Source organism: Diabrotica virgifera, chromosome 5, assembly GCF_917563875.1.
Source record: "Diabrotica virgifera virgifera chromosome 5, PGI_DIABVI_V3a".
Taxonomy (NCBI): Eukaryota; Metazoa; Arthropoda; class Insecta; order Coleoptera; family Chrysomelidae; genus Diabrotica; species Diabrotica virgifera.
This window is the reverse complement of record NC_065447.1, coordinates 227,478,950-227,767,307: the sequence shown is the minus strand read 5'-3', so window position 1 is coordinate 227,767,307 and position 288,358 is coordinate 227,478,950. Positions and strand designations below refer to the sequence as shown.

The 288,358-nt window shown below is 32.8% G+C and overlaps 1 protein-coding gene across 1 annotated transcript; it reads left to right on the top strand.

The window, feature by feature from the left end:
• The first annotated feature begins 83,452 nt into the window (after positions 1–83,452).
• Positions 83,453–204,360, top strand: LOC126885299 (uncharacterized). Its single transcript, XM_050651815.1, has 6 exons — positions 83,453–83,712; positions 128,238–128,428; positions 188,306–188,554; positions 195,374–195,557; positions 198,932–199,104; positions 203,969–204,360. Exons 1-6 carry the CDS (start codon positions 83,487–83,489, stop codon positions 204,164–204,166), a joined length of 1,221 nt encoding a protein of 406 aa, XP_050507772.1. The 5' UTR covers positions 83,453–83,486; the 3' UTR covers positions 204,167–204,360.
• Positions 204,361–288,358: the final 83,998 nt, after the last annotated feature.

Genomic DNA, 288,358 nt, shown 5'->3' with positions numbered 1-288,358 from the left:
AACAAATTGGATAACTGGAGAATGCAGTGTGTGGCAGATATAAATATTATATTTTTCCTCTTCCTCTTCACTAGTGTTAGCAAGTCACATATTTATTAATTTATCAGATATTAAGATATTGAATACAGAAAACAATTACATATTATAAAAAAAGATTATTTCTCGAAATGTGCCACGTCAACAAAAACAAAAAGTCAATTGATTATAAGACCGATACCAGCAGGTTGAGCGACAGTTATTGCAATACATATTTTAAAATTATGAAAAAGCAAGATATTTAACAACTGGTTTGATAATGGAACTCATAGACCCTAATAACACATGTGCAAAATTACCAAAATCAGTTACCAATCTTAAACGCTCGTGAAAACGACATGTGTGAAAAAATGTTATATGAAAAACTAAATATTCAAGAAATATCGAATTCTAGAAATACATTTAGTTTCAATCTCTCAATGAATTTCTCTTTAATAAATTAATAATGTAGTTAAAAGGTTATATCATCTATACTTTAACTTTACAACTTTATCCTGAAATGTGTCGGTGACAATAGCATCAGAGTTAATTAAAAAGATATAAAGTTTTTTTAATCCAATTAAAGGTCGCATGGAAACCATAGAGGAAAAAGTATTGCAAGTACATCCCATCCAATGCGTTGCATTTTTGTTTTAGTTGAAAGGTTACAAATGTAAAACGCTTATCTCGGGGAGAGAGGCACTTCCGAGCTCCCTGCGGGACAGCAGACTCGACTAGTGAGTAATCGCCGCTGCCACCAGGGTAAGAGACTGCTGTCTGCTCTTCCGCCGCCACGTCCGCTGGCCCCTAACCCCAACGATTTATCTTCTCCGGGGCCTTATCTGCCGCCCCCGTCACAACCCGAACGCTCAACTGCCGGCACTCTCAATCTTTCTATCGCATCACTCACAGAACAAAGATATATTGTCATAATTTGTAAGACGTAACGTCGGCTCTTTGCAGTGATGAATGGTGTCGCAAAATGAGGAACGCGAAATGAACAACATTATTCACAAAGTTGAAGTTTTATGACAGTGTGCCCCGGGGTTTAGCGCATATATATCTTTAAATCCCAACAACGCTTTTAAATCATATTATACCAAAATAACGTAGGCACTGCTTTGAAATATACTGATGGACAAAAAACATGCAACACCTAGAAAGACAAATATTTTTGTAAATATTTATTTATGGAAGTATACATTATAATGTTCTTATTACTTGATAACATTACAAGCAAATTCGCAACGTCCAATAATTAATATTGAGTGGCTCCTCCTTGATTTTCCATACACTCAGTTACTCTATTGGACATTCATCTAATTACTTGGTCTATATCTCATTAATATTCTTCTTATGGCATGTCACAGGTCTTCTAAGTTTGCTGGAGGATGTCGCAATCGGTTTAGGTTTCGATCTACCATATCGCACACATGTTCAATAGGTGACAAATCAGCTGATCTTAATGGCCACTCCAAAGTCTCTATACAAGATTCTTGTATGAACTCCATGTTTTCACCCGCGTCCAGACCCTCCACGACGCCGATAAGTCTTATCATTGGACCACCTCCTCCAAATTCTTAACATCGTTCATGGATTAGATTAAACTCTTCGTGAAATTTCCCGTAAACCAAAAGCGCCTCTTTCATGTCTATAATGCGTCCTTTTTAGAAGTCGCTTAACACGTTCGACGCACATGTTGTAGCATTACAAAAATCTACTAAAATATTTTGTTTTAAACCCATCCTATGAACAATAATTGTCCTTGTATTTTGTGTTGGTAATATCATTCATTTAATTTTTTTTTAAATTTGTTTAATAGTGTTGAAGTTTTTGGTTGCATCCTGTATACATGGCTCCTCTAATCTATTTATTTTATACGTAGTATATAATCCACCTGAGTAAACAGTTGCAATTCTTTGTTGTGAAATTCGTTGAAATTCCTTAAAAAACAGCTACGCATAAAATGGTTTTGTAAAATCATCGTTTTCTTTTGAGCGCGAAGCATCTCATGCGACTATTGGAGTAGATTTTGAAAGATCCCTTGAGTGTCTCAGCCGATTGGATGCAGAGATAATTCAACAGCGTCTTCGGCCGAAGAAAACGCTTCGGCTAGACGCGCGAGAAGAGATGTGAGAAGGAGAAGTTAGTTCGAAATGGATATTTGAGCCGTCCACACCGTGTTCACATCGAACTCACAGAAGCAACACTTTACCGGCATGAGTTGGCTACTATCGCTATGTGAAGTCAATTGAATGGTTTACAATTTGTTCCGTGACTATTGAAGAATATCTGTGAAGAATTCCACTCCATAAGTTTGGATTTTTAAAGTGAAAAGCAGATACCCAGTGCAAATGTTTCTGTTCCTCTGTTTGAAGTTTAGTCCAATGTTATCCTCTATTTGAAGTTCCCGACGAGATGTCTGGTTTTGTCTCAACTTAGTCCTGTTTTCAAATTCTGAAGCCTTTTGTTGTAGTTATTAATTGAATGCCTGCCCCGCCCACCTGTTGATTAACACATGGAAGTTTTCGTTTAGTGTGATGTGAAAAGGAGATGTTTTTTAAAAAAATATACTGTACGATTTTGTTTTTAAAAGTGATTTAATTCCAAGTAAATATTAAACTTTGCAGTTGGTAAAATTTTTTTAACATTTTTATAAAGTTTACAGCTTTCAATATGGTAAAGTTTTTTTGTGAACAGAATGATTGTAAAATGTTAAATATCTAAATATCCTTTGTTCTGTTTTGTTACTCTAGCTATCTAAGCATTTTTGTTCAAAAATAAAGCCCTAATAATATGTAAATTAAGTAATATGGAATGATATTTGACAGCTACATGACTTTGAAATATGTAGGTCAATTTTATTTTGAAATGAATACACTGCCCAATAGTTTAAATATTTTTTTGAATTGGTGAAAGTCATATAAAGGTTATAATTTTCTTATGGTCATTCCGATGATAGAGTCAGTATTTCCTGTTTGAGGATATGTTTTCTCAAAATAAAAAAATAAAGTCTGAAGTTTTAATAAACATTTTAACAATGTACCTATTTTTATTTCTGTAACCCTTTGGAAAATTATTAACCAGATTTCTAATACAACTGAAATTGAATTTTAGCAAAGAAAAGAGAAAATGGCATATAAGCCAAGGATGAAGTTAAAACTTGCCCAATATACCCAAATGAGACCCAATGAATGTCACCCCATTTGGTATCCGTAAGTACAGATGTATGTCCAGTAAGTACCCAGTAATGAATTAAAGGATTTTTCAAACGGCGTCCAATTTTTTTAAATACTAGAACGGTCCTCCAGTTGTGTAAGTATCTTTTGTTTATTTGATAATGATAGTTTCATAGTTTCTTCTAAATCCCTCCCATTCCTTAAAACGATTCCACTACCTGCCACCGAACAACCACTGAGCTGTCGTTCGCAAAAGAAGGTTTGAGTGTCTGCTTTTTTCTCACCCCATTTCGACCCCCAGTATTCATGTAGTTAATTTTATCTCTGACCCCATCTGAGCAGATATTTAAAAGGCTTCAATGTCGCTCATCGGCAACATTCCCTTTCCCTCTTCAGTTAGGATGTCGCCTACGAGCGACATGTTTTTACTTACATCACATTACAAAAAGGAATTCTGGGAGAAGTACTTCACAAAATATTCGCAGTGAAATTGCCAACGACCGAACGCTCAACTGCCAGCGCTGTCAATCTTTCTATCGCATCATTCACAGAACAAAGATATATTGTCATAATTTGTAAGACGTAACGTCGGCTCTTTGCAGTGATGAATGGTGTCGCAAAATGAGGAACTTGAAATGAACAACATTATTCACATAGTTGAAGTTTTATAACAGTATGCCCCGGGGTTTAGCGCATATATGTATATCTTTAAATCCCAACAATGCTTTTAAATCATATTATACCAAAATAACGTAGGCACTGCTTTGAAATATACCTGATGATGGCCAAAACACATGCAACACCTAGAAGTACAATTTGTTTTAAGAGGGAGAGAGCAAGGCTGTTGCGCTATCCCCCTTCCCGGCGGATGAGCAAAAGTATAAAGGACATCTGTACAGAAGATTTCTCGATATCAGAGCTGGAAGCGGCTCTCTCTGACACAAAAACGAAAAAGGCAGCAGGGATTGACGAGTTGTACCCGGAAATGCTTAAATATCTGGGAGCCGCAGCCAAAAACACCATTCTGAACTTGATTAACCTAACATGGAATTCAAGAGTCCCAAGTCAATGGAGGAAGAGCGAGGTCATACCCACCCTAAAGAAACAAAAAGACCCGAGCCTGACTGATAGCTACCGGCCAATATTCCTCACAAGCTCCTTATGCAAAGTAGCCGAAAAAATGGTTCTGGACAGACTGAACCGAGCCATAACCCATCTTGAACTGATTGACGACGCACAAGCTGGCTTCAGGAAACACAGGAACACCATGGACCATGTAGTCGAGTTTGCTCAAAAAGTCAAGGATGCTTTCCACCATAAGATGTCAACAGTTGCAGTGCTAGTAGACCTCAAAGCTGCATACGACACAGTATGGAGAGGTTTGCTGTTACACAAGATAGCGAAGTCTGGAATTGACGGTAAACTGTTCAATTGGATAAAATCTTTTCTCGGTGAAAGGTATCAGAGAGTCAAATTTCACAACCATTATTCCAAATTCAGACTACAAAGACAAGGGCTGCCACAAGGAGCTGTCATCAGCTGTCAATTGTTCAACCTAATGATAAACGATGTGGTCGCAATGATTAGAATGACACCTGGTGTTGATGCCCTCCTGTATGCCGATGACCTCCTAATATGGGCATCAAGTAGCAGTCTGAAAGCGCTCGAGGGAGTAGTGAACCAGGCTTTCAAAAATCTAGAAAAATGGGCGGATAAAAACTGCCTAACTGTCAGTACAACCAAAACCGTATATCAAGTACTTACCCTTTCAACAAAGCAGACTGCTGTCAAGCTGACATACAAAGGAGTCGACCTGGAAAGAGAGGATGTAACGAAATACCTGGGGGTGTACATAGATAAGAAAATGACGTGGAAACCTCAAATCGACGACATTGCAGAGAAAGCCACAAAGAGATGTCGACTGCTCAAACGTCTCACAGCAACAAAATGGGGCGCCACGCAAGATGTCTTGGTAGCAACATACAAAACCTATGTCAGGCCGATACTAGAATATGGGAGTGAAGCTACAATAACTGCGAGTACAAACACCACCTCCAAGCTTGAAGTCGCCCAGAACACTGCCCTTCGCGTCATCACCGGTGCTCCAAAATCAACACCGATTACATCAATGGAAGCCCAGACCGGTATTGAACCAATACAATGCCGCAGAGAGCAACACGCGTTAACCTTCTGGGAAAGGCAAAGACGAATACTTCCACAAAAATGGGACGAATATAGACAAGCAGCCTCACGTCTTAAAACACAAACCACTCCGCTTACAGTAGCAAATCAAATCATGGAAAAATACCACATTGACCTGTCGAAAGCCGCCCCCTTCCCAGCGCAAACTACACTCGCTCGCTGTCTACCAAACACAGAATTGCGTCTTGAAAACCATAACGACCCGAAGCACTTATCGTCAGACATTGTCCTAAGGAAAGCCGCCCTAGAGACGATACACACCAATTACCCAGCGCATAAGTGGCTCTACATCTACTGCGATGGCTCCTCGATGCCGGACTCGGGAAGAACAGGAGCAGGATATGTCTCAACGTTCTCCAAAGGCTCCATAGCTGTGGGTGCCCCTCTCACCAACTATGATGGCGAAATTGCTGCTATACACGAAGCCGCTAAAAGTCTCGAGAATCTCCAACACCCCCAAAAAGTTGCCTTCTTCATCGACTGCCAAGCCGCAATCCTCGCCCTGTCGACAAATCGATATACCGACTGTGCCCAAACAATATCTTGCCGCGTCCAACTATCGAACTTGCTGGAAAAAGGGTGGCTGATTACTTTACAATGGATCCCTAGTCATGTCGGTGTTGAAGGGAATGAAGCGGCGGATGAACTTGCAAAAGAAGGCACTACTCTTCCACAGCCCCCTAGCTTCCAATCGTACACATCAGCAAAGTCCACCATTAAAAGAGGAATCAAAGCGAAGATAAAAGACCAGCAAATACAAGCCGGTGCTGGAAAATCTTGGGCCCACCTAATAGAGCCACCAATCCCTCACAACTTGCCGAGACCCATCAGTGTAGCCGCGTTCAGAACAACTACGGGGCATGACTACCTGGCCTCCCATCTACATCGCATCGGCGTCCGTGAAAATGACAACTGTCCACTATGTAATCAGCCCCAGATGGATGCTGCTCACCTCCCAGAGTGCCCAGCCCTGATAACAGACCCACCCGAGGAGGATGAAGATCGCCTACGAGAAACGGCTCGTCTATACTGGTCAGCGCGCCGTCAAATGGCTAACATGCCAAGGGTGGGCGTTGGCTAGTAAGTAAGTAAGTAAGTACAATTTGTTTTAAATAAGTCATATATGGAAGTACCACACCCCAACTTATATGGAATCACCATGTATTTCAAATAAATATTTATTTCTCTTGAAGAAACTTGTTATTGTTGCGAAGAATATTGGTTTTCATTGAAAATAAACTAATCGATAAGACAATCAGATAGTACAGCTCGGTACGACGGTATAGATTATTTGCTTGAGTTGCAAATTGAACGAAAATAAATAAACTAACTTTTGCGTCCAAAAACAAAAATATGCCCCATGTGGGGCATATAGAACTTACAACGGGGAAAGATTATTGGTCTTGTGAAGTAAGTAATGTTCTCAGAGGGACATAGCTGCAGAGCTAGGCGTAACTTAGGGCGTTCTGTTCAAAACCTATGCTAGGGAACAGGAACTAGAAAAGTTCAATAATAAAGCAAGAGAAAGTCGCCAAAAAGTAGGAAAGGCTCCCCCGATCGTCTAGTTGTCAAATCAGCTAGAAGACACCCAACCATTTCTTACATACAGCTCCAAATATACAGCTGTCATAAATAGTGTGATGTTAATGCCTTTTTGGTCCCAACTAATTAAATCTCTATTGTTTGACTAACTTTATATTTACATCGTATAAACGGTGATTCAACCATAATTGTTTATAAATACAAATCATTACCTATACCACACATTTGTACATATCAAGTATCTAATAAAAACAACTCTCGAATTTACCTACGCTGCATTTTTATACACGACATAATATGTAAACCTCACGTATCTAATTCACGGTCAGGAGTCATTGTCTTATATGGTTAATAACATCTTATTTAAATTATGATTTATACAGAGGGTTCATATTATACTACAGGCAGCTTTTTGAAGATACAGGTGTAACTGTTTCAGTTGAAGCGAGAAGAAGAATTGATCGCCTAAATTGGTGTCTTCACCACCAAAAATGGAACATTGGGAATTGAAAAAAATGTGCTATTTTCAGAAAATGTCAGGATTTGTGTAAAATCAGATTACCCACGAAATCGTGTACTTAGAGGTCGAGGAAGACAAGCAAGAACGAAAACTGTCAGATCTATTCACAAATATAACAGGGAAAGTGTAATGTTCTGTAGAGGAATTGTGATCCGTAAAAAAAACTCCTTTAATTTTCATCCAATCAACTTTAACTGCTCACAGATATGTTGATAACCTGTAGTTAGGCTCTAGAGAGGTGCAACAGGAGAAAATTTAATCTTCATGCATGATAATAGACCTCCACACACCATTAGAGTGACTAGAAACATGATTGAAGGAGAAGGTATCCCTTGTTTGGAGTGGCCTGCTTACTCACCCAAGCTTAACCCTACTTAGAGTATTTGTAGGATACGCTTAAAAGAAAAATTAGAGCTCGCCAGGATAATCCACAAAACACTACACGGCTAGTACAATCTACTCTTGAAGAATGGAGCAACCTACCACAACAAAATGTTGATAATTTGATTAGGAGCGTGCCCAAGCAAACTGAAGCTTGCATAAGGACTACAGGTGATAACACTGACTGCCAAAACAAAACAAAAACAATTTAAACATTATTCGTTTTACACTGAAATTTTTTATGCTATTGACTTTAAAACAACTAGTTTCAGTTAATTCTTTAAAATACTTTATTGTTTTATTTAATTGTTATGTATTTGTTATTAAATTCCTTTGGAATAAATATTGTTTCACTTGATGTGTTCGTTTTTTTTAATTTGCACGAAATAATAAGAAATATCAAATGATTCCATATAAGTTTGGGTGTGTGTATTTCCATATAGAGCATTCTTATGCTGTGGTGTCAAAGCGGACGGTAAGCTCTCAGTTTACTGCTCTTCTTGAGACTACCCTTCATGTAGCTGGAACTAAATCATCTTTTGCTTGATGTACATATTTCCGAGAAGATCAAAATTCTAGGATGGTGCAAATCACGGGCTTGCAATATCCTGGAACGTCCAGACCCTTGCAACGTTTAAATTTTCTGCGTCTAGATTCTAATTCGTTCCCATCTCTTATCGACATTACCTATATGATACAATATTATTCCAAATTCTTTGTATTTGAAAACGCTATGAGTGGTGTGTTTTTAGGCTATTAGGCCTAGAGTTGACCACTCCAAAATGATAATGTTCTTATGTTTTTTTGGTGAGAAGTTCCCTTTTTCTCACAGAAACCAAAGTTAAAAATTGAGAAATTCATATGATTTTGGCCATTGTGAGTTCAGTTTTGAAGCAGTTTAGACTAGTTGTGTTAGTGTCTTTTGATGTCCGAAGCGAAATGTTTGTTTAAGTAAAAAGTAAAGTACAGTTTCTTTGTCTTTATCTGAACTCACATCATATATTGTGGTAAGCTAATTTAATTTTCTAATTCACTTTAACGATGATAAAACAGAGATTTTTCTTGTCTTAAAGAGTTCCACCGGGGTACGGCAATTTACGAGTATTTCAACCTCATGCACTGTCACTAACTTATCTGTTTTGGCAACCAGTTGTTCGTTCTTAAAGCCGACCCACTTGCGGTTATCCAGCCTGCTAAAAAAGTTCAGTAAACCATCCTAGGCGTACCTTTTTCAGTTCATTTTTGAGTTCAACCAATTTCAACCACCCGGTTCTTTTAAAGAGCGACTTAAAAACTTTCTTCTTATGAACAGTTTTTTTGCAAATATAGAGCTTAATTTTAACCTTTAACTAAACGCGCTGGCGTATTTTGTACGCCAGATATAAGAATACTACTGCAAATATATTTAAAAATTTAATTTTTGACCATGTTTATCTCTCTAACCTATCACTGGAATGTGCTTTACAGTTTGGTTTTAGTTTCGTTATAACTGGCGTTCTGGGAAGATCGTAATTTACAGTTGAGTATTTGTTGTTTCCGATGGTGGACAATATACGCCACGATTATATTAATATAAGTAGTATATTTCATATCATATTTCAATTGTTTTTTAGTCATTATGGCACAAAATATATTTTTCTTTAAAAACAATACTTTTTCTCCTGTAAAAAATCACATTTCAAAAAAATTTTTATTAGTAATTTTGTCTATCATGGAATCCAGTTATTTCATGATTCCAGTTATAAATCCCAACTGGCTTACTGAGAAGGAACTTTAAGTATTCACTGATGCTTAATAAGGTTTATAACAGTGTATTTTGTCAAAAAAAAAATAAACAAATCTGCTGTTTTTAAGTGTATTTTCTTGTGGCGTATAAAGTACGCCACGCGTGAAGTTATGTTATAACTTGATGCGCGGGTAGTTAAAGGTTAAAACGTAACTACAGGACTTTTTTTTGTTCAGTACAATTTTTTTATATGTATCGATTGTAGAAATAATAGGTTATTTTATATACGTACGAAACATAAAGAACTTTTTATTAGTTTCCCTAAGGACAATGGCTAAGTAACTTCAGATATCAAATTTAACTTAAAATCTAGACTTTATCTCTAAAATTTTGCTTAATATACATTTTATAACAATTTAGATTAGTTTGATCACAAACCACGGTCCACTTATTTATAGGACATTACCCATAATGTTTGTTATTTTTTTTAAACACATTTAATGGTACATGTACATACATGTATAATATATTGTATATGTATATCAGAATTATTATATAAAATAAATAAGGGCTTTTTAAGATTCATAATTTTTTTTTATAAAATCAAGTATAAATTCCTTTTTTAGTGTATATATTTTTTGTGTTTTTTTACAGGTGTGTTTACTTAATTTTTACCTATGTATTTCCTCTGTAAATTTAATTGGTTAACATTTAATGACGCCCATCAATGGTCTGATTTATATCTCCTAACTATCCTACTCAATATCTGGATCCTTACCCCCTCTTTATACGCTCCCAGCTCTAAGCAATAAGGTCTTTGTGTTATTCTGGTGTTAGGACCAGTATATTATCACGTGAAGTGATTTCTTGGTCCATTACACCATCCTGATCATTGGACCACCTCCCCCAAGCTCTTAACTTCGTTGATGGATTATCTTTAATTCTTCGTGAATCTTCCTGTAAACCAGAACCGGCCTCTTTTATGCCTACACTGCGTCCTTTTTCTAAATCTCTTAACTGACGAAATTGATGACACTGCTTTTAAGATGCCTTCATGAAACAACACCGATAAAGAGTAACTAATTACGAAGTCGGATAAATTGTCGTCATCATCATCATCATCACCATCATCATCACACAGCCAAATTTGTCTTAGGCACAGGAGACATAGGCCTCTTCAAGGTGTCTTCACCCTTCTCTGTCCTGCGCAGCTGCAATCCAGTTTGTCGCTATTCTTTTAATGTCGTCGGTCCATCTGGTAGGTGGTCTTCCACGACTTTGCTTGTCTGTCCTTGGTCGCCACTCCAAAATCTTCTTTGTCCATCTGTTGTCTCTCTGTCTTGCGACGTGTCCTGGCCATTTCACTTCAACTTCGTAATGCGTTTTATGACGTCTTCCACTCCAGTTACTACTCCAGCCCTATCATTATTTCGTATTCTGTCTCTCAAAGTTAGGCCAATCATGTAATTTTCGTATTGATGCTTTAGTCAATGTCAGTGTTTCAGTTCCATAAGTAAGCACTGGAAGTACGCACTGGTTAAATGATTTTCTTTTTAGCTTTATTGGGATGTTTTCCTTGACCACGTCTCTTAGTTTGCCATACGCTGCCCATCCTAAAGCTAATCTTCTACATAATTCGCATGGTTGGTTGTCTCTACTTATTTGTATTTCGTCGCCCAGATAGCTGTATTTGTCAACTGTTTCGATATGGCAGTTTTCTAGTTTCAATGGTCTGCTAGTTACTAAATTGGTCATCATTTTAATTTTCCCAAAGTTTATTTTTAATCCTACTTTTTGAGAAACTCGTTGTAGTTCTTGCAGCATTTCGTGGGCTTCTTTTAAGTCGTCGGTTATTAGAACTGTGTCATCTGCAAATCGTAGGTGGTTCAGCCTTTCGCCATCAACATTCCAACCTCTGTTTTCCAATTCTAACCTCTGGAATTACGGCATTGAATAGTAGGTATGTTATCTACTTGTCTTACTCCCCTTTTTAGTTTTATTTTTTGTGTTTAGGTATGGAGGTTTATTGCTGTTGTGGCATTTGCATATATATGTTGAATAATGTTGGAATATCGGTAGTCGATTCGACAATCTCTCAAAGCTCTTAAGGAACCTACCATCTCGATAGTGTCAAAGGTTTTTCTGTAGTCAACAAATACTAGAACTAGCGGCCGATTGTACTCCACAGTTTTTTCGATTAGGACCTTTAGACAAGTTGGATGGTCATTTGTACCATACCCAGGGCGGAAACCTGCCTGTTCTCTTGAACAAACTAGCAACTTGCCAACCAAGAGAAAAGAGAAAAGGGACAAATTGTGCTGACCAAATATTAATTTGCTAAAACGTGAATGCGTCTGTTTTTAAAGCTGGCTAACTGTAAAAGACCGCATATTACCCATTAAAATGTCCGAAGAGCTTTCAAAATGTTGTGAACTGATATTATTTCGATTTTCTTATTAGTAAACGACGTATTTGATTTACACCTTGTACAATTTGTATATCATATTACATTATTAGTCACCCTCATTAATTTCATGTCAGAGTTTCATAGTTTATTTACCAAACGTCTGAATAAATTCGCTGGAAAAATAATCCCCTGTATATAGAAATAACGAGAAACAATAACCGAGAACGAAATGTATGAATATCATATAGGAATACAGTTAATGAATAAAAGTAAGCCATAAACAGAGATGACCTTAGAGAAACCGTTAAAATTGACGAGGTGGCCTAATAGGCCATCGGATATCCACCAAAAATTATAGGTTTTATAAGTTTTACTTATCCCGAACGGCGTGGCGTATAAATTTTCCTTTATTCGCCGGTTGTGTCATACGAAATGGGGCAGTTTTCCCGATACCTAATGGTTATTGCTTCTCTCCAACGGACATATTGCGTTCCATCTACTGCAATGTGTGCTGCCCATTCATCACGGAATATACAGCTGCAGGGATATTCTGCGGTTCTCTACGAGAAACTGCTTTCTTATAGGATGTGTCTCGACGAAATGAAAAAAGAATTATTATTATGTTAGAGGCCAGGCAGGTAGAGTCACTTTTATGAAGTTTATTGCTTATATTTATAAATAAATAAAATTGTTTATAAATAAATATTGAATTCGTGGAGTAAAAAAATTATTTTATTGACAGCTACTAAATTATTACACTTGTAACGTTGCAAACGTCACATCTTTGCTTTTTTAAATAACTATTTTACTTTATTTTCTTTAATATTTCATTAGTAATAATCTTCTATTTGTTATACCTATTTTCTCCATTACAAATTCGTTGGCGCCCGTTCTATAGGCAACTCTCTTTTCATCTAAGCATTCAGTCACAATACCGAACATGCTTACCCATCTTTCTATACTTGGTCGTCATTTCAAATGTCCTTTTCAATGGCAGTGACAACCCCCATATTTCATTCACAAAGGAGATGGTAGAATAAATTTAAAAGCCAATTGCAGGCTGAAAATAAAACATTGTATTTCCAGAACTTCTTCTGGTATCTCTTGGGGTAAGAAATTAAATATTGTATTTTCTTGTATTGATTATTGTCCGTTACATTCATGGTTTTTATAATGTTTTTTTTTCTAACCTCCATCTTCCACATGGTCAGTTTTAAATATTTTTTTTAACTTACACATATGTAGAAATAAAGTAATTTTAACTAGTAATAATCAATCTTAACTCCATTTAATTTACCCCTTGCCATCTGCTAGTTTTTGGATACTTTTTGGCAAGGTACTTTTTCTTCTTGATGTCAACCTGATACACGATTTGTATTCTAGTTTTTGGGAAAAAATTAATCTTTCTCTCTTCGGGAACGTCCAGCCTTCATCACCGGTGATGCCACTTTAAGGCCAAGACAACAGGATGCATCAAACAGACAGCAGCGCAGCACCCAACATCTCTAGTTGCAGCGATCTAGGGCCACAACATCTGCCCAGGTCTACAAGTCTGCAGCAGTACCATCCGACATCAAGAACAGTGGTGTAGCTGACAGGCCTGCAGGGCCCGCCAGGCGGGGGGGGGGGGCGACGTTAGGAGGGGTCCTTAAAGCCTTCAAGCCTAATACTTCTACTATCTTTAAATGGGGGACCAAAACATATTTTCCTAATAAGCACCAAAATAGGGAATTTGGAAGGAAATTATAGCGAAAATAATCGAAGCGGGTAATTGACGTAACTCTTACTGTTTTCGGGTGAAATTTAGCGTTTCGTACTTTCGTGGACATGTTGGTAGATTAGATGAAAGTGAATCCCAAAAAGGTAATTTTTTGTCGGTGGTTCTTTTACCAGCTAAATATGGTCCTGTTTTAGCTAAATTAATCGATAAAAACAATAACTAAAAAAAAAAAAACAAATTACTTGGGCCCCCAAATAAAAAACAAAGTTATAAATTTGCTGGCTTAAGAAACTGAAAACAAATTGATTAATTAAAAAAATTGTTTCTATTCAATAATTCTTGATACCACTCTAATTTTATTTTCCGGTATGTAACTTGCGATGAAAATAATTTACCTTCTAAAGCAGCAGTTGTTTAAAGTTTTTTGGAATTTATTCACATGTTAGACCAAAGTGCAGAAGGTCTTGTAAATGGAATTTTAAAATTTATACAATTTTAGTACACAATGTTTCTGTACACAACCTGAACCTAGTGTTGAATGATGCCGTTGCTGGTATACAGGAGTTGGTTTTTTAGGATATAATTAAAAGATTATGTTTTTTTATTGCAAGTATTAAAAGATAAGATGTACTATTACTATGTACTATTATGACTTTGGATCCATCGCGTTTGCCAACACTTAAAAGGTTATGTGAAACCCGGTGGTCATCCAGACATGATGCTGTTATGGCTTTGCGTCGAGCTTTCCGACAAGTAATGAAATCTTTAACGAAAATTTCATTGCTATCTAAAAAACGATGAAAAATTATAAGTTAATGCATTATAACGACAAACTGAATTTGTCGTTAACATTACCTACTATTTAATCTAAAATACCTAACATTATTAATCTAACATCAACACTTTTGCAATCTTAAACGGCAGAGTTAACGGTCGCCTTTCAACTTTTTGAAAAAACTCTTGAGAATCTTCTAGAAATAAGAAATTCGTTTTCCGAAACTTCAGCAAAGGCAGTAGGAATAGCAGAATAGTGGGGTATTATACCGGAATTTAAAAATAAACGGATAAAACGTATAAAACAATTTTACGATGAGCTCAGCTGCGACGAAAAAGTTTTGTAGTTAAGGTTTTCAATGTAAATTTAGATATAATATTGCAACAACTTAATAATAGGTTTGTCGAATTAAGATACATGTATAATAGGTTTTCATGTCTATTCCCAAAAAATCTATTAACACTAACTAATGAAGACTTACTAAAGAAAGGCCAAATATTTTCATTTACACATATTTTAGTAATTATACTACACAGTTATTAGTTGTCGTTATGTTTATAATTTATAAAACGGGGGCCCACAAGAATTGTCGCGGGGGGCCCCGCAATCTTCAGCTACGCCACTGATCAAGAAGGTCTACCGACAAATGCCACAAGCCATACATAAGTATAATCCAAAAATTGTTAGTTTTTGGCAAGAATTTGAATATACATGTCATTGAATTTAATAAGTCATATTCATTATATCTTTATTGAACAATAAACATAATTAGTTAAAGTACTGTTTCGTTTGCTTCCAATCCGGATTTTCACAGTTCATATTTTAAGATTAGGACAAGACGAACACACACCTTGAAAGACTGAGCTAGGCCAGGGTGAACGATAGCTATCATGGATGATTGAAGTATTATTACTCAATATTATTTCAATTATTTGGGGTAGTTTATCGTTTCGTTTCACACTACAGTGGTTGGTTAGTTAAAATTTTATAACAGCCTGCTCTAATTTGACAGCTACTGATAATTACACTCTGTCTATTTAACTTCAATGACTTACGCACTAGAGTTGTTAATAAGGTAACTATTCTAAATGGACTGCACTCAAAAGAGTCCGAATCTCCTAATTTATAAGTTCACCAATGATGTATACCTCAGTAAAATGGTTAATGTCTCTAGCATAGTAAAAAAAACTTTGTACCTACTTTGATAGCTGACGAATATAATTTAAACGAGGACATTATCGCATCCCTATTTGGCAATTCATTCAATTTGCAGGAAGTTGAATAAACTGGTAAGTAATTAAACAATTAATCGATATGTTTCAAAATTATACACGGTAAAACTATAAAAAATTAGGAAATTAAAATTAATGTGAGATTACAAATTAAGGGATTAATTCGGGATTGTCCGCCTTCTTTGTTAAAAGAGTAACTAATTACAAGTTTTGTAGTGTTTTGTGTAAACCAGTAAGTTTCTTTGCATCGTCTTCGTAGCCTTAAATCCAAGGTTGCCACATTTCTTCACATCTACAGTCAGGATCTGCGTGACAGTGCTTTCCGAACAACAGACACGTAGACATTCAAAAGACTTGTTAACTAAACTAGTAAGTAATATTGTAGCTGTACAATACATAGGATATTTCTTCCTCTTCTTCTTTTTGTATAGACATGACTATGTCTGTTTTTTCAATGTGCCTCCAGTAAGTTGACGTTCCATCGTTTTCGTGTTCTTCCCACTGGTCGTCTTCCTGGGAAGTCGTGGGAACCGTCTCTGTTTGTTGTCATTCGGCTTATGTGGTCATTACATTATATTCTTCTGTTTCTTACCCAATTGTTAATCTTCTCAACCTGGCATCTCCGCCGTACATCTGTACTTTTATCTCTGTTCCGTAGTGTCATCATCTCAGTTGTTCCAAGCAATATTTTTGTCCTCTCTGTGTCAGGTCGTGTTGCCGCCGCATGTCATTATTGGTCTGATGACTCTTTGGCAAATTCTGCCTTACATTTCTTTTCCGATATTTTTATTTCCCCATATTGTGTCATTCAAGCAACCTGCGGCTTTGTTTGCTCTATTTACTTGATTTTCCACTTGTGTCTCTAGCTTTCCGTGCCTAGATATTTAAACTCCATCACTTATTCTATCATCTGACCCTCCATCTCTAATTTACATCTTATTGGATTTGCTGCTATAAAAATGCATTTTGTCTTTGTTGGAGAAATTAACATATTAAATTTTCTTGCGGTTATATTAAATTGGTGTTGCATACGTTGTAAATCATCTTCACTTTTGAGAGATTAGTTTTGCGTCGTCTGCATAGCAAATTAATTTAAGTTGTTTTTCTTCCATTTGGTAGTCTTTTTTAGTTCTAAAATAGGAAATGGTTGAATGCTAGAATATATGAAATTTACGGAAATAAAAGGCAGATATCGAGCACTAAGTTTATTTAATCTTGCCCAAGTATACTTTCGCTATCTAGAGCATCTTCAGGGGCATTTCGTCAATAAAAAGAAGGTATTATCCTCGAATGTCATCTAATAAAATAGTTTGGTGGCAACTTAAATTAACATATAAATACACACTTAACAAAGAACAAAACAGATAAATTTGAATGCCTGGTAAGATTCTACATTTTTGCAAGATGGAAGCAGAATGAGTCCATGATGAAGTCCTGTGATTCTGCTTCCATCTTGCAAAAATGTAGAATCTTACCAGGCACTCAAATTTATCTGTTTTGTCCTTTGTTAAGTGTGTATTTATATGTTAATTTAAGTTGTCACCAAACTATTTTATTAGATGACATTCGAGGATAATACCTTCTTTTTATTGACGAAATGCCCTGAAGATGATCTAGATAGCGAAAGTATACTTATGCAAGATTAAATAAACTCAGTGCTCGATAGCTGCCTTTTATTTCCGTAATTTTTTTAGTTCTTACTTTTTTTATTATTTCATCCATGATTAGCTTCAACAATAAAAGACTCAGAGAATCCCCCTGTCTTAATCCCATTGCAAGCTTCAATTGGATCAGTTAGTTCATCTTCTACTTTTACTTTTATTGTGTTATTCTGGTAGATGTTTTCGATCGTTTTAATTATTCCTAGAGGTACCTCTTTTGAATATAACAAATAGATAAATCCCTGTCTTTGTCAAATGCCCTCTGAAGGTTTATGAACTATAAATATAGCAGCGACTGAAGGCGAGTTACATAGAAGCGTAAAAACATGGAACACAGTTTTGAAAAAGTATGGTGTGAATACAAACAAAGAAAAATCGAAGGTAATGGTAATAGCCAAAGAAAGAGAGGATGTGCATGTTCAGATAGAAGATCAGAGATTAGACAGGTACCAGGTACAATCATTTGAGTACTTGGGAGTCACCATTGAAGAAACAGGTAGACAGGGAGCAGAGATCAATAAAAGAATTGATAAAGTAAATAGACTGTACCACGCAATAGGAAAAACAATTATTAACAAGAAGGAAGTATAGAAACATACGAAAATACAGGTATTTAAGGCTATATATATAGACCAGTACTTATATACGGATGTGAATCCTGGGTACTAAATAGACAACACAAAAGTAAGATACAGGCTGCAGAAATGAGCTATCTTGGCAAAGTTCAATGAGTCACTAGAAGGGACAGGGTAAGGAATAACTACATAAGAGAAGAACTGAAAATTGAGACAATGATGGAGTACGTTGAAAAAAGACAATTAAGTTGGTGGGGGCATTTACAACGACTACAGAAAGAAGTACCAGTTAAGATATGGGAAACGAAGGTGCAGGGAAAAAGAAGTAGAGCAAGACCGAGAGAGACATGGAACGAAGTGATGGCAGGGATTCTTGACAAAAAAAGGAATATCATGGAACGAAGCTAAGGCTATGGCACAGGACAAGAAGCAATGGCACTGAGAGCACTGAATCGCACAAAGAGATTTGTGCACTGTTAACAGAACACAAGTCACACCTACACCCGAGAGGGTAGAAGGTCTAAAGATTATATATTCTCCTAAACTTTTCTCAATATAAATATAGCGTCGCGTAGGTAGGACTCCCCCACCGTCGGCGTCGGTGGGTTGTTAGTTCAGAGGACCTCACATTACGGACTCTAAATAGCAACTTGTGGACTAGCAATCCACATGTTGTGGGGAGTCTAGTGTTGCCTGATGTAAATTCTAGGATTATTTTATACATCGCACTTAATTTCATATAAACATATAAATTTTCTACACCTATACAACATTTAAATTTAAAGGGTTTTCACTCCTATTTTTTTGGTAGTATTTTAAGTATTAAAATTAGTTTAATATTTAAATAAAAATACAATTAAACTGTTTAAAATATATTTATTTCGTTGTAATCATAATAATAGAACAATAACTCTGACGTGCGTACAAAGTACACACACTTTTTTATTTAAAAATAATTTATTCTAAAGCGGTAAAAAAGTGAACACATTGCCCACAGACTAAAAGAATCTCCAAGACAGAAATATCGGGCTGACAGACTTTGAGAGCGATGAGGCCATACGTCTTGGCTTTCCACCCAAGTCTTTCTCGGACGGTGAAAAATCGCCCTCACGCTTGTAATGCTTGAGAAACGGCGAATGTAAGCGACTGCCTAAAAGAAACCGTTCATCTTCCCCTATTTATATCTGTCGAGATGACATGTATATGTATGCCCCTAGACACATCTCATTTACCCGGCAGAGCGTATAATTCCTTAACACTATCCGAGGATGACTGTAAATTTGAATTTGGCAACATACTTTATCGACAGTGGTGGTTATCGAATACTTTCCTGTGGGGAGAAAAATATTTATATTACAGTTCAATTTTTCACATGCAAAAAATAATATTTAATTTTGTACTGTATTAAACCAATAATTACAATGGTTATTTCTAAATAATTCCTTAATCAAACCTTTATTAATATCCTACTACTGAGTTCACTTCACTTCCTACTTAACTACAGACATTAGCCACCCCACAAACCCGCCGACACCAATGCAGTTTAGAAATAACTATTTCTAAACTACACTGGAGCCAACGGGCTTGTGGGTCAGTGTATGAAGGTACACGGACCCAGAAACCACCCCAATATCACTCACAGTGAAAAACGGAGTTAGCAGGTTAACACTCTTAGCCGACGATAAGTGCAAATATATCTCTCTTGTGTTATCCGCCGAAGAGTAAAAACTGTCCTGTGTTGGCAACACATCTAACTCAGTACGTGAACTTTTCTCTTGGTTCAATTATCGCTGAACAAACGCCTTTTCTCTCTGCGCAATATAAAAGCCAAACTCACGACGAGGTTGAAGCGCGTGTTGATTCGAGCTTCAAGTGTTTAAAAATTTAGACGTAGGCAAAGAGAGATATAATAGTGAAACAGAAAGAGAACGCAGTTACCATCCGATAAGACGGTAAAATTAGTAATATTTACTTTGTGATAAAATGGGTCAAAGCATATGTCCCGAAGAATAAAGACAACCAAAAAGGTTTCATCCCCCAGTGGTGGCGGTAAAAATATTAGTGGGTTGGTTAATTCTCACAATGATAAAAATTAAAGCAAAACGTAGTTTGACCATGAAATTACCACGACACTGATCGTGCCCCCAGTTGGCCAGTTGACAGATCTTCAAGCGTGTCTCTTTTTTTCTTTGAGGCGTGTCATTTTACCGATACTTTGAGGCAAAATACGAGACGATCCACAGGACAATAAATCTTAGCATTTGGTATTATCTTAAGGGTCATAAATACCAAATTTTGACAGAAATTTCTCTATTTCACGTTGCGTTTAATCTATTTCACGTTGGGTTGAATCTTGTCTTCAGTTTTTATCCTTTTCTATTACATTTTTCTATTTCACTCAGAATGTAGCTCCACGTTCCGTGAGTTTTCCTCTTAAGACTACTACTACATACTACATGTCGGTTTATAACGTTCTCCGATAACGCCACTTCGTCCGATTGTTCCACAGATCCTCTTCTATGTTTCTTTCTCTCATCTCTTTGTCTATTCTTTCCCTCCAACTTTTTCTCGGTCTACCTAGTTTTCTCTTAATTCTGATTACGATTTTAGTATTTCCTTTGATATTCGTTTTTCATCCATTCTTTGTATATGTCCGAACCAGATAAGTTGTGTTGTCAGTAAGTCAACGATGAATGTTCGTTTGATTCCCATTATTTCTCTAATGCGTTCGTTGGTAATCCTTTCTCTTCTAGATCTTCCTGTCCTGCATCTCTTCTAAAAAAATTCATTTCCGTTGCTCTCAGCATTGCTAGTATTCTTTCTTTCAGCGGCCATACCTCACAGATGTAATATGATTGGTCCCATAAAATGGCATATGGATTGGTCGTGATGGCTTTTTTAGGTGTAGGCCAAATGGCAACAGGTTTCTCAAAAACTGATGTATAAAAAGTACATACACCTGTTGCCATTTGGACTTATATAGAAGTGTGTACGAGTCGTACAGTCTATTTCTAATTATTTTTTAGTGTAAGACCTTATAGATTTTATACAGGGTGTCCCGAAAAGATTGGTCATAAATTATACCACAGATTCTGGGGTCAAAAATAGTTCGATTGAACCTCACTTACCTATAGTATTTTTATTACAAAAGCGATATTACGTAGGTCAAAATTTTTGACGTAAGAGAACTGTCAAAACATTAGAATGTGACTTTTCATTATTGCCATGTTTATAATGATATACGGAGAACTCAAGTTTGTTGTGTAGTCTGGTAATCGTTACATCTAGAACAGAATAATTCCATACACTTTCTAGATGTAACGATTACCAGACTACACAACAAACTTGAGTTCTCCGTATATCATAAACCTACCCATACTGACACAACTATACACAATTCATCATCCCATCCTACACAACACAAATTAGCAGCCTACCATAGCATGATACATAGACTGACAGAAATTCCCATGACAAAAAATAACTTCGAGATAGAACTAAACATCATTAAACAAATAGCAGTAAACAACGGCTATAACGAACAAACAGTTAACAAAATTTTAAATGAAAAACTCCATAAGAAAGCCCTGAAATTAGTGTATCCACCACCACAGAAAGAACCCAGTACCTTCTGCTCTCTCACATATACTGGCAAGATAACAACAAAAATAGCCAGATACATAAAAAAGAAAGGAATAATACCAGCTTTCAGAACTAACAACAACTTAAGCAAATATATTAAGAACAATAAAAGCCGAAAGAGAAAGCAACTACAGAGTGGTGTGTACAAACTAACTTGTGGTACTGTCCGAAAACGTACATCGGTCAAACTGGCAGAACTTTTGACAAACAGATAGCAGAACACAAAAGGGCTTTCAACAATAGAAAAACAGACACTTCTACATACGCACTTCACCTTCTAGATCATAATCATTCTTTCAATGAAGAGTTTCAAATTCTGCATATCCAAAATAAAGGCCTTAAGCTATCTTTTTTAGAATCTATGGAAATTAATAAACTGAAAAATACAGATATAATTCTGAATGACCAACTCGAGACAAACAGCTCCCCACTCCTCAACCTCTTCAGTTAGAGACTTAAAAAGGCAAACACATTGTAAATGAGAAAGGCACTCCGCCGAAACAGCTGTAGTCACATAGTTGTAAATAATAAATTTTGTGGAAGTATAGAAAACAAAAGTTTTCAGTGTTTTATTGTGAGATAAAATGAACTTCCATCAAGTAACGGTCGAATCTTTTGGCGACCGCGCAATGTTCCCAGTCGCTTTTGCCCCACCCTCGCATTGCTAGTCGCATAGAAACGTAAGGGTTTTAACAGGGATAACCCACATCCACCACTGGTGAATTACCAATTATTGCGTACTGCCGGTATTACTTCTTGAGATCAAAGTGCCGACATGGAAGAGGTTTTACTGTCCCTCTTTATACTGTGATGTACAGTTTTGATATATGCGACCTTTTTGTATTTTGCCAATTTACATGAAGACGAACAGAAATATAATAGCTGGGAGAGAACAAACGTCAACCCCTACACCTCCTTCTATGTAAAATATTTTGTTGCCGGTATGTTTTGCCGACGACGTTATATTTACGACTTTTCTCTTTTAATAACCGGGAAGATTGATGCTACTAGGAATATGGTGGGTTCGGTACTTTATCTTGTTAGATGCCAGGAATATAAATTTTATTTATCGGATTTCTAGTAGAGGATATAAATATACAGCAGGATAGTTTAATCGGTGATGTTTCGCTGAATGTTGGCGGCTAATATTTTAATATCAAAATATAGAGATAGCTGTTTTAAAGTTAGATTGATGTATAATGAAAACAAGAATAAAAACCGCTAAAAGCGGAAAAAATGAGTGGCCCATACAGTATTCCAGCTACAAAAGAGCTAATATGAATATTACGTGATGTAAAAATGTGTTTTCATTTCGACGAATAAAGTTATGCAACCAATAAAACTGACACTTCTATCTACGTTTCACTAACAACAGATAATACTTATTTTATTTATTCATCGAATAAATATTTACTCTTCGAATAAATGAACTAGTTAATATCGCTTTAAATATTTAGTAAAGAAAAAAATTTAGTTAGTAATATCAGTAAAGTTTAACCTTAAATTATCAAAATTGAATTGAAAGACAATAAAAATATAAGCGACTAATAAATTTTATATGAAATACTTCATCTCATTTATAAACATGTTAAATTAGGTAGGGAACTATTTTAAATGGGAAATAAGCCAAAATTTTACCAAAAAAATGAATTTATTAACGTTTCGACGCCCAAGTCGGGTGTCGTTGTCAAAATACAAAATAATACTAAATAAACAAAAATGTTGTTGCTTAGTAAAAAATTCTTCTAATAATTTATTTAATCTGACTCATTTATATCGGCAATTCAGGCATGTATTATATATACATTTTAAAGTAGAAGACTTTAAAATGATATTGCCAATATTTATGAGTTGTATTCCTGGGACGACTTTACTAAAAGATAGTTCATTCGATTACATGAAATCAACCCCAACTCAAGAATATCCGCCACAAAAAATCATAGCATGTGATCTGTCTTTAAAAAGACAACAAATGCAACGATAGCAGTAAAATTCTCGCGCTAGAGATTCCATAGTAAATCACGAGGGAAAACCAGGAAAAAACCTCGTGATACTATCCCGACATCGTAAGTATTTGGGCTTACATTTAGTTTACTCTCAAAACTAATACCAAATTCTGACTTTAATGTATGTATGCTATTTTAAATTATAAATAATATTAATCATACATAGATATTATATAAATAAAACTAAAATATAAAATATGTACCAACTCGATATGCTAATGACTTACTAATCGTGGTATTATCTTTCTATTGACTTCCTCTTTTAGTATGGGTAACCACATCCTACTGCATTCTACCAAGGAATTTGCGACAATTGTTTTCATTTAGCATAATTAGAGCCGCTTTTTTAAAATTTAAATTAGGTAAATATAAGTTGTAAACTAGGAATAATTTGTTAATTTGATTGGAAAAAATTAAAAAGAAAAAAAATATATAAAAAAGAACATATAATAAAATAACAATAACAAGAAAAAATAAATAAATAAAAAAAAAACAAAAATAGAAACAAAAAAAAGAAAAGAAAAATAAAAAAAACAAGTAAAAAAATAACAAAAAAAATAGAAGTAAAAAAAGTAATTACCACAAATTAAAATATATAATAAAAAAAAATAAAATATAATAATATGTTGTATCAAAAAAATAATATTGTAGTACTTACATTATGAAATAAGAAATTTATGACTATGAATCTGCAATCAATCACAAACAAGTCTGGCTAATTGGCTCTGCCAAAGCCATTTTTCAAGCAAAAAAAAATAAATTTTATTCGACGAATTACTATTCACTGATTTATTCGTTGTTGGTGAAATCGGCTATAAACCATTATCACCCAAATGGTCTTGTGGTTACGACGCTAAACTTGTGATCGGGCAATCCAAGTTCTTTTCCCAGCCATCTTAATATTTTCTTCCATCTATTTTTTGTGTCCATCGAATGTATAGGTACTAGATTTCCTGTTTATTCGGATTAGATTATCTTGTGTTTATTCGGAATAGATAATCTTATATCTAATAAGGCTGGAAAATGGCGAAACATGATCTCCTAAAATGTTTTGAATGTACATGTCAGCTATCTTTCGCCCAATCACTTCTACAAGTTCGGTATGTACTTTCCAATCAGTGATGCTCCATAATAGCACTATGGCGCCTTCACCAAAATTAAGGCACTGTGATGTATGATAGGGCGGTTTTTGACAAAACACCGGTTTTCGGTTATACCGTTTTTTTTTGCTTACGGTTTAACCTGGCGGTTATAACCGGCCTTAAAAAACCGGTTTTTGGAAAAACCGGTTTCCGGTTTTTTTAATCCAATAGGTTACAAAGTTACATTTGCAATGTATCTTTGACTCGATATCAATATGATCAAAATTAGTACTATCGAAAGAACATCAATATCGATATAAATAAAACACAATTTTTAATAAAACCATTTTATTCTATTAATTAATATATTTATTTAATATTTTATTATTATTATATATTTATTGTTTCTTATTAAATATAATATGTATAGCGTAAGATTAATATATACATTGGATCGAAATAAAATTTGATTTGTGTGAATCCCAAAGATTTGTGAATTTCAGTAGTCAGATGTAGAGAACAGTAAACCAAAATTATTATTATACTACTGCTCAACAGAGAGCGCTGAAATAATTCAGGTTCTATCGTCATTGAATATATTATGAGAGTAGAATATAATATGCAATTATTGTATTCAATTAATGATACAAATTTAATTTACCATTTAAAAATATAATCCTCTAAAATACCCACCAATTTTTCTCTCCTCCCAAACCCAAAAAAATCCCCAACCATTTCAACTTATAAAAAATTTCCCAGACTTTTTGAAATGGGATCTAAAAATAATAATACCAACATAAATATTTACTTAAAAATAAATTGGATAATGCAATTTATCTTTTATTTTTACTACCATCAAAAAAAATTTATCATGTATTACTTTTAGTCCATTCTTTCACGGTTTTTGCTCTAAATTTTAAAGAACCGCTTGGATTGACATGAAATTTGGCATGCGTATACCTTACATGTTAAAGAAAAAAAGTGATATTGTGCCGATGTGTGCTTTTGCCCTGGGGGTGACTTTCACCCCCTCTTGGGGGTGAAAAAATATATGTCCAAAATAAGTCCGGAAATAGGTAAACTAACTAATTTTAAGTAACTTTTGTTCTATAGAGATTTTTCGCCAAGTCAACACTTTTCGAGTTATTTGCGAGTGAATATGTTCATTTTTCAACAAAATAACCACATTTTTAGACGGGTTTTCGCAAATAACTCAAAAAGTAAGTATTTTGTCGAAAAAAACGTTCTTAGCAAAAATATAGCCTATAAAAAAGTAAAAAAATGGTGTACGCGTTAGGTCTGTGGATCTCGTAGAACTAGAGTTATAGCCAATGAAAAATAGATTCATATTCACCAAATTTCAAATACAATATTTCGACGTGAAATATCGAAAAAATTAAGCATTCTTTGGGGAAAACTCATTATAATTTTTTTAAAGTGTGTAAAAAAAGCTTTATTTCTGTTTTTACAAAAAGTTTCTAGCATTAAATTTAAGCAAATTACGCTCAAAATAAAGTTGGTCCCTTTTGTTTTTGCAAAAAAAAATCGGGAAGACCAACCCCTAATTAGCAACTTAAATGAAATTAATCATTACCGCTCCACAAATTATTTTACTTATGTTGAGTTTATATGATCTGTAAGTTTCATCGATTCAAAGTGCTTATTTTTGAAAAAATTTGGTTTCAAATTAAAATTTTTAAAAATTTATATTTTGAAAAATATGTTTTTTTTTTCAAAATAACTTAGGAATTGTTAGAGATACCAAAAATCTCGAAAAACAAAAAAAGTCAGATTTGCTTTTCTGAATATCATGTATTTTTTTGTTTTTCTGTTAGACAAAAATTGATTCAGATTTGGTGTTTCTAAATTTGCATACATTCGTGATCAGTGACTCGTTCAACCACTTTTAACTACAGCCCTTTCAATAGTAAGGACTTTGAACCGATGAAACTTACAGATCATATAAACAATATATACACGAGTTAAGAAACTTGTGAAGTCGTAACGATTAAGTTCATTTAAGATACTAATTAGGGGGTGATTTTCTCGATTTTTTTACCAAAACCAAAAGGGGCTAACTTTATTTTGAGCGTAACTTGTTTAATTTTGATGCTAGAAATTTTCTTTATAAAACAAAAATGAAGCTTTTTTTAAACACTTTAAATAAGTTGTAATGAGTTTTCCCCGAAATGTGTTTCATTTTTGGTTATTTCACGTTAAATTATTCCATTTGGAATTTGACCAATATGAACCTATTTTTCATTAGCTATAACTCTGCTTCTACTAGCTGTAGAGACGTGATGTATACACCATTTTTTAAATTTTTTACAGGCTATATTTTTGCTAAGAATGTTTTTTTGACAAAATACTTACTATTTGAGTTATTTGCGAAAAACGGTCTAAAAGCGTGGTTATTTTGTTGAAAAAATGAACATATTCACTGTCAAATAACTCGAAAAGTATTGACTTAGTGAAAAAACTCTATAGAACAAAAGTTACTTAAAATTAGCCAGTTTATCCATTTCCTGACTTTCTTTGGACGAATATTTTTTCATCCCCAAGAGGGGGTGAAAACCACCTCCAGGGCAAAAACACATATCGGCACAATATCACTTTTTTTCTTTGACTTGTTAGCTATGTGTATGCCAAATGTCATGTCAATCCAAGCGGTTCTTTAAAATTTAGGGGTTTTGCAATATTTTACCGTTAAAGAACGGACTATTTTAACACGTTAGTATATTTGTAGAATAGGTACATTTTAGCTCATTTAATACGTCCTGTATGGGTGTATCGTTTTGAAAACGTAGGGAAATTCTTGGAGATTCGTATTCGTAATCAGTAATTCGATATTCATAGCCAGAGCATTATTTTTGTAATCAGAAAAAGTCATTCACCCACTTTCAATGTCAAGAGTTAATTGTGAAAAATAGATGATGCTTGCGTCTAATTCAACCAGATCACTTCTTATGCAAATATTATGATTACAAATACCTTTTCAAAGAAATTATAATAAAACTTATAAATAATTGTTTCTGGCTGATGTGAGATTGCACTTTCAGTTTGCTTCTGTATTTATAAAATAAAATAAAATTTGAATTATAGTTTTCTTTGGAATAATTACTTGAGAATAATAATTATGATTGGGATTCAAAATAATACCTAACCTAATCCTAATCACCGTGAAAACCTAATAACCGGATTTTACTTTAAAAAGAAAAAACCGGTTATAACCGGGACAAAAAAACAACCGGTAAAACCGGTTATTTCGAAGTAAAAAACCGGTTTCAGGTTTAAACCGGTAGGTTTTTCCCATCCCTAGTATGAGGTTAGCCCACACGTAAACTCTAATGATAACGGTCTCAGAATCATAAACTTTGCGATGTCAAAGAATATGGTAATAGGTGGGACACGATTTCCCCATAAAGATATACATAAGGGAACTTGGAAATCTCCTGATAATGAAACAATTAACCAAATAGATCATATAATCATTGATGCAAGACACTGCTCTAACTTATTAGATGTTAGGTCTTTTAGAGGAGCAAACATAGATAGTGATCACTATTTGGTTAAAGTACGATTTAAAGAAAGAATATCCAATTTAAAAAAGGAGATCGGGAAAAGGAAAGAAAAAATCGACATTAATAAACTAAAAGATCCCGACATAGCAAATGTATACAGATAGCAAATAGAAGATCAAATAAGAACAGAACACTTAGAAGAAGAAGACATTAACCAACTATGGGCAAATATACGAGATATTGTGTTACAGAAATCGGTTGAAATATTGGGCAAAACCGGGTAAGAAAAACGAAATCATTGGTTTGATCATGAGTGTGAAATGGCCACAAATAGAAAGAATGCAGCATATCAAAAAACCATCGACGCAGGTAGTACACGGAGGAAAAAAGAAGAATATAGACGTCTTAGAAGAGAGGAAAAACGTATCTATCGACGTAAGAAGAGGGAATACGAACAGAACACTCTCAATGAGATACAAAGCTTATTTGATAAAAATGAAACAAGAAAATACTACAAATCCTTAAATAATAGCCGTCGAGAATTTAAACCACGATTAAAAATTTGTAGAGACACTAACGGTGAAATTCTACATGACAAAAGTTATTCTTAACAGATGGGCACAACATTTCAGCGAACATCTAAATATAAACGATATTGAAGGAGGTTACAACATAGGAAATCAACAAAATCTACATCATCAACTACACAGTGAAGACCCAACAAGAGAAGAAGTGTCAAATGCCATCCTTAAACTCAGAGACAATAAAGCCCCAGGAATCGATGAAATCTGTTCGGAAATGTATAAAAAAGGTGGTGATCAACTTTTTACAGCAATCCATAAACTGATAGTTCTTATATGGCAGAATGAATTGGTACCAGAAGAGTGGCTAAAGGGAGTAATATTTCGGTTGCATAAAAAAGGTGGTCAACTGGATTGTAAGAACTATAGATAGAGGCATTACTTTGTTAGCATCTGCATATAAAATCTTCGGCAATGCATTGTTTGAAAAACTTAAACAGCGCATTTTACAAAAGATATTGTAGGTCAATACCAATGCGGATTTACTGCTGGAAAGTCAACTATACATCAAATTCAAGCACATAGGCAGATTCTAGAAAAGTCACTAGAATATAACACATATACTCACCATCTCTTCGTCGACTTCAAAGCAGCCTATGACAGTGTTAAAGAAGCGCATTATATAATGCAATGATTGACTTTGGGATCCCACCTAAGTTAGTTAAGTGGACCCAACTAACAATGCGAAACGTAAGCTCGTGCGTTAGAATTCAAGGAGAAAACTCTACGTTCTTTGACGTTAATAATGGTCTAAGACAGTCAATGGTCTCCTCTTTAATATTGCCTTGGAAAAGACAGTCAGAAAATGAAATATTAGAATGAGTGGAACTATTTTTAATAGATCGACGCAAATTCTCGCATTCGCTGACGATATAGTTATAGTGGGCACGTGGGCAGAAGTTTGAGAGACATGGTGCAGTGTTTTACAAGGCTTGCAGACGCGGCAGATGAATGAGAACTTGTGGTAAACGAGGAAAAAACCAAATATGTTGGTTTTTAAAAACTCCCGAAATATTTAACAGAGAATTCAAATTAACGATCATACCTTTGAGCAAGTCAAGGAATTTACATATCTTGGATGGCTAGTAAACTCAATAAACACGACAAGCGATGAAATAAAAAGACGCATAGCAATAGCAAACAGAAATGTTCACGGTCACCATAAATATTTAAAAAATAAAAATATAAAACGTGCAAGCTCAATATATACAAGACCTTAATAAGACCGGTTTTGATATAATATGGAGCTGAAACGTGGACCTTATCTCAAAGTGATAAAAGACTTCTTGGTATTTTTGAGAGAAAAATTCTTAGAAAGATCTTTGGGACAGTAAGTGAAAATGGGCTATGGCGTCGAAGATACAACTTTGAACTGTATCAGTTATACACCGATCCAGATATTGTGAAATTCGTTAAAGTGCAGAGGCTTAGATGGGCTGGACACATTGCTAGGATGTCAGACCACGAATACATTAAGAGATTAACATTTTCAAAACCAGAGGGCACAAGAAGTAGAGGACGACCACGAAGAAGATGGATTGATGATGTGGAAGAAGACCTAAAAGTTCTAGGGGTTAGAAGATGGAGGGAAGTTGACAGGAATCGACAGGAGTGAAAACTGCAGTCGTACTATATTCTAGTTCAATCAGAGAGTACAGCAAGCATCTCTACAGGTTTCGGGGCTTCTAAGCCCCTCGTCAGGAGATACATATGCTTTTCTCTCTGACGGAACCAGGATAATACTCCGCGTGCAGTCACGTATTGCAACGCACGAAATGGGAGGGATGCCCTAGTGACGTCTGCTAAAAAAAAGTTTAAGTTTTCAATCTAACAGCACATAAAATGATATTTAAAATACTATTTTATACCCTACCAGATTAAAAACAATGGAAAACCTACTCTGGCTACACCATCCGAGGCTTCTAAAAATGCAAACCATACGGATTCTGGGACTATAGGAAGATGAGGGAATTTCATAATTTATAATTAACATCCGATCTGTTCAGGCGATAAATTTCCAGCTAGGATGGTTCCCTTCGTACTCCAAATAAGGTAAATATATAAATTAAAAAGGAATAAACCTTCAATTTCGTTGCAATGCGAAACTGCAGTCGTATTACATTCTAGTTCAATTAGATAGTACAGCAAGCATCTTTACCGGTTTCGGGGCTTTTTATTTATTTAAGTACCAATCTATTTATTTAAATAGTGCATATTCGTAATGCCTGCACAAAGTACATACAAATTAAAAAAAGAAACCTACAAATCCATAAACAAGAACCAGATATACAGTTAAAAGCTCCTCCCCATCTATGGCCCCACAGAGTTTCAAAGCCCGCCTATTTTAAAGACCACGTTTTGAAACTGAATTTTCTTCGAATTTGCCACATTAAAACTTCAAAGTATGTTCTTTCAAATGAGGCTAATTAGATCTTGCAATTGTTATAAACAAAGCTCTTGTGAATAAAAAAAAAATAGCGACTAACTTCGTTCCAAATTGTTTTACGTTAACTTTTTCCTTTTAAAATTTGTGAAAAAATTCTAGCTATTCTAATTGTTTATGATCCAAAAATTTGTCAAAATGATTTTACAATATTTAAAATTATTTTTCTTTATTTTTGTTTAATATTGGTAGAATAAATCTTCTTCTTTAAATGCTTCCCGCAGAATTATTGTAATTTTATTATTTTTTGGCTTTAATTTGGGATAAAAAAATAATAGTTATTTATGAAACAGTTTGTGAAGTATGCTTTTTGCGAACGCACGCGATGTTTAGAACACATATCATTAATTAGAACACGAGCGGTGCGAGTGCTATATAACGTGTAAGTTCGCAAAAAGTACTTCACGCACAGTTTCATACAATATTTTATCTACCATAAACAAATAAAAAAATTCTCTTCGTCACTGGAATTCATTTCTATTCTACAATTTTTAGAACTTTGACATTTAAAAAAAAATTCTAACCTCTTTCAAACCACAAAACTATCAAAGCTTTGACAACGAAGCCATGACAACGCGAAAGTTAAAAATATTTAAGCAGCATATGTGCCTCCTAATGAGAGACTAATAAGTTTCGAAACCGGTAGAGGTGCTTGCGGCACTCTCTAGAATAATGATGCGGCTGTATTTTCGTGTTGCAATGAAATTGAAAATTTATTTTTGATTCACATGTTTACTCTGATTGGACTACGAAGGGAACCATTCTCGTTGAAACTTTACCGCGCTGAGCAGATGGGACGTGAATTATAAAATGTAAAATTCCCTCATCTTCCTTAAGTCTCAGCATCCGTTATGGCTTGCAAATTGTAGAAGCCTCGGAGGTGTTACCAGAGAAGGTTCTCATTGTTTTTAATCTGGTGGAATGTAGAGTAACATTTTAGTGTTATTTTATGAGCTATTAGATTGAAAACTTAGTCTTTTGCTAGCAGTTGCCGCTAGGGCACCCCTGCCATTTCGTTCGTTGCAATCCGTAGCTACACGCCGGGGTTTGTCCTAGTTGGGTCAGAGAGAGCAGCATATGTGCTTCCTGATGAGAGACTAATAAGTTTCGAAACCGGTAGAGGTGCTTGCTGCACTCTCTGATTGAACTGGAATGATGATGCGGCTGTAGTCTCGTGTTGCAACGAAATTGAAAATGGTTATTCATTTTTGATTAAAAATATTTGATTATATGCAAGTTTACCAAAAACAGTGCGAAAAAGTAAATCCCATTTAAAATACATCGTTACTTCACGCACACTTTAAAAGTTTAAACCCTTCACAAACTGCTATCTATAATGACAGTTTTCACAAACTAAAAACTTATACATACATCATATGAAATAGAGTAGATAAAATAACTGTTTAAAACTATTTTACCCATTCCTTTGGGTTATACGTTATACCCAACATTCCATTTAAGATGAAGGTTCTAGGTACATTTTGAAATGAGTTATTATAAAAAACCCAAACTTCTAATTTATTTTGCAATTTTTTAAACAACAAATAAGACTAGAAACATAAGTTTCTTAGTCTCAAAGTTTCAAATGCTTCACTTTTTGCTGATAAAGACAAAAAGCGAAAATTCGCCGTTTTTGACCTTAATTTGTTAATCATTAATTAAGTCCAAAAAATCGACTGCAGGAGACATATACATAAAATATGTTCTTCTTATAGAGGTCTGTCTCTATACTATTCAAAAATTCAAAAAAATTGTCGTTCGTTTGCCTGGGGTCCTATTTTCGAATTCATTCGAGCATATTTCGCATACGAAATTAGAAGAATTTTGACGACTCAAATGGGTATGAACCATTCGAATCGTGATACTCGTATACGAATTATTGTTGTCATTTCAAGGTCATTTCAGTTGTCTTGCTAGTTTTAGCTGATAGTCTTAATTGTGTTGTTATACAATATTTTTACATTGAAATTTATTTTCAATGGATAGTCTAAATAATTCTTTATATTAATAGAAAGAAAGGACATGTAGAAAGAAAAAACATGTACGATTATGCCTTGAAAATATAACCTAACCTAAGTTTATGTACGCATTTTTTGGATCCAATTGGATCTAAGCTCCAAACTTGACATATGACACCGTTGCCATATCCTCAATTTGTTCATACTATCACATTACATAAAGGTGCATTTAAAAAATCGCTTTGAAGTAAAGTTTTGAAAAGTAAATAGTAAAATATCAGTGTAAAGTGTAAATACTGGATACAAAAATAATATTAAACAAAATAGCACACTTTCTGCGGACTTTGCAAATCGATATTACTAATATACTTATGCAATGTTAAGATTCGATTACACCTAAGACCCGTTTGCCATTATACTAATTTCAGTACTGATTTCAGTACTAAAAATATTGGTTAGTTGCGCGAGTCGATTTAGTATGAAAAAGTCAGTTTGTGCCAAGTTTGTGTTTGCAACTATCCGAATTGTAATCAGCATATAGGCATGCGCTCTACCTACTAAATTTACATGAGCTTTACTCAAGGTTCATAGATAGGAGCTTTACTAATTGAGATTGCAAGTTGCAAGCCATAACTTATTAACAATAAAAGATGGGAAGAAGTATTTTTGCAAAACTGGCAAACTTGGCTTTTATTTCTGCTATTAGAGATATATCCACACCTAGTTTGGCTAATTCTGCCTTTATTTCTTCCAAAACTTTAATTCGTGCGTTCCTATTCTATAGAGAGGGTGCTTTGGCACATACAAACATTGATCATTGATTCGATTTGTAAAACTCTATTAATGTTTCAATCTGCCTTTTTCTCCACATGTTGAAAGTTGAAATCACTATTATTATTATGTACCTATAAAAAAAAAACAAAAGTACCTAATATACAATACAACCTCACTTTTTAATATTGTGTCAATTTCAGTACAAGAAATTAGAACATGTTTTAATTTTTAGTACTAAATCAGCGCGCGCATCTAATTTGTAGATATAATATTTTTAGTACTAATTTCAGTACTAAATTTAGCATAGTGGCAAGCGGACCTAAAACAACTGCTAAACAACTTTTCCCAAAAATGGCCTTTTTTATAATTTGTTCAGACTATAAGTCATTATCTTTATATATTAAAAGTTCTTATACAATCTTATTCTTGTACATTATACCCCAGTATATATAACAAATAACATTTGTTTTTAATACTACGATTATACCATTAATTGAAATTAAACAAGAAATAGACAAAAAAGTATGGCAACATTGTGCACCTTCAGATGACAAATAAGTTCAATGTTATTCGAATTTGCAGTGTTGCCGGTGCAAATTCTTCTCGTATACGTATAACATTTCGAAGGACGTTCAAAAATACACATTCACGTTCGTATATGAAATGCTTCATTCGAGTTAACTCGTATGCGAAAATATTAGATTGAATTCGAAAATACGACCCCTGGAGTGTCATGCGAAAAACTTAGTTCCCAGGACTACTATTAAAAAATCGCTCGTGAAATTCCAGTACTATTGATCTTGACGCATGCATAAATGAAAATAAATATATGTATATTTTAAAAAGTTGGTTTAATTAGAATATCATATCGTATCATTTTCTAATAGAATTACTTGTTGCCTTTAGCACATACGTTCCTATTGTTTTAATTTTCCATCGTCGTCGTTGTCTATGCGATTCCGATTCTGTGCGTGCGTATGCAAATCGCAGAGTTGATAAAATGCAGATCGAATTTTTGCCGGCTATCAACCATAATCATGATGTCAGACTCACGCCCGACAGACATGTAAACCAGACAGCTAACTGACAGCATGACTGCGTTCCACGGACAACTGACAGCAACAACTTGCTAGCTATATTCAACCTCAGCCTCAGCCGCACCACACAACACAGTGCACGGATATTAGGACGAATCAGACGATGCGAAATCTATTATTTGCACCTGCGGTTTTCGTTATTCATTTCATGCAGACGTTTACTTTTTAGATTGTTTTCAGTTCCACATGAAATAAGTTGAAGAAATGATTAAAATATGCTTAAAAACTCTATAAAAAGTAACGTTTTCAAGACCTTCTTCTTCTTAAAGTTCCATCTCCTAGCGGAGGTTGGATATCATAATGGCTATGGTCACTTTGTTGGCTGCTGCTCTGAACAGTTGTAATGAACTACAGTTAAACCATTCTCTAAGGTTCCTTAGCCAGGAGATGCGTCTTCTTCCTATGCTTCTTTTTCCTTGGATCCTTCCTTGCATAATAACTCTCAGCAGCTCATATTTCTCTGCTCTGGTAATGTGACCCAAATATTCTAGTTTTCTTGTTTTTATACTGTTCATAATTTCTAACTCCTTATTTAAACGTCGTAGCACTTCAACATTGGTAATCCTTTGAACCCACTGAATTTTCAACATTCTTCTGTAACACCACATTTCGAACGCTACTATTTTTCTTATATGTTGCCTTTTCAATGTCCAAGCTTCCATTCCGTATAGTAAAATAGAAAATATGTAGCATCTTAGAGCCCTCAATCTGAGAGGCAACTGAAGATCTTTGTTTGTAAGCAGTGTCTTCATTTTTATAAATGCTTGCCTTGCAGTTTCAATTCGGACTTTAATTTCTTTGCTTTGGTCATTTTTGTCATCAACCCAGGTTCCCAGATATTTGTATGTCTTTACTTTTTCTATTTGGGTTTGCTCTAGTATAGTATTCAAGACCATAACATTGTAAATAAAAAAGACAATTGAAAAATTATTTAATGCTCCTAGTTATACCGGGTGTCCACTTATATTTTCCCCCATTTTAACTGCCTATAACTTCTAAACGGCTCAAGATAGAAATATGCGGTTTTCGCTGAAATGTTTTATTTTAGTAAAAGTTTTGTCTGAATGGACTGAATTTTTTATATCGCTTTCAAATCCGAAAAGAAAAATGGCGGATTTTTGAAAAAAACGTTGTTGACTTTTTTTAAATGGAACACCCAGTAAATTTTTTTGCAAATTGAAAGAAAGGTCATTCACCTATCCAGCTATATAAAGTTTTTCAAAATCGGTTGTCAAATCACTGAGTAATTAATTTTTAAAGTGAGAGGTGCAACGTGGATATCACATACCTAAATAACATAATATGTGATTTCCACATTGCATCTCTCATTTTAAAAATTAATTGCTCAGTCATTTGACCACCGATTTTAAAAAAATTTATATCGTTGGATAGGGAAATTACCGTTTTTTCAATTTTTGAGGTAAATGACCTTTTTTTTGTCGCTTTTAAATAAAACATGGCGAATTTTTTGAAAAAAAACGTTGTTGACTTTTTTAATTGAAACACCCAGTATATTTTTTTTGTAGCTTGAAAAAACGGTCATTTACCTATCCATCGATATTAAATTTTTTAAAATCGGTTGTCAAATGACTGAGCAAATAATTTTTAAAATGAAAGATGCAATGTGGAAATCACATAACATAATATCATTTTGCTTAGTAGTTATGTTATTTAGATATGTGATATTAACGTTGCACCGCTCATTTTAAAAATTAATTACTCAGCGATTTGACAACCGATTTTGAAAAACTTTATATCGCTGGATAGGTGAATGACCTTTCTTTCAATTTACAAAAAAATATACTGGGTGTTCCATTAAAAAAAGTCAACACCGTTTTTTTCAAAAATCCGCAATTTTTCTTTTCGTATTTGAAAGCGATATAAAAAATTTAGGCCATTCAGACAAAACTTTTACTAAAATAAAACATTTAAGAGAAAACCGCATATTTCTATCTTAAGCCGTTTAGAAGTTATAGGCAGTTAAAATGGGGGAAAATATAAGTGGACACCCGGTATAACCAGGATACAGAATTTTTGGATTATGTAAAAAGTAAGAAGAATGAATACTTAGGGCACATACTACGAGGAGAACCACCCACTTTTCAGCAACTGTTACTCGAAGGCAGAGCCGGATTTAAGGCAGTGGGGGCCCCTGGCCAAAATTGGTGTGGGGGCCCTACCTCCTACCATTGTTGATCTACTTTTATAAACATAATTTTAAATAATAAAAATATAAGAGCTGTAACTTGTTACAGTAAAATATTAAAAATGATAGTAAGATGTATTGTTTTAAAGTCCGGGAACTTTTCGAGATATTTTAATTGAAAATTTCTTGATTATGTGAGACATATCTAGTTGCATTAAGACATTGTGACCAATGCTCATTGAAGAGAGATGATTTAAACACTTGTGGCAAATCATAGACCGAAGTCGATTTTTAATTAACTTAAATTTTGAGAATGATCTCTAACCACTGCAGTTAGTTCGCATCAGAACTAAATATAAACAAAGTGTCACCTCAACATTTGGAAAAGCATCATTCATATACTTTTCTTTTAGCAGTTGGTACATTTGAAGTTCTTTCACTGGCTTATCCAGGGGGGTTGTCACGGGGGTCATGACCCCCCCATAATTGTAAACCCACGTATTCTAGGGTTGGTAAGACTAAGAGACCTTGTATCAGAGATAGGTAATTAAATCACCCTCAAGACCCATGACTCCACCCAAACAAAATTTCTGGATCCGCCACTGAGTTCTTTGCTTATATTTGATGATTGATTCCCTCTTTAAATGAATTGAAGAATCTTACAAACTGTACCAGATGGACACATAAGTTTTCACCTAAATCATTGCTATAAATGTTGCTAAGTTGATGATAATGTTGGTGAGTGAGCTTCAATTTCATTGAGAGTTAAATTTTCCAATTTCCCCAAATGATGTAAAAATCCAAAATTGGAATGAATGGATTCATATTTATGCAGAAAGTCTATGACTTAAAGAGGTAATAAAGTCACTGAAATTTTGAGTTCTAAACTTTTCTGATGTTCTCATATCTTTCGAAATTGTCACGTCTTGACTGTATAATTTATTTAAGTGATCCAAGTGCTGCCACTCCAGAATTAAGGTCAATATTTGGACCTTGAAGAATACGACTTGTGCTGTTTGTCCTCCCTAATATCCTCTCTGTTTCCAGTAAACACATTCGATTATAGGTACAAACCATTTGCAATGCTACGAGTTTTAAATTGTGGCTCATAGTCTTCCGAAATTTTGGATAATGCTCCTTTAATCTGCTTATAACCTATAACTAGTCCTTTTGCGGCATTACCTCCATGACCATCCTAGTATTTTCTCTTTTAGAAACAATAATATTTTTGCCACGGTATGCGTCGCTGTCGCTTAAAGACGCAGCTTTTAAACATTCTGTTAAGTTGTATCTATATGTAGAGGAAGTAAAAAATACAAGAAATTCCAAGAAATTATTCTAATAAATTGATTGTTAATTGATTGATATGAACTGAATAATATTTTGACTTTTTAATCCTCGAAACTATTTCATTTAATACGTTTTGACCCATCGGATGTACAATTTCCTCATATATAGTTGATGAAAGGTAGTTGACATGCCCGCTTCCAGGATTTGAATATTTATTAATATGGTGCTTTAAAAATTAATCATGTTCGGCTAATAACAGGAGTATTAATAAAAAAAAATTAATAAAAAAATAAAACTGAATAATATTTTGACTTTTTAATCCTTTAAACTATTTCACTTAATACGTTTTGACTCATCGGATGTACAATTTCCTCATATATAGTTGATGAAAGATAGTTGACATGTCCGCTTCCAGGATTTGAATATTTATTAATATGGTGCTTCAAAAATTAATCATATTCGGCTAATAACAGGAGTATTCCCAAATAATTTTCATTTTGTGATGAATTCGATAACTCATTTTCGCTGCGAAATGCTAAATCTTGTTCACAAATAAACTTGGTAACACTAAAATTAGTCTTTGAGTTACCATTTTCCAATAATTCTTTATTTCTTCCAAAGCCCGTGAGGTAGTGCTATAGAGCCATGGCACTACCTTGCTAACTATGCAGAAACATATTTTTTATCTTAAAAACATTTTCATGCCTGTTTATTTTTTTTGTGAATATTTCTCTTTATTTTTATAAATTATATCAAATCTGGCAACTGTGTAGCGCAATGCAAATCTACCGACTCTGGCCACCCACAGCTGACCGGATAAAGGATGAAAATCATAAAAATCCCAGTGCCGAACGGCATAGTGGCTCGTGAGAAAAGAGAAAGATTGTATGAGCATCCTGTGTAAGTGACAGAGAGAGAGAGCGGTATTGCACTTTTAACATACGTTTAAATTGGAGTCTCCGTGCCAGGCTCGAAATCTCGAAAAGGAAGTTAGTGGATCTTAAGATACAATGTTTTAGATCTACATATTTCTAGTTTCTTTACGCGTTCGCTTGGCGCTATTGTGTTTATTGTCTACTACTGTATTGTATATTTGTGTTTATACTCTAGTATATTTTTTAATTTGTAATTATTAGTTAGTGCGTTGTGATCGTGGGTGTCGTAGGTATAAAAATAATATTTTGATTATTTTCTACGTTTAATTTATTTATTGACAATGAATCAAATTAGTATATTAAAAAACTCTTTTGGTGGTTTTTCGTTAGAAAAAAAAAACTACAAATTAAAGAACCCGGTCGGCCTTTACCCGATTTAAAAATTGAAAAACAAAGTGGAAATGGACAAAAACTTCGCTGTCGTAAGTTTAATAAAATTATTTATGATAAAAATAGCTGGTTGTGTGGTTGCGAACAAACTAATAAACTCTTCTGTTTTGTATGCGTTTTGTTTGGAGGTGACGAGACTTGGTCAAACAAAGGCACCGATGATCTTGTACATATATGGGAGAAATTGAAATCCCATGAAAAATCTAAAGTGCACATGAATAACGTTTTTAGCTTTTCAATGCTTGGTAAGTTAAATATAAAAACCCAATTAAATTCAGCTTATCGTGATACTCTAATTAAACATAATGAACAGGTAGATAAGAATCGATATGTCTTGAATCAAATCATAAATTGTATAAGGTTTTGTGGAGCTTTTGAGTTAGCTCTAAGAGGTCACGACGAAACGAAAAATTCAGACAACAGAGGCATATTTAAGGAGCTGGTCAATTTTAGCGCTGAATTAGACAACGACTTAAAGGTTCACATTCAAAGTTCCAAATCTTTTAAAGGTACATCAAAAACAACACAAAATGAACTACTGGAGTGCATGTTAGATGTTTACCACGAGGAAATTAAGAAAGAAATTGAAAATTCTCCTTATGTTGCAGTGATTGCCGATGAAACCACAGACGTTGCTGGTGAATTTCAATTAGTTATAGTCTTTCGATATTTGTGTAAAGGACGACCAGTTGAGAGATTTTGGAGATTTTACGTGCCGGGCGGACATGATGCTAAGTCAATCGCTGAATGTATTTTAAATGTTTTAAATCCATTGTTAAAACATACTCCAAACAAATTAATCGCTCAAAGTTATGATGGCGCATCTGTTATGAGTAGTGGCTTAAATGGTGTGCAAAAAATTATTAAGGAGACATATCCTCTGGCAAATTACGTTCACTGCTATGCACACCAAATGAATTTAATTATGACAAGTGCATGTTCCATCAATAAGCAGGCTAGGATATTTTTTTCTAATTTATCTGGTTTGTGCTCATTCTTTTCAACGTCCCCTCAAAGAACAAAAATTTTGGATGAGGTGGTTAATCGCAGGTTGCCAAAATCTTCCCAAACACGTTGGAATTTTCAATCACGAAGTGTTCATACTGTTCATGAAAATAGAAAAGACCTCATTGCAGTTATGGACATTATACAAAGTACTTCACGTGATTTGTCTTCCATTAATCAAGCAAATGGTTACAAATTAAAGCTCCAGGATAAAGATTTTGTATTTTGGCTATTTATTTTTAATAAAATTATGCCTCACGTAGAAATTATTTTTCATCAATTGCAAAAAGTATGCACTGATTCTGTCAAAGTGAAAAAAGATTTGGAGAATTTTGCAGCAGCAATTCAAGGTATAAGGGAGCAAATGGACGTCATTATGGATAGTATTCAAGAAGAAATAAACACGTCACAGAGACAAACCGATAATTATGAACCAATAAAAAAAAGGCGCGAATTGAAGAGGACAGGCCCAGCAGAAAACGGGAGGCCTTAGAGATATGCGATGCAGTTTTGTTGCAAATAAAAACAAGGTTTACCTTCTCCGAACATTTAGTTGCTTCTCATTTATTTATGTCAGAGAAGTTTTCTGCTTATAAGGATAAGTTTGTAACAATAAACAAGATGACTTCTGTTGGAGTGAAAGTAAAAAGAAAGATATACTCCAACAGAAGTAAGGAAAAAGAAATGAAAAGACTAGGTAACTAAATAGTTGGGGCTGAAAAGAAGAGAATGTGGGGTCTGTAAAGAAAAGGGTGAAGTGGCTTCTACGTTGAGAAGCCGCAGTAGGAAAAAATACAATAATACTACTTTGCAGTAGTACTGAAGAAAGGGGGATTAGAAGGGATAGAAGTAGAAGTGGGAAGAGACAGCGGCAAACTGAATAGAGTTGGCTAGCAAGAGATGCAAGAAAACCACTTGACACTCAAGGATGGATACGGCTCGTTTGCATGCCTGTCGAAGAACAGTAGCTCTAAGTAGATAGTAATGATGACTAAAAGGTGAAATAATAAAATAAGAATAATGTACTGAAAATGAATGAAGATGAGTAGTTGCTAAAGACGAACAAAATAAATAAAACTAACAAATCATGGGCGCCATGAAAATGATCTTCGATCATTTTCCCAGGTATCTTATACTGCTGTCAAATATTAAATATATTAAATCTGTAATAATGAACATAAAGGAATAATAAAAATAAATGATATCCAAAATAAATAAATATTTATTAAAATTAACTACTAGATTTTTAACAATCTCTGAGTTACACAAAACATATACCGTGACTCTAACATGACAAAAGTTATACAGAAGTTATATCTAAGATAACAACATTATTATCTGTTATCTATTACAAAATTACAGGTATAAGTACCTCTCACTAACATAGAGGGTACAACTCACATGAGTCTTCTACCAAATGGTTATAGTACGCCTGCTACGTACAACTAAAGGAAACTGACAAAGGTGAAATACTACAAATAAATAGGCCCAAGCCTCACTAAGGGAAAATACAATAATGAATAAATAAAGTTAAATATACAATTGACTAAAGTAGAAATGAAGTTGAGATAAATACCGACGATGATCTAAATTAACCGAACAAATGGAATAAAGCGAATAACAGTAAAATATTTGGGACACAAGCTAGTAATATTAAAAAATAAATTTACCCGAATTACATAAACCAATAATAAAGTATTAAAAACCTAATTTTCTCTAGGCTTATTCCTGTGCACAAGAAGTTACCGTAGATACAAAGTTTGGGAACCAAATACCATAGTATACAAATATGTCATATAAAAACAAAGGTACGCTAAATCTGAAAAAAATAATTAAAAAACATAATGTATCAAATAAATGTCTGATATATAAAAATCATAGTTACTTAAAACACAACACTAAATGTTCCCAAACGACTCCTAAAGAGGTTGCTGCTGCATCCTCAGAAATGAGCATCAAGATGATGCGGTCCCATGCCCTCCGTAGGCCCAGGTGGCAGGACGAAAAGGAGCTGGAATACTCCCAAAAAGCTTGTTCCCAAAAATGACTTACTCCCAATGTTGACTTGACTGTGGCTGTGGTGGTTTCCCTAGGTGGTCAAAGAAGGGGCTATAACTTCATCTTATGGTTTCTCCCAAATGGCTAAAAACATTCCCAGTTTTATTTCCCATTTTAGACATTAGCAAAAAGTAAAGGGAAGAAGAAATAATTGAGGAAACTTTTTAGAAGCATTAACATAGAAAAACCGATCATTAAAATGGAACAAAAACTAATCTAAGGTAACCTTGAACTATTTTGAGTGTGAAAACATGAACAAATAATGATGAATGTGAAATTTGAATATGATTTATCTGAGGGAATATCTGTAAAAATATATAGAATTTATAAAAATATTGGATGTTCAATAAATTTAAAACCTACAGAGAAATGAAAATTATTTCCAATATTAATTGAGAATTGCATATGTTTGGTTATGTCTAACCAAAAAATATATTAATATATAATTTTCCTTGAATGAATATTCAATAATCGAAATAATCTACATAAAATCCAAATAATGAGTTGACTAAGAAATTTAACAATGAACCTAATATATCAAATGTTCCATCACAAAAAAAACCAGGCTATATAAAAAAAATTATTATGAAAAACTAAATATTTTACCGGGTTGATTCTTATCCAGATTCCAAGAGGTGTTGAGTTACACATATGTTTCCATACTCCAGGCTCCAGATAACTTTTTACTTGGAAATTAACAAAAATGATTTAAATAGTTGAAATTATCAACCCGCCATTGGTATAACCGATTCGAACCACAGCTCACAGTCAAGTAAAGAGCATTACTCTCTCATTCAGCGAGGAAGACGTCAAACTCTCACGGAACACGAATTAAATGACAAGGAACGGTTCAACTATGTTCCGTACAGTGTGACGTCACATGAGAAGTCCTTTACGAGAAATTAAAGAATTTAAATGGGAGGTCAAAAGAAAATAATTTTAAAAATAATTAAAGCGCTAAAAATGATATTATAACGGGTGGAACGTTACAAGTTCCCCGAATCATTTCTTAATGAAACATGCACACAATTTTTATTTTTAAACAAAACTCGACTTAAAACTGAATTACAAGTATTGTATCAGCGAGACGAATTAAGTACTACCTCTGGGGCTGTTCCGTTATCTGTTTTATTAAATGATGAAGGTTTAAAATGTACATTTGAAGAAACCGTTAAACTTTTAAGTATATTAATAACCATTCCCATGTCAACATCTGAAGCAGAACGTTGTTTTTCAATGCTAAAACGAATTAAGACATTCCTCAGAAATACCATGAAGGAAGAACGACTAAGTGCTTTAGGTATGCTGTCTACAGAAAGACATTTTGTAAATGGCATTGACAATTTTAATAATAAAGTCATTGAAAACTTTGCCTCCAAAAAAGAAAGAAGGATGGACTTCACATATCGTAAACTTTAAAATTGATATTAAATAACTTTGTGCGTGTGTGTAAATAATAGAATAGTGTTATTTTTATAATTTTCTAAATAGGCTCTAGAGACCATATCGTAACAACAAACTTCAAGTACATCAGCAGTGGTAGGAAGAATGAAACATTGACAGCATAGGATTAAAGGACGTGGTGATCGGATGAGTGTGAGAGACGGAAGCTGATGCGTGATGACGAGCGACTGAGAATCGGGCAAAAGAAGGACATCGGGGAGAAGTCATGCCCTAACGGGCGATTCCACCCTGATGCCCTAGTATGAGAGGGGTGGGGTTTAGCTGGTCCCGGCCACATCGGAGTTACGGAGGGCAGGGAGGTCCGATTTAGGGCCAAACTGGTCGACGTGACACTGATGAGGTTTCAGCTCAGGAACCCAGCACTGTTGGAAATGTTTACCTCCGACGTGTTTGCAGATTCCCCACCTAGTGATGAAAAAAACAAAAAAAAAAGTACATCGGCAGTAAATACTGGTGGTAAGTTGAATTTATTTTATTGCTAATTACTTAATTTACGGAACTGTTTTGATAAATTTTGGTAAATTTTTTGGCATCCCAAAAATAGTAAATATATAGATATAAGATAAAAATATCTGCGCCTATTTTTTTTTGATTTATATTTTATATCCTTTTTGACCATATCGTAAAACCGCCACAAAAAATTTAGGCAGCTGCCCGGATTCTGGCACTACCTTCCTAAAGTTATACGAGCCGCCACTGATTTCTTCGGCCTGTTTTGCTATTTCAGTATCAATACGCCCAATTCGTTCGTGTGCTTTAGACCAGCGGTTCTCAACCTTTTTGAGTGATGTACCACCTACAGTTATTTTTATTATTTTTGGTACCACCTATATTTTTAAATTGTATTATCAAAACTTACTAAGTACTACTATTTTAATTTTTTCTGTGTTTTGTGTACCACCGCTAATAATGATATGTACCACCAGTGGTACATGTACCACAGATTGAGAACCTCTGCTTTAGACATTTCGTGATCTATAATCCTACTATCTGCATGTTTCCAATCACAAAATCCTCTGTGGCTAAAATGTGTAGGTACGAACACTAGATAAGAATTTACAAACGAAGCAATACACTCATCCGGTGGAAGTTGAAAAACATAACCATGAACAATGTATTATATTTATTATCACTACTCAAACCTCTTATGTTTGGGGCTTTGTGGGGGCCCCGGGCAGCTGCCCAGCCTGCCACCCCTTAAATCCGGCGCTGCTCGAAGGAAAGATAGAGGGTAAGAGAGGTCTAGGATGTAAAAAGATGTCGTGGCTGCGTAATATGCTCCAATAAACAGAAATCCACAGTTATGAAATGCTTCGCAAGGCTGCTAAAAATTGGATAATTTAATTCTGACTATCTCACCTTATAAGACAATGTACAGCGTCCAAACGCGAATTTTTCTGCTACATAGTCCAAGTCAGTAATGAAGCTTAAAATAGGACAAAACCTCGCAAATTTTACAGAATGAATCGATTTGCTTTAAAATTTAAGAATAAATAGTGGATAGTCCAAGGATCAAGAACTATATGATGCCGAAAGGCGCTTTTACCATGGGGATGGTTGCCACCCAATCTCGGGGGTGGAAATTTTTGATTATATTTTGACCACAAAGGTTGGTAAAAAAGTTCACTCTAAACAAAAAACGTACTATACATTTTTTTGATAAAATCAATAGTTTTCGATTTATTCGCTATCGAAAGTGTTAGTTTTATATCGAAAAAATCACTTAACTACTGTTAACTACTTAACAAAAATGTACCTTTTCAAAAATTAATCAAAACTGTATTTTTTAGTTTTCCTTAAGACCAATAGTAATCGAGCTAGACTTTATTATATGTTAACTCTTCTTCGTCAAATGCTAAATATTGTAATTTCAAAGTCAAAAGACGGGAAAACTATGCATTTTTCGAGGATAACTTATTCAAAGTAATTTAAAGTATTTAAAAGTATCTATCTCCAGAAATACAAAAACAGCCTCTAGCTGAAAAATTAAGTGACTTATTATGAAAAGAATGTCAGTCCCTACTTTTTCAGCGAAAAATTGATCGGAAGCAACCTCCTAATCACCACCCTAATTAAAATCAGTCCTTGACCTTATTTGGTCTTTATTTATATATTATTAATAGGTTCTAGAAGTTGATCTGCTTAGAATAATTAGTTTTTAAAAAAATGAAGTTAAAAGCGAATGACGAATTTTTGTAGTTTGGAAAAAATGGTCTTTTCTTCAGAATAGAAAGATTAGAATCGGTTTGCAAAAACTTGCAAAAACCACCTTTACCGACCTTTTCAAAGTCACCTCTTTTTGCGACTGAGGACTTTAAAAAGATTTAGTATTAATAACCTTATAGACCTTGTAAAATCCTACAAAATTCTTTTTTACCAAACTTTATAAGATAAAAAATAAAAAAGTTATGGTTAAAAAAATCAATATATTTTTTTGAAAAAAAGAAGGAGAAATCCAATTCGAAGCATAATAATCTAAGTTAGCGGTGTTTTTAGTCATTGGCCTTATTCATTCTTCTTTATTAATGTATTATTAATAGATTCTAGAAGTTATACTGGCTTAGAATAGAATGATTATTTAAAAAAAAAACTGGAGTTAAAAGCGAATAACGAATTTTTGTAGTTTGGTAAAAATGTCATTTTCTTCAGAATAGAAAGATTAGCATCAGAGATACGAAAAAATGTTTAAATATGAAATTGTAGGTTATTTAATTCACAAGAAATTGGTTTGAAAATATTGTTTTTACGTTATCACTCAAATTGAGTGATACTCAAATAAAGGAGTATGCTTCAAAACTACATGAAAACTATCCTGATGATATTGAATCTGAACTTGAAGATGAACTAGAGGAGTTCAAATATTTTATAGCCCAGCTTCGAAACTTGCAAGGAAAACAAGTTATTCCTGCTTTAGTAATTTTGGGTTATTTCGCAAAAGGCGAACGGACATTTTCAAAAATGAAAATTATTAAAAACGGAGAAATTATAGGTTTCTTAAGGGGGCTTATAGCTTGAGCTGCCTAGAGGCCTCAAGATTCTTAATCCGCGACTGTACGTTCTACATAAAAAAATATATGATGTATTATTCTGAGAGTATGACAACAACAGAAAATGCCTAGGGAATGGAATGGAAGCTTTATAATACCCATACCATAGACGTACATATTGACATAGACTGAGCCTACCCACCGCGCTTCCTAACGACAAGATGTCTTGGACACACCGGGAGAACAATTTCTTTTCTCCTAAAACACCGATTTCTTTGAGCAATATTTCTTAAAAGTTAACATATTCTATTAACTTAAACATACCGGTTCACATATAAAGAAACGAGTTTTTTAAACACAACTCAATAATTTCTTACAGATAATTTCTTCAATACTAAGAAATACATTAATGGTTAAATTTAATTTTCTTATCCTAAAGTTTTTATTTCTTAAATTGAAAACTACAAATATTTTGCAGTATAAGAAATATAATGTTAAGTTAATCCATATTTATATTTGTGAACAAGAAATTTTATTGCAATCAAATAAATATTTTAAACCACAAGAAATAATTCTTCAGAAATACCCTCTGTAGTAACTGTGGTTATAAAATAAAAACTTTGTCATTAATGACGAAATGTTACTTGCAAAGAGATTTTCTTTCACAAAAGAATTGCGCAGATTAACTATTTATGATTTAGTCGTCAGTGTTTGTCAAGATGGCGTGATATGTTCATGTTCATATAGATGGATGTTGGATTTATTGGTGTACTTTAAAAATTAACGGATATTTTGAAGGTACGTACATATATAGGTATTAAATAAAAGTAAATTGAGTAATTTAAGATGTAATAATAATATTGTTGCGTATCCGAATGGCTAAAAAAGGAACATAATAGTATCTTTTAGGTATAATGATGGACGACTCTGAAATAAAGGAGCTTATTATTCTAACTGGGAAATATGCCACAATTTAAAGCTGGGACAGAATGATATAATATATAGCTTCAGAACAATATTAAGAAAGGAGTTATTAACCAACTGCGGGGCCTTCCAGAAATGGTAGAACTTCATACATGTAAGTACCTTTTTAAAAATGTTTATACTTATGTATCAACTATAATAGGTTTCTTGAATGTATCGTATTCTATAAAAATATACAATACAACGCTATATCAAACATGGCGGTGCAACGCTGAGGATTTATTCTGTTAATTTATTTGAGATAAAGAAATCAGTTAGTCTAAAAGAAATATATGTTTATGGTTAAGAAATGTTATTGCCGAAAACCGTGAATTAGTTAAAATGTATTAAATGACTTAGATGTAAACTAATAATACTTTCCCGTAATAAAATTTCTTAATGATTAGGTATGCTGTCTCTTTTAGATTATAAAAATTAAGAAAATTACATATTATTATGTCTGCTTCAATGTTTTACATTGGTTGTATTTTCCCTCTTGTTTTAGCTAAACAATGGTAATTGTGTGACTTAATATTATACAGATAAATAATTAATATTTCATTAACAAAAAGAAAAAAATAAACAAAGATGTGTAGGTAAAATAATGCCATGTTTGAACTAAATATGATTGATTATTATTAGTATTAATAGTTCTTATGTGGGGCCGTGTATTTGTTTTTTGTTATTTCCTAAATTTGTCAAAATAAATATCTATATCTTTATAAAAAAAATTATTAAAGTAAGTTTACTCTTTCTACATAACGATTTTGTTTTAGTGAATTGCTGATATACAAAGTGCTATTAACAAAAGAAGGAAAATTTGAGGAAGTTAGATTTGCCTCTCCATCATTTTATTGTTGTGAAGAAGCCAGTGGTTTAAGAGTGGAGAAAATATTTCTATGTAATAATAAAATTTTATATCTTGTTTTATTAATAAATAATGATTTTACCTTAACACAATGATTTATTTCGCCGTATGTAATATCACTTTATTTTCAAGAAATATTCACTTAACTCTAAATATACGTTTTTCTCTGCGAAATATACTTATTTCTTAACATTAAATAAATTAATTATTAATAGTAAAATAATAATATTCCTTACTAAGAAATATTATTGCTCAGAAAGAATAGTTTTCTAATGTGTAGAAAATATATTTTTATGACTAATAAAATTAATTAACATCAAGTTTAATTTCTTTCTGATAAATGGGTTTGAAGTTTGCCAGAAAGTGATAGTTCAATCATGTTTAAGATATATTTCTTTGGCTATAGTAGAATGTATTTGAAATATTTTAGAAAATTATATCTTACATACAAAGATATATTTCTTAGACAATATGCCAAGTCGATCTTTCTTAAATATTAATAAAGTTTCTTTATGTCAAGAATTTTTTTCTCTCGATGCAGGTTTGCAGTATCTCTTTCTAGCACATTGTATCCTAACCGTCATTCTTCTCTATTTAACCGTAGATCTGAAGGGATTTCTCTTTCCTCTAGTTTTTTTTCAATTCCCTCCCTCCAGCTTCTTCTCGGCCTTCCTCTTTTCCTTCTCCCTTGTGGTGTCCACGCCAAAATCAGTTTAGGAATCCTGTCATCTGGCATTCTCGGTACATGGCCGTACCATATTATTTGTTTTGTTTTTATGTCATCAATTATTGTATGTGTGACCCCTATCATTTTTCGTATTCTCTCATTTGGTATCCGATTTCTTCTTGATTTGACTGCCGCTCTTCTCCGAAGTTCATTCCTGTTACTAGTTACATTTTCTCTGTTTTTGATGATCTGTATATTCAATCAACAATGATACTAGGGGAAGTAATGGGATACAATGGCGTAACTAATGATACCATGATACTAAGGGGGGGGGTATGGAATACCGCCAATTTAAGCTCAAAGTACATCCCAATTGGAGGGGGGTAATACCCCTGGTTAGGTCACTGCTTCTTCTTGTGAAGACGCCTGAAGACGTTGCACCGAGAGAAAAAAATTCTTGACATAAAGAAACTTTATTAATATTTAAGAAAGATCGACTTGGCATATTGCCTAAGAAATATATCTTTGTATGTAAGATATAATTTTCTAAAATATTTCAAATAAATTCTACTATAGCCAAAGAAATATATCTTAAACATGATTGAACTATCACTTTCTGGCAAACTTCAAACCCATTTATCAGAAAGAAATTACACTTGATGTTAATTAATTTTATTAGTCATAAAGATATATTTTCTACACATTACAAAACTATTCTTTCTGAGCAATAATATTTCTTAGTAAGGAATATTATTATTTTACTATTAATAATTAATGTATTTAATGTTAAGAAAAATATTTCGCAGAGATTAACGTATATTTAGAGTTAAGTTAATATTTCTTGAAAATAAAGTGATATTACATACGGCGAAATAAATCATTGTGTTAAGGTAAAATCATTATTTATTAATAAAACAAGATATAAAACGTTATTATTACATACAAACATTTTCTCCACATTTAAACCAATAAAAGGATGGAGAGACAAATCCGACTTCCTCAAATTTTCCTTCTTTTTTTAATAGCACTTTGTATATCAGCAATTCACTAAAACAAAATCGTTATGTAGAAAGAGTAAACTTACTTTAATAAATTCTTTTTTATAAAGATATAGATATTTATTTTGACAAATTTGGGAAATACAAAAAAAAAGAAATACACGGCCCCACATAAGAACTATTAATACTAATAATAATCAATCATATTTAGTTCAAACATGGCATTATTTAACCTACACATCTTTGTTTATTTTTTTCTTTTTGTTAATGAAATATTAATTATTTATCTGTATAATATTAAGTCACACAATAAACATTGTTTAGCTAAAACAAGAGGGAAAATACAACCAATGTAAAACATTGAAGCAGACAGCATACCTAATCATTAAGAAATTTTATTACGGGAAAGTATTATTAGTTTACATCTAAGTCATTTAATACATATTAACTAATTCACGGTTTTCGGCAATAACATTTCTTAACCATAAACATATATTTCTTTTAGACTAACTGATTTCTTTATCTCAAATAAATTAACAGAAAACATCCTCAGCGTTGCACCCGCCATGTTTGATATAGCGTTGTATTGTATATTTTTATAGAAGATGATACATTCAAGAAACCTATTATAGTTGATACATAAGTATACACATTTTTAAAAAGGTACTTACATGTATGAAGTTCTACAATTTCTGGAAGGCCCCGCAGTTGGTTAATAACTCCTTTCTTAATATTGTTCTGAAGCTATATATTATATCCTTCTGTCCCAGCTTTAAATTGTGGCATATTTCCCAGTTAGAATAATAAGCTCCTTTATTTCAGAGTCGTCCATCATTATACCTAAAAAGCATATAAAAATACTATTATGTTTCTTTTTTAACCATTCGGATACGCAACAATATTATTATTACATCTTAAATTACTCAATTTACTTTTATTTAATACCTATATATGTACGTACCTTCAAAATATCCGTAAATTTTTAAATAACACCAATAACTCCAAAATCCATCTATATGAACATAAACATATCACGCCATCTTGACAAACACTGACGACTAAATCATAAATAGTTAATCTGCGCAATTCTTTTGTGGAAGAAAATCTCTTTGCAAGTAACATTTCGGCATTAATGACAAAGTTTTTATTTTATAACCGCAGTTACTACAGAGGGTATTTCTGAAGAATTATTTCTTGTGGTTTAAAATATTTATTTGATTGCAAGAAAATTTCTTGTTCACAAATATAAATATGGATTAACTTAACATTATATTTCTTATACTGCAAAATATTTGTAGTTTTCAATTTAAGAAATAAAAACTTTAGGATAAGAAAATTAAATGTAACCATTAATGCATTTATTAGTATTGAAGAAATTATCTGTAAGAAATTATTGAGTTGTGTTTAAAAAACTCGTTTCTTTATATGTGAACCGGTATGTTTAAGTTAATAGGATATGTTAACTTTTAAGAAATATTGCTCAAAGAAATCGGTGTTTTAGGAGAAAAGAAATTGTTCTCTCGATGTGCTTACATATAAGTAAAAAAAAATAGAAACAGGTACACATCACACTACAATCGAAATCAACTGTGCCGTGCTAATGGCCTTAGTTATCAAGGTATTTAATCTAAATAATAATAAAAAATTAATGCAACCACCAAAATTAAGTTAAAAGAATATTTTTTACCCTTTAAAATCCAAACATTGGATGACATCTATCGGTTACAATCAGAAACACAAGAATATTATATGAAAGCCAATTATTTATTTTACTATAATTTATAATTTGTTAAACAATAATAATGTACGATAGAAAAAAAACCACATACCTATTAGTTATAAAATACCTATTTATTTTTTATTATTGTTATAAAATCATTTTTTGTTCAAATATTTTTATAGTCTTCCTAAGGCGCCATCTATGTGCAGAAACTTAAACCACAACAAAAAAGAGATTCCCTCTAACGTTTCTAAACACGCTTTCTGTACACAGTTTATTTTACTACAATTTATAATTTTTTAAAGAATATAAGTTAGAATAAAAGCGCAAGTTATAAAATATTACTTAGTTTTTATTGTTATTATAAAATAATTTTTTGTTTAGCTACTTTTCTAGCCTTTTCAAAGCGCTCCCTATATTCAGAAAGCTGAAGCTGTATTAAAATCAAGAGTTTCTCTCGAAACACGTTTTCTGCGCGATGGGGAGCTCTACCTTTATATTGATGTGCAATTCTACCCTGAAACTGATACCTTGTCCTAGGTGGCGTAGTTAGGAAAGAAAATGAAAATATTTTTTGAAATTATTATTGTTCCTCTTTGTCTATATCATTCTTATATTACATACATATGGTGTTCGGTGTTCTTAAATAAGAGGTAAACTTTAAGGGGTAATTCTGCATGAAAAAATAATGACAGTTTGCTGTATAAACGTGCGTCCGCAAATGCTTCGTTTCCGAGATACGGGGTGTTAAAATTTTTCTTATAAACTGACGATTTATTTACGGAACTGAACTAAAACCGGTTGAGATACAGGCCTGAATTTTTTTAAAGAAAAAATAGTATGACACTGAGATATTTAAAATTAAAAATTATTTTTGAACTCCTCGTTCAATTTGTGACAAAAAATGTATCTTCCCCTTTTTTCATACGACGCGCCGTTTTCATGTAGGTAAACAATAAATCATTATAACCCTTATAAACTATGCGACATGAGTCTCTGTATGCATGTAGATTGGCCTTTCACGAAGTACTGGTTCTCGTTCAAGAAGGCATGGAAAGGGAACATCAATGGCAACTGGCAACAAACGCCAAGAAAGATGGGTTTCTTATGCCTCCTCTACACATTGGCAGACGCGTCCGTCGATTTATCATAACACGCTGACCACACATCTGAAGGGTCGTTCAGTCTTGGCATTGAAATCCTTTGATCTGTGCTGGAGAAACCGACAAGTATCGGATGTGCTGCAGATGCGTCTGCCGACGTGAATTACATACATCCGCAGACGCATCTGCCGATGTGTAGTGGAGGCATTAGACATCAAGTATGTACTTCGAGAGCGGATAGTTACGGCTTAGCCTACCAAATTGGGCGGTAGATGAGTGTGCCTAATTGAAAATGTTAAATACCCTGATAAACGGCAACACTTTTACACAGATAATTAAGATACTAAGACTCACAATCAATTTATTATTTACTCCGGACGACCAGATTCGCTGTCTATAAAGAAACGTACCATAGAAGAGTGAACCCCGCCCCGTGTAGCAGCTCCACATAGTGGAGCCGGCTAGTGGGCATAGTGGGCATCACTGGCGAAGCGTCCATGTAACCAATGTTACCATTGGTAACAGCTAAAAATCTTGCAAATAAATATTTTATGTTTTATGATGATGAATAATTCCATTTATCTATATTTTTACCAATAGAAATATATTATTATATTATGTGTTAATAGTACCTAATTCAGTAAATAGCCAACTACTCGTAGACACACGAAAATATTGGCGAGTTTATGTGACTCAGTTGCACTTTATTATATTCTATTACCAGTCTCATTTGTGAATGGTTATACTGCATACAATGAATGGTTATCTCGCTGTCACTCGGTCGGCTCGGGACCGGCTAGTGTCTGAAAATTTTGAAGGAGCGACGGGCGTAAGCGCGCTGTGTATATCAGTAGGGCTGTTACCAGTTTTAAATTTGGTTACAGTACCTATAAAAAGTGTGCGTGCAGTTCACCATGGATGAGTGTCGCTGCGTAGTGGATCAACTACTTGAAAAGTAATTCTGATTGAAGAAAAAAAATGAGACTATTGAAAATGAAAGACCTATTTTAAACAATTTAAAAAAGGAATCAATAAAAGTAGTTCGATATTTTAAATTTAGTTGGTACAGTGAAAGTCCATGGTTATGTGGTTGTAAGTGAAATAGACTGTATTGTTGACCATGTCTTCTGGTTTCTACAGAAAAATGGGTGGACCAGGTTCACGATTTAAATAGTTTTAGAGTTTTAAAAAAGAGACATGAAATTTCTCCGTTACCTACATGTAAGATGTATACCCAATTTGTTTCAGTTTGGCAAAACAAGAATCGAAAGTTCTCTTAACCAAGCTTTTAAAACAAATATTGCTAAACATAATGAGTTTGTTAAAGAATATAGATAGGTATATCCTTAGCACACTTATAATAGATGTTTTTTGGCCAAACAAGAATTAGCGTTTCGTGGTCATTTTGAGGGCGACGGCTTTAACATTCGAGGCAATTACAGGGAATTGTTAACATTAATTGCCAAAAAAGATCAAAAATTTTGCCAACACCTAGAAACATCAACTGTTTTTTCGAGAGTTTCAAGTGATATACAAAATGATATTATTGAAGCTATATATACATTTAGTCTTATCTTCATTTTTTAAATAAAATTTTTTGCGTCTGGTTTTGGTAACATTTTAGAAAAAGTCACGCGTCGCCACTGGTGGGCATAGTGGCATAGGGGGCATAGTGGGTATAGTGGGCGCCGAGCTCCCGCTCGGCGCTCCTCCTTGGTGATCCAATCGGTGGCGGTTTATATGTAGGGAAGCGCATGCCGTATCCATTTGAGCAGCTCCACCGAGCGGGGTTCACCCTTGTATGGATACGTATTTTAATATGCACAGCATCATCACATCTATGTAATAGTAAAATAAATGATGCCGATATAATATAATATAGCCTTCCTTGTATCGGTATCATTTAGATTACTAGTCCAAGTAATGAAGCTTAAAATAGGACAAAATCTCGCAATTTTTACAGAATGGATCGATTTGCTTGAAAATTTGAGAATAAGTTGATAGTGGATAGTCCAAGTATCAAAATCTATATCATGCCAAAAGGCGCTTTTACCATGGGGGTGGTTGCCACCCCATCTCGGGGGTGGAAATTTTTATTATATTTTAACCCCAAGAGTTGGTAAAAACATTCATTATAAGCAAAAAACGTTATATGCACTTTTTTGATAAAATTAATAATTTTCGATTTATTCGGCTATCGAAAGTGTTAGTTTTATATCGAAAACATCAATGTTATTCATCAGTTTTCTGCTAATAACTCAAAAAGTTTGCGTTTTATCAAAACAACTTTACTTAACAAAAATGTACCTTTTGAAAAAATAAACAAAACCGTTTTTTTTTTAAATTTTTTTAAAGACCAATAGTAATCAAGCTATGTTAGCTCTTTTTCGTCAAAATGCTAAATATTGTAGTTTCAAAGTCAAAGGATGGGAAAACTATGCATCTTTCGAGGATAACTTGTTGAAACTAATTTAAAGTATTTAAAAATATGTATCTCCAGAAATAAAAAAAATCTCTAGCTAAACAAATTACGTGACATTTAATGAAAAGAAAGGCAGTCCCTATTTTTTCAGCAAAAAGTGACCGTAAACAACCCCTAATCACCACCCTAATTAAAATTTTTCAGTAATCTGATTTTGTCTTCTTTATTTATGTATTGTTAATAGCCAATTAAAACTTGTAATATCATGCAAAAACCACCTTTACCAACCCTTTCAATGCCACCTGTTTTTGTGACTGAGAATTTTAAAAGGATTTAATATTAATAGCCTTATACATTTTGTAAAAATCTATAAAATTATTTTTTAACGAACTGTCTATGATAAAAAATTAAAAAGTTACGGTTAAAAAATCAATATATTTTTTTTGAAAAAAAAAAGGAGAAGTACAATTGGAAGCAAATAATGTAAGTTAGCGGTGTTTTTAGTCATTGGCCTTATTTATTCCTCTTTATTTATGTATTATTAATAGATTCTAGAAGTTTGACTGGCTTAGAATGATTAGTTTTCAAAAAACTGAAGTTTAAAGCGAATAACGAATATTAGTCCATTCTTTCACGGTCTTTGCTCTAAATTTTAAAGAACCGCTTGAATTGACATGAAATTTGGCATACGTATAGCTTACATGTCAAAGAAAAAAAGTGATATTGTGCCGATGTGTGCTTTTGCCCTGGGGGTGACTTTCACCCCCTCTTGAGGGTGAAAAAATATATGTCCAAAATAAGTCTGGAAATGGGTAAACTGACTAATTTTAAGTAACTTTTGTTCTATAGAGCTTTTTCGCCAAGTCAACACTTTTCGAGTTATTTGCGAGTGAATATGTTCATTTTTCAACAAAATAACCACATTTTTAGACGGCTTTTCGCAAATAACTTAAAAAGTAAGTATTTTGTCGAAAAAAACGTTCTTAGCAAAACTATAGCCTATAAAAAAGTAAAAAAATGGTGTACGCGTTAGGTCTTTGGATCTCGTAGAACCAGAGTTATTGCCAATGAAAAATAAGATACATATTCACCAAATTTCAAATAGAATATTTCGACGTGAAATATCCAAAAAATTAAGCACTTTTTGGGGAAAACCCATTACAACTTTTTAAATCGTTTAAAAAAGCTTTATTTCTGTTTTTACAAAAAGTTTCTAGCATTAAATTTAAGCAAGTTACGCTCAAAATAAAGTTGGCCCCTTTTGTTTTTGCAAAAAAAAATCGGGAAGACCAACCCCTAATTTTAGCAACTTAAATGAAATTAATCGTTACCGCTCCACAAATTATTTTACTTATGTTGTGTTTATATGATCTGTAAGTTTCATCCATTCAAAGTGCTTACTTTTTAAAAAAATTGGTTTAAAATAAAATTTTTAAAAATTTAAATTTTGAAAAATATGCTTTTTTCAAAATAACTTAAAAATTGTAGAGATACCAAAAAAAGTCAGATTTGCTTTTCTGAATATCATGTATTTTTTTGTTTTTCTGTTAGACAAAAATTGATTAAGATTTGGTGTTTCTAAATTTGCATTCATTCGTGAACAGTGACTCGTTCAACCCTTTTAACTACAGCCCGTTCAATAATAAGGACTTTGAACCGATGAAACTTACAGATCATATAAACAATATATACACGAGTCAAGAAACTTGTGAAGTCGTAACGATTAAGTTCATTTAATATACTAATTAGGGGGTGATTTTCTCGATTTTTTTACCAAAATCAAAAGGGACTAACTTTATTTTGAGCGTAACTTGTTTAATTTTGATGCTAGAAATTTTTTTTATAAAACAAAAATGAAGCTTTTTTAAATACTTTAAATAAGTTGTAATGAGTTTTCCCCGAAATGTGTTTCATTTTTGGTTATTTCACGTTAAAGTATTCCATCTGGACTTTGACGAATATGAACCTATTTTTCATTAGCTATAACTCTGCTTCTACTAGGTGTAGAGACGTGATGTATACACCATTTTTTTAAATTTTTTACAGGCTATATTTTTGCTTATTGGCAAAATGTAGAGGACAATCAGGAAACAGAAGAAGAAACGGATTCTCGGGTGCAGAGAGCTGATTACTCACTCACCTTAAACTCTAAAATCAATGAAACTGAAGCGAAGCAAAACAAACCCAATAATACCTTTTATCTCAAAAAACGTTACAGAATCGGAGCTTGGAACGTCAGGACCATGTATGAAGCGTCAAGACTAGCGCAAGTAGTAAAAGAAATGGAAGAATTAAGGATACACATTATGGGGCTATCTGAAATAAGATGGCCTGGGCAAGGAGAGACAACAATATCAAACGGAGGAGTGCTGTTACACTCAGGAAACGATATAAAAGAAGACAGGAGGAATGGAGTTGGGATCCTTCTAAGTAAAGAGGCAAAAAGAGGTCTAATAAAATGGCATCCTATATCAGACAGACTAATAGTAGCACAATTCAATTCTCAAATAAGAAAGGTAACCATTATTCAATGTTACGCACCGACAGAGGTAAGCGCAGAAGATGAGAAAGAAAATTTCTACCAACAATTAACAGATACTATCGGAAAGGTGAACAAAGGAGATATACTAGTAGTCATGGGAGATCTGAACGCGAAAGTTGGCAAAGACAACAAGGGAGTGGAAACATGCATGGGAACACATGGACTAGGGAATAGAAACAACAATGGAGAGAAACTCACAGAACTTAGCCTAGAAAACAGTCTTGTCATTGGAGGAACGATTTTTCCACACAAAGACTGCCACAAAATAACCTGGATATCACCAGATAATAAAACGCAAAATCAAATAAACCACATTTTGATTAATAAAAAATGGAGAAGTAGTCTTCTAGATGTACGAAATAAAAGATCAGCAGATATAGGAAGTGATCACCACCTACTAATAGCAGAAATAAAAGTAAAAATTAAAGCAAAACGCGGGAGTAAACAATATAACAAACGAAGAAGATATAATATACAACGACTGAAAGACAGTGAAACCCAAAAAATGTGGAGTAACAAAATAAAGTTGAACACAGAAACTGTAAACAACACACAGACAAATATAGCAAACAAATGGGAGATGATCAAAGAGGCTGTACACCAAACCGCACAAGAAGTGTTGGGCTACAACGAAGAAAAGAAATCAGAGTGGCTAAGTGATAACACATGGCAACTGATAAAAAAGAGGAAAGACTTAAAAGCCGAACTAAATAGAATACAAAAATTAGAAGATAGAATCAGAATAACCCAAGATTATGCAGATACAAATAAACAAGTAAAAAAGAGCGCTAGAAATGACAATAGAAAATGGACAGAGAAGATGGCGCGCTTAGCAGAAGAGGCAGCCGAAACAAATAATCAGAGAGAGCTATATAGAACCACTAAACGTCTTGCAAACAAGAACTTCAACAGTGACAAACCACTAAAAGACAAACAAGGACAACTGCTTACAACAACTGAAGAGCAAACACGAAGATGGCATGAGTACTATAGCGAGCTTATGACAGAAGAAGAAAATGAGCCGCCGTTCCAAGAGGGTAACGACGTAGAGCCAAATGAAAATTATCTAAGGATAAACGAGGAAATTCCAACGAAAAAAGAAATAGCTGAAGCAATCCGGCACCTGAGGAACAACAAAGCAGCGGGAATGGACGATATCCCAGCAGAACTGTGGAAAGCGGACACTGAGAGAACCGTCGTATGAAAAAATAGGAAGATAGATTTTATGTCACCAATTGAACGAGGAATTCAAAAACGATTGTTAATTTGAAATATGTCAGTGGCGTACTATCTTTTTTCTTTAAAAAGTTCAGACCATTACCCCTATGCGCACCAATGATAAATATAAAATTCTTAATTGTATGTCAAAAAATAAACAACAACTACCTTTTAAAACTCGCCAAATTTTATTACAGTGTTGCCAGTAGTTTTGGCAAAATCGTAGAAAATGTGTAAAATTTTGTTTTCTTCGATGCCCTGTATCTTGAAAATGGATGGCGTTACAAAAATTTTTTATTAAGCAAACCCCAATTATTTTTCAGTTTTTTACCTACTCCAGTGACGGTGTTACCTTTTTTGAAAAATATGTATAAAATTGTATCAAGAAACGAAAAAAAAAAATCCGAAAAAATGCGGTTTTTTATTTTTAAAGGGGCGTTTCACCAATTTTAAAAATTTGAAAAAATTCAGGGTGAAACATTATGCAAAAATACACGAAAAAATCGAATTCGAATCGGGTTGGGGGCACTTTTCATCATCTTACCCGGCTAGGCCATTTGCAAGCAAATCGATCCATTCTGTAAAAATTGCGAAAAGTTTCGGTTCCTGGACTATTAATATAAATAATATATCAAAGAAAGATTATGTAAGGGGTCATATAGCCGGCTATTTACCGTTTCTCTAATTCGTTCAATATTTTTTTACATTTTATCAATGATAAATTATTATAATATTAAAATTATTGGAGTATTTATACACATCCTAAGAAAAACAGTAACTGATAACAGGCTAAATTTTGTTGTTAAAAAAGGTGAATATCTGAGTAATGGTTAAGCGATTAAATGTAAAAAACACGATTTCATTGTTTATTAGTACCACTAATCATTACTATAAGATATTTTTGTAAAAATAAGAAACTGTTGTGAAATTATGTTTAAAAATATAATATTTAATCTTTGCAAAAATAACAAAAAGCTAAATCAGTATAGCAGTATGCAGAGTGAGTCTGTAATTTGGAATAAATTCAATAGTTCAAATACTAATTGTTTTTTTGAAAAATGCTCACATTCTTCGATTAATATTTCAAATCGAAATTTTTTCATATAATAATAATGTATACAGAGTGTCCCAATTTATAGATAGGACGTCATCGCTGATTTTCTTAAATGGCAACACTGTCAATTTGATAGCTATTTTGATAGGGTGTGTAAAGTTATACATAACTGAAAAATGTCAATTTTTTATTCCCAACCATTTACAAGATAATAAAAAATAAATTAGTTATGAAAAACAAGTAATCAAATAATTGAATTTAATTATTTCAATTAAGCAAATGCTCATAATGTTGCCCATTAACTATTTGACAATATCTTAAAATATGTTTAAAATTGGGCAACATTATGAGAATTTGCTTAATTGAAATAATTAAATTCAATTATTTGATTACTTGTTTTTCATACCTTCTTTATTTTTTATTATCTTCTAAATGGTAGGGAATGAAAATTTGATATTTGGCAGTAATGTATAACTTTAAACACCCTATCAAAAAAGCTATCAAAATGACAGTGTTGCCATTTAAGAAATTCAACGATTACGTCATATCTCTAAATAGCCTGTATACATTATTATTGTATGTAAAAAATTTCGAATTGAAATACTAATCGGCAGGTCTGAGAATTTTTCAAAAAAACAATTAGTATTTGTACTATTGAATTTATTCCCTAGAAAATGTAATAATCCCTATTCATAAAAAAGGAGATAAAACCAATTGTTCTTATTATATAGTCCAAGTAATGAAGCTTAAAATAGGACAAAATCTCGCAATTTTTACAGAATGGATCGATTTGCTTGAAAATTTGAGAATAAGTAGTGGATACTGCAAGGATCAAGATTTATATCATGCCAAACGGTGCTTTTACTATGGGGGTGGTTGCCACTCCATTTTAGGGGTGGAAATTTTGATTATATTTTGACCGCAAGAGTTGGTAAAAACATTCATTATAAGCAAAAAACGCTTTATACATTTTTTTAATAAAATTATTAGTTTTCGATTTATTCGCTATCGAAAGTGTTAGTTTTATATCGGAAAAATAAATGTTTTTCTGCCAATAACTCAAAAAGTTTTCGTTTTATCAAAACAACTTTTAACAAAAATGTACCTTTTGAAAAAATAAACAAAACTGTTTTTTTATTTTCTTTTGATATTGTTATTAATGACCATTTTCTCTTTGAAGAAATTCGAAGAGTAAATTTATATTTAAATGAAAAAAAATTGAAGAAATGGAACAATGAGAAAATAGAACTTGAAAAAAGATGGGCAGAAATCTTTCGGCATTTTAGAGTAGAACATATCCCACTTGAAAATTTAAAAGTGTTACTAGAAATTTGCTTATGTTGTCCAGACCCTAATTAATGCTACTGTTAAAAGGGTATTTTCACTAGGGAATGATTATTGAAGCAGTGAGAAGTCGCAACTTTCTGTAAAAACATTATCTGCCGTCTTAACAGTCAAATTTAATATGCAAAATAAAAGTTGTTCGGATGTGGCTACATTATTATAGGAACATCCTCATTTAGCAAAAAAAATGCACTCCAAAGAAAAATATATTTTTAAAAGAAAATAAAGTTTTTATCCTTTTTTCTTCTTTTATTTTCGCCTATGAAATACAGTAGACTCCCTCTATAACTAGAAATGAAATGGCGGCCTAATTACCTCGTTATAAGAGGATCTCGTTATATCAGACAACAGTAATATTGATATGTTTTGATATCTCTTATATAGTTTATTAGCAGTCGATGGTGAACAATGAGACCTCACTATCGTAAATGGTAAATTTCCTACAATAATCAATATCGGTCGATACACAGGAAGAAGTTTATTGCAGGCGGCGAAGCATATTACAGCATTTGCCTCGATAATACCACAGATGTTAGGAATTTCTATATACAGCCACTTGCGGTGTTTATTTATAACCATTACTGCCCTAAAGACAGATAAAAACATATTATTCAAAACTCTTCTTCATTTTTCCTCGTTATAACCAAATATTCCTCGTTATAGATAGTTATAGTTCAATAGGAATTTCATGGGACACCTAATGTACCTCGTTATAAGCGAAATCTCGTAATACCCGTGTTCGTTATAGAGAGAGTCCACTGTACTTGCAAAATGTACTCTTTTTGAATAAAAAATAGTTGGTCACCTTATTTAACAGTATAGTTCAGGGTTGGCCAAACTGCGGCTCACGAGCCACATGCGGCTCTTTGAAGAATTACTTGTGGCTCTCGATAAATGTACCCGAGATCCTTTTCAATTCTGTGTTATTATTTAAAAAAATATTATCGTTCCATTTACGTGTTTCAGAATGTCTTTTAAAGTACTGACAACAAATATGAAAGACCACATTATGTAACTCTGTAAGAAAGTCCATTTCCATCCAAGCTAAGAGTGATACGACACATCGAAAACTGCGCTAAAGAACATTAAGGGCCGGTTGTTCGAACGCTAATCAACAATGATCACTATTACACAAATATTTAATTACTGTCACAACTGTCAATGTCAACTTTGGTTGGGTTGCTGAAAACATAATTAATTATAATTATGAGATTAGTTAATCAATTAACATAACAATTATTAACATAATTGATTAACTAATTTCATAATTGTAATCAATAATTATGTTTTCAGCAACCCAACGAAAGTTGACATTGACAGTTGTGACAATAGTTAAATATTTGATAATGATCATTGTTGATTAGCGTTCGAACAACCGGCCCTAAGAGTAGCGCGACATAAAAGTCAGTAATCAACCCACTCCACACCGATTTGTATAGGTAGATATTTAGTCATTTTACTCGACTTAAAATGTTGTTACAATATTAAACTAAAAAAACTTAACGAGTAAATACGAAAGTCAGAAGGAATATTGACCGAACTCCAAAATGGATTTCAAGACTTAAAATATTTTAAATCGTCTCTTCATTTTTTTCTGAATTCATTTGAAACAAACATAGTCCATAAGGTGACTTTTTATTACCAATATATGACCCAAACAAGATTTGGAGAATTAAAATTAATAGAGACGCAAGAAGATCAAGCTCGAAAATAAAACTATAATTCGACGCCGATTACCGAATTTTGGAAATTTGTACCAAAATCGAAGTACATACCCTAAATTAAAAAAGGATGCTTGTCGAATTATTTCCATATTAGGAACAACGTACTTGTGTGGACCATTTAATTCCATTTTAAAATTCGTGAAATCCTAACACATATCAGTATTAACTAACCAGCATCTGAAAGAATTACTGAGAAGTGCTATCACAAATTATTCACCAAATTTTAATGAATTACCAAAAGAAGGAAAACAAATTTTGGACAGGAAAAGGAACGAAAACATTACAAACGTGTTAAGACAGGGTCCAATAGAGAAAAAAAAATGAAACAAGAAACTTGAATTGGTTTGGACATATAACTAGAATGAACGAGAATAGACTAGTAAAGAAGGTGACAGATGCCAAGAGACAGGGGAAAAGAAGAAGGAGCAGACCTAGAAAGGGGTGGATGGAACAAATTAAGGAAATCGGAACCAAGAGACGGAAAACAGCGCAACAGGTGAAGGACATAGCAGGAGACCAGAAGGCGTGGCGAAATGGGTAAAAGATGGATAGGTGATAGGTGATAGCAAAGTTCGACTCTCTTATTGGGCATAAGGACAACGAGAAGAAGAATAAGGAAAACAAATGTAATTAAGTTTTAATATTTCATAATTTTATTTCTGTTTTCAAAAAATAAGGGTTCTGTTAAAAAACATTGTACATACTTTCTTTAAATACTTTTTGAATATGTTTTGAATTGCGGCTCGCGAAAAATTTTAGCTTGTGAAAAGTGGCTCTGACTATCAAGGAGCTTGCCCACCCCTATAGTTCTTTCACTGTCCTTTTTTCTAATATCATGTACTTTCTAGTCAATCTGAGTTTTTACAAAAATTGGGTTAATTTATTATTTAAACTTTCCTAATTGTAGGTATTTGTTTACACTCACATTTCCGGGTATACGAAAATATTCAATAGAAAAACATTGTTAATATCATATTAAACTCCTTTTATAAAATAAAATAGTTACCTCAATGTGGGATTTTACGTTTTTTTACGATTAGAAAACACAAAAAATTTAATGTATTTTAAATTCGTTTGCATAATTTCTAGCCCAATATATAATATACCAATTTGGACATTTTTCATTTTGCGTATTAAAGTGTATTTGAAGTGGATTTATAATTTTGTATTTATATAATAATTATATTATTTTATTAGCTTGTGATCGACAAATCTACCTATACAAAAATAATACTTTGACTATAAGCAGTTAATCTTAAGGTGGTGCCATCTTTCGAAGGTAAGTGATCATGATTATTGTTTATATACGGTGTCCCAGAATTAAAAAAGGGAATATAATGGAAAGCACTGTTTTTTTTGTTACATTGTAATTTTTTTATTGAATTATAAGGTACATAGGAGAGGGTTTCCTAGCAGATACGCACTCTTATCGAAATTTTGCATGACTATTTGGCATAAATGGGGCTGAATTTCATTGACACAACTTTGAATTGTCTCCGTCAATATACGGGTGGTTGTAGTCTTTTTGGCATAGACAGACCTTTTACTTTAAATAATCGCATAAAAAGAAATGTAATGGTGTTAAATAACACTATCTAGGAGGCCAATTCTGAGCACTGAAACGAGAGATTACACATCTAGGAAATGTCTCATGTCTTCTTCTTAACGTGCCCTATCAAGTCCCCTTGACGTTGGCGATTAACATGGCGAAACTGCCTCTGTCTCGAGCTATTCTAAATAGGTGTTCTGCTTTCTTTATTCCTGTCCACTCCCGAATATTCTTCAACCAAGACGCCTGCTTTCTACCTCCGCGTCCTTCGATTTTACCCATCATAATAAGTTGAAGAATATCATACCGGTCTCCCATTACTACTTGTCCAAAATAGGCCATCTTTCTATGTTTGATGTTATCAAGCAGCTCGCGGGCAGCACTTGCTCTCTTAAGGACTGCCACATTTGTCAGCATAGCCGTCCATGGTATTTTCAGTATACGTCTGTGCAGCAACATTTCAAAGGCTTCCAAATGGTTAATGGTGGATATTTTTTATGTCCATGCTTTTAATCATGCGCTTTCGAAGTTGAAGTTGCAAGGTATCATTACAGAAGAATGACCTCATTTTTAAAAATGTCGTGCGGGCTATCTCGATTCTGCATTTTATCTCTTTATCTGGATCTAGTTGTTCAGTAATATGGCAACCAAGATATTTAAAACTGGGTACTCTTTGAATTATATGACCATCAACATATAACCGTGAATCTTGATGGGTCAAACGGCTAAATACCATGTACAGTGGAACTTGCTTATAGCGTCATTGAAGGGTCCAGTAAAAAAATCACGCTATATCAGAGTGACGTTATACAAGAGGTAGAAAAAATGAGATTTTAACGAGGCAAAATGTTATTACAGCATTATTCCTGCATTTAGGATAAAAAAATGAGAAATGAAACCTATTATGTAAATAAAATTTACATTTTATGAAAAAGTTCTCTAATGTTGAATAAAGTCAATTATATTCTTCTGCACAACCCTTTCCGAAAATAAAGTTTGCAAACCGGAAACCCATTGCACTTTATCCTTCATAAAATAAAAAAATGACCACCGTCTGTAAAATTTTATGACGCTATACACGAGGGTTACCTTAATTTTAACCGATAAAACCGGGTTTTTAATAATGTTATCGAATAGGTTTTGGCCGGACCTATTAAAAATTGACGTTACAACCGAGATGACGTAACTACCGAGGCCGTAATATCTAAGTTCCACTGTATTTTGTTTTTGAACAGTTTATATTTAGGCTCATGCGGTAATTGAATTGTTTCTCAGGTTGTTGTGTGGTATGTAGCAGCGTCTTGTTAAAACCACATGTCGTCCACATCAGTATCATCCAGTTTAGGTAACTAGAACTGTCTTATCATATTTCAATATTGAGCACCAGTAACTGCTTGACTAGCCTCATTTTCAAAGAAGTATAGTCCAATGATGCCTTCCTTCAAAATCCGAAACAAAAAGTGACACGTGGATGAATTTTTTTTTTCGACAGTCACATATCGATCTTCAGAACCCCAAAACCGGCAATTCTGACGATTAACAAAGCCATCAAGGTGAAAATGTGCTTCAGTCATCATCTACAGTAGGTATGCGGCAAAATAAACAGTACTGAAATGAATATATGAATATTGCAGGGGCGTGCGGTAAAATTTGAAACAGGGGAAACAATTTATAAAAAATTGTAAAAACACATATTTATAATGTAATTGAATTCTTCTACCTGAACGAAAGTCTCGGTCATCAAAATTCTTAAACCTATTTTCCATTCGTTGGCATATCTCCAACATTATCAGTGTGTATGCGTTTACTTTTAGGCTGAAAACTTCTTGCCATCATACTATTTCAGCATTTTTCAAAGTCATCTCTCTATTTTTGTTAATAACATCTTTAAATTCGCTAATTTTTTTATACAGAAACCAATTTCGTTTATCTTGCATTGCAATACATTAAATAAATTATCTGAGAATGTAAGTATGTCTGAAAAAAGCAGTTAAAAAAACTCCAAAAATCCTCTGGAGCTATTTAGGGTTTCTGTATCCCACTTTTCACATTTTCGCCATTCTCCAAAACCCTAATACATATAATATATTTATAATCTTCTTCTTCTTCTTTAAGTACCGTGCCCAAATTTTTAGGCGTGGGTAGCTTCCATAACAATTTGCCGATATCGTTCTCGATCTTGTGCGGCATGTAACAATTGATCTGCTGATAAGCCAGTCCATTGACGAAGGTTTCGGAGCCATGAATATTTCTTTCGACCAATTCCTCTTTTTCCGTCGATTTATAATAATAATTCTAAGATAAAAAAGGGTTCAAGGCAGGTTTTGTTTATATTCGATTCAAAGTTGGACTACCATCTCCATATAGTAACTATTTCAGCATCCTTATGCATCATCAGTGAAGATTATGCAGTCACAACTCTGAAGGGAATACAAACATGCTGCCTCTTTTAAAGCAAACCATCGCGATGCGATGAACCCGCCTTTTGAGACGCAATACAGCGACATCTCTCGTATTACGAGGAAAACGAAAAGCCCTAGATACAAAGTTTACTACTTTTTAAACAATTAGAATAATTGAAATAAAAATATAATAAACAATATTTTAAATCCAAGACTTTTCGCTAATAAACTGCTTTCTGGCTGCATCCCATATCTCCGGATTTTACAATATATAATCACATAGAGACGACGAAATAGGAGAAAGCAAATAGAGGACACTTAGGCCACGCATTTACCTTCTCTTCGTCTAGGAAAAGGACCGAAAGACAGTTTCTAAATACTCACAAATTGAGTAAAAATGAAAAAGATAAAAAAGGGTTCAAGGCAGGTTTTGTTTATATTCGATTCAGAGTTGGACTACCATCTCCATATAGTAACTATTTCAGTATCCTTATGCATCATCAGTGAAGATTATGCAGTCACAACTCTGAAGGGAATACAAACATTCTGCCTCTTTTAAAGCAAACCATCGCGATACGATGAACCCGCCTTTTGAGACGCAATACAGCGACATCTCTCGTATTACGAGGAAAACGAAAAGCCCTAGATACAAAGTTTACTACTTTTTAAACAATTAGAATAATTGAAATAAAAAATAAAATATTGTTTATTATATTTTTATTTCAATTATTCTAATTGTTTAAAAAGTAGTAAACTTTGTATCTAGGGCTTTTCGTTTTCCTCGTAATACGAGAGATGTCGCTGTATTGCGTCTCAAAAGGCGGGTTCATCGCATCGCGATGGTTTGCTTTAAAAGAGGCAGAATGTTTGTATTCCCTTCAGAGTTGTGACTGCATAATCTTCACTGATGATGCATAAGGATGCTGAAATAGTTACTATATGGAGATGGTAGTCCAACTCTGAATCGAATATAAACAAAACCTGCCTTGAACCCTTTTTTATCTTTTTCATTTTTAATCAATTTGTGAGTATTTAGAAACTGTCTTTCGGTCCTTTTCCTAGACGAAGAGACGGTAAATGCGTGGCCTAAGTGTCCTCTATTTGCTTTCTCCTATTTCGTCGTCTCTATGTGATTATATATTGTAAAATCCGGAGATATGGGATGCAGCCAGAAAGCAGTTTATTAGCGAAAAGTCTTGGATTTAAAATATTGTTTATTATATTTTTATTTCAATTATTCTAATTGTTTAAAAAGTAGTAAACTTTGTATCTAGGGCTTTTCGTTTTCCTCGTAATAATAATTCTATATATATTTATTAGTATAAATAATTAAATAAAATATAAATCATAATTCCACAAAATCAGTCAACGAAGCCCGTCATTGTCAAAATAAATCCCATTTAAATTCACGAAAACAGCTCCTTTTATGCAGTTGACGAAATTGCTTATAAGCGATAGATATGCCCGAAATTTGAACTCGGCATTCTACGTGTAACCCCGGTGATTTTTACCTAGGCCGAGGAGAAGCAAATTTGAAATCAGATTATCTGCCGACATTACTCCGAATACCAACGTAGAAATACGATCATGGCCTATGGGCCCGCGTACGGAACGAAAGCTAGAAAATGCAGCATGCAGCGCTGCTTACGAGTATTTCAATGTTTTGTTATTTACTGTATGACAAAAATAGAGTAAAATAGGTTTGTCTTTTCTTATTACTGACTGCTTGTATTACATAATCAAATATTCTCGTATGCAAGTTAAAATCCTGCTTATGTGTTTGTTCAATGTTTTTTAAATAATCTTAGTTACTCAGTTGGTACGGTATTACCTACGGAAACCAAGGGAAGCAATGCTTCCATTGCTTCCATGGACCGCACGCCCCTGGAATATTGCAATGTTTATGATTATTTATATATTTAGAATCCATGATATAGCCTTGCTATATTTATGTTTCATGGACCTTAAGAAAGCTTTTGACAGGGTCAAATTAAAGGACGTTATCCATCTGTTATACTCAAGAGAGGTACCTCTAGGAATAATTAAAACGATCGAAAACTTATACCAGAACAACACAATAAAAATAAAAGTAGAAGATGAACTAACTGACCCAATTGAAGACAGCAATGGGATAAGACAGGGGATGTCTTAAGTCCTTTATTTTTCAACCTGATCATGGATGAAATAATAAAAAATGTAAGAACTAAAAAAGGATACCAAATGGGAGAAAAACAACTTAAAATAATCTACTATGCAGACGACGCAATACTAATTTCTCAAAGTGAAGACGATTTACAACGTATGCTGCAGCAATTTAACAGAAGAGCCAGAAAATTTAACATGTTAATTTCCCCAAATTAGACGCAATGCATGGTTATAACAGCAAATATAATAAGATATAAATTTGAGCTGCAGGGTCAGATAATAGAACAAGTGACGGAGTTTAAATATCTAGGCATCACACTATCTAGCTACGGAAGGCTCGAAACAGAAGTATAAGATCAAGTGAATTGAGCAAATAGAGCCGCAGGTTGCCTGAATGACACAATATGGAGAAATACAAATATCGGAAGAGAAATGAAAACCAGAATTTACAAAACAGTCACCAGACCAATAATGACATACGCAGCAGAAACACGACCCGACACAGAGAGGACAAAAAGATTGCTCGAAACAGCGGAGATGAAAAATCGATGGTAAGACTCTATGGGACAGAGCTAGAAGTACAGATATACGACGGAGATGCAAGGTGGACAACATTAATAACCGGGTCAGATACAGAAGAATAGAATGGAATGACACATAAGCCGAATGTTTATGTGGAAACAAATAGAGTAGTAAGGACGGCGAGAGACGGTTCCCCGATAAGAAGACGATCAGCGAGAAGACCAGGACCACATTGAAGAAACAGACAGAGTCATGTCTGTACAAAAGAAGAAGAAGAAGAAGAAGTTATAGCCTTGCAAACATTATTCACGACGATGTTTTCGATAAAACAAATGTTAAGGATGTCCTCTCGCACGAAAAATTTTTTTAATTCTAGTCCGCAATTCCGGAATGTCAGACGGTGGACCGGTCTCCCCCATATCGTTCGTATTCTCCGTATTATGTAGCCATCAGGTGGCATTAGATTAGCTAGTGGAAAATCACTGCCACGCGAAATAAGGCAATCCCAAAAATGATCGCGCAGTATTCGAAGAGATGAGACTCCCTATCAGTGTGACAGGTTGCACCGTCCTGCTGAAAGGTCCGCATTTCTTCTTGCGCTATGATATTGATGTCATCTTTATACGCTAGTATTTGTACACTATTAATAATAGTTCTTCTTGTTGTTATTCCAGATTCTCTAATAACTTTCTCTAGTACAATGTTGAATAGAAGGCAGGATTATGCTATCTCTCTGCCGGAGTCCTCGTTGTATATTTTATAGATCATTGCTCCAAAATGAATAGTTTTCAAGTTACAAGCAAGAAAAGCCGAAACAATAACAATGTTTTTAATCATATTTAAATATTTTATTTTTTTGATTAATATTCCTGACCTATTTGAGAGAGAGGTGCAACAACTTTTCTGCAAAAAATCAGAATGTTACCTCTCACATTCATCTCAAAACAGATCCTCCTTGGTCTATATACAGTGTGTCTGCGTAACTTGGAACCATATGGGAAACTTTTTTAATATCAATTTTACGAAAAAAAGTTATTCCTCATAAAAATATGAATTTTGCTCAAGAGTAAAGTGCCTTTACATTTCACAATATCAAAAATTGTTATTAAGAAAAGTTGTTTGTAATTAAAAATTATGTTATACTTTGCATTTACACTCTTTTAATTGAAAAAAAGATTGAAAATTTTCCTCAAATTACTTATACCCAACATAATTTTTATTTAAGATAACTCCGTTATTATTAATTTTGCGAAAAAACTTATTCTTTATAAAAAATGTTTGAATAGTAAAAAAATTAAGATGCAATCATAAGATATCAATTTTATACGAGGTATGTCAAAAAATATGAATTTCGCTAAAGATTAAAATACCTGTATAGTTCACAATATTTCAACTAGAAGGATGCAATTGCATAGTGAAACATAGTTTTTATTTCTGAACAACTTTTTATAATAACAAATTTCAATATTGTGAAAAATAAAGGTACTTTACTCTTCAGCAAATTCATATTTTTTGACATAGCTCGTACAAAATTGACAAAATTTAATATCTTATAATTTTATCTTAGTTGTTAGACTATGCAAAACGTTTCATAAGGAATAACTTTTTTTAGTAAAATTAATAATAACCGAGCTATAAATAAAAATGATGTTGGGTGTCCGTGATTTGAGGAAAATTTTCAAACATTTTTTTTTCAATTAGAGGAGTGTAAATGCAGATTATAACATAATTTTTAATTACAAACATCTTTTCTCAATGACAATTTTCTATATTGTGAAATATAAAGGCACTTTACTCTTGAGCGAAATTCATATTTTTTGACATACCTCGTATACTGTTGATAAAATTTAATATCTGATGATTGCGTCTTAGGTTTTAGACTATGCAGAGCACTTTATAATGAATAACTTTTTTTCGTAAAATTGATATTAAAAAAGTTTCCCATATGGTTCCAAGTTACGCACACACACTGTATATGATATTCGTGATTTAATACGTCTTTAACATTTAAAGTCTCCTTTCCCAATACAAATATGCCTGGATCCCGCGTAACAAAAAAAGTTGATTCATAGCAAGCTGAAAATTTGTTAATAGCTTAACGGTGTCTATTCGGACAAACTTTGATGTACGGGAACACTGGAACCGGGAAAGTTTTAATTGTGGAACAGTTTAAAAATTTGGAACGTCAGATTGCGAAAACGTCCCATGTATTTTGTCGGACAGAACATCCAATTGATTTGTTACCCTTTCATTAAACTCTCATGTATGTAAAAATCAGACTGCTATTACTAACCAACATGATTCCTGGCATTTGACATGTTCTTCGTGTTCCACTCGTTAAAATGCCCGATTGGTGATAAACACCAGCCTGATTTTTACATAAGAGTTTAATGAAAGGGTAACAAATCAATTGGAAGTTCTGTCCGACAAAATACATGGAACGTTTTCGTAGTCTGACGTTAAAAATTTTTAACCTGTTCCACAATTAAACCACTTACCCTGTTCAATTGTTCCCATACATCAAAGTTTGTCCGACTGGACACCGTTAAGCTATTAACAAATTCAACAAACAAAATCAGCTTGCTATTAATCAACTTTTTTTTGGTACGCGGGATCCAGGTTTAAAAGGATTTAAACTAATTATTGTAAATGCCGATTAACATAAACATTAATATACACAAATACTTAAGAGTTCAGACACACACTTACCAACTTGATAACTGGTCACTTGATAAATGATAGTTACTAATCTCTCAGTCTTAAATCGGCTTCTTGTGACGATGGGGTCAAAAAGGACAGACGAGACCGTGCAAACAAACAGGAAAGCTAGTGATCCTCTTTTAGTGAAAACAGGAAATAGGAAATAGATGAGGAATTGTAAAGAATATAGCTGGAAAGACACCAATTGGATATGGAAGAAAGATCGAAAGTACTGTAGGACACACTATACAGAATGTAACAAAAATACAGGTCATACATTAAATTACATATTCTGGGACCAAAAATAGTTCGAATGAATTTAACTTACCTCAGTATAAATATGTACATACAAAAAATTACAGCCCTGAAGTTACAAAATGAAAATCGGTTTATTTCCAATATATCGAAAACTATTAGTGATTTTTTATTGAAAATTAACATGTGGCATATTTATGACAGGATCATCTCAAAAAAAATTATAGTAAAATTTGTGCACCCCATAAAAATTTCATGGGGTTTTGTTCCCTTAAACTTCCCAAAATTTTGTGTACGTTCCAATTAAATTATTCTTGTGGTACCGTTAGTTAAACACAATGTTTTTAAAACTTTTTTGCCTCTTAGTATTTTTTCGATAAGCCAGTTTTTATAAGATGCGGCTTCTTTTTTAATATGTCAACATAAAACTTTTATGGGGGTTTTGTTCTTTAAACCCCCCAAATGTTTGTGTACGTTTCAATTAAACTATTGTTGCGGTACCATTATTTAAACGCAGTGATTTTAAAACTTTTTTGTTTCTTAGTATTTTTTCTATAAGTAGTTTTTATCGAGATGTGGCTTTTTTAAATATGGTTTAAAATATACCTAAAAATGTAAATTGTAAATAAATTTTCATAAAATTATCATATTACTACCAGGTCTTTATAATCGTACTTAACCATACACAAATATGTGGTGGATTCAACAATTTTTCAAAATATCTCGATAAAAACTAGCTTTTCGAAAAAGTACTGAGAGGCAAAATACTTTTATTATTTCAGAAACATTGTGTTTAACTAATGGTATATACCAAAATAATATAATTGGAACGTATACAAAAGTTTGGGGGGTTTAAGGGAACAAAAACCCCATAAAATTTTTATTGGGTGCCCAAATTTCACTATAATTTTATTTTAAGATTATCCTGCTATAAGAATGCCACATGTTCATTTTCAGTATAACATCTCTAATAGTTTTCGATATATTGGAAAAAATCGATTTTTATTTTGTAACTTCAAAGTCTGACCTTTATTTTTGTTACACCCTGTACAAAACCGCAGAGAAAATTTGCGGATATAAGTCAATAAATATATATCAAAAGAGAATAGAATGGTGGAGCCAATAATTAGAGAAAATAATAAAGGAGAAGAAGCAAGCCTGGAAAAAATATCAACAGTTTAGAGATGCAAATAACAAAGCAAAATATATTGAGAAACGTAATAGAGCAAAGACAACCTTAAGGGAAGCGAAAACGCTGAGCTGGGAAGAATTCGGAAGATAATTTTAAGCAAATTACAAAACAGATAACAGAAAATTCTGAAATCGCATAACGAGTTTAAGAGGAAAAAGGGTAGGGGACAGTGTGGAACAATAGATAAAAATAACCAATTGAAAATAGAGACTACAGAAATATTAGAAGTATGGAAACAATACTTCGAATAAAAATTCAAATAAGAAGTAGAAAGAGATAAAGCAGGAGGAAATAGACCAGAAGTGGAAGAGGAACCAGAGAATATAAGAAAGGTAGATTTGGAAGAGGCTATAAAGAATATTAAAATTGGAAAAACAGCAGGAGAGGATCAGATAGATCCAGAAATGATAAAATGGATGGGAGAGAAAAGGGAGGTTTGGCTATTACAGATATGCAAGGAAGCATATGGTATAGAGAAAATCCCAGAAGACTGGAAGAAAAACATAGTTTTACCAATATAAATAGGAGTGCATTCAACAACATGGCCAAACTCTTTAAAAGTTACAATCTTAAGCTGGAGATAGAAGTAAGGCTCCTACGATGTTATATCTTATCAATATTTTACTTCGGAGTTGAATCCTGGACACTCACTGAAGCGATGGAGAGAAAACTTAAAGCCTTCGAGATGTGGCTATACAGCGAATCCTAAGGATATCATGGACGGACAAGATAATCAACGAGACCGTACTACTAAGAATGGGAAAAGAAAGAGAGGTGATATATACGATTAAAGAAGAAAGTCAGAATATCTCGGACACATAATGAGAAACGGCACTAAATACATTACTGAAGGTAATTCTTCAAGGCAAAGTATTAGGAAAGCGAGGAATTGGGAGAAGGATATCATGGTTAAAGAATCTGAGAAAATGGTTCTTCACAACAACAACTAATCTATTTAAAGCATCAGTTAATAAAACAATTATAGCTAGAATGATCGCCAATATTTGAAACGAATAGGCACCAAAAGAAGAAGACAAATATACAAAAAAGACAACGTAATGAATGTGAGAATTATAGAGCAATATGATTATCAGCGGTCGGCTTCAAGGTATATACGAGAATTAGAGAAAAGCGTCTAAGATGTGATATCGAGAATGAAATGGAAGAGGAAGCATTCAGATCAAATCGTCAAACAAACGATTTATACTGGTGATTTAAAATTGAAGATATACGGAGAGGGCTGGAGCAAGAACCGATAATTAGGAAGATCGAAAACAAACAATTGAACTGGTTTGGACAAGTAGAGCGAATGGAGCAAATGTGATTAAAAAAGAAGGTTCATGAAGCTAAAATGAAAAAAAGGGAGGCCGAGTTCGCGTCCGTTTTTAATTATTAACAATTTAGTGCAAAAATCGCGATTTTTTCGATTGTTTGCACCCCATTCAAAAGCTAAATAGTTGACATGAAATTACAAAATTTCATTTTTTAAAACATTAAAAAACCTTCAAAATGCCGATTTTTGAAAGTTAAAAAGTTAATTTGTTACTACACAAACTGAAAAATAAGCGAAAATCGTTATTTGTTAATAACTTTTACTAAAATTACCTTAGAACTTTAGTGTTTCACCCGTTTCACCCAAAGTTGGTTATTGGGGTACTTAACAAACCCTCAAAATTTGAGACCGATCCATAAATTAGTTTAACAGTTACACTAATTGTTTATCCCAGAGACCTTTATTTTGCAATACCATAAGACAGAAAATAATGATGATAGAGTAATTCTGCGTATGTCAAATGAAAGTAGAAAACTGATGCTATTAAAATGTACTAAAAAAAGATAAAAAATTATCTAATATAGTCAAAAATCCTAATGCCAAATTTGTGAAATTTTGTAGTTTATAAACATTTAGAATAACTTTAAAAGCTGGTATTTTACAGGAAATTTGAAAAATGTAGTTCAATTGGTGACTAGTCGTGGTAAGTGAAGAGAGCCGACAAATGCACGAGTTCAAAAACTAAAAAAGGCAACTTAAAACTACTATCATTTTCTATATCTCGGGGTATACTGAACATATTTTGTTCGTTCTTTTTTTAATTTGTATGTAATTTTTCTGTACATTACAAATATACAATTTGTCTAGACATTAATAATTAATAAACAGTCTAATTTGTTTAAACAATTTTTGAAAAAATAATTTTTTTCCAAAATCCATGATTTTAATCATACTATCGTTATTAATCATAGAAAAATTTAAGGTATACTTTAATAAATAAATTATCTTCATTAAATAATTATCTAATAAAAATCACTTATTTATTAAAGTGTACTTTAACTTTTTCTATGATCATTAATGATACAATGATTAAAAAAATAGATTTTTGTAAAAAAATATATTTTCGAGAATTATTAATAGACTATTAATTAATTAATATTATTAATAGACTTAATTAGACTATTTATTAATTAATAAATTTATAAACAAATTGCATATTTGAATTACATTCAAATTAAAAAAAGAAAGATCGAAATCAATTGAGTTGATCCGGAGATACAGAAAATAATTATATTCGTTTGAAATTGCTTTTTCGGTATTTTAACTCAGTGGATTTGTAGGTTCTCCCTAGTAATCGTTTGAACTACATTTTTGAAAAATCGTAGTGGGTGCTGTGAAAGTACAATGTTTGTGAAAACTTTTTAAGAAAAAATACAAATCCCATTCTTTAAAATGGCATTAATGAGATTCCTTAATTATTATAAACAAATTAGCTGTGAATTAAAACAAAACGTATGGCTAACTTTGTCCCAAATGAACCCAGGCAAAATTTTTTTATTTAAAAATTCGTGTTAAAATACTATCTTTTCGAATATATAAAAAGATTATTTCTACGGACAACATTTTTAAAGTTATTCTAAATGTTTATAAACTACAAAATTTCAAAAATTTGTCATTAGGATTTTTGTCTATATTAATTATTTTTTTTATCTTTTTTACAATTTTTACATTTTGATACTATCGCTCTTCTACTTTCATTTGGCATACTCAGAATTGCCCTATCTGTCTTATCTTGTTGCAAAATAAAGGTGTCTGAGATAAACAAATAGAATAACTCTTAAACTAATTAATGGATCGGTCTCAAATTTTGAGGGTTTGTTAAGTACGCTAATACCCAACTTTGAGTGAAACACTAAAGTTCTAAGGTAGTTTTAGTAAAAGATATTAACAAATAACGATTTTCGCTTATTTTGCAGTTTGCGTAGCAACAAATTAACTTTTTAACTTTCAAAAATCGGTATTTTGAAGGGTTTTTAATGTTCTAAAAAACTGAATTTTGTAATTTTATGTCAACTATTTAGCTTTTGAAGGAAGTGCAAAAAATCGAAAAAATCGTGATTTTTGCACTAAATTGTTAATAATTAAAAAACGGACGCGAGCTCTAGGCAGGAAACAGGTAGGTTTTCTTCCTAAAAGTCTACAATAACTAAAAAAGTAGTCAGCTACCTGGATTTTTGAGTGTCCCGAGAAAATCCTAATTACTCTGGACCAGCGGTTCTCAATCGTTTTGAGTCATGTACCACCAAATATTTTTCATTATTTTTCTTTGGTACCACCTTACTGAAATTCCTATCTAGCTAGGTGATCCAATTAACTATAATAGTGGTGTTGATTTTGGCTGTTTTTGCGTTTTGTGTACCACCTCAAATAATGATATGTACCACTAGTGGTACATGTACCACAGATTGAGAACCGCTGCTCTGGACTATCAATAGAAATGCATAGAAAAGAGGCGGAACCCTGCACCGACGCCTTGAAGGGCACTAAGGATTATGAGAAAGAAGAAGAAGAAGAAGTCATCACACAACTTTTTTTGCAAAAGTCAGAATGCCACTGTCACATCCAAGGGTTTCTTTTGTCACAAATCCGGCCTGGTCTAATACCGATTAAAATTTTTCCCAGTTTCCTGTGCAGCATTTAGTTCTTTAGTTTTTGTTGTTCTGAAGCTATTTACTTGTGGCATTTTTATAATCAACTATTTTCAATTTTTCAATTTTACCAAAAAAAATGATTTTATTAACGTTAAATAACGTTAAATACTAAATTAAACAAAAATGTTGTTGCTTAGTAAAAAATTCTTCTAATAATTTATTTAATCTGACTCATTTATGTCGGCAATTCAGACATGTGTTATACATTTTAAAGTAGAAGACTTTAAAATGATATTGCCAATATTGATGAGTTGCGTTCCTGGGACGACTTTACTAAAATATAGTTCATTTGATTACATGAAATCAACCCAACTCAAGAATATCCGCCACAAAAAATCATAGCATGTGATCTGTCTTTAAAAATAAAACTAAATGTAACGGTGGCAGTAAAATTCTCGCGCTAGAGACTCCATAGTAAATCACGAGGGAAAACCAGGAAAAACCTCGTGATACTATCCCGACATCGTAAGTATTTGGGCTTACATTTGGTTTACTCTCAAATACCAAATTCCGACTTTAATACATATACAGCGTGTCTACTTGAGTTGGAAACATATGGGAAACTTTTTTATTATTAATTTTACGAAAAAAAGTTATTCTTTATAAAAAGTTCTGCATGCCCCAAAACCTAAGATTCAATTATCAGATATCAAATTTTCTCAATATTATACGAGGTATGTCAAAAAATATGAATTTCGGCTAAGGGTAAAGTACCTTTATTTCTCTCAATATCGAAAATTCTTATTATGAAAAGTTGTTTGGAAATAAAAACCAAGCTCAAATATGTAATTACATGCTTCTAATTGGAAAAAAATATTTTCCAAATTTTTCTCAAATTTATTGATACTAACTTCGTTTTTATTCATTTCACATACGATAACTCTTTTATTATTACTTTTACGAAAAAAAGGTATTCTTTATAAAAATCTCTGTATGTCCTAAGACCGAAGATTCAACCAACAGATATGACATTTTATTAATTTTATACGAGTTATGTAAAAAAATATGAATTTCACTCAAGAGTAAAGTACCTTTATTTTTCACAATATTGTAAACGGCTATTAAAAAAGTTGTTTAGAATTAAAAACTATGTGTCAATATGCAATTACATCCTTCTAATTAAAATACTGTGAAATATAAAGGTGCTATAATATTGAGCGAATTTCATATTTTTTGACACACCTCGTATAAAATTAATAAAAGTTGATATATTATGGTTGTGTCTTAGATTTTAGACCATGCAAAGTTTTTTATGAAGAATAACTTTTTTTCGTAAAATGAATAATAAACGAGTTATGATATTTGTAATAATTAAAAACGATGTTGGGTATCCATAAATTTGAGAAAAATATTTTTTTTTCAATAAGAAGCATGTAATTGCATATTTCATCTTAGTTTTTAATTCCAAACAACTTTTTATCATAAGAATTTTCGATATTGAGAGAAATAAAGGTACTTTACCCTTAGCCGAAATTCATATTTTTTGACATACCTCGTATAATATTGAGAAAATTTGATATCTGATAATTGAATCTTAGGTTTTGGGGCATGCAGAACTTTTTATAAAGAATAACTTTTTTTCGTAAAATTAATAATAAAAAAGTTTCCCATATGTTTCCAACTCAAGTAGACACGCTGTATGTATATATATGCTATTTTAATTTATAAATAATATTAATAATACATAGATATTATATACATAATACTAAAATATAAAATATGTACTAGCTCGATATGTTCCTGACTTACTAATCGTGGTATTTTCTTTCTATTGACTTCATCTTTTATTAGGAGTAACCACATCCTACTGCATTCTACCGAGGAATTTGCGACAATTGGTTTCATTTAGCATAATTCGAGCCGCTTCTTTGATTTTTCTCTTTTTACTATCTGTTTCTTTCAGGACTATACTTGAATCTCTCCACTGACCTATATGTTCATTATCCCATGCGTGTTGACATATTTGAGATCAATCAAATTCTCTATTTTTAATATAAGACTGATGTTCACTTATTCTAACGTTTAATGGTCTTGATGTTTCAGCTAAATAAAATTGTTCACATTCACAAGGTATTTTCTAAATACAATATTTTGTTCTTTCTTGTTCATTGTTAGGTTTAGTTTTAGATAGATTAGATCTCAATGTGTTTGTTGTTTTGAATGTTGTATAAATGTTGAATTTATTTCCGATTGTTTTAAGTTTCTCGGATAGTCCTTTTTAGACCGGTCTAGTTAGACTCAAAAATAGGAGTGAGGCTACAATAATTACCATCAAGCTGAAAATTGGCAGGATTGTTCAAAATACCATCATAAATAGAATCTAATAAGTCCTCATAATTTCGACCCGTGTTAAAAAATTTACGCGAGGTCAAAAGTCACCAAATATAGTTCTTAGCGATTTTCAGCGAAACGGTAAGTTTTATCGTAAAATTAGTTCTAACAAAAAATGTAGGTTAGATAATTATTTATAAAAAATATGTTAATAGTTTTTTTCCTAAGAGCCACTGTTTTTGAGATACAACGATTCAAAGAGTTGAAAGATTTCTAATAGTCATAATATAATATGTATTAGTACACCAGGTATATACATCACTGAAGCTGTAATTACAAGTAAACATAATATTCTATCGGTCAACCTAACTTTTATTACACATAATAATATAAGATTATAAATATGATAATGTTTCTACTATACAGCTTGCGGTCTACCGAGGGATGCAATGTATAAGCTGTATTATATTACAGTGCCAACAAAAAAATCTTTACAAAGTTAATGTAACGCGAAAATAATAAGAATTATTTGAATTTTACGGCTTAATCCCAACAAAAATAGTAAATTGATATGTACGGCGTCATTTTGGGCCCAGAGTTACTGTCGTATTTGATGGCTATAATGATTTTATGAGAAATATTAAAGCTGCAGAACAACGTAGTAAAACTTCAGCAACATCTTCATCTTCTAATATTTTATTTGATCAATCTATGGCAGTATCTACCACTCAACAGAAATTTCTTGCAAATACTCACAACAAATCTCGGTTCATTTCAATGCTGAAAGATAAGTTTATTGCTGAAAATATATCGGTAAAACAAGCTAATAATGATGCTGACGTAATGATAATTGAAACAGCCATAGAGCAATTCAAACCTCATTGGAGCTCAACACCAATCGGAAATATATTCATCGAAAAGTTTATCTACTTTTGCAAAATGTCACAATCATATACTATTTTTACACGCAATAACTGGCTGTGATACGACATCTGCATTTTTCAGGAGGGGTAAAACGACTGTTTTTAAAATATTTGAAAAACAAGATATCCTTGAATGTGCTAAGTTTTTAAAAAAAATTATGCAACTCCACAAGAAGTTATTTCCAACGGAATTAGCTTTCTTCTCTCTATGTATGGAGCGCCTAAGAAAACTACGTGCTTAGATAAGTTTCGATATGCATGTTTTTTTAATAGTACTCGAAACAAAAAACAAGTGCAGTTATCTTGTCTTCCTCCAACCTCAGCGGCTGCTCATCAACATCTTTTTCGGGTATATTACCAAGTTCAAGTGTGGCTTGGTTATCAGCTAGATCCAAAAGACTGGGGATGGAAATTAGTCGACAGTTCATTAGAACCAATTCAAACTTTACTCACCCCTGCGCCGGAAAAACTCCTGAACACAATTTTTTGCAACTGTAAAATGGGATGTAGCGCTAAATGTGGTTGCAAAAAAGTTGGACTGTTTTGTTCGGTAGCATGCACTAATTGTCAAAACCGGTCGTGCGCCAATGTTGAATCACCAACAATTGAGGATTCATTTGATTCTATCGAGGAGCCATGCGATGTGTCATTATTGGGACAATTTACTTGCACCCAGGATGAACAAGAAGAAGAAGAAGAAGAAGAAGAAGAAGAAGAACAAGAAGAAGAAGAAGAAGAAGAATAAGAAGAAGAAGAATAAGAAGAAGAAGAACTAGAAGATGAAGAAGAGGAAGAAGAACAATGAGAAGAAGAACAAGGGAAGAAGAAGTATTAGAAAATTATGAACCAGTTTGATAAATTTCCCTTTTTTTTTAATTTATACCGCTTTATATAACTTTTATCATTTTTAACCCTTGCCAATATCATTTATTAAATAGCTTTAAATTAAACAGAATCATAACAGATCCGTGGAATAGGCCTACTGGGGAAACCACGTTAAAAAAATGCGCTAAGTACACTACCTCAAAGGTGGTGTGGAAACGTGTGCGCATATTATGACGATTACCACTTTTTGAATCGTTATATCACAAAAACGGTGGCTCTCAGGAAAAAAAGTAATAAGGAATTTTTTTATAGATAATTATCTAATCTACATTTTTTGTTAGAACTAATTTTACGATAAAACTTACCGTTTCGCTGAAAATCGCTAAAAACCATATTTGGTGACCTTTGACCCCGCGTAAAATTTTTAGCACGGGTCGGATTTATGAGGACTTTTTAGATTTCATTTATGATGGTATTTTGAAAAATCTTGCCAATTTTCAGCTTGATGGTAATTTTTGTAGCCTTGGATGCGTAAGTTGACCGGAGTATTTATATATCTTTAGTTTTTATTAAAATTCTTGTCCATTTGAATATATTTGGTACATTTGTACATTTTGATTTAATACATCCTTAAACAGTTAAAGTCTCATTTCCAAATACGAAAGATATAAACTAATTATTGTAAATATCGATTAATATAAACATTAATATACACAAATACTTAATATTTCAGACACAGACTTATCAACTCGATAAAACTGAACTGCTTCTTACCGCAGAAATGATAGTTACTAATCTCCCAGTCTTAAATCGGCTTCTTATGACGATGGGGTCAGAAAGGCTAGACGAGACAGTGCAAACAAACAGCAAGGCTAGTGATCCTCTTTCAGTGACTTGGATAGAAAAGTACGATAAAACGGTTTCCAGATTATGGAATAAAATTCCAGAGAGACTCGGGAAATTTCTTGCTACTTTTGCTACATTTTTAGTAGGAATATCAATTAACGGTAAGTAGTTTACTGATTTCATAACTCAGTATAAAAATATAAAATATTTTTATTAGTTGTTATCGGCGAAACTATTTTTGTGGTATATTTATAAAGAAATAATCATTTTGTATATTATATAATATATAGAAATACGTATATTATAACATGTACCATATATATTATCAGTATAGCTCGGGAAATATGCACTTAAAAAAACCCTAAAATATGCATGCAAATATGCACAAAAAACAGTTAAAATATGCACTAAAATATGCTTTTATGCACTTAATGCATATAAATAAAAAATGCAGTAGTCCTTATATTGAAGGTATTTAATTTATTTTATGCTAAAGTCACAAAAACTATTAATTAAAATTTCTATTATAGTCGATTGGCTAATCTGAGACACAGCTGTCTACACTTCAATCACAATAAAAATGCACTCACTATATAGAAAGAAACAAACCAAGACACTTTGAATGATTTGGGAGTGCTGCTCGTGCTTTTTTATTTCTAGTGCATCTTTATTTTGACTGAAGTGTAGACATTTGTGTCTCAGATTAGCGAATCGACTATACCTACATCATTATATTCATTTATTCCTTATATTCAGCATCATCATCATCATGATCATCATTATTTACTATACTTATGATTATTACATTTAAAACTATATTAATAAATGTTTTTCTAAATTTTCTAGAAAAAAACCTATCTGAAAATAATTATTTAAACGCGGAAAAACTTCTTCACATTACGCAGAATAATTGCGTTTGTCTTCACAAGAAGTTAAAGGAGCCCATATTAAAATGTTGTATAATTGAGGGTTCTACCTGTAATATTAAATTATCTTCACAATTCCAAATCTTAATAATATTATTTATTTGAATTATTTTATGATATCCGTCATTTTCTTATAACAAAATTTGCTATAGAGTCTTTTAAAATAACTCTGCCGTAGAGACTTAAACCTTAACACATTCGCTACCAAGCGGCTCATATATGAGCCACACGGATTTTTCGCACAGACCAGCGTCACACATTTGAGCCGGAGATCCCACCGCTCGAAATGTCGAATAAAATAGTTACGTTCGCAGATAGCGTATTGCGTTTTGGACGTGGTCTATAGAAAAGTGCGGCGCATATATGAGTCAGATGGTCTGTGTGCAGCTCCTACCGTTTAGTAGAAATTTAGCGAGCACGTGTGCAACATTGTCTCTGAATTGTGCTGTGTTTTTTTGTTGTTTTTAGCCCATGTAAGTATGTTTGTTTTACCTAGGATTATGTATGGTATTATGTATGGTATTTTGTATGATATTCCACTACAATACAACGATTATTACTACAAATAAAACAAAACGCTGTCGGTCTAAACTTGAAAAGTAAGGTTATGTTACGAAATATTTCTTATTTCAGGGGCATGGTCTATTTCAAAGAAAGAAAATCATAAAAGGCTGTGTTTACTAAAATAAAATACTACACCAGCTTATTATTTTATTGCCAATTCTAAATAGTAGTAATAAGCCTAAAAAAAGTCGTCACATATATGAACCGCATAGTCTCTAAATAAAGATTTTGTACATATGCTGTTGCGATTACTAGACTTCGTAGGTAAGAAGCTTCGTATTGTTATTTCATATTTACACGTAACATACGTAGTAAAACCCCTTTGAATGTTGCTAGAGAATAACTTTCTCAGGGTTTTGCTGTGATGTATAAAAGAACTATTCTAACAGGTTCAAGAAGAGGCGGCCCGAATTATGAACTCAGAAAATGATGACAGTCTTTCTGATATACTAGAACCTGATGAAATTCCTGAAATGTTTTTAGATTTCGGCAGTAGCTACAAGCCTTCATCAGAATCGGGTTCTAGTGTAGAACAAAATCCAGTTAGTGACTCGGAACATACCAGTGATGAAGCAGTTAGTGACCTTGATGAAAATGTTCCTGAAATGGACAGTGCACCAGTAAATAATCAAGATGACAGCGACTGGCTCGAAATCGACGATGAACCGGAGGTGTTTGATTTTTCAGAAATTGAACGTTTGAAAATAGATATATCAAAAGAATGTACTCCCAAAGATATATTTGAACTATTGTTTGATGACGACTTGTTTCAAAAAATTTGCGAGTGGATTAATTTACGTGCACTGTCAGTTATTGGCAATGTAATACCGAAGCATTCTACAATGAATAAATGGAAACCAACTACTCCCCATGAATTCCGCCGTTTTCTCGTATTATGCATGCTAATGGGAAACATAAAAATGCCAAACATTAAGTGCTACTGAAGTACGAATCCACTATATTCCCACCCAATATTTGGAAATATCATGTCGAGGAATAGATTCGAACAGATTCTACGGTGTTTGTGTTTTACCAAGAAAGATGATATAAAAACTTCCCGTTTGCACAAAATTGAAAAAGTTGCAGACCATGTTTTTGAAAACATGCGTAAAGTTTTATATTCTGGAAGAGATCTCTCCTTAGACGAAGCCTTGCTGCTTAGGCGTGGACGATTAATATTTCGTCAATATATTCCCAATAAGAGTGCGAAATACGGAATAAAGCTGTATGAACTTTGCACCCCAGAGGGCTTTGTTTTGGAGTGTCTAGTGTATACCGGAAAGGACACAGTGAACAATGAGATTGGCCATGCACAAGCTGTAGTTACAAAACTTGCGGAGCGATATTTTGGAAAAGGTCACACATTGTACTTAGATAATTATTACAATAGTGTAAAACTTGCAGAATTCCTTTATAAAAACAAGACTCATGTGGTAGGAACATTGAGAAAAAACCGGAAAGGAAACCCAAAAGTGGTAATTGACTACAAATTACGCAAAGGAGAGAGCACTTTCAGAAAAAGAAAAATTTGATGGTTTTGAAGTGGAAGGACAAGCGCGATGTGCTTATGATATCAACATTGCATGGACCTGGATCTCAAAAAACAACTAATAAACGAGGAGTAGAACAAGAAAAACCCAGTGTAGTAGTCGACTATAACAAACGTATGTCCGGTGTTGATAGAAGCGACCAAATGCTCTCATATTATACGACACCCAGAAAAACTATTAGATGGTACCTAAAATTATTTTTTCATTTTGTCGATGTATGCTTATGGAATGGTACCTATTTGCATAATGTTGCTAAGGAAAAAAAAATTACGTACTTAGAATTCAGGGAGCAGCTGATACTTGACTATCTTCAAATTCCACTTTCATCAAGGAAAAGTCAGGTAAAACCTTCATCTCATTATCCCAAAAAAGCAGAAAAACGAAGAAGGTGTCGGATTTGTTCCTCAAAAAAGAAAAGGACCCTGACATTCTTTGTTTGCGAGATATGTAAAGACAAATCTGGACAATTGATTGGGTTGTGCGTAGATCCATGTTTTCAAGAGTATCACGAAGGCAACCAGTAAATGCTTTTTTTACCACACACATCAGATTTGGTTTTTTTTAGTTTCTTGTTTTTTTTTGTTTTTTTTTACCAGAATACCTTATTTTATTTCTGTTGTGACATAAATATAATTAAATTTATTTAAAGTTTGTATCAGTTTATTTTTGTTAAATTGTGTGTCCCAGACTAATTTATCCAGGCTATATTTCTTAAACGAATAGAGATTTTCGAATGGCACAAAAATTGCTCTATTCCATTTGTAATACACTTTCACATGGCGTAGAAAAAATTCATCCCCTAAATATTCATCCCTAACTTACAGGATGCTATTTAAAAAAAATAAAGTTAGGGGTTGTAACGTCAGGATGAATATTTTTTTTTAACATCCAACGTTTATTGCAATCTGTCTAATCACAAACAATAAGCAATACATATAACTATTGAAAAATAACACAGATGGAAGCCGCCCAGTGGCGAGCACCCAGTAAGACATGACATATAACATTATAATTTTAAAATAAGACATAACAATTAGTTGGAACATAATACATAGATAAAATTTAGTATAGTGGGCAGTTCAGACAATAAAAATATGATTATTAAAAGTCTAAGGAACATGAATAAAAATACGAAAGAAGTTTAAAAAATCACTAAAACTAAAACATGATTATTTCACTGCACTATGACACTGCACTTTGTTGTTGCTCTGATGTCCAGATGTACTAGAGGTCCAAAGGGTCAGGTCTTTTTAATCGTCTTTCATGAGAAATGTTGAGCAGGTCCGTGGCGAGTGGATTTGGATGGCAGGATAGTCTGGTCTTATATCTAGAATTTACAGCAGATATTGCTTCGCTAACTGTTGGTAGCTGTAGGTCGTGGTGCAATCTCTGGTTCGTAACATACCAAGGGGCATTGCAGATCTGGCGCAACACTTTTGATTGGAACCTTTGAAGTTTTTGAATGTTGGTATTACTTGCTGTTCCCCATATTTGTGCTGCATATAGCCACACCGGTTTTAAAATACATTTATAAATCATAATTTTGTTCTCCAGGCTAAGATTTGATTCCCTACTCATGTACCAATACATTTTCCTGTAGATTAGGCCGAGTTGAAGACGTTTCTTCCAGATGTGGGTGCCCCAATTAAGTTTACTATCTAAATGAATTCCCAGGTATTTTACGGCGGTATTGACTGGTACTGGAGTGTTATTTATAGAAACCGGAGGCGCGACACCTTTTTTTAAAGTAAATGTTATTTGTGTGGATTTTAAACTGTTGACTTGTACTCGCCACAATTTAAGCCAGCTCTCTAGTTTAGTCAGATGATTTTGCAATACCTCGGATGCTTCTGTTGCTATAGGATTTGAAGCCATTATAACTGTGTCATCCGCATATGTAGCAATTGTTGTATTAATGGTGGTTGGAAGATCCGATGTGTATATTAAGTAAAGTGTTGGTCCTAATATGCTTCCTTGTGGAACTCCAGAACATATTGGAAACAGGTTAGTAAAGGATGAATATTTAGGGATATTTTTTTCTACGCCATATTAAAGAGTATTACAAATGTAACAGGTAAGTTTTTGTCCCATTCGAAAATCTCTATTCGTTTATGAAATATAGCCTTGATAAATTAGTCTGGGACATATAATTAACAAAACTAAACTGATATTTTCTTGGTTATTTACGAACTGATTTTATTTTCAAAAATAGTGTTGAATGAACGATAGAAGACCACATCCAAAACTATAAAAAAATATACAGGGTGCTATTAAAAAAATTAAAGTTAGGGGTTGTAACTAAGGGATGAATATTTAGGGGATGATTTTTTCTGCGCCATATTAAAGTGTATTATAAGTAGAATAGAAAACTTTTTGTCCCATTCGAAAATCTCTATTCGTTTAAGAGATATAGCGTGGATAAATTAGTCTGGGACACCCTGTATAGTACAGTACCTATTTAAAATGTAATATAGTAATATCCAAGTTTAAAGGCCTCCAAGAATGGCATGTTTGCATTAGTTTAGTGCCGATAACCCTCAGGGCCCCCGTAAGGGGTACTGGCGCCTGTGTACAAAAAAGGATTTTGGCGCCCCTTAAGGCATTTTGGATGTTTTTTTATTTATTTTTTGAAGGTAGGTAGGTGCTTGAAATAAACCAGAAAATTTAACTTTAGAATGTGTTTCACCCCTTCTCGGGGGTGAAAAAACATACGTTCAAAAAAGTGACTAATTAAATGACTAATTTTAAATAACTTTTCTTCTATAAAGATTTTTCTCTGTCAATACTTTTCAGTAGTTTTCGTTAGTTTCGTTTTCAATAGTTATTTGCGAGTAAATTTATGTTTATTTTTCAACAAACAAAAAACAAGTTTTTAAACGGATTTTCGCAAATAACTCGAAAAGTAAGTATTTTATCAAAAAAATATAGCTTATAATAAAGTGACAAAAAAAAAATGATGTAAGTACCTATATATGAAGTGTGCAGACCCAGTAGAAGCAGAGTTGTAGCTGATGAAAAGGAGGTTCTTATTCGTCAAATTACAAATCAAATAACGTAAACTACCTACGTAAGTTTCAACGTAAAATAACTAAAAAATCAAGCACTTATCAGGGAAAACTCATTACAACTTTTTTAAAGTGTTTAAAGTAAGCTATGTTTTTTATTGAGAGACTGGGAACTCCAGAGACCCGGCAACCAAACAAACCAGATGATGAGAGTAAAAGGTGGGCTGAACAGAATAACTTAATGTGTGAAACTTGATTGAATTATTGTAAAGTATTGTTAGAGGAATGAGTTGGGAATATGAAATGGTTATGATTGGGCACTAAATCCAATCTTTACCTTGATCATCATTTTAACTTTAACATTTTGCTTTAATTAATATGGATATACTTATTTTAGGTAACATTGATGATGATCTTGTTACAGAGCGAAAACGTTTTGTTTCTATGTTTGTAGCCCTATAGGGGCTTTTTAAACTAATATAACTTTTACCAAGTTAACATTTTTTATTAAATTTTTCTTGTAATTAATGGTATACAGCGAGCTACAGGAAATTTTTCCTTGTGGATTTTTGAAGAACTAAACTTGACTAATAATACTAAACTAACCAATAACTGAGCGATTGTAGAAGGACTCTAGACAAATCTAACGGTGTATACCTCATATCCGGGAATATTCGAATTTTTAAGTTATAGGTTTCATAACTATGATCAAATCTATTATCGGTGAAAAAAAAAAAACGGTTTTTCAAGCTTAGTATTTCGTGTAATAGCTTCAGTTACCATACTTGAACTTAGATGCATCAGATACTACTTGTCCATACGTTTCAAACTCATGTTTAGTAATCAAAATCGGTTAAGCCGTTTAGAAGGTATTAAGCTACAAAAGTATAATCCAATTAACGATTATTCCCGAAATGGTTTATGTAGTTGTAGTGGTTACCGCTAAATTTGATCTGGCAACGGGCAATCCGAGTTTATTTACCGGCCATCCCAATTTTTTTTTCAATCTATTTCGAATAGAAAAAAAATCTAGTGTACATTCGATGGACACTAGATCATTTTGGGAGGTAATGCGACAAAGGCGACAATTTATAAAGCTTAACGTGTAATCGAGAAACATTGCATTCAACTTCATACATTTAATTTATAAATAACTTTTGAAAAACTCCTGATACAAGAATAAAAACCGCTAAACGCCTTAAAAATGAGTGGCGCATACAATATTCCAGCTACAAAAGATCTGATATGAATATTACGTGGCGCGAAAAAGTATTTTCATTTTGATGCAAAACAAAATTCTAGTTTTATTTTAAAAGATTTTCCATAATATTTGCTAAAGAAGTAAACGCGCCACAAAAGAGTTTCAAAATTCAAACTGTATCAAATTTACTCTTTTGTGGCGCGTTTTACTTCAAATTGAGCAAATGTTATGGAAAAATCTTTTAAAATAAAACTAGCGCCACTCATTTTTACGGCGATTAGCGGTTTTTTACTTTATCGTACTACATACGCAGTATGAGTATAATAGATAAAGTTATAGGATCGTGCAAAAAAATTTTTTTCAGATTTCACTTTTTTTCGACGTTTTGAGTCCCCCTGAGTCTAAAAAGCAAATAAAAAAAACATGTCGGAAGTATGTACGTACGTATGTACGTACGTATGTCGCCACCGCCCAGCAAAAACTACTGGACCGATTTCGATGAAATTCGGTATGAGTAAGTTTAAGAGAATTTTGTCGAGAAACTAAGCTTTTGAAAAAAACCTCTCAAAGGGGGGCCGAAATAGGGGGGTTATTTGGGGCCCATTTTTGCAAATTTTGACCGAAACGAATGAAATTTAACTTAAAGTTAGCTCATCGATAGATAAATAGAAATACGGAATTTGACATTTCCAAATCCAAAATGGCGGCCAGCATGGCCGACCGCCCACCCGACACATTTCCCTACCAATCTAAAAATTTGTTTAAGATAAATTTAATTTGAAAAAACATTTATATAGCCTAAAGATGGGGCTATAACAAGAATATTATCGTTTTTCAGAAAAAGTTATGGGTTGCCTATATTTAAGGGGTCAAAATTTGACATAAATTTGAACTAAATTTTCTCAAAAATGACTCCAAGGAATTTGTTTATTTTTTGATATATTTTTGATATCCTATCGGTAAATTGAATAACATTAGTCAGGTTTCTTAACTCCTCATAGGAGGGGAGTTATGAATTTTTTATAAAAAAATATTCGAGTGCCCGTAACTACCTCTGTAATAGAAACTAAAATTTGAAATTTGGCAAACATATATAGTACTTTATTATCTATTAGCACAATAAATTTTACCCACAATATGGCTTCCGGTTTAACCGGAAATGAAAAATAAATCTTAATTTTTTACATACGCCCTGTATATTTTTACATATTTTAAAAGAATGTAAAATTATCTTTCCAATGACATAAAACTCGTTGCTGTAACTCAAAAACTCGAAAAGTTACAGAAAATTGAAATTTTGCTAGAATCTTGTGTGTGTCCTCTCACGCGATCATAGCAGAGCATTATTATAGGGCAGTCAATGAGGGTATTTGGCTCCGAATTCCATCCTACTATATCGATGTACTTGATATTTTCACAGTAAGTAGGGAATAGCTCAAGAAACAAAATCTACCCTATATACTATGGCGCTTTTATCTTGGGGCAATTCCCACCCCTTCAAGGGGGTGGAAAATTTATTGGTCAAAATAAGCATGGAAGTGGCTAGAGAACCTATTTTTAAGCAAAAACTGATCTATACTTTTTTTTGAGAACTCAATACTTTTTGAGTTATGCGCAGTTGATAATTGGCCATTTTCATTTAAAAATTACACGTTTTAGGACGTTTTTTTGTGAATACCTTAAAAACTATGCATCAAACTAAAAACACTATATAAATTTTTTTTTTTAATTATAAATAACAAAGAGATTCGTTCCTTCGTAAATTTTCTATATATAATACAAAAAGAGATATGGTAGGTAAAAAGAGTTTGGTTTTTGGTGCATGCTCAAAATGCTCATGCTTTTGTAGTGTTTGAAAAGGCCTTTAAAACGAGCACTGTTAAATGTCGGTTACATTCAAACTAAGCGAGATATGGTGCAAAAAAATATATGACTAATGTACTTTAAGGAAAAATGAGAAGTACATACATTTAACCCCTCATTCACCAGAATTTAAATGCATTGTTTTTCTTTTGCAATAGTGTTATTTCTACTTTCAAAAAGTTGGACGGGTGAAAAAAATAAGATCAAATTATAGGACGCATTTTTAAATTTTCTTAAAATTCTTCCTTTTGCTCCATGCAATTCGCAAATAAAAATGTTCTATCCCCGAGAAGTGGTGGGAACCGCCCCCATGATAAAAGCGCCATAGTATATAGGATAGACTTTGAATTAGGAGATTGGGCTTTGGGCTACTCCCAAAATTTCATTACAATCCATGCAGTAAAATGCAAATATTGTAAACTATTAATTTCTCAGAAAAATGGACTAATTTGAAATGAAAGTATGACTAATATTCTATTGATTTATGCAATAATCTATAGTGTGTCCCCGAACATTTTCTCAAATGCGGGAATTAATGATGCGTAGAACCATAAAATATTTTCAAGTATACAAGGTGTTTCTAAAATATCAAAATAACGAGTGACTTTGTTATTTTTATAGAATGGCAGTATCTAGTACGATAACGATAATAGATCGGTACGATAATAGATCGGTACGATAAAGTTCTTGGGCGGCCCTTCCGTCCAGCGTTTTATTCTCGTAGTGTATACCAGTGGAACTATGTTTCGTCGACGGTTATCAAACAACGTAGAAACCCATTTGGATTACTCTTAAACAGGCTCAGACACTGCTCTGAAGTGGTCTCATGGTTGCATTTATTGTTCGAAGTTAGAAAATGCGGTAGCCATCGCCTCGACAGCTTTTTTATGCCAAAAATTGCATGCAGTATATGACCAATGAGATCTTTTGAGATGCCTACTGTCTCAGCTATCTCACGAACCTTCAGTCGGCGGTCTACCAATACGAGATCGTGATTTCTTTCACGTTATCCTCAGTGGTGGCCGTTTTCGAGATACCTGGGATTGTCTTATCAAAACCCGACGCGCCACCACGTTGAAATTCTAAACCATTTTTTGACGCTTTCCATCGAAGGAGAAGAGTCACCATTTACAGAATTGAAGACCTTGGGACCAGAAGGGGACAAGCCACAATTCGTCAAAAATGAGTTAAAGTAGAAAGCGCACACTTTAAGACCATATTAATGTCCCAAACAGAAAATTTCAGCAGTTTTCTCATAGATGGCGCCGCTGTAGTTAAGTCCCGTTGTGTCACCATTACTTTATATTGCAACAGAAGGAGACAAGCCACAGTAGTAATCAACATGGCGGCGGAACATTCCCGTGCATGTAAACGGAAAATAGACTTTTCTGAGTTTGATTCTGAACACAGTGACCTAGATCCGTTTTTAAATAAAACCTAAGATGACAAAGACTATACACTATCCGGAAGTAGCAGCGATTGGGAAAATATAAACTCAGGAACAGTAAGTTTATTAAATGTGTGGCTTGTCCCCTTATGTTATATTTTTCGAACCAAAAAATATTAGGATTGTTCTAAAGGTTTTTCGTGGCTTATCCCTTTTTAGTAAAATACCAACTTTATTGTAGGAAAATGAATAGGTTTATACCCCACAGACTTCTCGAGTTGTCTTGCCAACTCCAGAAAAGAAAGCGCCTTCTAGATGGGCGCACAAGGATACCCAACGACAAAAAAAATTAAGCGCAAGACTAAAAAAAATCTAGTTTACGAATATGTATATAAATACAAAAGGGAAGAAAATAGAACCAAAAAAATTAGGTGCACCTTGCGGTTGCAAAAAACAGTGTAGGCAGAAATTGGTGTTTGCCAACAGATTCTACCAGATATTGAGAATAATGAACCACTGGAAGACATTGAACATTTTGACTACTTTTCAGATATTGAAAATTTTGACAACTGAATTATTTTATTGTTGCATTTTATGTTCATATTTTAGAATATAATTTTTTATACAAAAGGGGATAAGCCTCATATTTTTTCAAAAAATGTTCAAAAACTCAAAAACCGTTACATAAACATTTGTGTTACTTTTATTGTGTATTTAATATCATATTTCCAATTGATTATGGGCCTTACTACCAAGAAAATTTTAAAAATTGGATTTCAGGATTTGATAATAAGTTTAAAATGATGTTTTCTCCAAAATATTGTTTGGTGGCATACCCCCTTCTGGTCCCAAGGTCTTCAATTAAAGCGCTTTTTGATTTCTCTGAGGGATTTCCCTTCTAAAAACAACAGTCAGATCACGGACTGATATTGTTTTTTTTCATTTTTCTGAAATCCCCAATCAAAACACGCCCGCTTACACACGCGGTCAAAACAAAACTAAGAGTCCGATTTGGCTGATATTTTGACATAGGCAGTCTACAAGAATGTATTACACGATGGTAGGTTTCTTTTACGACAGTGGCGCCATCGAGTGGAGACGTTAAGTACTTATCGGACCAGCCACGTAATTGTCAGTGGAACTAAATTTCAATAACTTAATATGAGATAAAACCTAAAACCTAACAGTTTCGATATTTTTACTATTACTCTGGGCTAATTAGCAAAATTCATGGAAAAGTTATTTACCAGCAATTTTATTACTGGAATCGAATTATAAGATCCTACATATTAATAAGATAGGTATGCAAAGTCCGCAGATAGTGTGCTACTTTTTTTATAAACAAAATGGCGCCGACAAATCGTATTTTTTTCAATTATTGTTCTATAACTTCGAAGATTTTAACTTTACAACAAAAACACTCAAATAAAAATTCACCGCAATTAAATTCTGCATAGGATATGTTTTTCACGATTTGCTCCGACGAAAATTTTCCTCGGAAAATGCGGGTTTTCCTAACAAAAACTATAATTTTCAAGTAAAGTTTTAGGTAAGTAATTATTAATCAATAATTAAATAACTTAGTGACATCAAAGATTTCTTGGTATAGATTGTAATTCCAGAAGCTGGTGAAAATTAAACAAATATTTTAGCAACAATTCAATTGTTAATTAACAATTTACGATCGCAATAATAACCAATATAATCATGATACATTGATCAAACTTATAAATATTATAAAGACGAGATGCTTGTTCAATATTTTATCGACAAAATATAAATTTTTCTTTTTTTATGCATAATCTTTAAATTTTGAAAAAAAATAGTTATAATACGTTGGTGTAATTAGTAAAGTACAAAGAAAGGTTATTTACCAGCAATTTCATTGCTTTAATCGAATTATAAGATCCTATATATTATTAATATAGGTATGCAAAGTCCACAGATAGTGTGCTACTTTTTTTATAAACAAAATGGCGCCGACAAATCGTATTTTTTTCAATTATTGCTCTATAACTCCGAAGATTTTAACTTTACACCAAAAATACTAAAATAAAAATTCACTCCAATTTAATTCTACATAGAGGCATATTTTTCCCGATTTGCTCCGACGAAAATTTTTCTCGGAAAATGTGGGTTTTCCCATGAAAATCTCGAATTTTCCAATAAATTTTTTGGGCCAGTAATTATTTATCAATTATTATATAGCTTGGTGAAATAAAAGCTTTCTTGGTATAGATCATAAATTAAGAAGCCGGTTAAAATGAAACGAATATTTTAGCAACAATTAAATTGTTAATTAACAATTTACAGTCGCAATAACAACCAAAATAATCATGAGGCATTGATCAAACTTAGAAAGATTATAAAGGTGTGATGCCTATTTAATATTTTGTCGACAAAATATAAATTTATTTTTTTGCATAATCTTTAAATGTTTAAAAAAAATTGTTATAAACAAATTAACATTTCTTAGAAATTGTTTATTATATTCTAATTTTAAAAAATATTTAAAATGCGTATTTCATAGGTCTTGAAAATGAATGCTTTAAAAATTTTTTCCAACCATTTGCAAAAAAGTTAGGAAACAGCAAAATAAATATACGATATCGCCATTGTTTATAATTTGTTTTAATTGTTTCAAAGCTTAAAAGTGAGTCTATTGTACAATCTAATTACTCACAAAGAATGTCAAAAATTAGTGCAATGGTTATATTTTAATCAAAGATTAAAAATACTTTTTTTTGTAATTTTTAGCGCGAAAGTAGGCTTGACACAGAGCCGGAGATAAAATGTTCACTCGAAGCGACTGACACGCTTAAACTCGCGCGAGTTGTGTATGTGGGCGGGTAGCTACGGTACTGTATTATTCTACTTTCGCGCGTGTAAATTACAAAAAAATATATTTATAATCTTTAAGTAAAATATAACCATTAAGCTGATAATCGATATTGTTTTATAAATAATTAGCTTGTACTTTAAACTCACTTCTACGCTTTGAAAGAATTAAAAAAAATTATTAACACTGTAGTAATCGTATGTTTATTTTGCTGTTTCATAACTTTTTTGCAAATGGTTGCAAAAAAGTTTTAAGGCATTCATTTTCAAGATATTTGAAATGCGCATTTTAGCTATTTTTTAAAATTATAATATAATAAAAACTTTCTGAGAAACGTTAATTTGTTTATAACTATTTTTTTTAAACATTTAAAGATTATGCAAAAAAATAAAAAATTTATATTTTGTCAACAAAATGTTAAATAGGCATCTCATCTTTATAATATTTCAAAGCTTGATCAGTGTATCATAATTATTTTGGTTATTATTGCGACCGTAAGTTATTAATTAACAATTGAATTGTTGCTAAAATATTCGTTTAATTTTGACCAGCTTCTGGAACTAGAATCTAAACCAAGAAGGCTTTTAAGTCACCAAATTATTTAATTATTGGTAAATAATTACTTATCTAAATCTTTATTTGAAAATTAAAGATTTTGTTGGGAAAACCCGCATTTTCCGAGGAAAATTTTCGTCGGAGCAGATCGGGAAAAACACGTCTCTATGCAGAATTTAATCACGGTGAATTTTTATTTGAGTGTTTTTGTTGTAAAGTTAAAATCTTCGGAGTTCTAGAGCAATAATTGAAAAAAACACGATTTTCGGGCGCCATTTTGTTTATAAAAAAAGTAGCACACTATCTGAGGACTTTGCATACCTATGTTATTAATATATCTGTATATGGGAGGCATACTATCCTAAGTCCATTTTTTCAGAAAAATACATTATTGCATAACTGGGATCGGAATACCCTATATTATTCAGGGGAATACTATACTAAGTCCAAACTCTTTTAGAAACGAAATTAGACGAGAAACTATGTATACTATGTCCAGTTTGCTTTAGAGGTAAATAATCTTATCTGGACTTAAACTTATAATATATTCCTCCAAATGAAATATTATGAACCGGATCCTAAGTCCATTATAGGATTATATGCCTCTCAAGGAAAATATATCAAGTATATAATATAATATACACACACGTGTGCATTTTCGTGGAACTTAATCTTTTTAAAACAAACTCAAGTTAAATGCATAGTATATTAAGTGCACATCAAGTGGTAAATGTTTAGAATATTGGTTTAGTAATTTTATGGTTTACAGGCCGCGCTAATTTATTGTGTTTATGTCTTTTGGAGATTGGATTTAATTATTACTTAATTTATTAGGTTGTACTAAGCAGTATTTTAACGAAAAATCGTCATTAATGACAGACAGGCGCATTCTGAAAATAATATAATATTTAGTTTTTAACGTACCAACATAGCAAACAGATAACAGATTTAAAGTCGAAAGCGTGTTATTTTAGAGAAGGTATTTAGTGAGTCTTTTATTGCTTTAACAATGGCTTTTCGCAAAAGAAGTTTAAGGATATTAGATTTGTCGCTCTCCGACATACCTAAGTCTTTAAATACAGACCCCAGATTACAAAAAGGTAAGTTTTTATCACTAATTTACTATTTTTTTCAGTCAGTCGTGAAAAAATAAATGCAATATTTACTGCTTTTCTAAATGTTAATAAAAATATCTTTAATAATAATCATTTTATTTAAACTCTGCTTCAGTTGTAACGAAACTTTCTATTGTAGGTGAAGATAAAGAAACCCTACCACATCACGAACTTAGCGATATATGCGGCCAAGACGCAGCAATCAAATCGGCTAGTGTTGCAGAAGAAAATCACTCTAAACAAAGTTGTGTGGTAAGTGCCAACCTTTATTTAAGTGACAGCGATGACTCAATAAAGGATAAAGATTATCAACCAGATTCGGACACTGATTCAGATGAAAGTGGAAGTAGGTTTCCTGTACCTTTATCGGCATTTCCAGAAGGTGTGCCAAGTACATCTAATGCTATACCAGACTCTTTACCTAATACAGTTGAAAATAATAGAAATCCCAATCGTCTAGTGACCAAAAGAAAAGTCGTCAATAAAACAAAAATAAAGCAAACAGGAAAGAAACGAACACGACAGGTTCTTAACTGGAAAGCGAATGAGAGAAAAAGAAAATATGCTGGTGGAAGGGCCTATGTTAGTAAGAAGGGTAAGAATGTCCCTTGCAAAAACTTAAAAGTGTCATGCGGAACATCTTGCCGCATGAAATGTGGTTCAAAATTATCTGAAGCTCAAAGGGAAGATATTTTCAAAAAATATTGGAATGATACAGCAGATTATAGCATCAAAAGGCAATTTATATTATCTTGTGTCCAAACGAAACCTACAGAACGAAGTAGGTCGCGCTCAGGAGATGAATCTAAACTTAGATCAAATACTTTGGTTTACTCTTTTGTAATTAACGGTAATAGCACTGTAGTTTGTAGAACCATGTTCTTAAACACGTTAAGTATTTCACAACAAGTAGTGAAGACTGCTTTATCAAAGCGACAGGATGGCGGCATGGTTCAACGGGATCTTAGGGGAACTCATGAGCCAAGTAATAAGACAACAGAAACAATTATTCATTCTGTGGTATCACATATTTCATCTTTTCCCAAATACGAGCGTCACTACAATCGGGAAAGGTCCAAAAAGAATTATTTAGGGCCTGATTTAAATATTGAAAAAATGTATAAATTATACGAACAGGAAAAAACAGAGAATAAGGATGCTACTGAAGACATAGCAAAGCCCTGGCTATATCGCGATATATTTAATAAGCAATTTAATTTAACATTTAAACCCCCAGAGGTAGACACTTGTGACGACTGCTATATGTTTGCAGCTAAAATACGAGCAATTGATAATGATTCTGAGAAACAACTGATTGAAAACGAGAAAGATACGCACTTAAAAGAAGCAGAAGACATATATAAATTTAAATCTATTGATATGGCCGAAGCAAAAGTAAATATAAAGCACAAAGTACTGACTGGTGATCTACAAAAGTGCCTTCCAACGCCATATTTGACCAATTGGGTAATTTTTTATAAGCGAAAATTATGGACTTTGAATTACACTTCATACGATGAATATAATAGTGCTGCGTATTGTGTAATGTGGGATGAAACCAAAGCAAACAGAGGAGGAAATGAAATTGCTTCAGAAATTTTAAAGTGGGCTGATCTAAATATTCCTTCATCTGACGTCGAATGTGTAACCATATGGGCAGATAACTGTTGGGGCCAGACCAAAAACCTATGTGTAGTTATGTGTGCATTTTACCTCATTCAAAGATATCCCAAACTACAAGTAATAGATTGTAAATTTCTTCTAAAGGGGCACACGCGTATGGAATCCGATTCAGTACACGCTAGTATAGAAAGGAAACGGAAAAAACTACCCACTCTAACTATATTAACACCCTGGGACTGGCAACAATTTATTCGTCAGTGCTCAAATAAATACGAAGCTGTCAACATGGAACTCAATGATTTTAAAAATTTTGAATGCTTATATTCTTCAACAAGTCCATTTATTAATCGGAAAATAAATACTGATAGAGGGGCATTTCAAATTTCAAAATCAGTGATCTTACGTGTTACCAAAGAAAATTTTGGAATGCTTCAATATAAAACATCATTCAACAGTGACACTTTTCAAATGGTTGACTTAAGACGAAATAAAAGAGGTGATATCATTTTGCCAGAAACTTTACCACAAATGAATATGCAATTGATTCCTATATCAACAAAAAAATATAGTGATCTTATGGACTTACTCTTATACTTGCCATCCTATTGCCACGATTTCTATAAAAATCTGCCACATTCAAACGAAGAATCCGAGTACCCTAATGATAATGATGACATGTAATTTGAAAACTGTATGTTAATTATAACTAAATAAAATAAATAAAGAAATATTGACGAGTTTTTTTACACACATAACCAATTTATGAGGACTTAGTATATGTGTATTATAAATATAAGGAGTCTTATAACTTAGAGGTAATATATCTTAAGTCCATTATTTTATTATCTTTAAACCCTTACTTTACTTTCAAAATACCACAGCAAACTATATATAATACTATGTTTAAATACCGACAATAGTTTTCACTCCAATTATTAATTACTTATCATTTTTTGAACAAACATCAAATATAATGTTTAAGTGCTCCTCCTGTAAAATTATGAAAATGTGACTTAGGATAGTATGCTTCCTATGTACAGATATAGAATCTTATAATTCGACTCCAGCAATAAAATTGCTGGTAAATAACTTTTCCCAAAAATGGCCTATTCTCCGATAATCAGCCCAGACTATATCTACATTTCTGTATACTAGTTTTTTAGTTATAATTATTGGTTTTAAATGTATTGATACTAATTACATATTGTATTATCACTAATCTTTGGGCTAGATTCCACATTAACATAATTTGAATTTACAAATGCCTGTTTAATTAAGGATTCACTTTTAATAGAGATTTTAGTTTCTGTTAATTTACTAACTGATAATTGCCACATTGTATAATAGTCTAAGAGCTAGAGGCGAGAAATCATCGTCATAAGTAATATGGAGTTTGGCATGTGAAATGTGTCTATTGTATGTTGATAATTATGACCCCTTTCAGGCTGACACCTCAGTGGATACAGGGAGTAGCAATAAGGGATGAAAGGGGAAAGTTAACGCAGTCATTAAAGGTTTTCACCTCCTATTTTGTTAAACCTCCATCGATTTACATGAAAATTGGTGAGTAGTTAGAGCATACCTCAAGAAATAAAACTGATATGGTGCCAACGTGCGCTTTTACCCTGGGGGTGGATGCCACCCCTTCTCAGAGGTAAAAACTATTTTATTAAAAATAACTCCACTAATCGATAGAGGGACAAATTTTAAGCAAAATTTATTACCTCTAATTATTAAAATATATCAATACTTTTTGAGTTATTAAAGATCAAAGATTTGAATTTTTCGTTAAATAAATGCATGATGTAAAGCGGTTTTTCGTAAATAATTCAAAAACTGTAAGTTTTATCAAAATAGTTATAATTACCAAAATTGAAGATAATAAAAAATAAAAGAGATTTCTTATTCGAAAAACCTTTGAGAATTAATAAAAAGTGAGTTATAGGTGATGGAATGTATATTTTTTTTCGGCTAGTACCCAAATATATGTATTCAAGCTCAAATAACGGGAAAACGGTGCATTTTATAAAATATATTTACTGAACACTTGTCAAAGTACTTAGAAATATGTATCAAATGAGCTCCCGGAAAATTTGATACCATTAAACATTATGCTACAAACATTTTTCAAAGTTTATGCTCCAAAAATTTGGAGCTTAATTATTATATTATTTATATAAGTTTTTAAAATTGTTTTAAGACATTTATATAAAATATATCAAAAATGTACTTGAATATTATGTCAATTGTGCCCATTATTGGACACCCTCAGTTTCTGTACATATTCAGTTTATACAGGGGCGGTTCTACACCAAAGTCGGGGGCAAGGGAACACAACCGGTGAATAAACAAGATAACGTGCCTTTTTAACGAAAATTATAGTACAAAAGTACTGTAAAAACCGAAGGGGGGCAGCTGCCCCCCTGCCCCTGGCTAGAACCGCAACTAAGTTTATATGGATTGAAAAAATTCAATTAAATATCGAAATAATATAAAAATAATATTTTAGTAACATACATTTAATTAATAATAATATGTTCTTGATGAAAATAATATTCTAATGAAAATTTCGTATTATTTCAAAAATATATTACTTCATATAAACTGTAAAATAATTGAAATATCAAATAAATAAATATTACTTATTAATTTTAATGTAAGTAATGTTAAATGGCAGGTTACAAATTTGTGGTGCTGTCTACCCAATGATTTATGTATTATGTATATTATATTGTATAATATACAGTGTGTCTACTTAAGTTGGACACATATATTACGGGACACTTTTTTATTTTTAATTTTACGAAATAAAGTTTTAATTCATAAAAAGTTCTGCATCGTCTAAAACCTACGATTCAATCATCAGATAGCAAATTTTATCTATATTATAGGAGCTACTTTAAAAAATATGAATTTCGCTCAAGATTAAAGTACCTTTTTTCCACACTGTTGTAAATTATTGTTACTACGAAAAATTGTTTGAAATTAAAAACTGTGTTCTATTATATGCAATAGTTGTTATTATTTTAATTAAATAATTAATAATTATTATAATAATGTAATTATTATCTACATTCTTCTAATAAAAAGAAAATATTTAATTGTTTTTCTCAAATTAGAGATACTTACCAATCATCATTTTCATTTATAACTCTTTTATTATTAATTTTACGAACAAAAATTATTCTTCATAAAAAGATCTGCACGGTCTAAAATCCAAGATGCAATCATAAACATAAGATTATATAAAATTGTATCGATTTTAGTCGATGTGTAAAAAAATATGAATTTCGCTCAAGAAATTCGCTCAGTAAAGTGCCTTTATAGCTCACAATATTTAAATAGTAGGATATAATTGCACATTAAACATAATTTTTAATTCCAAACAACTTTTCATAATAGCAATTTTCCATATTACGAATTTAAATACATAAAAAACAAAGTTTTCGTTATAATAATGCTCGCATTTTTAACTTGTTTTATTTAAATTGTAATAAAACGAACTTGATAATAAATTATAATCCTAACTTCATTCCCGAAATTCCTTTAAAAATTATTCTGTTAACAAATTTCAAAATAAATACATATATAAATAGCGTATGTTTTAATTTTCACTTTTTCCTAAAAACTCCAAAGGGTTCTCTTATTTTCATCATCACTTGCTTAGCTTTGATGTTATAAACTTCATCTGGAGCTCACTTGATAGGTATTCTTGAGTACTTTGACAAGTGTTCAGTAAATATATTTTATAAAATGCACCGTTTTCCCGTTATTTGAGCTTGAATACTTAGATTTGGGTACTAGCCGAAAAAAATATACATTCCATCACCTATAACTCACTTTTTATTAATTCTCAAAGGTTTTTCGAATAATAAATCTCTTTTATTTTTTATTATCTTCAATTTTGCTAATCATAACTATTTTGATAAAACTTACAGTTTTTGAATTATTCACGAAAAACCACTTTACATCATGCATTTATTTCACGAAAAATTCAAATCTTTGATCTTTAATAACTCAAAAAGTATTGATTTATTTTAATAATTAGAAGTAACAAATTTTGCTTAAAATTTAACAAATTTTGCTTAAAATTTGTCCCTCTATCGATTAGTGGGGTTATTTTTAATAAAATAGTTTTCACCCCCGAGAAGGGGTGGGATCCACCCCCAGGGTAAAAGCGCACGTTGGCACCATATCAGTTTTGTTTCTTGAGTTATGCTTTAACTACCTACTCACCAATTTTCATGCAAATCGATGGAGGTTTAACAAAATAGAAGATGAAAACATTTAATGACTGCACCAACTTTCCCCTTTCATCCCTTATTACTACTTCCTGTATCCACTGAGGTGTCAGCCTGAAAGAGGTCATAGTTATCAATATACAATAGACACATTTCACATGCCAAACTCCATATTACTTATGACGATGATTTCTCGCCTCTAGCTCTCCGTCTATAACGATTTTAATTTCACGGCAATATAATAATATTTATCATTAGGATAATTTAAAACCATTAAACTGGGAGATATTAACAGAAGTTCAACCACGATTTTCTAAGTCCTGCCCTTTGCAATACTGGAAGGTTAGAGAAGGTACTTACAATTTGTGGAAAAATCCACGGGTTTCCTGTGACATTTTCCTGTGAAAATTAGATTTTCGATGAAAAAAAAAATTGGGAGTTGCGATGAATTTTTAAGTCCTGCCATATCCATAGAATAACAGGACACTATCTATTTTATGAAGAAAATTTTTTGGGCAGGACGGTTGCAAAAGGACTAAGGGAGTATACAGATATACAAACATGTAATGAAAATAATGAAATTTTCATAATTTTCTAAGTCCTGCCAACTTAATAAATTAATCATATTTATTTCAAAATGACCAAAAAAAAATGTTGGCATGACGTCACCTAATGTTTAACTGCACTTGTTTCTTGGAAAATTCTGTATAAAATAATTCGATTTCTTTCTAACGCATTAAATTGTATGTGACAGAAAAAAGGCACGTGTGTGATTAGAGACATTTATAACATTTATTCTAGTTATTGTAGTTGTCGATAGATAGCGCTATAATAGAAAAAAAAATTATTTACGAATTATATAATATATCTACGAATATATTCTGTACAATTTATAAGACTATACAAATAAAGGAAAATACCATTTTATAAATGCAATAAACACAATTGATTTGTTTTGATGCCAAATTGCAAATAAAATGTGACAACTGTCAGACTTAACTAAAATGTCATGTTAGAATAAATGTTATAAATGTATATTATCACTGATTTACCTTTTTTTCTATCATTTGTGACGCACTAAAAAATGATCATGAAAAGGACTTTACTATACAGTTATAATACTTAAAGTCCAATCAGTTTGATTCTGGGACTATTTATCTAGTAGGTGCTTCAAGTCACTGAAGATGGACTGATAAGTGCGAAATCCTTTGATCTGAATATTATTGTAATCCATTTGGATTTTTAATTTTTATTTAAATTATACCAAAGGAGTCTTTACTTCCATGTTAAAGTTTTCTTACTATATGGTAAACAGCACAACTCCCGGGAACTATCTCCTTTTAATCTAATTAATCCCAGAAGTAAATAGACCAGGGCGCATCTGAAAAAATATTAGTACATTTGGACGTTGAGAGGTGACTCAAATTTTTTTGCAGAAATTGTTTGAAAATAACTCAAATAATAATATTTGAGTTATCCTCCCTCTCAAAAAAGTCCGGAACATTGTTTAAATAATCAAAATGTCAGAAAAATGAAGGAAAAATTCGATTTTTTTCTTCGTTTTTTGATTATAACTTTAAAAGTATTCATTTCCGAGAAAAGTTGTACCGACATAAAAGTTGCGTAATTAAATTTCCTACAATATAGAATTGGTTAAAAATTTAAAAAATAGTCACCCTAGATAGCAATAATTGCGAAAAAACATACAAAAACAAGTATTCGCATTTTACGTTTTTCAACCATTTATGCTACACTTAGGACCTTTATATATCACCCAGAAAAATTTCATAATACAGTTAAATACTGCAAATTTTATTAAGAGCGGTTCAATAGATTTTGCAAAATAAATTTTGCAATCCAGCTTTCCCAAAAAAAATAAATTTTTTCAAAATGTTACAGGATTGAAAATAAAGCAGATAGCAAGTTGAAATCTTTTTTACTTTTAGAAGTGTACCGTACCTTTCATTTGCAATTTGCAAAACTAGAATCGATTAACTACCACAGCGTCAGGAATTTTTTTAAATAAACAATAATTATTGGTGCTACTCGCAGGAGAGCGGATAGTTTGCTCTGATTGGGCATTCCAATGACCTTTGATAATGATTGATACATTTTAATTTTTATTACATTTCGATATAAATAAATAAATTTGTTTATTGGAAAATAAAAACACATACTCTGTCCTTTGAAATATCACTTTTTTTAGCAAAAACTTTCTTTGTTCATATATTTTAACTTAGAGAATAAAAGTTTATTATTTTTAAACATATGCAATTCTTTAAACAATATTTAACAAACAATAATAAAATTAGTTTGATTTTTGTGGAATTAAAATATTAAAATACAACAAAATATACAGTAAGAAAATAATATATTAGATACAGATTGGAAGAAATTTTGGTGGAAATCAACTTGTGTGAATCGATCACCGCTGTCTTGCGCGTAGCACCAAAAATTAATGTTTATTTAAAAAATTTCCTGACGCCGGGGTAATTAATCGATTTTAATTTTGCAAATTGAAAATGAAAGGTAAAGTACACTTCTATAAGCAAAAAAATTTCAACTTGCTATATGCTTTATTTTCAGTCCTGCAACATTAAAAAAAAATGAATTTTTTTTGCGACAGCTGGATTTCAAAATTTATTTTGCAAAATCTATTAAACCGATCTTAATGAAATTTACAGTTTTGTCTTACTATATCATAAATTTTTGTCTAGGTAAAATATAAAGGTCCTAAGTGTAGCATAAATGGTTGAAAAACGTAAAATTCGAATACTTGTTTTTGTATGGTTTTTTCGCAATTATTGCTATTTTGCAACAAGGGTGATTAATTTTGTAAATTTTTAACCGATTCTATATTGTAGCAAATTTAATTACGCAACTTTTATGTCAGTACAACTTTTCTCAGAAATGAATAGTTTTAAAGTTATAATCAAAAAACCATTAAAAAAATAGAATTTTTCCTTCATATTTAGACATTTTGATTATTTAAACAATGTTCCGGACAATTTTGAGTGGGAAGATAACTCAAATATTATTAGTTGAGTTATTTTCAAGCAATTTCTGCAAAAAAATTTGAGTCACCTCTCAACGTCTATCTCAAAACAGATGCGCTCTGGACTAAAACGTCTCTACTCGATTATTTTGTTTTGATTCCTTGTTTCGTTTGTTCTCATTCCCAAATATTGACAGTTTAATACAATTGTTTTGTAGTCTGCTATTATAACGTACATACATGTATGTATATCTGTTTTCGACTCCCGTATGTGTAGTAATGTCAGCTAATTGTTTAGATAATATATAAACCCCCACATTAGTTCAGTCTGACCTGTAGGTGCATAATATTGGTGTGTAACTGTATAACATTAGCATGTAATATTTAACCTAATAATACGAGGGATGTCGATGATTATTGCATGTGTGTAGTTTCTGTAGAATAATAGTAAATTTACTATTAAAATGATACAATTGATCCAATAGATGGCATAACCCAGACATCCAAAGTGAAAGTTATCCTCCAACACCAAATTGTTCTATATTATGGTCCACATAATGTTCAGAAAAAAGTTACACAATTTTGAGCGTCGGGTTTGGGGACGAGAGTGGGGAGGAATCGGTAAATTCGTAGTTTTTTACGTTTTTCGTCAATATTTCTAAAACTACGCGGTTTAGCATGAACCATATTCCGTACAAAAATGTTCTACATTAAATTTGAAATAAAAAAGATATATGCATAATCCTTCTAAAATGAACGGTTCCAAAGTTACGGAGGTAGTATAGTATAATTGGTCCAAAAAAGGCCTAATTTAAACATTCAAAGTAAAAGTTTTCCTTCAACACCAAATTGTTCTAAACGGTCCACATATTGTTCAGTAAAAAGTTACACCATTTTAAGCGTCCGGTTTGGGGGGAGATGGGGAAGAAGTCGGTAAATTAGTAGTTTTTTTACGTTTTTCGTCAATATTTCTAAAACTATGCTTTAGCGTAATTCCAAAATTCTATACAAAAATATTCTACATAAAATTAATTTGAAGCAAAAAGGTTCGATACATAATTGTTATAAAATCAATGGTTCCAGAGTTACGGAGGGTTAAAAGTGGAGGTTTTCGATACTTTTTATATTTTTTGGGCTCTTGATGATGCTTTTGGGTGGTGAGGTCGACGTTTCTTCAAGGGCTTATCACTAACATAGAGGAAAGTAACCAAATATGGAATAGTGCCCTAATATGGAATTCCTTGATTTCTCCGAAAATATAAGTTGGAAGCGCACTACAAGACCATCCTCTATTTCAGTCGCTCTCTTTATTATCGTATTCACACCTCTGTGTCAGATGCGCGAACGATACGTGTCTGACAGGCGCGTTTTGATTTATCGTCTTGCAGAAAATTTCAAAAGTAAATATATTCAACGAATATTATTGGTTAATATGCATGAATACAGACTTGTTATGCTATTGCGTATATCAATAGGTAGTACCTTTACTTTGATATTTTATGACCTTCTGTAATTAAAACATTACGACTTGAAAAAATGTTGATACTAGTTTCAACTAATATACAAATCCAAATATGGACAGTCGTTGGTGCCTAATTATGGAATAGTAGATTAAGTGTAAGTGGGCTCATTATGATTGTGCTGGTCCAGACTTTCATACATGGATCTGTGATGTCTGCAAGTGAATTAAGCTACTTCTTTCATTTTTTACAATTTTCTTATTTAAATTTATTTGATCTCAGATGTTTATGTCTATTTTTGTTATTGATACGTTGGTTTATGCCTATATTCCATATATGGGTACCTATTCCATATTTGGTTACTCATTTGAGATTTTGTTTTTTTTTGTTCGATTTTTTTTTTGTTAATTAAGATATTTAATAGAAGGCTTTTAATTAAACATAAAAATGTATACCTGATGTGTCATAACATTAAATTGTTTTCATTTCTATAAAGGTATTATTTTATATCCCCAAAACAAAATGGTATTCCATAATTGGCGACTTTCCTCTACCATCGGCCACTGAAATAGCAAATTTTATTTACAAAACAAAATCCTGTTAAAGAACATTTCTTTCATCAGTAATAATATTATAAATTGCCAGAAAATATAAAAAATATCGAAAGCCTCCACTTTTCACCCTCCGTAACTCTGGAACCGTTGATTTTATAACAATTATGTATTGGACCTTTTTTGTTTTAAATTTTATGTAGAACATTATTGTATAAAACGTTGTTTACGTTAAAGCATAGTTTTAGAAATATTGACGAAAAACTTTAAAAAACTACTAATTTACCGACTTCTCCCCCATCTCCCCCCAAACCGGACTCTCAAAATGGTTTAACTTTTTACTGAACAATATGTGGACCATACAGAACAATTTGGTGTTGAAGGAAAACTTTTACTTTGAATGTTTAAGTTAGGCCTTTTTTTGGACCAATTATACTAGGTATACTACCTCCGTAAGTTTTAAACCGTTCATTTTAGAAGGATTATGCGTAGGGCCTTTTTTATTTCAAATTTAATGTAGAAAATTTTTGTATGGAATGTTGTTCATGCTAAACCGCATAGTTTTAGAAATATTGACGAAAAACGTAAAAAACTACGAATTTACCGATTTCTCCCCCCTCTCCCCCCCAAACCCGACGCTCAAAATGATGTGACTTTTTTCTGAACATTATGTGGACCATATAGAATAATTTGGTGTTATAGGATAACTTTCAATTTGGATGTCTGGGTTTGGGTTTAGTTATACCGTACTATATTAAAAATTAGTGTTTTATCTAAACAAAATAAGTAAATTAAAAATTCTCCTGGATGAATGAGATTCGGAAATAATAGATAACTAACTCTTAGTTTTCCTAAAATGCTGCTGCCAATAGCGACTTATTAGAAACAAATATATACTAGCTTCTTTAACCCGTAAGGAAAATGAGTTTTCTCGAGGTCTGGAAACTAGGCTTCCGTGGCAGCGATGGCCTGTTCATTCGAATTAAATTTCTGCTCAGCGAATGACTTTTTGAAATTTGGAAACACAAACAAATCACTCGGAGGCAAATCTGGAGAATACGGTGGATTGCACAGCAGTTCGTAGCCGACTTCGACCGTGGCAAAGGACATCGCACACATCTTATGGAAAATATAATGTCACTCAAATTCAATAAAACTTATACGAATAGATTCGTTTTAAAGTAACGGTCAAATCTTGTCATTGCGCCAACTCTTTTAAAACTCATTGCGCAATTAAAGTTTATCGAAATCACATTTTTTGAGTCAGTAAAAGTGTCAGTTACCATCACTATTGCTCTGGGTGCTATTCAAAAGAGCTTAAAACCCCCGCTGGGCCTAAGCGGATTAGTGAAACTAATCCGCTGATTTATGGAGTACCGACAATTTGGGTGTTTTAAAATATTTTTTCTCTCTCTAACTTATGCACGTACCCATTTGATTTCAGATTTATTTATATCAATTTCTGCTCTTATTATTGAAAATATAGAGTTGGCGCAATGATAAGATGTGACCGTTAATTTAAAACGAATCTATTCGTATAAATTTTATTGAATTTGAGTGACTGTAACGGTCCACCCGTTATAATATAATTTTAGCTCTTTAATTATTTTTTATAATTATTTTCTCTTGACCTCCCAATTAATTTCTGTAACTTTCTCGTAAAGGACCACTTATGTGACGTCACACGTCGACGTCTGCGGAACAATTGTAGAATCGTTCCGTGACATTTAATTCATGTTCTGTGGTCGTTTGAGATGCTCCTCTTGGAAGGTGAGGGAGAAGTTCCGTGGCACGTGGCACTTGTGGTTGGAGATTCAACGAGCATGGATGGGTGGCGTGTGCATATAGTAGGTCAAATTTAGAGGTTAGACCTCCAATATGTGAATTTTGGAGTTTGGATCACCAAAAACTTATTTGTGGAAGGAATAAGTAATTAATCCAATGGGATTTCTGCACAACATCATCGTATCACACGCCACCCATGTGAGAACTTAAAACACCTCGAAACACCGTGAGGCCAATCTCCAACCATAAGTCGCCAGGGAATACGTCTTTTTGGGAACAAGCTATGGGAGCGTTCCAGCTCAATTTTCGTCTTGGCACCTGGGCCTACAGGAGTCATGGGGTCGCACCATCCTGGTGCATCATTTTCTAGGATGCAACCGCAACCTCGTTTGGGAACATTTAGTGAGGTGTTGTAGTAACTATTGGTTTTTTTTATATTTCAGACTATCTGTTAAATACACTGTTTTTTTTTCCAGATTTAGGTTACCTCTGGTTTTTTTTGACATATTTGTATATTAGATTATTTGGTTCCCAAACTTTGTATCTACGGTAACTTCTTGTGCACAGGAATAAGCCTAGAGAAAATTAGGTTTTTAATACTTTATTATTGCTTTGATATTGGTTTATGTAATTCGGGTAAATTTATTTGGTAATATTACTTGCTTTTTTCCCAAATATTTTACTGTTATTCGCTTTATTCCATTTGTTCGGTTAATTTAGGTCATCGTCGGTATTTATCTCAACTTCATTTCTACTTTAGTCAATTGTATATTTAACTTTATTTATTCATTACTGTATTTTCCCTTAGTGAGGCTTGGGCCTATTTATTTGTAGTATTTTCATCTTTGTCAGTTTCCTTTAGTTGTACGTAGCAGGCGTACTATAACCATTTGGTAGAAGACTTATGTAATTTTGTACCCTATATGTTAGTGAGAGGTACTTATACCTGTAATTTTGTAACAGGTAACATTGTTGTTATCTTAGAGATAACTTTTTGTATAACTTATGTCATTTTAGAGTCACATGATATACACTTTGTGTAACTCAGAGATTGTCAAAAATCTAGTAGTTATTTTTAATAAATATGTATTTATTTTGTATATCAATTATTTTATTATTCCTTTATGTTCATTATTACAGGTTTAATATATTTAATATTTGAAAGCAGTGTAAGATACCTGGGAGAATGATCGAAGATCATTTTCATGGCGCCCATGATTAGTTAGTTTATTTATTTTGTTCGTTTTTAGTCATTATTCATCTCCATTCATTTTCAGTACATTATTCTTATTTTATTATTTCATCTTCTAGTCATCATTACTATCTATATAGAGCTACTGTTCTTCGACAGGCATGCAAACGAGCCGTATCCATCCTTGAGTGTCAAGTGGTTTTCTTGCATCTCTTGCTAGCCAACTCTATTCAGTTTGCCTCTGTCTCTTCCCACTTCTACTTCTATCCCTTCTAATTCCCCTTTCTTCAGTACTACTGCAAAGTAGTATTTTTTATTTTTTCCTACTGCGGCTTCTCAACGTGAAAGCCACTTCACCCTTTCTCTTTACAGCCCACCTCTCTACATCTATGTCCCATTAGTTATTTATTTATCTTTTTCCTTACTTCTGTTGGAGTATATCTTTCTTTTTACTTTCACTCCAACAGAAGTCTTCTTATTTTTGTTACATGACATTATATTTTCCATAAGATGTGTGCGATGTCCTTTAGCCGTGGCGATGGTGAAGGTGTGAGCCGATACGTTGCGCGTTGCATCGGCAATAATTGAGTATTGAGTAACTTTGTAACAATAATTGAGTATTCGATAAACACGACACTCATCATGCCAGCAGCTTTCTCATACCCAAAATTTCATGCAGAATATGGAATATGACCCACGCGATATTTGGATATGCCTACTATCCAGCTATCTCGCCCAGCTTCAGTTATCGGTCTGACAATACGAAATCGTGGATTTTGTCACGTTGTCCTTCATGTTAGCCATTTTCGGGGCACCTAGTCGTGGCTTAACAAAAACGTCATGTTTTGTAGTCTTATTTGCTTTGTAGTTTTCGTTATCTTTTCTCACTTCATCGCGAAAGTTACATATTAACGAAATGTTGTCTTCTTCCAGTTCTTGGGTTCAGATCGCCCATCATTATAAATTGTCGCTGATTGCTTATTTTTGAGTACCTCTTCCAGCTTTTCAAGGAATGTGCTTGTACTATGTATCTTCATTAGAGGTTAGAGGCATATAATATACCTAATATTGTAATTTTGTGTCCGTAGATGTTTAGATTCGGAGTACCTCGCAGATTATTTTATAAAATGCTTTTCAATTTATTATTGTGTTTATTAGTTTTTGTTCTATAAGTATATATCCTTGGTCCCTCTTTTATCTTTTTATGAGCCGCTAAAAATGTGGAAAATTTTTCTATATGATTCGCTTGTCTTTTTTGTTTGTTTCTGTAATAAATGATATTGATATTTTTTGTTGTTCTGGTTCTTTAGTAATGTCCTCAGTGTGAGTTCGCCAGCCCTTTAGGTACATTTCATTTTACAAAATGCATTGTCCTGTTTCGTCACCGTGGTCGTCGTCCAAGTGAATCATACGGTATTTCCTGTATTATGGAATTCGTTGCCATAATTGTTTTTGCAAGTAATGGGTGGGGATCCAATGTCTAAACCTGGAAAGTATTTTTTTGTTAGGGTGGTCTTTCCATATACCGATTGTCTTATAGAATTTAAAAAATCTGTCTTCCGCCTTCAGGACCATTGTGCAGTACCTTATCTGGTAGATCTGCGTTAGACCTTCACGATATTCGATAAAAATATCGATATTGTATTGATATCGTATCGAAAATCAATACGATACCGATACAATACATACCTTATCAATATTAATGTCGATACGACACTCATTATCTGAAATCAATACAATACTCTTGTATTGTCGATACGCTTGCCTCGATATTATTGAGAATATTGATATCGAGAAAAAAAATTATTATGGTGGAAATCATTATGTAGTAGTGTTTTCCCCGATTTATCTCGGTTGGCTAGAGATATTTTGTGTGTCCAAGCGACATCCGTAGCAGTCGAGCGGTTTTTTTCTGAAGCAGCTCCTAACAAATAAAACATGCTCTTTAAAGATAAAAGTATCAAAGAATTCATTTGTGTCTTGTGTGAACAGATAGATGAAGAGTTCCTTAAGGAATAATATTTGTGAACTTACAATGTATATACATAAATTCGGGTTCAAAACGTCCTCCGACGTTGTCCGATGCCTTGTTGCCAATATCTTCTATCATTGCAGTTTTCATCTTCTAATCCTCGTACACTCATTGATCGTCTTACTCCTTGTATTGACGTCATTCTTGGCCTTCCTCTTTACCTGTTGTCTGTAGGTATCAGGGTTGCAAAAAACATGTTTTTTTAATTTTAAACAAAACAAACGTTTTTTTTTTCTTTAAACGTTTTTTTTTTTGTTTTAAACATGTTTTTTTTTGTTTTTAAATTGTATGTTTTAAACAAATAAAACTTGTTTAAAACACATGTTTTTTTGTTTTAAACGTTTTTTTTGCTTTAAAAATGTTTTTGTTTTTAAATTTTATATTTTAAACAAATAAAACTTGGAAGAAAACATTGTTTAAATCATATTTTACTAAATATAATATTAATTGAAAGTGTTTGATCTATTATTATTATTATTCTACTAAATAATAGATAAGAAAACCAATTGCAAAATTAGGAGCTATTGCCTGGGGAACCCCAGTATTTACTATTTATAAATACGCATTACAAGTTGGCTATTGCAATAACGTCTATTGTCAGTTATTTTGTGCTGTTTCTGGTGGTGCTTAGTGTTTTTTTTAAACATGCAAATGATTTGGTGACCCCAGCTCATTTTTTGGTAAATTTTTCTTGATCATCGCTTTATTGAAAATAAACTTATCCTCCATCCATTATAAATTATCATCCAGAAGCATTTTAGATTATTATTATTACCATGCAAAGTGTGTACCCTTTACACCATAAATATGTTTTCTAAACACCTATATTGAAAATGTAGAACCATTGGCATGGTGGCGTTCTAAGAAAAATATAAATAGGTATACTACAGCATTGAAACTTGCTCAACAGATTCACACAGCTGTTGCATTGTCAGCCAACATAGAAAGACTCTTCTCATCATAAGGTTTACCATTCCAAACTACGTAATCGGCTAGGCCAGCGGTTCTCAACCTTTTTTACTCACCGACGCACTAACTTACTCCTTACAGATTCGCGACACCCTTATATGTACAAATTTTTGCTAGTGGTAGGTAAGTACAGATGAATATATTAAGTATATTATTTTTTATTTCGTAAGAACATAACAAGAACAATATGCATGATTGGTATATTATAACAAGTAAAAAAATATAAATAAAAATATCGTATTCGTAAATCTCGCGACACACCTGATAGGTTCTTCCGGCACACCAGTGTGTCGCGACACGGTGGTTGAGAACCGCTGGGCTAGGCAATGTCAAAGCTGCTAAGTTGGTTTCAATTTTTAAAGAGCTTAATTCCATCAGTGATGACGTGACTGATTTAAATTACAAGATTACTATGAGTCTGAAACAGTTTTGAGAAATTGATTAACTCTTCTTTGCAAAATATTTTCAGTTTTTCAATTTTTTTTGTGTTCAGATTATTAATAAATAAATAATATACATGTTAAAAAGTTTACATAATGTATTTGAGAATTTTTTTGATGTTATATTAATAAAGAAAATATAAAAAAGCACTTGTTTAATTTAAGTGTTTTAAACAAAAACTGTTTTAAACATAAGCAAACGTTTAAAACATGTTTAAAACAGTTGATTAAAACAAAATGTTTAAAACAAAACAACCCTGGTAGGTATCCACTTCATAATTTTCTTTGGCAGTTTCTCCTCCCCCATTCTCTGAACATGTCCGTACCACGTTAATTGTTTCTTCTCAATGCATTCTACGACCGCTTCCTGTAAATTTATTCTTCGCTTTATTTCCTCATTTCTAACCCGGTCCAATCTCGATGTTCTACTTGCTCTTCTTAGGGTGTACATCTCAGTAGCTTCTATTGTTATTTTTTGGTGTTCCTTTATTCTCTATGTTTCGGATCCGTATACCAATGTGCTCTTAATCATGGTGTTGTATATTCTCATTTTTCTTTGTTTCCCTATCTCGGTACTGCACAAAACTCCGTTCAATGATTTAATTATCGTTCTTGCTTTATTTATTCTGCTCTTAATTTCTGCATCGTCCGTACCTTCCTTGTTGAAATTAATTCCCAAATACTTACAGTTATCATATCTAGTTATTTTCTGATTATTGTCCAATATTATATCAGTTGAATTCTCACCTAGGCATAAATATTGTGTTTTTTCTACATTCATCTGCAATCCCCATTTTTCGTATTCTTCCTTCAATTTGCGAGTCATATATTCCAAATCTTCTTTATCGTTTGCACATATTATCTAATCGTCTGCAAACTGAAGGGTGTACAGGCAGGTGTTGTCGTCGATTTGGATGCCCATTCCACTGCATTTTCTTTTCCATATTGTAAGGGCTTTGGCGACATAAATCTTAAACAGACTCGGTGATATGCAACATCCTTGTCGTAGACCTTTGTTGACTGTAAAAAATTCTGTTATTTTGTTTTCTAATTTTACTGCAGATTTCATGTCACTGTATAAATTTTGGACAGCTTTTATGAGAGTAAAGTTTATGTTGGAGTTTTGCAGTACTTCCCATAGTTTCGGTATCGGTGTATTGTCATATGATCTTCTTCTTCCAATGTATTGGTTTTCGCACGTTCTTATTTTAATGTTTGTATTTGTGCCTCTAATGTTTCTATATATTTCTAAGATATTGTTGCCATTTCCAAATCTCTTTCCTTCACTTCTAGATTCTTAGTAAGTTTTAAAGGTTACAATGTAAGTTATTCTATTTCTTGTATATTTTAAAAGATTTGTTTAATAAAGATAATCTGCGTTGATCTTCGTCTATAAAAGGGGGCTTCACGAGTGCTATCAGGTGGGCCAGCTGAACTCTGGTCTTTTGTAGAGGTATTACTCCACCATCCGTTCTCTTTATTCCTGGCTTAGGCCCGGCTGTTGCAGTTATAGAGCTCCTTAGCTCAATTCAAAACTAGCACAAGCAGAGTTGTTTATATTTTCGATTATAAAATTTTCCCTCATAAAAAAATTAGTTCGCCTATTTTCCTAACAGGAAGAAATCGAATGAAAACCGAGAACTTTCAAGATAAGATATCTGTATTAAAATTGAGCTATTTGATGAACATATTAGACATAATAAAAAAATGTGAGAAATATTTATTCCCTGCATATGAAAAATACACATACTGAGTAAAAGCCATACTTTCGGAGAAACGTATCGCAAACCTCGTAACTCAAAATATTCAATATTCTGCAGCATCCTTGTTATTATAGTATATTATGATCTCACTAATTTAAATAAACTAGTAATTCCTATATTTACCAGCAATAGTATATTTGTATATAAAAATTGTACATACATATTTATTTAGCTCGAATCAAACAACACTCGTATTTTGGTTGCATATTTAGACCAGGGCGGATCTGTTTTGAGGTGGATGTGAAAGGTGGCATTCGGATTTTTGCAGATAAAGTTAGGTGACAACTTTAATAATTATAATTGACTTATGCTCCTTCCCAAATATGCCCGGAACATTAACAAAACAATAAAAATATTTAAAAATTTCGAAAAACATCGAATTTTTTCTGCTTTATTTCCTTATAACTTTAAAACGATTCATTTTGGAACAAAGTCGTTGGGAAATAAAATAAAGATAATTAAATTTTGTATGACAGACGGCTTGTTAAAAATGTCCTAAATTATTACCCTTTCTGCAGAATAGCAATAAATACAAAATAAGGGGGCAAAATAAGCCTGTTTTTGTTCAACGTTTTTCAACCACTTTGGTTGCATTTAGAAACCTTCGTAATTCGCTTTCAAAATTCTTATATCATGCTTAAACCGTCCACCAAATTTCATTAAAATCGACCTAATAGATTTTGCATAATAATTTTGCAATCTAAATTTTTTAAAAAAGTTTCAATTTTTTTTACATATAAAAAAGCGCTCTAGCTTGTTTATATACTATATCTCTTTTTCGTATCTCTTATCATTTTCGAATTACATGGAGAAAAAGAAGATTTTTAAGAAAATTTTAAAATGGGCTCTATAATTTGATCTTATTTTTTTCAAAAACCATTCATTTAAAACTAGTCCAACTTTTAAAACATAGAAATAACACTATAATAAAAAGTATTCTAAAAGGAAAACGATGCATTTAAATTCTGATGGATGAGAGGTTAAATACAGGGTGTTTCATTAATAATTGTCCATGTAGTAACTGGAGAAACCTTAGCACAAAATATGAAAATTTAACCTAAAACACTTAGACAAAATGTGGTTCCTTACTGAGTTACAGGGTGTTTTATATAAAAATTTAAAAATTATTTTTGCTCAGCATTTTAAAACTGTTCGACGTATCCTTTTAATACTTGTCAGAAAGTGCAACTACTATATACCCTACTAAATTATGAAAAACAAACGTTTCGAGCTACTACCAGAGGCGTACGACAGGGGATAGTGAATGGTTGACCCTTCTCAAATTCTACGCCACTAGAGGAATTACTATTTTAGGGCCATTTTTAGAGTCTCCAAAACTTTATACGTAAATAATATACTCTTCATTGGTAACGATAAAGTTATTATTTTTCGAGATATTTGAAGTTATATATGAAACTGCACAGTTATTTTGATTAATTTATGATATGATTCATATGATTAAAATTTAAAAATTATTTGCACCCAGTACTTTAAAACTATTTGGCGTATCCTTATCATACTTAGCAGAAAGTGTAGGCACTGTACACCCTACTAAATTAAGATAAATAAACGTTTTTAGCTACTACCAGAGAGAGGCGTACGACAGGGGATAGTGGCTGGTTGACCCTTCCCAAATTCTACGCAACTGACGAAATTGCCATTTTAGTGTAATTTTTTGATTTTCCAATACTTTTTATGTAAATAATATACTCTTCATTCGTAACGATAAAATGATTAGTTTTCGAGATATTTGAAATTAAAAATGAAGCGACACAATACATTAATCAAAATAACCGTGTCATTTCATTTTTAACTTCAAAGATCTCGAAAACTAATGACTTTATAGTTACAAATGAAGAGTATATTATTTTCATAGAAAGTGTTGGAGAATCCAAAAATTGAACTAAAATAGCAATTCCGCCAGCGGCGTAGAATTTGGAAAGGGTCAACCATTCACTTTCCCCCGTCGTACGCCTCTGGTAATAGCCAGAAACGTTTGTCTAACGTAATTTAGTAGTTTGTACAGTACCTATACTTTCTGCCAAGTATGAAAAGGATACGTCGAAAAGTTTTAAAGTGCTGAGCAAAAATAGTTTTTAAATTTTTAGATAAAACACCCTGTAACTCAGTAAGGAACCACATTTTATTTAAGTGTTTTAGGTTAAATCTTCGTATTTTTTGTTAAGGTAAGTAATCGACAATAAGTCGATGTCTTAAGATTAAAAATGTATCACATGTGGATGTATGTCATCCTTGCTCGGAATTAGCACAAGGTTGTGATCAGGTGAGAGGTTAACAACCAACTGTGAGTTGGTTGTTAACCTCTCACCTGATCACAACCTTGTGCTAATTCCGAGCAAGGATGACATACATCCACATGTGATACATTTTTAATCTTAAGACATCGACTTATTGTCGATTACTATACAGCTCATAATGTAGCAATAATGTTATTTTGAGGTTTTACACCTATTCAAGTGGCTAGTTTCAATTACTTGTACACTGGACGTTTACACTGAGGATGGTCAGTTTGACCGAAAACGTTTTGTACAACCACTCCCTTGTGGATGAATTATAAAAAAAAAATTTTTTTAATAAATTTATAATATACCTATATACAACAGAAGTGTTTACTTCATTCTACGTTGTCAAAAAGTAATGAGTTTTCAAAAAAAAATTATGGAACAATTTTTGCTTAGAATTAGGTTCTCTAGCCGCTTTCGCGTCTATTTTAACCAAAAAATTTTCCACCCCTGAGGAGGGGTGGAAACCACCCCCAGGATAAAAGCGCACATCCCCATAGAGTAGACTTTGTTTCTTGAGCTATTCCCTACTTACTGTGAAAATAGCAAGTAAATCGATGAAGTAGGACTGAATTCGGAGCCAAATACCCTCATTGACTGCCCTAATTGTGTTTATAAATAAACACATTGAATAAATAAACGAACGATTTCTACCAATTGGAGATATTACATATTCCATGTGAAGAATAAACGTTCACGAAATTATTTAAAACGTTAATTTACACAAACTGAATTAATAATTTACAGAATTTAATTAACAATATACTGAAAGTCTACTAATTACATAATTACAATATTAAAACATCATGGATTCTATGCATTTACTCATTTACTGGCCGACAAAAAGTGGCTACTCTTTAGATTTCCAAAAATAAAAATTCATTGGAAGTTTTATGCACTGTTTCATATGGTAGGGGAGCAAAGTATGCTTGCAGTCACTCTAGCGTTATAGGGACGTATTGGGTTGTGATTATTTGGTCCATAAACCAAAAAAAGTTAAGTAAAATTTTCCATTTTAGTGAGGACTTTCCATTTTTTAATTTAATTTTTTTATTTCCAACAATCTTTTTTACGATTAAGTCGCCATCTATCCATAATTCAAAAAAATGTCTCGAATAAAAGTATTCTATCAGCATTTCAAATTCTTTTACCTTTTACTTTTTATAGAAGACCAGGTGTATCTACTCTTTTCTATGGAATCCTATATTTCGTTAGTAGTCACTAACATCGCCAGAGACGCTAAAGTGATATTAAAGATACAATTGTGAAATTAGGTATTAAAAACAACTTACTAGGGTGAGATTTTCGTCATCTACAGGGTGAGTTTTTAGTGCGGGATCGGTCGATAATTCCATTACGGTATAGAATATCGAAAAAAGTTATTTAGAAAAAATGTAGGCAATGATATTCTCCACGCTTGGAAAATATGTCCATTTCTACAGGGTGATCAATAACAGCGTGGTATATCAAACATATAATTTTTTAAATGGGACACCCTATATATTTTTTTATATTTATATTCCCCTCATAATTCTTGTTCATATAATTTGGGTTTTGCATTACTATACAGAGTATTTAACAAGTTATGACCATTTTTATCTCGAAATCCCTATGAGATTAACACCCTGTATATAAAGAAGTAATTCATAGACAATAATTTGTTTTATGTAGTAAGATAAACAATATACTGTAGTTTTTAAATTAAGTCCAATTGAAATCATTGACGAATGTTTGTATACAGGGTGAACTACAAAACCAAATTACGATTTTCTCTATTTTTTTAAATGGATCACCCTATATTTTATTTTTCAAAAATATTGTACTTATTATACTCTTTCATTTTTATATAGCAATCCCTATATCTAAACTTATTACTTTCGGAGATATGTTTAGTTTTCTTCAACTTTCGGGAATACATTCAATTTTTCTAGTAGAAATAAGTTAATGTTGAATGATAATTAAACAAAATTATTTTTATTCAATAAATAACTAACACAAAATATAAACCATAGCAATATGCAATGAATGTATCAATAAATGTGATATTAAGGAATTATCATATTTCCCTAATATACAAGGATCATACAATTCCTACAAAAAAATATAGGTAACTTGTTTATAATAAAATTACAAGATTATTTTTATTTAATAAACAACTCACATAAAACATAAATCAAAACAATATACAACTAATTTAATAGTTTTTAGATTATTATATCAACAGCATTCTAAGCCAAGAAGTTTTTAGTAACACATTCCTAATTGCAGATTGTTACCCGCAGTTATTATCTAATAATATAATTTTCATATTCATTAATATGCATCAAGAAATCCCTACTTTGTTAACATTCAAACTAGGTGATCTATAAATGTTTAAGGTGATATTGTTAGAGATTATGTGATTGGTCCACATTTTTTGACGGTTGAGGTTTTTATACGACGGTGCTCCAGTTCTTCCAAAATTGATTTTTTTCAAGTGGGGCTATATAAAAAACCTTGTATATCAGAAGCATCCAACAACGCTTGATGATATGAAAAATAGAATAAAAGAAGCTTTTAATAATATTGACTTACAAAAATGTTAAAAATGTGGCTCGGTGATTTGAATATCGGTTACAAAATTGCATAGACGTTGAAAGTGGTCATTTTCAACATTTATACAATTTTCAACTTATATCCTTAACATCACATTAATTGGTACATTCATTAAATTTTGTTATGGTTTATAATTTTTTTGTTAGTTATTTATTGAATGAAAATATTTGTTATATTATTACATAATACTTATTTGTTAAGTTATTTATATTTTATAAGAATTGAATGAATTCCCGGCAAATGAAGAAAACTAAAAATATCTCAGAAACTAATAAGTTTAGGTATATGAGATGCTATATAAAAATGAAAGAGTATCATAAATACAATATTTCAAAAAAAATTAAATATAGGGTGATCCATTAAAAAAAAATTGAGAAAATCGTAATTTTGTTTTGTAGTTTAAAAGTGCTTATAAAAATGAATGTTCTACTAAAAAATTCTTGGCTTAGAATGCTGTTGATATACCAATCTAAAAACTGTTACATCAGTTGTATACTGTTTTGATTTATGTTTCATGTAAGTTAGTTATTGAATAAAAATAATCTTGTTATATTATTATATACAATACAAAGTTTTTTTTTGTAGGAATTTTACGATTCTTGTATATTAGGGAAATATGATAATTTCTTAATATCACATTTATTGGTATATTCACTGCATATTGCTGTGGTTTATATTTTGTGTTAGTTATTTATCTAATAAAAATAATTATGTTTAATTATCACTCAATACTAACTTATTTCTACTATAAAAATTGAATGTATTCCCGAAATTTGAAGAAAACTAAAAATATCTCGGAAAGTAATCAGTTTAGATATAGGGAATGCTATATAAAAATGAAAGAGTATATTAAATACAATAATGTCGAAAAATAAAATATAGGGTGATCCATTTAAAAAAATAGAGAAAATCGTAATTTGGTTTTGTAGTTCACCCTGTATAGAAATATTCGTCAATGATGTGAGTTGGACTTAATTTAAAAACTACAGTACATTGTTTATCTTATTACATAAAACAAATTATTGTCTACGAATTACTTCTTTATATACAGGGTGTTAATCTCATAGTGATTTCGAAATAAAAATGGTCATAACTTGTTAAATACTCTGTATAGTAATGCAAAACCACATATTATATGAACAAGAATTATGAGGGGAATATAAATATCACAAAATATATAGGGTGTCCCATTTAAAAAATTATATGTTTGATATACCACGCAGTTACTGATCACCCTGTAGAAATGGACATATTTTCCAAGCGTGGAGAATATTATTGCCTACATTTTTTTTAAATAACTTTTCTCGATATTTTATACCATAATGGAGTTATCGACCGATCCCGCACTAAAAACTCACCCTGTATGTAGATGTTATATCTTACCCTAGTAAGTGTTTCTACATTCTGATTCCGTACATTTTATCTTGCATTTAGTAAAAGTAAAAGTAATTTAAAAATTTTAAAAATGTAAGTTTTAAGTTTTACATTGTTAAAATATTTTAAATTTAGAAACATTTGTCCGCAGACTGCTCGTTTACACTGTACACAAAAGTTTGTTGTCATTCTTCTTAAATGGCTAGGGCATAAGTAGCATACTGTCCGTTTTCTTTCGATAGGATTATTCGGTTGAGAAACTGATTCTATATTTAGGATTTCGTTTATATCCTGTCGAATATTGCGCCGTAAATTTAATATGTTTAATCTTTTGCGCATCTATGACTCAGCAAGACTTTTGCCCAAATCAAACATAAACTGAGAGTGGAAAACTGGCTTCCTATTTGTTTTGCGCGAATTATGGAAATATATCACATATGATTGATAGTACTTATGTTTATTAGCCCTTAAAAAAACACACAGTATCCATGGTAATGTTACGGTTGCTACCATGGACCGATTTTGTCAATTCCTTCACATAAAAATTTGTAAGAGGTAATCCTCCGGTATCGAATTTTTTGCCAAGATAGGGACTGGCATCAATCATATATTTGGAGAATGAATCGCAAAGCATATACACCAGGGAAATAAGGCAAAAATATACCATGTTCGGGACACTTGAGCAGCCAGGTTTCAAATGGATTTTTTGGGTACTATATACCTAATACATTATAAATACAAAAATGCCCGTCACAGTTCGGACGAGAAACTTAGTTATTAACAAATAAGGGTCAAAAATGGAAGTTTTTTCGTTTAAATCGCTACAGGTAAAAATATGGTAATTAAATATCTTATTTATAATATTTTTCGAAAATAAAAAATTTGCTATAACTTTTGCGAAAATGAATTTAAGACTTTCTTATTGCATGAAAAGTTGAGTCAAATAGTCCACACAATGCACAAAAAGTTTTAGGACGATTGGTCAATTATTTTAAATTTTATTCAATTTGTTTATCGCAAAGAGCTTTTTTTTCACAATGTTATTGTTCAGAAAATAATAATGATATAGCAATTCTGTGAAAATAGCATGAAAGTAAAATAGTCATGTTTTCAAAGTATTTAAAAAAACATTAAAAAGTCATTTTTATCACTCGGAAAACATTTTACTAAAATAGAGTCATTTTTGGCTTATAAACAATTTGAATAACTTTGTTAATATTGACTGTAGGCTAAAACTACAATGGGATTTGAAAAACTGGTATTTTTATACGAATTTTCAAATAAAAATTTTTCGCCTAGGTAAATTACGGTCAAAGTTAGCTACTTTTTTTTATTTAATTGACGGCTACTTTCTTTATAACAATTAAGCAACCTAACTAGAGCTATCTTGAAGTTGAAGATATATAGTTTATGTGTAAAAGTTTGAGTAAACTTTGAACCACAACAGAGTAATTAATAAAGTTTTAAAAATGGCGTCCGAACGGAATTAATTCGTGGTCGGTGGAGAGGAATTATTAAAATCCGTGCACTGAAAAAATGAAACTGATTCTGCAAACATATGCTGCGATATATATCGCCGTAGCTTGTTGATGGATTTTGATCATAATTTTTTTAATTTGTATGTACTCGTAGTCTTATAGAGTACGTTATGTACACACATCCCCACCTAACATTACAAAATGTTAGGGGGAACTCCCCTTATCACTCAGGGATATTAAACCGATATAGATTACGACCGATTCTAAGACCTACCGAATATACATATATAATTACATAAAAATCGGTCAAGCGGTCTCGGAGGAGTATGGAAAGTAACACTATGACAGGAGAATTTTTTAGATGTAAATATATAGATGGCTGTTATAAATAGGGGTTTTTGATAAAAGAGTGAAAATTAAGGGTTGTATGTATTTTTTATTTCTACATCATATAAAATTAAGGTAGATAATTTTGTCCAAAAAAATAAAAAAAAATGTCAGGGATGCAACCCCCCTTATAACTTATGGGTATAAAAATAGATTAAGACCTCCTCTCCTCCTATAGGATATACGTGTAAAGTTTCATAAAAATAGACCAAGCCGTTTCGGAGTAGTATGGTAACTAACACTGTTACAGGAGAATTTGATGTATATAAAAGTAACCGCGAATTAAATAATAAAAGTGGCTAACTTTGAGCCGAATTAACCTAGGCAAGAATTTTTTTGTCAAAATTCGTGTAAAAATACCAGCTTTTTAAATTCTAAAGTATATTTACTATATAGTCAATATTAACAAAGCTATTCAAATTATTTATAAGCCAAAAATGACTCTATTTTTCTAAACTTTTTTCGGAGTGATAAAAACGACTTTTTAATGATTTTTTCAACACTTTGAAAACATAACTATTCTTCTTGCATGTGATTTCCACAGAATTGCTATGTCGTTATTATTTTCTGAACAATAACGTTGCGAAAAAAAGCTCTTTGCGATAAACAAATTGAATAAAATTTAAACTAATTGACGAATCGTCTTAAAATTTTTTGTGCGTTATATGGAATGTTTGACTCAACTTTTATTGCAATATGAAAGTCTTAAGACCATTTTCGCAAAAGTTATACCACATTTTTTATTTTTTAAATTTTAGTCTTATATTGCCATTTTCCGACGCAAAAAATGATCGGACTAAAATTCAAAAAAAACCATTTTAAACCTTGGCTGATCTTCTAAAATAAGATTACTCTAAATAATATATATAATTACCCTATTTTTACATGTAGCGATTTAAATGAAAAAACCGCTATTTTTGACCCTTATTTGTTAATAACTAAGTTTCTCGTCCGAACTGTGACGGGAATTTTTGTATTTATAATGTATTAGGTATATAGTAGCCAAAAAATCCATTTGCAACCTGGCTGCTTTTAAGTGTCCCGACAAAAACCTTATTTCCCTGGAGTAATAGCAATCTTTATGCTTGTACATAGACGGCTTATGTTACTATTGTTAACACTAAAGCGTCGTAATATTTACGACAGGATACCTAGTTCACACACTCCTTCACAAAATTTAACTGACCTTTATACACCAACGTTACTCTAGTACTAAAGAACTCTGGAACCCTAGTTCTTGGGATTTTCCGTTGCTCAGAAATTTCGCAGAAACAGTATTAGCATTCTAGGGTTAAAATAGTTTTTTTCAATCTTTGCACATGGATCTAAAATTTATTCTGAATATTTTTTGAACACCTTACCACCCAATCGAATGAAAAATTTGAGTTGTGTTTGGACCCTCCTCAAGCACATTTCCTGGCTACGTGCCTGAAAAGAGTATATGGCGTGAAAGCATATATACTGAAAATCAGTACAATGCCAAAACTGGAAAGTTTTGATATCACATTCCTTGGACAGACAAAGTGAGAAATGAAGAAATTCTAAGACAGGTAAACATGGATCAAGAGTTGATAGACATGGTGAAACAGCGAAAAACATCTTATCTTGGGCACATACATAGACACAGTAGATATAGCTTCTTACATCCGATAATGGAAGGCAATATTGTGAGCAGGCGGAGTCCTAGTATACGACACAAATTATGTGACTGAGAAACGTCAAAGAGTAGACTGGGTCAGACTTCCATTCACTAATAAGAAAAGGCTAAGATAGAGAAGAATATGCAGAAGTCATCGGTAGAAGAGGGCATCTGAAGAAAAAGGTATAAGAATCTGTTATTTTTAAGCCCGAAATATTTCCAATATTGGAAAGTGTGATGAGAACATGGCTATTACTTATTAGAATTTTAAATGATAGATGTGTAACGAATACCGTTAGCCAAAGCTTCCTTGGCTATGTACATATTACCGACGATTAGTCAAAGGGTTTGGCAATATCTCCAAGTCTTTAACAAAGTTGACAAAAGAGGGCACAGAATATAATGAAGTGAAGAGTGTGAAAGGGCTTTCGAACAACTACAAATGACTCTGATCGGTGAACCAGATTTAAGCTCTGGTTCCCAAGAGGTAGCGTGGGTTACCCCACACCTAACACCACTGTAGCATAGTTTAATAAATACAACTATAGGTTTGAATTTATATACGACTATTTATTGACAAATTTACAGCTCGAATTTATCTTAATGAGTAACTTAAACTAATATCATCGCTTCTTATATACATAATACGTTATTTCTAGAAAAAGTATTTCTTATTTCCATCGCGCGGTATCGTAATTTCGGGAAAACTCCTCACTCCCTGCATCACGCCACGATGAACAGAGAACACGTTCTAGAATACGTTCGAGTTGGGACCGTTATATGGCGGAGGTCCGAAATAACCTTATTCGTTACAGGTGTTTAATATATCTTAAAATACTTCTTTCATGTTTTAGGTCAATGGGCAAACCTATACGTTCATGCTAAAAAGCAATTAGGTTATACGACATCCACAGTATTATCCAGAAGTTCACTTTGGGAAAGTATTACAATAGAAAATTTACGATTAACCAACTTCGTAACATACTTCATTCCTACCTGTATAATTTCGTACGCGATATACTTTGGACTGGGAGGATTTTTACATGTATGTATAAAAATTATTTTTTGTTCTGAAGCTATTCATATATAGTTGTGGTTAATTCCGATTAAGGATATTGAATATTTATTATTTGGTACTACAGTGAGATATACTTAATTAGATATGTAAACTTTTTTACTTGCCTGATGATCAGTTTTCAACTTCCATATTTTATTTTAATTTATTTAAACTCTTCTAACACACGATTAATTTATAACATTTATTTATTGACCGTCAAATTATACTGATATGGCATAATATTGCTCCCTCCTTAAGAGATGGTTCCTCCTTGAACGTTGTTATCCCCTATAATTCTCTACTAATCCAATTGGCAACTTTGGCATGGCTAATTTTTACTTTTTTTCCCACGTGCTCCCTCAATTAAAGTAATGTTTCCCATACATATTGATGGGTGGGTAGTGGGTTCGTCAGTTCATCATGGGCATAAGTAATACTGGCCGGAATGGTATGGGCCAATTAATACTCATTTCATGCCACCATTAATTCCTTAAAAATGAGGTCAGGCATTATTGGTCTTGGTTTACTTCCACTTTATACGTCGTGGTCTCTTTCGAATGCCGACAGCCTGTTATAGTGTACCATCATCGGTTTTCCCACCAAATCTTTCTTATTTAATAGATGGCATCGTTATTTGTCTCCCAAATAAAGTAGGACCTTCACAAAACTACTGCAACTTGGAAGAATAACTCTGTTTCTTCCTTTGACTATATAGCCAGATGTATGTATATGTTACGGTAAGTATGATTAATTGGAAATTATTGATAATTACCGGTTACTATTAATACAAACCGACTAGCTAGGTAGAAGTAATAAATATGCCAGAATTAATCCTATCGACCGGTAATTATTAATAAATCCCGGACTAGAACGGTAAATGTGATATATTTCAATAGTATTAGGTCCGTAGAAGCTTGCGGAGTGTAGAGAGGTTTATTTTTTTTAGTCACTGCGACATACTAGAGCTAAATACGGCGCATAGCGCATACCATACCACAGTGTAGTCAATCTGTAGTTGGAAGCGGCCACTGTGTAATACACTATTTAATGTATGAATGTATGAAATACATAAGGCTAAAGTAGGACTAAAAAACAACCTTACCTCCTGGTACTTTATCCGAAATCAGAAGAATATTTAGAAGCGATAATAGCAGATCATTCTGATGACGCTGATGACGGAGCAAAGCACCGTGGTGATATGGAACTCAACAGTACAACCGAGGATTCACAGTTAGCGAATATTGAAGATACAGGTAACACTAACAACAGGTAATCGAACATAATGCGTGTGCGATAAAATGTCTGTCAATGAGGAAGACAATGCCAGTATTGGCGGTAAAGAAAATGAGGGAGACGATGAAGATGGCACTGAAATTGACAAAACTTCAAAAGCACACTCGGGAGACTCGGGATCTTGCTAAACAGTTACTTGTAAAAGAATCTGACAAAATGTTAAAGCATTCTAATGATTGATTCCCTGTTGAAAAAATAGGTTAAAGTGTTAGAGTGCGAATTCCAGAAGTTGATAGGCCGATAGCCGAAACATTATTGCCATATTATTATTTCCGTTATATGGGCTATTCCACGAATATACGCCTGTCTTGGATTATCGCGAAAACGAATATTTTAGTGTGCAACATAAGAAGTGCGAAAATAAATGGCTCTAATAATTGTTCCAATAAACAACAACGTATTTTGCAATTTACTTTCGTTCTTCATAATTTGCACAGTAAAATATTCGTTGTCGCGATAATCCAAGACAGGCGTATGTTCGTGGAACAGGGTATAGATGAAAAGCTATACAAGCTAGGCAATAAGCATGGCACTTTAAAACAACTTCATGCAAGAAACGAATTTACCACCTACAAGAAAACACTTATTTTGTCAATGAACCGCCTGATACTGAGATAAGTCTCAGAGAATGCGTTCGTAAAGATTTGAATTTAGATACTCAAGGATTCCGCCACTGCAATTATTGTAGTGGCCAATGTAAAGAAAAACGCTGCAAATGCAAAAAATTAAGCTTTCTTTGTAATTATAAGTGTCACAGGAGCCTTTCCTATAAAAAGAGGTAATTATTATAGTCTAGTAACTTAAAGCCTAATGCGTGTGTATGAGTCTGTTTTTACTTATAAGATGTCTAGTTGAGTTTTTTTGACAAATTCTGTTTAAGTGTTTTACTTTATTATCAAATTTTATAAATAAACAGTAGTGAAGCCCAAAATGCGTTTTTATTACAGGATTCGTAGGAAAGTATTATTAATAGCCGGTAAATCTAATTATACAGGCATTATTAATCACATTGACCAGCTGCTACGGTTACTATTAATATTTACCGGTAATTGTTAACACAGACCGGATTTATCACATCAACCGTAACAGATACGTTCTTCTTAAAACATCCCTTTTCGGCTTGGGTACCGTACCCTGTCTTAATTCGGTCGCTAACGGTCTAAAAATGCGACCGGCGCAATTCGTGTATGTCGTCCATTCTTCTTGGTAATTCGTTCACATAATCTTCAGCAGGTACATCTTCTCCAGGTCGACATCCAAACTCTAGATCGATACCGATCAAATACCGAAAACCCTCGAAACACCAGAAGATGACGTACTTCAGCAGTGACCCTGGGCATCAGGTGCTCCAAGGGTCAGTTTTCATGACGTATTCGTGTTCAGCGATTCCAAAAACCACCATCGACTCAACTTGCAAGTGTATTGCATCAAGTGCCGAAAGTTCTCGAAATTCTAGATGACGTGCTTTTTAGCCAATAATGTCCCAAAAGTGAAAAAGATCGGTACGTGGAACATTCGAAGCATGTATCAAGCAGGCAAGGCAGCAAATATTATTCAAGAAATGACTCGCCTAAACATAGATATTTTAGGATGCAGTGAAGTTCGATGGCCAAATTCTGGCATACAAATTATAGGTGAACACCATATCTATTATTCGGGAGATGACACAACAAGAAACAGAAATGGCGTAGCGATGATAGTAAAAAGGGAAATAGCCAAAGCAGTAATAGGATTTACGCTCATATCAGATAGAGTTATGCTATTGAAGATTAATTCAAGTCCCTCTAATATAAATATCATTCAGGTCTACGCACCGACATCCGAATCAACCGAAGAAGAAATAGAAAATTTCTACCAGACTCTAGAAAACTCTCTAAAGCTGACAAAAAAACATGAGATAACTATCATCATGGGCGATTTCAACGCCAAAATAGGACAAGGTACAGTCGAGAATGTTGTGGGGTCATATGGTATTGGCACAAGAAACGAAAGAGGAGAAAGACTGATACAATTCTGCCAAGAGACGGATATGGTTGTAATGAACACATTCTTTAAATTACATCCAAGAAGGCTTTATACATGGAAAGCACCCGGTGATACCCCAGGGAAAATCATAAGAAACCAAATTGATTTTATTAACATAAGCAAAAGGTTTAGAAATTCTGTCACCTCAAAAAAACATATCCAGGCGCCGATGTCTTCTCAGATCATAGTCTGTTAGTTGCAAATATCAACATACTACTCAAAATAATTCAAAAGAAAGTAAGACCCAAGATAGATATAAAACTACTGAAAGAAAATAGCATCCAGGAAAAAGTAAAAACAGAGATTAATAAGAATTTTGCGAAAATAGTTGAAGACGCTCCTAGTGGCGTAGAAGAACAATGGAACGAAATGAAGACATATATCAACACACTTTCGCATGAATATCTTAAATCAAAAAGAGAAAAGAAGCAAGAATGGATGACAGATAAAATATTGCAGATGATGGAAGAGCGAAGGAAATTAAAAGGTAGAAATGACAATGAATACAAAAAGTTGCATAAGAGTATACTAAGAGAAATAAAAGGGGCAAAAGAAGCATGGCTGATGGAGAAATGTACAGAAATTGAAACACTACAACGCAAACATGACGATTTCCATATGCACAAAAAGATTAAAGAAGTACAGAACATCAGAAAACAACGCAATATAGGCATAGTCGTAGACGTCGAAGGTCAAATTTTGACTACAATTGAAGATAAATTAAGAAGATGGAAAGAATATATGCAAGAATTATTCGAAGATGCTGCACGAAGTCCGTATGAAATAGACAATCCCTATGGCCCAGAAATAACAAACGAAGAAGTAACTATGGCCATTAAGCGGATTAAAGATGGGAAATCACCAGGACCTGATGAGGTGCATGGTGAAATTTTAAAGCTATTAGAGGCACAACAAATTACAGCTCTTACGAAGTTATTCAACAACATATACGAGACTGGTTACTTACCAAAAGACTGGCTACTATCAATATTCATTCCACTTCCCAAAAAAGCCAACGCTAGAAAATGTGAAAAACATAGATTAATTAGTTTGATGAGCCATGTACTTAAAGTACTCCTTACTATCATTCACTCGCGCATATACACCAAATTAGAAGAACAGCTGAGTGAAGTTCAATTTGGATTCAGATCAGGACTCGGAACGAGGGAAGCACTTTTCAGCTTGCAAGTTCTAATACAGAGAGCCAGGGATGTCAATTGCTATGTGTATGCATGTTTCATCGATTTCGAGAAGGCATTTGATAAAGTCCCACATGGAAAACTAATCGATATCCTAAAAACATCAGGACTCGATGGTAAGGATATAAGACTCGTTTCAAACTTATATCTCCAACAAAAAGCAACAGTTCGATTCGAAAATGAACTGTCCGAAATCTTCACGGTTGAAAAAGGAGTCAGACAGGGTTGCATACTGTCACCAACATTATTTAACATATACTCTGAAAACATCTTTAGAGAGGCCTTGGACGAATCAGAAGATGGTATTGCAGTAAATGGACAACTTATAAATAATATTAGATATGCAGACGATACAGTATTGCTGGCGGATAGTGCGCAGGGGCTCCAAAGGATCATGGATAATGTTGGAGAAGCATGTAACAAATACGGCCTAAAACTAAACTGTAAGAAGACAAAAATAATGATCATTAGTAAAAACACCAACATAAACGCCCAAATTACAGTAAACAATACACCTCTAGAGAGAGTACAGAAAATATGCTACCTGGGCTGCAACATTAAGGATACTTGGGATCATAGCTACGAAATAAAAACTCGTTTTGAAAAAGCCAGAAGCTCTTTTAACAGTCTTAAGAAAATTCTCTGCAACTTGTCTTTAAGTATCAATATACGCATAAGAATTCTTAGATGTTACGTCTTTAGTGTCCTCCTATACGGAGTTGAAAGCTGGAGCCTGACAGAAGATGCCATAAAACGGTTAGAGGCGTTTGAAATGTGGTGCTACCGACGTATACACCACACAACATATATACACCATATATACACCACACAACTAATATAACTATTCTCCAGAGGCTAGGAAAAGACAAAGAAATAATTAACACCGTAAAGAACAGAAAATTGGCTTACTTCGGCCACATTATGCGTAATGAAAAATACCGACTGCTGCAGTTGATTCTACAAGGCAAGATTGAGGGCAGGAGAGGCCCTGGACGTAGACGTATATCCTGGCTGGCCAATCTTAGGAAGTGGACTGGTCTAACGTCAACTGATCTATTTCGAGCTGCCGTAAATAGAATAAGATGGGTCAATGTGGTCGCCAACATCTCTAGAAGATAGGCACTTTTAGAAGAAGTGCTTTTTAGCAGTACGCTTTATTTTGCACATGATCAAAAAAATAGTCATCGCACAATAATACCAGGAAGACCTATATATAGCTGATAACAAAACGATTAATACAACAATACACATTTTTATATCTGCCGTGAACTCTCATGCGTATTACTTCCGCTATCTGTTATGTTATTATTTACGAAAAAAATCTTGATTGATGGTTTATTATAACTGACTATTGTTTTTGTTTCTAAATGTTACTGGCTTATTTTTAAACGCGTCTAAACGAGCAACAGTGATTAGGACAACGACCTCATATTTTGAATAAATGTGTAGCGATTATGACGGTCACATATGAGATATACGCCTGGATCACGCGTACCAAAAAAGTTGATTAATAGCAAGCTAAAAAATTGTTAATAGCTCAACGGGGTCTAGTGGGACAAACTTTGATGAAGGGGAACACTGGAACAGGGGAAGTTTTAATTGTAGAACAGTTTACAGGTTTTGAACGTCAGAGTACGAAAACGTCCCATGTATTTTGTCGGACAGAAGTTTTAATTGATTTGTTACCCTTTCGATAAAGTCTCATGCAAAAATTAGACTGCTGTTTATCACCAACATAATTCCTGTCATTTGAAATATTCTACGTGTCGGACTTAATAAAACGCCCAATATATTTGTCGGACAAAAACTGTTTCATATATTATAAACTGCTCGTCAAAAGTTAGGGTATAGAAAATTATGGTCATTTTCATAGCTGATTTTTGAAGTTATACTTCTTTAGGCGCGATTGCGATTAAAATTTCATAATCTGTGCGCATGCGCACACATACAGTATGGCGTTTAGTTGCTAAAATCTTTCTAGTTTTGTATAAATATATCAGTACAAGAAAAGGTGTAAAAAGAATATATAAGTGTTTTTAGTAAATATATTTATTATAATTTTTGTGTCTTTGGATTTGTCTTCCTCAGGAGTAAGATGAGTATTATTAAAACATCTTATTGTATATTTATTCACCTTGTCTGTTACCGTGAATTATTGTCATTAGGTACGTCCGAACCGATACAGACACAGTCCTCGTAGCGTATTTTGTATAGCATTTAGTCGAGGCATTGAAGGATTGAAGTGTCGATTTTTCGAATGTTTTGTATAAATGTAACTATTTACGAATGTTTTTTTTCTAAAATTTAGGAATATATTAATTTTATAATACATTTAAGTATGTGGTAATTTTCTTTACAATTTTTATTTACCTATTTGTTTTTGTTTATACCTAATATCGCCAGTGTCTAGCAAGTGTCTGCGTAGGCTAGCGGTATGTGTATCTAGTTACGGACGTGTTAGTACTTGCTTCGATTCCCCATAAGGAAAAATTTTTTGTTTATTATTAATGGTTATTGACATCTTAGACTATTATTATATGGACTTAAAAATGATTAAAAATAATTAAAATAATTAATCAGGATGTTGCCCAACTATTTACCGAGTTGCAAATTTATAATAATTGCCTATTTCAAAATGCACTTTTGAAATGCATTTTTCTTATGCACAAATGCAATTTCAGATTTCTTATTCATTACATTATTTCACAAAATTTCCTGACATTCTCACGAATCCAACGCACCAAACTGCATTAAAATCCGTCTTACTGCGCCAAAAATCGACAGTAAGGCCTTTTTTGGTGCTTCAATGCCTCGACTAATTCGGCCAGAGATCGAGAGGTCTTGAGTTCGAATCCAGTGCAATCCTATACTTTTTTTATTTTTTTGAAAGCGGTAAGCACAAAATTAGTTTGGTGTTTAAAAAAAATTAAAACAAACTGTTTAAAGTATATTTATTTTTAAGACATCATATAATAGAAGTATAACTTCTTACGTGCGTAGAAAGTACACACACATTCTTTTTTCGACAACAGATTAACGGTTTCCGCTAATTTCTTTTTTATTATTTTAAATATTTCTTTAGTGTTTACACAGTTGTGCATAGGTTTACTCAATCTTCTTTTTTGTACTTATACCGGATAGAAGAAAATAAATCTTTTTCGTATGTTAAGTTTGAGACGCCGTCTAGGGTGGACGAGGTACAAATGTGAGTATTCATCAGAATCGTATTGTAGTCTTATGTTTTGTGAACATTTTGTTTTTTAATGTCCCTGATATCTTTAAAAACAAAGAAAATAGACGGTTTTGTAGTTTAACATGTGTTTTAACTGAAACAAAAGTTTGAGACGCCTTGTAGGGAGGAAAAGACACAAAGTTGGGTATACATCGATATTATGTTGTAGCCTCATATTTTGCGAACATTTTATTTTTTTAATTTCTCTGATATCTTTAACAACAAAGAAACTAGACGGTTTTATTCTTTAGTATGTGTTTTAACCGACGACATGCGATACGTGAAAAGGCCATGTCTTGTCATACCACTAAGATGAAATTATTTTCTACATATAAGTAGTGCGAAAGGAACAGAGTGTTCAAAGAAAAAAATCTGTGTAATAATGTACCTCTCGCTATTTAAAAAGCCTCCACGTAGATACCAAATCCGTACTTATTCTCAAGGAAATTCCGCCCCAAAACATCACAGGGCCTCCATTACTTGTGCATAATATTCCATATCCCTAATATTTGACGAGCAGTTTATAAAGTTTGCTATTGAATAAACTTAAAAACAACATGCTAGTTTACACAATCATTAACTTGTCAGGATGACACGTTCCACAATTAAAATCACGTTCCACAATTAGTTCTTCCCTTGTTCCAGTGTTCCCATACATCAAAGTTTGTCCGACTAGACACCGTTTAGCTATTAACAAATTTTTAGTTTGCTATTAATTAACTCTTTTTCAAGTTCCAACGGAAAATGGACCTAGTTACTCTATAGGAGTAATACTAATATGAAATAAATAAAAATGTATACCATTTTTATTCAGTTGCAATGCGAAGGCAAAACAATCTTATTTTTCACTTAGAATACGGAGCGCAGTCCAGCACTCTGAATCGGCGATTTTCGACTCTTGTTGGAGTCATCCTCGGAGAGGCGTAGCCCTGCTGCTCCATACTCGAAGTGACAAACTATGAAAGCTTATCCCCACCACATTGCAACTGACGTTTATGGATTAGGTGAGTAGCGTCATCTGGCAGTTGAAAGGTAAAGTTTTCAATCCTAATAGCAACATTAATATTATTGAAAAATATTAAAAATATTACTAAAAGATTTTTAAATGGAACTTGGTCCATTTCCCTGGTGACACCTCCAAGGCTTCTAAAATATGCAAACCAGATGGATGCTGCAGTGAAGGCAACTGCCAGATGACGCTAGTTACCTAATCCATACACGTCAGTTGCAATGTGGGGATAAGCTTTCATGGTTTGTCACTTCGAGTATGGAGCAGCAGGGCTACGCCTCTCCGAGGATGACTCCAACAAGAGTCGAAAATCGCCGATTCAGAGTGCTGGACTGCGCTCCCTATTCTAAGTGAAAAATAAGATTGTTTTGCCTTCGCATTGCAACTGAATAAAAATGGTATACATTTTTATTTATTTCATATTAGTATTACTCCTATAGAGTAACTAGGTCCATTTTCCGTTGGAACTTTACCAAGCTGCAGACGGGGGTTGTGAATTGCATAGTGTAAAATTCCTTCCCTTTTGTCTTCACTGCAGCATCCGCCTGGCGTGCATATTGTAAAAGCCTTGGAGGTGTCACCAGGGAAATGGACCAATAAGTTTTCAATTTAAAAATCTTTGAGTAATATTTTTAATATTTTTTAATATTATTAATGTTGCTATTAGGATTGATTATTTCATTCATAGGAGATTCTGACCAATAGAAAGCTACAGAAATAAAAATTATAGTGATAATTTTTGATAATATCCCGTCGTCAAGTATATTACGTCAGATGCCCTTCGTTACTACGAAAAAATACATTTAGTGACATTAATGACAATTACTGTTTTAAAAGTTATAAAAGTGATGACTTTCAACCGTCAAATATTTATAGTCCAGGGCTCATCTGTTTTGAGATGGACGTTGAGAGGTGACTCAAATTTTTTTGCAGAAATTGCTTGATAATAACTCAAATAATAATATGTGAGTTATCCTCCCACTCAAAATGGTCCGGAACATTGTTTAAATAATCAAAATGTCAAAATATGAAGGAAAAATTCGATTTTTTATTGGTTTTTTGATTATAACTTTAAAACTGTTCATTTTTGAGAAAAGTTTTACTGACAGAAAAGTTGCGTAATTAAATTTCCTACAATATAGAATTGGTTAAAAATTTAAAAAATATTCACTCTTGTTGCAAAATAGCAATACTTGCGAAAAAAACCATACAAAAACAAGTATTCGCATTTTAAGTTTTTCAACCATTTATGCTACACTTAGGACCTTCATATTTTACCCAGAAAAACTTTATGATATAGTAAAACAACACTGTAAATTTCATTAAGATCGGTTTAATTGATTTTGCAAAATAAATTTTGCAATCCAGCTTTCGCAAAAAAAATTCATTTTTTAAAAATGTTGCAGGACTGAAAATACAACAGATAGTAAGTTGAATTTTTTTTGCTTATACAAGTGTAATGTACCTTTCATTTGCAATTTGCAAAATTAAAATCGAATAATTACCACGCCGTCAGGAAATTTTTTAAATAAACATTGATTTTTGGTGCTACGCGCAGGACAGCGGTGTTCGATTCACACAAGTTGATTTCCACCAAAATTTCTTCTAATCTTTATCTAATATATTATTTTCTTACTCTATATTTTGTTGTATTTTAATATTTTAATTACACAAAAATCAAACTAATTTTATTATTGTTTGTGAAATATTGTTTAAACAATTGTATATGTTTAAAAATAATAAACTTTTATTCTCTAAGTTAAAATATATGAACAAAGAAAGTTTTTGCTAAAAAAAGTGTTATTTTAATTAAAGGATAAAGTATGTGTTTTTATTTTGCAATAAACAAATTTATTTATTTATATCGAAATGTAATAAAAATTAAAATGTATCAATCATTATTAAAGGTCATTGAAGTGCCCAATCAGATCAAACTATCCGCTGTCCTGCGCGTAGCACCAATAATTAATGTTTATTTAAAAAAATTCCTGACGCCGTGGCTGTTAATCGATTTTAATTTTGCAAATTGAAAATTAAAGGTACAGTACACTTCTATACGCAAAAAAAACTTCAACTTGCTATCTGCTTTATTTTTGGTCCTGTAACATTTTGAAAAAACGAATTTTTTTTTGCGAAAGCTGGATTGCAAAATTTATTTTGCAAAATCTATTGAACCGATCTTAATGAAATTTACAATGTTGTTTTACTATATCATATAGTTTTTTTGAGTGAAATATAAAGGTCCTAAGTGTAGCATAAACAGTTGAAAAGACGTAAAATGCGAATACTTGTTTTTGTATAGTTTTTTCGCAATTATTGCTATTTTGAAACAAGGGTGACTATTTTTTAAATTTATAACCAATTCTATATTGTAGGAAATTTAATTATGCAACTTTTATATCAACACAACTTTTCTCGGAAATGAATACTTTTAAAGTTATAATCAAAAAACCAAGAAAAAAATCGACTTTTTCCTTAATTTTTTGACATTTTGATTATTTAAACAATGTTCCGGACCTTTTTGAGAGGGAGGATAACTCAAATATTGTTATTTGATTTATTTTCAAGCAATTTCTGCAAAAAAATTTGAGTCACCCCTCAACGTCCAAATGTACTAATATTTTTACAGATCCGCCCTGGTCTATTATAACAACTGTGTGTTTAACTGTAGTAATTTGTACTTACATAAATGGATTACAATAAAAATTTTTTTTGAACAGTTTTATTCATGAAATAATCGCAACAAATTGCACTCGATCTCTAAAATTATTATCGAATTGTTTCCCTCGTACCACTTTGACATAATTTCACTCCCCTTCGGCTCGTGAAATTAAAACTGTCAAAGTGTCACTCGGGAAAACTTCCATCAATTTAGAGCTCTTGTGCAATTACTACTGAAAACTTTACCTTTTTATCTTTGTTTTTATTAAATTTTGTAAGCTGTTTTGCAATTTGTGTTGATAATTGACATAATACTGACAAATATTACTTGAGATTAGGCTTTTAAATTTTTATTGAAAAATTTCTCTCTTCTCCTCATCTGCTCCCTCTTCTTCTTCTTCTCAATATTTAACTTCTTCTTCTTCTTTACTTCAGGAATTGGGCTTTGTTTCCTTTGTCTTGACAAGGGAACTATGATCATATATTTTAAGATCTTCCGACATCTTTTTTATCTTTTAGATGGTAGTTGAATATTTTTGGGGTAATCATTCGTTTTTAACTTATTTCATTTAACTTAAATCAAGTTGGTTGGTTGGTTGGATGGCCAAGCTGGACAGGCGGTCGACGTCACTTCGGTTCACTATGTGCAAGAGCTCTAGTGAATCTGCGTTAGAACCATTGCCCGGTTAACAGAAAATGTCGAGGTTAGTGCAGTAGTTTAAAATTCTAAAATGAATCTACGGCTCAGACTGGAATACGCTTGGTCTATGGGGGAGCAGTACGGCAAGCGATAAGGACTTGAGGTTGGGTAATACTTCTCAATAGATCCCTACGGGAAGGGCGTTGACATCTAATATACCGGTGGCACAGAAATCAATCAGAAGATTTCTTTAAGTAACAAAAGACTGGGCCAGGAAGAAAAGAAGGTCCAGAACCAGATGAAAGACGTGGAAGACGACCTGAAAACTATGAATATAGGACAATAAAGGAGAGGCGAACAAGAGAGATCTGAATGGAAAGACATATCCAGACAGGTTAAGACCCATCCAGGGACTCCAGTGTTATGATACCAAAATAAGAATAATATACTAATAAATCAAATAAAGTAGAGGACCGAATTTAAAAATTTAAATACTAATGTATAGGAAATTACAAGGGCTTTGCAACGATATCTTATTTGACCCCCCACTCTTAGTAAATTGTCTCGGGGAATCAGTCCGCATTAACATTCTGGTTTTACAATTGGTTGTGTGACTTGGCATCTGCTACAATAATTTTTCCTGTTCTTGCTTATGGTTGCCCATTTATCTAACTTCTAGTAATGCTGATTATAGTTATTTTCCAGTATCCGTTACAAATCGTTACTTTTGTATAAAGTAATCATTTAAAGTATTCTTTACTTTGATTACTTTTGTTGCTTTTGTATCTGAGTACCGGTAATCATATCGAGAATCACATTTCTCAGTATTTCGTATAAGTATAAGATCCGATATGACAACGACCTTCACCGATCTATTTAATGGATAGAAATTAAATGATATATAATCTATTATGTTAAAAATTATTAAAAACAAGGGTGCCCAACATAATTTTGTCCAGACTAATTAATAATTAAAAATGAATTTTTTTATAAATTCTACTATTCTTTTGGTCCGGGCAGATATTATTTTAGATTTTTGAATCATAACAATAAAATACACTTAGACCAAGGCATTTATGAAAAAATAAATGATTTTTAGAGAAATAGTAAAACAGGAAAATTTTTCAGTAGAAAAATGGGTGGAAATGCAAAATTGCAGTATAAAATGCATCAAAAAGTACATAAACATATCAAAGTCAGTATATGAAGGGTCAGATTTTGTTATTCGGGGTTTTTGGGATTACTGAACACGACTACGTAATCAGAGTCAAGCTCCGAAGCACCTGCTGCCCAGGGTTACTGCTAAGGTACGTCATCTATAGTTTCGAGAGTCAAATACCCCGAAATAAGACAATCTGGCTGATATATATGCCTTAATATACTGATTTTAACATGTTTATGTATTTTTCGATGCGTTTTATACACTTTAAAATGTAATAATGCATTTCCACCCATTGTCCTATTGTAGATTTTTTTCCAGACGTCATCCTAATCCTAAATACAATGCAAAAAGTTGCAATTCTCTATGTACCTACTATATTTACATATATATTTATTCCTGTGTTTTTAGTGTTAAATGTGCTGGTCTAATAAAAACAATGCCATACCTACATGTAAAATTAAAGTTGATGATCATAGTCTAGAAATATTATCATTTCTATATTTTTTCCGGTCAATCTAAGCTATTTTTTTATGCTTGATAAGAATAGTGTGTATTTATTATTAAAATCTAATGTGATATATTTTTATTTTCAAAGGAACGAATATCTGTGAAATCCTGTGAATTATCTACCTCGACAAATCGTATAGACATCTGTTTCTGGGTGCATGCTTGTTAAATGATATACCTTTCTCTGTTTCAGCTACTTCTCAACGCCCTGTAAAAATGGTGTAAAACTATTCATATCCTTCGCCCTTCATAGATAAAATTTTAGTTAACTGTACTGATACCCAACACTCGTGGAATACCGGTCCGATTCCTATATCAACCGATTGTAGATACGATACTCAAATAGGGCTTTTCATTCACAGTCATTTGTTTCGAGCTTCTGTCATGTGTCACATAATATTAATACATCTACGTCATACGTTATTGGCATATACCAATGATACAAACCAAAGGCGTATGACGTAGATATATTAATATTTTGTGACACACGACAGAAGCTCGAAACAAATGACAATGGATGAAATCTTTCTTCCTCTTTCTGTTTCAGACTCGTTACTTCCGCATCATATGGTATTTAATATATTTTTGTATAAATAATTATTGTCAATATGAATGAGTCAGATAAAATTAAATTAGAAGAAAGTTTTTACAAAGCAAGGAAAACAAAATTTGTTTAGTTTATTAAATGTTTTATATTTTAATAACGATTTCCGATGTGGAAATCGAAACGTCAAATAAACCTAATTTGTGATTAAAATTATGGCTTATTATTCAGAACAATAGAACAACTACAAAGTTTTTCCTTGTTGCATTCATAAATTTATGGTTAAAACATTTGCAATCTATTTTTGACTCTTTAACCCTAGAAATACAGATAATGAACTGGTTATCAATATCATTAACTCGTTAGGTAATTGCTAGTGATTTCTAAGCATTTCTAATTTGCTAAAATAGTAATATTCTATAACGATTTTAAAAAAAAAAGAGATTATTCGTTATTAAGGTTGATAAATATTGTTCATATATTAGGCAATTCCGTAACGTATTATCGATAGTTAATAAACTAATAAACAATTTATTGAGAATTTTATCAACAAATAAAAATGAATCAATTAATATGGGCCAGGGTAATAAGATAAAAATATACCCTGTTCGTGACACTTCAACAGCCAGGGTACTGAAGCGTTCTTTCGACAAGTAATACCTATGAGAGCAAATTTCCTGCGTAGGATCTGGCGGCCATTTTTATTTATAAACAATTTAGTGTAAAAAACGGCCTTTTTTCTTTTTTTCAAATCAATTGAAAACAGTGAAACTTATGGCTTTTTTAGTACAAATATCTTAGAGAGCATGGAAAAAGCTTTAAAGTGGCGTATTATAAAGTTTGATATACTCATTTATTGTTAATATGATTGCGAAAAAAGGTCGAAATTGCAAAAAAATAATTTCGCAATAACTATTGTAAAAATTAGTGTAGAGCTTTCAAACTTTTTTGTCAAATGAGGGCTCTTTGGTGCTTAATATGTGATAAAGATTTAGAAGCGATTCATTCAATTATTTAAATTTTATTCAAATTGTTTATCCCAGAGAGTTTTTTTGCAATAACATAAGTCAGAAAATAGTTATTTATGAAACAGTTCGTGAACTATGCTTTTTGCGAACGCACGCGATATTTAGAGCACGAGCGACAGCGGACGAGTGCTATACATCGCGTAAGTTCGCAAAAAAGTACTTCACGCACAGTTTCATACAATATTTTATCTACTCTACCATAAACAAATAAAAAAACTGTAACTCTCGTCACTGGAATTCATTTCTATTCTACAATTTTTAGAACTTTGACATTTAAAAATTCTAACTTCTTTCAAACCACAAAACTGTCAAAACTTTTGTCGTAATTTATTGCTCATTATGTCATCACCATGACAACGCGAAAGTTAAGGATATTTAATTATATATATATATATATATATATATATATATATATATATATATATATATATATACAAGCTGTACGCTCCCGAGGAAGCTGAAGCTGTTTTCACTTGAAGATCCTTTTTGTGGGGGATCATCCCATTCTGACTTTGGTTTTACAATTGCTGGTGTGACTTCGCTGTTTCCACTACCTTTCTCCATTCTTCTCTCTCTCTGATTTTGCTTCCTATATTTCTAATTTCCATACTTCTTAAGTCTTCTTCCACTTGTTGTCTCCATCTGAGTTTAGGCCTGCCTCTGGTTCTTGTACCTGGTGGTATCCATTCGGTTATAACTCTTAACGGATTGTTCTTCTCTCTTCTCATTATGTGTCCATACCATCTAATTCTCTGTGCTTTTGTTGCTCTTACTATGTTCTCTTGACCCATCCATTCTTGTATTTCGTGGTTCATCCATTGCCTTGCATCCTCTTCGTTTTCCCTCTTTGGTCCCAGAATTTTTCTCATAATTTTTCTCTCAAAAACTTTCAGCTGCTCTTCTTCTCTTGCTGTTAATGTGAATGTCTCCAAAGCATATAGCACTATTGGTCTTATGGTCGTTTTGTAGATTTTCATTTTTGTATTTCGGCTTATCTTCTTATCTTTGAAAATTTTTTTATTTCTGTAGAATGCTTTGTTTCCTGCTTGAATTCTTCTTTTCATATCTACACTTTCATTTCTTCTGTTGACTAATACTCCCAAATATTTGAATGTTTCAACCTCTTCGAAGCTGTGTGCGTCTATTGTCATTTCTGTCAGTTGCGTCTTCTTTTTTTTACTTACATTCATGTATTTTGTTTTATTTTCATTTATTTCCAGTCCTCTTAGTTTGGATTCGTTTTCTATTTCTTGAAAGGTTTTCTTTAATGCCTTTTTATCTGTTGCTACTATGGTTATATCGTCCGCATATCCAATTATTTGTACTGTATTTTTATTTATAGTTCCTGCGTTTGACAACTTTTTTATTATCTTATCTAATGATAGAATAAATAGTACAGTTGAGAGCGCATCTCCTTGTCTTACTCCATTTTTAATTTTTATTATTTCTGTTCTCTCTCTTCCGGTGTCTATTGTTGCTTGGGAATCTCGCATTGTCATTTCTATCATTCTTATAATTTTATTTGGTATTTTGCTCTCTTGTAAGTCTTGGATCATTTTTCTTCTACTTAGTTTGTCAAAAGCCTGTTTAAAGTCTAGAAAAAGTATATGTGCTTCTCCGTCGTACTCGTATGTTTTCTCTATCGCTTGTTTTAGTGTATGGATAGCATCTATCGTGGATCTTCCTTTTCTGAAACCGTACTGGTAGTCTCCTATGCTTTGTTCTGTGTATATTGTTAGTCTGTCTCTAATTATACCAGTCAGTACTTTATATGTTACATTCAGTAAATTAATTGCTCGGTAGTTTTTACATATCCTGTGGTCTCCTTGTTTTGGGATTGTCACAATAATTCCTTTCTTCCATTCTTCGGGCATTGTTTCCTTATTCCATATATTCTGTATTAGTTCATAAATCTTTCTGTATAGTGCTTCACCCCCGTATTTTATAAGTTCTGCACATATTCCGTCGTCTCCCGCTGTTTTCCCGTTTTTCAGTTTGCCTATTGTATCTTTTACTTCTGTATAGGTCAATTCTTCTTCTTCACCTTGTTCCGGGTTCATTATTGTTTCTCTTTCTTCTTCCACATCCGTTTCTTGATACATTTCTTCGAAATACTTCTGCCATGTTTCTGCTTCTATGGCTACATTAGCTGTCCGTTTTCTACTACCTAGCTTTAAGTATTGGTACAGTGGTTTTGAATTGTGTCTCTTATTTTCTGTTTCGATCTCGTTCATAATTTCGTCTACTTTTATATTTTTCTTTGATTTAAACAATTTCTTTGTCTTTTTCCTTTGATCTTGGTATTTTTCTCGTTCCTCTTCTTTACCTGTGCTTAGCCATTTCAATCTTGTTTTATTCTTTTCGTCCACTGCTAGTTTGCACTCTTCGTCAAACCAATTGTTTCTTCTTTCTTTTTGCATTTTTCCAACTACTTTCTCTGCTGCAGTGTTTATTCCTTGTTTGATTTTTTTCCACTGCTCCTCCATTTCTTGTTCCTCCTTGAACTGCAACTCTACATTTACTTCTTTTACAAATCTTCTTTTTACTCCTTTATCTTTTAATTTATCTACGTCCCATCTTCCCTGTGCTTTTCGTCTTTCATTCTTTGTTGTTTTTATTTTACATTTTGCAATCACTAGCATATGGTCCGAATCGATGTTTGCCCCTCTGTGAGATCTCACGTCATTTATCGACTGTTTGTGTGACTTTTTAATAAGTACATGGTCTATTTCATTCCCCTCCAGACTGCCTGGTCTCATCCATGTTATCTTGTGTATGTTTTTGTGTTTATATCTCGTGCTACTTATGTCCATGTTTAATGCCGCTGCTAAATTACATAATCTTTCTCCATTATTGTTTGTTGTGCTATGTAATGAGTTTTCCCCTGCAACCTCCCTAAAGCATTTTTCTTTACCTATTTGTGCGTTGAAATCGCCTATAATAATTAATATATCTTCTCCCGGGATTTTTTCGGCATTTTCTTCTAGTGTTTCATAGAACTGTTGTTTTATTAAGTCATCACTGTTTTCTGTGGGTGCATAGACATTTATTATGGACAACTTGTTCGGTTTGCTGTTTACTCTTATGTATGATAATCTTTGACTTATGGGTTTAAATTCCATAACTTTATGCCTCATTTCCCCATTTGATTATATGAACGTGTGTTAAAAACAGTGCGAAAAAGTAAGTCCCATTTAAAATACATTGTTACTTCACGTACACTTTAAATACTTCACGCACTGCTATCTATATTGACAGTTTTCACAAACTAAAAACTTACACATAATATGACATAGAGTAGATAAAAATTATTTTAGAACCATTCTACAGGTGTCAAATTGAAGAGCATGTTCTAAACTTTCAAATTGGTTTAAAAAAAGTGAATAAAAAATGCATTTATTGCGTAATTTAATATTATTAGTAATATTAAACTACGCAAAAGTATCGTCAATTTTTTCTTATAAACTTTTTAGATACCTTTTTCAAAAAATCTATTATTTACCCTGTTTTGAGTACACAACTACCAGGTAATGTTATTTATATAATAATTGATAAAGAATTGTAATAAATATGTATAATTTATTATAGAAAAAAATAAAAAGTGTGTAAGGAAATTTTGACGATACTTTTGCATAATTATTAAATATTAAAAATTATTACTAATGAATGCATTTTTTAATAATTTTTGAAGTTATACTTCTTTACACGCGATATGAGGGTGAATTTTTATACGTTACAACCTATGATCCGGGCGCATGCGCATTATAACTTTGTTCTGATTGGATGTTCAAATGACATGTCAAAAATTATCCAATATGGCAGCTGTAGTACAGCTGTGGTGTGGACGGTTGACGGTTTGGTTATGTAATGTATGGTTGTTGCGTTTTAAAATTTGTGGGAAGAGAAACAACAAAGGTTAGTTAATAGTTATACTGCCTTTTTGAAGTTACACTTCTTTAGGCGCGATTTCATTGAGGGTGAAATTTTAGTAATCTGCGCACACAGGCAGTATGGAGTTCGTTACTAACTGTTTTAATTTATGTATTTATCAGTCCAGAAAATGTGCGGAAAGAATATATTAGTGTTTTTAAATATATTTTTCTACAGACGTGTTAAAAATGCAATTTATAGCATTCCATAGGAGCGTTAAAAATGCTACTTTAAAGCACCGTAGCTTTAAAAATTTTAAGGCACTGCAGTTAAAAGTGAATTGTCAAATTGTGAAACGTCAAAATATTTATATTTCATTTAGTAACATTAATAGATATTAATAATACCTATTTACGAATGTTTCTTCTAAAATTTAGGAATATATTAATTTTATAATACATTTAAGTATGTAGTAATTTTCTTTACAATTTTCACTTACCAATTTGTTTTGTTTATACCTAATATCGCCGTTGTCTAGCAAGTGTCTGCGTAGATTAGCGGTATGTGTATTTAGCTACGGACCCGTTAGTACTTGGTTCGATTCCCACATAAGGAAATTTTTTTTGTTTATTATTAATGGTTATTGACATCTTAGACTATTATTATATGGACGTATAAATGATTAAAAATAATTTAAAATAATTAAAATAATTAATCGGGATGTTGCCCAACTATTTAATCATCATTTGGCTCTACAACTCTATGTGAGTCTTGGCCGCGTTTACTATGTCCCTCCATTGTTGTCGGTCCTGAGCAGCTATTTCCCATTGCTGTACTCCCATTTTGCGTAGATCGCTGGCTACTGCGTCCTTCCATCTCTTTCTTGGGCGACCAACTGACCTTTTTCCAACGGGCCTTTCCCAGAATGTGGCGTTTAAAAGTCTTTCGTCACTTGATCTTAGTACGTGACCCGCCCATCGTATTCTGTTTGATTTAATGTAGCGTAATATGTTTTCATCTCCGTATATTGTCTGGAGTTCATCATTGTGTCTTCTTCTCCATTCTCCTGTTGTCTCTTCTCTGCAAGGCCCATAGATAGTCCGCAGTATCTTTCTTTCAAGTACCAGTAAATTTGTTGTTTCCCGCTGATTCAGAGTCCAGGTTTCGCTTCCATACGTTATTGTGGGACAAATTATTGTCTTATATACTCTTATTTTTGCTGGTCTTGAGAGTATTTTTGATTTAAGTAGGGTCCTTAACGAGTAATATGCCCTGTTTCCTGCAATAATCCTGGCTGCCACGTCCTTTTCATAGTTATTTTCAGATGTTATGATCGCTCCCAAGTACTTAAATTCTTTGACGACTTCAAAATTGTATTCATTAATTGTTACGTTTTGTCTAACCCTTGGTCTTGGGTTCTTCGTAACCACCATGTACTTGGTCTTGTCCTCGTTGACCTTAAGACCAACTTCCTTGGCTCCGTTCTCGAATAGGGTGAAAACTTCTTTTGCATCTCTGGTGGATTGTGCAATTGTGTCCACGTCATCCGCAAAGGCTAATAGTATTTTTGATCCTTGGGCGGCAAATCCGTTTGTCAGTTGTGGCTGAGCTTTCCTTACTGCATGTTCCAGTGCGAAGTTAAACAGCAGGGGGGCGAGAGGATTTCCTTGTCTAAGTCCGGTGTCAATGAGGAATTCCTCCGACGTGTTGCTGCCGACTCTGATTCGTGCGGAAGCGTTCTCCGTGCTCACCTTTGCTAATCGTACCAGTTTTCCAGGTACTCCCATTTCTACCATAGTCTCCCACAATGCTTCTCTGCTAACAGAATCGTAAGCTTGTTTGAAGTCCACGAAGATTTGGTGTACATCGCTGTTGAATTCCCAGTTTTTTTCCAACACCTGGCGTAGGACGAAGATCTGGTCTATAGTCGACCTTCCCGGTCTGAATCCGCTTTGGTAGTCGCCTATTATTTCCTCTGCATATGGAGTTAATCTTCTAAACAGTATTATGGATATAATCTTGTATGTTGTATTAATTAACGATATTCCTCTATAGTTCCGACATATTTACCGGGTTGCAAATTTATAATAATTGCCTATTTCAAAATGCACTTTTGAAATGAATTTTTCTTATGCACAAATGCAATTTCAGATTTCTTATTCATTACAATAGTTCACAAAATTTCCTGACATTCTCACGAATCCAACGCACCAAACTGCATTAAAATCCGTCTTACTGCGCCAAAAATCGAGAGTAAGGCCTTTTTTGTGCTTCAATGCCTCGACTAATTCGGCCAGAGATCGAGAGATCGTGAGTTCGATTCCAGTGCAATCCTATACTTTTTTTATTTTTTTGAAAGCGGTAAGCACAAAATTAGTTTGGTGTTTAAAAAAAATTAAAACAAACTGTTTAAAGTATATTTATTTCTAAGAAATCATATAATAGAAGTGTAACTTCTTACGTGTGTACAAACTACACACACATTCTTTTTTTAACCAAGTTGAAAATATAGCTCATGCTCTTTCATTTGACACCTGTGGAATTGTTCTGGCATCATTTCTTTCTGACTTATGTTATTGCAAAAAATGCTCTCTGGGATAAACAATTTAAATAAAATTTAAACAATTGATTGAATCGCTTTGAAATTTTTATCACATATTAAGCACCAAAGAATCCTAATTTGTCAAAAATTTCAAAGCCGTACATTAATGTTTACAATAGTTATTGCAAAATTAATTTTTTTCTTGAAATTTCGACCTTTTTTCGTAATTATATTAACAATAAATGAGTATATCAGACTTTGTAATACGTCATTTGAAAGAATTTTCCGTGCTCTCGAAGATGTTTGTACTAAAACAAGCATAAGTTTTACTGTTTTCCATTGATTTGAAAAAAAAAAGAATAATACCTACCGTTTTTTGACACGTGTTATAACAAGTGTTTATAAATAAAAAATGGCCGCCAGATACTACGCAGGAAATAATTACAATTTGCTTTTATAGGTATTACCTGTCTAAAAAACGCTTCAGTACCCTGGCTGTTGAAATGTCATGGACAAAAACTTATTACCGTGGACTATTAGCTTTATTCCAATTTATTGCTATTTTACTTTTAATATCATCAAAAAGAAACATTTTTACGTACCAGTCTAATAAACTGCAATTACCTCATTGGCGTAAAATTTGGAAAGGGTCAACCATTAACTATCCCCTGTCGTACGCCTCTGGTAGTAGCTAGAAACTTCTATTTATCACAATTTAGTAGGCTGTATAGTACCCACCCTTTCTGCCAAGTATGATAAGAATACGTCAAATAGTTTGAAAGTTCTTGGTAAAAATAATTTTTAAATTTTTAAATAAAACACCCTGTAACTCAGTAAGTAGCCATATTTTATTTAAGTGATTTTAGACCGATGTTAATATTTTTAGGTCTAGAATCTACAACTTAGATATTCGACATTCTTAATGAAACTTAACCCTAAAAGGGCCCGTAGTAATATAACTCAAAGAAAAAAAAAAAAAAGAAGAGGAAAAAAAGAAATTTTTTTTTAATTAGTGATAAATTCCCAGCAATCCAATTATTAAAACGGCATTTCAAAATATTTAATCCCCGCGACGTTATTAAAAAAACAAATTATAAACAAATTTGAATAATTTTAAAATGCCATTTTAGGGGGAAGTTTAACTGAAATTTGAATTTATCAATCCATGCATCAAAAACATACATCAAAATAAAAATAATAAGATTTAATACATGTAAATATTTCTTTGGTAACAACCGCGTTTTTGCAATTAAAAATAGAGTAACATTTAAAAAACAAATTCAATATTTCAAAAAATATTAAATATTTTTGGACCAATTTTTTTCTGATTAATACTGATAATATAGCGTAACTTCTCCTGTATAACAAGATATTTTATAGTACGTATTTAAAACGCTAAAAATAATTTTTTGCAAATTTGTTTTTAAAGTTTTATTTATAATTATTTAAATAAAGAGGGGGTCAAATTTAATTTTGTAAGTCTTATATGAAATATTTACCCTTCAACTTTGCAAAAAACAATCCTATATGTACACCTTTATTAGTAATTTAATGACCTCAGCAGTTAAAAAATAATTTTTTTGCAAAAATGACCCCTTTCTAATTATTTAAACAATGGTCCCCTTGTATGATTTGGATACTTTCTTGAAAATATCTTTTGTACCCACCTAACCTTTGATATAAAATTTGTTTCAACCTGTACGAATTTACATTTTGATTTACATGTAGTGTAATTTTATTTTACTAGACTAAATTCTTACTTTAGTACATTTTGATAACCTTCTGATCTATACTTTATATTATGTTTTTTGTTATTTATGTTTTGAAGCACTGACCTGACGTTTAAAAAGTCATCATTTTTAGGACGGCTTTATTAAACTGTCTGATTTAAGGGGATGGGTACGTATTTTCGGCTGCAATGCTATTCAAATGGGAATTCATTTTTTTCGAATCCTGAGAAAACTAATATGGGGAGTGCATATAGATTTTCACTTCGGAAAAAATCAAACAAGATAGAACTTTTTGTAATTTCATTAACCTTTAACTACCCGCGCATCAAGTTATAACATAACTACACACGTGGCGTACTTTATACGCCACAAGATAATACACTTAAAAACGGCGGATCTGTTTATTTTTTTTTTGAAAAAATACACTTAGTTGTTTGTTATAAACCTTATTCGGCATCAGTGAATACTTGGAGTTCCTTCTCAGTAAGCCAATTGGGATTTATAACTGGAATCATGGAATAACTGGATTCCATGATAAATAAAATTGTTAATAAAAATTTTTTTGAAATGTGATTTTTTACAGGAGAAAAAGTATTGTTTATAAAGAAAAATATATTTTGTGCCATAATGACTAAAAAACAATTGAAATATGTCCTTATATTACGACTTATATTACCACCACCACCGGAAACAACAAATAATAAACTATAAATTACGATCTTCCCAGAACTCCGATTATAACGAAACTAAAACCAAATTGTAAAGAACATTCCAGTGATAGGTTAGAGAGATAAACAAGGTCAAAAATTAAATTTTTAAATATATTTGCAGTAGAATTCTTATATCTGGCGTACAAAAGACGCCAGCGCGTGTAGTTAAAGGTTAAGAAATGTTTAATAAACAACATATCTACTCGAGAAGTGGGTGCTTTATTTTTTATTAAACAAATGAACTACGAAGTTTGAGGTTTTTTTAAATAACTCTGAAAATATAAATTTTAGAACAAAACTGACTTGACCATTGAAAAATTCAGAAAATTTTACAAAAAAAACCTTATATAAAGAATTCTCTAAAACTAAATCTGTATCTTCTATAATTTTTTATTTATAACGCTAAAGTCACCCTTCTCACAAACATTGGCGCACTGTAAACTAGGGTACGGCGAAGTGCACGGTTGAGTTATTTTAATGTAATTCTTTAACTAATGGATCAAATGAAATTTTAGAAATTAAACCTAAAAGAAGAATAATTAAGCTATCTTATGGTTATAATAAAAATAAATAAAATATATGGGCATAAGTACGGTGGGGGCGGAAAGTGAGCCTTACATGAAGTTTGTTTAAAAATGATTTAAAAATGTGTAACTAATACAATTTTTCTAATAAAACCCTCAATTTTGCACAACTTACTTCTCAAGCATCGTACTAAATGATGTTTCATTAAAAAAAATCTGAAAAATTTAATTCAAATGATATGACGTCTTAAAAAATGTAATTTTTGAAATCTTCGTAGTTTTATAGAATTACCACCACTTTAAGACGGTATTACTCAAGTTTGAACAAATCTATTACAGTTTTATAAGTGCTTTTTTAAAGCTTAGGATGTAATCTTTAAAAGGCACTAAATTATTTTTCTTTAGAAATGAAATAGACTATTTCTTTTTGAGGAAATTAAGAAAGATAACAAAAATGTAATAAAAAAACCGAAAATTACCAGCTAAAAAAATGTTTATATAAAGTGATCAAAACTTTTTTCGGTAAAACTTACCTAAAATAAATTTAATAATAAACTTCTACAATATTAAATGTTCAGCAAAAAAAAATTTTTAGCTCTTATACAGTATGTCTGCGTAACTTGGAACCTATTGATAACTTTTTTATTATCAGTTTTACGAAAAAAAGTTATCCCATATAAAATACTCTGTATTTTTCACTCAAGAGTAAAGTATCGTTAAATTTCACAATATCGAAAATTGTTATTAAGAAAAGTTGTTTGGAATTAAAAAATTTGTTTTAGTGTTCAATTACATTCTTCTAATTCAATTCTAAAATTCTAAAATTCTAAAAAAAATTCATATTTTTTACATACCTCGTATAAAATTAAAAAAGTTTAATATCTGATGGTTGTATCTTAGATTTTAGACCAGGAAGAGCATTTTATGAAGAATAACTATTTTTCGTAAAATTGATAATAAAAAAGTTTTCCATGTGCTTCCTAGCTAAGCAGACATACAGTATAAGAGCCTCTGTATAAGAATTTTCAAATTGGAATGCCATATTCGGATTCAGTATAATCAAAAGCAAAATAGAAACATATTTGATCAAATTAAAATGATGAATTTAGCTATATTTTTAAAATTATTAATACAAAACAATTATTGTTATTGTTTAAACAATTAATAAACCATTAGCGGCCAAATCCGCGAGTAGAACTTTTTACTTTAACATGTATATAAACTAACAAAAAAAGTTTTAGAAAAATATAAGCTTGTTTGAATTTTTCCGAAACAATGCATGTTTTCGTTCTAATTGCACTCCCCTAATAAGTATTTTTAAAAAATTTAAACACATAATGAAAGATTACGTTATTAGCAAAAGTCCCTGAGAACTTCTATAATATTTATTTTAATAAGTTACAGGGGTGAAAAACTAAGAGAAAATGATAGTGAGATTTTTAATTTCAAATATCTCATTCAAAATAAACTTTTTATTTATTATAAGGGACTTTTGGCCCTCGGTAATAATTTAGTCTTTCATTCTGCGTTTAAATTTTTCAAAAATATTTATTGGTTTTTTCAGGATTCGAAAAAAATTAACACAATGTCCGTGGTAATATTTTCCAAATCTATCGTTGTCTTACAACGCACTCAGTCGAATAGAATATTGTCAGCATATTGTCAGTCAGACAGTGACAATCAGTGACAATTTTAAATATTTGACATGGCATCTGGAATATTTTGAGTTGTTGATTAAATAATATTGATATACAGTATGGTGCAAATGAAAGGAATAAATTCGATATTTCGTAAACCGACGACTTTATAGAAAAATCCCGAAACAAATCGATTTTTATTTTTAAATTATGATATTTTGGCATATATGCCATACTAGTGACGTCATCCATATGGGTGTGATGACGCAATCGATGATTTTTTTGAATGGGAATAGGGGTCATGTGCTAGCTCATTTGAAAGGTCATTCAATTCTCTATTTAGTAATATATACATTTATATAATTATTTGTACAGTGTGTCCAAAATTTTTTTTTTTAATTAAATTATTTGACAAAAAAAAAACAGAAAAATATATGTAATTTATTTATTACAAAATACGTTTTAGTGTTGCCCAAAAACAAAAAAAATGTTTATTTCACAAATAAACATTGCTTTTCGGTTAAATTTAATGTTCAAGCCAGCCACCTGCATCTTGGAAGTTTGAACATTTAATTTAAGCAAAAAGCAATGTTTATTTGTAATATAAACATTTTTTTTCTGATTTCTGACAGCAATAAAATGTATTTTGAATTACATAAATTACATAAATTCTTCTTTTTTTTTGTCAAAAAATTTAAGTTAAAAAACATTTTTTGGACACCCTGTATAAGCAATTATATAAATGTTTATATTACTAAATAGAGAATTGAATGACCTTTCAAATGAGCTGACACACGACCCCTATTCTCATTTAAAAAATCATCCATTACGTCATCACGCCCAAATGGATGACGGTACTACGATGACATATATGCCAAAATATCATAATTTAACAATAAAAATCGTTCTGTTTCGGGATTTTTCCTTAAAATTGCCGATGTATGAAATAACGAATTTATTCCTTTCATTTGCACCATACTGTATAGTGTATTTGATAAATAATTGGTTTAAGACGTGAACTTAATAAAAAGTTATTTATTGTGAATTATTTGTGGAAGATCCAAGCAGAGGCACCAAGGCCCTTTAAAAGGTGGCGAGATAGCTGGCAGTCAACATCACAGCTACAAATACAAGCTCAAAATCGGTAAGAACAGGCCAAGAGGCCTATTATAAGAAGAAGAAGAAGAAGAAGAAGAAGAAGAAGAAGAATAAAAAGAACAAGAAGAAGAAGAACAAGAAGAAAAAGAAAAAGAAGAAGAAGAACAAGAAGAAGAAGACTGTTAATACATAGTTAGTGAAAAAATTATCACATTTATTAACTGAATTAATACTCGTAATTTGCAGTTATACAAATAAAAGTTATCTAAGAACATTCAAAAGCCATCTCTTTAACCATCTTTAACTTAATGATGACATTTTCAAGTAGAATGACATTCTAGTAATGTTTACATATCCATACCAGTGTGAATTTTGAAGACAAAAAAAGTAGGGATAGCCGTAAAATATTTTCGAATTATGTACCGATGGCCTTAACACGTTTTACTGCTGGAGTTATTGATACAGGTAGTCTGGGCTGATTATCGGAAAATAGGCCTTTTTGGGGAAAAGTTATTTACCAGCAATTTTATTGCTGGAACCGAATTATAAGATCCTATATATTAATAATATAGGTATGCAAAGTCCTCAGATAGTGTGCTACTTTTTTTATAAACAAAATGGCGCACGAAAATCGTGCCTTTTTCAATTATTGCTCTATAACTCCGAAGAATTTAACTTTACAACAAAAATACTCAAATAAAAATTCACCGTGATTAAATTCTGCATAGACATGTGTTTTTCCCGATCTGCTCCGATGAAAATTTTCCTCGGAAAATGCGGGTTTTCCCAACAAAATCTTTAATTTTCAAATAAAGTTTTAGATAAGTAATTATCTATCAATAATTAAATAATTTGGTGACTTAAAAGCCTTATTGGTTTAGATTATAGTTTCAGAAGCTGGTGAAAATTAAACGAATATTTTAGCCACGATTCAATTGTTAATTAATAATTTATGGTCGCAATAATAACCAAAATAATTATGATACACTGATTAAACTTTGAAGTCTTATAAAGATGAGATGCCTATTTAACATTTTGTCGACAAAATATAAATTTTTTATTTTTTTGCATAATCTTTAAATGTTAAAAAAAATAGTTATAAACAAATTAACGTTTCTCAGAAAGTTTTTATTATATTATAATTTTAAAAAATAGCTAAAATGCGTATTTTAAATATCTTGAAAATGAATGCTTTAAAACTTTTTTGCAACCATTTGCAAAAAAGTTATGAAACAGCAAAGTAAACATACCATTACTAATTTCTTTTAAGTGGTCCAGCTGACTGTTTAGCTCTCTGCCCAGGTATATGAAGCTTTGGGAACTCTGAAGGGTGATACCATTGATGTGTATGTTGGGTGTAACTTGTTCATGGGGGTTCTTGTGGAATACAATGATTTTGGTTTTGGAAAGATTAATATCCAAGCCCAGTCTGTGACTTTCTTCTGATAGTATGTTCATCAATATTTTTAGTTGGTCTTCTCTTTCCGCTAATACTACGGTGTCATCGGCATATCTTACATTTTTAATGATAATTCCATTGACTCTGGCACCTTCAGGGCGATCGTCAAGAGAAGCTCTGATGATATGTTCTGCATAGACGTTAAATAGTAGAGGGGACAGAATGCACCCTTGACGCACTCCTCGTTCTATGTTTACATAATTGGTATTTCCGTTGTCTGTTTGAACACATCCTGTGTGGTTCCAGTATGTATTGCTTATTATAGCTATGTCGTGTCCGTCCAGCCCTACTTCTTTTAGCACCTCAATAAATTTTCCGTGTCCAATGCGGTCGAAGGCCTTTCTATAATCGACAAAGCACACATACAGCTGTTTTTGAACCTCGAGATACCTTTCTGCCATTAATGTCAATTCCATAATTGCTTCTCTGGTGCCTGTACCTTTTCTAAAACCATATTGAGAACGACTCAGGTATTCTTCACACTTATTGTGAATGCGGTTATAAATTACTCACATAAAAATCTTAGCGGCATGACTCATTAGGGATATAGTTTGATGGTCTTTACATTTCCTTGCTTTTTGTTTTTTAGGAAGAGCTACATATGTCGATGTTAGCCAGTCATATGGTAGTATCTTCATATATAATGTTAAAGAGGTAGGTTAATTTCCTGACAGCATCATCACTTAGGTGTTTAAAATGTTCGGCTGTTGTTAGATCTTCGCCGGGTGCCTTGTTGTTCTATGCGTCTTTTATTGCCTGCATAACTTCTTCGGTTAGAATATTTATTTTTCTATCTGTATCTATTTGTGGGGGCTCTTCTGTTCTCTGAACACCAAACAAATCTTTAAGATATTGTTCCCATATTTCTTGACGTCTTAATTTCATTAAATCTAAAATTTCCTCCCATCATCCATTGTTTCTTTTTGTATCTCCTTGGTGTCCCTTTTTGGCTTTTATCTGTGTTTATCTTTATTAATAACCATTTTGTATTAGTTTCAGTATTTTATAGAATTTGTTCTTTAACCTTCGGATGACCAAGCGGGGGAAATTGTGACCCCAGCGTATGTTTTTCTTTAATAAATTCAAAAGTATTTTCAATTTTTAACTCATTATTTTTTTATTTGACTTTAATATCATTCTAGATATCCTCATATTTTGAAATAAAAAAATTCCCTATATTTTACGAATAAAAAATATATTCTGAAGTTGATGTTTAGTAAAATAGCGTCTATTATGTGTAATTACAAGTAGTTTTACGCTAATGACGTCGACTTTGCAAAGTAAGAAGACACTTACTAAACATACACACTACACATGACACTAATACTCATGTTGTGACTGGCTGAATGACATAAAGTCCATGCCAAAAGAAAATTAAAAAAAAAAAAATAAAAAAAAAAATTAAAAAAAAAACTTTATTTTTTTGTTAATTGTCATTTTTGACATTTTTGACCTGGGGTCATTTTTTCCCCCTCTTGGTCATCCGTGTAACGAAAAAAGGTTGGTCATCGGAAGGTTAACATTCATTAATTGATTATTGATTTCATCTGTCAGGCTTTGTCTTATAATAAGTAGGTTCCTTAATTTGCCTGATTTTATTGTACTTTTGTACCTTTGTACCAGTGTTGCCAATCGCATTTCTCTAGATTATCCGATGATCGCTCGAAAAATATCCGATTTGTCACGAAAAGGTACGGTAGGTTAAAAATTTTTCTGTTATTAAAATCAATGTTGCCAATGTTATTCTTTTAGTCCCCTTAACAACCATCAAATATCAAAATCCGTTGTTCGTACGCCAATCAGTTGATTGTAATCAATTATCAATATGATAATTAACATAATTGATTGATTAATTAATTATTAATTACACTGGGGAACACATTTTTTGTTGAGTTAGATCTGACACTTGTTTTTCACTAATTTTTGGCGTCTGAATCTGAGAATAACCTCAGATTTTCTCTGTCACATCAACTTTTTAAACTACAGGATATCCTCAAAAATCATAAAAATCATGCATATAAAGGAACATAAAATAAAAATCAGTTTACAATACAGTTTATAAATCATTTAATTTAAGTTAAATCGAGTTCATACAAATAAAATTGTTTAATAATGAACATTACTTACAAATTAAGAACAAAAATTGCGTTTATGGCTTTTTCAGGAGTGTTCAGTTTGTGTACATTAGCGCTTGATGCTCCAAAAATAGCCAGCCATCATATGTACATCCTATCTACCTTGGTACCGTGCTTCCATGATGCAATAGAACCAAATAAATTTCCATTATGGAGGAGAACACATTTCAAGCTCCGCTTTGAGCTATCTATAAACAGTCTTGAGTTATAGTTTAATTGAAATTATAGTTTGAAATTCCCAATTCTTCCATTCAACCACTTACATTATGGCAAAACACAAATCCACCTTCACTTTGAAAATATTGCAGAAATGCCCTTTCTCGTGTTCGAAAATAGGATACCTTGGCTCCTTTTTTTTCTCATTGAGTCGTGATGCTAAGAGCTCTGAAGCTTTTTTGGATAGTTCCAAATCTCGTACCAAATCATTTAGCTCTTGTTGTTCGAATCCCTTACGTACGGAGTCATCTTCAATTTCGAAATCTTCATCGTTGGAGTCGCTTTCATCTGCACGATATCCGTATTCCTCTTCTTCCAAATAGGGAAATTCATTGAAAACTGGCAAGGGGTTTTCGCCGGAATACGGCACTGGGCGTATAGCTGACAGTAAACTAGGATACTCTATTTTACATTTGTTTTTCTTGTTATATCCTGCTGTTTTCACTATACAAAAGTAACAATCACTTGAATGATCTTTGGGCTCACGCCAAATCATAGGTATACCAAATGGAAGTTTAGCACGTTCTCCCTTGGTCCACATCCGTAAACCCGTAAATGCACTTTATGAGGTGCCCATACTTTATCTTGATCACCAAGTTTCACTTTAAAATAGGCAAAATATGCTTGTCTGACAAATGTACTAATGTTTGTCCTTTGACTGGGAATGGTAAAACTGCCACATATATAACAAAACGAATCGGGGCTATTATCGCACTTACGACGTATAGGAGCACAGGTAACCATGAGGAAACGTTTCAGTTCAAACACACTAAGCAGTTCTATACACTTCAGTAACAAAATACTAAATACTGCTAACCGACACACAACGTTTCACCACAGTATAACAGACATAACTGAATTTAACAGGCAAGTCTAGACAAATTGCAGTTATCAGAGCGTCATTACTCCCACCTGGCGCCCCACCCCCATAGAAAAAGAACGTGACGTGATAGAAGAAAACTAAAAACAGTTTTGAAATCAGCATGCCTAATTCTATAAAAAACTGCTAAAAAATTTAACTCAACAGAAATTAAGTTTCAAATTGTTCCCCAGTGTTATCAATTAACGTAACAATTATTAACATAATTGATTAATTAATCAATTAATCTCATAATTGTAATCAATTATGTTTTCAGCAACCCAATCAAAGTTGACATTGACAGTAATTAAGTATTTGATAATGATCAGTTGATTCCATTTCTGATTAGCGTTCGAACAACCGGCCCTTTAATCTACTGGATTCTCTATTTCACAGTTTAAAAATTTTCGTTTATAGATGAAAATCTGGTATCCTAGCTGATTATTACCTAATTGATGTATGTAAATACTATTTACTTACTATTATTATATTATTCGTATTTTGTATTATCGTAAGTGTTAAATTCAAATAAATAAATAAATCTAAATATTTCATTATTTGGATCGTTATATTAATTTATTATAATTATTTAAGTAAAAAAAAAACACTTTTAAATATTATTTTATTAAAACGTAATAACTACCTAAAACTAGGTACTGGAAAAATAAATAATAAATAAATCAATACAAAATAAACTACAGCTGGCTACATTAATTGCATAGGCGAAAAATTTCTGGGCAATGCTTTTAAAATGCATTATTTTTTCAAGTCCTGAGAAAGCTAATAAGTATTATTTAAAAATTTAAACGCAGAATGAAAGATTACATTATTACCGAGGGCCGAAAGTCCCTGAAGATTTCTATAATTTGTATTCTAATATGTTATAGGGGTAAAAGGAAAAGAGAATATTGAGTGTGATTTTTAATTTTAAATATCTCATTCAAAAGAAACATTTTGTTTATTCTAAGGGACTTTCAGCCCTCGGTAATAATGCAATCTTTCATTCAGCGTTCAAATTTTTAAAAAATATTTATTAGTTTTCTCAGGATTCGAAAAAAATGAATACGTTTAAAGATTATTGGTCCGAAATTTTGCGCCTGCGCTCTTTTAACAATTAAAGATTTATTACAACTAAAATAATAGAAATGTATTTGACAGTCTTGTAGTTATTAAGGTATCAAAGTTATTATCCATAATAAACGTGGGCGTTCAACGTTAATGCCCGACTAAATAATTTTTATAGGCAAAAAATTTGAAGGATTCTTGAGTTCATTAGGAGATATCTAGATATTACTAGTTTCAAATAAGTAGATTTTTCTACAACCACTATTCTAAATGCATTTTTCTGCACAATTTTATGTTAACAAACTTAATATTTTCTCATATAATAACTGACAGTAGTGTGCAGAATATTGACGTTTCTGTGCCGGAAAGTGTTTTCTGCATAGTACCTTACCCACCTTAACGTTTTTTATTAACCATTTATCCATTATAAAAAAGTATTTTCACAAACCAAAACTTACTTCCACAGACGAGACGTTTACTTAAGCACTACACTACATAAAATGAAAATAAAACAAAATCGTGCGTGAATTAGCTTTCATAAGTTTAAAGACTAAAAACTAAAAACTCATAAATAACATCGGACGGCAGACGGTTTTTGAAATTTGAATTGGATTAGTATGCCTTTTGTGGATTCACTTGGGCATTTAAATTCTAAACAAAAGAATCGGCACATGTCCCTTTTGTCAAAAGATGAAAAGTATCGGATGTCACTAACATTCATCCAGTATAGGCTATTTATAAAAATTTGGGTGGAACCAAACAAAATTAACGTATTGTTGGTGTTGGGAATATATGGATGAGAAAGTTTTAGTCGATGGTAGATACACCGAAAAATATCCGCAAATATCCGATTTATTTAAAGATGCGAAGAAGATACGACAACTCTCAAAAAGGTACGCAAATCGGATAATTATCCGCCGATTGGCAACACTGCTTTGTACCGATTTATGCATCTGTTGTTCTTTTATTTTATTATTTTTGTTTTCATCCTAATTTTGGTCACTACGGGGTTCTGATTTAATCCTATATCTTTACTCGGATATGCTTTGTTGATATAATTGCGTTCCTCTATCTTTGTCTAACTGATACATAGTCTATTACTTGTATTAGTTATATTATATTTAAAGAGAATGGGTAGAGATGAAAATACAAAATCAGATTGGAGATATTTTTCATTGATCACTTTTTTGTGATCAACGTGTTTCTATTTTTTTTTGTTTTGTTGCTACCTTCTTCTTCTAGTTCCATGACGTTATTGAGCGTTGGATCATCATGTGTATATTCGCTATAGTGACTTTATTGACAGCATCTCTTCCTACATTTGTAACGAAATAAGCGATGAACCACCCCAGCTAATTGAAATAATATTCGAAAATATTACCTCAATCATCTAAGATAGCCATCGTTACACCTTTAGCTTAGCTCAGTCACTCAGGTGTGTGTTCGTCTTGTCCTAATTTTAGAAATGAACTCTGAAAATTTAGAATGGAAGCAAACAAAACAGTAATTTTAACCAATCATGTTTATTGTTCATAAAAATATAATAAAAATATGACTTGTAAATTGCATTAACAAATCATCATGATCATCATTCTCTTTGCCTTATCCCTATGCGGGGTCGGCTTCCCTAATTGTATTACTCCACACAATTCTATCTTGGGTCATATCAATGTTAATCCCCTTTACCAACATGTCCTGCCTTATCGTCTCCCCCAAGTCTTCTTTGGTCTTCCTCTCCTACTCCTTCCAGGAATCTGCACTTCAGATATTCTTCGTATTGGATGATTAACGTCTTGACGTTGAACATGACCAAACCATCTTAACCTATGCTCTCTCATTTTGGCATCAATTGGTGCCACACCTAGACTTCCCCTAATATACTCATTTCTAATTTTATCCTTCTTTGTCACTCCACTCATCCATCTAAGCATTCTCATTTCCGCCACATGCATTCGTTGTTTCTCTTTCTTTTTCACTGCCCAACATTCAGTTCCATGCATCATAGCCGGTCTTATGGCTGTTTTATAGAATTTTCCCTTCAGCTTCATTGGAATTTTTCTGTCACACAACACACCACTCGCTTCTTTCCACTTCATCCATCCAGCCCTAGTTCTACTGCATGCATCTCCATCTATTTCTCCATTACTCTGTAATACCGATCCTATGTACTTAAAACTGTTGCTTTTCACAATCATTTCACCATCCAAAGATACCATTTTATTTGTAGTAACTCCATCTTTAAATGAACATTCCAAATACTCTGTTTTTGTCCTACTAAGTTTTATACCTTTTTCCTCCAGAGCTTGTCTCCACTGTTCCAGTTTTTGTTCTAAGTCTCTTTCACTATTTTCTATTAACACTACATCATCAGCATACATTAGGCACCATGGAATACTACCCTGTAGTTTCGCTGTTATCTGGTCCAAAACTAATGAGAATAAATAAGGACTAAGCACCGAGCCTTGGTGCAATCCTACTTTCACCTGAAATTTATCAGTCTCTCCCGCACCTGTTCTAACACTAGTCGTTACTCCCTCATACATATCTCTCACAATCTTTACATGTTCGCCAGGGACTCCTTTCTTATTGAGTCATCATCATCATACAACCTCTTCTGTCCACTGCTGGACATAGGTCTCTCCCATTCTTCGCCACTCTTCACGGTTCTGTGCTTCTTGTTGCCATTTCTTGGATATTCGTTTAATGTCGTCCATCCAGCGTGTTGGTGGTCGTCCTCTGCTGCGTTTGTCTTCTCTTGGGCGCCAGTCAATTAGTTTTCTGGTCCATCGTGAGTCTTTCAGTCGCGCTATGTGACCTGCCCAATTCCATTTCAGCTTGGCTATACGTTCAACGACATCAGTGATACCTGTTCTTTTCCTTAAGTCTTGGTTCCTTATTTTGTCTTTTTTTGTCACGCCGAGAATCGATCTTTCCATGCGCCTTTGTGCCACTCGCATTTTTAGTGCTGTTGTTTTTGTGAGCGTGAGAGTTTCTGCTCCGTATGTCATAATAGGAAGAACGCATTGGTCAAATGTCTTCCGTTTCATAGCTGTCGGGATGTTGCTCTTAAAGATGTCTCTTAGTGATCCATACGCCGCCCAAGCAAGTGTTATTCGTCGTTGAAATTCGCAGGTCTGATTGTCCTTGCCTATTCTGACTTCATGACCGAGATATATGTACTTTTCTGTCAATTCTACCACTTGATTTTGGATGGTTAGGTGTTCGCTGGGAACTAAATTTGTCATAAATTTGGTCTTACTGATGTTCATTTTTAGACCTATTGTTGAAGACACGTTTTCTAATTCTAGTAGCATTTGTTGTGCTTCACCCAGATCTTCGGTAATAAGTACTATATCGTCGGCAAAACGCAGATGATTGAGCATTTCTCCATCTATCTTTATTCCTCTATTTTCCCACTTTAGCATTTTAAAGGCGTATTCGAGGACCGCTATAAATAATTTAGGTGAGAGAGTGTCGCCCTGTCTCACACCTCGCTTGATATGAATTTCTCTGGTAGTATCATGTAGTTTTACACGCATTGTGGCGTTTTGGTATAATGTTTGCACTAACTTTGTAAACCGGTAATCTATTCTACTATTGTTCAGAGCAGTTATAATGCTGTCTAATTCCACAGTGTCGAAGGCTTTGTGAAAGTCTACGAAGATAAGTACCAGTGGTTTGTTATATTCTATCGACTTTTCTATCAAGGTTTTTACTGTTTGTAGGTGATCGTTCGTTCCGAATTTTGAGCGGAATCCAGCTTGTTCTCGGGGTTGGTAGAAATCTAACTTTTTTTCTAGTCTTGTCGTAATTATTCGGGTAAACATTTTATAGATGTGGTTCAATAAGCTGATTGGTCTATAGTTTTCTAGGTGCGCCTTGTCTCCTTTCTTGTGTAGTAAAATTGTTACTGCATTGTTCCATGTTTCCGGTATGCAACAATCTGTTAGACAAAGGTTAAACAAAATTTTTATTTGGTTGAGAAGGACACGTCCACCCATCTTTATAGCTTCTATTACGACTCCATCTTCTCCTGGCGCTTTGTTGTTTTTCATCCTTTTCATTGCGTCCTGGATTTCGCTTAGTGTGATCTCTGGCATGAGCTCTGAACCCTGGTTGATAACTTTGCGTGATGCAGCGGCTTCTAAATTCTTTTGGTCTTCTCTTTGGCTTGTATATAGTTCTTGATAGAAGTCTTCAACTATGTGTAGTAGTTCTTCTCTATTTGATGTGGGGACTCCTTCTTTGTTCTTTAGTTTGTGTATTTCGCATTTTCCATTGTTTAGCCGCCTTCTCAGGACTTTCAGACTTTTATTCTCTTCTATAGTCCGCTGGACTTTTTCATTCTTAAATTTCCTTAAATCTTTCCTTATAGCTTTTGATACTTCTTTGTTTATTTTTCGCAGTTCTTCTTCGTCAGTGCTTTCGTTTTCTTTGATTTTTCTTCTAGTTTCCATTAGTTGCTTTGTTTCAATGGTTATTTTTTCGTCTTGGCTTCTTTTAGGACAGCATTTTACTTGAGCCTCTCGAATAGCTTCTACGATATTTTCGTTTAGGGCATCTACATTATTCATGCATTCATTTTGTTGTAGGATTTTATTGATATTGCCTTGGTATTCATTTAAATTCGCTGGGTCAATCCATATTGGGTTGGCTTTCTTCCTAATCATTTTGGATCTTTCTGTTATTAAGTCTAATTTTAGTTTGGCTCTTACCATTCTATGATCGCTGCCTGTGGTAAAGCTATTAAGGACTGTGACATCGTTGAATATATATTTTTTGTCACTGATTATGTAGTCTATCTCGTTTCTGGTCTTACCATCTGGGCTTTTCCACGTCCATCTTCTGTGATCTTTTTTAGAGAAGAAACTATTCATCTGGTAAAGATTTTGTTGTAATAGAAATTCTAATAGTGTTTGGCCACGCTCGTTTCTGCCTTTGGATCCAAATTTACCTAGTGCTGTTTCCTGTTCATCCTGCTTTAGACCGATCTTTGCGTTAAAGTCGCCGCATATAATCGTGTAATGTGTTGGTGTTTCTTTCAGTGCCGTTGAGATGTCATCGTAGAAGTCTTCAATCTCCTCATCCGGATGGTTCGTTGTTGGTGCGTATACCTGAATAATCTTTATTTTATACCTTCGGTTTAGCTTTACGATTAAATAGGCTACTCTTGTGGATATACTTCTTGTAATCACTATGTCATTTGCAAGTCTTTTGTGTATAAAGAATCCAACTCCCCCGACTGATTCGGTTTCACTACCTATACGATAAAATATATGCCCTGATTTTAGTGTTGTCAGGTTTTCTCCATGTCGTCTTACTTCACTGACTCCAATGATATCCCATTTTACTTTTGACATCTCGATTTCCATTTCAGTGACTTTTTCTTCAGATAATAATGTTCTGGCATTGTAGGTACAGATAAAGAGTGTTAGAGGTTTTTTCGTCTTTCGCGTCGTCAGTTTTTTGTCCCCCCCAGAATCCTTGGGACAGACTGATAAATCAGTGTGAGAGTTTCGATTTCTCGCTATACTCACCTGGGGTACATCCGCTTCTGTTTTAAAATCTGACATTTTGTTGGGAGGTATTTGCCTTAAAACACCACGCTGGCAAGGCGGGTTGGTGAGTTTTTAATTCAGCCGCTCATTGTGAGTACCGACGCTGTTTGAAGCCGCCCGCTCCGGGTCAGACGCTTCTAGGTTTGTGATCTTATACTACCCCTAAAATCGAGGGTTGCCAGCTCCGCCATCTTCGCCGTACCGGAAGTATTCTTCGTCGCCTTGGATGCCGTTCTGGACTTCATCCGTGACCCTGGACAAGGGACCCTTAGCAGGTACTAGCTTCCCGGGTCAAGAAGCTCCTGGAATCTGCGGGGGGCAGGGATTGATTCACTTTCCCTGATAGGACTATCCAAGAGAGTCCAAAGGACTTCAAAGGAGTTCCTACCCGCTACCCATTCTTATTGAGTGCCCACCAAAAAATCTCTCGAGGAACTCTATCATATGCTTTCTCAAGATCAATGAATACCATATGAGCGTTGGTCTCTTTATTCCTGTATTTTTCCATCAGTTGTCTTACAATGAAAATTGCATCTATTGTTGATCTGCCCTGCATAAAGCCAAATTGATTATCGAATATTTCGGTTTCTTCACGTATCCGTCTATCAATTACTCTCTCCCATATTTTCATGGTGTGGCTAAGTAGTTTTATAGCCCTGTAGTTTGTGCATTGTTGTATGTCTCCCTTGTTTTTGTAGACTGGTACTAATATACTGCTTCTCCATTCGTCTGACATTTGTCCAACTTCCATAATTCTATTAAATAGACCTGCTAGCCAACTTATTCCTGTCTCTCCTAATGCTCTCCATACTTCCCCAGGAATATCATCTGGTCCGACTGCTTTTCCTTTCTCTATTTTTTGAAGCGCTTGAACCACTTCCTCGTTTGTTATTCTGGTAACCGTTGCTGTTACTGTCTCCGTTAACTCCACAGGCTGTCTGTCAAATTCTTCATTTAATAAACTGTCAAAATACTTTCTCCATCTCTTTTTGACATCCTTTTCGTGAATTAGTATTTTATTATTTTCATCTCGGATACATCTAATCTGATTAAAATCTCTTGCCTTCTTTGCTCTCTGTTTGGCTATTTTATATATCTTTGCTTCGCCTTCCCTGGTATCAAGTTGATCGTATAGGTTTGAATACGCTTCTGCTTTAGCTTTTGCTACTGCTACTTTCGCTTCCTTTTTCGCCACCATATAGTTTTGAAGATCTATGTCCGATCTGGTTTCTTGCCACTTTTTATATAATTTTTTCTTCTCTTTTATTTTTCCTTGTACTTCATTTGACCACCACCAAGTCTCTTTATCCTCAAACTTCTTTCCTGACGTTTTCTCAAGTATTTCAATAGCCGTCTCTCTAATAATATTGGCCATTTTTCTCCAAATTGTGTTAGGGCTTCCTTTCATGTTCCAACATATTTTTTCTACTATTCTTTCCCTGAATAGACGTTCCTTCTCATCTTTTAGCATCCACCACTTGATTTTTTGTGGTCCTCTCCGATATTTTTGTTTAGTTACGCTTTTTACTTCGATGTCCAGAACAATTGCATTAACAAATTGCATTAACAAATATTATATTCAAATTCTTGCCAAAAACTAACAATTCTGGATTATACTTATGGCTTTTGGTAGCTGATGGTAACTTCTTGATGTTGAATGGTACTGCTGTGGACTTTTCTTGACCTGGGCAGATGTTGTGGCCCTAGGTCGGTGCAGCTACGGTCTTGGTCGTTGCAGCCTATATTTTATGGTCCCCATTGTGTCAGCCTTAGTTCCATCACCGGTGCGTCTTGAAGCTCCCGAAGGGAGAAAGGTGCTTTCTATCCAAAAACTATAAAATAGAGACACATATCAATCATCAAGAAGAAAAACCAACGTGTGCCATCTGCCGTTCTAATCGTCAGAAAAAGTAGCAGATGACAAGAATAAATTAAATGAAATTTAGATGAGGAGAATAGTCAAAATTTTGATTACTAAACGTGCATATATGTAAATTAAAAAGATACAATATTTAAAACTAAAATATCAGAACACATGGTCTGACATTGAAAGTTAGGTTAGATATAAAAAAAACATTAGAAAACTGTAAGATGTAGAAATGTAATTAAAAAAAAATAATGAATTTTCTTACCCCAAGAGAAGAAGATTTGATTTGGAACAAAAATGATTTAATTTTCGAATTACATGCCTTTTTAAGAAATAATAATTCTTCCCTTCCAGTTTATGTCAGGGAGTAGGGATGAATCGACACTGTCATTAAAAACGACATTTGAAATGACGACCAAGTACTATGAAGTATCAGGCACGTTCCGTATTGAAAGACAGATATTTAGAGAGCAAAGGTATACAGGGTAAATTCAGTATGTTCAGTTGATGATTTAAATAAAAAGAGATACAGTAAATAGAAGATAATAAAAGGATGTAATAAATAGTGTGTTGTTACTGCCTTCTAGGTCGTAATTAATTAAAACTCTCTTAGTTCAAATACATTATATTATTTACTTTAACTCCGTCTACAATTAACCATAACAATGGGTTTACATATCACAGTAACGACCTACCGTCACATTGCTCAATTACTAATTACTATAAATAATTATAACGATAACCCCCCTTCTAATCTATATAGTTCTTCTTCAAATTCCTTATCTCGACGCATCAGGTCGGTTCGTTAAAAATAAATCTCTTGCTTATAGCAATGTTTGTCTTAAGCTCTTATATTAACGTATGTCATCACTAATCATTATTCATTAAAAAAAATATCATTTATCACTCAAAAAAATTATTAATTCAGGTTCATCTCATATAAAATTTAACACAAAATCGATGAAAATGTACAAAATATACTCGATAAATATCAATATGTAATAAGATAACTGGCTAATAAAAATTCAAGAATAGTATATATATTCGACAAAAATTCGATAAAAATTCAAAAATAGCATATGCAAAAGTTAGATAAAAATATTCAAAATCAGTGCAAATCTCAAAATTCGATAGAATTTTTTTTTTTTTTTTGAAAAATTCGATATTCCATACAATATTTAAAATAACCGTACTAAAAATCGAAATCGAATAGATTTTTCAAATAAATTCAATAAAAATTCAAAATTCAATAAAAATTCAAGAATAGCATATATAATAAACTTTGATAAAAATATTCAATTCAAAAATCACTTCATATTTCAAAATTCATAGATAAAAAAATCGATACTTCATAAATTATTCAAAAATCAGCAAAGATAAATATTCAATTTTTAATAAAAATATAAAAACGAGGGAAGCATTTTTAATAAGGATAGACATTTTTACTTACATTTTATTTCCACTTGTGTCTTTGTTCACTGGGTTCTCTGCATTCTTCCTGTCCTGGTCTGTTTTCGCCGTCTATACTTCCAAGCTGGTGCCGCCATCTTTGTTCCTTGCAGAAGATTCTCCACTAGTCTGCAGGATCAGCCATGTAATAAATAGTGTGTTGTTACTGCCTTCTAGGTCGTAATTAATTAAAACTCTCTTAGTTCAAATACATTTTGATTTATTTATATACGCCTTACTAACTTTAAAATATTGTACCTATAATAAAAGAGGATATATTGTACCGAGATAAAGAATCTGGAGGACTATATAGATAAGAAGAATAACTAACAATATTATAAGCTAAATATTATGAGGCAACTAGAGACAATAAGAAACCCACTGCTCTTGTCAAATTAGGAAGGTACTAAGTGATTTATAGAAGCTTGAAAGCTTATTAGAGACCCACTCTCTGTTTTGAGAGTACCTATTTTATTCATGATTATTCGTGAATAAACAACGGCCTCAAAGCAAGGGATTGAGGTTGTGAAATTTGTAAAAGAATTTGATCTAGCCAACGATGTTATACCCGCTTCTGTTAAGGTAGATTGTAGAGGTTTCGTGGCTAGTATTGAGTATTATGATTGTTATATGGAATATGTAGAAGAATTGGAACTTTTCTCTCGAGTAAAGCCACTTTGATTAGTCGAACGTAGGCATTGAGGGATAAGTAAAGGAAGTGATTATTATGATGTTATATTATGAAATGATATATTGATGATTAAATGACAAATGATTGTTATATGAAGATGAATTATGTACACTGTAGAAGTGTTATTATGTGGAGAAAAATGAAGAAATATAGTTATAGTACCAGACAAGAAGAAGAGAGAGAGAGAAAAAAAATAATTTTATTAAAATATGTGGGAAAAATGGAAGAAGGAAAATAAAATTTGTCAGAAATGTCAAAATAAAGCAGAATTAAGAATAATATCAAATAAGTAGCTAATCATTCAATTATGTCTAAGAATTAAAGTTGTAAATTTTTTTTCTCTAAAGTAACGTAAATTATAAATAACTTATTTTTTGTATATAATGAATTTTTATTAGCGTATTTGAACTAAGAGAGTTTTAATTAATTACGACCTAGAAGGCAGTAACAACACACTATTTATTACAAGGAGATAATAAATTGATAATAAAAGAGGATAATAAAAGAGAATAATCAAAGAGGATAATCAAAGAGGGCGCCAACAAGTTTTTAACGAAGAAAACTGGTAAAACAAATAGAAGAAAATAATTACTAATGAAATATTAAAGAAAATAAAGTAGAATAATTATTTAAAAATAAAATATCAAAGATGTGACGTTTGTAACGTTATACACACCCATCAGAAAAATTTTGAACACAAGTGAGAAATTTCTCTCAAAGGAAACCAGAATGTTACACATTATCTTAATATACAGGGTGTTTTATTAAGAATTGTCCATATATTAACTGGAGAAACCTTAGAACAATATACGAAGATTTAACCTAAAATACTTGAATAAAATATTCCTCCTTATCGGGATACAGGGTAATTTATTTCAAATATTCTAAAATGATTTTAGCCCATTGCTTTAACATGTTTCAATATTTTTTGTTCACACTTGGCAGACATTTTACACATGTTAAGATACTTTAACTAGAGTTAAAAGATAGTTTTCTGCTTTTACCAGAGACGTGCTGTAGGGATATATAATTCATTTTTCCCACTTTTCCCCCCTCACAATGTACGCCTCTGTCGTAATAATAATTTCAGCATGGTTTTTGATTCATCGTTACTTTTTACGTAAATATCATCCTTTTGTCTGAATGCGATAGAGCAAGTAGTTTTCAAGTTATTTGCCTTTAAATATAATGGATTCAATAAGATGATGTATTTTAAACAACATTCAATAGATTATTGTGTTTAAAATACATATCCTTATTGAATCCATTATCTTTAAACTCACATAACTTGAAAACTACTTACTCTATCGCATTGAGACAACGGATGATATTTACGTAAAAATTAACGAAGAATCAAAAAAACATGCTGAAATTATTATTACGACAGTGGCGTAGATTGTGAGAAGGAAAAAGCGGAAAAAGTGAACTGTACATCCCTACAGTACGCCTCTGGTAACAGAAGAAAACTATCTTTTAACACTAGGTTAAGTATCTTAACATGTGTAAACTGTTTGTCAAGTTTGAACAAAAAATATTGAAAGTTGTTAAAGCAATGGGCTAAAATCATTTTAGAATATTTGAAATAAAACACCCTGTATCTCGGTAAGGAGGAATATTTTATTTAAGTGTTATAGGTTAAATCTTCGTATTTTGTCCTAAGGTTTCTCCAGTTACTATATGGACAATTCTTAATGAAACACCCTGTAGAAGTAACATTTTTAAAAGTGAATTGCCACTGCAATATCAAATTTTAATTTCCTTGCCGGGGAGTCATCTTAACAGATTTTCTGCGGAAATTGGCGCTGTCGTTAAACTGAAAATTAATATAGACTGTGTAAAGTATCGTAAGACGGCATGAAAACCAATACACCGCACTTTATTACATCTAACTGGCCTAATAACGTATTCTACATGGATATTACTTTACAAACTTTTCCCCCGTCGAGCGCGGCTATGTGTTACTGTTTATTATTCATGAGATAATCTTTGTATTGCTGATAATTGGTTTTTATTTTGGGGGAATTAATTGAATCACTTACAGTAATGTGAAAATGTGGATTTCCTGAGTTTTATTTTGGTTAGTGCTTGCCGAGGGGCATTATTTATAAAGGGCTGACTCACCGAAGGGAATACGAAAGCACAGTTGAAGAAGAATGCATTAAAAATTGACTTTTTACATTTATCAAAGAGGTAGCGAATAATACCGACGTCGAAAAATTGATATCATTGGTTTTTTTGGTGGTTCTGTAATATTTATCGCATCTAATGTGGTGTTCATTTTTTAGCCACATCAGTATGCATATAAGGCAAGTAATATCCTTAGAATCAACTTCTTAGCACGGTATTTTTTATATTAGCACTCTATAACTTTTATTAATAAGGACTATGCTTATGGACTAAGCTAAACCCTCTCTAGACTCGGACTAAAATTTAATCCGAGGTAATAGCAGGTTTAAACCGAGACTAACTTGACGTTTTGTATTCATAACCTTACAAACTTGAGAAATACAAACATTATTTGCTTTTGCTTGCTATTTATATAATAACATTATTATACAGGGTGAGTCTTGTGGCACAAGATTCGTATGACATGGAATTCATGTTAACCCGTCTGTATTCAACCTACAAAAAATGGGGATTAAATATAAATATAGAAAAAACAGAATATCTAGTCGTGAATTATGACGCCCACTTTGAAATCCTAATAACAGAGAACACATCAATTAAACAGGTTGAAGAATTCAAAAATCTGGGAGCTGTAATAAACAGAGAAGGCCTAGGCAACAAAGAAATTCAAAGACGAGTTGAACAAAGTAGGAAGGTAGTAGGTTGCTTGAATTCCGTGTGGTGGGATAAAAATATATCCAGAACTACAAAATTAAGAATAGGGAAGACATTTGTGGAATCGGTACTCATATATGGAAGCGAAGTCTGGACATTAACAGCAGAGTCCAGAAGAAGGATCAATGCTGTGGAAATGGACTACATACGTAGAAGTGCTGGAATCTCCCGATTGGACAGAATACGTAACGAAGAAATAAGAAGAAGGATGCAGGCACACGATACAGCGGTAGACAGGCTCGAGAGAAGAAGCCTAAAATGGTTCGGTCACTTACTTAGAATGGACGACCAACGATGGCCAAAGAAACTCCTGAAATGGAAACCCCCAGGTAGGAGGAAAAAGGGAAGACCAAGACTATCCTGGAATGACACGATAAGGAAGGCCATGGAACACCGAGATTTGGAAGAGGAAGATGCCCAGGATAGAAATAGATGGCGGTTAGGTGTGGGGATGCGGCGTCAGCCGATATGACACCCCGTATATATATATACAGGGTGAGTCATGAGGAACTGTACATACTCCTACCTCGTATAGAGGCTCCTATGGGGAATAACAAATGACCATTAAAAAGTGTCTGCTCCCATTGTTTAATAATATACAGGGCGAGTTTCGCATTTTGACAGAAATTTGTATTCGTCATAATTTTTTAACGGCCAGATCTATGTATCTCTTATTTTGGTCAATCGTTACACTATTATCACCCAATCAACTGATTTCTTCAAACTAAAAAAAAATCAGGTCCGCTTTAAAAAATTGGTTCGTTTGATTCTTAGAAAAAATTTCACCCTGTATACGCTTCTTGATAACTCTAATATGAATTTTACAAATTAGACAAATGGGCAATTAAAATGGCATATTTATTTTTTTCCCCACACGATTACTTAATTTTTTATAAAAAAATCAAATTTGACTATGAATTAAAAGTTTGGTAAAGTGAACAATAGATTTAAAAAAATTGACTTTTATTGCAAAAATTAATTTTTAATAAACAAATGTTTAATTTATGTTACCACCCAATCAACTAATTTATTCAAACTAGAAAAAAATCAGGCCCGGATTTAAAAAATTTGTTCGTTTAGGTTTTAGAAAAAATTTCACCCTGTATGCACTTCTTGATAACTCTAATATGAATTTTACAAATTAGACAAATGGGCAATTAAAATGGTATATTTATTTTTTTCCCCACACGATTACTTAATTAAAAAAAAAAAAAATCAAATTTGACTATGAATTAAAAGTTTGGTAAAGTGAACAATAGATTTAAAAAAATTGACTTTTATTACAAAAATTATTTTAATTAAACAATCATTTAATTTATGTTACCACCCAATCAACTGATTTATTCACACTAGAAAAAAATCAGGTCCGGCTTTAAAAAATTAGTTCGTTTGGGTCTTAGAAAAAATTTCACCCTGTATAAGCTTTTTGAAAACTCTAATGTGAATTTTACAAATTAGACAAATAGGCAATTAAAACGGCATATTTATTTATTCCCCACACGATTACTTATTTTTTTATTAAAAAATCAAATTTGACTATGCATAAAAAGTTTGGCAAAGTTATTGCATAGATTTAAAAAAATTAACTTTTTTTACAAAAATTAATTTACAAAAACAACGTTTTTCCTAAAATTAAAAGTTTCGCCATTTTTTTTATAACACGTCTAGATCTACAACTCCCCATAACGCTTCTCTTTGGACTCTATAGTTTAACATAGACGTGATCAAATAGATAAATTTTAAATTTTTTCATTTAATTTTTGCGATTTAACTATGCAATTCACGAATCTGCACTTTTTATTTTTAAAAATTCATAACTTTTAAGAGAAGAAGACTGAAAGTCTACAACAATTTTCATAGTGTTCACAATGATGAAAGATATGTGCTGTAAAAATTTCAGAAAACAAATATTAAAATGGAACAGAGTTGTAGCGAGTTAAACCGTGATTTCATTTTTTTTTCCATTTTTAGGTTAAAATTCCGATTTTGACAAATTTGATTTTTTAATAAAAAATTAAGTAATCGTGTGGGGAAAAAATAAATATGCCATTTTAATTGTCTAATACGAATTTGTAAAATTCATATTAGAGTTTTCAAAAAGCGTATACAGGTTGAAATTTTTTTCTAAGACCAAAACGAACTAATTTTTTAAATCCGGGCCTGATTTTTTTCTAGTTTGAATAAATCAGTTGATTGGGTGGTAACATAAATTAAATATTTGTTCAAAAAAAATTAATTTTTGCAATAAAAGTTTATTTTTTAAATCTATGGTTCACTTTACCAAACTTTTAATTCATAGTCAAATTTGATTTTTTTATAAAAAATTAAGTAATCGTGTGCGGGAAAAAATAAATATGCCATTTTAATTTCCTATGTGTCTAATTTTTAAAATTCATATTAGAGTTTTTAAAAAGAGTATACAGGGTGAAATTTTTTCTAAGACCAAAACGAACTAATTTTTTAAAGTCGGACCTGATTTTTTTCTATTTTGAATAAATCAGTTGATTAGGTGGTAATAGTGTAACGATTGACCAAAATAAGAGACACATCGATCTGACTGTTCAACAATTATGACGAATTCAAATTTCTGTCAAAATGCGAAACTCGCCCTGTATATTATTAAACAATGGGAGCAGACACTTTTTAATGGTCATTTGTTAGGTATGCTTTATTGTCAAAAAATTTTACCAATTTGTGGACAAAGCTTATACAAAATAAAAAAAATACAATAAAAGCAAAAAATAATAAAAAAACTCCCCTGTTATTCCCCAAAGGACTGTTATTCCCCATAGGATCCTCTATACGAGGTAGGAGTATGTACAGTTCCTCATGACTCACCCTGTATTATTATTGATAGTGGAGAGAAATTATTTTATTAATCATTTAAGGTGATACAGTAGCGATCAACAGGTAGCCAAAACGCGTTCCAAGATTGCGGCTGTAATTTGGCACACGTATTCGTAATATAATAAAGAATGGCGGTACAGAGCCCAATTTGAAAAATATATTAATATGTGGAAATTACTCTGAAATTAAATACAATATTAAAAAACGAGCCTGTACCGCCATTAAGAACAAAAAAAATACATTTTCTTCAAATAAACTTTTTTATCCGATGCCAAGATTTTGTGTCATTTTGGAACTACTAATGAAATAAAAAATTTTAGTAGTTCCAAAATGACACAAGATCTAGGCATCGGATAAAAAAGTTTATTTGAAGAAAGTGTATTTTTTTGTTCTTCTTAATGGCGGTACAGGCTCGTTTTTTAATATTGTATTTAATTACAGAGTAATTTCCACATATTAATATATTTTTCAAATTGGGCCCTGTACCGCCATTCTTTATTATATTACGAATACGTGTGCCAAATATCTCGAAAAAATATTCAAAATTACAGCCGCAATCTTGGAACGCGTTTTCGCTACCTGTTGATCGCTACTGTTTCCTCTTAAGATTAATAGACGAATTAAATGAGGATAGAAATCAGCGGAACGATATCCCTCTTGTGAGTCACATTCAAATATACAAAATTAGGAAAAATTCTTTAGTTTAGAGGAGTTAGAAGGTAAATTTAAAGTCAAATACTGATTTTCAAAAGGTACAGCAGTTATATGAAATATAAAGCAATAATACAATAATATAAAATATAAAACACCAGGTAGAACCTTCTCAGAACGAAGTCCAACAAAAATTCTCTAAACTAAAATTTATGCAGAAATGGCACCGAACAGCTGTTCGGTTTAGAGAAAAGAGAGGTTAAATTCTCTACAGCTTTCTTCTTTTTCGCAAAATTCTCTCCACTTCTCTTCTTTTTCGCAAGGGTTGCCAACATAAATTTGTTGTAACTAGGACTAAGGAAGGTTTAGTTAATCCGAGCTTAGTCGGTGTTTATTAATAACGATCTTAAAATGAAGTTAGTACTCGCTTAATCTCGGACTAACTTGTCCGAGACTAACGTCGGACTAAGCAATTTTTATTAATAAGGCTGTATGTGTTTATCTTAAACCTTCTTAAAGGATAATAGGCCAGGGTAATAAGACAAAAATATACTTTGTTCGTGACACTTCAACGGCCAGGGTACTGAAGCGTTTTTTCGACAGGTAATACCTATAAGGACAAATTGTAACTATTTCCTACGTAGGATCTGGCGGTCATTTTTATTTATAAACAATTTAGTGTCAAAAAACGGCGTTTTTCCCTTTTTTTTCAAACTAATCAAAAACAGTAAGACTTATGGTATTTTTAGTACATACATCTTCGAGACAATGGGAAAAGCTTTAAAATGGCGCATTACAAAGTTTAATACACTCATTTGTTGTTAATATAATTTAGAAAAAAGGTCTAAATTTCAAAAAAAAATAATTTCGCAAAATCTATTTTAGAAATAAGTATAGAGTTTTGAAATTTTTGTCAAATGAGGGTTCTTTGGTGCTTAATATGTAACAAAAATTACAAAGCGATTCATTCAATTGTTTAAATTTTATTCAAATTTTTGCAATAACATAAGTCAGAAAAAATAATCTTAGAACCATTCTGCAGGTGTCAAATGAAAGAGCATGAACGATTGAATGATTGTATGATTGTATCTATGCATTGCATAAATACAAATGTACTGCTCGAGTTTGAAAATAGATAATAAAATATCTAACAATAGCACGGGCAAATTACGTAAGCGTGAGCCACGTTCGTTATTCACTAGTACAGTCAAGGAAATGAAGCATTTTGGCTCGCAATTTTTTCCTCCAGCATGTATTTACTTGAAACTTTTACAGAAGGTAGGGAATAGTCCAAGAATCATTTTCTACATCATGCCGCTGTACGCTAAAACCTTGGGGGTGGTTGCCACCCCATCTCGGGGGTGGGAATTTTTTATTAAATTTTAACCATGTAGGTCGATGTAAAGAGTGATTTTAAGAAAAAAATTTTTTTACATTTTCTTCGTAAAACTAACATTTTTCGAGTTATTCGCGCTTGAAAGTAACAGTTTTTCGTCGAAAAAATCGACTTTTTTAGAGGGTTTTTTGAGAATACCTCGAAAAATATGCATTTAGTCAAAAGAACTGCTGATAACAAAATTGTACCATTTAGTAACACAAACTAAATTCTTTTTGTATAATATCTTTATGACTAATACAAACCGAGATACGACATGTTAAGGGTTATCTTTACTCGTCAAATGCATAATTTGAAATATTCAAAGCCAAATAACGGGAAGCTTTGCATTTTTCGAGGAAAATTTAAATTATTTTTTTTCAGGGATAAAATTAAAACTTTCAAAGAATAATAACAAAAAAGTTCTAACATAAAAATAGAGCGACTTATGAACAAAAAAAGTCGGTACCTGTTTTTCGCCACTAAAAAATCAGTGAAAATAATCCCCTAACTACCCTCCTAATTAAAAATTGCTCTTCACCTTTCTGTAGTTGCTTGTATATTTGTATTGTCAATATACCCAAGAAGATTGACCTATTTAAAAGGCCCTAATTTTAGAAAAAGAGGAGTTTAAAGAAAAATTGATTTTTGCAATTTTGTATTTTTCACCATTTACTTCCAAATATATCCGAAAATACTCGAGATACGAAAAAACTGATAGATTACTAAATTGTATCTTTTTTAATAGCTAAAATTATATTGTTCATAGATTTTCATTACTGCAAATAGTTAGCGAGATATAGCTGTTTAAAACCCCTATTTACGAGCAAACACACCCTTATTCGAGCCCTTTAAACCCACCCCAATTAAAAAGTAAGGGATCTAACGAAATTTAATTTACACATTCCTATAGCTCTGTAAAAATGCTACAAAATCTTATTTGGAAAAACTTTTTATCGCGAAAAATGAAGGAGCTATGTTTAAAAAACGAATTTTTTTTCGAAATATTTGAATAGTCCGCTTATGGAACATTTTCAATGCATGTATAATACTACAGACTGGTTCGTATACTGGAAGATGACTTAAAAACTATTAATTTGTATTTGTATTTTTACATATTTGTAAATTCGTATTTTTGTGTAAATAAATATTTTTTTAATTCTTTAATTCTACTTTTTTTTCTGTATAAATCTATTAAATTATCTACTTATAAAAATTGTAATGTTCTTAAGGGGTTTTTTAAGGGTTAAAATATTATGATATTATATCCTAAGGCATAAAACAATCATTATTTTTAGCCAATCAAAACCAAATTTTACCCATATTAAAGTTTACAATGTTTTTATATAATTTTTGACAATAAGGGGTGGCTTACACCCCTAAAAATAATCAACGCCCTTGAGCATGTTATAGAATATGAAGTACAGGGTGAGATGATCCTAATCCCGAATTTTTATGTAAATCGATGCAAGCCAAAATTCTTTTAGGATAAGTAATTTTTTATATACAGCTCCAACAAGGGTAGTTTTAAGTGTTGAAATATTATGGTACTATATTTTAAAACATAAAACAATCATTAGGTAACTAATAAGAACCAAATGTTGACAATATTAAAGTTTAAAATGTTGTTTTATAATTTTTTACAAGTAGTTTCTTTAGGGGTAGTTTTCACCCTTAAAAAACCAAAAGCGTACAGCGGCTCAATATAGAAAATGAACTGGAGGGTGAAATGAGCCTAATCCCAAATTTTTGTACAAATCGATGCTGGACGAAAAAATTGCGAGGTTTTGCCATTTTTTCAGTTGGATTTCCTCGACTAGTAATGTCAAACCGCCTTTAAACATGTTAAATATTTCACGCTCTAACGACAGTCGTAGAGAGTTTGTATTTGATTAAACACGTGCTTTTACACTTAAAAATGAGCGTCTGAATAAACGGGAGACTGTTATATTTATGTTAGATTTGTAGAATTGTACGAAAGTAATTCTGTACTCTGGAATGATTCTGACGCAAGGTATAAAAATAATGACACACGAAACGCAACAGTAGAAAGAATTGTTGCTCAGCTTGAAATTGAAAATTTTACAGCAAAACATTAAGCCGAATTTATGTTACAACGGGGACGTGGACGGGACGAGGCACGTTGAAGGATCGTCCGATATGAAAAACATTGGCTGATTTATCTTACGGCGGAACGGGGCGAGACCGGGAAGTGCCGAGGACGTGCGATTTCTATTGTTCTGCGCACCGTGCCGTCCTCGTCCCGGTGTAACATAAATCAGCTTTTATACTAGAGAAATACTGGCTATTATTTCGCAGGTTGTAATAGTAGCCTTTACATGCAGCCTTTAGGTGCTACATGCAATTGAACGAAATTATAAGATCCACAAAAAAAGATGACATATTGTTGGTGATGGGAGATTTCAACGCCAAGATTGGAAAAGGAAAAGTGGATTGACGTGTGGGAGAATTTGGCTTGGGAGAAAGAAATGAAAGGGGGGACAGACTTGTCGAATTCTGCCAAAGCGAGGAGCTGGTAGTAATGAATACATTATTTAAACTACCTAAAAGAAGACTTTATACCTGGAAATCACCGGCGGATTTGGAAGATCACATTGTAAGAAACCAGATAGATTACATTTTAATCAAATCCAGATATAAAAACACTATAAAGTCTGTGAGAACATACCCCGGAGCTGACATAAATTCAGACCATAATCCACTAGTAGGCGTAATGAAGATTAAATTAAAAAAGATCCAAAAACAAACAAATATACCATGATTCGATGTCTCAAAGATAAAAGAAGAACCTATACGTCAGAGTTTAAAACAAGAAATAAATGATAATTTAAAGAAAATCAAACAAGACGTGATAAAGACAACAGATGTTAATGACAAATGGAACATGATACAAGAAACGTTAGTAGAGGCAGGAAAGAAAATATTACAGACAAAAATAAGAAAAAAAAATGGATGACTTAAGAAATTCTAGAGTTAATGGAGGAAAGAAGGAAACATAAAGGCAGGAATAAGGCAAAATACAAAGAAATACAGAGGTTAATAATAAAGAAAATAAAAGAGGCCAAATCCACCTGGCTGACAAATCAATGCAGTGAAATAGAAGGATATTCTAAAAAACATGATAGCTTTAATATGCATAAGAAAATAAAGAAAATCACAAATACACAGCCAAAAAAGAAAGATGGCCTTCTTAAAGACATAAATGGAAAACTTATTCTAGAAGTCAAAGAGAAATTAAAAAAGTGGAAGGCGTGCATAACAGATCTGTTTGAGGATAATAGACAAGAACCGGAAGAAATCGATAGCTAAACGGGACCAGAGATCATAATGGAGGAAATCGAACAAGCAATACGAAACGCAAAAAACGGAAAGACTGTAGGTCCAGACGAAATACCTGCAGAATTACTGAAATGTCTAGACGATGAAACTCTACCTGTACTACTGGATCTGTTTAATGAAGTATATAAAACCGGAAAAATACCTCAGGAATGGTTGGTGTCCACCTTTGTAACAATACCGAAAGCAATATATGCCAAAGATTGTTCAGACTATAGGGCAATATCACTAGTAAGCCATACCCTCAAAATATTTCTAAAGGTGATTCATGGAAGATTATACAGAAAGCTAGAAAATGATATGGATGATACCCAATTTGGGTTCCGCAAAGGACTTGGAACAAGAGAGGCATTGTTTGCATTTAATGTCCTCTCTCAAAGATGCTTAGATATGAACTTGGATATTTATTCCTGTTTCATCGACTTCGAAAAAGCGTTCGACAGAGTCCGACATGAAAAACTAATAGAATTATTGAAAAACAGAGGTATAGACAGACGAGACTTACGAATTATCATCAATCTGTATTGGAATCAAAAGGCCAATATAAAGATAGACGAACAAGAGTCCGAGAATATTGATATAAAGAGAGGGGTAAGACAGGGTTGTGTACTGTCGCCGCTACTGTTTAACGTGTACAGTGAAGCCATATTTCAGGAAGCGATAGCGGAACTAAGTGATGGAATCTCTATAAACGGAAGAATAGTAAATAACATAAGAATCGCTGATGACACCGTTATAATGGTAGACACCCTGGAGTCGCTACAAGAATTGTTAAATAGAATTAACGATTATTGCGTTCGATATGGACTCAAAATAAACAAGAAAAAAACTAAATTTATGATTGTCTCAAAAACACAACATGGAAATGAACGGTTAATACTAGAGCAAACCCAAATAGAAAAAGTAAAGACATACAAATATCTGGGAACCTGGGTTGATGACAAAAATGACCAAAGCAAAGAAATTAAAGTCCGAATTGAAACTGCAAGCAAGCATTTATAAAAATGAAGACACTGCTTACAAACAAAGACCTTCAGTTGCCTCTCAGATTGAGGGCTCTAAGATGCTACATATTTTCTATATTACTATACGGTATGGAAGCTTGGACATTGAAAAGGCAACACATAAGAAAAATAGAAGCGTTCGAAATGTGGTGTTACAGAAGAATGTTGAAAATTCAGTGGGTTCAAAGGATTACCAATGTTGAAGTACTACGACGTTTAAATAAGTTAGAAAGTTAGAAATTTTGAACAGTATAAAAACAAGAAAACTAGAATATTTGGGTCACATTACCAGAGGAGAGAAATATGAGCTGCTGAGATTTATTATGCAAGGAAGGATCCAACGAAGAAGAAGCATAGGAAGAAGACGCATCTCCTGGCTGAGGAACCTTAGAGAATGGTTTAACTGTAGTTCATTACAACTGTTCAGAGCAGCAGCCAACAAAGTGACCATAGCCATTATGATATCCAACCTCTGCTAGGAGATGGAACTTTAAGAAGAAGAATAGTAGCCTCTAATACAAATGTTGATGCCATGTCCACTACTAACACATAAAACTCTTGTGCCCAGTGTAAACTCAATACCGTTTCTTACGAAACGTATTGCACAGAAGCGTAGATAACGCTTGTTTTTTTTAGTGTGGACCCCGTTCGTTATTCACTAGTAATGTAAACCCGCCTTAACGGTGCAAGGGATTTTCAACACTCGTCTCTATTGTCCGCTCTTCAGCTGTCTTTAGTAGTGTGAATAACATTGTTATTAGTCTTATTTTCTGTCAAAGGTTTACAACAGTGGCGGCTCGTACCACTTTAAGAAGGTAGTGCCACAATTCGGGCAGCCGCCAAAATTTTTAGTGACGAATTCACGATATTGTCAAAATACTTACAACAAAAATTAAAAAAAATAGGCGCGGATACTTTTACTTATGTGTCTTATGTATATTTATCTGAGGTACTAAGAAATTGTCCAAAATTTATCAAAAAAGTTCCGTAAATTAATTAATAATAAAAAAAACTCTCAACTTACCACCAGTATTTACTGCTGACAGTACTTAAAGTTTTGTTGTTACGATTTAGTCTCTATTTATAAAATTATAAAAATCATACTACCTATTTCATTATTCACACACATGCACAAAGTTGTGTAATATCACTTTAAGTTTACGATATATGAAGTCCATTCTTCTTTTTTTGGTTGCAAAGTTTTCAATTACTTTATTTTTAAAATTGTCAATACCTTTTACAAAATGCTTTTATGCAGAAAGCATACCTAAAGCACTCGTTCTTCTTTCATTGTATTTCTAAGAAATGTTTTAATTCGTTTTACATCAAAAAACTGCCTCAGATATTGATATAGGAATGGTCACTAAAATACTTAACAGTTTAATAGTTTCTTCAAATGTGCTTTCCTTATTTAATAAAACCGATAACGGAACAGCCCCAGAGCATTGATTAAAAACTACCCAGTATTGTGTAGGTTATTAATCAATGCCCAGAGGTAGTACTTAATTCGTCTCGCTAATACAGTACTTCTAATTCAGCTTTAAGCCGAGGTTTAGGTAAAAATTACAATTGTCTGCATTTTTCGTTATGAAATGATTCGGGGAACTGATGATTATAAACAGGAAACTTCTCTGGCATAAATAAATTAGAAGCAACTAAGCAACTAAATGTCCGGAGAAGGAAGACCTTTGAAAGATCTGGAACTTTGAATATGAACCTTGAACCTTTAAGTCGTTTTTCGTCGTGACCTCTTAAAGCTAACTCGAAAGCCCCACAAAAAAAACGTTATAAGATTTATAGTTTTTTTTTTCTAACGAAAAACCACCAAAAGAGTTTTTTAAGATACTAATCTGATTCATTGTCAATTAATAAATTAAACTTAAGAAATAAGCAAAATATTAATCCACAAGGAAGAATTTCCTGTAGCTGGCTGTATAAATTACAAGTAAAATTTAATAAAAAATTTTGTCCTGGTAAAAGTTATATTAGTTTAAAAATCCCCTATAGGGCTACAAACACAGTGGCGTAACTAACGCCAATGCTACCAATGCGGTGCATTGGGGCGCAGGCCTTAGGGGGGCGCAAAAACTGATATTCTGGAAAAATTTTAGCAAAAAAAATATGTTGAAGCAAAACATTCGTGGTATTTTATTCCGTTAGCGCCATAACAGACGGGCGACTGTGGCCGGGAACTCTGTGGATCCACAAAAATACATAGTTTCCGATGATTGACCGTGGGTTCTTATGTGGAGTGGACGTTGCATCACAGACGAGCGACTATGGCCGGCCACAAATACCCCTAGTTGATGATATAGAAAATAACTTATATTTCAATAATAACTTTGAAATTTCATGTTTCAGGGTCTCTATGAGTCCCAATCACAATCACTGCAGCAGTGGAGCTATGTTTTTATTTTCACGGTGCAAGTAGATGGCGTATAAATCGTTTAATTTTCGATATTTTTTTATGAAAATTATTTTACATGTACTTCTTTTCATAATAAATGCTCTTGCACATTTTCAAAACAATTAGTACAGTTCTTTTTATTTTAGAAATTAACAAAAAATTATTAGTACGTTCTTTAAAGGTAAAAAATTGCAAAACCTCTAAATTTTAAAGAACCGCTTGGAATGACATGAAATTTGGCATACACATAGCTAACAAGTCAGAGAAAAAAAGTGATATTGTGCCGATGTGTGATTTTGCTCTAGGGGTGAGTTTGACCCCCTTTTGGGGGTGAAAATTATATGTTTGAAATAAGTCCAGAAATGGATAAAATGACTAATTCCAAGCAACTTTTGTTCTATAAAGTTTTTTCTCCGAGTTAATAGTGTTCGAGTTATTTGCGAGTGAATATGTTAATTTTTCTACAAAATCACCACGTTTTCAGACGGTTTTTCGCAAATAACTCAAAAAGTAAGTATTTGGTCAAAAAAAATTCTTATCACAAATATAGCACGTAAAAAAGTGAAAAACATGGTGTATATGTTAGGTCACTATACCTAGCAGAAGCAGAGTTATGGCTAATGAAAAATAGGTTCATATTCGTCAAATTCCAAATCGAATATTTTCACTTGCCATATCCAAAAACGAAGCACTTTTTTGGGGAAAACTCATTTTAACTTTTTTAAAGTGTTTAAAAAATGCTTATTTTTGTTTTTTAAAACATTTTTTTAGCATCAAAAGTAAACAAGTTGCGCTCAAAGTAAAGTTGGTCCTTCTTTTTGGTAAGAAATCGGGAAAATCACTCCCTAATTAGCATTTCAAATGAACTTAATTATTACCACTTCACAAGTTTTTTACTCGCGTAATTATTGATCATATTATGGTCTGTAAGTTTCATCGGTTCAAAGTCCTTATTTTTGAAAGAGCTGTAGTTAAAAGGGCTTGAACGAGTCACTTATCACGAGTGTATGCAAATTTAGAAACACCGAATCTTAACCAATTTTTGTCGTACAGAAAAACAAAAAAATAGAAAGTATTCAGAAAAGTAAAGCCGACTTTTTTATTGATTAAGATTTTTGGAAATCTCTAACAATTTTTAAGTTATTTTGAAAAAAAGCAGTTTTTTCAAAATTAAAATTTTTAAAAATTTTACTTTAAAATCAAATTTTTTCAGAAATAAGCACTTTATATCGATGAAACTTACAGATCGTATAAACACAACATAAGTAAAGTAACTTGTGAAGCGGTAACGATTAATTATATTTAAGTTGCTAATTAGGGAACATATATTTATCACCCACGAGTTGGGGTAAAACTCACCCCCAGGGCAAAATCACACATCGGCACCATATCAAGTTTACAGCAAAAACCGTGAAAGAATGTACTATAATTATGTGAATTTCGTACTTTTACACTAGGATAGCCCCTTAATTTTACTTTCAATTAATTTTTGAATAATAATGTTTTTTAATAATTAACTTTAAAATTACTGTTATAATTCTTTGAATAATTTTTCTCTGATTGGATATGGCTTGTACAATGTCGTGTGTACTGAAATTGAAATAATATCCCCTGGAAGTACGGAGAAATGTCGTTGTTAGTTTCGTTGGAGGTTGGGGGCGGGGGGGGGGGGGGGGTGAGACTAAGTCTGGGAATAGGGGCGCACGAGGAATACTTGCATTGGGGCGCAGGTCAGACTAGTTACCTAGTTACGCCACTGTACAAACATAGAAGCAAAAGGTTTTCGCTCTGTAACAAGAGCATCATCAGTGTTACAAGAACATGGTGAGCCACACAAAAATACAAAGGTTGAAACCTTTTAAAAATAGACTAAAAGTCTCATATAAATATACACATCGTAAAATCCAAAGGATGGATAAAATTCCTATGGATGTGGCTTTAGGGCTGTTGTCCTAACGCCACATCCATAGGAATTTTATCCATCCTTTGGATTTTACGATGTTTATATTTATATGGACTTTTAGTCTATTTATAAAAGGTTTCAACCTTTGTATTTTTGGGTGGCTCACCATGTTCTTGTAACACTGATGATGCTCTTGTTACAGAGCGAAAACGTTTTGTTTCTATGCTTGTAGCTCTATAGGGGCTTTTTAAACTAATATACTTTTTACCAGGACAAACATTTTTTATTAAATTTTAATCAAAATAATATTTATACTACACCCACGATCATGATGCTCTTAGCCCAATATAGCTCTTTCTCTGTCACTTACATAAAATACTCGTAAAATTCTTCTCTTTTCAGGCGTGCCAGTACCGATTCTGACACAATATTCTCCTGTCAAATAATCTCCGCTGTAAAGTGGCAGCGATTGTACTACGCTACACAGTTGCCAGATTTGATATAATTTATGAAGATAAAAAGAAATACACACAAAAATTAACAGGCATTAAAAGGTTTTGAAGATAAAAAAATATGTTTCTGCATAGTTAGCAAGGTAGTGCTATGGCTCTATGGCACTATCTCACGGGCCGCCACTGGTTTATAACATTTAAAAAAAATCGGTGAACGCAATTTAAATAATTTTGTTAATTATTACAAACAGTTCAATAAACTTATTTAATTATTTTAATATAAATATTAATTTATTTCACTTTTTGCTTTAATTTCAGTGGTACTACTACGTACGGCAGCGTAATAAACCCGAAGAGTGGAAATGCCAACCTACCAGATGGTTGAGTCCAGATTTGGAAAGGCACGAAATCATGTTAGGGACAATTTCTCTAACGACAAATATGTTGGTGTCATCATTGTTCGCGACGTATGTCGCTAATGATGGATACTGTACAATATATTACAAATTTGATGAACGTGGTTGGTGGTGGTTCTTCTTGCAATTTCCTGTGATATACATTGCCATGGTAAGTTAATTTTTAAATAGTTTTTATCATGTTTGGTGTAAAGAGCATATAACTATTATTCTATGAATCATAATGAACATCGTTATCATACAGGCTGTAGTGTTTACTCCACTCCTAAATAAAGGCGTAACTTGCAACAATAAAGCAATCATCTATTAGATTCTAGATCGTTGGATGCCAAATGTGTAAAAAAAAAACGACACCTCAATCTTGTAACTGTGCACAAATCTTGCCTAAAGTTTACAATAATGTAAATGTAAAAATATACTTAACTGTCATTTTTGGAGGAGAGCTGGTTGTATTTCAAATGGAGAGGAATTGCGGAGAAACGTAAACTTCATTTATGTTGACTCTAGTAATAGCATGAACATTTGCACATGGATGTGCTCCTATTACCCCATTCGCGGACACGACTGCATCTGCAGACACTTACAAAGGGAAATTACTATCTGCATATGCAGTCGCGTCAGAGAATGGGTTAAAGATTTTTAACCCAACTGTAGAAACGAATCCTATAAATCTAATTGCATTTTAGTGCAGAGAGTAGATTAGGAAACCAAAGAAAAGCCTCCCTCAAGGGAGTCAAGCCTTTTACCTCAGAGAGAAAGACGCAAATCGCCAGCTGAAAGTTTCGTGGAGGGGAATGGCCTTGGAAAACACATCTGGGCCCAGGGCCTAGATTCCGTGCACTGTAGATATCTACAGTCGCTTTCTGTCGATGGCAATTGTCATGAAAATATTTGAATTTTTAGTTTTAATTCAAATATTTTCTTGTTTTACTAAGTGTCACTTCAGCATCAATTAGAGTATAACCTAGCAAAACTAGAAAATAATTCAATTAAAGCTAAAAATTCAAATATTTTCATGACACGTGACATCGATAGAAGGCGACTGTAGATATCTACAGTGCACGGAATCCAGCCCCTGATTCTAAATCAAATTTCGACACTAAACAAGTCGCTTTCAATATGGCGACGTCGAAATGCGACTGTGCGAGCCTTGTGGATTTTAGTTGAACTAACGAAATGACGTCACGAAATAGCGACTATCGAAATTAATAGCGACTCCAAAAAAGTGGTTGATATTATAATTTCGATGTCGAAATTATTTGACACGGAGATGAATGAATGGCCAAAAGCGAGGTTAGGTTTATTTTAGATGTGTTTTGTTTATTTCTTGCAAGGAAAACTAAAGCAAAAGGTATTTATATGGCTGGGATTAATTGAAATTTGCTTGTTTTGAGGAATTAGATAGAATAGTATTAAATTAGAAATATAATAATTGAGAATGTCCACAACATGAATCATCAACTCAATGAAAGATGTAAGGTAATAATCTAGGAAAATTATTAAAAAACAAGGCAGATTAATTACCAGCTATTTTATTGCTGGACATGCTGAAATCAAATCTTAAGATTTCCTATATTAGTAATACAGCTGTGCAAAGTCTACAGAAAGTGTGCTATTTTGTTTATAAACAAATTAGCGCTCCGAAATCTTTTTTTTAATTATTGCTCTATAACTCCGAAAATTTTAACTTTAAACCAAAACACTCGCATAAAAATTGACAGTAATTTAATTCCAATTTCCTTCGATGGAAATTTTCCTCGGAAAATTCGGGTTTTCCAAACAAAATCTTTAATTTTCAACTAAAATTTGAGAGAAGTAATTATTTATCAATAATTAAATAATTTGGTGACAGTGACATAAATCTTTTTTGTTATGAGTGTTTTGAAGATATGAAAATTTGTATGTACAAAGTAGGATGTAAAGAGGACCGGAATTAAAAGGTATCTAATGGTTCAAAGACTAAAATCCTGTTGTTTATAACTCTGTCGCAAATGCCGGTCAAATTTGACCGGTTATACCTGGAATCACTCCTCGCAATTCAATTTTTTTTCTTTGAAAAGGACACAGAAGCCGTGCCCTTTTCAACAGCGTTAACTTAATTTAATCTAATCTAATTTTTCTGAGGGGTTCTATTTTTTTATAAGCCAAAAAAATGTTTCTTTATAACATTCCTGAGACCGCTCAAATGGTCCAATTTCAATCCAGTAAGGTACGTTGAATAGGTATAGTGCTTTTTTATACGAAAATCATAGTTATTGTGGTGTATCATAATCTTTCTGGTTATTATTTCGACCGAATTTTTTTAATTAACATTTTAATTATTGCTAAACTATTGGTTAGATTGTCGCTGGTCTCCTGATATACAGAGAGGGGCTAAATTATGGAATAAATTCATTTTCTCTAAAATGGACGATTTTAGAGAAAAATCCCGAAACAGGTCGATTTTTATTTTTGAATTAAATTTTTTTTGGCATATATTTCAAACTAGTGACGTCATCCATCCGAGCGTGATGACGTAATCGATTATTTTTTAAATAGGAATAGGGGTTCGTGTTGTAGATCATTTACAAAGGCGTTCAATTCTCTATTCAGTATAGGGCTTTTCATTCACAGTCATTTATTTCGAGCTTCTGTCATATTTCCTATAATCCGTAAATATTAATATTATACACATATTATTCAACATATGACAGGAGCTCGAAACAAATGACAATCGATGAAAAGCCCTATTATAAACATTAATATCATTATTTATACAGAGAGGCCAAAAAATTTTTTGAATTAAATTAATTGACGCAAGAAGAACAATGCATGTAATTTATTTAACTCAAAATACATTCTATTGCTGTCAGAAAATAGAAAAAAATGTTTATTTTGCAAATAAACATTACTTATGTTTATTTTGCAAATAAACATTGCTTTTAGCTTAAATTAAATGTTCAAACTGCCAATAGGTAGGAGGGAGGCTGTTTGTGATTTAATTTAAGCGAAAAGAAATGTTTATTTGTGAAATAAACCTTTTTTTTTATTTTCTGACAGCATTACAATGTATTTTGAGTTAAATAAATTACATACATTCTTCTTTTTGCGCCAACTAATTTAATTTAAAAATTATTTTTTGGCAACCCTGTATAAATACCTAATGATATTAATGTTTATATTACTGAATGGAGAATTGAACGCCCTTTCAAATGACCTACCACACGATCCCTATTCCCATTAACAAAATTATCGATTACGTCATCACGCTCAGATGGATGACGTCACTAGTATGAAATATATGCCAAAGAATTGTAATTTAAAAATAAAAATCGACCTCTTTCGGGATTTTGCTCCAAGATCGTCCGTTTTAAAGAAATGAATTTATTCCATAATTTAGCCCCTCTGTATAATCTACTATAATAAATCTTTCATGTCATCAATTATTTAATTATTGATAAATAATTAGGTACTTCCCTAAAATTTTAATTGAAAATTGCAGATTTTTTGGGAAAACTCGGATTTTTTGAGTAAAATTTTTGTTGAAGGAAATCGGAAAAAAAATAACTTTGTGCAGAACTAAATTACGGTGAATTTTTATTTGAGTGTTTTTGGCTCAAAGGAAAAATTTTAGGAGTTACAAACCAATAATTGAAAAAAAAAGAAGATTTAGGAGTGCTTATTTGTTTATAAATAAAATAACACACTTTCTGCGGACTTGTCATACCCCATATTACTAATATATGCAATCTTCAGATTCGATTTTAGGAATAAAATAGCTGGTAAATAATTTTTCCCAAAAATGGCATTTTTTCGATAATTTTCCCAGACTATCAACAAATTCCAATAAACCGGAGCGCCAACCCAAAGTCTGAGCAGTCTCAACATGATAAGGTTAATATCCCCAGTTGTAACTAATATCGAAATGAATAAGAATCGCTATACTCTGCGGCTGTCATGGCGGTGTCGAAATGAAATTGCGACTGTCGAAATGAATTAGAATCACGCCCCTGGTCCAAATTATCTATGAGTGTTACTGAACAGAGCACTTACATTATAAACATCATTGCAAAAAAATGCAAACAGTATCGTCTAGAAAAAACCTCTTTAGAAAAAACCTCTTTAGGAAACTTACAGAAAGTCGATGATGTACAAAATACAGCTCCCTGCGCGAACCATGCCCGATGAGAGAAATCCTCTCTGTGTAGAGTTTAGGTGGGTGTACGACCGACGACAACGTTTCTCATCGGCCATGGTTCGCTCCGGGAGCTGTAGGTATCAAAATAACAGCACAAGCTCTATGCAACTAGGCAGTGGAGAATTGTGAAATATCTATGTCTACTAGATGTAGCCTTAAATGAAACATGCCTAATAATTACCGGGTTCATGAAATCTACACTACTTTCGTACCTCTATAGAGCCAAGGGCTTTGCCCCTTCACAAACACGACGAAAGACTACAGAGCACATCAAAAGATTAAAACAAGAGTTCACCATAGACACTCACCCAACCAAGGAAAGGGATTTCTAAAGAGAATTCCGCTAGAGCCACCTGACGGCTGCTCGCTATGCCAAGATAATCCTGGCGCGACACTACTTGACTGGAGAACATGGCTGTGAGTAAACACAATAAGAAAATGTGTCACCGTTAGTGACAAATAAAAGACAAAGAAAAGACAAATAAAAGACAAATAAAAGACAGATTAAAGACAAATAAAATTAGGTAAAGTAGGATGGACTATGCACTAGTAGATGCACCCTCAGAGAATTATGGCGTGCCATCAACAATGCCATTGTCATCGCTCATTACTGGAGGAAGAAAGTTGACTAACATTTTGAACATGTTTATTATGTAAATTAAAAGATAAATACAACGTTCACTTTAGGTACTGTTTATATTGGAGAAAAGTGTATTTTGATAATTTTAGGCCTGGATCCTGCGTACCAAAACAAATGGTTAATAGCAAGCTGAAAATTTGTTAATAGCTTAACGGTGTCTAGTGGGACAAACTTTGATGTACGGGAACACTGAAACAGGTTATAGGTTTCGAAGGCCAGACTACGAAAACGTTCCATGTATTTTGTCGGACAGAACTTCCAATTGATTCGTTACATTTTCATTAAACTCTCATGCAAAAATCAGACTGTTATTTACCAACAACATAATTCCTGTCATTTTACATGTTCTACGTGTCGGACTTATTAAACTGCCCAACATATTTGTCGGACAAACATTTTTTCATAGAGGTATTATATATAGTTTGCTATTAGTATGATAAAATTGATCCAAATAATGGCATAACCCAGACATCCAAAGTGAAAGTTTTCCTCCGACACCAAATTGTTCTATATGGTCCACATAATGTTCAGAAAAAAGTCACACCATTTTGAGCGTCGGGTTTCTTGGTGGGGGGGAGAGGGGGTAGAAATCGGTAAATTCGTAGTTTTTTAGGTTTTTCGTCAATAATTCTAAAACTAAGCGGTTTAGCATGAATAACCTTCTATACAAAAATGTTCTACATCAAATTTGAAATAAAAAAGATCCTATGCATAATCCTGCTAAAATGAACGGTTCCAAAGTTACGGAGGTAGTATAATGTAATTGGTCCAAAAAACGCCTAACCCAGACATCCAAAGTAAAAGTTTTCCTCCAACACCAAATTGTTCTATATGGTCCACATATTGTTCAGTAAAACGTTACATTATTTTGAGCGTCCGGTTTGGGGGGGGGGGGAGAGATGGGGGAGAAGTCGGTAAATTAGTAGTTTTTTTACGTTTCTCGTCAATAGTTCTAAAACTATGCTTTAGCGTAAACAATGTTCTATAGAAAAATGTTCTACATACAATTTAACACAAAAAAGATCCTATACATAATTGTTATAAAATCAACGGTTCCAGAGTTACGAAGGGTAAAAAGTGGAGGCTTTTGATACTTTTTATATTATTTGAACAATTGATGATGATTTTGGGTGGTGAGGTTAACGTTTCTTCAAGGGCTTATCACTAACATACCATGCATCGACCACTGAAATAGCAAATTTTATTTACAAAAAAATTTCTTTCATCAGTAATAATATTATCCATTGCCCAAAAAATATAAAAAGTGTCGTAAACCTCCACTTTTCACCATTCGTATCTCTGGAACCATTGATTTTATAACAATGATGTATTGGACCTTTTTTGTTTTATATTTTATGTAAAAAATTTGTGTGTAGAACATAATTTAGCTAAAGCATAGTTTTAGAAATATTGACGAAAAACGTAAAATAACTACTAATTTACCGACTTCTCCCCCATCTCCCCCCCAAACCGGTCGCTCAAATTGGTGTAACTTTTTACTGAACAATATGTGGACCATATAGAACAATTTTGTGTTGGAGGAAAACTTTTACTTTGGATGTCTATGTTAGGCCTTTATTTGGACCAATTATAATATGCTATCTCTGTAACTTTGGAACCGTTTATTTTAGAAGGATTATGCATAGGACCTTTTTTTATTCCAAATTTAATGTAGAATATTTTTGTATAGAAGGTTCATGCTAATTTGCATAGTTTTAGAAATATTGAGGAAAAACTTAAAAAACTACGAATTTACCGATTTCTCCCCCCTCTCCCCCCAAACCCGACGCTCAAAATGGTGTGACTTTTTTCTGAACATTATGTGGACCATATAGAACAATTTGGTGTTGGAGGAAAACTTTCACTTTGGATGTCTGAGTTTGGGTCTAGTTATACCATACTATATTGAATAAACTTAAAAAAAAGCTGCTAGTTTTCCTAATCATAAACTTGTCAGGATGACACGTTCCACAATTAAAAACTTCTTCTGTCTCAGTGTTTCCAAACATCAAAGTTTGTCCGACTAGACACCGTTAAGCTATTAACAAATTTTCAGCTTGGTATAAATCAACTTTTTTTGGTACCTGGGATCCAGGTCTATTTCGAAAAACGACGTTAGGCGATAAATAATTTTATTATTTTTTTCATTTTAGGATTATCCTACGTACTGGATACATCGAATATATCATTTTCCTTGGATGTACAAAACTTTTCATAAAATGCACCACAGATACAAGCAACCGACTGCATTTTCGGTAACTGCTATCCATCCAGTAGAAGCCTTAAACATTCAGTTACTATTAATGGCTCCACTAATGACCTTCCCTGTACATTGGCGTAAGTATTTTTTTAATTACATATACATAAAATACGAGATGGTTTGATAAGTAACTCCTTTGAAATGAAAAGTTCTTTTATTTGATTCGTCCCATTTTAGCTTAATCCAACGATTCCTCAAATTCTTTATGCTGTCAGAATAATACGGTTCTGGAAGCTCTGCAAATAGGCCTTTGTTTCTTCAGTTATCTTTTCGTTTACACTGATTTTTTTATTTCCGAACCATCTCTTCAGGTTTTGGAACACATAATCGGATGGGGCTAAATCAGGAGAATAGGCTGGATGAGAAATCAATTCAAAGCCTAACCATGAATGTTATAATGCTCTTGTGAGCATATGGAACCATTTCTCAATGCTCTTTGCTTCAATTTGTCCTAATATACACAATAATATTGACTATTGATAGTTTTACTTTTTTCAACATAAGGAATTAAAATTATGCCTTTGCATTCACAAAATGCAGTAACCATATCCTTTCAGAGTCATTAACTCACTTTTTGATACTTGGGATTACTTTTGCCACCTTCAGTCCACTGCCGTGCATTCCTTCAAACTAGAGCTAGAGTAGATTAGTGCTGTCTAACAAAAACATCGGCCCATTCATTCTTCTGCAGATTTGAGTATTCTGATAATAAGGGTATGGCTAAAAAAGCCTTATTTACTATTTTTTTAGCACTTACTAAGAGCGTACAGATCTTTGCTTAAAATATTGGTACATAGGAACAAAAGACCTGAGTGAAATTAAATTCGGTACTACGTTCTTCCATCTTGGAACTACCTTTAAATCTGATGAGTCCGTTCCAACTTTGCAAAGCTGGTTCTTGATCTGGATATTTCTTATACAGAGTGTTTCTAAATAAGTATGACAAACTTTAAGGAGTAATTCTACATAAAAATATAATCACAATTTGCTCTATAAACATATGTCCGCAAATGCTTCGTTTCGGAGATACGGGGTGTCGAAATATCAAGCTGTCAATTTGTTTATTACTCTAACACCGATTGAGCCATGAAAATGAAATTTGGTAGATTTTAAAAGGTAGTTATTGCGGATTTTGTGACTTACAAATAAGAATTTTGTATTCATTAATGGGGCGCATAAGGGTAATGGTCTGAATTTTTTTAAAGAAAAAAAATAGTACGTCACTGATATATTCCAAATTAAAAATATTTTTAAATTCTACGGTTAATTAAAACACCTCTCTTTCCTTATTTTCATATGATGTACCGTTTTTATGCAAAAAAATAAACATCTTATTTTTCATTTCATTAATACATTATCAAGAACTATCTAATACAATAGTACTAAACTAAATAGAATAAAATAACACTAAGATTTCAACTAGGCGTAAAGCTACAACATATGTTCAAAATGACCTCCTTCACTGGTAGCAGAAGAATTTTATATTCATCATTGGCGCGCGTATAGGCAATGGTCTGAATTTCTTTTTAAGAAAAAAATAGTACGCCACTGAGATATGACCAATTTAAAATCATTTTTGAATTGCTCGTATACTTTTTGACAAAAAATATATCTTGCCTTTTTCTCATATGTGGCGCTCTTTTTATACAAAACATAATAAATCTTAACGCTTACAAAGTATTCGAGTAGTTTCCATATGCATAGAAACTTATTTCAAAAATCTTTTGTAAACGTTAAGATGTTTTATTTTTTTGCATAAAAACAACGCTTCATATGAAAAGACAAGAAAGATTTTTTGTCGTAAATTGAACGAGAAATTCAAAAATGATTTTTAATTTGAAATGTCTCAGTGACGGCAATGACGAATATACAATTCTTCTGTCACCTCTGAAAGAGGTCATTTTGAACATTTGTTGTAGATATGAGCCTAGTTTAAATCTTATTAGTGTTATTTTCTATTATTGATCCAGTTTAGTATTCTTGTATTAGATAGTTCTTGAAAATGTATTAAAAAAATAAAAAATACGCGTTAAAATATTTATTTTTTTTTATATAAAAACGGTGCAACATATAAAAATAAGACAACAGAAGTTTTTTATCATAAATTAAACGAGAAATTTAAAAAGAGTTTTTAATTTGAAATATCTCAGTGGGATACAATTTTTTCTTTAAAAAAATTCAGACCATTACTCGTATGCGCGCCAATGATGAACACAAAGTTCTTATTTGTATGTCAAAAAACGCGCAATAATTACCTCTTAAAACTCACCAAATTTAATTTTCATAGCTCAACCGGTCTCAGAGCAATAATTAAATTGGCAGTTTGGAAGAAAAATTTCAACATCCCCTATTCTCCGAAACGAAGCATTTGCATCAATGTTTATTAAACAAACTGGCATTATTTTTTCATGTCGAACTGCCCCTTAAAGTTTGTCATACTAATTTAGAAACACCCTGTATTTATGAAAGTGAACTAAAAAAGAACAAAAGGAACTAAGTGATATAGATTAAGAAGCGGTCCAGGATTTGTTTATTTTTTAAAGTGTATCTTAAAACAAAAAACATCATAATTATTGTACATAAAATAGTTTTTCTACAACCGTGTTAAAAATGCAATTTATCTACTCTATGTCATATTATGTATAAGTTTTTAGTTTGTGAAAACTGTCATTATAGATAGCAGTGCGTGAAGGGTTTAAAGTGTTGAAGTAACAATGTATTTTAAATGGGATTTACTTTTTCGCACATTTTCAATGGGTTTTTTGGCACACTTTCATAGTATCAAATATGCTTAACTTTCGCGTTGTCATGGTGATGACAATATGAGCAATGACTTACAACAAAATTTTTGACAGTTTTGTGGTTTGAAAGTAGTTAGGATTTTTAAATGTCAAAGTCCTAAAAATTGTAGAATAGAAATGAATTCCAGTGACGAAGGGTTACAGTTTTTTTATTTGTTTATCGTAGATAAAATATTGTATGAAACTGTGCGTGAAGTACTTTTTGCGAACTTACGCGATGTATATTATATATACTCTAAAAATCGCGTGCGTTCGCAAAAAGCATACTTCACGAACTGTTTCATAAATAACTATTTTAGCACTCCATACGAGCGTTAAAAATGCTACTTTAAGGCACTAGTGCTTTAAAATATTTTTAAGGCACTGCAGTTCGTATTGACCGTATAGGCAATTTTGATGTAATGTCAAAAAAATATAAAAATGGAATGTCAGTCAAGTTTAAGTAAACGTTTTTGTAGATATTGTCCTGTAATTACGTTTGTAGAAAAAATATTGTATGATATGCGTGTTAAAAAGTACATTTTTAAGGCACTCATGTGAATTGCAGAACCCGCTATCGCTCATTCTGCAAACTTTCACATGCGTGCCTTAAACGTGTACTTTTAACACTTATATCACAAATAACTATTACATACTTTATATTTTTTCAGTTCCTTATTATATATTGGCTTTATACCAGTACTATCATGGAATCATTGACCATTCTGGAATCAATTTTAAAGCTCAGTGGTGGCAGCCCTGGCAACCGGATGCAATTTTCCATGATAATCACCACCAGTATTTCCATGTAAACTTTGGATTTAATCTCACTATTTGGGATAAAGTAAGTATTAAATAATATTATGTGTTTATAAATAAAATGGGTATAATAGTCAAGATTTGAAAGTCCACTATTGAACATGGACCCTGACAGAATCGCTTTTAAAAAACCATAGACGCATTTGAGATTCTACCGCCGTATTCTGAAGATCAGTTCGGTAGAAAGAGTCACAAACGAAAGGGATTCGCAACGTTTGAATAAAAGTTGGCCAAGGGTCAGCAAACGGCTCTCCAGCGAAGTCCATCTCTAACAATTAAAATACTTTGGACATATTATGAAAGTAGATACAGAAAACAAGGAATGATTTATTATTTAGAGCTCGGGAAATATGCACTTAAAAAACCCTAAAATATGCATGCAAATATGCACAAAAAACAGTTGAAATATGCACTTAACCCTCGTAAGGCGGTGCTTAGATTCTTACGTAATCAACGGTGCGGGGTGAATTTGCACCCCAACAGTATAACCCTTTTTTTGTATGTGAACGTCGGGGAAATAGATTTGAAAGATAATTAGGACTTATTTATTATAGTATGAAACAAAATTTTACAAAAAAGTACTTATTTCTTCTTAAAAAAAAATTATTATCGTTGCAAGACAAATACATGACATTTTTCACAGAGTGACAACACAAAGTTTTTTCACATAATACAGTTATGCCAGAACTTTCGGTCTTTTTCTCTGACATAAGTAACACCGACCTTGCCCCTTAGCTCTGTTAGCTCCAGGTGGTACATCAGAAACGTCCAATTCAGGATATGAAATTTTCATCATTTGCAATCTACAGTCATTTTTCTAAAAAAAACACGTAAACGCAAAGAGTTTTAAATGCTGTAATGGGTGGAATGCGTGAATTTAATGCGAATAAAAAAATGGACAAAAATCAAAAAATTTTTTAAAAAAAGATAGGTGAGAAAAACGAGGTCTGGGGTGCACCTGCACCCCGCACCGCCTTACGAGGGTTAAATACGCTTTTATGCATTTAATGCATATAAATAAAGAACACGGTAATCCTTGTTTTGAAGGTATTTAATTATTTATTTGATGCCAATGGACTATCGAGGCATTTAGGCTAAATAAAAAAAATATTTTATTTTATGCTAAAGTCAAAAAAAATATTTATTGAAATTTTTATAACCTACATCATTATATTCATTTATTCTTTATGTTTATGATCATTCTTTATTATTTATTATTACAATTATTATTAAAACTGTACATTATTAAACGTTTTTCTAAATTTTCTACAGAAAAACAGCCGTAGGTATATCTGATTGTAATTGTTTAAGCATACACGGAAAAACTTCTTTCTACTTCACATGAAGTTAAAGAAGCAAACTTAAAATATTGTTTAATTTATTGAGGGTTCTAATTATAAAATTAAATTATCTTCATATTTCCCCATCTTAATAATATTTTTTTTTAATAATTTTGTGATAATCCTCATTTTTCTTTAACGCCGTGCAGAATTTTTAATACACTTTGTTGGTTTCACCAAGGTGTTTAATTATTTCATTTAATGAATTGATAATTTCAATGCTTTGGTCTAAAGAAATGTTTCGCTTTTCTAATTTAGTAATTGGCTAAGCAATATTTACAAAATTGGTTTGGATATGTGTCAAATAACTTTGTAATAACGGTTTTTTTTTAAAACATCCACATATTTTTCATAGCACCTGAGTTACGTCTACATCGAAACTATAAATGACGTCTCTAATTCCCTCAAAATATCGGTTATGAAATTTACAGAATTTAACCATGTTCTCCATCTAGTTATCACAGGTTCAGGTGGTAAAGGCACATTAGGTAAACGATCTTTATACACCTATACTCGCAGAAGGGCTTTTAAAAATATGTTCTTATTTTTGATAGAAGGGTATTGACCATTGGAAATTCCATCCTTACAGTTTGTAGCCTCCTGCTACTCTATTTGTAGCAGAAACGTGCTCTAGACAAGTAACAAATTTAAAAAAATATTTTTAAATGTTGTCCACTTTTGGTCATATGGCGCAGCATCACTTAACAATAACAAAATGTTTTCACTAACAAAATGTGACAGCATATTGTATAGTCTCCTTCATCTCCTTTATTTGTCGCCTTATAAATTGTAAAAATCAAATATTAAGGATACCAGAAAGTGGTTCAACGAGAATTTTCAGATTAATTGTTTAGATCTCTTTAAAATGCATCTATGAAAAAAAGTCTAAGAATATGCAATTTTAATAAATGCATATGCACTTACAAAATATGCAAATATGCACTTAATATGCATTTTGCATATTTCCCGGGCTCTACTTATTATCAAAGGAAAGGTAGTAGGCTGAAGATAACGGGAAAGATCCCCAACAAGATGAATTAAAAAAAAACAGGAATATGCAAAACACCTGTCCTATACATTGCATGAGTTAAAAGGAATGACCAGATATACAGGGTGTCCCGGAAAATAGTGCGTTCCTTAAAGGTATAGGTAGAAGGCACCATGTAGAACAAAAAACTCTTATAACATTTTTTTCTAAATGCAACCGTTTGACCAAAAATTTTAAATGTATTTTGGTATCCAAATTTAAATCTGACAACTATGTGCGGTACGCAAATTTAAGCATAGACAGTCCCATGTAAATAGATAGAAGATAGATAGTAAGATAGTTTTAAAGAATCCTGTTTAGTGTCAATGCCGAAAATGTTTTCGAATAGTGAGTGTATTACCTATTATGTTATTACCTATGAATGGTGTTTGTGAAAGGTTACTTGAACATCTATTCGGTATATTAATTATTTTCAAGTAAGTACAACTTAGTTATTTCAGTTCACAAGTAAACAAATTACTGAGACATTATCTGGTGTATTTAAGTTCCACTGTAAACTATTAAAACTATGTAATTCAGTTAAAGCCCTCAGCAATACTCAGCATTCAACCCATTTAAACCTTACTAAATACATAATACTAGTTCAGTTAAAAGATGTGTTTTATGTTAAAAGATGTGTAATTCGTTTAAAATTATGCAATAGGTATTTCAATACATTTCAAAAGAAAATAATTTTAGTAAACAAATAGTAAATACATAAGTATTACCTACTATTAGGTTGGATTATTTTAAATACTGTTAATCACAATCACAAACGAGTTCTTATTATGTTATTATTCCGTAGTGCGTACGATGTTGCCAGTTTATTAAAATTTCCAAACATTAAAATACAGGTATATGGAAAACAATGTTAACTTTTTTTTGGAAACGGTTAACTTTAGAAAAAAATGGTATAGGACTTTTTTGTTCCAAATTGTGTATTCTCTCTATACCTTAAAGGAACGCACTATTTTCCGGGACACCCTGTAGAGATCTTTGGAGACGGACAAAACACAATGTCACGATGACCACTACACTCTTTGCAGGAGGTCAGGACTGAAGAAAGAGAGAGAGAGCGAGAGAGAGAGAGAGAGAGAGAGAGAGAGAGAGAGAGAAGTGTGTGTGTGAGAGAGAGAGATTGTTGAAGAGTGGGTTGTCTGTTTGTGTTTGAGAGTCGAAGACTTTACTGACGCACGTATCACTTACATGAGTAAAAGGATCTTCTTCTTCTTTACTTTAAGTAGCATATCCGCGACGGAGGTCGGCAATAATCATAGCTATTCGGATTTTAGAGACGACTGCTCTGAAGAGTTCATTTGATGTACATACGTACGATTACCTTAGGTTGCGCAGCCACGATATCCTGCGTCTCCCTATTCTTCTTTTTTCTTGAATCTTTCACTGCATAATCAACTGGAGCAAGCTGTATCTCTTCCCAGGTGTAATATGTTCGAGATATTCTAATTTTCTTGTTTTGATGGTATTTAAGATTTCTATTTCTTTATTAATCTTTCTCAGAACCTCTGTGTTTGTGACGTGTTCTGTCCACGATTTTTTCAGAATTCCTCTGTACACCCACAGCTCGAATGGTTCTAATTTTTTCATTAATGCGGTATTTAAGGTCCAAGCTCCCATTCCATAAAACAAAGTCGAGAAAACGTAGCCTCTTAGCTCCAACTTAAAATCACTTTTCTCATTTTGTTAAATTTTGCTCTAGTCTTTTCTATTCTAATTTTAATCTCCTGGAAGTAATCACCTGTGGAGTTGATCATTGTTCCAAGATATAAATATTGTCGACTTGTTCGACAGTGGATCCGTGTATGAAGACATTCTCGTTATTTCTTTGATTTTTCGATATTCTCATAAACTCATAAAATTATAAACTTATCCGTTAAAGGATACTAAAAGAAAATATAGTCGTAGAATTTTAGTTATAATTTTTAAAGTTATACTTCTTGAATTGAGAGTGAATTTTTATTATCCTGGGCGCATGCGCACAGAGACAGTATGTTGCTGGTTGCTAAATCTTTCAAGTTATGTATGTATCAGCGCAAATAAGGTTTGAACATAATTTATTAGTGTTTTTAGTAAATATATTTATTATAATTTTTGTGTCTTTGGATTTGTCTTCCTCGGGAGTAATTTTATACTTCACTTGATCTATTTGTCACCGTGCTTTGTAATTACGTCCGAGTAGTCGTATAAACAGAGCCCTGATGGGTTATTGGTAGAGCATTCGACTACATATCGCGGAGGTCCCGGGTTCACATCCGGACCGGACGATTGTTATTCCTTTTTTTTTTTTTTTTTTTTTTTTTTAATTTTTGGTATTGTTTTAATAAAAATTGTTTGAAAGTGGTAATATCAAAATTAGTTTAATAATTAAATAAGATACAAATAAACTGTTTTAAGTATATATTTTTTTGAAATCATATAATTGAAGTATAACTTCTTACTTGCGTACAAAGTACACACACATTCTTTTTTATATTGGTGTGTCACTTTAACATTAATTGTTTTAGATCCATGGAACCCATAGGTTGAAAGACCGTATTTACAGAGAAGAAATCTTCTACGGCCACGGTAAATCCATTACAGAATTAACTCAAGAAGAACTTGAGCAAGAAATTACGGAACGGAGAGCAGAGAATCCGTTAGCCAATACAGTAGAATACAAACTGTCTAAACAAGAAATCAAGAATCTTCAAAAGAAGAAGTAACTTATTTGTAGAATTGGAAGGGAAAGGTAATCGTGGATTTGATAGAAGAATACTAGGATATGAACCGGATTGTGTTGATTTTGAGTTATATGCTAGTTAAGGAATAATCCAATGTGCTAGTGCTAGATATTGTTTTATTGTGAATTGTATTTAATTTATTGTATAATAGTTTATTAAATTTCTAGTTAATTTTACATGTTATTTATAACTTTTTACTTATCTCCGCTCTGTCCATCCAAGCTAGCGCGGAGGAAGAATTTTGAACTAATAGTGACTCTTCTGTACCTCGCGTAAGACGGATGGCCGGGGGAGTCCTCAACCCCGACACGTTGCGTCTCACTGGCTAATAGGGAAAGGTCCTTCAGATATAGAGGGTGAGTGTGAATAAGCTATTTAGTCTGGGCAGATTATCAGAGATTAGGCCATTTTTGGTAAAAGTTTTAAAAAATTTTTTTTAATCAAATTGCAAAAACCGATATTTTCGTCTCGGACAAATTTTTGTTTGATTTTTTGGAGCATTCTGGATAAAAAACGTCTCTTATAATTTTTCTCTAAAGTTGATCGTTTTCGAGGTAAAAGCATTTTAAAATTGAAAAAAACGAAAAATGGTAATTTTTAAGGCTTAATAACTCGGTCAAAAGTTATTACTAGGAAAGTCAGAAACTGACTAAATCAAAGTTTAAAGCCCCTCTACAAGATCCTGAAGAAATTTTTGTCATTATTTGATTACTAAGCTGATATTTTTAAGTAATAATAATGAGAACCATGAACGTATTAGGTGGCCATCCATGATTAGTGCGAAAGAGATGCCATTCACGCAGTCCAATGGCGCATGTCACTCGCACTCATATTTACAGCTGCGTCAATACAATCTTACCGCTCATTATTAATAATTAAAAATAACAGCTTAGTAATAAAATAATGACAAAAATTTCTTCAGGATGATGTAGGAGGGCTTTAAATTTGATTTAGTCACTTTCTGACTTTCATAATAATAATTTTTAACCGAGTTATTAAGTCTTAAAAATGGCCATTTTTCGCGTTTTTTAAATTTTAAATTGCTTATAACTCGAACACGATCAACTTTGGAGAAAAATTACAAGAGACCTTTTTTGTCCGGAATGGTCCGAAAAATATAAAAAAATATTATCCGGGCCAAAAATATTAATTTTTGCAATTTGATTAAAAAAAAAATTGAACCACTTTTCGCCTGGGCGACTTCTTGAACCTGATTCTGGAATGTCTCACGAATGTGATTATGCAAAAAAATCTTATGGGAATATTTTTTCCAACGAACCCGCCGTTTTCGGCTTGTCTATTTCAGTTATGCTTACGAAAATATAGGCCTGGATCTTGCGTACCAAAAAAAGTTGATTATTAGCAAGCTGAATATTTGTTAATAGCTCAACAGTGTCACACTTTGATGTATGGGAACACTGGAACAGGGGAAGTTTTAATTGTGGAACAGGTTAAAAAGTTGGATCGTCATACTACGAAAACGTCCCATGTATTTTGTCGGACAGAACTACCAATTGCTTTGTCACCCTTTCATTAAACTCTCATGCAAAAATCAGACTGCTATTTATCACCAACTGGGCATTTCAATAAGTCCGACACGTGAAACATGTCAAATGACAGAAATTATGTTGGTGATAAATAGCAGTCTGATTTTAGAAATTTTTAGTTTCTGTTTTTTATGTTTAATGAAAGAGTAACAAATCAATTGGAAGTTCTGTCCGACAAAATACATGGGCGTTTTCGTAGTATGACGATCTAAATTTTTAACCTGTTCCACAATTAAAACTTCCCCTGTTCCAGTATTTCCATACCTCAAAGTGTGTCCCACTAGACACCGTTCAGCTATTAACAAATTTTCAGCTTGCTATTAATCAACTTTTTTTGGTACGCGGGATCCAGGCGTATAGTTGATACCGTCTAAAAGAAATAATAAAATAGGAGATGATAAAATAGGTCAGTTTCCTAGAAAATTATCGAGCCATGAACCTGTTAAGTCATTACAAACAATCCACAAGGAAAAAGTTTTCCTGTAGTTGGCTGTATACCATGTAATACAAAAAAACAGTAAAATCCTGTATAAAAGGTATATTTAAAAAACCCTCAAAAGGGCCACATCAAAATCACATAACTAGTTTTCGACTGGTTTACCAGTCATCATCAGTGCTTTCCTAAAATGAATATAACCTGATAAAAAAGGCAAACATGTTGAAATTTTGACTAGGTTTAAAAAATAGTCGGTTATACTCACGTACAATGTACATGCTAACCACCAAGATATTATTATACAAAAATATGTGGGTCAAAGCCCAGTAAAAGTAGTCCGTCAAGGAACATTGGTTTAAAATGCTACCTTAAGCCTGGATGTTTAAAATATTTTCTAATTTGCCCTAGGTAACATCTGAGATGTAGATATGACTTGTTTACATGTTGGAAGTGAGACAGCAAGTGACAATGAAATGGTTGGGAACCTCGGAACGATGACAAGACAAACGACAGTTCCACAGGTAGGTAAAAAATAACCTGTCATATTTAAAAATAAGGTATGCAGATTGTTAAAATTAGAAATGATGTAACAACACACTCCATTGTGAAAATTATCATTTAAAATTCATTAAACTAGTTGTTATAGTAAAAATAGATTCACGTAAACTGTAAGTGGAACTAGTTAGGCAAACCACATTACACAGAAATTTTGTGTTCGACAAATAAATACAGTAATAAAATCTTATTATCAAGAGATCTAAGATTTAAAAAAGCAATTTTGTGGTGATTTAAAGTTATCGAATTTATTTAACTTATTATTAGCTGTTGGAATTTGTGTAAGTGTGTAAGAAATCACAATGGGGGTGTCTGAGGTGTAAAAATGTCTTAAATAATCTAGGGGATGTATCATTAAGAAAGCACAAACTCAAACTGAGGCGACTATTTCCTAAAGGCATCGCAGGCTGCCCGGATCCCTAAGGGTCCAAAAACCAAAACCGTAATAGGATGATGACAGTAGGGGCTGGGGGGTATGAGATGTCTGTGAGGAAATTAGTGAAAAAGGAAGAAGAACGAGACCCAGAAAGAAAATTAGACTGTTGATTTGGTTTTGCTAAAGATGAGTATTATATGTTGGTGATGACAGATGGAGTAGGTATGGTGATAATAGTCATATGTAGAAATATAGTGGTGGGTCGTATGCAGATGAAAATTTGTTTAAAATGGATGTCTGCGGATGATGATATCAGTAATTTATATGTATGTTATGAATGGATAAAAGTGGTGAGATGGCTGAAGACGACAAAAGGATTATTGTGACTAGTAAAAGATACATTATTATAAGTGTGAATGAGAATGAAACAGTTGAAGTGAGGTGAAAAGTAATATTGTAAATGTATTAAGAAAAAAGTTGTCGATGGAGTGGTTGAAAGTCCCGATTGAACGAAACATGGCGGTTGACACAATTCGGACTTTTTTGTTTTTCTTTGATTATTTCTAGGTCCTCGTACAAGTCTAATTTTAAGAAAACTTTCTGTGGGATGTTGTGAAGTAGAGCGACATCATCTGGGATATTTAACGTATGGTTTTCTTGTTTGAGATGTTGTGAAATGGTAGAGGTGTTCTCTCTTTTGGTGTGTTCCAGAGAGCGAAAAGCAAGTGATCTACAAGTTCTTCCTATGTAAGTAGCATCACAGTCAGAACATTGTAGTCTATAAACACCACTACGATTCATGTAATTGATGCTATCTTTGGAATTAGATAGAGATTGTCCTAAGTTGTTGGATACTTTAAAAGAAATTTGGATGTTGTCTACTGATCTTTTGGTAATATTAGAAATATCCCCAGATAGCCTATCTTGGTGAAAGGGTATGGAAGCATAAGTAGGTTTGAATGTCGAATCCCTAGGGAACGCAGCATGTCGTCGGGATTCGACAACCAAACCTACTTATGCTTCCATACCCTTTCACCAAGATAGGCTATCTGGGGATATTTCGAACATTATCAAAAGATCAGTAGACAACATCCAAATTTCTTTTTAAGTATCCAACAACTTAGGACAATCTCTATCTAATTCCAAAGATAGCATCAATTACATGAATCGTAGTGGTGTTTATAGACTACAATGTTCTGACTGTGATGCTACTTACATAGGAAGAACTTGTAGATCACTTGCTCTCTTGAACACACCAAAAGAGAGAACACCTCTAACTTTTCACAACATCTCAAACAAAAAAACCATACGTTGAATATCCCAGATGATGTCGCTCTACTTCACAACATCCCACAGAAAGACTTCTTAAAATTAGACTTGTACGAGGACCTAGAAATAACCAAAGAAAAACAAAAAAGTCTGAATTGTGTCAACCGCCATGTTTCGTTCAATCAGGACTTTCAACCACCCCATCGACCACTTTTTTCTTAATACATTTACAATATTACTTTTCACCTCACTTCAACTGATTCATTCTCATTCACAGTTATAACAATTTATCTGTTACTAGTCACAATAATCCTTTTGTCATCTTCAGCCATCTCACCACTTTCATACATATAAATTACTGATATCATCATCCGCAGACATCCATTTTATACAAATTTTCATCTGCATAAAACCCACCACTATATTTCTACATATGACTATTATCACCATACCTACTCCATCTGTCATCACCAACATATAATACTCATCTTTAGCAAAACCAAATCTTCTTCTCCTTCTTCTTCTTCTTCCTCTTTATAAGCAATTCTGCTTGGTCATTGGCGGATTGATACCTCTATGGAAGGTTGTCGCTCCATCTTTTGCGCGGTCGGCCGATACTTCTTCTGCCGATTGGTGATTTATCTCGTGCTATTTTGACCACACGTGTCTCCCCCATTCTGGTTATATGGTTGTTCCATTCTTTTTTTCTATTTAGTGTCCATTCGTTTATACACTGTACGTTACATTGTCTTCTAATATCTTCGTTCCTCTTTCGATCTCTCAGTGTATTTCCTGTAATTCTTCTCAGTACTCTCATCTCTGCCGTTTCCAGTAGTCTTTGTGTTGTGGCTGTATCGGGTCTTGTTTCTGATGCATATGTCATTATTGGTCTTACACTGGCTTTATAAATTCTTGACTTCATCTCAGTGTTAATATGTCGGTTTCTCCATATAGTGTTATTAAGGCATCCTGCCAATCTATTTGCTTTTTGTACTTGATTTCTCACTTCTTTGTCTAGGTCTCCTTTGTCAAAACCAAATCAACAGTATAATTTTCTTTCTGGGTCTCGTTCTTGTTTCTTTTTCACTAATTTCCTCACAGACATCTCATACCCCCCAGCCCCTACTGTCATCATCCTATTACGGTTTTGGTTTTTGAACCCTTAGGGATCCGGGTAGCCTGCGATGCCTTTAGGAAATAGTCGCCTCAGTTTGAGTTTGTGCTTTCTTAATGATACATCCCTAGATTATTTAAGACATTTTTACACCTCAGACACCCCATTGTGATTTCTTACACACTTCACAAATTCCAACAGCTACTAATAAGTTAAATAAATTCGATAACTTTAAATCACCACAAAATATTGTTTTTTTAAATCTTAGATCTCTTGATAATAAGATTTTATTACTGTATTTAGTTGTCGAACACAAAACTTCTGTGTAATGTGGTTTGCCTAACTAGTTCCACTTACAGTTTAAGTGAATACATTTTTACTATAACAACTAGTTTATTGAATTTTAAATGATAATTTTCACAATGGAGTGTGTTGTTACATCATTTCTAATTTTAACAATCTGCATACCTTATTTTTAAATATGACAGGTTATTTTTTAACTACCTGTGGAACTGTCGTTTGTCTTGTCATCGTTCCGAGGTTCCCAACCATTTCATTGTCACTTGCTGTCTCACTTCCAACATGTAAACAAGTCATATCTACATCTCAGATGTTACCTAGGGCAAATTTGAAAATATTTTAAACATTCAGGTTTAGGGTAGCATTTTAAACCAATGTTTTCTTGACGGACTACTTTTACTGGGCTTTGACCCACATATTTTTGTATAATACTTTATTGGTGGTTAGCATGTACATTGCACGTAAGTATAACCGACTATTTTTTAACTCTAGTCAAAATTTCAACATGTTTGCCTTTTTTATCAGGTTATATACATTTTAGGTAAGCACTAATGATGACTGGTAAACCAGTCGAAAACTAGTTATGTGATTTTGATGTGGCCCTTTTGAGGGTTTTTTAAATATACCTTTTATACAGGATTTTACGGTTTTTTTCATTACAAACACTTCATACCGATAAATATTTATTCTAAGAAATTTTATCATTTTAATATTTATTTTTAGAAAAAATGTCATTTGTGAAAAAAAGTTCTATTTGTTCTGAAAACCAATGAAATAATAAAACTTAAGTATAGTGTGCCATAAGCACAAGCAAAACTTTTTATTAAATGTCTTCTCACCATCCTTTTTCTCACCATCCGTATATAACATACTACATTTTCGGCTTTTTGGACAATTGGCATCTACTGTCTTTCAATTATGATTTTTTCACCATCAACCCGGAATTCAATTCATCCCTTGACACCAATTGTAATGATTTTCCTGAAACCCTCTTCCAGAAAAGTCCTTTGCGTTTATTATAGGGTATTTATTCTATTTTTCCTACCAGTAGCGTCACATAATTCTAGATTATTCTAGCAGCGGCAAGTAAATTCGGTGTAGTGTAGGTGTAGAGTATATAATATATAGTTTATAACGAATTAAGAACTTAAAAGAAGAAGATCCGTCTGCATATAAACAGTTTATACGGGAATATTAATGTTATCTAGTATTACATTTTGATTTCATTGTCACCGCTACTATTCAATGCAGCCTCTGAAGAAATTATGAAAAGAGCTATTAAGGGAGAAACAGCAGGAATAAAGGTCAATGGAATGCCAATTAACAACACTAGATATGCGGACGATACTATCATAATAGCCGACAACCTCCAAGACCTGCTAATGAACAAAATAGTTGAGTATGGATAAGAATATGGATTGTCAATAAACATCAAGAAAACTAAATTTCTGAGGATATCAAAAACCCAAATTAATAATGAAAGTCTGACAATTAACGGTAAAACTTTAGAACAAGTTGAAAACTGCAACTATCTTGCCACAATAATTAATCACACACACGATTTTTCTAAAGAAATCAAAGTTCGAATAGAGAAAGCACGAACAAACTTCAATAAAATGAGAAAGGTACTTTGTGCAAGAGAACTGAAATTAGACTAAAGAGTTAGGCTGGCAAGATGTTATATTTTTTCGACTCTGCTTTACGGGATAGAAGCATGGACACTTAACGCGTCGAGTACTAAAAAGTTGGAAGCATTTGAACTGTGGGTGTATAGACGAATCCTGAGGATATCGTGGACCGAGTATGTAACAAACAACGAAGTCATGAGAAGAGTCAACAAAAGAATGGAAATATTGACAACCATCAAGACACAAAAGCTGCCATACCTGGGGCATGTTATGCGTAATGAGGGATACAACATACTTCAATTAATATTATACAACGGAAAATCCAGGGTTGCGTAACTTGAGGGAATGGTACGGATGCACATCAACCGAACTATTTAGAGCAGCAGAACCTAAGATCAGAATAGCCATGATGATTGCTAAGCTCCGTAGCGGAGATGGCACGTAATGAAGAAGAAGTATTTCATTGATCTCTATTAAGAAACATGTTACGCTAACTGTTGATCCTTAGGGAGTTTTGTTATCTTGGATATATGGGTTTAAAAAAATGATTATTAAGTCTAACTCTTTCTGTCATAAACAATTTTTAAAGCTATATTTCTTTAGGCGAAATTGGGAAAAATGTTGAGAGCGAATTTTTATAAAAACGACAGTGTCAAGTATGCGCATACTGACAGTATAAATTTAGTTGCTAAATCTTTCAAGTTACGTAAGTATCAGTACAAATAAAGTGTGAAAAATTATATTGGTGTTTTTAGTAAATATATTAACATATTATAATTTTTGTGTCTTTGAATTTGTCTTCGTCGGAAATAGGATTAATAATAAGTTACCTGCATCTGTAAAAAAAATTACTATAGTTCATTCGCTTTCAAGATGAGCTAAGACGCCAGTTTCAGACGCCTGCTTCGTGGGTTTTTCGTGTGGTCGCAGCTTGCCATTCGTTAAAAATTTATAATCTACGTTAATTAATATAATTTAAACGATAAATATAATGTAAATTTATAGGTTTCTATTCACAATTTCCCATCTCTACTAGTTTCATCTCTTTTACCTCACAACGTATTATGTTTTCAGTCTTTTGCGATATTTTGCCGGTTCTTAGTGCACTCATCACTGTATAATAATATATATTGAAAATGAAAGAAATGAAAAGAAAAAAGAAATGGGAATATCCTATGTGTAAGTAAAAATGTATTCATACCTCTTTTTTCAAGCTTTTTTTTTTCTATTTTTTCAAACTTCATTAAAAAGAAATAGTTTTATATGTATTTAAATTTTTCTATTTAACATCAATTTTCTATTAACAACTCGTTCAATTCACTGCTAAAAATACACCCTTTATACCCACAATTTTACTCTTTTCAAACAAAACACCCTTTTTTGTCTGTTAAACCACACCCTTGCCTAAACAAGCAAATAACGAAAGTGTTCTGTAGGCATAAATTTTAAAATATGAGCGTTTTTATTCTTTTTTCATGGTATGGCAAACACCCTCCAATTGAGAAATGGTTTATGCCCACAAAAGAAAAGAAGAAGTGGCGAAAATTAGGGAGATCCTCATTTTCACAGATTTTTCACTCGGACGACTGAAATAAAAACATCCAGAGTGCAAGGTGCCAATTGCTTTTTTACGATTGCGTATGAACATGTGTCGCAGGAAAACAAGCAAACAGAAAGGGTCCTCGTAAAGTTTTAAGGCTCTTTTTACGGCGTACGCAAATACGGAGGTTACGGCAAATTTTAAAGAATAAATCACACAATAGTTGACGATTTCTCCTTCTTTAGGAATATTATAGCCAAAGAAACAGATTGTTTTATATGTATATGAGAGGAAGAAAACAATAATCCTGATAATAAATATTTTCAAATATTTTTGTTATTAATAATTATATTAAAAACAGGGACTTTTTAATTCCTGGGTTTATCAGTCTGTTATAAATAAAACAGTTTATTATTTCCTAACAGTTTCGACTATCTTCGCCATTTTCAATATTTAAAAAATGGTATTTAAGTAGCAACACATTAAAAAACATTTAAAAATGTTGCGTTTACGTAACGTTGGGAATTAAGGGTACACTTTTAAGGGTACCAAAATGTGTGTTGTTTCACGTGTATCTCATGTAACATTTGATATTTTATTTAATATTTAAATGGTATATTAAAAAAGACAACAAAACTTGACCAGTTTAGTAATCATTATCATTCACTTTGCCTTATCCCTATGCGGGGTCGGCTTCCCTAATTGCATTTCTCCACACAGTTCTATCTTGGGTCATATCAATGTTAATCCCCTTTACCAACATGTCCTGCCTTATCGTCTCCCCAGGTCTTCTTTGGTCTTCCTCTCCTACTCCTTCCAGGAATCTGCACTTCAGCTATTCTTCGTATTGGGTGATTAACGTCTCGACGTTGAACATGACCAAACCATCTTAACCTATGCTCTCTCATTTTGGCATCAATTGGTGCCACACCTAGACTTCCCCTAATATACTCATTTCTAATTTTATCCTTCTTTGTCACTCCACTCATGCATCTAAGCATTCTCATTTCCGCCACATGCACTCGTTGTTCCTTTTTCTTGTTCACTGTCCAACATTCAGTTCCGTACATCATAGCCGGTCTTATGGCTGTTTTATAGAATTTTCCCTTCAGCTTCATTGGAATTTTTCTGTCACACAACACACCACTCGCTTCTTTCCACTTCATCCATCCAGCCCTAATTCTACTGCATGCATGTCCATATATTTCTCCATTACTCTTTAATAGCGATCCTAGGTACTTAAAACTATTGCTATTCACAATCATTTCACCATCCAAAGATACCATTTTATTTGTAGTAACTCCATCTTTAAATGAACATTCCAAATGCTCTGTTTTTGTCCTACTAAGTTTTAAATCTTTTTCCTCCAGAGCTTGTCTCTACTGTTCCAGTTTTTGTTCTAAGTAAATGGCTTGAAACAGTTATTCGGACAATATTTAAAGCTGAAATTATGTACCCCATACGTATTTTATGTAGAAAGCTGATTACATTAAAGCTTTACATTAAAGAGACCCTGAAAAGGGGATACACAGGGGGTTTTTACGTCTGAGAGGTTACACTAAGTTTTACGAGACTACCGTGCAACTGTCATAAAAGGGGAGTTAGTTCTTTTTAATACGGGAAATGTTGCAAATATATTTTTAATCCATTAGCTCCTCAGACTAGAAAAACATGTATTTTTTATTACATATTGTTGCTAACAATATATCTTAGCTTTTTAACATCAAAATGTTTCCCAGAAAAAAAAAATATTCAAAGTTTAGTTACTGTGAAATTGTTCAAGGGAATTTTAATGTAGATGGATTTTACCCTTCTCTTTCACATACACACCCCCTTTTTACACCGAAATTGTCAAATCGAATTTCTAACAAATTGTTTATGGATGGTTGTCAACAGTTGGGTCTTGGAGGATTGTTTATTTGATCATTTGGAGTCGGTATACCTTTTTATACCCAGATTTTCGCTAAATAACTGACAACAGATCCATCACAACGTTTTCTTCGGTGTGCAATTCGATTTTATCAGAGCTTGTTTTCCACCATAAGGTAAAAATTAAAAAATATAATCATTTGAACTGCATAGACACCATAGTTTGAACCCAAACGTCATTAGATTTCCTTTTGAATACATCTTACACGTATGTCTTCCACAATACTTTAAACTGCATGTTCTGTATATTTATTTAATCAAAAAGAGGTTTATTTTTGAAAATTTATCTAGTGAAATCCAATCTATTTCTACTCATGTAATTTCTAACTAAAGTATTCTTTTATTCTCTACTTTTACCAATATAATTTTGTAGCAAGTAACGAATGATATACACAAAAAAATAGTATGCCGAAAAATCGCTTTAGAGTAGTTTTGTTGATTTCAAATGAATGCCCATTATGATCGTGTGCAACTTTTTAATAAAATAAAATTTTACCCTATTTCATCACTGAAGTACAGCGAAGATTATACAAAGCTGACCAAAATGCAAAATTTAAATTAATATCTAAATTCGTCGACTCTTTCTTACACGTCTTCTTACACGAAATCCCAACATTGTTGCATAAACGTAACATTACTAAAATAGTTTTTATGCAAATATTATATGCATATATTATGCAAAAAACCAAAGAAGGTTTTTCAAATACGATGTACGGTCTTTCTTCCTGAGATATAGGAATAAATTGATAATTTCAGAATAGTTATTTTCCTAACTAATTCGGAAAGTAATACTTTCACGCACGAGACTGCCGTTGACCCGGACGACGCGATAGCGGAGTTCGGGCAAGCAGTCGAGTGCGGTGAAGACACTTTCCGCATGAGTTAGGAACAATATTTTTTCTAGGGACGTACGTTTGGAAAAAAGCCACAAAAAATAGAGTTATATCAATTTTTATTTAGAAGTGAAAATACACAAATTAATTCTTTGACAATGTTGTCAAAACCAAACATTAAATATAATGGGTTACCACGACGACGATATTGGTTTCCATGACGACGATTCAAAACCATTGTAATTGTCTACTGATCTGACTTTTAAATATTATGTCAAAATAATTTTAGCAACGAAGGGAATTTGCCGTAATATACTTGATGACGGGAGATTATCAAAAATTATCAGTTTAATTTTTATTTCTGTAGCTTTCTATTGGTCAGAATCTCCTATGAATGAAATAATCGCGCTAATTTCATTAAAACATGAAGACAATAAGATAAATTTGAAATAAATTAGTAAATAATATCTAAATATTAGTTTATTGCATGTATTATAATATATTATAATGCCATATTACAAGGTATTTTACTTTCCCGCACGCTGTGCGGGAAAATTTACTTTAACGCACGTCGTGCGGTAAAGTGCAACTTTCCGAAACGAAATGCGTGCGTAAAAGTGGCTCTTGTAGCACGGCCGTAGAAAGACATAATTTTATATGGAAATTACATCAACCAAAAATATGATTGATTTTTTTAGTATTCAATAAATCAAAAAATATATTATACTATTTTAACTATTTCAAGAGCGGCCGTGGCGTAACGGCATATTAGCTGGCCTCATACGCCAGTGCACGTGGGTTCGAGCCCTGCCAAAGACAAATTTTCATTTACAATAATGACACGGGCCGTCTCACCGTGCCTCGGAGAGCACGTAAAGCCGTCGGTCCCCCTGGGCTAGTGTACATCGGCACTAGTTACTTGAAACTGGGTTAAAGATGTTAATGGCGCCGGAACTGTCCGAAAGGATCTCCCGGCAAAAATGCCATACGATATTATTATAACTATTTCAAAATATTTTATTAGATTTTTGTACTTTATGTTTTGTTTTAAATAAACTTTAGCAACAAAGCTGATATTTAAGTAGTGATACATAAAAAATACCTTTAGAGATGTTGCATTTACGCAACGTTGGGCATTAATGGCGTGAACTTTTTCATGTCTTTTAAGGGCTGCAAAATTAAGGTTCTCAGTAAAATTCAGTTTGTTCGTATGTTTTTAGGGATTCAGTGGCATTTTCGTCACTGACGACTGGACTATAACTAACTTTTTACAACTAATATGTAAAATATGTGTCGTTCCATGTGTATCTCACGTAACATTTAATTTTTTAAACAAAATTACAAAACTTGACCGGTTTAGTAAACGGCTTGAAAAGAGTTATTCGGACAATATTTCAAGCTGAAATTATGTACCCTATACGTATTTTATGTAGAAAGCTAGTAGCATAAGTACATGTAGGTAATTTGTCGGCAGATACTTTACATTAAAGAGACCGTAAAAGAGGTTAATACGAGCGAGCACGGGTACACAGGGGGTTTTTACGTCTGAGAGGTTACACTAATTTTTACGAGACTACCGTGCAACTGTCATAAAAGGGGAGTTAGTTCTTTTTAATACGGGAAATGTTGCAAGTATATTTTTAACAGCGACGATAGCCCGCACAGGATAACCATATAAAATACTCTTCTTTCACATCCGACTCAGTTTATTAGTCGTAAAAGTGACGGTAAACTTCTCAAACTATCGATCTCGTTCAGATGGTTCGCTCTTGCTTTGCTATCAGTCTCCTGGGTTTACTTTCAACGTAAGTTTTTCTGCGTTTGTCAAAGACTTTATTTAGGAATAAAGAAGGACGATGGGATTTAATTAAAATAGATTCAGAATCTTTTTCCTTAGATATCCAGTGTTGAAAATAAAAATATTTATTAATAATTTCAGAAAATTGTAAGAAATATCGAGTAGAATATTCAGAAAAATAAAGAATAAGAGCCTCTTTCCACGTCAACTGGTCCAACGTTAGATTTAAAATATAATTAAATTTTATTTTACTGATACGTACAACAGGCCGTTAAGAAATCATAATAAGTATGTTAACTAATTACAATAATTATTTTAAACAAAACTCGAATACCTATATAAAATTCTTAACAACTCTGAAGGACCTGATGAACAATATTTCTCCATTCACATCTGTTTTGTGCTTTGCTTTACCAGTTATAACCCGGTCTATATAGACATTTCAAATAACAAAAATTGCCGGAGAGCCAAATTTTGGTGGAGAGCTAGGGTATACCATAACAAATAAAGTTTAAAAAGTCCCCATCGTTCCCATGTGTGCGTCAAAAGTTATTGGGGGTCAAAGGTCAAAATTTGAGATTTTTTGGATTTTTTTCGAAAACGGTAAGTTTTATCAAAAAAAAACTTAAACCAAAGTTCTAGATCTTAAAATTCTCTACAAAAATAGTCCTTACTATTTTTTTCCTAAGAGTTACCATTCCTGAGATATCGCGATTCAAAGAGTCACATTATACATGATATGCACACGTTTCCACACCAACTATGAGGTAGTGTACTCGGCGCGTTTTTTTACCGTGGTTTCCCCTGTAGGCCTACTCCACTAACTGTTTTGACAATTTTAGGATAATTTAAGAAAACAATACCGGTCAAGTTCTAGATATTACCTTATTATTGATATTGATTATTGATATTGCTATTGATTATTAGGTTAACTATTGTTTTGATTTCTTTAGATATTTTAATCAGATTCATATTCTTGAAAGTCTGCTTCAACAGTCAAGTCTTCTTCGATTTCATCTTCTTCCTCTTCCTCTTGCTGGATGTTCAAAAATTGTTCAAATGTGACTGAGTCATTGGTCTCTTCATTAAAATCACAGGAGTCTTCCTCTGTTGTACTATACTGGACATTTGAGCAAGACTGACCTTGGCAGTTGGTACACACTAGAGAACACAGCAACCCGACTTTTTTACATCCACATTTGGCACTACAACCTTTTTTGCAATTGCAAAAAATAGTGTTAAGGAGTTTTTCTGGAACAGGTGGGAGTATGGTTTTAATCCAGAGTATTATCTATTAATTTCCAACCCCAGTCTTCTGGATTCAGTTCATTGCCTAGCCATGTTTGAACTTGATAATATATTCGATACAAATGTTGAAAAGCAGATGCTGATGTTGGAGGAAGACATGATAGTTGTACTTGTTTCTTGTTTCGCGTATTTTTTACAAAAGTTAAGTATCGGTATTTATCAAGACAAATAATTTTTTTGGAGCTCCATAAACCGCAAGAAGAAAGCGAATTCCTTCCGTAATTATTGTTTGCGGTGTAGAATCAAGTTCTGTAAAAACTTTACAGCAGTCAGTCAAATCTTTTTTTTTTTTCGAATAATTTAAGTACTGACGTTTTGCCCCTTCTGTACATTGCGGACGTAGTGTCGCAGCCGGTTATCGCATGTAAAAATAAAATGTACTTTTGGCATTTGGGATAAGCCGATAAACTATTCGAAGAATATATCTCTGTTCGCTGTTGAGCCGTTCCAGGTTTCAGAAAATAAATAACTTTATCTACTGGAGTCCTTGCAGTAATCAGTACCAACAAATCAACATCTTCACCAACTACAATTGTTGTGTTTGTTGCCTTAAATGTTTCAATTGCTGTCTCAATTATAAGGACATCTGCGTCATTTTTAGCTTGTTTCACTTCAATATTCGCAGCTGTTAATTTGTCAGTTAACATGGAAATGAAACGAGATTTATTATTAATGTTGGCGAAAAATTGTTGTTGATTCGCTGGAACTGTTATATTTTCATCAAAGATAATCTCGGAACCCGATGATGTTTTTGTAGTTCGACGACGTTGTTCTGCAGCTTTAATATTCTTTGTCGAGTCATTGTAGCCGTCAAATACCACTGTCACTGTAGGCCCATAATGTCTGCGTAGATACTGAACATATTTATCAAAAATAACGCTAAAGGTTTCTTCTCGATCCCACACAACGTGATGTAGTAGGTACCCTCCATCAATAATGTAAGTAGCGTTTTTACGATCAACCTCAGTATTGACTGATTCAAAGCAATCATAAATTGCTGACTTTGTTTTTTTACGCATTCCAGCTGCATCGAAAAGTGATACGGGGTAAGAAGCTAATTCATACTCAAAAAATTGTTCAACCTCATTAACCAGACCTACGGACAATACTGTAGCCATTGCCTATAATAGACAATCTGTTCTTTTTTAAACAATGGTATAGCCAAATGTTTTTCAAGGCCACGTGGATAGAGGAAATTCAGTTTGGGACTGATTACCTTTTGAAGAAATATTTTCAGAATAGTATAATCTACTATATAAAAGAGACACAAATAGGCATTTATACTTGTCTTAAGGGCCACATATGTATATACGTGGCTTATATGTGCATATAATGTATAAAGTAACTTTTAAAATCGCGATATCTCAGGAATGGTAACTTTTAGGAAAAAAATTGTAAGGACAATTTTTGTAGAGAATGTTAAGATCTACAACTTTGGTTTAAAGTTTTTTTTTTGATAAAACTTACCGTTTTCGAAAAAAATCCAAAAAATCTCAAATTTTGACCTTTGACCCCGAATAACTTTTGACGCACACATGGGATCGATGGGGACTTTTTAAACTTTATTTGTTATGGTATACCCTAGCTCTCCACCAAAATTTGGCTCTCCGGCAATTTTTGTTATTTGCCAAGCATTTTGATGTCTAAGTTGACCGGATTATTAGTAAGCTTTCACGGTTTTTGCTGTAAATTTTAGAGAATCAATAGGATTGACATGAAATTTGGCAAACGCATAGCTAATATGTCAAAGAAAAAAAGTGATATTGTGCAGATGTGTGCTTTTACGCTGGGGGTAAGTGTCACCCCTTCTCGAGTGTGAAAAAATATACATCCAAAATAAGTCCCGAAATGGATAAACTGACTAATTCTAAGCAACTTTTGTTGTATAGAGTTTTTTCACCAAGTCAGTACTTTTCGAGTATTTGCGAGTGAAAATATTCATTTTTTAACAAAATAGCCGCGTTTTCAGACAATTTTTCGCAAATAACTCTAAAATAAGTATTTTATCGAAAAAAATATTATTTATAAAAATATAGCCTGTAAAAGAGTGAAATAGTGTATGCACGAGGTCTCTAGACTTGGTAGCAGCAGAGTTATAGCTAGTGAAAAGTAGATTCATATTCGCCAAATTTCAAATAGGATATTTAAACCTGAAATATCCAAAAGAATTAAGCTACTTTTGGAGAAAACTCATTAGAGCTCTTTTTAAACTGATTTGGTATTAAAGTATAATTTTCAAAATTTTTAATTTTGAAAAAAAAAAGATTTTTTTCAAAATCACTAAAAAATTATTTAAAATTTAAAAAATCTCCAACAGTAAAAACTTCGGATTTGGTTTTCTGAATATTTTGTATTTTTTTGTTTTTCTGTAAAACAAAAATTGGTTAAGATATAGCTGCTTAAAATGTGCATAAGCCCGTGATTAGTGACTCCTTCAAGATCTTTCAACTACAGCCCTTTCAAAAATAAGTACTTTAAACCGAAGAAATTTACAGATCATATAAAAACAATACATACACGAGTAAAGTAACTTGTAAAGTGGTAATGATTAGGTTCATTTAAGACGCAAATTAGGGGGTGATTTTCCCGATTTTTTACCAAATAAAAGGACCAACTTTATTTTGAGCGTAACTTGTTTACTTTTGATGCTAGAATTTTTTTTTTAAATAAAAATAAAGCTTTTTTTAAACAATTTAAAAAAGTTGTAATAAGTTATCCTCAAAAAGTGCTTAATTTTTTTATTATTTCACGTTAAAATATTTGATTTGAAATTTGACGAATATGAACCTATTTTTCATTAGCTATAGCTCTGCTTGTACTAGGTCTAGAGACCTAATATATACACCAATTTTTTCACTTTTTAACAGGCTATATTTTTGTTAAGATTGTTTTGTTCGACAAAAACCTTACATTTTGAGTTACTTGCGAAAAACCGTCTAAAAACTATCCTTAATCTATTTTGTTGAAAAATGAACATATTCACTCGCAGATAACTCAAAAATCATTGACTTACTAAATAAAAAAAACTCTATAGAACAAAATTTCATAGAATTAGTCAGTTTATCCATTTCCGGACTTATTTTGGACGTATATTTTTACCCTCGAGAAGGGATGAAACTCACCTCCAGGGCAAAAGCACACATCGGCAGAATATCACTTTTTTTCTTTGAATTGTTAGCTATGTGTATGCCAATTTTCATGTCAATCCAAGCGGTTCTTTAGAATTTAGAGGTTTTGCAATATTTTACCGTTAAAGATCGTATTAAGTCCCCAACTTTCACCTGTTTAAAGTTTATGCAGCTTGTTCTGAGTGTACCTCCTCTTTAAGGACCGATTAGTTTTCTTTAGTTATTTTGGTACTGGTTTTGGAAACCTGTATTGGTTTGAAATTTTTATTATGGGTTGTGTTCTGGGTGAACGAGAGGGTTGTGTGGTTATAGTTTGGTCAGGAGAGGTTGGTTTGGTTTGTGTTTGACATAGGTTTGTGTGTGTTGTAGGTATTTTGAGTACAGTAGAGGGTTCTCCGGTTTTAGTTTGGTCCTTCACATTCCTTGAGACCTTGTTAGGGTCTGGTGAGATTCCAAATATTGTTGCTTGCTGTCACCATTGACTGCGGTCCTGTGCCATATGGACGGCTTCATGTAGGAATTTTTCAACCAGTCTCTTCATTTGATCTACCCATTCTGTTGAATATCTTCCTCTTGGTCTTCGATCTTCTACCTTTCTCTCTACATTCAACAGTTTCATGATGTTCTTTTGGTCAGGAGAGATTAAATTACTTAGTCTTTGTGATGCAGCAGGATTTTTAGATAGTGTGTAGCAACTCACATTCGGAAATTACTATGTTACCGTTGATTGATAAATACGGAAAGATACGAAACCCTATGCATTATTTTGTTGTCTTTAAAACCTGCCCGTATAGTGGCGCGCCTAGCTTAAATTTGTTGGAACTAGCCTTAGAGGGAAATGTAAAATTCTCCCTACTCAAGGAACTAGCCAAGAACACGCGGTTATTTCACGTGGCCCGTATTCAAAATTTTAACGCAGCAGTCACTATCATATTAATCTGTATTAATTTTTTTTTTGTTTTTGTTTCTGCAAAAATGTTGAAAATATAAATTGACTATAGTTTTGTTTTCACTAGTCTTGACCTCACAAGTAAATACTTTTCCAGTTATTTGCGAGTGAATATATTCATTTCTCAAAAAATGGTACGTTTTTAGACGGATTTTCGCAAATAACTAAAAAAGGAAGTATTTCACCAAAAAAACATTCATAGCAAAAATACAGCTTATCAAAAAGTGAAAAAATGTTTTATATAAATATGACATATTATGAAGTCGTAGACCCAGTAAAAGCAGAGTTATAGCTAATGAAAAGTAGGTTCTTATTATTTGTCAAATTCAAAATTGAATATTTCTACATGAAATAACCAAAAAATTAAGAACTTTTCGGGGAAAACTCATCATAACTTTTTTAAAAAGTTTAAAATAAGCTTTATTTTTTTGAGTTTCTATATCAGAAGTAAACAAGTTGCGCACAAAATAAAGTTGATCCTTTTTTTTTTGTAAAAAATATCTAAAAATCACCTCCTAATTAGCATCTCCAATGAAATTAATCAGTAGCGCTTCATAAGTTACTTTACGTATGTATGCTTATTATAGAGGATCTGTAAGTTTCATCGGTTCATAGTGCTTATGTTTGAAAGGCTGTAGTTAAAAGGGCTTCAATGAGTCATTAATCACGAGTATATGCAAATTCGGAACAGCCATATCTTAACCAATTTTTGTATTACAGAAAAACAAAATATTCAGAAAACCAAAACCTTTAAACTTTGGGATATTTCGTATCACAAGTTATTTAAAAAAAAGGCATTTTTTCAAAATAAAAAAATACTGTAAAACTGAATTTACGATGAAATTTACAGATCATGTGTATTATAAACAATACATAAGTAAAGTCACTTGTGAAGCGGTAACAATTTGATTTTATTCGTCTTGAGGGGCCAAACGAAAAACACAAACTACTTTTTTTCTTTTTAAATCGTGTGCTGTTGTGATTTATAGCAAATTTATAGCATCTCTTTCGAAATAAAAATTTTATGAAGTTCCCTTTTAGAGGGTGATTTTCACGCTTTTTTAAAACTATTTTTACAAAAAAGGACCAACTTTATTTTCAGCGTAACGTGCTTACTTTATGCTAGAAACATTTTTAAAAACAAAAACAAAGCTTTTTAAACACTTTAAAAAAGTTGCGATGAGTTAGCAAATTTATAGCATCTCTTTCGAAATAAAAATGTTATGCAAGTTCCCTTTTAGAGGGTGATTTTCACGCTTTTTTAAAACTATCTTTTACAAAAAAGGACCAACTTTATTTTCAGGGTAACGTGCTTACTTTAATGCTAGAAACTTTTTTAAAAACAAAAACAAAGCCTTTTTAAAGAAATGTGTTTTATTTTTTGGTTATTTCACGTTGAAATATTCGATTTGGAATTTGACGAATAAGAACTTACTTTTTTAGCTACAACTCTGCTTCTACTGAGTATAAAGATTTTATACAGACATTTTTTTTAAATTTTTTATAAAGTATATTTTTATTGAATACCTTTTTCGATAAAATACTTACTTATTGTGTTATTTGCGTAAAACCGTCTAAAAACGTGTATTTTTTTGTTAAAAAACGAACATATTCACTCTCAAATAACTCGAAAAGTATTAGCTTAGTCAAAAAACTGAATGGAATAAAACTTGCTACAATTAGCAGTTTATCCACTTGATAGATACTAGATAGTATTAGACTTATTGATATTATAGCTACCTAGCTTTATACAAAGTGGATTTAGAAAGTCCACATCTACATTAGACAACCTAGTGGATATTGAATCTGTAATTCATGGGTAATTTGGATGTGATAAAGTATGTTTGGCTTATGGCTATCTTTTATTATATTGTATAACGCGTGCCATTTGGGGATTAGATATAAGAATTCTATTAAGTTGGTCAATTCCAGGAAACATAAAATTTATTAGTAATTTCCTATATAGACGAAACTTATTCGAATAGATAACGTCCTTTTAGACTCAAAAATCCAATTAAACGACATTCCTCAATGGTCTACTCGTTGCACTTTTCCTTATTGCAATCAATGACATCGCTAAATCACTTCAACCCACTAGTCATTTAGAAATTAGAGAATTGGTCAAACACTACTGGCCTAGAATTTTCTCCCACTAAAACGAAAACAATAATCTTCAGTAAAACTCCAAAGAAGCACATTATACTACCAAAAATCTACCTAAAGAATTTCTTCTTCTACTTTTTCTTTTATATAGGCAGTACTGCCTGTTTTTCTTCAACGGTGCCTTTCATTCTGTCCCTAAATTGTCATTCCATCTTTTCCTTGGGCATCCTATACTTCTTCGGCCTAACGGTGACTTGTCCCTGGCTATTCTTATTATCCTTGATTCAGACATCCTGATTATGTGTTGATTCCACTCTTCTTTTCTATTCTTTACCCAGGTATTTATATTGTCTACCCCACATATGCATCTGATTTCCTCACTTCTTACCCTGTCCCGTAGTCCTTTTCCAGCAATCCTTCTTAAAATCTTCATTTTGTTGGTATCCAGACATCTTTGTATTTGGCTTGCATCTGGTCTTGTTTCGGCAGTGTAAGTCATAACTGGTCTAATAACTTCAGTCAAATGACTTATATATTCGGTCCTTTGATTCCACTCTAAGGTATTTGTTTTTCCAAATTGTGTCGTTTAGGCATCCGGCCGTTCTACTGGCTTTAATTATTAGTCTTTAACCTCTTCTTCGATATTATTGTCGGCTGATAGATTAATTCCCAGGTATTTACTTTTATTGTCTAAGTCCAATTGGCATCTTATTGGTTCTTTGGATATTACTAAGCTTTTTGTTTTTGGGCTGATATTTTCATATTAATTTCTTTTGCGCTAATGTTGAATTCGTGCAGTAATCTTTGTAGGTCGTCTTCGCACTCTGTTACTAACACGGTGTCATCAGCGTAACAGAGTATTTTTATCTCTTTATCGCCCATTTTTTACCCTCTTTTTTCTTCACTTGTTTTATCATTGCATCCAGCGTTATGTTTAACAGTAGAGAGCTTAGTGAATCTCCTTGCTTGATTCCTGTGTTTGCTTCTATATGGATTCTGTTATTATTCCATTGACTTCATTTCTATTTTATTTCGTACATAAAGGTTTTCTATCAGTTTTATAATATCCAGTGGTAAATTTTTGTCATATAGTAGGTGTATCACGTCTTTTAATTGTATTCTATCAAACGCTTTCTCTAGGTATATAAAACAGAAAAACCCTCGCTTGTTATACTCTAATGATTTCTCCGCTATTTGTTTTATCACAAAAACTGCATCGTTATGATCTTCCCCTTCTAAATCCTTGTTGTTCAACCGATATATTTATGCACGCCATTATTTTCTTCATCAGTATTTTTGTTGGGAGTTTCAGTATAGTGCTCCGTAAATTAATCCCTCTATAATTATTGGGGTCTGCCCTATCACTTTTCTTAAATAACGCTATCATCTAAGTGGTACTCCATTCTTCTGGAATTCTTCCTGTATTTATTATTTTACTTATCAGGATATTCAGTTCTTTGTGAAGTCTCTCTCCTCCGTATTTTAAAAGTTCATTAGCTATTCCATCTTTCCCTGGTGCTTTTCGATTTTTCATCTGTTTTAAGGCGTTCGTTATCTTCCTCTTTAATTTCTGTTTGCTCATCCGATTCTAATCCTGGTTTTCCAGTTCTTCATGATTAGCTGTTTGATACAGGTTTTCTAGGTAAGTTGTCCATGTATTTGTATCAATATGTTTTACTTCTACTATCAATTCCTTCATCTCTGCTGTTTGACCTCTTATCATTTTCCACATTTCCTTTTGCATCCCGTATAAGTCGTGCTCCATCTCTTTTGAAAATGCTTACCAATGTTCTGTTTTCTTCCTTCTTACTATTGAGTTTAACTCATTTCAAACTCTTTTATATTCTTCACATATGTTTGTCTCGTTCTTTTGAATTTGTATTCTAGCTAGATTTTCTTTTTTTTTTTTGGCATTTTATTTTTATTTCTTCACAGATCCATGGGGTGTTCTCCTTTTCTTTCGTATATGTTTACTTATCTTACGATCTCCAAATGCGTCCGTTGCTGCCATTTTGATATTATCTCTAATCGTCCTCCAAATTTCTTCTATGTCTTCATCTGGTGTTATGTAGTTTTCGTTCAGTACTTTTTGCAGTCTTCTCTGGTATAAATCTCGTGTTGACAAGTCTTGTAGCTGTTTTACCTTTATTCTTGTCTCACATTCAATAGGGTCTTTTTTCCTGTTTTTTTGTAGATGTATTCTGATTTTTCCAAGTACTAGGTTGTGATCACTTCCGATATTAGCTGCACTTAAACATCTTATGTCTAGTACTTGAGAATGATGGATGTTTCTGTTTGTCAATATATAATCAATATCGGATCTGTGTGCTCTTGTATTTTTGAATGTATATTTTTCTTGATCTTTGTGTCTGAAGAACGTATTGTTTATTCGAAATTCGTTCTGAGAGCAAAAGTTAATAAGTAGTTCTTGGGAATAAAACTGGATAATCGTCTATCTTGGTAAGACAATATACACTCACTCCGCTCAACTTAATGAAAAATATCTCTCATAAACAATGGGATGTCGACGTCCAAACTCTTATGACTGTTCACTGAAATTTGGGTTTCAACCTGAGATACAGTCGGAAAAATGAAAGAATACCCATGAACGAACATATAAAACACGCTGTATTTTCCTGTCATCATGTCGCAAAGAAAATTGCCCAGCGCAAGTACATGTAATAATAATTATTACATGTACCTGTGCTGGCCAATTTTTTGTGTGACACGGTGACAGGAAAATACAGCGTGTTTTTTATGTTCGTTCATGGGTATTCTTTCATTTTTTCTACTGTACAATACGCTAAAGTGTTACGTTTGGCTTGTTCTCTTGTATGTAATGAAAGCATGGATAATGAAGGCCAGCTCCACTAACAAACTTGAAGTCTTTGAAATGAGGTGCCTGCACCGAATGCTTAAAATATCATGGACATATTTAGGGACATATTGCGAGGAGAACGATATACTTGTCGGCAACTGGAACTCGAAGGAAATATAGAGGGTAAGAGAGGTCTAGAAAAAGATGTCATGGCTGGTTAATATTCGCCAAATGATATTAATGAAATTACTCTTAATAGAATAATGTAATCGTGACTATCTAATATCTCACCTGACCTGACAATACAATGCACGGTGGATGTCTACGCAGAAATACACGGCACCTTTAAAAAGTAAAGTTAATAATAAATAATTCAATAATTATACTTAGTCACTATTTTCCCCCTAACTCGGAAAATATCAACGGCACGAAAAAACTTGGAAGAAATTGTTGGAAATCGCGATTGCAACCATTCATGAGTCCTTACCATTTTTCTCTCGAAGAGTTTAAAGTGGCCGAGCGGGTTACTAAGTCAATTTCATTTAAGTAAATACGTTTGCAATATCTCCAAACAAAATATACAATTATCAGAAGAGACTGTAATTAACGAAAATAACTACCTATTTTTTTATCGAGATTATGAGGCAAATAAGAAATGTACAATATCTAAAATCACCGAGTGAGTATTTTTCTCGTTAAATAAATTTTTTATTAAATAAATTATATTATTATACATATATTTTATATAAAATTATTAAATAAACTTTAGAATATTTAATGATTTGTTTCAAGAATTCAAATTAGAAGACAAATTACAACTACAAAATTATTCTTGCTAATTTAAAAACGAGTTTAGAAAGTAATACATAGGTACACTCCAATAATTATTTTAAAGATTGCCATTGTTATCGTTGAATGAGAACTCAAATTTAAATGCATCAAAAGAATTAAATAATTTTTATTTTAATCCGATCGACCCGACCGACCCCAAATTCCGATAACCAAAGCTACCTGAATACGTCTCATCGTTGTCTCAGGTAAATTCAATCTCGCACCTAGAAAGCTGCTAACGCCATCTATTTCTAAAACCACTGGTGTCGTACATAAACGCTCATTTAGTTTCGTATCTTCCAGTATATTTATCAGTCAACGATGTTACTATTGGTGGGCTAAAAAGTTCGTAGGTTGACACATAGATGGCACTACTGGTAGTATTAAATCCATATCATTTTTAGTCAGCCCTAACCTTCAAACGATGCATTTATAAATTTGACAGCTGTCGAATTATTAGTTTATAAGATGGAGTGAAGAAACTTGTGTTAGTTTAACAAAAATGCATAAAAAGGAATTTCGTGTCTTAATACAGCATTGCTTTTTGTGTAATAAATAAATAATACAAAAAAAATTAAACAACGTGTTGGATATATTGTGCATGAATATTTGGGTATGTGAAAGCTCTGCCAAAAACAACAACCAATTCGAATTTTGCCATCGATCAAAAACGATGGCAATGAATTGGGCTTCGAATTGCTTACGCAGCCACCGTATTCACCAGATATGGCTTCCAGCAACTACTACCCGTTCGCTGACCTCAAGAGAATGCTCGCTGGAAAGAAATTTAGCACCAATGAAGAGGTAATCTCAAAAACTGAGGCTTATTTTGAGGAAAAAAAAAACCGTATTATAAAAATGATATCGAAAAGTTGTATGACCGCTATAATCGTTGTGTCGCCCTCTAAGAGAACAATATTGGGTACTAAAATCAAATTTTATCAAAAAAAATTCTTTCTATGTTAGCCTACGAACTTTTCAGCCCACCAATTTACTAACAAAATTACTATCACTATTGATTACTAACATTATTACTAACAAAATGAGAAAAGTGATCTGCACCAGAGATTTGAAGTTTGAGTCAAAAGTTAGGTTGGCTAGGTTGGCTTCGCTTGATTTCTTCCGTCATAACGTTCTCCTTGGTGATCAGGGAGACTAAGTATGTGAATTTGTCCACCACTTCAAAGGTAGAGTTATCAACCGTGGATTGGTGACCGATGTTTCTGGCTCTTTTGTTGGGTGTTGATGCCATCATCTTAGTTTTCTCCTCGTTTACTTGCAGGTCCATATTTTTTGAGGCATTTGAGAAGGTGGTATACATTTCTTCTAGCTTGCGTGCTGTGCGGGCAACTAGGTCCACGTCATCGGCATATGTCAAAATTTGGGATGATTTATTAAAAATATTTCCTGTTGTCTATTCGGGCATCTCTGGAGAGTTTAAGTCTGTTCTGTCGGACAAAATAAATGTGCCGTTTTCGTGGTGTGACCGTTCCAAATTTTTAACCTGTTCCACAATTAAAACTGCCCCTGTTTCAGTGTTCCCATATATTAAAGTTTATCCGACTAGACACCCTTAAGCTATTAACAAATTTTCAGCTTGCTATTAATCAACTTTTTTTTCATAGGCGGGATCCAGAGCTATTAGCACAAAGATCTGGTCTGTTGAAGAAGCTCCTCTGAATGTGCACTCAGGCGAACATATAAGATACTCGAAAATATTTTATAACCTGTATTAAGGAGGGTTATTCCCCTATAGTTTAGTTATAGGTTGGTCTATTGGATTATTTATTGTTCTGTAGCTTGGATCTCAAATTAGTAGTACTGCATATTTCCAAAAAAACTTATGGTATTTAAAGATAATGGAGAGTTCTCCATCATTGGAAAATAATTTGAGGGTTTGGGTGATAGTAGTATTTACAGGAACAGTCATTTGTGAGGGGTTCTGCTAGAGGTTTGGGAGTTAGTTTGGGATTGCTTGGGTCCATAATATTAGGAAGATCAGGAAGAGAGTCTGAATCTTGATTATCTTCGTTTTGGTATTGAAACTTGACGTTCTCAGCAAAATTCAGCTTGTTCCTAAGATTTTTAGAGGTTCAGACACATTTTCTTCTTTAAATTTTGCTACACGACAATTAGACCGAAATCATTAGACCGAAAGCAGTATTCCAAACTCATTGGACAGAAAAGCACAGAAAAAGATTGCAGTAAATAATTCTAATATTTTGTATATCTATCTGTTTGTTTATTGTATTTTTTTGTATTACTTTATATATAGACTGTATAAATTGTTATTCTGTACAGTCTGATATGAAATAATTTTCATCCAATAAACAAATTAGTGAAGGTAAAAATAAATTAAGGCTAGAGTGACGTTAACACCATTTTAACTGTTTCTAATAACCATCGAAATAACATTTAGTTGTAATTACATTTAATTGCTTTCATTTTTAATATTGTACATAATAAATAAAAATAAATCAAAAACAAATAAAAACAAAAAAATAAACAAAAAACAAAGCAAAAAAAACCTCTAAACTCGCCAGTACTTTGTGCTGCCAGTCGTATGCCTGGATAAAGGGTGAAGGGAGGTTAATGTTACCCTTGGCCAGATTACAATCCTGTTTGAGCACCCTGTATTATGTACCTAATGGTTTTCGGTCTCCTGCTTTTCGGTCTCCTACTGTTCGGTCTAGTGAGGTTTCGGTAAAGTGCTTTTCGGTTTAATGAGTTCGGTCTACGGCTTTCGGTTTAAGGCGATCGGTACATAATTCGCAAATATTTTACGGCTATCCCTACTTTTTCTATCTTTACACGGCAAATTACGTGTAGTAAAATTCACACTGGTATGGATATATAAACATTACTATAATGTCATTCTACTTGACAATATGATCAACTTTAAAGCGATGGCTTTTGAATGTTCTTGGATAACTGTTATTTGTATAATTGCAAATTATTAATTCAGTTAATAAATGTGATAATTTTTTCACTGACTATGTATTCAGTGATTGTAATAATTTTTATGTACAACAAAAACTAATACTGAATCTAGAAAAGAGGAAAAGTTTTAAAGTGATTTTTTAATAATATATTGTTACTATGGAACGCTTAAAATTTTGAACATCTTTAACAACAAAATACTTGGATCATAGAATATATCCTGATGTATCCTCTGCTTGGATCTTCCATAATAATAATAAACAATAAATAAATTTTTATTAAGTTCACGGCTTAAATAATTATTTATCAAATATATTATCAATATTATTTAATCAACAACTCAAAATATTCCCGATGACATGTCAAATATTTAAAACTGTCAGTGTCTTGTCATCATATTCTATTTGACTCATTGCGTTGTATGACAAAGATAGCGAATGTTCGATTTGGAAAATATCACCACGGACATGCTGTCCATTTTTTTCGAATCCTGAACAAACTAATAAATATTTTTAAAAAATTTAAACGCAGAATGAAAGACTAAATTCTTATCGAGGGCTGAAAGTCCCTTAGAATAAATAAAAAGTTTCTTTTGAATGAGATGTTTGAAATTAAAAATCACACTACATTTTCTCTAAGTTTTTCACCCCTGTAATTGATTAAAATAAACATTATATAAGTTTTCAGGGACTTTAGGCCCTCGGTAAGAACGTAATCTTTCATTCTGCGTTTAAATTTTTCAAAAATACTTATTAGTTTTCTCAGGATTCGAAAAAAATGAATCCCCATTTGAAAATAATTGCAGCCGAAAATACGTATCCATCCCCTTAATGATTTCGGCCTCTTTACAGTGAACCCTATATTTTCGTCTCTGACGACTGGACTATAACGACAGTAAAATCTTGCGTACCATTTTTTTAAAGACAAGATTTAAATATGAAACTATTTTATTTTGTGAGTAGTTTATAAAAATTTTTGCGGTTGCTGATCGACTATGGTAAACTTTCAACGTTTATTACATTACTGTGTTTAATGGTTTGAAGCAAAAAATGTTTGTTATCTCGTTGATTAAATTTCTTACAAATTTTTTCACACAATATAGTTCGTTGAAGGGTAGTACAAATTATCATCCTCCTAGAGAAACGTGAATTAATATTAAGGGCGTAGGTGCAAAATTTCGGCTTAAATGGTTTTTAAATGCATTAATTTTTTCGAATGCTGAAAAAACTAATATTTTTGAAAAATTTAAATGCAAAATAAAATATTACATTATTACGAAGGGCCGAAGGCATCTAAGAATAAAGAAAAATTTTCTCTTGAATGAGATATTTGAAATGAAAAATCACATTAAAACTTCTCTTTTTTTCACCCCTGTAACCTATTAAAATAAACATCATAGAAGTTTTCAAGAGTTCTCGGCCCTCGACAATAACGTAGTATTTGATTCCTCGTTTAAATTTTTCAAAAATACCTATTCGTTTTCTCAGGGTTCGAAAAAAATGAATGCGTTTGAACAGCATTGGAGCCGAAATTTTGAGCCTACCTTGTTAAGATTATTAGAAAAATATATTAGGTGAATAGCTGAAGTTTATCTTAATCATAACAAGGCCAAAATGAACTATGATTGCATATAATTACATTTTTACATAAAGGTCTAAAACGTTTTTCTCATTAAGGAAAGTTATAACCATGAAATATGGTCAATTTTTTCACAAAAAGCTTAAATTAGTGTATAATCATGAAATTATGTTTCCAGCTTTTGGACCGTCTCTTAGTTTCAGGGGTACTTCGTCACAGTCCTTTGAAAAATAAACAGGCCGGTCTCTTTGTTGCACAAAAAAAGATACTGTAATATTTCTTTTTTTTAGTATTTTTTATAAACATATCACACATCCCGTTCTAAACCGAAACAACTCAAAATATGTATTACAATTTTACAGGAGAGTGAAAAGAAAATATTTTTGCTTTGATTATTTCCTCATATTTAAGTTAATATACATTTAATTTTTGTATGTCTATTGTGCCTATTACAACTGGGCTAGAGGAAGATAATAAAAATATTTGTTAAAAGAAAATATCAGTTAAAAAAACACATGCCATTTTTATTTGAAATAACAGTTTAAGAAAACATTGATTTATGACAGTTTCCCGAAAAAAACGTTAAAACACACTGGTTTTATATGGCCGTTATTTGAATTAATACTTTTTTAATACGTTTTAAACCAGAAACACAAGCTTCTTGTTACAAGTTCGAATGATACTGTTCGAATGATACTTTATACTTCAAATTTTGGAGTACAAACTTCACGTGGTAGTCATCATCATCATAAACCAGTACGCGTCCACTGCTGGACATAGGTCTCCCTCAGCTCTTTCCATCTTTCTCTGTTTTGTGCGATTTGCATCCAGTTGCCGACAATACGCTTCAGATCGTCAGCCCATCTGGTTGGTGGTCGTCCTCTGCTCCGTAGTGCTTCTTCTCGTGGCCTCCACTCGACAATACGTTTTGTCCATCGGTTGTCTGACAATCTGGCGACGTGTCCTGCCCCATTCCACTTGAGTGACGCGATTCTTTCGACGGCGTCCGTTGTTTTTGTTCTACGACTTATTTCTTCGTTTGGGATTCAGTCCCTCAGGGAGACACCCAACATTTGGCGCTCCATAGGCCTCTGAGTTATGCGAATCTTGATCACTACCTCTTTTGTGAGTGTTAAGTTACTTGTTAAGTTACTTAAGATAACTTGTTCAACATTATTATTGTATCATCCATACAATCGGTTATAAGGACGATGTCTGCGAATTTCAAATGACTGAGCTTCTCTCCATTTATGTTGATACCATATTCGTTCAGATCTGCCTTCTTAAATGTGTTCTAAAAGGGTTGTGAATAGCTTTGGTGAGATGGTGTCTCCTTGCCGTACTGATCGCTGTATACAGAATTTATTTGTTAGTTGATCAGATAGTCTTACGCTAGTCGTTGCGTTATGGTAGATATATTTTATCATGTTAGTGTAGCGATGGTCTATTCGACATTCTGTCAGTGCTTTTAACATTTTCTGTTGGTTTATGGTATCGACATAGTCCACTAATATCAGTGCCAATGGTTTGTTGTATTCCGCAGACTTCTCTATCAAGTTTTTTTATTACCAGTTAGTGGCCGTTAGTGCTATATCCGGATCTAAACCCAGCTTGTTCTCTAGGCTGATAGAAGTCTAACTTAGTCTCCAGTCTTTTTTTGATAATTTTTGTGAAAAGTTTATATGTGTCTGATTAGTGTGATAGCAGACTGATAGGACGGTAGTTTTTTAGATCTGTTATGTCACCTTTCTTGTGTAATAAAACAATGACTGCATTGTTCCATTGAGAAGGGGTTTTTCCTTGGTAAATGCATTCGGTGAAAAGTTTGGCCAAAAGTTTGGTCACGTGGTAGTATCTACTCTTATATACGGTAAGCAGAAACTCATCACATCAAAGTATTTTTATTCACATGAAATGGAGTATAAACTTATACTTTATGCTCATACTCATGAGAACATACTCGGAGTTTATACTCCGTTTTTATTCACACCACTGAATACCGTTTCGCTCCATATACTAAAATACATATTTTTAAAGTTGCGATACTACAGTTTTTGAGAAAGAAGATAATGCATAATGCATTTTGTAGGTGAGATAATCACAAAAATGAATTTTTTTGAGTTAATACACTTTTTGAACGGGATGTGCGTGGATGTGTAGGTGTTGCATGAAGATTTTCCGTCAAAAGTTGGAGCTTAAGCACGAACAAAACCTCCACTTCATTCTGTTTCCATCTTCTTTTCCATCTCTTTGATCTTTTCCTTAAAAGCATAAACTTGTTTTTTTAACGACGATATTTTTTCGTCGAAGTTAGAGGTGATCTTAGAGATTAACGATGACATGTTAGCAGATATTTTACTTTCCAGAGCACAAATCTCGTTAAAGACCGCTTTCCAGAGATGTCATATCACCAGAAACTTTATTTTCTAACTAAATAATGCCCGGAGAAATTTTCGAAATATCACAAGAAACTTTCTTTTGTAAATATGTGATATCACCAGAAACATTGGCTACATCGGAAGAAACTTTCGAAAATGACGAAATCACAGCAGCATGCTTGTCCTTAAATACAAAAGTTTCTGGGTTAAAACCCTCTCCTTGTAGTACGTTCGTCAGAAGTTGCACTAAATCAGTCTTTTTTCCAGCAGAGTTCAGTTCTCGGACCTTGCGATTCTTGCAGTCCTTCAAAAATTGTAGCGATGCATATGGGAGATACATCCTCTAACATTTACTGCACCAAAGATCATGGTTTAATTTGTACCCGTATTTTTGTCTGACTGCACATTAATGTCAACAATTTCGAATTTCACATTTAAATAGCTCTTCAATTAATCCAATATTTTGCTGCCATAATTCAATGCAAATTTAAATAAAGACAGCAAAATATTAATTAGCAAAATTGACTATTTTGGTAAATATCAACCACTATTTCAGTATAATCCAGTATTCTAACAAAAATTATCCCAGGGAACGGTAGTTCTCGCCAGTGGCGCACAACCCGCCACATGCGATACTATTATAATACAGTAAAACCTGTGTTAACGGCCACCTGTCAAAACCGGCCACCTGAACTAGCCGGCCAGTTTCAAAGTTCCCCAAACCAAAATTGGTGGACTACAAAACCTGGTATTAGCGGCCACCTTTTTATATCGGCCAATAGTTCTGTCATTTTTAGTGACCGTTATTGACAGGTTTTACTGTATACTCTTAAAGTTTAGAAAAAGATTTATCAATCCATATGCCAGCCATTTATTTTGGTACAAGGATGTGGGTTTTATGGCCCTCCCTATGTGGGGTCTGTTTTTCGTTCTCGTCCCCAAAACTCCCAAAATTTAAATCCCATCTCTGCGGCTTCGGGTAGTCTTGATCGTTACCTTTCCATCGGATGTCTAATTTTGAAAATCGGTTATACCATTCAAAGAAACCGAGCTAGTGTCGTAACTCCTAGCCAATTTATTTATAAGGCAAGGCCTTTATAACACTTAACGTGTCACCGAGAAACATTACATTCAATTTCATACATTTAATTTATAAAAAAATTTGAAAAACTTCTGATACAACAATAAAAAACCGTTAAACGCCGTAAAAATGAGTGGCGCACCCAATATTCCAGCTACAAAAGAGCTGGTATTAATATTACATACCGCAAAAATGTATTTTATCTACTCTTTCTCATATTATGTATACGTTTTTAGTTTGTGAAAACTGTCATTATAGATAGCAGTACGTGAAGGGTTTAAAGTTTGCGTGAAGTAACAATGTATTTTAAATGGGATTTACTCATAGATATGACATGGAGCAGGTAGGCGGGGCCAACGTAGCTACGTCACTCTGTGAGTAGATCAGCATTATATTCAGTGTTGTCGTATAGTAAACACTGTTTATTTTTGTGTTTAAGGTGAATTTTACTTATAATTTGTTACACTTTTATCAAAAATATTATATTCATAGTTAGATTTGAATAGTCCTTAGGAGGTGTGATCATAAATATAATTAATGAATAAGAGAACTTAAATAATAAAAAAATATAACTGATATGCTTCATGACTATTGCAGCTTTAACTTTTTTTATCATTTAACACATTACAATTTTATTGTTACCTTTATTTCATCGTCAGTACATGTATTATACAGGGTGTATAATACATGTATTATATATAGGGTGGAAGGCACTTATGGAATAAAATTTATATCTGTCCTTGTTTTAAAAAATTTTAAAAAACGCTGAAACCCGTTCATTTTTATATATAAATGTAGGCTTTTTAAACCTAGATTTAAATTTAAACAGGGTGATTCACGCAAGCCTGGTATAGTTCATAAGCTTTATTTTTAATGGAACACCCTATATATTTTTATATTATTAAAAGCTACTTAACGACCTGATTTCAACGACCCATATCATGTATGGTGTATTATGAATAATACAGGGTGAAATTTTGAAATTACAGTGTATAGAAACCACTTATGGAATAAAGTTGGTTGTGTCCTTATTTTAAAAAATTATAAAAAACGCTAGGATAAGGCAACTTTTAAATTTAGATATGCTCTCTTTGAACATTAATTAAAATATACGGGATGATCCACACAAGTCTATCATAGTCCATGATCTTTAATTGTAATGAAACACCCTTTATATGTTTATGTTTTTCGAATTTTCTAAATAAATTCATTACAAAAAAGTGTATTGTATAGGGCCTATTATGAATAATACAAGATGAAAATTTAAAATTATATAGGTTAAATTTTCGTCAAGATAATAAATAGGTACCTACATAAAATTTTGAAATTATCTAATAATTTATCATACTTTAAATAATAGTACAGTATGTATATAATAATGGTATTTTAGCTAAATAAAGACATATATTTTCTAAACTAAGTATAAATAATATTTATTTTTTTTTTGTTTTGTATCTTTAATGTCTTGACGAAATTTATGAATAATTTAAAAATTTCACCTTTTCAAAATTTCACCTTGTATTATTCATACTGAACCCGAATAATACATTTTTTTTAGATGAAGTTATAAAGTAGCTTCTAAGCACATAAAAATATACAGGGTGATCCATTAAAACTAAAGATCATGGACTATGCTGTACTTGCGTAAATCACCCTGTAATCTATATTTGTAAAGCGCCCATTTAAATTTAAAAGTTGACCTGTTCCGGCATTTTTTATAATTTTTAAAATAAGGACACAAACAATTTTATTCCATAAGTGGATTCCATAGTTAATAATTTCAAAATTTCATCCTGTATTGTTCATAATTCACCCTACATGATATAGTTAGTTGAAATCAGGTTGTTAAGCAGCTTTTAAAAATATAAAAATATACAGGGTGTTCTATTAAAAATAAAGCTTTTGGACTCTGTTTTTAAATTTAAATTTGTGTTTAAAAAGTGCAGATATTTATTTAAAAATCGACGAGTATCAGCGTTTTTTATAATTTTTCGAAACAAGGACAGAAATAATTTTATTCTACAAGTGCCTTCCACACTGTATAATTAGACGTATATTGCCTAATAATAAAAAAATCATGTTTCCGATTGATTTTGATTATTAGAATATGTTCTCAATAATTATATTTAATCATACTAAAGAAAACAGCACTTCTAGAAAGTTTCACAACTGATATTAAAAGCTAAAATCTCCAAATCATAATGGCAATGCATTCGAAATTTAAAGGATCTACTCACAACGTGACGTCATGCGCGATCTGAACGAAATTAGGAACGCTCCATATCATATCTTGGGTTATTGTATCATGGGATTTACTTTTTCGCACTGTTTTTTGGCACACTTTCATATAATCAAATATCCTTTTTCTATGGATACTATATACTATGCAACTTCTCTCACTACTTACATACATTCAAAACGAACTATTCCTCATGCAATGAGAAATATTTTTTCTCACTGGTTCTCCTGCGGTCTTCCATACTATGATCGCTGTTTCCATTGTAACATGCACAATACAAAATAAATGTGTTAAGGCAAAACCTACCAGGAATAACCTTTCAAAACTGTTCAAAATAACTCTTAAGAAGAATTTAAAAATATAAAGTATATAAATTTTAAGAATATTAAATACCTACATATAGATATATGTATTTTATTGCAATTAATGCATATAATATACGTAAAAGCACCTAAATTATTTAATTTTGAAGTTTGATCTTTTGGCAAAACCGTATCCATAGGAAAAGTACAGTGTACAACACATGAGAAAATGACATAGTTCTCCCTCGCTTGATGTGCGTCAACAAACTTCTGCGCTCGTGAGAAATATGTCTTTTTTCTCACTTGTTGTACAATATACTATAACTTTCGCTTACAGGACAATCCTATTTTTTCAAAGGAATTAAACACAGTAGACATAAACTTAGATTACTTTGCTTTCTTCCATAAAACTGATGTAATAATACCCACATACAACGAAAACAACATAATCAGCAACAATATCCTGAAATCTATTTTGAACTGCTACAGTGATGCAACAGTTATATATACAGATGCATCTAAATCAAGAGAAGGGACTGACTGCTGACTGTGCTTATTTTTTTACCCTCAGGAAGTTTCGAATTCAAGTACAAACTTCCCAATGAGTTTTCAATTTTCTCTGCGGAATAATTGGCCATACTCGAAGCGTTGAAATATATTAAAAACTCTTATACTAAAAAAACGTTAATTTTTTCCGACTGCCTATCAGTTTTACAGAATATCAAAAATATTTTTTTAATAAAGGATATGTTAAAACATTTAGAAGACTCTGACTTCAATATCAAATTTATTTGGGTTAAGGCACATATTGGACTCAAAGATAATGAGTATGTAGAATACTTAGCTAAATCCAGTATAACATCAGGCACTTTATTGTCATATTCTTTATGTGTATCAGATGTTATTACTATTTTTAAAAGAAACCAACTATCGATATGGAAAGATCAATGGAATCTTTACTGCTTAACAAACCCCACAAGATACACCATTTTACAACCAGTGATTCCACAAAGTACCTGGTTTAAGAGTTTTAAAGGTCTACGTAAATATATAACAACTATAAATCGACTACGTTTTGGGCATGCTTGCTATCCAAGTCATTTATATAAAATAAATGTGATGGAAGACGATAATTGCAAACATTGCGGAAAGCAGAGTGATCTTAATCATATCTTTTTTGAATGTACTAAGTTTCAACAGCATTCAAACTCTCTCTATAAAAAATTAATTAAACTTGATATGCATGCACCATTCAATATCCAGTCTCTGCTGGCTACAGGCTCACAACAAATATACAATATCATTATAGATTTCTTGTCAGATACACGCACGGTCCTATAAGATTTGTACGCGGCCATGATATTTTTTATGATTTAAGTTCAGATTTGCTCAGATCCCTTTTTATCATAAATGTTATATCACTTTATCAGAGATCCATTATTGTTTTTATTGTATTATTATTGTATTGTATTATTTATTGTATTACTATATTGTTTGTGTTAAATTTTGTATTAATGATAGGATTGTATATTCTTTATTGCAACTGGCTGAATGGCTAATGCCTATACCATTAAATAAAAAAAACTTTCACGTTGTCATGGTGATGGCATAATGAGCAATAAATTACAACAAAAGTTTTGACAGTTTTGTGGTTTGAAAGAAGTTAGAATTTTTAAATGTAAAAGTTCTAAAAATTTTAAAATAGAAATGAATTCCAGTGACCAAAAGTTACAGTTTTTTTATTTGTTTGTCGTAGATAAAATATTGTATGAAACTGTGCGTGAAGTACTTTTTGCGAACCTACGCGATGTATATCACTCGCCCCGCTGTCGCTCGTGCTCTAAACATCACGTGCGTTCGCAAAAAGTATACTTCACGAACTGTTTCATAAATAACTATTGTAGCTGGAATATTGGGTGCGCCACACATTTTTAAGGCGTTTAGCGGTTTTTTATTGTTGTAAAATATTCCGCACTAATATAACATAATTGAAACGTTAGTAGAAGTATAAAGTTTTGTTTGATAATTAAATAGAATATTTACATTTGTCTAACGGATTCCACTTGTTGAGTAAATTGACTCTACCATCTAATTCACCTATCGTTGATTTTTCGTTTTACTATAGAGAAAAATTAATACGTCACTATAAAGGCTTCGCTTAAAAATATGTATATATAAAACAATAAACCCTGTAGTCGAGAAAATTTTATTCAATCATAACAATATCTGCCTCATACTGGCCTACCGACCTTTTCAAAAGAAAAAAGGCCCTGCATTGCTGGTCGTCGACATTCCCTTCCTGAAAGAAAACTTTAAATTTTAAAAGTAATTAAACACCTCATGAAATTCTTTGCTAAAAGTCGCACTAAACCGGCTTCGTGCCTGCTATTCTGATTGCTAGCAAAGGATACTTCACTGACAAGATTGCACTTGCTGAAATTATATTCTACTTCTTTGTAAAAAAAAGATGAAAAGAAATTTGGCGACTGAGAGTGTGACGAATTGCGAAAAATGATCAATCAGTATCAAGTCAAGTAGTAATCGCTGTTCAAAATCGGGTTTAGAGAGAACGCTTTAATTAATTGACGGAGCCGACCAATATTTGACGAAAATAAAATATTCAAAACTATTTTACCATAAAAAGTGACTCCTTGTTTAATGCTGAAGATTCCTTATTATAAAGAGGGGTTGAACAGAAATTATTTGCATAAGACAGTTTGTAGGGATCATTATAAAATTATTTCATCACCTCTTTGTTTTTTGAAACACTAAGGGCCGGTTGTTCGAACGCTATTCAAAAATGATCATTATCAAATATTTAATTACTGTAACAACTGTCAATGTCAAATTTTATTGGGTTGCTGAAAACATAATTATTGATCACAATTATGAAATTAGTTAATCAATTATGTTAATAATTGTTATGTTAATTGATTAACTAATCTCATAATTATAATCAATTATATTTTCAGCAACTCAACCAAAGTTGACATTGACAGTTGTGACAGTAATTAAATATTTGATAGTGATCATTGTTGATTAGCGTTCGAACAACCGGCTCTTAAATTCAAAACAATTGATCTATACTCCATCAAATTTACTTACCGTTGCAGGTCATCCGCGTCATAGCCCGTGACGTCACATGATACCAACACGAAATATTTAGGCGGTAGGTGTGTTCTTTTTTTAGAATCCTTTTGCCGAGTACACTGGAATTACAGCCACTAGACATATTTTATTATATACGCGTAGAAATAATATTTGAAGATTACTATTAACGTTAACTTAAAGAAATACACAATAATATGTTTCGCTTAATTTATATAAATGGATTATAAAGCGTTTATATAAAGCAAATTTGTTCGGAACACACTGTAACATTAATCGAATGAAGGTAACATTTTGTCATAAATTGGTAACATTTATTTGACAGTTGCGGTATTGACACTTTAGATTTGTTTTTATTCTTTACTCTAAGTATTAGTTTTATTATATTTATTGTTTTTATTTTTTACTTTAAGTTTATAACTTAATTTTAGTTTTCTATTTCTAATGTTTTATTTATTTTTTATAATGAATATTAATTTGTTTTTTTGTATAATACTCTGGGCTAATTAGCAAAATACAAAGAAAAGTTATTTACCAGCAATTGTATTGCTGGAATCGAATCTTATGATTCTATGCAGCGTGTCTACTTGAGTTGGAAACATATGGGAAACTTTTTTATTATTAATTTTACGAAAAAAAGTTATTCTTTATAAAAAGTTCTGCATGCCCCAAAACCTAAGATTCAATTATCAGATATCAAATTTTCTCAATATTATACGAGGTATTTCAAAAAATATGAATTTCGGCTAAGGGTAAAGTACCTTTATTTCTCTCAATATCGAAAATTCCTATGATAAAAAGTTGTTTAGAATTAAAAACTAAGATGAAATATGCAATTACATGCTTCTTATTGAAAAAAAAATATTTTTCTCAAATTTATGGATACCCAACATCGTTTTTAATTATTACAAATATCATAACTCGTTTATTATTCATTTTACGAAAAAAAGTTATTCTTCATAAAAAACTTTGCATGGTCTAAAATCTAAGACACAACCATGATATATCAACTTTTATTAATTTTATACGAGGTATGTCAAAAAATATGAAATTCGCTCAATATTATAGCACCTTAATATTTCACAGTATTTCAATTAGAAGGATGTAATTGCATATTGACACATAGTTTTTAATTCTAAACAACTTTTTTAATAACCGTTTTCAATATTGTGAAAAATAAAGGTACTTTACTCTTGAGTGAAATTCATATTTTTTGACATAACTCGTATAAAATTAATAAAATGTCATATCTGTTAGTTGAATCTTCGGTCTTAGGACATACAGAGATTTTTATAAAGAATACCTTTTTTTCGTAAAAGTAATAATAAAAGAGTTATCGTATGTGTAATAAATAAAAACGAAGTTAGTATCAATAAATTTGAGAAAAATTTGGAAAATATTTTTTTCCAATTAGAAGCATGTAATTACATATTTGAGCTTGGTTTTTATTTCCAAACAACTTTTCATAATAAGAATTTTCGATATTGAGGGAAATAAAGGTATTTTACCCTTAGCCGAAATTCATATTTTTTGACATACCTCGTATAATATTGAGAACATTTGATATCTGATAATTGAATCTTAGGTTTTGGGGCATGCAGAACTTTTTATAAAGAATAACTTTTTTTCGTAAAATTAATAATAAAAAAGTTTCCCATATGTTTCCAACTCAAGTAGACACGCTGTATATGTACATATTAATAATATAGGTATGCAAAGTCCTCAGAGAGTGTGCTACTTTTTTATAAACAAAATGACGCCCGAAAATCGTGTTTTTTCAATTTTTGCTCTATAACTATAAAGATTTTAACTTTACCCCAAAAACACCCAAATAAAAATTCACCGTAATTAAATTCTGCATAGAGGTGTGTTTTTCCAGATGTACTTCGATGAAAATTTTCCCCGGAAAATGTTGGTTTTTCCAACATAATCTTTAATTTTCAACTAAAATTTTATATAACTAATTGTTTATCAATAATTAAATAATTTGGTAGTATAAAATCTCTTTTCGTATAGATTATAATTACAGAAGCTAATAGAAATTGAATGAACAGTTTAGCAACAATTGAATTGTTATTTAAAAATTTACGGTCGCTATAATAACCACAATAATAGTGATACATAAGAATAACTATGATTTTTGTATAAAAACACACTGTATCTATTGAATATACTTTACAGAATTGAAATTGGACAATTTAGGTGGCCTCAGGAATATTTTAAAATTATAAACAATTTTTTGGCTTATAAACTAATAGAATATCTCGGGAAATATTAAATTAAATTAGATCATGAAAACGGTACTGGAAAAAAACCGGCAGGATGCTTCTTTTAAAGAAAAATCATTTAATTGTGATGAGTGATTCCTGAGATACAACCGGTTAAAATTGACCAGCATTTACCGCAAAGATATAAACAATAGGATCATAATTTTCAAAACATCACGTTTTTGTTTTTATCCTTTTTCTTGACACCAATTTTTATATTTTTAAAATAATCATAACATATATTATTATAATAAAAACTATCGATATTACGAGTGAAAATTGCCAAAAATAGCAAAATTCCAATCAAAAATCAGGTTGGAGAAAATGTAATCTCAAAGTTCAAAATCGGTATATGTTAAAAAAATGCGTTTACTCGGCTTCTCATGGAGCAATTTTCTTCATTCTTTTTTTGTTCCCAAGTAACTCGAGTAGAGATATTTAACTCACGCATTATTAAATATCAAACTTGCTTTTGTTTTGTTATAAGATATTAATTTATTTATACGAAAAGAAAACTACATATTTTTCCCGTTGTAGACTTTCTTTTATATAAACTTACTAAAAGTGTACCTTTTAACGTTAAAAACACAAATATTCTCATTTGAAAGCTGTATAATTATTTAAACAATCTTTATTTAAACAAATTAAAAATTTTGTTATAATAAATAAATAAATGTATTATAACAAAACCAAAGCAACTTTGACATTTAATAATGCGTTAGTTAGATGGCTCTACTTGAGTTACTTGGGAACAAAAAAAGAATGAAGAAAATTGCTTAATGGGAAGCCGAGAAAATGCATTTTTTAACGTATATCGGTTTTGAACTTTGAGATTACATATTCTCCAACCTAATTTTTGATTGGAATTTTGCTAATTTTGGCAATTTTCACTCGTAATATCGATAGTTTTTATTATAATAATATATTATGTTATCATTATTTTAAAGATATGAAAATTGGTGTGAAGAAATAGGATAAAAATGAAAAGGTAACGGTCCAAAAATTATGATCCTATTGTTTATATCTTTGCCGTAAATACCGGTCATCTTTGACCGGTTGTATCTCTGGAACCACTCATCACAATTAAAGGTTTTTTCTTTTATAATAAGTTTCCTGCCGCTTTTTTTCTAATGCCGTTTTCGGGATTTAATTTAATTTATTATTTCCCGAGATATTCTATTTGGTTATAAGCCAAAAAATTGTTTATAATTTTAAAATATTCCTGAGGCCACCTAAATTGTCCAATTTCAATTCTGTAAAGTACACTGTCTTTTTATACAAAAATTATAACTATTCTTATGTATCATAATTATTGTGGTTATTATAGCGACCGTAAATTTTTAGTTAACAATTCAATTGTTGCTAAACTGTTCATTCAATTTCCATCGGCTTCTGGAATTATAATCTATACAAAAAGAGCTTTTATGCTACCAAGTTATTTAATTATTAATAAACAATTACTTATCTAAAGTTTTAGTTGAAAATTAAAGATTTTGTTGGAAAAATCGGCATTTTCCGAGGAAAAACACGCGTGTATGCAGAATGTAATTACGGTAAATTTTTATTTGGGTGTTTTTGGTGTAAAGTTAAAATCTTTAAAGTTATACAGCAAAAATTGAAAAAAAACACCATTTTCTGGCGCCATTTTGTTTATAAAAAAATAGCACACTATATGCAAACTTTGCATACCTATATTATTAATATATACAATCATAAGATTCGATTCCAGTAATAAAATTGCTGGTAAATAACTTTTCCCATAAATGGCCTGTTATCTGTAAACCTGCCCGGACTATAATCCAAGATTGGAATAGGTCAGAGGTCGGCAACGCGACGCCCGCGGGCGCCACTGCGCCCTTCAATAAATTTTAGTGCGCCCTTTAACTATTGTTAAGTTAGACAAAAAATTCAAAACGTATAATTTTTATACGTTTATATTTATATATTTGTTAGGTCAAAAAGTAGTTGGCGCCCGCCATGAATTTTTAATTTAGTATTTCACTCTTTACATTAAAAACGTTGCCGACCTCTGGAATAGGTAATTATGTGATCTATTTGATTTAAAATGGATTCAGGATTTTTTTATACTTTGGCAACAATGTAAACTTAGATCTCTGATATAGTTAATGACGTGCAACGGTAAGTGAATTAGACAAACTGTAAGTCATAATTTACTATGAAAAAATATCACCATTTGTTTGTAGATTAATAAGTGCTTATGAAAGTGCAGACAGAAACGCAGTATAAAAGGTCATGGTAGAATTCAGAAATACTTAGTGAAATTGGTAAAAGGAACCCTCTTAACGGTCGAGTTTAAGGTTAGAGTGCAGAAGTGTATAATAATAATAATAATAATTTATTCAATAATAATAGGTACAATCTTTTTAGATATTTACAGCTAAAGTGAATAAATTAACCCGAAGGTCTCCGAGAGGTGTGGATACACCTGTTTCGGTAAATAGGATATAAAATAATAAATAATAACATATTAACGTAAATAACATAAATAACATAAATAGCAACATAATACAATATAATATAATACAATAAATAGATAGGTACGTTTTTTTTAATTGTAAATACACAGTTATGTTTTAGTAAATATGATACGTAGAATAAATAATATAATGAAAACAATAAAGTAAATACTTAGTTTAACAATAAAGCACGAATAATTAATTTTTTTTAAACAATTATGTATGGCTTAATTAGTTAGTAATATTTTTGAAGAATGGTGTATATATGCATGTTTCATTAAATATGATAAAAATAATAAGCAAAATAAATCAGTTTAAAACAATATAAAATTTGAAATATAGGTATAAAAATTGGTGGTGACTCTAGAGTTTCATTTATTTTTTTTTGTTTTTTAATGTATGTAAATTTAAGCTACTACAATGATGTCACAAAAATTTCTTGTTTGTTATATCAAGAACTTTTCAGAAAATAGGACTTGAACAGGGAGATATCCTATCGTGCCTCCTACTTAACATTGCCCTGAGAAAGCTGATAGAGAATGTGGAATAACAAGAGGAACCATTAAAAGGAGTGTACAAATACATACTAGCCTATGCGGATGACCTCAATATCATATCATAGCAAGAAGAAAGGTGGACCTAATCCAATTAATCACGGCATTGGAAGCAACAGAAAAAAGAATGAAGCTACACGTTAATACCAGTAAATCAAAGTATATCAAGTTGTTAAACAATAAGTAAGTACGGTGGAACCTCAATAACTCGGATTAATCGGGACCGGAGCCGCTCCGGGTTATCAAAAATCCGGGTTAGCCGGAGAATATGGTAAAAATTAATAAAATACGGTATACTTACAGATACACTTTATTATAATTGAAATAACATGAAATATAGTCCGTCCGCTATAACTTTTCCCATGCGGTACGATTCATTTTCAATCAAATTAAGTCAAAACATAAATTGAAACGAACGTCGATGTGTATATACATTTTGTATACTGTATACTATATACTACACACATCGGCGTACGTTTCACTTTTTGTTTTGACTTAATTTGATTGAAAATGAATCGTACCGCATGGGAAAAGTTATAGCGGACGGACTATATATTATATATGCACACTGGGTCTACCCCAAACTCCCGACAGCCAAAATCCCGACAGCCACAATGCCGACGGCCAAAATCCCGACACCCCAGAATACCGACAGGCCAAAATCCCGACAGGCCAGAATCCCGACAGGTTTGATAAGTTTCTTTTTAACATATAATTACATTTAGTTCTTGTTTTTTGTTTATGGCCATCTGTTTTTTAATTTTTGTTACCAAACAAAATGTAGTAGTGGGAATTTTTACTTATGCGAGGATTGTTGCATGTCGGGATTTTGGGCGGCACCGATGCACACTACCCATCTAAATTACGTATAGTTGTATAGAGTATAGAGTCTTATTCATTTCTTGGTAAAAAACTCATGCATAGAAAAAAAAACACGCAAACACAAATTTATCTGAAGCACAATTACAGAACGGAAGCGAAAAATACGACTGTACTACACACATACGGTCACAATCGGAACAATGTTATGTTACTTAAGAACAGTGAAGACTAAGACCATTGTTTAAAAAATAATTTTTTAAATAGTCTTTTAGTGTTTTTTGAACAATGCTATGACAGTTTAAAATAAATTAAGGAATACAGGTGACTGTTGTTTCCGATAATACGAGACAATGAACGTCGCTGTGCTACTGTGTGCCATGAGTCATTTTTCCTATCGTATTACAAATTACACAAATACACGTTATCTCTCAAATATTATATTACATACATTTTTATTGTTGAAATGTTTGTCTGATGAAAATCGGTCCGTGTTAACCGGACTTCCGGGTTATCGGGGGCCGACTTATCGGGATTCCACTGTAGCAAAATCCGAAGATCCAACGGTTGGAGCATATGCTTTCGAATGAGTAAGAGAGTTCATATATCTAGGCTAACAAATCAACCAAAGTAACACAATAACTGCAGAAAGCAACATATGTATATCTATATCTTGCGAATAGAGCCTACCATTGATTAAAAAAACTTAACATCAAACATAGTCACAAAAAAAATTGATAAACAGAACTCTTATCAAGCCCGTCCTCGCTTACGCGTCAGAAACATGAACGTTGACAAAAAGCGATGAATGACGTTTAGGCAGTTTTGAACGTAAAATCGTCAGACATAAATGTATTTATAAAGGCGTGCTAGAAAACGGATTATGGTGAAGACGCTTATAATTTTGAGCTTAATCGCTTTATGAGAAATCTAGTATCGGTGGGTCCATCAAAATAAACAGGCTGCGGTGGCTAGGACACTTAAAGAGAATGAACAAGATGGAGCCGTCAAAATACATTTATAACCAAAGACCAGATGAAGCGAGGAAAATAGAAGCAGGGCCGAAGCATTATTTAAGAACCAGGTGGAAGATGAGAGTATTAAGAGTATCTAATTGGAAAACCAAGGCGAAGGATCGGAAGGAATGGAAGCTGATTCTAAAACAAGCCAAAACTTACCATGGGTTGTATAGCCAATAATGATGACAATGATGAAACACCTCATGAAATTCTTTGCTAAAAGTCGCACTAAACCGGCTTCGTGCCTGCTATTCTGATTGCTAACAAAGGATACTTCACTGACAAGATTGCACTTGCTGAAATTATATGCTATTTCTTTGTGAAAAAAGATGAAAAGAAATTTGGCGACTGAGAGTGTGACGAATTGCGAAAAATGATCAATCAGTATCAAGTCAAGTAGTAATCGCTGTTCAAAATCGGGTTTAGAGAGAACGCTTTAATTAATTGACGGAGCCGACCAATATTTGACGAAAATAAAATATTCAAAACTATTTTACCAAATAAAGTGATCTTTGTTTCATGCTGAAGATTCCCTATTATAAAAAGAGATTAAACAGAAATTATTTGCGTAAGACACTTTGTAGGGATCATTATAAAATAATTTCATCACCTCTTTGTTTTTTGAAACACTTCCATTTAAAACAATTTTTCTAAGTCATAATTTACTATGAAAAAATATTACCGTTTGTTTGTAGATTAATAAGTGCCTATGAAAGTGTAGAAAGAAACGCAGTATAAAAAGCCAAGGTAGAATTCAAAAATACTTAGTGAAATTGGTAAAAGAAACCCTCTTAACAGTCGAGTGTAAGGTTAGAGTGCAGAACTGTATAACAAGAAATTTTCCAGATAATAGGACTTCGATAGGGAGATAGCCTATCGTGCCTACTATTTAACATTGCCCTAGGCCCTAGAGAAAGCTGTTAGAGAATGTGGGATAACCAGAGAAACCATTAAGAGGAGTTTACAGATACATACTAGCCTATGTGGATGAGCTCAATATCATATCATAGCAAGAAGAAAGGTGGACCTGATCCAATTAATCACGGCATTGGAAGCAACAGAAAAAAGAATGAAGCTACACGTTAATACCAGTAAATCAAAGTATATGAAGGTGTTTAACAATAAGCAAGTAGCAAAACCCGAAGATCCCACGGTTGGAGCATATACTTTCGAATGAGTAAAAGAGTTCATATATTTAGGCTAACAAATCAACCAAAGTAACACAATAACTGCAGAAAGCAACATATGTATTGTTGTAAAATTTTATGGGAAAATTTAGAAAATAAACTTATATCAGAGACCACGAAATTACAGATTTTCATCGCCCTGTATATGACCAAAAATTGTAATAGGATAATTTAGTTAGTAATCAGTGTTTTCGCAGAAAGTGAAATCGTTAATAAGGTGGTTTTCTTAATGGGTTTTTGAACGGACTTAAAACAATGGTGCGGTCAGATTAGACAATACAGTTTTATTTCGCTTTGCAATGGACAATAAGATATTTTATAAAAAATTCGAACAAGGTTATGCGGTAAACAAATTTATTTAGTTTAGAATGTAAGGCTTTTTGTTTAGCATTTTGAAACAACAAAAGTAATTTGATGTCTCCTAGAATTTAACAAAATGGAAAGTTGTATAAAAATTAAATTGGTTCTTAAGAAATGATAATATGGGTAGAGGTAGTGGCTAGAAAGGATGTTTTGTGATTGGTGGAAAATGATGGATGGACGGGATGAGAGTGTTAAGTCTGATTTTGACGAGAGAAAAAATAGGCACTGTGTAATGAATATCTGGAGACAGCAGTCCAGTTTTTGAAAAGTGAGAAGCCAGTGTAAACTGGTGAAATTGGCCATTGCAAGCAGAATCAAGTTGAAACGAAATCGTTGACCGGCTTGAGAAGTTAATTTTCCTATGTCCGAGGAAGATTCCTGTTTCTATCTAGAACGAGTAACCGATTGGTATCTATTTGCACAAGAAATCTAGCAGAGAGAAAGCTCTGTCGAGAATTGGAGCGAGTCCTGTTTGTTTGTTTGTTTGTTTGTGAAGCAGTTTGGACGAGAGGGACCTTTCGCAACATCCTAAGAGTACGTGTGGGAGAATCGAGGATGACGCAATCCGGGAAAAGAAGTAGAGAAGAAACAAAAAGGTTAGTCAAATCATTTCTGAAACGGAGAGAGTTTGTATATATCCACACCATATTTGCTTATTTTTGTATTGAACAGTTCTATAACATAATTAGTCATTCCAAATTTTAAAGAAGAAATAAGTAATCAATTCAAAAAGAGAAAAGTAAATTTTATTAAATTTTGTGAGAATAAATAACGCTTTATTTAAATAATTTTTGTTTGTTTGTTAAAAATGAGGAGATATCTGAATTAAAGCTTAATTTAGTAGATGAGAAATAGTTGCAACAAATTTAGATTTTAGCATATTTTTTAAATCCTATGTTTATGGTATATTGGATAAATAAATAATATTTTTAACATTTATATGAAATTGAGTGTGTTTAATTTCCCTGTTTTGTCCTGGATGGAGTAAGCAACTAGAGATACCAGAAGCCACAAACCAAAGGTAAAGCATCAACAATAAAATATCCCTGAGAATAAAGTTTATTAGAAAATTTAATTTAAAGGGCCTAGCCGGGTAAGATGGTGAAAAGTGCCCCCAACTCGATTTAAATTCCATATAGGCCACTTTTTAGCACATATAGAGGAACTCACTTTCTGAAATTTTTAGCCCCCTAGGTGGTCACCTGACCCACCTAGAGCCAAATTAGGCTTTTCATGTTTTTATTTTTTATCTCAGCCGCATCAAGAGCTAGCCAAAAACTTTATTTAAAAAAAAGTTTCAAAAAGATCTATATGAAAAAAATTTTTTATAATTTTTGGCGGGAAATTCGAATTTTTAGAACAATTTTAAACTTTTAAATAACTCTGAAAAAACAACTAAGACGCTCGTTCTTACGAAAATCAATTATAATGTGTATTTTTGCACAATCTTTCAGACTGAATTTTTTCAGATTTTTAAAATTGGTGAAACGTACCTTTAAAATAAAAAACCGCATTTTTTCGGTTTTTTTTTCGTTTTTTGATACAATTTTATACATATTTTTCAAAAAAGGTAACACCGTTACTAGAATAGGTAAAAAACTGAAAAATAATTGCGGTTTGCTTAATAAAAATTTTTTGTAACGCCATCCATTTTCAAGATATAGGGCGTTGAAGAAAACAAAATTTACACGTTTTTTACGAGTTTGCCGAAATTACTGGCAACATTGTAATAAAACTTGGCGGGTTTTAAGAGGTAGTTATTGTGCATGTTTTGACATACAACTAAGGATTTGATATTCGTCATTGGCGCTTAGTTTTTTTTCAGAGTTATTCGCCAAAGAATTCGCCAAGAATTTTTCGCCAAAAATTATAAAAAAATCTTTTTAATATAGACCTTTTTGAAACTTACAACTTTTTTAAATAAAATTTTTGGCTAGCTCTTGATGCAACTGAGATAAAAAATAAAAACATAAAAAGCCTGATTAGGCTCTAGGGGGGTCACGTGACCACCTAGGGGGCTAAAAATTTCAGAAAGTGAGTTCCTATATATGTGCTAAAAAGTGGCCTATATGGAATTTAAATCGAGTTGGGGGCACTTTTCACCATCTTAACCGGCTAGGCCCTTTGGTTTTGTTTTACATAAGCAGTAATTAAAATAGTTGAGTAATTAATTAAATTAAGAATTTGCTCATCAATCTCAAAAAAATAAAGAAATACAGAGCATAACAGTATGTACTATAAGGCTAAGGACTTGTACGATATTATGTTTATATCTAGTTGAGTAAGTAAAGTGGTAATTTAAAAAACTATTGTTCACCATTTCTTTTCTGTACCACGTAGTTCTCAGTGTGTGCGAATGATTCGCATATATGTAAAGAAGAGATGTTATTCCGATTTACACAGTTTACTTTAACTCATTTCTTTACGTATTATAATTATTATTGAACTTTAATCTAGTATACTTTTTAGTACATTCTAATTTTTCGTTTTTCCCCTGAATCAAATTTATCGACACGCTAGTGAGTAAAGATATTGAGATCTAAAAGATAAAATATGGATAGGGATTTATAAGGGTCGTACATTACAAGCAAAGTAATTTAAGCCAGCCGTTGCTCGTTGCGTATTTTGTTGCATTATCGAACAACAATAATAAATAATCGCTACTTTGCACCCACTATATGTTCGCACAAACATCGCTGAATGAAAATAAATAGCAGGGCCATTTACTTTGCCTATTTATATAGCCATTAGCACTTTATCAATATAAATTTGATATTATAACAACGTTTGCGGCTTCGGCTTCACCAACTGCTGGTGCTGGCTGACAATCACATTGGGCGAGCCCCTACATTTAAACTTGACAAACTTTCAAAATCGATGAATATGAGATGACTGTAGAAATATAAATAATTTATAGGTACCAATTTCGTTAAATTTAATACAAAACGGATACATGTTTACAAATAAAAATGACATAGAAGGAAAATTCTCAGTGGAAATAACAAAGACATACTAGATGTAAAAATTGCACTCCATTGAAAAATGATAGAAATAAAAAAACGAAATCATTCAAGTGACTGTTACTCTTGTACAGTGAAAACGTCAGGATTTAACAAGAAAACAATTGAAATAAAGTAACCTAGTTTACCATCAGCTACAATCAGTATCCATTCATCTGAAAGATCAGCGCAAATTTCCAATGAATCTTTTGAAATACGGGAAGAGGAATCTGGTAGAAATCAAAGTGGCAACAAAATCAAAATTTTGAAACTGAAGATGATTTTGCTTGTAACGGATTTCACCAGCAAGAGTTGAATGATTTGGTATGAGATTTAGAACTCTCCAAAAAAGACAAATAAAAGGTATATTTATTAAAATTCCCAAAAAGGGCTATATCACAGAACTAGTTTTCGATCGGATAACCGATCATAATCAATGCTGACCTAAGATAAGTATAACCTGATAAGTTAATGCAAAGTTTTTGAAATTTTGACTACGGTTTTAAAAAACCTATAAGTTATACTCAAGATGCTGACATGCTAACCACCAAAATTCAAAAATATACGGGTAAAAAACTTTTGAAATTGATCCGACATGGAAACATAGATAACAATACATAATTGTGAACTTGAACATGGATTCACAAAATATCACATGTATTCTGCTCGAGGTATCATTTTGAGCCCAAATTGAGTTGTTCACATGTTGACCAGATGGTGACAAATGACGAATGATAACGACTGTGATAAATAATAATTATTAAAGTAAAATTAAACATGATGTTATAGTTATGTTTTTAGAGTAAATGTATTAAAATCATTGACCTTTATTTATTTATTTAGCGTATGGCACCTGATACATTTACATTTACATATATTTTGTATGAGACAATACATAGGTTCACAAACGTACATCTAACTTATTTACATAGTCTATCGACTCTGGAGTCGCCATCAGGAAATCCTCTGACCTGCTATGATATGATCTTGTGGGACACTGTTCTGTGATGTGATAGATGGTTTGTGGTTGTCCTCAGTCACAGAGTGGGGATGGTCGCTTACCCCATTTGTGCATCATGTAACCACATCTGCCGTGTTGGGTTCTGATTCGGTTCAGCATAGACCATGTGTTGCGTGGTAAGTCAAAGCCTGGTGGTTTTTGTGTGATGCAGGGTAAGTTGCTATTTTGTTGTTCCATCCATTCTCGAGTTCACGTTGTCGTTAAATTGAACTCATTTTCCACAGCAAACTTTTCTGTTTGTATTGGTGGTCGTCTGGAGCGTAGACGGTTACCGTTGGCGGCATCTATATCTTGATGGATTGGCAGGTTCTCGTTATCTACTATTTTTCTGTACTCACTAGTGAGTGCGTGTATGCGTCGTAGTTTGGGTGGTGGAATGTGGCTCAGTACTGGGAGCCATTGCCTAGGGGTGGATTTGATAACTCCAGCAATCATTCTCATTGTATTATTCAATTGGGCATCTACTTTGTGTATATGTGGGCTGTTAAGCCATGCTGAAGAGCAGTATTCCGCAGTTGAGAAGACTAGGCCCAGGGCAGATGATCGCAAGGTGGAAGCCGATGCTCCCCATGTTGTGCCGCACAGCTTCTGGATGAAGTTGTTTCTGGATTTAAGTTTTTTCGCTGTTTTTGTCAGATGTTCTTTGAATGATAGGGTTCTGTAAAGAGTCACCCCAAGGTACTTTGGTGTTTTATTGTAGGCGAATGTGGTGTTTTCGAAATGAATATTGAGTATTCTTCCTGCAAGCTTGTTATTTAGGTGGAAACTGGAAACCTCCGTTTTCGTAGCGTTTGGTTGGTGCCTCCATTTACGAAAATATTGAAATATTTTCCCACTATGTGTAAGTCCACCGTGAGGATTTCTTCTGTTTCTTCAAATGACTTACACCTTGTTGCAAGGATCCAGTCATCGGCGTAACCAAACTTCCTTGATCTGGTTTCTGGCATATCAGATATGTATGGGCTAAAGAGAAGAGGAGCCAGGACAGATCCCTGAGGCAGTCCATTCTTCAGTTTCCTTGGGGTGCTGATGTCAGATCCCATGACCACTTGAATCGTTCGGTCGGCTAGCATGCTGTTGATTATTCGAGCGGTGGATTTACAGGGGGTTGTACGGAGGAGCTTGTATATTATGCCTTCTCTCCAGACTGTATCGTAGGCCGCTGTTAGTTCTATGAATGCAGCTGCAGTTTTATGTTTTCACTGGAACCCTGATCTGCGCAGCTTCTTTTGGGTCGGAAACCTGCCTGATCAACCGGTATCGTTTTAAGCAGCTTTGGGCTAATTCTATTGTAGATAAGGCACTTTACAAGCTTAAACGTTACCGATAGTAGGGCTATTGGTTTGTAATTCTTAGGATTGTTTTCATTTGGTTTCCCTGGTTTTAATATGGCAATGACCTTCGAGCGTTTGAGTTCCTGTGGTATGATACCGGTCTTCATAATGTCCGTGAAAAAGTGGGCTATCCATTCTCTCGCACATTTGCCGCAGTTAATTAAGAATTCGGGATGAATATGGTCAAAACCTGGGGCTTTACCTGGCTTTACATCCTTGAGAGCAATAGTGACTTCTTCGGAAGTGAAAGGGCGGGAGTATTCGGTGTCTGTAGATTGGAATTTTAAAGTTTTGAGCTCTCGTTTTACTTTGGTTGTATGTGGCTTGTCTTTCGGTGCTCTAGATGTTGATACCAGATGTGATGCAATAGTTTTTGGGTTAATTGTTCTTTTGTTCCTTGCTATAGGAGTTCCGCTTCCTAATTTTCTTAACAGTATCCATGCTTGCCTGCTTGATATTTAAAAATTAAGACTTTTTACAGTTTCGGTCCATTTTTGTTGTCTCGCCGTATCTAGGCTACGAGCAGTTTATCTGCTATTTCTTGATCGCCACTTTCAAGGAAATTTTGGTACAGTTCTTCACTATTATGGGACCAACCGGGAATGTATTCTTTTCGATAGCCTCTTGGCATATGCTTTTTGGCCGTGCTTATTACGGCTCCAGCGAATCTTTTGTAATTTCTGCCGGTAGGGGGTATCCATCCTAGAGTCTTGTCCAGTTCTATAGAAAACCTACTCCACTTAGCTTTCTTCAGATTCCACCGTGGGCGAGGGATGGATGTGATTATAGAAATTTGGGTTCCTGCCTCTATGAAAACTGGGCGGTGTTGACTGTGTAGAAAGTCGTCCATTATTTTCGTGAGACTGATAGAGGTTGCCCGCTCCTATTAGTAGAGACAAAACATAGATCAGGGTTGTACCCCTGTTTCCATGCTCCGCACATTTTACTAGTGCGTTCCCATTGTTGTTGCATTTTTTATATTTCCACTGTTCATGGTGACTGTGGCGTTGCAGTTTGGGCAAGAGATAATATGAAGCTTAGTTCCATTTTACTCGATCATTTCTGTGTTGAAAAAGACATTGAGATATGTGGACTAAAGTGGAATTATAACTCAGATCAACACACCATCTTAGTATGCTACAGATCTCCTAAAGGTAATTTTGAGGTATTTTATGAAAAACTAAGGACCGGTTGTTCGAACGCTAATCAACAATGATCACTATCAAATATTTAATTACTGTCACCAAAACTGTCAATGTCAACTTTTATTGGGTTGCTGAAAACATAATTGATTAAAATTATGAGATTAGTTAATCAATTAACATAACAATTATTAACATAATTGATTAAGTAATTTCATATTATGTTTTCAGCAACCCAAGCAAAGTTGACATTGACAGTTGGTGACAGTATTTAAATATTTGATAATGATCATTGTTGATTAGCGTTCGAACAACCGGCCCTTAATCTTATTTTGAATTCAAATTTTAAACCACATCAATTCTTATTTTTGACAGGCGATTTTAATGTAAATTCCATGACACTTAGCAATTCACATAAATTTACTGGTCTCCTGTCATCTTATGGATTTTCTCCCAGGAACTTTACACCTACAAGGTCGACTTCTACATGCAGAAATGTGTATCTTGGATCAGGTATATACAAATTGTGATGATTGTACAGGTACTGTAAATGTAAATACTGAATCGGATCACGATATATTTCTTTTGAGGTTAAAATTTATTGAACTAGCTATGACATCAGTGCAAAATACTTTCAGAGTAACACATGAGGGCGCTATAAATACATTCAACAATCTCTTAAGTAAAGAGACATGGCAAGATATTTATCATGCAACTGATGTTGAGAGTAAATATAATGCCTTTCTTGATAAATTACAGTTCCATTTCAATATTAGTTGTCCTACGAAAACAACCAAACTTTACAAAAACAAAAAAACATGGGTCACAGTAGAAGTAAAATCTTCTTCAAATAGTCTGAAGGATTTGTATAGTTTGAGTAAATCATACCCTGAGCTAAAACCTTTATATAGACAAAAAAAATATCAGCACAAAATTCTTGTTGAGACAACAAAAAGTCAGTTTTATTTTAACGAGATCTCTAAATCTTCTACCAAAAGCAAAACCACATGGGCTGTCATAAATGAACTTAATGGCAGGCAAAAATCTCACAAAAATATCTGTCTAAAAATAGAGAATACTAAAATCACAGATTCGGATATAATATAAAATAAATTTAATAATTATTTTATAAATGCACCAGAAGATTTAATTAGTAAAATAATTAAACCAAATTTTAATTTTCAGTTATCCAATGACTTTGTTCAAAATAGTTTATTCCTATCTTATAAATATAACAGAGGAACAAATCTTAGACATAATTAAATATAAAATTAAAAATAAAGCATCGTGTGGTTTTGATGAATATCAGGTATAGTAATAAAGAAAATTGCTTTTCACATTTTGACTCCACTTGCTCACATTATAAATGCTTCTTTCAGTACTGGTGCTTTTCCTAGTATGCTGAAAACGTCCATTATTTCACCGGTATTAAACAAGGGGATTCTGAGTTAATGTCAAATTATCGACCATTATCTGTTCCATCAGTGCTATCTAAGATTATTGAATATGCAGTGCTAAACCAACTTTTGTCGTTTTTAGATATCAACCAAGTTATCACAAAACATCAACATGGATTTCGAAATAAATTTTCTACTTCCACAGCCATTAACAATTTATATGAGGAAGTTTTAATTTCAATTGAAAATAGTGAAACTCCGACTGCCATTTTTTGTGACCTCAGTCGTACTTTTGTTTGGGTACAACACGATGTACTCTATAAATTGTACAGATATGGCGTTGGGGAAGTTGCCCATAGTTGGTTTGAATCCTATCTGAAAGACCGACACCAAATAGTTAAAATAAGACATGATTCCAAAATTTCAATGTTTGATCCGATTGTCAATAAGAATGGAGTACCACAGGGCTCCATATTGGGCCCGATATTATTTATCTTGTATATTAATGAACTACCATATGTAATGTCTGATGCATTTGTATCACTTTATGCGGATGACTCTACAATGCTATATCGTAATAAGGACATACATTTTTTGCAAGATAAAATAAAAAATTCACTGAAGACCTTCTCTGACTGGTCCAGTAATCAGTCACTTCTGTTTAATGTTCAAAAAACTAAATTTGTATCATTTACATGCCGTGCAAACTCTACTAAACCTGATCTAAGTGGTGCCATCAATGGTGAGAGTATTTTAAGTTGTAGTGGTGTGAAGTTTTTGGGAGTGACCTTTGACTCTCATTTATCGTTTAAGACTCATTGTTGGAATGTATGTAAAAACTCAACTCGAAGTGTTATCAATTGAGGAACTTGAGTAGAACACTTAGTCAGCACCATCTTCGTCTTTTTTATTTTGCTGAAATACAGTCCACAATGAGTTATGGTATAACTGTCTGGGGTGGCTCTCCTAGTATAAAGGATGTTTGCAAAGCCCAAAAGCGTATTGTGAGATGTCTTGCGGGTGTTTCGTATGGTTGTTCATGCAGAGGCCTCTTTAAGGAGTTAAATATATTAACAGTGTATGGAATCTACATTTTCGAGTTACTGCTACTGATTCATAAGAATAAAACAACTTTTTTATGTAACAGCGATATTCATTCACATAATACACGAAATAAGAGACAATATGTTGTACCATACCGACATCTAGAATTAAGCAGGAAGTCATCCACTGTTTGTGGTTTACAATTGTTTAATAAGTTACCTGAAAAATTAAAAAATATAAATTCAACTAAGGGGTTTAAAAACAAAGTTAAAGATTACTTAGTAACCATGTGTCCGTATACAGTGGGTGAGTATTATGATGGTGTGAATGTCCAAGCTATAACACAATGACCACAATTACTTTAATTATTTTAATTTGTATTACGTTTTCTGTTTATATTGTATGTTTTTATATGTAATTTTAATGTTTTAAATACTTAATTTTGTTTGTTCTATATTTCTATATAACTATTTACTGACTTGCTATAAACATTATTATGTTACTTATAGCTAAATAAACCATCTATCTATCTATCTATCTATCTATCTATCTATCTATCTATCTATCTATCTATCTATGGTACGTGGCACCCAGTAGTTCGAAGCCAGGTATTTTTCCCCTTTTTCGCAGTTGTTGTTCCGTTTCGCAGTGTGTTTCCTGTAAAGCGACCAGATCGATGTCGTTATCTTTTAAAAATTTTGATAAGTACTGGCTCTTTGAATAGCTTATGCTTTCTACATTTAAGTGACAAATTCGGATCATCGGTCCGAGTTTTCTAGTCGTTGGGTCCTGAGAAGGACATTTTGTTTTTTTTTTTTGGGTAATTTGCCTTTTGATAACGTTTATCGGCATTGTAATGTGTCTCTGATCAGGAGATCCTAAGATTATCTGACCGCCAGTATTTGCTAGTTCATTTAGCGTTACCCAGGGTGCACGTGTAGTATTCTACTACGGACGCGAACTAGCTCTACACCCCATCATTGACCTATTAAGCGTAGACACGGCATACTCATTAAAAAAGCGTAACGCGAAAACAGCATAGGAACAGTCGATCGGTGGTCTATCTATCTCTTTTAACCAAGCGATCCCGCGTATGTGACAGACAAAGATGGTAGGACCACTCAATCCTATATCGGCGTTACACCTCGATGCATTGAGTGGCATATTACTAGCCAGCATAGGGATTACGTACACTCGATACGCATCGTATCCGCCATATTTTCCCGTAAGGCGCTATGGGAAAACATGGCGGATACGATGCGTATCGAGTGTACGTAATCCGGGCCCTGGCCTATCCTTAACATGTGTCTGATTAAAATGCAGTTAGGTGATATTTGTCCATGATGAAAGTAGGCAAACCACATTACATAATATGAAATCAATAACTATGAAAATCGATAATAAATCCTTTTGTGGTCACCTAGGGTTTGGAAACGCATTTTGTGTTGATTTAAATTTCTCAGTTATTGAATATATTTAAATAGTTGGCAGTTGTTGGAATTTGTATAAGTACAAGAAAAAACCACAGTAGGGGTAATAGAAGTGTAAAAATGAATCAATTAATCCAGGGAGGATATATCATTAAAAACAAGCTCAGACATAGGCGACTAATTCCTAAGGACCCCGCAGGCTACCCGGAACCCCTAGGAATTGAAACCAAACCATCATGAGATGTAGCTAACGGGAGGGGGGAAGAGAGGATGGAATATAAGGTACATATGAGATAATTAATGAGAATGGAGCATGAACGGGCCCTAGAAAGAAACAATAAGACTTGTTGATTTGGTTTTAGTATGAATGAGTGTTATGAAGTGTTATGGTAATGGCAATTTGAATAGATGGGGTGAAGATGGTCATATGTAGAACTAAGGGGGATGGATTGAATACCTATAAATGAAAATTTTTTTGATAATGAGAATGTATGTGGATGAAAATATCAGTAATTTACATGTATGTCACTGGACAGATGATAGTGGTTTGATGGATGAAAATGAAAATAAAGTCATTGTGGATTGTACAAATCAATTATAAGTGGAGGAGTAGTTGAAAGTCCCGGTTGAACGAAACATAGCGCTTGACACAGTTCGGAATTTTTTGTTTTTCTTTGATTATTTTAGGTCCTCGTATAAGTTCAGTTTTAAGAAGTCTTTTAAAGATACTATCTTTGGAGTTGGATAGAGATTATCCTAAGTTATTGGATAATTTAAAAGAAATGTGAATGTTATCTACTATCCAATCTTTTGATAATATTTGCTATTTCCCCAGATAGCCTATCTTAGTGGAAGGGTGTAGAAGCATAAGTAGGTTTGGCTGTCAAATCCCCAGGGAACGCAGCCCATCTTAATCCCTTAAGCTGTCTTTTATGAATGAGATTGTTTATGATGTGTGGATCGTAACCGTTATTGAAGGCTATTTGACGAAGTATATTTAATTCTCGTGGACTATGAGAAAGCGTTCGATACCATAAACCAGCAGGAAATGCTAAAAGCATTGACAGAATGCCGAATAGACCATCGCTACGCTAACATGATAAAACATATCTACCACAATGCAATGGCTAGCGTAAGAATGTCTGATCAACAAACTAATAAATTCTGTATGCAGCGAGGAGTACGGCAAGGAGACACCATCTCACCAAAGCTGTTCACAACCCTTTTAGAACACACTTTTAAGAAGGCAGATCTGAACGAATATGGTATCAATATAAATGGAGAGAAGCTCAGTCATTTGAGATTCGCAGATGACATCGTCCTTATAGCCGATCGTATGGATGATGCAATAATAATTTTGAACAAGTTATATCACGCTTCCTTAGAGGTCGGACTAAAAAATAACATCAACAAGACGCAAATAATGACTAATCTGGTGATAAATCGTAATATTGTTGTTGATGGAATGGATATTGAGCAGACTGCATCTTATAAGTACTTGGGATATGAAATTCGGTTAGGAAGAGATAACCAGATGTGCGAGCTCCCACGTCGCATAGGATGAGCCTGGGCAGCGTTTGGTAAACTGAGCTATGTATTTAAATCGGACCTACCCATTCGCCTGAAAAGGAAAATCTTTGACCAGTGTGTATTGCCTCTACTCACTTATGGAGCGGAAATATTAACACTCACAAAAAAGGTAGTGAACAAGATTCGCATAACTCAGAGGGCTATGAAGCGCCAGATGCTGGGTGTCTTCTTGAGGGACCGAATCCCAAACGAAGAAATACGTCGTAGAACAAAAACAACGGACGCCGTCGAAAGAATCGCGTCGCTCAAGTGGAATTGGACAGGACACGTCGCCAGATTGTCAGAAAACCGATGGACAAAACGTATTGTCGAGTGGAGGTCACGGGAAGAAGCACTACGGAGCAGAGGACGACCACCAACCAGATGGGCTGACGATCTGAAGCGTATTGTCAGCAACTGGATGCAAGCCGCACAAAACAGAGAAAGATGGAAACAGCTGAGGGAGACCTATGTCCAACAGTGGACGAGTACGGGTTGATGATGATGATGATTATTTAATTCTTTCTTGTAGTTGGATTGTCATCTCCAGGCCATTACGCAAAGAAAAATTCAGGGAAAAAGATCCATAGGAAGGACACGTAACTCATGGCTGAAGAACCTTAGGAAATGGCTTGGATGTAGTAACAACAAATGTCTTCAGCAATTATTTCGTTGAGGGCCTGTTTTTGTGAGAGTTAAGGTTTCTGCTTTGTAAGTACCCCTATTTCCAAAAATCAAATTCAGAAGACGCATTCATAAAAAAGGTACTAACTCCATAAGACATTAGGAATCACGTGTTTCTCCTGGAATTGGTCCATCTTTTGAGAAACAAATATATTTTCGAGAGTTTATGCCAAAGAAATATTAATTTTTCAAGGTTTGCCTTGGAACAAGGCATTGATCCCTAAATAATCCCTAAAATAGGAAAAGAGTTTCAATGTACGCAGTTCCTTTATTATAATAATTTATAATATTTTCCCTGTAAACAATAATTGCAGAATTACCGTATCATTTACCATGAAAATACAGTGACTTTAACAAAAAGAATAATGTCCTTTTCAATACAAACCCTCACGACTATCCTTAACGACTATTATTTTCCCACTTGAAAGACCGTTAAGGGCAGCCATTGTTAGAAGGACCTTTATATATCAATCCATCACTTCGGCGTTGTTTTGGTGGAATGTTTCAACAATACCCACACCTCGGTTCAACGACGCTAAAATGATAAATATTTCATTTCCTGACGTCCCTTATAATCATCATTTCCAAAGGAATTTGTTTTATTTTGGTTGTTTAGTGTTTTTTATTAGTTAAAGACGATGCAGATATGGATAAATAGGTGTATACATACTCTGAAAAATCTCGTTTTATAGGTTAAGTTAGGTTAGGGTTGATGTCAACAAAAATCAAGCAACGCAACAGGACCTCGATTTTTGACCCTTCGATTCGTTATCGAACGTATTCGCTTCGTATCTGTTTAGTGTACAGATAGCGAATGATCGATAACGAAGCGAAGTGTCAAAAATTGAGGTCCTGGTTAGTTATATTTTTTATATAACCATTTATTAACAATCGTAATTAAAAATTCATAAGTTAATTTGATAACAAGCACAACTTGGCGTTATGAGGTAAAACACATCACCCAGTGGTTTCACCCCCAAATTTATTTATTGAGTTGACCAACTATTAATATACAGAGTGTGCCAAACAAAAGAGCCCACCTCGATATTTGGCAGTATTTATTAGATTTTAAGGAAATAAAAAAACAGGTCAATTTTTCAACAGGTTCAAAAACAGGGGGAACTTACGGTACATACATCTGTCATTTGCCAACCCATTCCCTTCCAGTTCCCCCACCCCTTATTTTTAATAGGGAATAGGGGTCGTGTGCTAGCTCATTTGGAAGGTTATTCAATTCTCTATTCAGTAATATCAACATTAACATAATTATTTATATAGGGTGTCCAAGAAAAAATATTTTAATTAAATTAAATGACACAAAAAGAAGAATGTATTTAATTTATTTAATTCAAAATACATTCTACTGCTGTCACAAAACAGAAAAACATGTTTTTTGATAAATAGACATTGCTTTTCGCTTAATTTCAATGTTCAAGCTGCCACCCATCTGCCTCTTGGTAGGTTGAATATGGAATTTAAGCAACAAACAATGTTTATTTATCAAATAAACATTTTTTCTGTTTTCTTTCCGCAGTAGAATGTATTCTGAGTTAAATAAATTACATACATTCTTCTTTTTTTTGTAAATTAATTTAATTCAAAATAATTTTTCTTGGACACCCTGTGTAAATGATTATGTCAATGTTAATATTATTGAATAGATAATTGAATAACCTTTCAAATGAGCTAGCACACGACCCCTATTCCTTATTTCAAAATGGGAGGGGAGGTGGAAGGAAGGGGTTGATAAATGACAGATATATGTACCATAAAAAAGTGTCCCCCTTAGATCAAAAATTGACCTGTTTTTTTATTTCCTTAAAATCTAATAAATACTGCCAAATATTGAGGTGGACTCTTTTGTTTGGTCCACTCTGTATAAACAATGCTATAACGTTTCCATTTTTCTAGTCATTACTTCCCTTAAATTTTGATTGTGTGTTACTACGATATTACCTCGTAGATTGTTTATATTGCTTCCAACTACGCCGTGTTTTTACGTTCCCATATAATTAATTTAGTCTTTGTTTAGTGTATGTAAAAAAGTACCTATTAAAAATGTTTATATTAACATTCAGTTCCAAGTAGTGGCTTTAAGGTATAAAAAATATGCAGACACCATGATTTATACCATTATAAAACCTATTTGTAGTTATTGAAGTCATCTATGAGGGACCCAATCGGAAAGATTTCAAGAAAGTCCTCCGAAAGATAGCTAATGGACCATGGCAGACGGTCATGCTCCAAACAAGACGATCGCACGATACCTCAAAATGACAACTGTCTACGAAGAAGCCACCTAACTCTGCCAAGGTTATGAACAGAGACTAACAGACCACCCCAAAAATCTAGCTCAAAACCAAACGACACAACCAACCGGACTAAGGATTAAAACGAAAGACCCCAGCCGACTAGTAACTATAAACTAGACGCAGACGTCCAGAAGAATTTAGAAGCAGAAATCCAACCAAATTATAAGACATATGTGACACTGTTCCAGTATGCCAAGAATATACAGAAAATTGTCAATGGGTCAATATCGAAATCTCGGACACGACATCAAAATTTCTAGACAATCAGACACAAGAGATAGATAGAAGGATTGGTCGAGGCTGGGCAGCATATGGTAAATTGAAAAACATAGTAAGCAGTGTAATTCCTTTAAGCCTTAATCCTTTCGGTACGGTGATGCACCCGTGTGCATCATGCTTGACTGTTCGGTCAGTACGGTGATGCACACGGGTGCATCATGAGTTTTCGTTCGCCATAAGGCGGTGACATCATCTTCATCATATTTCAGATATTTTTGTTCCGTCCAAATTACCTTATTCAAATGTAAAAGTGGGGAAACAACGCCAAAAAGTGGGTGATGTCCAGAAGGAGATTATATTTAGTTAATTTGATTGGTGATAAGGTTGTTTGGATGTTTGACTGATGGGATTGTGTGGGAGGTGAAGGTACTGTGCTGCTGTTTACAACTTACCTTACTATCCCCGTGCAAGATAATTCGGATGGAATTTACCAGATTAGGAGACTGGGACGATATTAAGTTCAAAATCATTTGGGGAATTCCATCCGAATTATCTTGTTTATATTTTTTACTAATTTTTGTTTAAAATGGTATTTTATGGATAAAATTTAATTTAATTCACATACTATGTAAAATAATAAATTTAATAAAAATAGTTTTATTTCTAAAATTAGTGTTATTATTACATTAACTTTAGTTGTAGTGAGATACAGTATTTTAACCGACCGCGCGAAGCCGCTCAGTAAACGGTCAAATCCTTATATAGGAGCCGATTTGCCGAATGACGGTCCGGCACGAAGGGGTTAAAAGAAAAGTATACATCAATGTGTTCTTCCAGTCATTGCGTACAGAGCTGAAACACTAACATTAACCAAAGCAAGGGCGCCAAAGCTTAAGAATAGCACAGCGGAAAATGAAAAGATCCATTCTATGCAGAGGTGTAACCAGGATGATCCTAAGGGGGGGGGGTTACATCTACTTGAAGGTCTCTGGGGGTACGGAATAATAATGGTGTTGAGCGTATAGAGCTCAAAGTACATCGAAAAGGGGGGGAGTTACAACCCCCAAAACCACCCCCTGGTTACGCCTATGATTCTAGGAATAAGACTTATGGATCGAGTGAGAAATTCAGAAATAAGGCAAATAACAGGTATGCAAAGATATCATAGAAAGTATTATTATCGCCGGCCATAAAGCGAAACTGCAGGATGACAGGTGGACAAAAAGACTGTTAGAATGGAGACTTGGCATGGACAAGAGAAGCAGATGTAGATCACCGACACGCTGGACAGATGACATAAAAAGAATATAATATGGTAGATGGATGCAATTTAGCACAAGATCGAACTTCCTGGAGACGTGGTGAGGAGGCTTATATCTTGCAGTGGACAAAATATGAAGCTGGATAATGATGATGATGTCAATGGGTAATTTTTACAAGACTTTTGTTAAATATTGTACAGATTTTTTACCTTCGCTATAACTATTTTGCACTATTATACCATTTATAACATCTACCATTTTTAACGACTTATCATTTCTTACGCCAATTAACTAAATAGCAAACCCTTCGTCAGATTAATTCGATCCCTAATCTTGCTAATTTTATTTCAACTTTAGTTCAGAAAGGTAACCATATTGTGAATTTTCACTGCTCTGTTTAAATTTATCTCCTAATAATAGCTATTCGTATAACAAGGGAGCAAAGTGCTACTTTTCCTCTCGAGAATGAAGTTTACTAGCGCAGGGCAGTAATCATTCAAGGGAGGAAAAAGCACATTACTCCCATGTTATACATACGATTTTTCCACCTCCCTCAAATAACAAGTGATTTTTTCAATTTTAAACATAGTTCAGAGAAATAAGGAAAAAAATATCCTGTTGGTGACACAACCCCCTTCAGGCGGAAACCAAATTTTTTGAGTAGTATGGACATCTATATTAATAACCTATATGTTTCCTGCAGCCGATTTTGATGATATAGGTACATAGTTATAAACAAATGAAGATCAAATTTTTTCGTCTATAACCAAAAAGTTAAGTAATTTAAACAAATTTGAGAATGAGAAACTAATAAATCGTATAAAAAACTTCAATATGGCGTTCTCTCAATATGGCTATCCTTATTGGTTACTTAGAAAATTGCAAAATAAATCATAAATTTTGAGTTTATATAAATATTCATAACTTATGTAAAAATTAACTTGGAACGTTCTTATTACACGGAATGCTGAGACTTCTGGTGCTTAAATCATACCATAAATTTCAAAGCAATGGGTGAAATAGTTTAAAAGGTATTTAATTTGTTTATCCCAAATTAATTTTTTTTGCAACGCTATAAGTCAGAAAATGATGAAGTTACACTAATACTTTGGATACTTTATGAAAGACGAAGATTTATACTAAGTATTAATTTAATAAAAAAGAAATGACAAAAAATAATTCTAATACTACAAGATTATTTTGCAAATAGATGTGAATTAAAAAGAGGGGGGCTAACTTCGTCCCTAATTGTCCTAGGACAATTATTTTTCTTTCTAAATGTGTATAAAAATCCAGTCTTTCCAAATATGAAAAAATAATTTTTCTACAGGTAACGGTTAAAAAGTTATTCTAATTGTTTAGAAGTAACCAAAAAATAGACGTGTTTTTGCAAAATGATTTTACATTGTTTAAAATTACTTTTTGTCATTTTTTTATTTAAGTCAATAGTATAAATTTTCTTCTTCCATAAACTCTCAGAAGTCTTACTGTAACCTCATAATTTTCTGACTTTTAGTGTTGCAAAAAATGAATTTGGGATAAATAAATTAAAAAACTTTTAAACTATTTGACCAATTGCTTTGAAATTTAAAATATAATTTAAATACCAGAAGTCTCAGCAATTCGTGTACTAAGAAGGTTCTAAGTTAATTTTTACATAAGTTATGAATATTTATAAAAACTCAAAATTTATGATTTATTTTGCAATTTTCTAAGCAACCAATAAGGATAGACATATTCAGCGAACGCCATATTGAAATTTTTTAGACGATTTATGAGTTTGTTACTCTCAAATTTGTTTAAAATACTTAACTTTTTGGTTATAGACGAAAAAACGAAAATTTACCGTTTTTTTGATCTTCATTTGTTTATAACTATGTACCTATATCATCAAAATCGACTGCAGGAAACATAAAGGTTATTAATATAGATGTCCATAATACTCAAAAAATTTGGCTTCGGCCTAGAGGGGGATATGTCACGAAAAATATCTTATTTCTCTGGACTAATAATTTATTTAAATAACTAACAAAATTTATTAGAGAACTAAAACTGACAAGTAGGTACCTACAGTATAATTGCCAACTGTCAAATATAAGTCAAATTATTAATGTAAACATTGTTAAATCAAAATAACAATTTACTGTTAATTTACTGTTTTTTACATTCTGCAAAATACAGGGTGATCTATAAATAAACGTTAAAATGCATAGACAGTTACGTAACAGAAAATAGAATATTGTATAGAGCGTCAATAAGTTATTTCATCAATGACATACCATGACGTCACTTTTACTTTTACTCCCTAGTGAGTAAAGTACTTTGTCTCCCTAAGGAGGAAAAGTACGACTTTGCTCCCTACAATCAGGTCAGGAAATGTATACTTTCAGTACAGGTAGGTGGAAAAATAAGTTTCGCTTCTGGAATATATAAATTCGTTAACAGTGAGTTAACGAATTTATATGAATGAGTATATTATCCAGCGTTACGTTCATTTTGGACGATAGGGCGATTAGGGCGATATGGCGATATGACTCGCGAGATGCCTCACAGAGGCGTAGGATATAATAAACCACTGAACCATGCTACGTAAAGTCTAACACTGTGCTTGACTATGACCTAGTAAAGATCATTGGATCACTGGTGTGTAATAGACGCCTCTACGTAGTGGTAAATGAAAGGAAGAGTACATAAAGAACTCAAAAATGGGCTACCTCAAGGAAGCGTTCTGGAGCCGCTCTATTAACCTATTTAACATCTACACCAACGACCAGCCAATGTACCCCAAACTGAAAGTTTTGTTTACGCTGACGTCCTTGTTATCCCCGTAAAAGGAGAAACTCTCACACAAATAGGGTCGACAATGGAAGAAGATTTAAACATGATGCCAGCTTACTACAAACAAAACTCATTCAAACCATACCCTACTAAAACCCAAGTATGTGCATTCTATCTGAACAACCATTTAGTGCATGTAAAATTGAATGTATCTTGGGAGCAAACACTTGAAACATACTGACAAGGCCAAATATCTTGGAGTCAAACTAGACCGGTCATAGCCAAGTCGGGATAGCATTTGACCTTGCATTAGGAGCTGCCCCAAATTTAATTTTTCTACTCTTTAGGGAGGGTCAATATTAGTACAAATTTAAAATCTCGACTGAATTCCACCGTTGCGTTAGCCGCCATGTTGATTTTAAACGAGAATCGTTTTTGCTCAATATCTCCGCCATTTTCAATTTTTTGACAAAAAGTGTAGAAACTGAAATTGTTGAAAATGTGATTTTCTATAGTTTCATTTATTATAATTTTTTTCGTGCGGTCTATATTTTCCGAGTTATGAGGGGAAAATAGTGACAGTTGAAGCATAATTATTAAATTATTGAATTATCTCGTTTATGATTAGTTTTACAACAAATATATACCTATACAAAAAGGAAGAGAATTAAATTTTGTACAATTTTGATGCCGTACATTTTTTTTGATAAATCAATATTTAAGGTAGTACGTATGTGGTAAAGGTGCGAGCGTAAGACCCGATTGATTTTGTAGCAATTGTTTTTGTTCAATATCTCCGCCATTTTCAACTTTTCGACAAAAAGTGTAAGAGCTGAAATTGTTGCAATTACGATTTACTACAATTTTTCGAGAGAAGCAGTGGCGGGTCTACAAGGGGGGGAAATGGGAAAATTCCCCCCAACAGGGTCCAAAATTAAAAAAAAAAATTGTTGAAACACCACGATATATTAGCTGACATAAAACTTAAAATATCGACAGACAAATTCAACCAATCAAACCCGCTAGTTAATAAAATTAATTGAACTTAATGCATATAATGTCTTTTTATGTCTTTTATATACTTAGTTTGGTTGATGTTTCATTGGAAGTTTCAAAAATTGTATAAAATATTCTCTTTATTTTTGTTTATGTACAATTATGTCGTAAAGTTAATAATAAATGAGACAATTCAATAATTATGCTTCCCCTCCGCTTCCATTATTTTCCCCCTTAACTCGGAGAATATTGATCGCATAAAAAAATTGTGCCAAAGAAATTGTAGGAAATTGCATTTCCAACAATTTTCTTTCCCACCATTTAGGTTGAAAAGTTGAAAATGGCGGAGATATTAAGCAACAACAGTTCTCATTTTAAATAAATATGGCGGCTAATGCAACCGCGGAATTCAGTCGAGATTTTAAATTTACACTACTATTAATCTGTGCTAAAGGATAGAACTATAAAATTTGGGGCAGCTCGGAAACAAAATTCAATTCAATAATTATGCTTCCCCCACCACTTTTTACTATTTTCCCATGTAACTCGGAAAATATCAACCGCATGAAAAAAATTGTTAAAAAGAAATTGTAGGAAATTTTATTTTGAACAGTTTTAGTTGAAAATGGCGTAGATATTGAACAAAAACAATTGCTATAAAATCAATCCGGTCTTACGCTCGCGTCATTACCGCATACGTACTACCTTAAATATTAATTTTAGCAAAAAATGAAAGAGATCAAAATTGTGTAGAATTTAATTCTCTTAATTTTTGTATAAGTCCATATTTGTTGTAAAACTAATAATAAACGAGATAATTCAATAATTCAATAATTATGCTCAAACTCTCACTATTTTCCCCTCATAACTCGGAAAATATCGACCGCACGTATAAAATTATAATTAATGAAATTATAGAAAATCGCATTTTCAACAATTTCAGTTTCTACACTTTTTGTCAAAAAATTGAAAATGGCGGAGATATTGAGCAAAAACGGTTCTCGTTTAAAATCAAGATGGCGGCTAACGCAACGGTGGAATTCAGTCGAGATTTTAAATTTGTACTAATATTGACCCTCCCTAAAGGTTAGAAAAATAAAATTTGGGGCAGCTTCTAATGCAAGGTTAGGCCTGTTATTCATCTAACTCGACTGGACTATCACTAAAATATATAAATATCACTGTCTGAGTATAATAAAAAAGGTTACTACGAGAAACAACCTTCTCCGGAATTTTGTAGGGAGCAAATGGGGTACAGACCCACAAGTCTTAAAGTCAGCGGAGGCAGTATTAACAGCTCGACGATAGCTATTACATTCAGTTTGGTTTTTGTTATCAATGTATCGCCCCTCTCTAATTTAACTCTTATTATTTTGAAGTCGCCAACACTACTTAAAATATAAGTCCATAAAGCTCTGGAGCAATGGACGAAAACAGTTGCTGGGATGGGAATAATGATTGAAGAACACTGCGTAACAACTTTGTTTTTGCTGACGACTAGTGATAACCAAGTAATTCTTGCCAACGATGAACATGATATGGATTATATCCTAAGAAAGTTACAGATCGAATATGAAAACTTAGAGAAACCGGAATATTTGAGATTAGGAGAGAAAGCCGAAAATCCGGATTTAGAGTTAAGAAGTATAAGAAAATATAAGGAATATAGATGTTTTGGAAGCATAATATCAGAAGAAGGAACTACAAAAAGAGACATACGGCATAGGATACAGCAGGGAAGGAATGCATCTCGTATTTTAAATGATCTACTATGGTCTAACAAGGTGACGCTTAATACAAAATTAACAATCTACAGAACAATTGTGTAACCTATTATAACTTATGGGGTAGAGTCTTGGAAACTCATAGGAAAGGAAAGAAAACATATAGAAGTAGCGGAAATGGATTATTTACGTAGAGCATGCAGGGTATCTAGATTAGAACACGTACCAAATGAGGAAATAAGACGACGGAAAGAATGTATAGTTCAAGGTTGACCAAGTAGAAACAAAGAAATTGCTATGGTATGGTCATGTTATGTGAATCCCAGAGGAAAGGTGGCCAAAAGAGCATTAAATTACACACCCATAAATAGAAGAAGAAAAGGAAGGCCTACAGAAACATGGAAGAAAGGCATATAACAGTTGTGAGTGTTTAATGTATGTTATTGTATTGCATGCTAGAGGTTGTAGAAGTTCTAGGTCTAGGAGAGATTTAAACAGTTTGCTACAAGGAGAACCCTTGCCAAGGAGAGGTAACATCTCTGGTAGTGATGTTGACTCTAGTTACTTTCGAGTAATCGTTACAAATCGTTACTTTTGTATAAAGTAATCATTTACAGTATTCGTTACTTTGATTACATTTGTTACTTTTGTATTTGAGTACCGGTAATCATATCGAGTATCGTATTTCTCAGTAGGTAAGAATTTTGTATAGGTATTCCGTCACACCTTTAAAACGCTTCATACCGATAACGATATTCGATAACACTCGTCAAATACCGGTCCCGTCCGTTACTCGCTGGGATACGATTGGTATTTTTTTATAGAAAGTAATCAAGTGTACTTGTTGTAGATACAATAGTCGTTACTCGCTCTGATACGATTGCTACGAAGTAACGAAGTAATCAGAGTAATCAAAGTAGATACAATAGTCGTTACTCACTCTGATACGATTGGTACGAAGTAAGGAAGTAACCAGAGTAATCAAAGTAGATACAATAGTCGTTACTCGCTCTGATACGATTGGTGCAAAGTAACGAAGAAATCAAAGTAAAGATTTGCCTCTGTGTATAGTAATTGTTACTTGCAGTATCCGTAATTAACGAGTACTTTGTAACGAATAGTTACTTTTTCAACATCACTAATCTCTGGTACCTTTATCGTTTTTCGAGTGACTTCATATTTTTTTTTATAAAACTGCTCTCTGTCAGCAATGATATTTAACATTTTAATTTGAGCTAATTAATATTTCCTTAATCCAGATTTTTTACCTTCATTGTAACCATTTGGTACTATTATACCATTATTTCATCTACCATTTTGAACGACTTATCATTTCTTACGCCAATTAAATAAATAGCAAACACTTCTTCATATTAATTCCATCCCTAATCTCGCTAATTTCATTTCAACTTTAGTTCAGAAAGTTAACCATACTGTGAATTTTCACTGCTGTGTCTATATTTGTCTCCTAATAAAATAAGTTTCGCTCCTGCAAAATATAAATTCGTTAACAGTGAGTATATCCAGCGTTACGTTCATTTGCTTCTATAATTTATTTACAGCGATTTTGCGAGCGATAGGGCTCCGCATAAATTGGTTTGTTTTATAAAAGCGGATTATGCTATATTTGTTAAAATGCGCATTTAGGCCAATTTAAATATCTTCAGTTGGCGCTCTCCTTTTCTCAAGGGTGTATCAAAGGGGCATTGGGGTATCAGTCGGATGTTCATTTTAGTTACAATTTACTTAGGTGTTAAGATAAACAGCATACACTTCTTTTTCATTCAACGAATTAGGCATTTGTTGCCAAATTCGTACAAATGTACCATTAATATACTCTTCTTTTTCAATATTCTGTAAATTTTTTTCACATTGATACTGAAACCTGCCTGTCTATACTCCGGTTTTTTTAATCGCTCGTCCGATAGGGATTTATTGAGTAAGTAACACCGAGACGCAAGCACCATCTCTTACCGTAGGGCTCATGCATATTTTGATCCAATACACTAATGTATTTTTGTCCAAGTAGTCTACACACTAAAGGGCTAAAGTGGAATTGGCGAGCCATCTAGCCAGAATAAAGGACGGGAGGTGGATTTAAAAAATTATAGTGTGGAGACTAAGGAAGTGCTGGAAGTACTAAGGAGAATACAGAACAGCAGGGAGATACTGGATTCCATCAAAATAAAAAAACTTCAATACTTGGGTCATATAACACGTGGTGACAGATATGAACTCCTAAAATTAATTATGCAGAGAAAGATTCAAGGAAGGCGCAGCATAGGTAGGAGAAAAATGTCCTGGCTGAGAAATCTCAGAGAATGGTTTGGATGCAGCTCAACTGAACTCTTTCGGGCTGTAGTGTCGAAAGTGAGAATAGCAATGATGATTGCCAACCTTCGTCGCGGAGATGGCACGTAAAGAAGAAGTGTGGAGACAACGAGCAGACAGAAGAAGTAGAGGTAGACAACCTACACGATGAACAGATGACGTCAAAAGGGTTGCTGGGAATTGGTTCCGGGAATCCCAAGACCAACAGAACTGGAAGAAATTAGGGGAGGCCTATGTTCAACTTCAGATGCAGAAGGCTGGATGATAATAAAGTTGATTCATTTCGATTTTGTACAACTGAGTTAATCTTTTTGAAGTTATACTTCTTTAGGCGCGATAGGGAGTGAATTTTTATCATTCTGCGCGCATGCGCACAGAGACAGTAGGTAAGTTGTTCGTTGCTAAATCTTTTAAGTTACATGTATCAGTCCAAAAAAGGTGTGGAAAAAATATATTAGTGTTTTTAGTAAATATATTTATTATAGTTTTTGTGTCTTTGGATTTGTCTTCCTCGGGAGTAAGGTAATAAGTAGACTTAGGCAAATATGCAAATTGCATATTTTGCATAAATTGCATAAAAAATGCAAAAATGTCAAATTTTGCATATTTTTATAAAAGTGAGCATAAAGTGCATATAATTTGAAAATTTGGTGTTAATTATATATTTTTATATTCAAACTTACAGATAGCATGAAAATACCAATATTTAATTTTGTTTTATAATCACTTGGTATTCAAATTCTTGGTTATAGATAGTAACTAATAAAAGACAGCGGCTTATAGTTTTGTCACGTTTTGTCCTGGAATTAAGGGTTTGTGTTTATGACTCTAGGTAAAAATTTTTATTTTGACGGTCAGTTTCACTTGGTTTCACTTTTGTTGTAAAATTGGAGGCGTAAACAACGTGTATTTCTTATTGTGAATAATTAGTATTTCTTATTGTGAATAATTATTGTGCTTTGAAAATGCCAAAAATAAGCAATGTTTCGACTTTGATAAAACCTTACAAAGAGCTATCTATGGATATGGATAAAGTTTATTGCTCATGTTGTGGCAAAACCGTAAGTACATACGTATTATTTTTTTTATTTTATTTTAAAAATTTACACGGTGGTGGTACAAACAAAGATTTTAAAATTGGAGATTATGTTTAAGAAAAGTACCGACACAAGGCTAGTTCACAATAAATCGATGTATTTTTTCTTTTTTGAAGCATTTTTTAAACTCCGTGTGATAAAAAATAGGATACATATTTAAAATTCAAATCATTAAATAGTCTACTGAAAGGTCGCTTGAAAGGTCGCTAACATTTTTTTTCTAACAATAGAATAGTTTGCTTTAATTTTGCTAAAGACAAAAACATATCATATATTGGACTTAATTAGTTAAGTGTTTTTAATTTATTTTCACAGTATTTTTTCTTTAAATGTAAACAGAAAAGACCAAGAGCCTCTTGTGAATATTTGGGGGTTCTTCCTTCTTGCACAGTCATTTCTTGACATTTTCAAGATTACTACACCGATTTTTATTTGATTTAATTTGGATATTTTAATTGTTATGCAAAAACGGTTCATTTTTAGTTTATTTCTACAATCTTAGATTTTAAAAATGGGTACAACTATAGAATATTTATATATTTTTTTTAGATTTCATGTGAAAAAAGCATGAAAAGCATGACAGCATGTCAGAACCGCGAAACATTTAGCTAAAAAAGTAAAAACCACATCCGGTGAAAAATATCAACCTTCAGTGTCCAAGTGCTTTCAGTCAAGTTCCAAAAAACAAACCGAACAAGAAACTTTTAACGAAGACTTGTGTCGTGCATTAGTATTTTCTAATATACCGCTTTCAAAATTATCTAATGAAAACTTTAGTTCTTTTTTAAAAAAATATTGCAAACAAAACATTCCCAATGAACGAACTCTAAAGAGAAATAATGTAAATTTGTTATACTCCTCAGTTATCCACAACATAAAAGCCGAAATAGGTAATAATTACTTTTACATATGTGTGGACGAGACCACTGACTCGTCAGGAAGGTACATTGTGCACTTATTGATTGGTGTACTTAGCGAGGAAACGCTCTACCAATATCACGGTTTCTACAAGAAGCATTAGCAAACTTTTTTCTTCCTGCTGCTGTGCCTAATGATAAATTATTGCTTATTTTATCTGATGCCGCACCATATATGGTGAAAACAGGACAAAATTTAAAAATATTTTATCCAAACTTAATACATGTCACTTGTTTAGCGCATGGAATAAATAGAGTTGCGGAGGAAATAAGAAAAAAATTTCCACTAGTTAACAGTTTAATAGCGAGCGTCAAAAAGGTATTCCTGAAATCACCTGTAAGAATACAATGTTACAGAGATATGCTTCCTGCTGTTCCACTGCCACCGCAACCCATCTTAACACGTTGGGGAAGATGGTTGGAAGCAGCTAATTTCTATGCTGATCATTTTGTTGATTTAAAAAAAATAATTAACCTTTTAACGGATGATAGTTGCCAATCTTTATTGGAAGCTAAGCAAGCCTTCCAAAATAACATCCTCCAACAGCAACTGTCATTCATAAAATCAAATTATAGTTTTATCCAGAAAACTATAACTCAATTAGAATCCTCCAAATTATCATTGTTAGAGAGTACAGTTTTAATAAAAGAATTTGAGTCATTGTGTCAAAACGTTAAAGGTACTATTGGAAAGGAAATTTTTCAAAAATTTAAAGTAACCATGGAAAAAAATAGTGGTTACCAGGTTCTTTCTGAAGTGGTTCAAGTACTAGCTGGGACATTTTCCGAACCACTTAATTTAGAACCATCTATTATAGTAAATTTGAAACATGCCAGTTACTTCAGTTGATGTCGAAAGAAGTTTTTCTATTTACAAATATATGTATTCAGATAGAAGCCATAAGTTTTTATTAGAAAATTTTGAACATCATTTGATAATCTATTGTTACCACAATTCAAAATAATATTTATATGTTAAAATAATTGTATATGTTATGTATTTATAATATTGTAAGTATTTTTGTAAATAAAAAAATATTGTAAATATTTTTTACTACATGCTTATTTCCTAGATAAATATGCATATTTTGCATAAAATACTGCATATTTTTGCATAAAATACTGCATATTTATGCGCATATTTCATACTTTTTTATTTGCATATTTGCCTAAGTCTAGTAATAAGTATTATTAAAACATCTTTATTTAATACTTCACTTCGTCTATTTGTTACCGTGGTTTGTCATAATGTCAGAGAAACCGTCAAAACAATGCCTTCGTAGCCTCATTGGTACAGCATTCGACTACGGATCCAGAGGTCCCGGGTTCAAATGCGGACAATTGCTGTCTTTTTTTTAATTTTTGGATTTTGGAAAATGGTAAGTAACTATTAAAATCAGTTTAATATGTAATAAAATAAAAATAAACTGTTAAAAGTATTTTATTTCGCTAAAATCATATAATATAAGTATAACTTCTTACGTGCGTACAAAGTACACACACATTCTTTTATTTTTCTCTAGTCATGGTTTGCAACATCGATCCACTAGATTATTCAAAATGGTTTGGTTGTGGCCCCATGAGATGCAAACTTCCTAGAATAATTCTCTAGTGGTGTGCTATCTTTTTTTTAAATAATTTGTAATATTTGTCGGGCAGATAGCAAAGTAGGACAATAGTTATGGCCTTAGCCAGAAAACAGAAAAAAAGGAACAAAGCGTTAGTTAAAAATTCAAAACATATCTGCTACTGGAATACCTTGGTATATCGTATCGAGCAGAACGACAATAGAATCCTACTATAAATCCTTATAGTAATAGTTTCGTAATTACACACTCGCTTTATGACTGATTTATAAGCAAAGACTTTATTTTTAAGAGTAATTTGTCATCTTTTACCTAAGTAAGTACTAGAGGTATATTCCCTCCAAAGTAAATAATCTATAAAAAGTCCCTACTTGAAAGATATGAGCAGGAGCACGAGCAGCTATATGAAAATGGCCCCTTTTCCGAAGCAAAAATACAGGCTGAGAAGAAAGTGTTACATGCGATATTTGCCAACAGAACAAACATATGATGCAAGCTGTTCACAAGTCTGGACATGAAACAAAACAGCAGACGCGCCTGAAAGCTGATTCGGCATCCAGCAGCCAACCTGACAGAAGTCACACGCTATTAGATAGCCCATCGTTTCCTGATAAATGGTAAGACGGCCTCAAGAAATACCAAGGTGAGCGAACAAAGAGATGTAGAAAGAAAGGGATGTTCTAGATACCTTTGTTTATACCTATTATAGGCGCTATCCACCAAATAAAAGATAATGATACAACTGGTTTGGACGATATACAAACAGAACAAATAAAGAACTTTATACATGCCTGAAAGACACTGGAAATAGAATGGCCTGGTCAGATGCTACAACACAACGAGACGCAGAAACACTTTCAATATGTCCAGAAAAAAGTAAGCACAAAATGGGAAGCACAACCACGCACTCTTCAAACTTCTGCCTTTTCAATAAGTTTTTAGGTCGCGGAGTTTAGAGCACCAGTGTGTGCACACTCTGCTCACGCTAAAAATATCGACGTGGCTCTAAATAGAACGGTTCGTATAATATCGAGTTTTCTGAAACCGACACATATCGAAGAGGTCTGCCCCATAAATGGAATCGCTCCAAAACCTAATAGAAGACAGGTCAAAAATAGGACGAAGGAAGTAGAAGACGGATCAAAGACACCCGTTGCATGTCCACCAGATTCAGCCAAGTACACTAAGAGCTCGGAAAAACTTTCTGGAAAATCAAGATCCATCCCCGAAGCGCCAAAGCGCTGAGTACACTTACAGTAGGCGTCAACTACATAACACCTTTTGCCCCCTCAGAAGAAATGGGTGCTAGACAAAATTTACCTCGTCCAACACGGAAAGCGTTAAAAAGACTAAGGACCGGCGTTTCTGTTGTGCTAGTAACCTGAAAAAATAGGGCTACCAGAAAGACGATACCTGCAACTGTGACGCAGTTTTGAATAGTCACCATATTCTATCATGCACAGAGATGAGAGAGACCTTCACAGAAGAAGAGCTAATTTTAGCAAATGACAGGGTCATCTATGCGATCAACTGACCAACCATTGGAAGTACAGAATAAAGTTGTTGGTGTTCAGGACACGGAAGGTAAGTAAGTATTTGTGATTTTTTCTGTTGCTGATAGAGTATCCAAATAATCAACGGTGTAACCAAGATGATTCTAAGGGGGGTTTATTGGAGGGTGTCTGGGGGGTATGGAATTAAGTAGGGTGTTAAGCGTATAGAGCTCAAAGTATATCCCGATAGGGGGTGGGGGGCTATAACCCCCAAAATACCCTTTTAGTTACGCTACTGCAAATAATACTGAATATTATTATTTTTATGTGTATTAAACATAGTTTTTAACTGTGATGGAAATTGGCTTGATCCAGTTTCATACTGAAGTTTGCAAATATAAATAAATAAATACACATTTCAGTTAGAGTAGACTTATTTCAAGGGAAATATTTTCCGCCTAATTGAAGACCTAAGTGGAAGAAGGGGGTATGTTACAAAGCCTACCTTTTGAGATATGGGCAGTTAAAATTTTTATTTCTCTACTTTTATCATGAAAATATTGTTTGTGTTATTTGACTTTATTTATATTTTTATAAGCATTCCTTTACATATAATGTTGATTATTTTATTCGTAGGAGATTCTGACCAATAGAAAGCTACTGAAATAAAAATTAAACTGATAATTTTTGATAATATCCTGTCGTCAAGTATATTACGTCAGATGCCCTTCGTTGCTACGAAAAAATACATTCAGTGACATTAATGACAATTAATGTTTTAAAAATTATGAAAGTGATGACTTTCAACCGTCAAATAGTTATAATAACTGTGTGTTTAATTGTACTAATTTGTACTTACATAAACAAATTACAATAAAATTTTGGTTTTGAACAGTTTTATTTATGAAATAATAGCAACAAATTGCACTCGATCTCTAAAATTATTATCGAATTTTTGCCCTCGTGACACTTTGACATAATTTCACTCCCCTTCGGGTCGTGAAATTAAAACTGTCAAAGTGTCACTCGGGGAAAATTCGATAATTTTAGAGCTTTTATGCAATTACTACTGATAATTATTTGTTTTTATTTTTAGTATTTTTTGCCTCAAAATAAATAAAATTCTTCCATTAATTTTAGTTTGTATAACTATCCTTTATCTGAATGGATGAAAGGGGTATGTTGCATGAAATAATACTTTATTTTATAATCAGTTTTACAGAAATTTATGTAATTGAACACAAAATAATTTTCTTCTTCATGTGCCGTGCTTGATTATCGAGCGTTGGTCATCAAATTGGCTATAGTAATTTTTTTGATGGCAGTTCGGAAAAGGGATGCAGAGGATCTGTTAAACCAATCTCACATGTGTCTAAGCAATGACGGTCTTCTTCGACCTGGCCCTTCTTCTTCCGTCTACCTTGCCTTGTATTATTAAATGGAGTATATTATACGGAGTGAGTTTTATGTATGGAAAGCCTCAATTATCTCAGAAACGATTTGCACGATTTTTTATGGATTTTGGTGAGTAGGGGTTTTCTAATGCAGACGATATTATAGTGGTAATTACATTGTTGTCAGATCTTTCATTTTTCTGGAAATCTAATGAACTTTCCATTTCAAATGAAACACAACCTATATTTTTTACTTTTTAAAGTCCTTAAGAAATGCTGACTATTTTTCGTGTTATATTCCCTAAGTATACCTAAATACCATAATTTCGGAGTTATTGCCACATTTATTTAAAAACAAATTTTAAACAAATTATAAAAATCAATTTTTTCGGCCCGGTTAGACATTATTTTTGGGTTCTTTTGATCGTTGGAAACAAAAAAGACTTTTGTCATTTTTCTCTAAAGTTAATCGTTTTCGAGTTATAAACAATTTAAACATATTGTAACGTTACAAACGTCACATCTTTGCTATTTTATTTTTAAATAATTATTTTACTTTATTTTCTTTAATATTTAATTAGTAATTATCTTCTATTCGTTTTAACTTGCTTTTTCGTTAAAAACTTGTTTGGCGCCCTCTTTTATTATCCTCTATTTCCCATCTCTATTTTCATCTAACATATAAATCATCAACTGAACATACTGAGCGTACCCTGCATATCCTTACACTCTAGATATCTGTCTTTAAATACGGAACATGCCTGCCACCTCCTACGTCCTACTGTCATGACAGTGACGCTTCGTCTCAATTCTCAAAATGGTGGTGGTAAACTCATAAAAGGCAAAAGAGCTTAAAAATAAATAATTTTTATTCAAATCATCTCTCTCTTGGGGTAAGAATTCTAATCATTACAATCAATATATTCCTACATACATACCTAGTTTGTTGTAACAGGTTTTCTAATATTTTTATATCTAACCTAACCCCCAATGTCAAAGCATATGTTCTGATATTTTAGTTTTAAATATATCTTTTTAATTTACATATATGCACGTTACGTAATCAAATTTTAACTAGTGATTTTCAAACTTAATTCCATTTAATTTATTCTTGGCATCTGCTACTCTTTTTGATAATTTCTTAAAAGAATGGCAGACTTTAGCACATTGAGTTTAACTTCTTGATTGTCACTTATACTCATTATTCTTCTAGTTTTTTGGAATAAACGATCACCGTTCTCCCTCCGGGAGTTTCAAGAACGCTCAATCGCCGGCGATAGAACAACGAGGACAAAATCATCTAGACTGCAACAATGAACTTCATCTAGACTGCAACCAACCAACACCTGTAGGCCTGGTGGCCCTGAACACCTACAACCCCAGAGCCCATTGCAGAACCAACAGCAGTACCATTCGACATTAAGAAGTTACCTTCGAACCAGATAACAAAAGCCATAAGTATAATCCAGGAATTGTTAGTTTTTGGCAAGAATTTGAATATATTTGTTAATGCATTTACTAAGTCATATTTTTATCAGTTGCTCGTGGCCTTGGAGACAGGGTCGGCAAGGTTTTTTGTCTCCTCATATAGGTATACCATCAAACTAAAAGGCTTAATTCATCATAGGAGATTTTGTTGTTTTTTGCTTTTTTTTTATTTGATGTACTTGACATTCTCTCTTGTTTCATGGTGTTTCGACAATACGTGTTGATTCTTTTGAGACAAGGTAAATCCCGTTTTTTTAGGCAGAAATTGGTGGTAATAAGAAAATTGATAAACAGTTTGTTGTAATGAATTGCAGTACTTACTACATAGAATTATACATACATATTGTGCAACTTATCCCACTTTCTGAAAATATTTGGACCAGCATAATTTTTAAGTACCTAACTTGTAATAATAAATATCTTGGAAATTCTTTGGCGAACGTAACTTTTAAATTTTAAATCGTCAAAAAGGTCAAAAATTTGCAAATCTTCAAAATTCGAAAAACGAGTATCTATTTGCATATAATAGTAGGTATCCAAAATTTCAAGATATACTTACTCGTTTTTTGAGATATGTATCATGTCGTTGTCTTTTTTGGGGTGGTTCGGAAATATCAAGCGAATCCAAAACGTCACTGCGTATATATTGGAAACTACTATCATTACGAAAATCTCTGAGATTTTGCACCAGCTTTCGTATTCTATTTTTAGAATAAATAATGTCAGTTGACTGATTTTGAATAACAAGGAATATCTTGGGCAAACTCTGTCTTAAAAATATTTAAAAAAATATTGAAAGAGTCATTAGTATTTAATAAAGTTCTCAAACCGATTGCTTCACGGATCGAGGTATCGCCACTTTCAAAATCGTCGCCTTCGATAATAAAATCAAAAACTTCCAAAAGCTGTTCACGAAAATCTGCTACAGATACTAAAACTATAAGAGATAATCTGCTTAGATAAAACTAACCGAGATTTAAAATTTCATCGCGTCTGACAAACTGTTCGCTTTTTTTTCGAAACAAATTTGTTCTAAAGCAGTAATCCGTTTAGGTGAGCTAAACTGGCAAGAAAAGTCGATATTCTTTATTTTTTTACACGTATCATGTAAAACTAAATTCATTATATGCGCATAATAGTGAGTAAATAAAGCTTGTGATGCAATAGTTTTAACTTTTGCCTGGAGACTATTCAATTCACCACTCATCACAGCAACGCCGTCATAAGATTGCTCCAGTTTGCCCTAGCAATTTATTTTTGGTATAAAAAAATTTGAATCTGTTCTTTAAAACACCAAAAATATATTCTGCCTTATTGCTTTTACTCACATCTCTAAAACCTAAAAACCTCTCATAAATATTACCACGTAACGCGTATCGAACAAAATAATTGATAATAATTGTGAATGACATGATAATCAGAAGTTTCATCTACTTTCAGTGAAAAGCAAATGATTTTCTAAATCTCAGATTCAACAACGTTATTCAAAATTTAACTATTTGATTATAATATGTATTATGTAGTTCATTCTGTATTACGAATACATTTCGAATCAGAAAGTAAATAGGTATTTCTAAAACAATTTTATTAATTCTCTATAATTACTTTGATTTTTAACAAATGCTTCGATCCATCATGTCCACTAAATGATAATTCCTGACAACTTAAAAAAATTACAATATCAATTAAACGACGTAAAACGGCGTGATTAATTTTGACAATTTCTACCGATGCATGCTTCCAAATGAAACACCGACCGGCAGATCGAAATGTGCCGTACTTGGCGCGTAACCTGCCATGCCGTATCTTCTATTGCCCACGGAGAAAAGTAATGTTCGCTTGCTCATCGACTTGTTACGTCGTCGTTGAGTTTTACGTGTAAATTGTCAAGCTACGGATGTTAGGGACGGCTAGCCGAAAAGTCAGATAAATGGCTCGGATCATTGGTTTTTTGAGAAGTCTGTTATGCGCAGGGATCACTTAACGCTCGGATTGATCAAATTCTTTTAAAAACGATGAATAAAATTTAGTCTGTATTATCTGATAGATTTTTTTTATTTCAGAGATACAAATATTTAAAAAATCTATATCTATAAATGTGTGGGTCGGCACTGCCGACCCTGCCGACCCTGACCGGCCGCCACTGATTGTTATTATACATTTATCGAACAATAAACATGATTAGATAAAAATACTGTTTTGTTTGCTTCAATCCGAATTTTCATAGTTCATTTCTAAGATTAGGACAAGACGAACACAGAGCTTGAGAGACTAAGCTAAGCTAAGGGTGTAGCGATGGCTATTTTGGATGATTGAGGTAATATTTTCGAATATTATTTCAATTAGCTGGGGTAGTCCATTGCCTTTTTCGTTTCACTGGCGCCCAAAGTGTTACATTACAGTAAGTATTTTACATGTTACATTACATATCACTTTCATCCACTAGAATATATCTTATTAAGCTTTTTAGAGGTACAGTAAGTGTCATATGATGGTGCAGTTACATACCACCTTCATTCACCAGGAAACTCAAAATTTTAAAAAATGTGACATACCCCCTTCTTTCACTTAGGTCTTCAATTGATATTAATTAAAAAAAAACTAAGTTTTCAATCTAATACCACATAAAACAACATCCAAAAATGTTACTTTACATCCTACCAGATTGAAAACAATGGAAACTTTCTCTGGTAAAACCTCCGAGGCTTCTACAATTTGCAAGCCATAACGGATGCTGAGACTAAGGAAGATGAGGGAATTTTACAATTTATAATTCACGTCCCATCTGCTCAGCGCGGTAAAGTTCCAACGAGAATGGTTCCCTTCGTACTCCAATCGGAGTAAACATATAAATCAAAAATGAATAACCATTTTCAATTTCGTTGCAACACGAAACTACAGCCGCATCATCATTCCACTTCAATCAGAGAGTGCAGCAAGCACCTCTACCGGTCTCGAAACTTATTAGTCTCTATCAGGAGGCACATATGCTGCTCTATCTGATCCAACTAGGACAAACCCGGCGTGAATTCACGGATTGCAACGAACGAAATGGCAGGGATGCCCTAGCGGCAACTGCTAGTAAAAAACGAAGTTTTCAATCTAATAGCACATAAAACAACATCCAAAAATGTTACTCTACATCCTACTAGATTGAAAACAATGGGAACCTTCTCTAGTAACACCTCCGAGGCTTCTACAATTTGCAAGCTATAACGGATGCTGAGAATAAGGAAGATGAGGGAATTTTACAATTTATAATTCATGTCCCATCTGCTCAGTGCGGTAAAGTTCCAACGAGAATGGTTCCCTCGGTACTCCAATCAGAGTAAACATATAAATCAAAAATGAATAACCATTTTCAATTTCGCTCACAAATCAATTAATTGAATATCCCTCACAAATCATTATTACTCTGTCCCTGTGTCGAGTTTCGAGATTTGCTGATGTTGCAAGTGATGCCGGTTATTACAAGAAAATGAAAGTTTCAATCAAGTTTGCGATTCGTTAGGACGTTTCTGGAGAGAAGGAGACACTGATGAGTTTGTTTTAAGCAGACGAGACGGCCCGAATATATTAACTTACTTCGTAGTTGTTTTCTCAACGTTTTGACTTAAAATGTCAGTTAATTTTCATCGTAAGCTTACGTTAAATATTTAATGGCGACAGTAAAGAGAGGTAGGCTAATTGTTTATGCCCCACGCGTTAGGCTCGTAGATAAGTAATTATTTTTCTTAAAATAACCTTGACCATAACTTAAAAAGTAATAAAGGTAATACTAGGGCAGGAAAGTATGCTAAATTTGCAGTTACTCTAGGAGACCTATTGGGTTGTGAAATGTAGGTCCTAAAACCACAAAAAGTTAACCAAAAGAAACATTAATTTTTATTTTTTAATGTAATTTTCCATTTCCAACAATCGTTTTTTCCGATTACAGCGCCATCTATCCATAATTCGGAAAAATGTCTCGAATAAAAGTTACTTATTTTTACGTAAGGAATCCAAAGCTGCAATAAAAAATGGGGGCTCCTATTTAAGATATTAAAGTAGGGGGGACGTGTTTGGTGTCATTCGATAGATTTTTCAAAAATATTGAATACGTGCATTTTTCAGTAATTTGAAGTGATGTTCATTTCGTGAAATATCGCGGGGTTCTTATTTAAAATTTTAAATTTATCCCCACCCCTCTCTATGGGGTCGTGTTTGGTATCATTCAATAGATTTTTGAAAAATATTGAACACGTATTTTTTAGTTTTTTGATCTGCCGTTCATTTCGCGAAATATTCGCTTGTTTTTTGTGAGACTTTGTGACTCACTCATTTCTTTACGCCCTTTTCAAATCGTCAGATTTTTTAAACATACACTGTTTTGCATGGACTTAACTTACCTTTTTCTAAGAATAGATTTTTTTTCGGACCCCCCTTAACGAACTCCCCTGTATTAAGAGCCAATATATGGTAGAGGTACATTTACAGGTTACAAGGTATCTCCCCATCTGATAATCTGACGCGCTCGAGTAACTGCAAAAATCCCCGCTTGGGCTCCCCTACCATAACTGATTCGGACAATAATGATTTAGTATAAACCAGGAAAGGAAGCCGAAAAAGCATTTAAAAAATCGAAAAATTACTGAGCTGTGTTTTTCAACTAGGATATCCGAAGGCCTCAAATGTTAATTGATCTAAGTACCAAAAACAAAATTTTTGGTAAGCATACGAAAACAATTTACACAAAATTCATTATATTTTTACAGAAAATGCTTTAAAATATTACGCGCATACTGGTCATATTACCCGCATACACGGCAATGGTAAATATAAAATTTGTAATTGTACGTAAAAGAATGCACAATAACTACTTCTTAAAACCTACCAAATTTCATTTGCATATCTTAACCGGCTTTAAAGCAATAAATAAATCGTCAATTTGTAAGAAAGAATTCAACATCGCGTATCTCGAAGACGAAGCTGCGGACATAATATGTTTATAAAGCAAACGGTCATTACTTTTTCATGCAGAATTACCCCCTAAAGTTTGTCGCACTTATTTAGAACACCCTGCATTGATGAAGACCATGACTAATTCTTATAGTACCTAACTATTTTATTATCCCACATAAGCGAATGAATCAAAAACCAGAGTGTTAAGAAAATCTGAGGCTATAGTTGGGTTTTAATTTCAA

Excerpts from the sequence above, each read along its gene's own strand:
- LOC126885299 (XM_050651815.1), top strand. The coding sequence starts at position 83,487 with ATGATAGTTACTAATCTCCCAGTCTTAAATCGGCTTCTTATGACGATG. Across the intron at positions 128,429-188,305 it reads GACTGGGAGGATTTTTACAT|TGGTACTACTACGTACGGCA; the intron begins GTATGTATAAAA and ends CTTTAATTTCAG. Across the intron at positions 195,558-198,931 it reads GACCTTCCCTGTACATTGGC|TTCCTTATTATATATTGGCT; the intron begins GTAAGTATTTTT and ends ATATTTTTTCAG.